Raw genomic sequence first — 288,358 nt, forward strand, 5'->3', positions numbered from 1 at the left:
CTACTTAACCAGCACGCTGATGCGGACACGCAGCACTGTCTGCCTGGGCGAAGCTGTGTTCAGTGCTCACCAGGAGAGGACCATTTTGCCACAAGTGTGTTTTTATCAATTTTAAATATCCTCCTATTACAGTTTAACTGCTGCTGCTAAACTTGCTGCTGGAATTGTTATTTGCACAAGCTGAAGGGAGGGAGGTGAAGAAAACGGCGGGCTGCCATCTTTGACTGTTAGCGTTCTAGTGGTTGGACGCTAGGCTACTTAACCAGCACGCTGACGCGCATCACTGTCTGCCTGGGCGAAGCTGTGTTCAATGCTCACCAGGAGAGAACCGTTTTTGCCGGGAAACATCCTTTACAACGCAACTTTTACAACGCAGTGCCTTTACGACGCAACTTTTACAACGCAAACCATTGCAACGCATTGCGCTGGGGGGCGCTCTAGGATAGGGAATAGGTTTAATTTACTATCCAACACCTTCCCTACTATCCACGGGGTCTGGAGTTGGAATAGTAAATTAAACTATTCACTATCCAGCGCCCCAAAGCACTATGCGTTGTAAAGGCATGCGTTGTAAAAACAGCGTTGTAAAGGCATGCGATGTAAAAGCATGCGTTGTAATGTCATACATCCATTTTTGCCACAAGTGTGTTTTTTATCAATTTTAACTATCCTCATATTATAGTTTACCTGCTGCTGCTAAACTTGATGTTTGAATTGTTATTTGCACAAGGTGAAGGGAGGAAGGTAGAAGAAACTGGCGGGCTGCATCTTTGACTGTTAGCTGTCTAGTGGTTGGACGCTAGGCTACTTAACCAGCACGCTGACGCGGACATGCAGCAGATGTGCACAGAGGGCACGCCTAAGGCAAGCCTGTCTGTACCCATCCCCGCTTGGACCGGGGGTCAGGGCCAGTTCCCCTGGTCATTTATCCGCAGATATCATGGGTTACACCAAAGAAGAGCTATGCAGGCTGAATCCTGGAAAAGGAATACGTAGATGCCCTTCTATCCCCCTAAAGGCCGCTGACAAAGGCATGGAAAGCACATGCCCCAGCTGCTGGCTATACCTTCTCCATGTCCTTGACCTGTCAGCTACTGGTCCAGGTGTCGGACCAGCTAAGAAGACAAATGCAGCTGATGCAGGCCCTTCAAAATGCACTTTATTGAATGCCAGTTCATTAATTAAACATAGTACAGAATCTGCGCTATTACTGGAGGAATATGAGATAAAGTTGACCCTCATCACTGAGTCATGGACAGATAGTGCCTCTGGACCAGATTTTGTGAAGGCAACTCCTCCAGATTTTTATTGCTACACACTGGATAGGCCACACAAAAAAGGGGAGGGCTGGCCATTATCTACCATGATTCGGTGGAACCTGTTTTCCATACTGCCTCCAATACTTCCCGTGAGGCTTTAGCTTTTAGTATTCATATGGCACATTATAGTACCTTTAAAGGTATACTGCTTTACCGTCCACCTGGCCCTTAAAGTGGATTTCTGGACATATTAGGCACCTTGTTTGAGGAAGGGCTATGCCTAGACTCTTACACAGTGCTGGCAGATTTTAACTTCTATCTGGAGGCCCCCTTGGATCCAGATACCTCTCGACTAGAGCAAATTAATGGGGCTGGAGAGCTCAAGCAGTTGGTGAAGGTCCCGACCCATGAAAGATGGCACACCTTGGATGGGATATATTCTAATGACCGAGACTTAGTTTGCACTTCAGTTCTCCCTCTTTCGTGGTCTGATCACTGTGCTATTCAATTTGAATTGAAGAGTCAAGGCGGCAATTTAGCCAGTATAAAGCCAACCCAGGAGATTGCAACAAGGACCTGGGGAAGAGTAGACATTAAGAAACTAGGAGATACTCTGAGGTGCTCAATGTGTCCTCTCCCTCTGGGAGTGTAAAAGGCCACATCAGCCTACACACAATGGCTAGGCACAACTTGCAACTATTTAGCCCCCGAAAAAAAGTGGACGCCCAAACGGGATCAACCCTCAGCACCCTGGTACTAAGGGTTACATAGAGCTAAAAAAAGTTGAAGAAAGAGACCCTGGACCAAAAAGATCCCAACAACTATAGGCCAATTTCACAGCTTCCATTCCCTGCCAACATAATGGAAAAGCCCATGAATACCCAACTCAGTTGGATCTGTCTGCAGCCTTCGACACAGTTCATCACGAAGTGTTGATGGACTGGCTGTCTGACATAGGAATAGAAGGTCGAACATGGAAACTCCTGCACTCGTTTCTATCCGACAAATTACAAACAGTGGAACTGGACGGTAATATGTCAAAACCATTCTCCCTTCCATGCGGGGTGCCACTGAGCGCGTCACTCAGCCCAATGCTTTTTAATATCTATGTGGCACCCCTGGCAGGAATCATTAGATCCTTTGTCTTCCAACTCACCTCCTATGCTGACGGCACTCAAATAATGTTGTCATTGACTGAGGGAGGTGGAAAAGGAAACAGGGGCATGTTTCCACAACTGTATAGGTGCCATCTCGGGTTGGAAGTCCTCCAACCTTCTAAAACTAAACTCTAAGTTCAAAAAGAGGAGGGAGGCAGAGGGATATGCTAGGTTCACCCTCCTTTTCAAGTAGTAAACACAAAAAATCCACAATCACGGATAGAGAACCTATCTGTTAACATCGATCAACATCAATATGTTTGATGTAATCTAGCAAGGAAAAATGTCCTTTCTTGAGTCCCCTCACTCACCAGGGTTTCCCCACGGTGACATGCTTCATCATAGGGGCCATCCCAACCCGCTGCGGGTTGAGGCGTGCTCAACCCGCATGATGCCATGTATTATTGTGTTTACCTGGTTTTTCTTCAGTTCAGAGAGTTCGTCCCAACATTGGCTGGTCTCATCTGACTCCCTGTGTGTTAGTCCTGCTAAAGTGTGGTATAGGGTTCAAATCAGGCCTACATACTCTGTTAAACTCTCGAACACCTTAGTATAGAAGTTGGCACGGACACTGGAAAAGGTAAAAGACAAGTTTATTAAGACCCCATGGGGTGGTGATACATTCCTACAGCACCCTTCGGCAATGTAAGAAGTAGCACACCGAACATCGATGCGCGACCTCTTTTATACAGTTTAATAGCAATAAAAAGATAGGCGGGTACAAGTTACACATTTTAGGTACATATAAGGTCATTTTTGGAACACAGCCAACATGTGGGAGGAGTTTCAACAGCACTGGTCAGTTAGTGTGAACATTCCTAAAGAGTGACCAATTGGTGCGTAGTGCGCATGTGCGCTTGACCAGTACTAAAAATAGCCTGTTGCCGAGCAGACTAGTGACCATGGGTATCGAGAAAGGACGAAAGGGCACACTGACCACGAGGCAGCGTTCATAGGAAACGGAAGTCAGAGGGATTCAAAATGGCCCCCGTTCGTTTTGGTCAAGTTAACAGAAAAGACCGTGTAGCTGTGCTAAACGCTAACTCAGGAGCTGCCAAAACACGACAGACGGCCCTTTTAGCGTTTAGCAAAAGCTACCTCATAGTGAACGTAGTCGGAATGTTCATCCTCAATGTCAATAGCCATTATTTTCAATACTTCATCATTGATCATTTTCTCTTGCTTGACAATAGCTCGTTTGGACGGAATACAGGCTGTGATACATACAGAACATAATGTAGGGCCACATTGAATACATAAACAAAGGAAAAATAGTACTCCAATAAAAACACAGAGAATCGTTAATAATTTCCAACCCCAAGTACTAAGCAGGGTCCAGAACCAACCAGAAAAGATCCATGTTCCATTTTCTGGGTGGATCTCAGCAGCTATCTTATGTAATTTTGTAATCGAATCATATACAGAAGGTGAGTTATCTGGTACGTAAACGCAACAACTACTTCCGATGACGCGGCATGCTCCACCCCTATCAGCTAGTATCACATCTAGAACCATTCGATTCTGGAGCGCCACAATTCTGGTAATTTGTAATTCCTCAGTAATATTCCCTAAAGCAGAGGCAGTTTCATTAGCGACGGCTTCCACCACACGTGTAAGCCGCCTTATCTTCCTGCTATTCAGTGCAGTTCCTACGAATGAAAATAACCCCAAATTGAAATCTACATATTGTTGTAATGTGGTATCAGTCTGGTCTATTTCATCCAGATCTATTGTTCGTTTTACTCTGTTCAGTATGAAATCATGGTACAGAACATAATCATTGTGGTACATGGGAGGAGCAATAAATACAGGTGGTAATACAAAAGCTATATAACACGTTCCTAACCATCCCAACGGTAGACGATGGTATCCCTTATTTCCACAAATGAAATATGTGTTACGTGAAGCTACAAATGCAATTCCAGTTGGTGTATCAAAGGTAAGTGTAATATTACATTCACTGCGGCCTACAGGGATTTACCTTTATTTCTAATACAGTATCGATAACGGTTATTATATGTATGCTCGTCACATTTATAAGTCTTTGATTCATATATACACGAGGTGTAGAAACATTGTCCGGACGATATTCTTCCCATTCGAATTTAGTTCCTTCAGCGTGTGGATAGCCATCTTTATCGTTATAGCATATTTTATTCAACCGAAAAAGTAATCCACCTTTCGTTGGCCATCGCAGAGTAAAAAGAAGAGTGTACCAAGCATGACAAGAACCATTATGAGAAAACGGGAGAGGAATGAGTGGTGTTCCTCCCTTCTCCTGGTGTCCGGGCAACATTCCACATACCCAACAATTGGACGTGTTGGTCATATTATGAGTATGATGCAAAATCTTAATAAAGCTGTTGTTCAAATAAGTCTGCCTATGTCTTTCTTCGTGAAAAGGCAGAGTGAAATGAAAATGTTCAGATGGACTTGGAGTGGTGGGCAGCAAATGTTCTCGTACAGGAAACAATAGTTCTATAGTCCAGGCTAATACTGCGATCACCACTACGGTCAAGACAAACAAAACAGCACCAAGAATTCTCCCTTTTTGTGTCGAAGGAGATGCCATAGTTCACAAAACAATACTCTTCACAAGCAACACTAAGCGAGAAAAAATAAAACGATGGTTCTGAACCGAGGCTGCCGTTGATTTGTTCTCCGGGATTCAAGACGGGTGTCGCTACACTGGGCAGAACTGATCCCCCCCCTTGATATTCCCGGCTTCCGTTTCACAAACCTCAGAGCGGTTACCAACCAGTTTCAAAAACACAAAGGAATCTTATTTCCTGGGGCGTAGATTGTACTTCACTTTATCTGAAACAACGTGGTCCGGGAAGGCTCCCTCCAATTCATCAGGCGTGACAGCTGGGCTCTTTTCTGTATCCAAAATCTTTCTGTAGTCGGATAGCACCACAGGGCTCACCAGATCCGGAGAGACACGTCGGCAATGCGTTGAATGTATCCACCGCTTCTTGTTGGTGACTCTCACAGCAGTTCGCGTAGCCAGCAGCACTTGCTCAGGGCCATGCCATCTCGGTTCCAAACTGCTGGATCGCTCAAATACTTTGACCATCACGTGGTCTCCAGGGCGGAGATCGTGAGCCTCACCAGTGGAGTTATCAGGGAGCGCCTCTCGAACCTGTTGATGAATAGAAAGCAAATCATTTGTTAATCGTGCCAGATAATCGTTCATCATTATACAAGGCATATCATGTATCAAACGAGGCTTTGGAACCCCCCAAATATTCATAGGCCTTCCAAACACCACTTCGTAGGGTGTGAGGCCAGATCGAGAATGTGGCACTGACCGAATGGACAGCAATGCCAGAGGCAAAGCGTCCGGCCATTTCAGAGATGTCGATGCCACTATCTTTGCTAACTTCAGCTTCAGAGTTGCATTGTATCGTTCTACTAAACCTGCTGATTGCGGATGAAAGACAGCATGGAATCGTTGCTTGATTCCCAATCCCTTCAGGACATATTCCACTACTTTTCCAATGAAATGAGGGCCATTATCACTCCACATAAGTTTACAAACTCCGTAGCGCGGGAAGTATTCCTTGAGTAACACCTTAGCTGTTGTCAATGCTGTATTGTCTTTCATAGGGTAAGCCTCAATCCATTTGCTGAAGGCACACACCACTACTAGGACATACTTGAGATTATTACAGCGCTCCAGCTGGATGTAATCCATTTGTAGTACTTCGAATGGTGCAGTAGGTGGAACAAACCCACCTTTAGGAGTATGAGTCCCTTGTCCAGGATTGTGCTGCAAACATATCAGACAGGTCTGCACTACTCTCTTAGCCGTGCTAGCAATGTCAGCATTTTCCCAAACTCGTGTAAGCAATTTAGTAATTGCGAGAGCTCCAATGTGTGCCAGCCCGTGTGTCATTTGCACCATTGTTTGTAAATAGGCCATGGGTAGTTTCCATCTCTCCATAGCTTTACTACGCCAGCAACCCTCATCATCCAATACTCCTCCAGTGGCCCATTTCACAAGTTCTGCCTCTGATGCTGACTTCTGTATATCTAATATTTCTTCTCTAGCATCATGCCACCGTTCAGCTTGTGACTTCACCACATACATGGGGAAATTATTTTGCAGCATAGCGGTCTCTCTTGCAATACGGTCTGCAAAAGCATTGCCTTGTCCTATTTTGTCCGTCACCTTTTTGTGTGCACTGCACTTGACTATTGCAACTTTCTCTGGGCATAACAGTGCATTAAGGAGATCGCGTACCAATTCTCCATGCATGATGTGTACTCCGTGTGAAGTCAGGAATCCTCGTTCCTTCCAAAGTAGGCCAAAATCATGCACTACTCCAAAAGCGTAACGACTATCCGTGTAAATGTTCACACATAGTCCAGCACTTAACTCACATGCCTTCGTTAAGGCTATCAACTCAGCTGCTTGAGCCGATTTTTGGGGTATCCGTGCTGCTTCTACCACAGTCTTAAGTGTCGTGATCGCATAAGCTGCGGAAGTCGTACCATCTGGTAACCTCACGCACGATCCATCAACCCACAGTTCCCCATCTACATCTGGAAATGGCGTATCCTGTAAGTCGATACGACCCTTTGTCTGTTCCTCAGTCAGAAAAACACAATCATGTTGTTCTTCCTTCTGGGTCTCAGCAACAGGGTCCGGCAATAAAGTAGCAGGATTTAGTGTTGCACATCGTTTTAGTGTGATGTGAGGCGCCAACAACGTTAGCTCATATCCTGTCAGACGGGCACTGGTTAGATGCTGCGTTTTCGTTTGATTCAGTAACGCATCTACCGCATGGGGAACTAGCACCAACAATTTGTGCGACAAAACTATTCCCTCACTTTGTCGTATCGCAACTGCTGTTGCTGCAACTGCTCGAAAACATCCAGGCAATCCTCGAGCCACAGGGTCGAGTACCGCCGAGAAGTATGCACAAGGCCTCTGTTTGTCTCCGTGTGTCTGCACTAAGACTGACAATGCGCACCCATCCTTCTCGTGTACATATAATGTGAAAACCTTCGTGTAATCAGGTGTACCTAACACTGGTGCAGAACAAAGAGCTTGTCTCAATTGTTCAAAAGCATTCTGACATTCATCCGTCCATTCAATGGGAATCGGTGTATCTTTAGACAACAATGCTAACAATGGTTTAACAATATGTGAAAAACCCAATATCCATTGCCTACAAAAAGACGTCAAACCTATAAAGGCGCGAACATCCTTCTGAGTGCGAGGGACTGGAGTATCTAGAATTGCTTGAATTCGATCTGGTGTCAATGCACGGCCCTCCTTAGACAAAAGATGACCGAGGTAGGTCACCTTTGGTCTACAATATTGCAGCTTTTTCTTCGAAACTTTATGATTATGTTTGGCCAGGAAGGAAAGCAAGGAAAAGGTACTCTTCTCACATTGTTCTGGCGTGTCTGCAGCAAGTAAGATATCATCTACATATTGAATGAGAACCACTCCCTCCTGTAAGTCAAAGGAATCAAGCTGTCTTTTTAATGCCTGACTATAAATGCTAGGACTTTCAGTATAGCCTTGAGGAACTCGACAGAATCTGTACGATTTATTATTTAATGTAAAGCCGAATAGATATCGACTGTCAGGATGTACAGGGATCGAAAAAAAGGCATTCTTCAAATCGATGACTGTAAAAGTAGTTGCCGTCGGTGGAACCAACGTAAGCAATGTGGTGATGTCAGACACCACCGGATACTGAGGCACTACTATCTTGTTTATTTCCCTCAAATCAATAATGAAACGGTAAACCTTAGCATCTGTATCTCTTTTAAGGATTGGTAAAATTGGGCTATTACAAACATTGTAGGGGACTTCCTCAACTACTCCTGCCGAAATTAAATCATCCACAATGTGTATCAAAGCAAGTTCACCTTCTCTAGAAATCTTATATTGTGGGACACGTGGCAGAGATACTCCCTCCTTTACAGTAATACGCACTGGAGGAATTATCATCTGCCCTACATCCGTATCGGAAGTGGCCCACAACGTTTTCGGTAAGGAGGCCAGAACTTCAGATTCATGGAGAAAACACACTCGCTCTAATTCCGGGTAATTCTCATTCAACACAACTCGCACTCCTTCTGGGGCACAGCGAATAGTAGCTCGAAAGTGTTTTAACATATCGAGTCCAATAATATTATCTGGTGTATTTGGAGACAACAAAAAGGGACAAGGGGCAGCAAATTTATCAACATGAAATGTAACTGGTTGAGACAGTGGGCTAGAAGTAGGTGTTCCATCGAACCCTATTGCTGTAATTACCTCGCCAGACAGGGGAGCCCTTGGAACCAAGTATTTGGACAAAGCGCTACGAGTAGCTCCTGTATCGACCAGAAATTGATCAGTGGAACCCAGAACATGTGCTTCTATGTATGGACCCCTTTGATCAACTGGTACCTCAACCGATTCCACACCCCATCCTACGCAATCCTATGCGTAATGCTCATCCCGTAGTTCAGCAGGACCACCCTCATTTATCTGATATTGATTGCGATTATCAAACGTATTATAATCTGACTGACCACGACCCCTTGCTCCATATCCCCCACGATCATTCGTGCCATAACCTCCTCTTGACCCTCCATAATAACTTCTAGACCTTCCACTTCCTCGTCCCCTCAAATTACGCTGCTCTCGAAACACCGGACAGTCTGCAATCCAATGCCCAAACTGTTTGCAGTATGCACATTGATTCACAGAAATGTCAGAACGAGGGGGAGGGGCATTACTGTACGATCCTCGCCCCCCTCTATTGTTCCCTCTCGTAGCCTGAACCTGAGCTAACATTACCTTCGTTTTCAATTCCTTCGCCTTCTTTTCACTACTTTCTTTCGCCTCCAATTCCTGTCTTTCATAATATTGAGCCATAGTCAATAAAGAAGCAGGGGTTGCTGTGGTCCATGAACTTTCACTCGCTTTTAATCGTTTCGCAATCTCCGGTAGGAGATTAGCTACATACTTATCAACGAATAGATGCCTGCCAGTATCTTCTGTCAATAATTGACCACTGTAATCATGGAACGCTTCCTCGAAGCGAGAGAAAAAATCGGAAACTGATTCATCCGCTTTCTGCTTACAAGAGGCTAATATAGTCCAATCAATCTTTTTAGCGGGGGCAAGAGTTTTTAGTTTTGTCAGTATGGCCCCTGGAAGGTCTAATATTAATTGACACGGCTTACATGCTGGTTCTCTATCTAAATCAGCCTGAACAAGATCTTTCCAAGTGGCCCCGAGAGTCGTGAGGTCATCAAACCTACGAATCGCTCTCCACATATCAGGGGGCAATATCAACCCGAAAAATAGATCAATATCAACTAACGTCATGATACACGAAGAAAATGCACTTTCAACATTTTCATAAAAAGCCGCAGGGTTTTTACGGGGATCAGGTAAAGCATTCTTAAGCGCCATGACATCTGCTCTATTCCAAGGCGTATAAACCCAATTATATACAAAATACCCTTTCGCGTCTTTGGATCTTTTATCATCATCTGTGCCATCCCCTTTATGAGGGACATATAAAGGCGCAGCTTCTCGCATAGGTCTAACATTAATCGCAGCGATCTTATCTGTTTCAAAGATAGGGCATTCTTTGGATATCCCCGTCGCTCCGGACGCAGACGAATTCTTCGACTTTGCCACCTCCCGTAGTCGTGTCGCCTCATTACGTAGTTCAATCAAACGCTTGAAGAAGTCGTCCGCATCTGAAAGAACAAAAAGACCTTTACGAAAATTCTCACGACTCTTGGATATCTCCTTTGGTTCTAACTCGAGAGAATATTTTCTATACCGCTCAACAACTTCATCTCCAAAATGATCTAAAAAATACAGTCGTTCCTTATCAGGCCACTGTTCCATTTGTTTAGTAACATCAGAAACAGTAACAGTATTAATATTTAGCTTTCGTGCAAATGGGCGTAATTCCGCAGCTCGTTCCGCATGTAACCTGGTACGCTGTGTTCGATCACTATCCTCGTCCGAGTCCTCGTTCGGAGCCGTAGGTACGACGTACGGAGGCGGACAACGATCTAGTAAGGAAAAAATCATCTATTTCATTAGTAAGGACCGGATAAAGAGGACGCCTGATAGGGAATTGACCATTAACCTGTAAATTTCGTTCTCGTCTCTCCCTCTCTTTCTTTTCCTGTAATTCCTTCTCCTGCAGCTGTAAAGCTTTGTCATGTGCAGCCTTCTGCTGCACTTTCTCCGCCAAGGCTACCTCACGCTTCGCTCGTTCACGCACCTCTTTCTCCCACATACGCACACAAGCAAACATATCTTGCCTAGACCTTCGCTGAAACAAACACTGTTCTACATACTGTACCTTTCGAAGGTCAAACGACCCATATAGTGGCCACTGTAATTCACGATCAGTTTTAGTATACTTATGCCATAATGTACTATACATTATTGGTGGAATACCGAATTTGACATACATTTCACGATTTGGAGTCCCCTCTGGGGGAGCCGGCTGTTTTGCACTTAATCAATAATTGGTACCATTTTCAGAACAGCACATCCTACGGAGTGTGCTAAAAACAGGCATGTTTCAAAAAGTACCACGAAAACGCGATACTACAAAAATGCCACCTAACACGGTGCACTGTTCAAATCAAATAAATCAGAGAAATATCCCTACATGCCTGCCTATGTGAGGTGCACTTCACATATTCAAATTCAAATTCAAAGATTCAAAACGTTAGCTAACAAATTCAAATTCAAATTCAAAGTTTCAAAAAGCCACAGTAAGTGTCAGTAGACTACCTCACCAATCAAAAGCTTACCAATTTTCTTTTCAAACGTCCAAAGTCCAACTGCCAAGTTCTGTGGTCAAATCAGCCAAAACGGCACATCACGACAATCCAAGATCAGAATCTCAGTCGAAGACCGGCGCCACCTGGAAGGTCAGATCGGAAGGACGGGAAAACACACCGTGGGTGCCGAGACTCGGGTCACTCAGTGGCAGCGTACGCGTCCATGGCGAGTTTCCTGACCTTCGTCACGACCTCTCCTTCGGGCATCCGAGTCGCCGATGAGTCCCTTCGTGGTCGCCAATTGTGGTATAGGGTTCAAATCAGGCCTACATACTCTGTTAAACTCTCGAACACCTTAGTATAGAAGTTGGCACGGACACTGGAAAAGGTAAAAGACAAGTTTATTAAGACCCCATGGGGTGGTGATACATTCCTACAGCACCCTTCGGCAATGTAAGAAGTAGCACACCGAACATCGATGCGCGACCTCTTTTATACAGTTTAATAGCAATAAAAAGATAGGCGGGTACAAGTTACACATTTTAGGTACATATAAGGTCATTTTTGGAACACAGCCAACATGTGGGAGGAGTTTCAACAGCACTGGTCAGTTAGTGTGAACATTCCTAAAGAGTGACCAATTGGTGCGTAGTGCGCATGTGCGCTTGACCAGTACTAAAAATAGCCTGTTGCCGAGCAGACTAGTGACCATGGGTATCGAGAAAGGACGAAAGGGCACACTGACCACGAGGCAGCGTTCATAGGAAACGGAAGTCAGAGGGATTCAAAATGGCCCCCGTTCGTTTTGGTCAAGTTAACAGAAAAGACCGTGTAGCTGTGCTAAACGCTAACTCAGGAGCTGCCAAAACACGACAAAAGGGAGCATGGAGGCTATTGTTCTTTCTAATTCCTCCTCTGAGAAGGTGAGGCCGGTGACCTCAGACATGTTTCTATGTGTCACGGGGAAAGGTCAAGTACTATGTATCGGAAGAAAAAGACAAACTCCCACAGCTTGATGCTGTAAATTACAAGTTCCAAAAGAATTAACAGTGACCGTGATTAAACTGGATTTTCTATAGAGTGAAGTTTCCAACCCTCCCTTTTATTGCCAATTTTTTTGCCAATTCCTTTTGCCGTGATTTATCGGTTTTTCACTTCACCACTATTATGTCCTCGTTTACTGTTGTCCATTTGTTGTGTGTTTCGTTTTAATAAAGCGAGAATCTCAAGAGGGACACATCATTAGCACAGCGGCAGCGGGCATTTTGAGAAGTTACCGCTCTAGTCATTCGAACACGACTAGGCGGCGTCACTTCCTCTTATACCGGCTCCCATGAGAGACTCGCCAATATGCGGTCTCGAGGGAACCAGAAGCCGGTATCGGCTCAGGAGAGGATTCATGGAAGTAAGTCCGTTCTTTTTCAGCGAATCCGGGGCCATGCTGTGTTTCTCTAACACAGAACAGCCCAGTAAACATACGGAGGTTGGTCCGCTACCTACGGGAAAGTGACAACCATTTCTCTTCCGTTTTAGATTTCCAGCGGAACTCTCTAGCCCCCTCGCTTTGACCATGAGGCACAATACAGCCTTTTAAACAGTATGTTTGTTTAAATGTTTTACATGTATTGTGGTTCTATGTTGCACCACGACGTGGATCGGTCTTTTGTTTATGTTTGGAAAAATACACGCCCAGTTAAAAATGAACCACAACTGGGTCACCGCACACAACCACGCAAAGCCTTTTTCTCCTATTTAGGTTCACAGGAGCACAATTTGTTTCTACATGCACCTTGACCATCGGTGTACAATCTGGCGCATGACAATACTCGTCATAGGCACCACTATTTAGGAACAGAAAAACTCCAGTTTGACCTGCCTTAGGCAGGATGTTGTTTCTTAATTTTGTTGTTCTTTATTACAGATACTCATCGAACATTATTGAATGTCGTATGTATATTCAACCAATGCCTATTGACCATCAATGATAATCACCTTGTATATATTTTTTGCACTTTTGGAGTGGCACTCACAGGGCTGGTCCCTGTGGCGTCCTGAGGAAGAGCTTGGGGGTAAGCTCGAAACATATTGGCACTCTACTAGGCCACCTGACTCATTGTAAACCAGGCAGAGCTAGAGACCCACCCCACTTTTAGCATATCAAGTAGGAGCATTAATAAAAGTAATTACGCCCACTAGTTAGATATTTTTAATCACTCCACTCCACATACACAACTGCACTACACATAGTTCCTCACAAATAGTGCTCCTACGTATCTTCGCAAGTCGCAGCACGCCTCAACCCGCGGCGGGTTGGGATGGCCCCTATGATGAAGGATGACACCGTGGGGAAACCCTGGTGAGTGAGGGGACTTAAGAAAGGACATTTTTCCTTTCTAGAGAACATCAAACATATTGATATTGATCGATGTTAACAGATAGGTTCTCTAGCCATGATTGTGGATTTTTTGTGTTTAAAACTAAACTCTAGCAAGACCGAGGTTATAAAGTTTGGAAATAATCCATTTGTGTGGACACCCGAATGGGGGCCGGAAAACCTTGGATCCTGCCCCTTACCAACTAGGAAAGCAAAAAACCTTGGGGTACTAGTGGACAACAAACTCACCATGGGTGACCAAATAGGTATGGTGATCTCGGACTCCTTTTTGGCACTAAGAATTATAAGAAAAATTAAGTTTTTTCTCACTGAAAACAGCCTTAAGACAGTGGTAACGTTCCTTATAATGTCGTGCCTTGACTACTGCAATGGCCTATATCTCAATGCCCAAAAGCAACATATCAATCAGCTCCAACTTACCCAAAATGCAGCAGCCAGATTGTTGTCAGGTACTCCGAAATTTGTCTCAGTAAAAGAGGATCTTAGGCAACTTCATTGACTCCCGGTTAAACAAGGAGTACGCTTTAAGGCACATTGTACTGTCTTCAAGGCCATCAATGGAGCAGGACCCGATTTCCTTCGGTGTAAATTTCAATGATACGTCCCTGGAAGAATGCTACGCTCCACAGGAGCTAAACAACTCCTAGTCCCCTTATTCAAAAGAGTCAATTGGGGAGGCAGGAGCTTTATCTCTTGTGCTTCTAGTGCATGGAATGAGCTTCCTTTTCATCTCAGGAATACCCCAGATGTCCTCTCCTTCAGATAATTTTGGAGGACCTGGCTTTTCTCCCAGTAGTACACATCTTCTTGTTCCCAGCAGGCAGAGTTTAGCGTCAGGACACCCCAGGGTAACCGTGCGCTCTATAAGTGCGATTAACATAACATAACCAAAGGACCAGTCAGACATAACCCCTTCGCTGCCCTGTAAGTCATGAAAATAAGTCAGGAAAAGGTGACACAAGGGTGCCCTTAAAATGTATATAAATATATTTATTGATTTGCCTGCTCCAGCCTAGTTTCTTCTAGTGCTCCTCATTGTTTTCCCCATCCTGAGAAAGGTCTCCCACTTACTTAGCGAGGTTGTCCAGTGCTCTATAAAACAATTAGAAATAGAAACATGCAAATAAAATAAAACAAGCAGTTATTACAATGTCCCAGGTGTAATTTGTTCTTAATTTTCCGATTTAATCACATTTTTTTTCCATAGCAGAAGACATTTTGGTTTTTTGATAGTAATAACACCAAATAACGCCAGCAAAGAGGTAAAATATAGAAAGCTTTATTCCCATATATTCACAGGTCATCAAGGCAGTCCGTCTCAAGAAACATCCATATTCATACGAGGAGCACATTCTGCCAGTGATCTTGTGATGCGGGAAGGGAGACGACTGTCACCCGCTGGTATTATAAACAGTAGGACAACCACTTCTGCCCATCGATTCATCCCAATGGAATGGCCCAGTCTGAAAAGGAGGAAAGAACGATGGGGGTGTCCAGGACTCCAAACAGATTTCCCTCACTGATTCCATGACCTGCAAGACAGAAGAGATCCCAGTGAGGTTAGGGTAAGGAGATGCATGGAGACCACGTGTTGAGTGTTAAAGCCAAAACATGGCTGCCTTCATTGATTCCTAGCACCCTCTGTTTCCCGCCCACAGACTTCGGTGACACTGCTATTGAATGGTTCAGTGATGCTTGATATAGCTCCCTAAAGAGGCATGTACGGACAGCTCCAACAGGTTTGTACCAATTACACTACAGGTAAATGTAAATGTACAGGAATTTATATAGCGCAAATCACCATGCGGTTTCTAAGCGCTTGCTTAGGGAACCCGTCCTGGTATTCCCCCGTGAGATAACCCCAGCAGGGTATCCGCAAGGTGAAAGCCAGGCATCCCGCCGCGAGGGGCCGTTGTGGAGATTAAGCAAGCTATTGCCCAGAGTCGCAGAGTGTGAACCCGTGAATCGAGTAGGCACCGGAGCGAGAATTGTCGAGTCCATGGACATTTTAGGACTCAAGACCCCGCCGAGCCGGGAATTGAACCCTGGTCCCGGGCTGACCTCTGCTTCCAGGTCTGCCTCCTCTAACCGGTGAGCCACACTTCTCCAGGTAGATGAAGATATGTACTCATCTGAAGTACAGAAATGTATAAATATTAAAACTAAATTAAATTACATATGTCTGAATAGGGCGGTAACACATTTTCTCTCAATATAAATCATCAATAGCAGACCATACTGTAGATCCAAACTTCTCATCTAACAACAGGATCACAACCACCCATATAACACAGCGCACATAATCAGACCACTACATCCTCCACTTCAGGATACTGCCTATGGGGTCAGCTCTTAAATAAAAAAAACAGCGCTTCTTTGTCGCAATGGGGTAGAGTACCCGAAGGAGAATGGACCAAGACCCTACAGGTATAGCCACACTTCAGTGATAGCATCACCAACTACGCCTACCACATTGCACCCCCCTGCCCGTATCAACACCAAAAAGAACAAACATCCCAACTGGTACACGAGGGACTGTGTGCTGCAAACAACTGGAAAGAAAATGGCGAGCAACATATACACCACTGCAAGACTCACATAGCAAGCTACCCTCAACCTCTGCCACAAACAGCTACTAACCTCTACCACAACCAACTACTAAATGCAAAGAAAAGAGCCCTAACTCTCAAACTCTAAGCCAGCTCAAACAACTGCGAAGAACTGTTTACCATTGGCAAGGAGTTCTCCAACCCAGCAGTTGCCAATAGTGACATCAATCCATCCTAAACACTATGTGATGACCTCTCAAACTTTTTTGACAAGAAGATTGCCAGGATCTCCAACAAAGTTGACCCTCAGCCCACCGACCCGGACCTCCTCGACCATCTGAACTCCGCCACCATTGCCAAACAGCAGATCAACAACTGGAACCCCCTGTCGAACAAACACAATACAGCCTTCATTAAAACCATATACTCCGAACCCCTTCTTACCCTTGGCCCCACTTCTTTAACCTAGGAAGCACCACCATCGCCCCTGCTCTCACCGCAACCATTAACTCCTTCCCAGTGGCGGCTGGTGAAATTTGAGAGTGGTGTGGCTGGGCGGTGCGTGGTGGGGGGGAAGGGTAAAGCATTGGTGTTAACATTAATGAGACACACCATTTTTGGGAGGCCAGTCACCATTTCCCATGTAAATCTTTAGCAAATAATGGGATAACATTATGAATTGTCTGGTGAACTTTAAGATAAAAGGAACAAAAATCAATAACTTTTATAGGCTTTTGTACAAGAACTTTTAAAGTACCTTGGAAATGTCCTAGCTCTGTAGGTAAGCTAGACTTTCTTCTTAAGGAATGTGTGCAGATGGCGAGACGTTTTGTGAATGGATTCTCAGCGAGAGAAACAACAAACTTGGATGTGATGGAGCGAGATAGAAAACAAAATTTTGTTTAAACTCGCAAAGTCACATTTCCATAACATGAATAATAATATTAATGATTTGTGATGTATTGTATTAATACAACTTAGATTAAACTTTACACATGGGGGGACTAACATGTGTGCTCATAAACGTGCATAAATGTTGCATCTTTTCGTTCGTGCAAAATAATAAAATAATTTGTCGTTTTCGTTTTTGTCATTACTAACTGCAGCAAACTTAAAAGAAGCATGTGCTTATTTTGCTTTTCCTTGTCTATGTGATGTCATTTCTACTATTCTAGGTGCACATAAGTCTCATGGATTAATGAAGACTGGTAGATATAAACGCTGCTTTATTTGTTTGCATTTGCTAGGTAACATTAGACTAATTGGGAGGGTTAATTAATTAGTAAACCTAGGGTGGATACAGAATCAACATTATTTCTTACATTAATACTTTTCTTGTTTTTGTTTATTACTAGAAAACATAAGTTGCCTACTTTTGGGCCTAGTTTGCTCGAGTTTGCTAAAGCTGAAATTTACTTCTGCACAACCACACGAGAAGCCCATTCTGAAAAAAAGTGTTCGTCAAAACTGCATTCACTAAGCAAATCTGACATGCTGTCACCATTTTGTCGGACGTGGCCAAGGTCGGAAGCAAGTGATAAAAGACAATTTTGCCAGCTCTAACTTGGCACCCGCGGAAATGAAATGAACACTGTGAAAACATTGATTTACAATTGTTGCAAACCAAGGAAGCTCCTGGTTGCATTCGGAAAAGACAATGGTCTTTAAGAAACGTGACCTAATGGAACTTTTGAAATGTGGGTGACATGTCACTTGTCACTCTCAACCAATGGGACTTCGAGGATTTATGAAAACTTTCCTTCGCTTAGTTTAGCTAGCATAGAAAGGTATAAAAAGTCATGCCCTTAGGGATGGGCTGGCTGCTGCTTTCTGACTTTCCGATGAGGGTGAAGTGCTGCTGGACTTTGCGTGGAACACGTAAGAATCCTCATTGAACTTTACTTTAATTTCATTTATTTAGCTTAGCTAGGGACTTAGGCTTTAGAAATGCTAAACTGTTAAATCTTACTTAAACTTTGAATTTCTTACTTAAACTGTAATTTTCTCATGAAGCTTTTCAAACATGCTTACTTTAATGCTAATAAAATTGCATTTATAAAATTACATTTTGAAATACCATAATTTAGTAAATAAAATCTTACTTTTGACAAACAAGCTGGTCTTAGTTATTCAGAAGTGCAGGTTACTATTAGCTAGATCCCATCGCCAATGGTGGTCGTTTAAACGGTTAAGATTTATTCTAATGACAATATTCTTTCCGCAGATGTATAATTTGTATATAGTTTGTAAATAATGTGTATATAGATTTAATCTGACCACCTGATTCAGTAGGCCCAAAATATGTCATGTTTATAAATGGGTCCATAAGTTAGTGTAGAATTTTGTTTATAGGTTATGAAGTTGGGTAGCGTTGTTTATGATATATTTTCTATAGGCCGCTGGATCAATTCTCTGGTAGCAGAGGATGGTTGCTAAGGGTAACCAAGGTAATATGTTGGTTGCTAAGGGTTACTAAAGTGTTATGGTACGGAAATAGGATCGATGTTTTAACACATGTTGAGTTTGTTTTTCGTGCTATCTGTAAGCTATACCGGTATAGATTGTGTGGCAAGAAATTAGTCACGCAAGTCATCTGTTCTGTTTGCAGTGATATCGCCGAGTATCACAAGAGGTACCGCCGTGTACCATAGTGTTGTCGCCGTGCAGCACAGTGTTAGGGCTAGGTGTGAATCTTGTAAAGTGAGGGTTTTCTAAGAAATTAGAGCAGCATGAGAATAGGGACAAAGCGCCTTCCATAAAACTCACTGTGATAAAAGTATTAGTTATATCCGAGCTTGAATGAAGGGCAGAGTAGCGTCGGTGCATGATTATCTATAAACAGGTTAGAGTCCTGTAGGGGTACATGTTTTATATCTATAAACAGGTTAGAGTCCTGTACGGATAACGCCGTTATTTTGCTAACGGTGCATGATTTCTATAAACAGGTGAGAGTCCTGTACGGATTTCATGTGTGTTTGAAATTAGGGAATTTTCCGTGTGAAAGTGCGAATTTGATTTGTAATTTATGTTCAAGTGGAACTCTTAGAACTGTCACTTCACGGTGCGTTCAGAGGAAAACGAGTTCATAATTTTACGTGTTAGAAGGGTGGGGTAAGAGTTACTCCACTGACAATTGAAAATTATCCTTAGTGTGAATAGCGCCGACTATTCCGAAGTGTGGATACTTGAATGTATGTAAACTATCCTAAATAGTGAAACAAACAGATGAGTCCTTATTGTCATTGTTAAAGAATTAATTTACACTGAAAAGTGCCCTTAAAATGGCGCTGTGAAAAGATTTTGTGAAGGAGGGGTAAGCGCTAGGAGTGAGAAGCGAGAAACCGCAGCTGCTGTGTACGTCACAGAGCCGCGCTGGGATTGGGTGACCTACGTCACAAGCTATACTCTGATTGGCTCTTGAGTCTCTGACGACCTGTAAGCTGATTGGTCCTTCAGAAAAACTCCATTTTATTCGTTGAGCAGGAAACTGACGTAGCTCAACTGTCATTGGCTTGTTGGTGTGTTTCGCGCACGGATTGGTTGCTTTGCGGAACATCCCGGAAATATTTTACGAACGATTTTACGAATTAAATTTAACTTTTAAAAATGAGTTATCATTTTAAACATGTTGAGAAAAAGCCAACATTATTTCAGAAACTTAAAAATTTATTTTCACCTGACAAGAAAATCGAAACGCGAGGTGGTAAATTACTTCATAAGTATAAAACACCTGCAGCGTACATGGAAGGTGAATATGGATATCATACTGTTTTATGGTTCGATAGGTGGAAACGCTATACTAAAAACGACGGTGTTTTAACTTGGCCTGATGATGGTTCATTTAATGTAAAAGTCTTGAGAAATTTACGAGAGAAAATGAATGCTCTTATTCCAAAACCGAGACCAACTCAATTTGAAGCTTTAGTTGAGTGGGAAGACGAGATGTATCAGTTACAAAGAGAAGCTAGTGGAATTAAAAGACCTACTAAAACTCCAGCTTGGAGAAGAGATACTCATGAAGACAGGTTGCGAATGTGGAGGCAGGGAAACATGAGTGAAGGATTGTATTTAATTCAGGAAATGGTTATGGGTACTCCTGCTGGGAAATCTATAGAAAGCGAATCTGAAGATGCAGTTATGGAAGAAATATACACTACAGCTAGAAAGAATCAACCTTTGAGACCTCCTAGATCATGGTCTACTCCGGTGGTTTCTACTGAAACTTCACCGAGTGCACCTCCAATTAATGAAGCTCCAAAACTTTATCCAAATAATTGTGAAATTATTGAAACTCCAAGAAGACCAGAATTTGATAATGCTCGAAATGAAGGTAGACATTTTGCAATGACTCCAAGAGCAAGGGAAGCTCCAAAAGACTATGCAAGAGAAACAAGAAACGTTGAGGCTGTTGATTCTGCTGAATATTTTAAATCTAAAGAAGAATTAATTAAACGAATGACAAAAAGCATGGAAGCTGTGACAGTTCCAGTAACGATTGGTCCTGTTCAGCCTGTATTTGACCAAAGAGAATCAAACAAAACAGGGTTAACTATTCCTTTAAATGCAGAAATTCAAAAAGCTGCTGAAAAATTTTACTCAGACATATCTGAAATAAACTCTTCGAGATCGAGAATGCCAGATTTAACTTTTAATGAGGATTTATCTCCAAAAACACCAATGGGTGCTATTTCAGATGTAGGGAGTCCTGAAGTTAGGGTGACTACTCCGAAACTTGATGTGGCTAAATTAAAAGCAAATATCGAAGAATTAATAATTGGAACAATTGGTCCAGATAGTTTAAATTATTATCGAGATGATGAACTACTGTTCATTTGTAAAAGTATACAGTGGAAAACTAAAAATAAATATGATCAATTAGAAGATCTAGCAGCCGAACTTGAAATCGATGTGAGTAAACAAAAGAATTTTGCAAAACATTACAGACTAGACTTTTCGGAAAGTGACATTGAGAGTTTGAACTCAATGGGAAGAATAGTGCATATAAAAGATTTGATTGTTTACATCAAAAAGCTGGGAGAACTCAATAAGTGGAGAGTAAAATGGACGAAAAAGAAGGAAGATGAAAGATTGGAAAAATTGTCAAAACAATTTCCAATGAGAGAGATTGCAGGTGGAGGATATGTTCATGTCCCTTGGTCAAGACAGGACATACTGCTATTCACAAATGACTTTCCAAAATTGAGGGAGAAACCAGTAGAGTGGTATAGACAAGTGGATAGATTTATCAAAGTGTCAAAAGTTCTGTGGATTGATTTAGATGGATTTTTCGACATTGTCGTACCATCAGATCTTTGGACAGAATGTAAAATATCAATAAGTTGGCCAAAAACAGAACCTGAGCGAATCAAAGAAACAGGTGCCCCAAATCCTCTTGTAATGGATTTTTACGAAAAAGTGATCGTTTGGATGAAAAACAAAATTCCACCCAAAGAAGTTGATTGGGTTAAAATAGAAAGGACAAATCAGGAAACAAAAGAATCAGTTCATTCCTTTTATGAGAGGTTACTGTTAATTTTTAAACAATACAGTGGCTATGAAAAATTAGATGAAAAGGACATGAGTCATTTTATCTATAGATTCGTTTATGGACTAAAACCTGAAATTGGAGATATGATTAGAAATAGCATAGTAGGATGGCAATCACTTTCTGTGGACGATATTCTGAGAAAAGCTAAGTATTGCAGTGATGAGTTAGAGGTGAGACAAAAGAAGCTCAAGGAGAAAGCCATGTGGGCTCAGGTAAAAGTGGCTGAGCAACAAATTGCCAGCATGGGTAATAAAAACACAAATTTTGTTCAAACTGGAAATACGAACCAGATACAAGGAAAGCTTAAAGGTAATATTTTTCCAAGAAAATTTAGCCCAAAGATTGAGGAGTTGAAACAAAGATTACCTTGTTTTAATTGTGGCGAAATTGGACATTGGAGAGACGAATGTCCTAAACCTCCTAGAAACTTAAAGAATCCCTTATTAAATCCACAGATGCAGAATGGTGTTGACCTGCAGCAACAGCTACAGATGCAACAGGGGTTAAACGAGTTAAACATTCAGCGACAGCAACAGCAACAGGTGAATAACTGTCAGGATCAATTGCCACAACCACCATTTCCGAATTGTGGGGGAGTTCAAAAATATAATCCAAACGTGGGATTTCAGGGAAACGAACAGGTAATAAGACCGCAAAAACAGCAAAAGCAACAAAGAGTGCAAATGCAAAATGCTTCACAACAATTTTTGTTAACAGAAAGCCAAGACAGTGATTCGGATGATTATTGCTGACGGTGCCCGAGAGAGGAGGAAGAGTGTGTTGTTGGAGCCACTCTTGAGGTTGACCAGTCCGGTCCATTTGTAAACGGGAAAGTTAACGATGTAGACATCACTTTTCTAGTGGACACTGGTGCTACCCGTTCTACTGTTAGATCAGTAGAAATTGAAAACCTACCTCTCTCTGGGGATACCATCCAAGTTGTTGGAGTAAGCAATCAACAAATTAAAACTGATTTAACTGATCCAGTTCCAGTTGAAATTGGAAATTATAGAGATAAACACAGATTTGTGGTTTGTAATAGTAGTCCAGTAAATTTACTAGGCAGAGATATTCTGTGTAAAATGAATTGCAGAATATAATGTTCTCCTGATGGAGTTGAGTTACAAACAATGGAGGAAGGTGGTTTGTACAGAATGACAATGATGATGATGGAAGCAGAAGAAACAAAATTGTTTCCTGCATTTGAAGAGAAAGATTTGCCTGAAGAGCTCAAGGAAACAGTGAAATCTGATATATGGGATTTTACTGGGAATGACATGGGTCTGATGAAAAACGTAGATCCAGTAAAAATTACATTGAAACAGGGAATAGAATTTCCTAATATTCCACAGTATAAAATGAAAGCAGAAACAATCGAAGGTATTACGCCTATAATTGAAAAATTAATCAAACAAGGTGTATTAAAAGAAATGGAGAGTAGTCCTTGTAATTCACCAATTATGGGAGTTAAAAAGTCAAATGGAACATTTAGGATCGTACAGGATTTGCGAAAGGTTAATCAAATCATTGTTCCATGTTGTCCTGTGGTTCCAAATCCAGCAGTAATTCTGTACCAGATTCCACATGATGCTGAATGGTACACTGTCATAGATCTTTGCAATGCATTCTTTACTGTTCCCTTACATCCAGACAGTTATGAAATCTTTGCTTTCAGATTCCAAGGTAAGACCCTCGGATGGTCTAGAATCCCTCAGGGCTATACAGAAAGTCCTTCAATCTTTAACGAATTGTTAAAAAGATCTTTGGAAAACTTGGACTTACCAGGTAGGTCTACGTTAGTGCAGTATATTGACGATTTGTTGATAGCTGCAAAGACAAGAGAAAATTGTGTGACAGACACAATAATACTGTTAAATCGCCTTGCAGAAGAAGGACATAAAGTGTCTCCAGGAAAATTACAGTTTTGCAAACAAGAAGTAAAATATCTTGGTCACAGAATTGCAAAGGGAAAAAGGCAAGTGACAATTGAAAGAATTAAAATGATTCAAGCAATGCAACCTCCAAGAACACAGAGACAAGTCAGAATGTTCTTAGGAATGGTTGGTTACTGTCGACAATGGATAAGTGGATTTTCAGTAATTGCAAAACCACTACAGAGACTGACAAAGTCTGATGTAAAAGATCCAATTATTCTCAATGAAATTGAGATGGAATCTTTTGAGAATTTGAAAAAGAGCTTATGCCAAGCTCCTGCTTTAGGTATGCCGAATTATGAGAAAGATTTTGAACTGTATTGCAGCGAGAGAGAAGGGTGTGCATTGTCTGTATTAATTCAGAGACATGGAAATTTAAAGAAACCTATAGCATACTTCTCTGCAGTTCTAGATCCCATTGCAAAAGCATTACCAGGTTGCTTGAAAGCAGTTGCAGCTACAAGTGTTAGTCTTGAACAGAGTGAAGGAATCATTATGGGATTTCCTGTGAAAGTTTTTGTGCCTCATTCAGTTGAAATATTGCTGACAAGAGGTAAAACTCAGCATCTGACAAGCAGCAGATTGACAAAGTATGAGAAAATCATACTAGGAGCAGATAATGTTTCAATTTCAAGATGTTTGAATCTGAATCCTTCTACATTACTGCCTGATTCTGAGATCATTGATAACATCGAAACAGAACATGAATGTTTAGATGTTATGGAATTCTGCACGAAACCAAGACATGATATCAAAGATAGACCTCTATCTGAATCAGATTTTGTCTACTTTGTAGATGGCTCATGTTTGAGATCAGAAGGAGGTGTCTTGAAAGCCTCAAATTCAGTCTGCACAGTTGCAGATGTTGAAGAAGCATCATGTCTTGAAGGAGTTCGATCAGCACAAGTGGCTGAATTGATTGCTTTAATTCGTGCTTGCGAAGTATCAAAGGATATAAGAGTTACCATCATTACTGATAGTCAATATGGATATGGAGTTGTACATGATTATGGACAACTCTGGTCTCAGAGAGGCTATATGACATCAGCAGGATCTCCAATTAAAAATGCAATTTTCATTAGGAGATTAATTGAAGCAATACAATTGCCGAAAGAAATCGCAATTGTCAAGTGTGCAGCGCACACTAAAGGAGTTGATTATATCTCAAAAGGCAATGCATTTGCAGATGAAACGGCAAAATTCTGTGCAAGAAAAGGTTATTCATACAATCGGGAGAGGAGTAAAGAAACTGATTCAAATTCATTAATGCTAACAACAGTTGTAGAAACATGGAATGAGATTAAAGAATTACAAAATGAAGCAGATGATGAGGAAAAAGATCTGTGGTTAAGATCAGATTATAGACCACGTGAAGAAGATGGAGTGTGGGTTTACAAAGATGGCAGAGTAGTCTTACCGAATTGCTTGATTGCAGATATGGCCAGATTATATCATGGTCCAGCACATCTTGGAAGAGATTCTATGATTAGACTTTTCAGAGAAACTTGGTTCAATACTAAATTCAGAACAATTGCAGAATCTTTTTGTCAAAGGTGTTTGTCTTGCCAACAAATGAATCCAAACAGAAAATCATTGGTGGGGACAGGAATAATTGGTCGAGAGGGTGGTCCTTTTACCAGGTTACAGATGGATTTCATTGAAATGCCCTTACACAATTGCTTAAAATATGTTCTTGTAATTGTTTGTTTATTTTCAAGATGGGTAGAAGCATTTCCTACAAGACATTGTGATTCAATTACAGTAGCAAAACTACTGCTCAGAGAAATTATCCCAAGGTACGGTTTTCCAGTCACTATTGAGAGTGATGGAGGAAGCCATTTCGATAACAAACTGATGAAGTTAATTTGTGAAGCTTTGAGCATTGAGCAGAAAATACACTGTGCATACAGACCAGAGGCATCTGGGGTAGTTGAACAGATTAATGGAACAATTAAAAACAGAATTGGAAAAATGTGTCTTGAAACAGGTGTAAAGTGGACAGATGCTCTTCCACTTGTTTTGATGTCATTAAGAAGTACACCAGATAAAAAGACAGGTTTGAGTCCTCATGAAATATTAATGGGAAGAGTTATGAGGCAAGCTTTTGTACCTGTAGGTAAACTGTTGAGCATAAATGACAGTGCTATTTTGGATTACTGTAAAAGGTTATCTGATATAGTGACTTCTGTGTCTAATCAGGTGGGAACTGAAGCACAATCAAATGAGAAAGTTTTGACACATGACCTGAGACCTGGTGACTGGGTCAGAACGAAAGTACATCGGAGAAGAAATTGTCTGGCTCCTAGATGGCAGAAGCCTAGGCAAATAATTTTGATCACTACTAATGCTGTAAAATGCAAAGGATTGAAACGTTGGATTCACCCTAGTCATACTATTCCAGTACCAACTCCTGAGAGTTCTGATGTTGAAAGTGATACTACAGACGATTCTGATTCTGAAGCAGAAGGTGAAATAAATCCAGATCTGAAAATCGACAAGAAGGTCGACATCTGGAACCTGTACCTGTGAATGAAAATTTAACAAGAAAAGACTTAGAAATTATTGAAATTGATTCTGAAGGTGAAGAGAATCTGTTAAAAGGAAAGATAACTGAGGATTCAGTTGTTTCTATTAAAGACAGAGAAGCGGAACAGAAATCCAAAGTCTGGGAAGTTGGAGGTAATTGAAGAAGAAGAAGACGAATTACCAAGTACCAGTATTGGAAATCAGAGAAGTGTTCCTGAAGGAGTAAAACTGCCAAATAGAGAAGTTCCTGAGTCAATTGAAATTTCAGACTACGAAACTGAAGAAAGTGACGTGGATGGTGCAAGTGAAAACAGAAAGAAAAGGGCTTGGAAGTCAGAATAAAATGCTTCTGAACCAAAGAAGAAATACGTGAGAAAAGCAGACTACTGGCCTGGTGGAAGATTGAGAGTCAGGTTGATCAAGAAACCTAAAGAGCAAGTTGAAGAAATCAGTAGTCAAAAGAGTCCTGGAAAAGAAGTGGGAGTTGGAAGGAAAATTGAAGTGGTGTTGAGAAAAGGAAAAAGAATAGTGAGACCAAACCAGAAATACAAGTCTCCTGAGTGGACTTATTTAGTAATTCCACCCGTTATTGACATTTATGGTAGTAGTGAAGAAGAAAATGAAATAGAGGAAATTAGTGACAATGATTGAAGTACAGAAATTTTAATTTGGCAAAAGGCTGAAGAAATTTTGTTAGCTGACATAAGGTCGAAGAAAAACTGTTTAGTTGAAGAAATCTTATGTATGACATAAGGTCGAAGAAAACTTGTTTAGGGTTTTAAAAATAAAATTATTTTAAAAGGGGGGTATAAATAGTTTAAGTCTTAAGAAATTTTAAAATTAATTTTGTTTTTAATTTTGTGGCAAAACTAACAAAAATGCCTTATGTTAAGGAGAGCACTTCAAAGTGTTCTGTTTTTAAGAGATGCTGTAAGATGACTCTGGTGTGTCTGCTCATTTTAATTCTGCTCTGGTTAGTTTTAGCTGTGATCATCCCATTAGAGATGAATAGAGAATTACACAAAGTTAACATGACAAGCAAAGCTTTGGTTAGTCAAACTAAACATAGTGCATCTGCTAAAGTTATTGATCATCAACCTAACTTTCATCAAGATAAATCTATTAGTGATTTTTCAAGTAATACATTCACAAAGCTTTTAAGTGAATATGTCAAGGTAATGGATGCAAAAGACTGCTATGTCTGCGTCAAGTTACCTGCTTCTGTTTCTGAGGGAGTGACATACAATATGCTTCCTCTCACATATGGTGTAACATGTAGTGTGTTAACTAGTTTATTTTATCAAACTGGACGCTTAGAATATTACTATTCAGATTTTGACGAGATTTTTGCGAATATAAAGATTGAGGGTGCTTTAAATAAGCACAAGAAAGCGAAACAAATGAGAGAATTTTTCCTTGTTACTAACGAACTCACTTATGAGTATGCTTACAAGAATAATCTAACATGCAAATTGAGTGCTGAGGGAAAGAAATTTTTGAATATGGTTGAGGAGAGAAGAGCAATTTACAAAAGAAACGAATTAGTCAAGCAGACTAAGTCAAAATTCTGGCAAAAAGAGGATGAGAAATTAAATGGCAAAATGCTTGAAAATGTTGCTATTCACATAGATAAACCAGTTAGTGGAAAGCTTTGCATTAGAAGAGATAATACACTTTTTGATAATTATTTTGTAGGTGCAAGTAACTGTGAAGATACTTATCAGATTTTGGGAGGTTGGGGATTCAAAGGTGGAAAAGATCCAATCTTCTCTGGGATTTATTTTGTTTGTGGTGACAAAGCCTACTACAACCTTCCAGACCATTGGTATGGAACTTGTTATGTGGGAATTGTTTTTCCTAAAGTGTTTCATGTTGATAGAGATTCAGAAGGATTGTTCAAAATTCATAATTATGTAAATAGAGTCAAAAGAGAAACTTTTACAGAAGTTCTGGGAGATATTTTTCAAGCAGTAATACCTTTTGTTGGTATAACCCTAAATGCAGGGAGAATTAGAAAATTGTCCACAATTGTTGACAGATTGTCAACAGACACAGCTGATGGATTCCAATTAGTGAATGTTGAAGTAGTTGCAATCAGATCTATGGTGATTCAAGATCGTCTTGCTTTTGACATACTCCTAGCAAAAGAAGGAGGAGTCTGTGGCATTTTACACGTACAACATTGTTGCACATATATACCTGATGAAAGTAAGAATATAGAGATGTACATTAAGAACATTACACAAATGCATTCAGAAATAATTCCTTTAGAAGAAGATGATTTTACAGGGAAACTTTCAAAAAGATTCCAAGCAATTAAAAATTGGTTTCATGACATTGGTAGTTCAATTCTTGGCAAGATTTTGGCACCTTTGATTATAATAGTATTCATTTTTATTTTGACAAAAATAGGTTGTTTGTTGCATAAGAGAAAGAAGCAGTTGAAAGAAAAGAAAAGAATCTATAAACTTAGAAAAGAAGAAGAAAGGGAGATAGAATTACAGGAGTTACATAGAGAGTGTTATGCTAATTCCAAAGATTATGCAGAAACAGATTTTTAGGATTACTGATACAAATGAATTTGAATCAATTTCTCGGAAATTTAAATTACAAAATTTTGGGTGTTGGTGTGGTGATTTGTTAATCACCAGATGAGAGAGTTGATGGAGCGAGATAGAAAACAAAATTTTGTTTAAACTCGCAAAGTCACATTTCCATAACATGAATAATAATATTAATGATTTGTGATGTATTGTATTAATACAACTTAGATTAAACTTTACACATGGGGGGACTAACATGTGTGCTCATAAACGTGCATAAATGTTGCATCTTTTCGTTCGTGCAAAATAATAAAATAATTTGTCGTTTTCGTTTTTGTCATTACTAACTGCAGCAAACTTAAAAGAAGCATGTGCTTATTTTGCTTTTCCTTGTCTATGTGATGTCATTTCTACTATTCTAGGTGCACATAAGTCTCATGGATTAATGAAGACTGGTAGATATAAACGCTGCTTTATTTGTTTGCATTTGCTAGGTAACATTAGACTAATTGGGAGGGTTAATTAATTAGTAAACCTAGGGTGGATACAGAATCAACATTATTTCTTACATTAATACTTTTCTTGTTTTTGTTTATTACTAGAAAACATAAGTTGCCTACTTTTGGGCCTAGTTTGCTCGAGTTTGCTAAAGCTGAAATTTACTTCTGCACAACCACACGAGAAGCCCATTCTGAAAAAAAGTGTTCGTCAAAACTGCATTCACTAAGCAAATCTGACATGCTGTCACCATTTTGTCGGACGTGGCCAAGGTCGGAAGCAAGTGATAAAAGACAATTTTGCCAGCTCTAACTTGGCACCCGCGGAAATGAAATGAACACTGTGAGAACATTGATTTACAATTGTTGCAAACCAAGGAAGCTCCTGGTTGCATTCGGAAAAGACAATGGTCTTTAAGAAACGTGACCTAATGGAACTTTTGAAATGTGGGTGACATGTCACTTGTCACTCTCAACCAATGGGACTTCGAGGATTTATGAAAACTTTCCTTCGCTTAGTTTAGCTAGCATAGAAAGGTATAAAAAGTCATGCCCTTAGGGATGGGCTGGCTGCTGCTTTCTGACTTTCCGATGAGGGTGAAGTGCTGCTGGACTTTGCGTGGAACACGTAAGAATCCTCATTGAACTTTACTTTAATTTCATTTATTTAGCTTAGCTAGGGACTTAGGCTTTAGAAATGCTAAACTGTTAAATCTTACTTAAACTTTGAATTTCTTACTTAAACTGTAATTTTCTCATGAAGCTTTTCAAACATGCTTACTTTAATGCTAATAAAATTGCATTTATAAAATTACATTTTGAAATACCATAATTTAGTAAATAAAATCTTACTTTTGACAAACAAGCTGGTCTTAGTTATTCAGAAGTGCAGGTTACTATTAGCTAGATCCCATCGCCAATGGTGGTCGTTTAAACGGTTAAGATTTATTCTAATGACAATATTCTTTCCGCAGATGTATAATTTGTATATAGTTTGTAAATAATGTGTATATAGATTTAATCTGACCACCTGATTCAGTAGGCCCAAAATATGTCATGTTTATAAATGGGTCCATAAGTTAGTGTAGAATTTTGTTTATAGGTTATGAAGTTGGGTAGCGTTGTTTATGATATATTTTCTATAGGCCGCTGGATCAGATGCCAGTTACCACACCTATTTCAAGGATCTGACTGACCAATGGCTAGGAGACAATGATTCATGGTGGGGGATGAACATATTGAACTAAACAGCAAAATGTGGTCCCAGAGTCACCACCTCCAGAATAATTGCATTTTGGGGGTGATGCTGCATACAATCCCAGCATCCCCAGTTGACCCTCTTCTGGATCCAGCCTTACACACACACACACAGCTGAAAAGAAATACTTTGTGCAGCACACCAGGGGCCTTATTTATGAAGGACTTGCGCCGCCAGTGCATCACTGTTAACATGGGAAAAAGTAACGCACCGATGGCGCAAGGCTTTCATAAATGAGGCCCCAAGTAACTCACTGCTGACGCAGAGTCTAGGCTCTGGTTTAATTGCATAGCAACATGCTTTCAGTGATACCAAAACCCTCCACACAAAGGCCACACTGCACTTGTTGTGCACTTGTGTCTGTTCATACACTAACAGAATTAAGAGTGCCCAAACATAAATACACAAAGTCGTTGTTGGCAAGATTATATAAACACCACACACTCTTTGCAGTCATTCATTGGATTGGATGATTTCACCAAAAAGCTGCTGTTCAGCAAGTTTTAAAAAAAAACAAAGACATTAATTTTCAATGTCAATACAGAATAAGGTCTGAAGGCGTGTCAAATCAGACAAATTTAAAACATCTCTCGAAATTGTTAAATCCATTGCTGGACAAAGATTTTAAAACAAAAAAAGCAGTCTTCAGTGCATGGTTTAGAGATTTTTCTAAACATCATGCAGGCCACAACTGAGCTTCAAGAACTTTAAAACAGCACAGCAACAAAAATGTAAGTGCAGGAACTTGGTACAAGTAAAAATCGAATTGACTACTGCTGAGGCAGGGCCTCAGACTGGCACATGTAATCACTGCTGCTGATTTATGGCCTTCCAGTTACACCAAACCCCTCCAGAGTCCACACAAAAGCCTCACTGCACTTGCACACTCCGGTCTGTCTGTTTTTGTCATTAACATGACCAACAGTGGCAATGTCCAAACACATAAATAAACAAAAATCAATGTTGCCCAGATTCACAAACATCACACACTCCTCATAATGTAGCCATCCATTGCATTGGATGCTTTCACCAGAAAAGCTGCTGTTACTTAGCTACTTTTCCAAAAGAACTGAGACTTTAAATATTTTCAAAGACTGATAAATCATCCTTTATTCGTTAATGGAGTCGTTTTGTACTCAATCAAAAATATGTTTCGTATTATAAAGGAAAGGCGGCGCAGCCACAAGAACATGAAATGTCTCGGGACTGTCACCGCGACCACTGCTACTGATTTATGGCCAGTGATAATAAACTGTAATATCTTCCCTCTGACACCCCCGGCCTACCCTTCTCCTCCGAGGAGATGAGTTAGGAATTCAGAGCTAAAAACTTTGAAAAGTAATACATCGTGCTGGTGCAGCTAGCATTAATTACCAATTAAACCCCCCGACGCTGGCACTACTGAGGTAGAGTCCGGACTTCGGTTTAGCAATTCACCTTCACTGTCAAAGCAACATGCTTTGTCACTGACTGTGATTCTGTATTGCTTTGCAGATGCATAAACCACTTTGCTTTTTTTACTCACCTACCTGGGCTTGGTGCCTGGTCCACTTGGGAACCGTCGGGATCAGACTGCTACTAGGTAATGCACACTGGCAGTGCCCAAATCCTTGCGTGCTGCAGCTGCTCCTGACTGCTGTTGCCAATCAAGCACAGATGCGGGAGCAGTAACTGGCATCCACACGGCCTGCAATTAACAGAAACGCAGGAAGCTGAAACCTGGAGTCTGCACAGTGTGTCTTCAGAAATCCTGATGACAAACTGCGCAGACTCGATTTTTCTGCTCCCATCTTGCCTGCCTGCAGCCTCTACCCCACCCCTTCCCAACTCGTCACAGGTAGGAATTGGGAAAGGGAGCGGTGACCTTCCTCTCCATTCCCTGACTGACCTGAAGCCCCTGGCACTACAGGGCTTCAGCCTGAAGCAAACTTTATTTCCATGTCATTAGGGGGTGGAGACTAGTCGTCGAGGCTATGTGTTTGCCGAGCTGATGATCTCACGGGCCTCAGGGCTGAGAGCTCGTCAGGGCCCACCCACAATCCGCTTTAGTTAATGAAAAGGATCAGCGTCGCTTGCAGTGACACAAGACACATCAGAAACCATGACCCACTGCAACAAAAGCAAGAGGTGTGTCTCGTGTGTGTACATTAAAATTAAAAATTAAAAAAATTAATACAATTATTTTGTACATTCTTCCAATGGCCGACCCAGGGGGTGAAAGTAACGGAAGCGGTGTCCCAATGCCTTCACAAAAAAATTGCCCCTGCTCCTCCCTATTCAAAAACCCTTCCTGGTAAACTGGAAAAATGCTGAAGTCACCACCCTGTTGAAGAAGCTATCCGCAGACCCCAACACCCACAGAAACTACAGACCCGACTCACTCATACTTTTGCCTGCCAAAGTCATGGAGAAGGCCATCAACATTCAACTCTCTGATCACCTAGAGCACCACCAACTCCTTGACAAATCTCAATCAGGCTTCCATCCCAACCACAGCATTGAAACAGCCCTGTCGTAGCCACCGATGACATTAGAACAATCCTCGACTGAGGAGAAACAGCCGCCCTCATCCTCCTCATCCTCCTCATCCTTTCTGCAGCCTTTGACATCAACTCTCACAACACACTCATCAGAAGGCTTCACTTCCTGGACATCCAATGGCCTGCCCTTCCGTGGGTATCCTCCTTCCTCACAGGAAGAGCACAACATGTGACATACCCAGAAACCAAAAATCTCATCTGCCGGGTCCCTGAAAGCTCATCCCTCAGCCCAACCCTCTTCAATGTACACATGGCACCTCTCTCAGACATTGTTAGATCGCACAGCATCAGCATTGTCTCATATGCCGATGACACACAGCTCATTCTCTCCAAAATTGACAGATCCAGCGCAGCTAAAAACAACTTTGCCAATTGCATGAGCAATGTCACATCATGGATGAGAAACAAATGCCTCCAGCTCAAGTCCGAAAAAATAAAATTCCTGATTTTCGAAAACAACCACTCTCCCCAGGATGCCTCATGATGACCCTCTGAACTGGGCCCCCCCACCTACACCTACTGATCATGCCAAGAACCTCTGGATCATCCTAGGCACCAACCTCACCATGATTAAATAGATCAATACCATCTCCTCATCATGTTTCCTTATCCTGCGAATGCTACGCAAGATTTACAAATGGATCCAGATGGACACCAGACGAACTGTCACCCAGGTTCTAATCACATGCAAACTTGACGACAGAAATGACTCCTACCCCAGAATCCCAGCCTGCATCTTATGCCGACTCCAAACCACTCAGAATGATGCTGCCAGACTCATCTTGGACATCCCACGAAACGCCCACATCTCACCCACCTCAACGCACTCCACTGGCTCTCGGTCTAGGAAATATTGAAGTTGCTCATGCATGCCTACAAAGTGCTCCACAAAAGCAGACCAGCATATCTCAAGCACTGCCTCAACTTCTACCCAGGCTCCTGCATGCACCCATTGCACCAAGAAGACCAGATGTGGAGGACGATCCTTCTCACACATCGCAGCCAAAGCCTGGAACGACCTCCTGTAAAACCTCAGAACTTCCAGAAAAAGCACATATACATACACACAACGTGTGCTTTGTAGGGAAAAAAAATCTTATGCAGCTGACCCTATTGTGATTGTCTTTCCATAGGCCTTTGGACCGGAGGTTGTACAAATTCTATGCCAGACAACAGTGGCTCCCCTTTGCGCCATAGCATAACCTGTGTATCACAAAGTAGTTATTGTTAGTGTGAACATTGCAGATGACATCATTGGCAGGTGACTCTTTGTAAATCTGATGCTTCATAGTCTTCTATTGATTATGCAATTTTCACAGAGCGCCCCATTGTGTAAAATACCGCAAATCTAGGCCAGGGTGTATATGTTTGTGACTTTCATCAAGGTTATGTATTTTTCTTGCATTTAGTGCAGAAATCACATTATATTGGCTTTCAAAGAGTCTGGATATAATGTGCATGGAGTTTGGCTGGCTCAGTGAGAGGACAGATCATATTGTATGATTTTGTCAATAGAGTTTAAAATGTGTGATTGATGTCTGCCACCTTAAGATCTAAGGTGTTTAAGGGAATGTGATTTAATAGGTTAAGTTTGAAATTAATGTCTAATCCTTTCTGTCATTGAATGTTTCGAGCGTTAACAGACAAATATAATAATGAAATAATATGTATTGTCTACCGTAGAATTACTTTGTCATTTCCATTCATTCTAGAGAAATAAAGTCTTCCAAAATGGTACATAAATACTGCATCTTACATAGTGACTCTATGAATGTGTTTATTGTACTTATTACCAATGTCTGTCAATTTCAGTTGTTCCGTATAACATACTGTAGAGTGTCTGATGAAGCCTAATATATCTGAAGGAGTGTTGAATGTTTGCGGTAAGCACAGCGTGTGGTGAGTCTTGGTTTCTGATACACATGCATCCATAAATACATTCATTCAAAATCTTTATTCGGTTTTTCAGACAGAAGAAAAAAAACATAAAAGCACATTAGTCAATAAAAAATATTACACGATAAAACATATTATACAGCATAAAATACCCAATTAATATGAAATATATTAATAACAACAATCACAGATTGGCAGGTGTAAAAATTGACCAGGCCGGGCTCCCCCCCCATGGCCTCCCAAAGTTTCCCACGGTTGACACAGTCAAACGCGGAGGAGAGATCCATGAACGGCATTTGAATGGTACCCCGCCTAGCCAAGGTATACTTCCCCAGGAGCAGGTACAGGTTGAGGCACTGCGCTATCGTGGAGTGGCCAGGCCGAAACCCATATTGGATTTGAGAGATTACCCCATGGTCATTGGCCCAGGCAGTCAATCTATTTTGGATTACTCCACCCACTACTTTGACCACCGAGTCAATGAGGGAGATCGGCCTATAACAGGTGGTGCAATTACGATCTCCTTTATTAAATACTGGCACTATCATGGATGTCCCCCAGGACCGAGGGCAGCCATGCTCTGCGACGGCGTTGAGCACAGCAGTAAGAACCGGCGCCCAAAGCAATTAATTTGATTTAGTTTTAAAGCATTTTTTATTGAGACAATACAAAAATATAAAAACACTTGTCGCAAGAAATAGGTGCCAAGGCACGGCAATTGAAAGCGCGCCCAGGGCGCCAAGTCTCTCCCAATGAAAAGCCCATCAAGGCTAGCCCATCATAGTGCCTAAGTAGAGACAGCAGTGCAAGGAATAAACAACCCTCCCCAACTCCCCCCCAACACCCTCAACTCCTCCCCCTCCCCCCCACCCTCGTCCAGCGCTCAGATCCATCCCCCGCTCTCCCCCCCCACAGCCCCCCCCCCGCAGGTGAATCTCAACCAAGGACTATTCAAGAGGCCGATTCAGCAGGTGACGTTAATCTCAGAAGGCGGAGATACCTCGGACAAGTGAGTTCCCTAAATTCAGTGACCAGTAGAGAATGAAACGGCTGCCAGAGGTCATTAAACTGCTCCACGTCCCCAGCCACCGTGAGCAACAACTTCTCCATTCCCAATACATGCCACAATCTGTGCAACCAACCGGTGATGGAGGGGAGTGTGGTGGTGCGCCAGTGTATGAGGATGTTCTGGACTGCTGAGCCCAGTGCTATAGCAATCTGTCGGCCTCTACGGGATCTCAGGGGATACATCAGCCGATTAGGAAGGCCCAGCAATATGTACGCGGGGAAGCGTGGCAGCTCAATGTCAAAGTGTGTATCAATCTCGTCTATCACCTCCTTCCAATAAGAATGCAACAGTGGACAATCCCACAGGACATGCGTAAGTGTGCCCACCTGCCCACATGCCCTCCAACAGGTACCATCAATATTACGGTTCATCTCGCATAGTCTTTCTGGGGTGTAATACCAATAGGTGGTCACTTTAGTAAATGTTTCGGTGAGTCCCGTATGGTATGCAGAGTGTCGTGCCCGGTATGAAATCTGGTCCCACTCTTCGGGGCTGAACGTCCTCCCCAGTTCCCGCTCCCACCGCTCCCTGCCCGGGTTGTAAAAGTGAGAGGATGGAGGTTGCAAAAACTTAGAGAGGCTGGAGATCAGTTTCGCGTCGGAGGTGCGGGACAAGAGCCACTTCTCATAAGGAAGAAGCCTCCTGTCCGCCGTCTCCCGTACCTGCGGGTGCAACGCCCAGTGGCGTACCTGCAGGTATCTCAGTCTCTCCGTCTCAGGCAACGTGTATTCCTGCCTGAAACTCGGAAAGGGAATGACGCCTTCCGAATCATACATATGAAACAGTGTCTTGCACCCCGCGGCCCGCCAGTGTGTAAAGGCCCCCGGTTCCATCCCCAGGGTGAAGTCCGGGTTCTCAACCAAAGGTGTAAGCGGCGAGGAGAACGTAGTAAGACCGCGGGCGACACTAGTGGCGTCCCACACCCTCAAAGGGACTCGTGTAACAAAGGACGCGTACAAATTGGGGGGGGGGGGGCGGTGGGCCCTGCGCAAGAAGGGCACCTCCTGCAGAGGCCGGCCCACCACTGCCTGGTCCTGGAAAAGCCAGTGCTTATCCGATTCCCATCTGCTCCACTCCACGAGGTATCGCAATTGTGCCACCTGGAAATACTTGCGCAAGTCCGGTATCCCCAGTCCCCCTGCTTCTGGGGCCAATGTGGAAAGCGCCCTCTTCAGTCTAGGTTTGCGGCCCTGCCAGATGAAACACGCAAGGTCCGCCTGCGTTTGCTGAATCCACCCCGATGGGGGTTGGAGCGGCAGAGCCCGGAACAAATAAAGAATTTGTGGCAGGACCGTCATCTTAACCGCAGCTACCTGCCGAGCCAGGATAACGTGCCTCTATTCCAACGTCCCAGTTCCTCCCTGATTTTCTTGCCCAAGGCAGGTGTAGTTGGCGGTCACCGTAGCGGGCAGGGTGGGTGCCAGTAAAATGCCTAGATAAGGCACGAGATCCGACGACCAGTGCATGGGGAAGAGGCCCTGCAGCTCGGCTCTAGTGGCTGCAGTTAGCGACACATCCAGGGCCACCGACTTCCCCATGTTCAGTTTGAATCCCGCGACCGCTGCAAAGGCATCCAGCTCCGCAATGCACGCCGGGAGTGCCCTCTTCGGGTCGTCCAGGGTCAGTATAACGTCGTCCGCGTATAGGCTGACCGTGTGGGTGTACACCCCCATCTTCACCCCCGTCACACTCGGGTTCTGGCATATCCTCTGGGCAAATGGCTCCATATACAGAGCGAAGAGCAGCGGGGACAGCGGACACCCCTGCCTGGTGCCCCTCTCTATTGCAAAACTCCGCGAGCTGCAGCCGTTCACCCGCACCACTGCCGAGGGAAACTTATAGCAGTTAAATATCAGGGAGCGAAATTTCTCCCCAATTCCCACCTTCGCCAGGACCCGTTCTAAGTAAGGCCAGTGTACCCGGTCGAACGCCTTCTCTGCGTCCACCGCCAGCATCATTCTCTCTCAGGGAATCCGGGAGGCCTTCTCCAGGAGGTGTACCACCCTTTTAGTATTGTCCACCGTCTGCCTCCCGGGAACAAAGCCCGCCTGGTCTGAGTCCACCAAACCCGGCAAATGGAGTGCCAATCGGGCCGCGAGGATCCCAGTGTACAGCTTGAGATCAACGTTAAGGAGGGAGATCGGTCTGTATGAGCCGCACTGGGTACGATCTTTCCCCGGTTTTGGGATGACCGTCAAGGTGGCCTGCAAGAGGTCGGGCAGGATGGCGCCCGGTGCGGAGAACGAGTTGAAAAGACGGGTGAGGATAGGTGCCAGCGTCGTACAGAACGTCTTATAAAAAAGCAACGTATAGCCATCCGGCCCCGGGGCCTTGCCATGCTTGAGTTTGGAGATAGCGGCAATCACCTCCTCAACACGAATGTCCCTTTCCAGGTACCCCGCCTGTGAGGAGGCCAGGGAGGGGAGGGTGAGCGAATCCAGGTACTCCTCTGCCCCGTCGGAGACCGAGATCTCCTTCACCAGGTGTTGTTAATGCGCCACTCTGAGCTTGTTCGCCAGAAGCCGACCACATCTGTCCCCCGTATAATACGCATGTCGCAGACGTAATGCCGCGTACTCCGCCCGGTCCGTATCCAGGGCCGACAGGAGTTTCCTCGCTGCTTTGAGTTGCCTCCAAATTCTGGGAGCTCCCGTACGGTGATGCACATGCTCGAGTTTGCGGACCCATTGTGTAAGTTCGTCTCGTTTGTGCTGCCGTTCCTTGTTCTCCGCTGATGAAATGGCTATAAATTCCCCCCTGAGGACTGCCTTCAAGGCAGCCCATTGTGTCGCTAAAGAGGTATCGGCGTTATCGTTGTGAACCAGATAGTCACGGACGGTATCCGTAATGTGCTTTACTACCGTTTTTTTGTGTAGCAAAGTGTCCCAGAGGCGCCAGACCCCGCGCGCTGAGGACAATGGCGGTAAGCTAAAGGTGCCTGTGACAGGCGCATGGTCCGACAGGGAGAGGACCCCTATCTCGGAGGCTGTAGCCAGGGCACAAACTGGTCCGGTAACCAGGAGGTGGTCCAGTCTCGCATAAGTTTTATGTGAGTGCGAATAAAAGGAGTAATCCCTATCGGTGGGATGGATGCGGCGCCAAAGATCGTGGAGATCCAGGTCCGCCAAGTGGGACTTGCCCGCGGCCGAGAGTTCCGGTCTGCGGGTACCGCGGCGCCGATCTATCCAGAGACGAGTCGAAGACCATATTAAGGTCCCCCCCTATGATGATATGTCTGTCTGGAGTGGCTGTAATATCCACCAAGGCCGAGCTGAAGAACCGCTCCTGATGCTCGTTGGGGCTGTACACAGACCCAATGGTAAACATAAGACCCCCAAGCTTAATCCGGTACGCCAGCAGCCTCCCCTTCTGCTCCGCAAATTTGTGTAGAACCTCCCCTTTAAAGCGCCTCGACACTAGTATAGCCACCCCCGCTGTCTTGGTAGTGTTAGAAGAGAAAAATTGTGTCGGGAATTTGTGGGAGCGCAGCCTATGGCAGTCGCGGGCCAGAAAGTGGGTCTTCTGCAATAGACAGATATCTGCTTGTGTGCTTTCCAGTTGGGACAGGACGGCTCTTCTCTTAACCGGATTGTTCAACCCTTTAACATTAAGGGTCACAACCTTAAGGGTCGTCAAAGGCATAGGGACGAATGGGGGCACAAGCAATGGACCTCCGTCCAGGTGGGGCGGAGCAGAGGTGAGCAGCACGTGTGAGCCCAACTAGGGCAGGGAAATTTCGCAAAAGGCACTGGACACCCCCCCAACTCCCCGACCCAACCCCCTGGCCACTCCCAAACCCCCACCCCCCAACCAACTAGCAAACAAACCCACAGGCAACAGGCCACAAACCCCTGACCCCCCTCCTCCTCCCTCCAGCCCCCTTCTCCCAACACCAGCACACCATAGTCCCAGTCTAGTCCCAAGGGGGACAAGTCTGTGGTAAGTCACTTAAGTGGACGTCCAGCCACTGCCCCCTCCCCGCAGCCCCCCCACCCCCAGAACCCCCAGACCTGCATAGTGAAGAAGGCTGTAGTGATCTCCCCCCGGAGTGTCCTTAGGCTGTCAGCGCCACGTCACACGGGGCAGCGCCCCTGGCCACCTCAAGCACAGAATTGGCCCTGTCGGACCTGATGGTGGGCGAGTCCGGTCTCGCGGACTGTTCCGAGGGTCGCCTCCTGGACACCCGTTGCCAGCCCTCCCTATCAGGGCGCCTCCGACGCGGCGTATGCGTGTCTTCCTCTGTCGCGGTGATGCCCAGGACTCCGCACGTATCCTGCAGTGAGCGGAGTTGGTGCATAGTGCCATTCCAACGAAAGATAAGACGAAAAGGGTGCCCCCAGGCATAGGGCGTCTCATGCTCCCTCAAAAAGTCAGTAGCGATCTTGAAAGCTTTACGCTTCTGAAGCGTGATGGCTGATAGGTCCTGGAATAAGGCAACAGGATGGCTCCGAAAGGTCAGGGAGTGTTTCTTCCTCGCCTCGGCCAAAATGCGCTCCTTGAGCAAGAAGTCCGGGAGGGAGGCCAAGATATCCGGCGGAGGTGCCGATGCTCGCCGCGGTGGGCCCACCCTATGTGCTCTGTCAATACGAATGGGGAAGTCTGCCGGCTCTCCCAGATCTCCCTGAACATGTCCCATAGATAACCAGCTGCGTCGGAGCCCTCTTCCTTGGACGGAACCCCCCGGACTCGAATGTTATTCCGCCGGGACCTGTTTTCCAAGTCCTCGTTATGCGCTTGAAGGTCCAGCTGTTGATCCCGAAGGTGCAGCACCTCCTGCTGTAGTTGCTCTATTTCGTCATCCCTCCTGTGGCCCGCTCCCTCCATGGTGGCCACTCGTTCTCCCAGGCTGTCCACTTCCCGTCGCACCTCCCGCACCTCACCAGCAACCTCCTGTTTTAGTGTCTGAAAGTCATCCCTGAGGGAGCTGAAGAGGGACTCCAGGAAGGATCTGGTGACAGGCGGCTCCCCGCCGCCCGCGTCCTGTGAGCCTCTGTGAGCCTGTGAGCCTCTAGAGGAGCTCGGCGACGGCTGCCCCCTGTCTGAGCTCTGCTGACCTCTGCGCAGCATCTCAGGGAGTGTGCGGTCCCCCTTCTTGCCGCCTCTGTTGCCCGCCATCCTTATAGAGTCTCGTGCCGGCCGGCCTGCTCTGCTGCTGTTCCTTGACTACAAGCTCCTGCACCCAGGAGGGTCCTTCTCTGCTCCACCAGGTCCCCAGCTGCCTCCGCCTGCACCTTCCAGTCCGGTCAGCTCAGGCACCTTCGTCTCTAGGGCCAGCACTGGTGTCCCATCCGCGGCGGCAGTAGCGGAAGTGGCAGGCAGCGGGCCGCGAGAGTGGGGGCAAGGGTAGGAAGGCCGGGCTGTAGTCGCCAACTCAGGATGCTCCGGACGCACTGGAGTTCACCTGCCCGCACCCCGCTTGTCCCTCAGGGATGAAGCAAGTCTCCTCACCTCTAAGGCACCTTCACCAGGGCCTCCCTTCGATGCAGCCTGGCCCGTCAGCGAGGCCCACGTCCAGCGTCCCAGATCTAGGCCGGTGGGCGTCCGTAGGTGCGCGGCGGAGAGCCGCCCCCCCCCCCCGGGTCCAGGGGTGGGCCCTGAGCTTCGGCCTCAAAGCCGCGGGGAGCAGCGGCCTGATCAGGCCGGGTTGCAGCGTGCTGAGATCCCCCAGGCCCGGGCGCGCCCACGTAAAATGGCGGCTTCGGGCCTCGGCGCCCTCCGCCTCACCGGGCCGTTCCAGGCAGGCCGGGTCCCCCGCTGTCACTGCCCCCGTGGGGGACCCGGAGTTTCGGCAAATGCAGGTGGGTGAAGTGGCGGGGGGCGGGCTTCACAGGGCGCCCCGGCGTCCGTCGTCAAAGGCCTCACTCGCACAGGCCGCAGCCTCGGCCTCGATTTGCAGTCCGGGCGTCCGTCCCCGCCGCCGCCGGGCCCCGGGCCTCCGCCCCAACCAAATCACCTGGTCGCTCGGCGCCGCAGGGCCGGGTGCCGCTCCCCTGCCGCCCGCTGGATGCAAGGCGCGGGTTCTGACGAGACCCGGCCGCCGCTTCTCTCGGGAGGGTGCACCGTTCGCTGCTCCCGGCTCTGGCTGCTGCGACGGGCCGCCGCGTCTTCTGCTGTCTCTCCCTGCCGCAGGTGTACCGGGGCCCCGATGGACGAAGGGTCAGTCCCGGTTCGTTGCGTTCGCTTCTGCCTTCCCCACTGTGCTGTGGCGGGGGGAGAGTGCTATAATGCAGGCTTGGGTCCAGTCGGATCCGAGGAGCTCCGGGGAGAAGCGTCCGCTCACTCCGACATCTTAGCCACGCCCCAATTCATTTGATTTAAATAGGTCTGGGGCACGCCATCTGGACCTGGAGCTTTATTACTGGATAACCCCAAGATACCTTTCTTAACCTCACTAATTGTAAAAATTGGGGGAGTTACACTTTGTTCCCCACTAACTACTTCTGTCTGAGAAGTCTGAGAACTGTTAAAAATAAAACTAAAATGGGATACCCACTCGTCTTCGGTAATATTAGTGCCAGTTGAGTTGGACCCAACCACATCGAACAGAGGTTTGTTAATAATACCCCAGAAACGTTCACTGTTTCCAAGGGTATTTGGGTCTAACAGATCTTGCCAGATCTTGTCCTTCAATTCTGACTTACACCTAGCCAGTGCCTTTTTGTAAGACAGCCGTAGTAACCTAATTAGTGTTGGATCTCTGGGAGTGGACTTCGAAGCTACCTTTAACTCACGGCCTGATTTTGAGCATGAATGGTCAAACCATTTGGGATCCCCACACCGAGGGCCAGAGGAAGGTACGGATAGCATTTCGCCTACTTTTAGAACAATCCCGTCAAATGCTGAGAGAATATCAGACGGGATAGATGCAGGTGATACACATAGAGATAACTCGGAGGCACAAGTGTTATTAATATTATCATAAATTGTCTCTGAGTTCACCTTGGACCATTTTAGACGTCGCCTGCCATCAGAACATTTCAAGACCCCGCAATGTTGGACTTTCTCACGTAAATTTAAAAGGTTACGAGCCAGTGAAATGCAAACAGGATTGTGGTCGCTGTATAAAGATTCCTGGATTTTGAAGCCAGATATTGTTGATTCTAGGCCATTGGAGAGGAGGATATGATCAATATAGAACCCCCCCGAGTACCCCTTAAATGTTGGAACGGGCTGGCAGCTACAAACATCAACCAGGGACATGGCAGAAATTAGGTCGAATTCATTTAATAGCTGGTTCAACTTTTCACCCCGAACAGAATGTTCAAAGTGAAGACCTCCCATTCTGTGACAACCTAGTTCTCCCATTACGGTATTCAGAGGATCACATGGATGCACGTTAAAGTCCCCCATGATAAGGATCCGATCGGAGAAATTTTCACCGTGATTCCTAATGAAATCGCCTAATTCAACAATCCTGCATTCCCCTCTTAAATTTACAGTATTATAAAAATTAATCAGGGACATTCTCTCGTTCCCTCTTCTTATATTCATGGCTTGAATGTCGGTGTTATGAGTAGGTATTGCTTTAACAGCACAAAGCAAGGCTAAATCCATATACATAGCCAAGCCCCCTTTGGCTCTACCACTTCGTGAAGGTTCTGCTGGTGTGAAAAAACGTTTATACCCTTCTAGGAAAATATCACACTCCACCAACTAAGTTTCTTGTAGGCAGATCACCGAGAAAGACTATATATTCTACCCATATTGGGTCTTTAGCCTTACCCGCCAACCCAGCAATATTCCAGGAGATAACGTTGTAATCTGCTTTTTTACATACAGATAATTGCGACAATCGGGTTGTAGTCATACCCCCTCTAGAATCAGCATTATCGACTAAATTAGAAACCCTAAGGGGGATTGAGGGGTCACAGGCTTTTCTAATTACTAGCTCGGGGTGACCTCTAGTTGTACATGATTGCCACTGATGGATTGCACACTCATTTTGTCCCTGGGGTGGTGGAGTCAACCAGCATCCATAAATAGTTATTCTCTAAGTCCAAGCAGCTCCTGGGGTTGCTTCTCACTCAGCTTCATTAAAGTACTGCCTCTCTGCTATCTTTACTAAGCACTTTATTATAAATCTCTTGAACGTACTGCTCAGTGCTCATCAAGACCTCATCAAGACCTCAAGCTTAGGGGAGAGGAGTTGGCCTAACGGCTAGGGCGCTCGACCTCGGACCTGGGGATCTGGGTTCGAGTCTCGGTAACGACGCCAAACCTCCTGTGATTCTGGGCAAATCACTTAATCTCCCCGTGCCTAAAAATAAAAGTGTAACGTAACTGGAAAATATGTAAAGCGCTCTGATACCTGATTCGGTTCGGGTCTAGTTCGCGCTATATAAAACTCTGCCCAAAAAAATAAAAAAAAATCCCTCACTGCTTGCCACCGGGCTTGAGCCAGGTCTCAGTGGCCTGCATGACCCAAGGTCAGTTAGACAATCTTTGTAACAAGTATGGCTGCTGTACTTTGGGAAATAGAAACAGATACTACTGTTTGCTCACTAAATTTGGGGGCCTTAAAGTTTATGATAGTGTCCAGGGATGGCGAAGACAGCGAAGATAGCAGAGAATCGAAAGAAGATGCATCGCGGAACACAAACTACATTTACCATAGTCCTTAGGGGCGATACCGCTGGTGTGAGAGTAGTGTGCGACCCCACCCCCAAGTGTAATTCTTTTGCTAAATGATGCAAGACTTTAATATTTTAAAGTAAATGTGTTCATTAGCTTTATGGATTTATTAAAAGAATGCTTAAGAAGCTAGAGTTATAGACAGCTAATTAATTTATCTAAGTTACTCTGAGAATCAGCAGATATGTTAGGGGGGGAGCTCACCATCAAAACCCACTCCTCATACACAGTTCCACCCAAGACCACATCTATTCAGGGTCTTCCATAAAGTGCTGGTTCAAGGAAAAAGAGGGGTCCATTTCAGGTTAATGGATTGGAACTCTTTGAATATATCCGAGCAATACTCCAAAAGTAAACTTAGTACGCAAATACTAATACAACAATAGATTAAAACACTTACATAGTGCAAAAGACAGCATAAACAATTAATTGAATACTAGCAGAGTGTGAGCAGCTGGGGTTGGGATCAAGCCATAATATAAATGTTCCCAGCCTGCCTTTACCTGTAGCTGCCGGATCTAAGCTTTTTCCATCGTAGGGAAAGCCCCCTCACAGGGTGCTGGGTCTCCTTTGGTTGAAAGGGATAAAATACCTAGACAGATGTGGGAGATCTGGCCATGCTCTTGTCTCAACCCCTCCATCTTGAGCCTGATCATCTTGCTTCATTCTATAATTTCTGCAGAAAGTGGTGAGAACCTCATCAGTATCAGGCTGCAAACCTCAGAGATCAGAAGTGTGCAAAGCCATCGGTGTGCCTAGAAACCCCTGGTCACTATTGACCATCTCAAACACCTTCTCACCCCTTTGTCTCTAAAGCATTTTTTGTTTTGCCGTTAACTTTGGTGGCTCTTGATAAACCTTTATGAAATTAAAAAAAAATTCCCTTTTTGGTTCAGCTGCTGTGTTGAAAGTTTCGGGGTCGTCAGTCATGTGTGGGCCGAGAAAAAAGGAGGGTCCCAAAACGCGTTTTCCCCAAGTTAGGTCTATGGGGATTTTTCATTTTTTTAACATGACTACAGCCCGGACCGCTGAACAGAATTACACCATATTTGACAGAAAGCTAGGTGTTGGTCCAGAATGCGTGCTTTTTTTGTGATTTGGTGTAAATCTGATCAGTAGTTTTAGAGATATTTACGTTTCAAAAATATTGATATGCGGGGACGAGAGTCCTTGTAGTGAACTTACAGATCCTGCTAACACTTCAACCAGGAGGTGTTGGCAGTCATCTTGGGACTCGGCTTGAAGCCAAGTAACCACAAAAAAGTACAAAGAAAAGGGGCAGGGTAGGAATACCCTAACCCCCAGATATGGTGGGGGAGGGGTCAAAAGGATTTTATTTTATTTAATTTTGCCACAAATAAACAGGTGGCACGCAGCTCCACAACAAAAGTTAAAAAAAATAGGCATGGGCTCCTGTGCTTCTTTTAAAAGAAGCCTCCGGGTGGGTCAAATCCCAGGGGCCTATGAAAAATAAAGGAGGGGTGCATGGGGTCTCCCTCTTAGGTTTTAATTAAACCCCTGGGACCATACCTCCCAATGGTTTTGTTTTGAATTATGCAGCGGGTGCCCACATGGCACCCCCAGGACCCGGGGACCACCACCTCCCCAGGGCTTATTCACTTATTAAATAGGGGGGGACTCTCGGACCCCCTCCCAGCGCCGGGGACTTCCACCTTCCTGGGGCTTTAACATAAAAAATGCAGAGGGCCGCGTGGATCCCCTGTAGCCCCGGGGGCCACCACCTCCCCAGAGCTTTAACTGATATTTAAAGGGTGGTGCTTTAACTTTAATTAATGATTCAGAAAAGGGGGTGGTGATGAACAGAGTGTCTGAATTAAGCAGACCACTCTTACCCAGTCCAAAGATCAGGGCTTGATCCATCACCGTTATTTAGCTCACTGCCCCATCCCAGCTCAGAACCTGGCTATATGCAAATTAGTCTGTCTCTGGCCCAGTGCATCATGGGAACAGGGCAGACCAAACTACCAAGCCAATTCTTCACCAGAAAGGGGACAAGCTACCGGGGACCGGTTTCTGGCATTTCAGCCTCGTCGGCCCGGCTTGCTTGAATCCTGATGGAGCAGTGAGCAAGGGACTCATGTCTGAGTATACCCTGCCACACCTATAGTGGCCAAAAACGATTCAGAAAAGGGGTGGTGATGAACAGAGTGTCTGAATTAAGCAGACCACTCTTACCCAGTCCAAAGATCAGGGCTTGATCCATCACCGTTATTTAGCTCACTGCCCCATCCCAGCTCAGAACCTGGCTATATGCAAATTAGTCTGTCCCTGGCCCAGTGCATCATGGGAACAGGGCAGACCATACTACCAAGCCAATTCTTCACCAGAAAGGAGACAAGCTACCGGGAACCGGTGTCTGGCATTTCAGCCTCGTCGGCCCGGCTTGCTTGAATCCTGATGGAGCAGTGAGCAAGGGACTCATGTCTGAGTATACCCTGCCACACCTATAGTGGCCAAAAACGATTCAGAAAAGGGGGTGGTGATGAACAGAGTGTCTGAATTAAGCAGACCACTCTTACCCAGTCCAAAGATCAGGGCTTGATCCATCACCGTTATTTAGCTCACTGCCCCATCCCAGCTCAGAACCTGGCTATATGCAAATTAGTCTGTCCCTGGCCCAGTGCATCATGGGAACAGGGCAGACCAAACTACCAAGCCAATTCTTCACCAGAAAGGAGACAAGCTACCGGGGACCGGTTTCTGGCATTTCAGCCTCGTCGGCCCGGCTTGCTTGAATCCTGATGGAGCAGTGAGCAAGGGACTCATGTCTGAGTATTCCCTGCCACACCTATAGTGGCCAAAAACGATTCAGAAAAGGGGGTGGTGATGAACAGAGTGTCTGAATTAAGCAGACCACTCTTACCCAGTCCAAAGATCAGGGCTTGATCCATCACCGTTATTTAGCTCACTGCCCCATCCCAGCTCAGAACCTGGCTATATGCAAATTAGTCTGTCCCAGGCCCAGTGCATCATGGGAACAGGGCAGACCAAACTACCAAGCCAATTCTTCACCAGAAAGGAGACAAGCTACCGGGGACCGGTTTCTGGCATTTCAGCCTCGTCGGCCCGGCTTGCTTGAATCCTGATGGAGCAGTGAGCAAGGGACTCATGTCTGAGTATACCCTGCCACACCTATAGTGGCCAAAAACGATTCAGAAAAGGGGGTGGTGATGAACAGAGTGTCTGAATTAAGCAGACCACTCTTACCCAGTCCAAAGATCAGGGCTTGATCCATCACCGTTATTTCGCTCACTGCCCCATCCCAGCTCAGGACCTGGCTATATGCAAATTAGTCTGTCCCTGGCCCAGTGCATCATGGGAACAGGGCAGACCAAACTACCAAGCCAATTCTTCACCAGAAAGGAGACAAGGTACCGGGGACCGGTTTCTGGCATTTCAGCCTCGTCGGCCCGGCTTGCTTGAATCCTGATGGAGCAGTGAGCAAGGGACTCATGTCTGAGTATACCCTGCCACACCTATAGTGGCCAAAAACGATTCAGAAAAGGGGGTGGTGATGAACAGAGTGTCTGAATTAAGCAGACCACTCTTACCCAGTCCAAAGATCAGGGCTTGATCCATCACCGTTATTTAGCTCACTGCCCCATCCCAGCTCAGAACCTGGCTATATGAAAATTAGTCTGTCCCTGGCCCAGTGCATCATGGGAACAGGGCAGACCAAACTACCAAGCCAATTCTTCACCAGAAAGGAGACAAGCTACCGGGGACCGGTTTCTGGCATTTCAGCCTCGTCGGCCCGGCTTGCTTGAATCCTGATGGAGCAGTGAGCAAGGGACTCATGTCTGAGTATACCCTGCCACACCTATAGTGGCCAAAAACGATTCAGAAAAGGGGGTGGTGATGAACAGAGTGTCTGAATTAAGCAGACCACTCTTACCCAGTCCAAAGATCAGGGCTTGATCCATCACCGTTATTTAGCTCACTGCCCCATCCCAGCTCAGAACCTGGCTATATGCAAATTAGTCTGTCCCTGGCCCAGTGCATCATGGGAACAGGGCAGACCAAACTACCAAGCCAATTCTTCACCAGAAAGGAGACAAGCTACCGGGGACCGGTTTCTGGCATTTCAGCCTCGTCGGCCCGGCTTGCTTGAATCCTGATGGAGCAGTGAGCAAGGGACTCATGTCTGAGTATACCCTGCCACACCTATAGTGGCCAAAAACGATTCAGAAAAGGGGGTGGTGATGAACAGAGTGTCTGAATTAAGCAGACCACTCTTACCCAGTCCAAAGATCAGGGCTTGATCCATCACCGTTATTTAGCTCACTGCCCCATCCCAGCTCAGAACCTGGCTATATGCAAATTAGTCTGTCCCTGGCCCAGTGCATCATGGGAACAGGGCAGACCAAACTACCAAGCCAATTCTTCACCAGAAAGGAGACAAGCTACCGGGGACCGGTTTCTGGCATTTCAGCCTCGTCGGCCCGGCTTGCTTGAATCCTGATGGAGCAGTGAGCAAGGGACTCATGTCTGAGTATACCCTGCCACACCTATAGTGGCCAAAAACGATTCAGAAAAGGGGGTGGTGATGAACAGAGTGTCTGAATTAAGCAGACCACTCTTACCCAGTCCAAAGATCAGGGCTTGATCCATCACCGTTATTTAGCTCACTGCCCCATCCCAGCTCAGAACCTGGCTATATGCAAATTAGTCTGTCCCTGGCCCAGTGCATCATGGGAACAGGGCAGACCAAACTACCAAGCCAATTCTTCACCAGAAAGGAGACAAGCTACCGGGGACCGGTTTCTGGCATTTCAGCCTCGTCGGCCCGGCTTGCTTGAATCCTGATGGAGCAGTGAGCAAGGGACTCATGTCTGAGTATACCCTGCCACACCTATAGTGGCCAAAAACGATTCAGAAAAGGGGGTGGTGATGAACAGAGTGTCTGAATTAAGCAGACCACTCTTACCCAGTCCAAAGATCAGGGCTTGATCCATCACCGTTATTTAGCTCACTGCCCCATCCCAGCTCAAAACCTGGCTATATGCAAATTAGTCTGTCCCTGGCCCAGTGCATCATGGGAACAGGGCAGACCAAACTACCAAGCCAATTCTTCACCAGAAAGGAGACAAGCTACCGGGGACCGGTTTCTGGCATTTCAGCCTCGTCGGCCCGGCTTGCTTGAATCCTGATGGAGCAGTGAGCAAGGGACTCATGTCTGAGTATACCCTGCCACACCTATAGTGGCCAAAAACGATTCAGAAAAGGGGGTGGTGATGAACAGAGTGTCTGAATTAAGCAGACCACTCTTACCCAGTCCAAAGATCAGGGCTTGATCCATCACCGTTATTTAGCTCACTGCCCCATCCCAGCTCAGAACCTGGCTATATGCAAATTAGTCTGTCCCTGGCCCAGTGCATCATGGGAACAGGGCAGACCAAACTACCAAGCCAATTCTTCACCAGAAAGGAGACAAGCTACCGGGGACCGGTTTCTGGCATTTCAGCCTCGTCGGCCCGGCTTGCTTGAATCCTGATGGAGCAGTGAGCAAGGGACTCATGTCTGAGTATACCCTGCCACACCTATAGTGGCCAAAAACGATTCAGAAAAGGGGGTGGTGATGAACAGAGTGTCTGAATTAAGCAGACCACTCTTACCCAGTCCAAAGATCAGGGCTTGATCCATCACCGTTATTTAGCTCACTGCCCCATCCCAGCTCAGAACCTGGCTATATGCAAATTAGTCTGTCCCTGGCCCAGTGCATCATGGGAACAGGGCAGACCAAACTACCAAGCCAATTCTTCACCAGAAAGGAGGCAAGCTACCGGGGACCGGTTTCTGGCATTTCAGCCTCGTCGGCCCGGCTTGCTTGAATCCTGATGGAGCAGTGAGCAAGGGACTCATGTCTGAGTATACCCTGCCACACCTATAGTGGCCAAAAACGATTCAGAAAAGGGGGTGGTGATGAACAGAGTGTCTGAATTAAGCAGACCACTCTTACCCAGTCCAAAGATCATGGCTTGATCCATCACCGTTATTTAGCTCACTGCCCCATCCCAGCTCAGAACCTGGCTATATGCAAATTAGTCTGTCCCTGGCCCAGTGCATCATGGGAACAGGGCAGACCAAACTACCAAGCCAATTCTTCACCAGAAAGGAGACAAGCTACCGGGGACCGGTTTCTGGCATTTCAGCCTCGTCGGCCCGGCTTGCTTGAATCCTGATGGAGCAGTGAGCAAGGGACTCATGTCTGAGTATACCCTGCCACACCTATAGTGGCCAAAAACGATTCAGAAAAGGGGGTGGTGATGAACAGAGTGTCTGAATTAAGCAGACCACTCTTACCCAGTCCAAAGATCAGGGCTTGATCCATCACCGTTATTTAGCTCACTGCCCCATCCCAGCTCAGAACCTGGCTATATGCAAATTAGTCTGTCCCTGGCCCAGTGCATCATGGGAACAGGGCAGACCAAACTACCAAGCCAATTCTTCACCAGAAAGGAGACAAGCTACCGGGGACCGGTTTCTGGCATTTCAGCCTCGTCGGCCCGGCTTGCTTGAATCCTGATGGAGCAGTGAGCAAGCGACTCATGTCTGAGTATACCCTGCCACACCTATAGTGACCAAAAACGATTCAGAAAAGGGGGTGGTGATGAACAGAGTGTCTGAATTAAGCAGACCACTCTTACCCAGTCCAAAGATCAGGGCTTGATCCATCACCGTTATTTAGCTAACTGCCCCATCCCAGCTCAGAACCTGGCTATATGCAAATTAGTCTGTCCCTGGCCCAGTGCATCATGGGAACAGGGCAGACCAAACTACCAAGTCAATTCTTCACCAGAAAGGAGACAAGCTACCGGGGACCGGTTTCTGGCATTTCAGCCTCGTTGGCCCGGCTTGCTTGAATCCTGATGGAGCAGTGAGCAAGGGACTCATGTCTGAGTATACCCTGCCACACCTATAGTGGCCAAAAACGATTTTGAAAAGGGGGTGGTGATGAACAGAGTGTCTGAATTAAGCAGACCACTCTTACCCAGTCCAAAGATCAGGGCTTGATCCATCACCGTTATTTAGCTCACTGCCCCATCCCAGCTCAGAACCTGGCTATATGCAAATTAGTCTGTCCCTGGCCCAGTGCATCATGGGAACAGGGCAGACCAAACTACCAAGCCAATTCTTCACCAGAAAGGAGACAAGCTACCAGGGACCGGTTTCTGGCATTTCAGCCTCGTCGGCCCGGCTTGCTTGAATCCTGATGGAGCAGTGAGCAAGGGACTCATGTCTGAGTATACCCTGCCACACCTATAGTGGCCAAAAACGATTCAGTGACCCCCTTTTCTGAATTAACTTTAATTAATGGCAGGCCTCGCAGCCCATCGCAGCCCCGGGGATCACTACCTCCCCAGGGAAAATTCTATAAAATGAGAGGGGCCGTGCAGAATCTCCTCCTGGAGCCAAAGATAGCTCTGGGGATCACCTCCCCTTCAGGGCCAGTCCCCGCCAGTTCAAAACAATTATGTGTGGCACAGAAGAGACTCTACTTTAATGATTTAATTAAAATATAATATGACAATAACCAACTATATGATGTAAGCGGCCAAGAACATGTCATAGGTCATCAAGCTGGAATCTTAATGAGACACGATAAATATGTGGTCATCAAATACAACTATAACTTGATACATATATGGAATATGCCCACTTGGGCTCAATGTAAATTCAATTTCAATAATTTCCATTAACTCATACTGTATCTCATTATATTTCCTTATGCCATGAAATGGGGTTAATGTCTATCATGCTGCCCATATATTCTTTCACGCCCACTTGGGCAAAACTGCAGGGCGTATATATTCGTATTTAGCCATATGAATTTTGGGTAACCCACTTATAACTACATGGTTAGATGTGACCTTAAGAATGCTTTTGGTTGAAAATATCTTTGTTAAAACACAAAAAATATCTTTGGTTAAACCGATCACAGCGGATTGTCATAGAGCAATATGTAAAAAACTTGGTTAAAAGAATGTGAATTGTGGCCATCGTGCAGCTTTACAATCTTAATTTACAATTGTAACTGGCAAAAAAAGATGTTATTTCCTGTTCCAATATGTCCGTTATATTCCCACGTATAGGTGTGCACAAAAAGTCCTATTTTTATGACAATCAATTGAAAGTGTAAAAGGACTATGGTTTGGAGTTCACAGCAAACGTGAACAAGCCGTGAGGTGAAACGCGTTGTTTGTTTTTGCTGCCAATTAAAATTTCGAGCACAGCAACTCCTGGTGTGTCGTTTACGTGTTTTCCTGATGGGAGAATGGTTGGATAAATATATATATATATATACACACATATATATATATATATATATATATATATATATATATATATATGTATATATATTTTTTTCTCCACTTCATACATATATACACAAACAAAAAAATGGCTGCAAACGTTAGGCATTTCGCTTTCAGTCATTCAGTCAGCATATTGCGTGATGGACCATTGTTCCACATGGTTAATCTCACCATGGGCATTTTAACAATTGGATGAAGAAGACGTACTACAATGCTCCACTAGTAGTTAATATTTTATTTACTCTTTTCACAGTCCTTCATTTGGAAATCCACTTAAAAAAGCTACTAATATTATTGATTTATTATGAGGATCATCTAACCATACACAGTCAGTAGGATATTTGTTAATGTTTTATTTCGAAGATGCAAAGCAAGACATGCCACAACCTTCCTTATTTCTTGTGTCTTAATTACCATTGGCTGGGGTAGGTGCATGCGCGTGCATACACACACACACACACACACACACACACCCTCTCTCCCACACACACACACACACACACACACTCTCTCTCACACACACAGACACTCATACCCACTCACACTTACATTCCCACACATTCTGTCTCTCTTGCTCTCTCACTTGCTCTAAGGGGAAAAGGTTTGCATGTTTCACACAAACACAAATGCCAAGTTCCAAGAGCAATAGAATCAATAGTTTCATGCACCGCTTCTCATTACATGCAATCTTCCTTAAGAATGCTGTGAGGCCTAACAAATGCAACCTATGTAAAGAAGGTCAGTTTTCACATGTGCAAAGATCAAGGATAAGTGCACCAGGTTTCACTAATACTGACAGCATGCAAAATGTCTCCATATGCTAGATATACTCACCAAGTGGACAGACTCTAGACTTTGATCCCGAGGGTCTTCATACATTCATTGTAGGCCTCAATCAGCTCCTGGCAGCTTTCTTTACCTTTACCTGCAACACTACAAAATAAAGACTTGATTAACTGTACAGTTTCTACTTTCTGCTTCTTTAGCCAATAATGATGGCACTATTTGTTTATTTAATCATTATAAACTCCTCTCTGGTGGCTGTACCAGCGCTCTCCTTCACACATCCAATGCCTCAAACACTGATTGCTCATCACCCAGACCTGGATGTCCAGCACTTACCTGAAGCTCAACCTCATCAAGACAGAATTCCTATTATTTGCCAAGAACAGTAAATAAGATACAGTACAAACCTGGCATCCATGTGAAATATCGTGTTGGCTTTGAATCTCAACTTCACCAAAGCCAAATCACTTGAATTCACCTTGAGCACTAACTTCTCCCTCAAGGAACACCTTGCCCAAAACAAACAAAGACATCATCTTCAAAACCGGCTGCATCATTTACAAAGCCATCACAATCAGCACCCCCACTTATCTTGCAGACAAGCTCACCATCTCTGGTTGTCTTGGTACATGCAGGACACCATCTAACTGCAGACTAGGAACTGTAAAAAAGTAGAAGCAAGATAACCAGCATTTTCCATCTATGCACCCAGGATCTGGAATAACATCCCGGTATCCATCAGGATTACCCAAACGCCACCCAATTTAGGAAAGAGTTGAAAGACACCTCTATAAAGAACACTACATCACATTGTGTTAACCATCCACAACTCAACTTCCTATCCTATAACTTGCTGACTTTAAGTTTGCCTTGGGCCATGTATAGCACTCCCTGGCTTTTAGGTAACTTTGCTCTATAGAAATACCACATACATACATACATATGTACACATTTGCAAATGCCCTCACTGATGAAAGAGGTTGGGCATAGGGCCTCGCTTGAGCCTAGACCCTAATTCCAACCCATGAGTGTGCACATATTTGGACGGGTTGGGCACAGAACCATGTCCTTTAATGGCAGAAGCAACATTTTCTTTCATGTTGCTGACAGCCAATAAGATTGCTCGCTCCTGCAGGATTGTAAGTCCCACAAGAGCTGGCCAATGGGGAAAAACACACTTGCAACCAATCAAATCACTCCAATTTTTTTAATTTGCATCCCGCAGGAGACTCACTGGATCAATTGTCAACATGCCTATACATTTCTAACCTTAATTTCTCCAAAACTACTGAACTTGATTTACACCAAAACCACTCGGGACAAAACTGGATAAGGCAGCCAAGCATCCGAGCTCTGCCTTAGTATTTGCCGCAATGCACTATATAAATACCAATAAAATACAACATAAAAAAAGTAGGAAAAACAGTAAACAAAAGATGCTGACAGTATTGACTATGTTTGAATCCCAGCTTCGTCTTAGTGTGCCATACACATTATTTCATGCATTCGTACACATTACCCCCATTTACCAATTCGCCATACCAATTCTGGCAGAGCTAGAAATCAGTTACACTGGGGTGATTTATTAGATTAGGTAATTCTGCAGCTGGATGAGCTAGACAGTCCCTTGTGAGAAGCCTTATCACTCCCAGATCATCAAAGTAGAGGAGTTTAGGCCAGCGAAACGTCTTAACATCTGGAGGCTACAGATTCCTAGTCCTCACTTTCTAGTAGCCCCCTGGAGAACACAACTCTCCCACACAGACTCATCACAGAGCCTTACAGGCTACTAGACATAATATCCTTCACTAAGCAATATACTAGTTTACGCTGGCCTCCCCTTCCACAATCCACTATGACACACCCAGGGCTTTAAGTGGGATGAAAAAACTAGGGGGGGTCTCTCAAAGGGGCGTGGGCAATATAATTAAAGGAATGGCTTAAAAACATATAAACTGAAAACCAATGCTTAGCATAGTGTGCTGCCCGACTGGTATTCTGCTGCTTCTGTCACTGCATCCAGATATATAATAAACAAGTAACATAATACCTACAGCAAGCCAGGGCTATTGGCTTTGTCAATGGTTGTTAGTTGCATAAGATAAATAAATAACAACTATGGCTTCGTTGTATATAATATTGAAAATGCTTCTGTTCTGAAATGATGAGACTGAAAGAAGTATAACAAGTCTGTTTGTAGTTACATTAAAGGCAGTGTTAGGTGGTACTGCTAAGGAGTGTAGATTTATTTTTTCCAACGAGGGTAAAGGCGAATATCCGGAGCTTGATAGGGACCCGTCTTGGCACCTGCTTTTTATTAGGTCTCGTGCCTAGCATTGCAGTGCGCAGCACTACTCGTGCTGCAAGAAACCTCTTATAGGGGGTTTCAAAACGGACCTATGAATCGTGCTTTTCCTATTGGCCCACGCTATTGGCCTTTGCGTGCATCTTTTTATCAAAGACAGCACGCAATTGGCCAAAGGCGGGCGCATTTCTCCGCCCATGGCCTATTGGTGTCGGTTACCCACACCGCTGCCATGTGGTTTCAATTATCTTGCCCAGACACGGGTGCGATAATTGAAACCACATGTCTTGCTGTGGCGCGCACGCACAACTCGCGGGCTTCTTCTTTTTAGGATCCATTTCACAGGGAAGCAACTAAATGAAAGAAGGAAAGAGAGGTGGGCTGCTCGCGCACACCACTCGCGGGCTTGTTTCCATTTGCCTCTGTGAAGGGTGTGAGCGTTTCATCCATGATGTGCGTGTCCCAGTGTACATTTAGTTTCCTTTTAGAAGTCACACGACCGAACATGAAGGCACCTAGGGAACGTTGATACTGAAGATTTTGAATATTAATCAAAAATGTAGCTTACAGTAAATGGTCTTTGTTGTGTATCTGAAGCCTTTTTTGTTATCAGTGTTTTGTACACACACCTCACAACAACACACAGCAGGGGCACGTTAGAACTGGGTGAGCCAGGGTTTGCGGCGCAGTGTGGTGCAACATGGAGCCCACATTCCTGGAATGCCTCGTGCCCACAGGTACAGTGTCGGGAGAACCGTACCCGCACAATGCAGAGGACACACGTTCCGCATGTTTGTGGAATGAGGGAACAGAGCAGCTCCAGGGCGGCTACCTCATGGCCATGTCAGGCGCTGCGGCTAAGCTTGTTCCACGACAGCCAGAAACGAGGCGCCGGCCCCTCATGCAGCACACCCCGTGCGCGGGATTCTTTGGAGTCACCAGGAGGGGCCGGAGCCTTGTTCATTTAGATAATGAAGAAAGTGCGAACTTCAAACAATGTCAGAAACAGCGTCCTAAAAATAGCCCGGGCCGAGCTGCAAGTCGCAGCTGTTGAAGTTCACATGCCGGGTGGAAAGATGTGCAGAACTCGGGTCTTATGAAATCCCTGTTATGCAGCCTTGAGGCCGCGAGACAAGGACCCGTCTCTTTGTTAACGGTGCCGTGTGGAACAGAGATAGCGTAACACTACTACTCCCCCTACCCCTTCTCCCCTCACATTACCACACCACAAACAGATCCCTCACCGCTCAATCCTCCCCCAGCCAACACAAACGTTTCTACACACACTCCCCCTACAGCTAATTTACCCCTTCCTGGAGCAATCACAGCCCCCCCACCCAATACGGCAATAGTACCTACTTCGGAAAGTGCTGTAGCCCCCTATCCCTATAACACAACCCCCCTTCCTTTCAGCATTCCCTCTACCTCTACCTCTTCCCCTCCCCGCAAAAACATACCCAGCAAGGACCCGTCCCAGGCCAACCAGTCACCCCTAACGCAGTCGCCTGTACTTCTCGGGTCACCCCCGTCCTCTCAAATAACTTTCCACCCTCTGAAAATGCACCGCCCCCTACGTCACTACACACCCCTACCCACCTGCATCCCTCTACTCAACCACCCATAGTAGGACCTAGCCCACACTCACATGCAAATAAGATGACTAATCCTGACACCCCTGCTTCGGCCCTTACACCCCTCCAGCACACTCCTCAGACGCATTCCCCTATGATACCGCATCCCGCCCCGATAACTACCACATCCGACACCAGATTAGATGAGATCATGTCCACTCTTCACTCAATCAAAGAGGATCTCAGTGTTTTTTAAAGCAATGCTTTCGAGACAGCCAGGGCTACCTAGTCTCTACAGAACATGGTCACACAGCAAGCCCCCTGTCCGCCGACCTATCACCCCCATATGGTATGGTCCCTGCTGGGAAACAATACCTTACCGTAATCTATCCTCCCGCCCAAGGCGCCCCACCAATCCTTTGACGGAGAACGACCTTCGCTCTCTTCTTCTCTCCTACGAACCTCCCATCGCACGTCCCCCCTCCCTTAGTCAGATCTCCATCCCCTCTATCCTGTCCGACCCCAACAGGCCCTCTACCCATAACAATAGAGGAATAAACAACAACAACCTTAGTAAAGTCCCAATCATGCAGGACTGCACCACCCCCGCTACTCCCCGACTTAAATGCTCACTTCTGAACTGCACATCGGCCTCCAAGCACGCAACCGACATAGCAGACCTGATTATCTCCACTGATCTGGATCTGCTAATCCTCACTGAAACTTGGCTTACTGAATCCTCCTCGCCTCTCATCGACATCCTTGTTCCACCTAACTATGACATCATCAGACTAGACAGGAGTGGCAAGACAGGAGGTGGAATTGCATGCATCCACCGGAGCAACATCACCGTAAATAGAGCCATATCCCCTGCACTCCCCTCTTGCGAATACATATGCCTGGACATCAACAGTAAGGGCAAACCTGTGTGTACGTTACACACCATTTATCACCCTCCTGGGGACAACCCCATCTTCATAGAACATCTCATGGACATGGTCACTACGTACACGGGATGACAGAACACCCACATTTTCCTGGGTGATTTCAACCTCCACTGGAACGACCTCAATGATATTGTGGTCAACAGTCTTAAAAACTTCCTCAACGCCCTGGACCTCAACCAAATTTGCAACAGCCCAACACACAATAAAGGTGCAACTCTGGACCTAATAATCTCCAAGAGTGATTCCACTCACCTTGAGTCGATCCTCCCCTGCGATTGGTTGGACCACCACATCATCACCTTCTTTATCGATGAAACTATTAAACTCAACTCGGCTCAACCCACAAAACCCAAAGTTTGGAAAAGAGACTGGAAAAAACTCAACCCAAACATTTTACCCATCTCCAGTCACAATCTACTTTTGCCACCCGCTGATGCCCCCAACGTACATGATCTCACCAACCATTATCTCAACTCCACGAAAGACTCTAAACCTTGGTTCAATGGCTCGCTTAATGATGATAGACACTCTCTTAGAACTGCCGAACGGAACTGGAGATCGGTCCCATCCGCCAAGCGCCTCATGATTCTAAAACAAAAGAGAAATGCGTACTACCGTAAGATTAGGCGCACTAAAGCAGACTTCTTCAGTCACTAACTTGACCAAGCAAGAAACCGACCAAAAACACTCTTTAAATTAATCAAAACACAATCTAAAGACGCGCCTCAGCGTCCACCAGACCTATCGCAACCACAACCCACATGTGAAGATTTCTCGGCCTTCTTCAATCTGAAGACTGAGAACATCAAGAAAGATCTCCTCAATGATCTTCTCTCTCACTCCTGTCCACTCACCAATACCTCCCTTCTACCCATAAATGTAACACCTCAATCACCCTCAAAGTATCTTTTAAAAAACAATGCAGCCTGGTCTTCCTTTCACATCTACACTGAAGACGCTATAGGCGAGTTTCTCAAGGCCCTGAAGCCTTCCAATCACTTCACGGACCCTCTTCCCGCAAATGCGGTTAAGGAACTTACCCCACTGCTTCTCCCTCTCTGGACCAAAATCATTAACAGTTCACTCCTACAAGGTTGCATCCCTGACTCCCTTAAGGTTGGGCAGGTCTCTCCCATCCTTAAGAAACCCACAGCTGACCCATCAGACCTAAACAACTACCGTCCTATCACCAATAATCCCACGGTGGCCAAACTTCTGAAAAAATGTGTTCAACACCAATTAACTAAACATATTGACCGCTTTAACCTTCTCAATAAACACTAGTCCGGTTTCCAAGCAGGTCACAACAAGGAGACAGCCATGACTCACATCATTGATGATGCTCTCCAGATACTGGATCATAATGGTTCATGCCTGCTTATCCTCCTAGACCTCTCATCAGCCTTCGATACTGTCAAACACAAGAAGTTGATAGATCTTTTGAGCTCTAGAATGGGCCTGTCTGGAGCAGTGCTCAACTGGTTTACCTATTTTCTGCAAAACCGGTCCCAAATAGTCAAGGTCAACAACTCCTTCTCCAAACCCTTGCCATTCTCGCTAGGCGTGCCACAAGGTTCCTCGCTATCTCCAACACTTTTTAATTTATTCATGGAACCACTCACAGATCTGCTTCAAACGTCCAACGTGCAATTCCACATGTACGCAGATGATACCCAACTCTACCTTAAGATCAACACCCTTGAAGACATCAACCTTCTCAACGCGACCCTAAAGACCACCCAAACATGGCTGGCAGAGAATCACCTCAAATTGAATGCCTCTAAAACTGAATTCCTCCTATTTGCCCCTCCTGCCAAAGTCCCCATAATGCACGAGTGGATCAAACACCTCACGGCGTTCAACGTTCAGCCAACTATTGTGGACTCAGCGAAATCACTGGGTATAACACTGGACTGCAACCTCAACATGCAGAAACACGTTGGGAATGCCACTAAGGGAGCAAACTTCCAGATTAACACAATGAGTAAAATGAAACCCTTCCTACCGGCAAATGACTTCAAATTGGCGGTGCAAGCTCTAATTCTACCGTTTGGACTACGGAAGTGTTTCGCTTTGGGGTCTCCCTGCAGCTACTACTGCCCCCCCTAAGAGCCTCTACCAATGCTGCAGCGAGACTTATCACTGGTTCAAATATTATTCACAGAATAGATTTAAGACTACTAACTTTACATCCGCACTCGTGCCGGATAATCCGTCCCGGAGGCGGAGCTTCCAGCTTGGGGGTGGAGCTGCCGGCCCAGAGGCGGAGCTTGCGGCCCAGAGGGGGAGATTTCAGCCATGGCTAAATCCCCACCTCTGAGCCGGAAACTCCGCCTCCATGCCGCAAGCTCCGCCTCCAGGCCGCAAGCTCCGTCCCCAAGCCGGAAACTCCGCCTCCGGGCCGGAATTTCTGGCCCGAGTGCGGACGTAAAGTTAGTAGTCTTAAATCTATTCTGTGAATACCGAAAGTAGTAAGTTCATTCAGTGAATCCCGAAAGTAGTAAGTTCACTCTGTGAATCCCGAACGTAGTAAGTGCATTCTGTGAATACCAAATAGGAGTAAGTTTAGGATTTAGTCTTAAATTCATTCTGTGAATCGGGTCCATTGTCATTTAAAATGCCAATAATAATGCAACACCAATAGCTCAAACTTTCAGTAATGCGAGACCTATTGCATTGCAAATGCTTGTTAAGCACTGGCAGGTCCGTGACCACTTAAAGCCCTGGACTCACCTGATTTATAAGAAATACAACCAACCACATAAAATTTCTATAAAGCACTCTAACCCTAGTCAACGAATGTCCCAAAAACATGTACGTAGGAATGTGCTGTGCAAATGCACACGGCATGACATAACCACAGACCTTTGTATTCTAGGGAACAGGTTAAAGATCGGCCTCTTCAAAGTCCGTGACCCAACGTAGAATACACAGAACAAACAAAGAAACAATTTGTCAACAATCGAAATATAAGCAGGCGTGACAGCAACAAATGGCATGCACTTTTCATGTGGTCTTATTCTTTAATATGTGGTCATTAACAATGCCACTATTGATTAATTTATTAGTTTTCACTGTTTGCGGCTAAAGCTGTATTCGATTTGCCACTTCTACCTCCTTTGTATGACCCCAAAAGACGATGGAATTTAAATCAACTAAAGGTGCAGTGTTTACAAAAAAAAACAGATGGCGCCAGCACATAGGTTAAAAAACAAACCCCGTTCGTCCCTGCAACATCTGTGAAATTAATTCAGAGAAATGTCATATGTGTATGGAGATTTAGGTGTTTTCTCAATGTTACACTCACCTGCATTAGGCGAATAGAAGTAAATTTGGAGCAAACAGAAAAAATGGTAAAAAGCAGAAACAACAATAGCGAAACATCTGTACAAACAGAGGGAAGTTTAAGTTATGGAGAATGAAATGGATCCTCTGCAGCGATGGGTGGACTCAGAAGAACACAGGTTAAGGATCCCATTGGTGGAAGGGTCTAAGGCTCCTCCTGTGTGGATCTGCGTGTCAATGGCGAGAGACAGGTTCAGTCCCAGTGCAATCGAGGTTCACTGCTTTGGGCTAGGTTCGCGCTATGTAAAGATCACATACATACATATACAGGTCTGCAAGATGCAGATTCATTTTCAAGTGCCACAGTGAGGGGGTGAACGCACTCTGGCTTGGCACAGCTTCTTTGACCATTAGTGCCAGCGGCGCCAGAGACACACGCTGGAGAGAACGCTATGTGATGGTGAAGCGTGGCTCAGTGGTTAGAGGCGGCAGACCCGGAAGCTGAGATCGGCCGTGGACCAGGGTTCGATTCCCCGCCCCGGCGGGTCTCGGGCTCAAAATTCCACAGACTCGACAATTCTCGCTCCGGTGCCTACTCGACTCACGGGGTCACACTCTGCGACTCTGGGCAATAGCTTGCTTAATCTCCACTACGGCCCCTCGTGGCGGGATGCCTGGCTTTCACCTTGTGGATACCCTGCCGGGGTATCTCACAGGGGAATACCAGGACGCGTTTCCTAAGCAAGCGCCTTGAGACCCCTGGGTGATTCGTGCGCTATATAAATCGAAATACATTTACATTTACATTTACATGGTGTGTACCACACCGATACAAAGACACAGACTTGTGGTGTTGGTATAACATGCTTTGCCCCGAACATCAGGTCCCAAGTGTTTTTATTAACTTTGCCTAACATCACCAACTCACCCATCACTTCTTTCACTACGAGGTTGCCCGAGGCACCTCCCCACATCTTGTAAAGGCGGAACCCTCGGCGGCGCATTGTAAATGCTGTGATATGGTGGGACTTGTGAGCATATTCTAGCAAAGGTCCATTTGTGAAGACCAGCATGGGGCACTCAGTCACTTACTATATCATCGACTGCAGGAGTGAGGTGCCTTTCTGATTTGATTGCAATGTTTGGGCGATTCATGTCTATACACAACCTCACTTCACCGGGCTCCTTGGGCTTATGGGTCACAACAATTAGGGACATTGAGGGGGTAGGTCCCTCCACCTTTTTAATAATGTCAACTTCCTCTAGTTTCTGCAGTTGGGTCTACACGTTCAACCGGAGTTGAAACACCAGCCTTAGGGTAGTTGGTTGTTCTGAGTGGTCTATTTGCAACTTTACCATTCTCCCTTTTAGACACTGTGGGGCAGATTTACAAGACCCTTGCACCACTTTTGCGTCACTTTTCCCATGCTAAAAGTGACACAAAAGTGGCGTATGGTCCTTGTAAATAATCCCTTGAAAGAGTTCCTGAAATTTCTCAAGAAGGCTGTCAAGTTCGGTGATGTGCACTCAGAAAAAGAACTCCACAAGCCAAAGTTGTTTTAGAGTTTGAGAAACCAGCAGCATCCCCACCCCTCTTTGAGTGACATACACTAATGAACATGCCTACCAATGGCAGTGGTTGAGAAAGTCTCTAACTCTCGCAGGTTTGATGCTCAGCTGGAAGCTGAGTGCCTCATTGGTCTTTTTAGTCATTAAATGAACGGAAGCTCCTGTCTTGATGATGGCTATCAGGTGCTTGTCTCATCAGAATCTGACACTTTGGAGGAGGGTTTGTCTCAGAGCGAACCTGCTTAAACCAGATGTATGAGCAGTTGATCTTTTACCTTCAGCGGCGTCATGCCCCTCACATGGATGTACCACTCAATTGTATACTCCCACATCAATACACCCCAATCCAGAGAGTCGAAACCAGCCTGCAACATCATACGCAGCTGGAACAAGATAGCAGACATCTACTGGACTCACACCCTTAGATCCAGCCAGCCTGTCCTCACCACCAACCTACAGAATGACATAACCACATTCAACAGCTAGATCTCAGGCTGCACCAACACACTGGCTCCCCTGAAGAAAGTCAAACAAGCAAGAACAAACCCTCAAGCCTGCTGGTACTTGGAAGACCTGAGAATAACCAAACGTTACTGTAAGCAGCTAGAGAGGAGATGGAGAACTAGCCAAGACCACACCACAAGAGACACCTACAAATCTGCGTTTAGAAGATATCTGTTGTAATAAAGATGAAGACCGAGGCAAGGTAAGATTAAGCACCTTTATTCTGTCATCCACTCTCTGCAACTGACAACATGTTCAACATTCCAAAGTGAACTCTAGGGGAACGTTCCAAGAGGCAGGAGGAGGCGGGGAGGGGGGGAAGGTACCAAGAGGGAAAGCGAGGAAGAAAACAACACTGGGGAGAGTACCGGGGAAAAGGAGAGAGATTACAACACAATCATGCCCAGATCAAAGAAGCCAGGAAAGCGGCCCTCGCACTGAGACTGGAATCCTGCTCCAACTTCGGCCAAAAACTCTTCAACATCATTAAAGAATTTTTCAACCCCACAGCAGCCACCCACGCCATCACCCCATCGCAGGCACTCTGCGACAACCTCTTTGACTTTTTTCACAATAAATTACTCAATATTTACAGTAATTTTGAACACCAACCCTCCTCAGAAGACCTCGTCAGACAACTTCCTAGCCCCGCCAAGAACGACCATCAACTAACGGACTAAGAAACCTTCAGTAACCATAGACCCGTCTTGTTGCTACCATTACCATCCAAAGTGATGGACAGGGCCACTGGAATTCTGGGGCAGGAGAGGGCAAATTATGTAGCAGTGATGCGGCACATTTTGTGATAGTATTACTTCATTATTTTCTGCATTTTTTACTTGTTAACACTATCTGTGCATTGGTTGCACCTTATTAGTACCAGTTTTATACCCAGATATAGCAAAAACAGAAAGGTGACCAGTCAACCTTTACAAAGGGCTTTCCCCTGCAATGCAGCACGTCACAGCTTGTTTAATAACTTTTGAACATTTGAGATAGGAAAAACATTTGTTTTTGTTAACATCTGCAGATTATGCGGCAGATGATTGATTATGTGGCAAATTGGGCAAATCTATAATTATACAAAAATCGCCACACAATAGCATAATGCGAGTGACCCTGGTCATGGAGAAAGAGATCAACAGGTAGCTCTCCACTCACCTAAAACACCACCACCTCCTGCACATCACTTAGTCAGGCTTCCGCAGCAACCACAGCATGACAGCAACAGACAATATACGGACCATCATGGACATAGGGGAAACTGTTGCTCTCATCCTGCTCGACCTCTCTGTGGCTTTCAACACCATATCTCATGGCACCTTCATCTCAAGACTACACAACTAGTGAGTTCAAGGAACCGCCCAGAGATGGATTAGCAACTTCCTCTCTGCTAGAACCCAAAGAGTCAGACTCTCCCCGTACACCTCTGAACCCAAGAAGCTCATCTGCGGAGTTCCCTGAGGATCCTCCCTCAGTCTGACTTCTTTAACATGTACATGACACCCCTCGTCCACATCATGTGACCGCAACATCAACATTGTTTCCTCCCCTGATGACATACAGTTCATCCTTTCCCTCACTGACGAGAACAGCACCCCAAGGACTTGCTTCCCAGCCTGCATGGCCAATATGACCAACTGGATAAGGAAGAACTGCCTACAACTCAACATGGACAAAACAGAGATCCTGACCTTCAGAGACAAGAGCTCTTCATGGGACCCCTCATGGTGCCCAGTGAAACCTTAGAATCAGCCTGGATAACAAACTCACAATGTTTAAACAGGTGAACTCCATGACCTCTTCCTTCTTCCTCAGAATGCTCCGCAGGTTTTTCAAAGGGCTCTCCACATACACGAGACGCATTGTCATCCAGGCCCTCATCACCGGCAGACTGGACTATGGTAATGCACTCTATGCCGACATCTCCATCTAGCTAATTAAAAGACTCCAGACCACACAAAACACGTCTGCCCGACTCATCCTAGATGTCCCACAAAAAGCTCACATAACTACCTGCATCATAGAACTACACGGGTTACCCATCTAGAAACTATGCCCATTCAAGCTGCTTGTCCATGCCTAAAAGCCCTCCACAATACTGAACCTGCATACCGTAACGACCGTGTTCAACTCTACCATGCAACCAGACACCTACGCTCAGCCTCACTCACCCTCGCACCAGTGGTGGCTCGCAATGGGAGTGCTGCGGGGTGGTGGGGCAGGGAGGGGCACACTGGGGTGGTAGTGGAGTCGGACATACGAGGTCCACGAGTTAAGTAAGTAAATAAATAAATACAACTATTTACCTTGTGCTCACTGCATCGCCGACTTTTATTTATTTATTTATTTACTTTACTCGTCGACGTCGTATGTCCAACTCCACTACCCCCCACCCTGCCCCTCCCCACCCCACTGTCCCGCAGCACTTCCACTGCGAGCCACCACTGCTTCGCACGAGTCCCCAGCATCTGCAGAAGTGAGTCAGGAGGGCGCTCCTACTACATTGCCACCACGACCTGGAATGGCCGCCTGTAACACATCAGGGCCTCCCTAGCTCTACTCAACTTCCGCAAGAAACTGAAGACTTGGCTGTTCAATGAGCAGATACACCTGACCTTCACTCCTGCTCCAGCACCTGGATACCCTCACAGGTGATACGTTGCACGCTACAAATCGATTTCACATTACATATGTATGGTCCAGTCTTCATCATCATGCACATTGTCCTCCGGAGGCTCAATCAGGGGACTGGTCATGGCATTCACTGCTTTTCTCAGGACTGCCTTCAGTGTGTGGGCTGATCTGCAAATCTTCAGAAAGGCATTCATTTTTCTGCATGACACACACTTCTTGCTGCTGGCCAGGCATTCTCCCGGGTAGTGGAATGAGCCTCAGCAGTACCCCCATGGATGTTGCAGCCTTTAGTGCTCTTCTCCCTATGTTGTAGGATTGGAGTTCGCAGTTTGATTATTCAGCTCATTTTTGGTGGGCTTGTGCAAAGCTGCTTCATATGCGATGCTGTTGCTTTGGACAGTGTATTTGCGTCCTCAGTTTTGCTGAGGCACAGATGGTGCGCATGAAAAGTGCAGGTATTGTGATTAAGTGCCGGTGCAGAGCACGGGAAACCACAGGCTCAAATTAAGCACTGAAAGGCTCACTCCACTCTTTGCAAAGGGAGCAGCCATGGTGAAATGCCTCTTTACCATTTCCTTCCAAAAGCAGGCGGAAAAGTTTTAATATGAAACTTTTACCTTCCAAAGGATGCAAGATATTTTTGCCTTGCAGAAGGAAAAGTGTTGGTGCGGTTCTCTCGATTCTAGTTGCCTTCCATTCCAGATTCCCTTGCTCTTGTTTCCAGATGTGTTGCTTTTTGCTTCTTCCAAGGATGCTGTCTTCACTTGTTTCTAGAGGTGCTGCTCTCCCATAATTCCAGACATGTACCTCTCTTCTTTTCTAAAACTGCTGCCATCCGCCAATTTGACAAGAAGGTACTACCCCCTGATTCTACAAATGTAGTTCTTCCCTCTTTCCAGAGATGCTGCTTCAGCTCCTGCCAAACCTCTCCTTCTCTGATCAAATTGCAGGCAGGAAATAGTTAAGTCCAAACTCCTGCTCCTCTGTCTTGATGTAGGAGCAGATGTGCAGGAAATTGATATTAAAGCCCTGCAGTGGCTGAGTTTCTCTGGAATGTAGCTACTGGACAGAGCATTTCTACAAGAATACACTCCAAAAAGGATAAAACCAGGTTCAATTTACCGGGCCATTATCAAATGCAAGGCCGGGTCAACGACATGCCATGTCCGCCCTTTTGACACCTCATGGTGCCTGCTGACATTCACCATAAAACTCATTTATATCATACTGTCCGTAGAGCACACATACGTGGAAACCATAAGTCAAAAATTGTGATCTCACTATTTGATTAGGAATGAGATACCCTTCCGCACAGGTGTCTCAGCTATGCTTAACTTAGGTAAGTGAGGTGGGAGCTGCTATGATAGTTTAGGGGGGTTATGGTTCGTTTGTCTTCTTCATCCTTATTGTGTTCAATATTTGTAAACATCCACCACTGCGGATCTCAACACCTACGGATAGTCCGCCTGTCGCCTCTTCGACTGATGTGGCATACAGTCTGTAATGTTTATTGTGTAGTTATTCTACTACATGGCACTCCAGGTGGATGGCTATGTAATCAGATAATTATGCAATGTACGTGTTGATACTTTTTTATAAAACGCAATAAAGTTTGTTTTAAAAAATAAATAATAGTAATCCCATACTGCAATCTGTGCACAAACACTTGTTTTCACAGGGATCACAGCTGTAAGTGGGGTCAGGGTATTTCACATAGTATTTACCACCTTTCTTTAATTGTTGGAAAATAAATCATGAGGGAATTTTGCAGGTGGAAAAGCCCAGTTATATACTGGGATATGTGACATTGAGTGCCGTAAGCACCGGACACCCCCATACCGCCACATTTATTCACAAAAAGTGATCCAAGAACATCTGACAGCCATCCACAAAAAGCCACCTGTCAGGAGTATTTTTACTACTGTGTAATACAATACCACCACTGTACTTTACTCAATAGTAAATCCCAAGCAAGGGATGGGTAGCAGAGGGTTCAGCGAATGATTCATTTTTTTTTTTTTTTTTTTAAACATGTTTTTATTGCGGATTTAGAAACAGGACCTCAGATCAGGTCAACCATTACACTTGTTGCATCACCAAGCATATAGTCTGAGAAGAGTATTGCACACAGCCATTCAGCCCACAACCCGGAGGTCAGGCGGCGTGGTAGGTCATACATAGCTGAGGATGCCAAAATGCTCACCCTGCGTGGGTGGTCAGTCACCTATAGTATACAGTTTCCGCTTTTTACCCCCTAACATCCAACTTCCCTTATAACCCCTATCACAACGAGACAATTTGGGGCCAGTATCAGTGCTTGGTTCTAATGTGGTGTAGGCCTATCATATCTGCTAGCGGCGATCAGCTTTAGGATACGTTACTTTCGCTTCACGGTCTCCAGATGAAAGCCTTCTAAGATCCTCGCACTGCAATCACCTACTAGATCCCATTGCCCCACAGTCTCCGCGGCTATTTCAGTGTGTCTAACTACCTCTATGTGATTGTCCCTTTCCCTCCCCTCTCCCCCCAACTGCTGCTGGCGCGGGTGTGTATAAGGAGTGGTAAAACCAGATCACGTCACCATTCAGGGGTAACTACTGCACATCAACGCTTCATGAAGTCCTTGTCAATTATCGCTCTCCATCCTCGGCTTCATCCCCCACCATATAATCGCGCAATGCTTGTACTATCATTTCCCACGCTCTCGCCATGTCCATGCTTTTATCATTGTCAGTCTTGGTAGCCTGCCGCATCTTAACAATACTTTCACAGCCAGCCCATTTCAACAGCTCAGTCATCCACCTTCTCACTGACGGACCCTCTTTAGACTTCCAGTGCCAGGTGATCTCCCTCTGTGCCAGCATAAGACCCAGATCGATAAATTTGCTTGTGACTTTCGTCCTCTTTGTGTGAGGAAACCATAGCAGCAAGCATGCCGCCATATCAAATTCTACCTCCCTGTCCGTAATTGTGTTCAGGAGTTCAGCGAATGATTCATCTTGAGAATTTATGACTGCCCCACACTTGTAGGCTGTCGGCATTCATACGCTCCTCTCAAGCCTGGGAGTAGTCAGAGACTTGTTCCAACAAAGGCATGTCTTCAGTCCCCTTCCAGTGTCTAAAGACCCCTTCAAATGAAGAGGGCAAAAGGGACCCCACATAACCTAGTGGTGGGGTAGGACATGGGGGATTCTCCATAGGGGAAAGTTTTTCTGCTGGAAAAAAAAATAAGAAATATTAATTTGCGCCATCAGGCTACATTTCTCCGAAGAGGAATTATACCCAGCGTATATAACAGATGGTCCATGACATACCCAGTAGTATGCCAGCTGTCAGCCATACTAGTAGGAATGTTTGTGAATTTCCAACAGTTACACATGCACATCTGTGAGCAGTAGTTCTCCTGGTGGAAATGTATGACTTTGTTTTGTGAATCGGACCCTCAGTCTTCCAGCCCAGTGATCAGAGTACATATACCGCCTGTTGCACTGTATACAGTTCAGTTCAAAAGCTTTATTCGATTTGTGAAACAAACCATACAAGCAGAACACATACATATAAGACATAAATTCTTTAAAAAATCAGGGACACAACAATATGAAACAGTTTAAAAAACTTGCGTGGATAAGAAGGCATCAGGGACACGACAGTTAAAAATTGATCAAGAGGAAGCCGTTATATACATGGTAAGAAGGGAGATCTTAAAATACATGGTCCAACCAATATAAAATTTCAACAGTACAAAACTATAGGTCAAAGAGGCTAAATTCATTTATAATACATGGTAAATGCTTTAGACATACGATACATAGCATAAGAATTAATAAATAAGCTAACTAAACTAAACTAATGAACAGACAGGAAACCGAGGTAAAGGAAGCTGAACGCAATCCAGAATGTCATAACTATGGATTTCCTGGCAGCTGTACATTGTTAAAGTATACAGACAGGGGGGCCACAGTAAAGACAGAACTCTATCTCAGTTATCAATAGAGCATGGCTTTCCTGGCAGCTGTACATTTTAATATATATGTCGCTACGAAAAAGCAGATATTCATGTCTTCTAGGGAACTAAGTAGCCATAAAGCGTTCCTCGTGGAGCGAACCTTGTGTTTTAAAAAGATGGGTTTTAAATATGTTACCCTAAGGAAATGATAAAATTTGCAAAGCAATAAGAAATGGCAGCAGCTTTGGCGGGAAACATTATCACAAGGGTATGCTATATCCGATCTAGAGTTCATCATAGGGAATGCAACAAGATGATGAACGATTCCCAATCGTAACCGTGTTAGGACAAACCGGTGGGAATTACGTGTGACACCCGAGAGATAGGGTTGAAAACCGGTGAATAGATTAAAGTACCGGTAGGTCATCAAAGGGTATCCTTCCCGACTCATAAGGCTGGCCATACCCTTGATGGGGTGTTTTCTAACGACTTCAGGCTAACAGTCGGCGTTCCTTTGCCGATAGTATGGTCTGATCATCTAGCAGTACCGTTATACCTAAATACGCCCAGTATGGAGGGTAACTCGGCTATCACTAAGAACTGTCTCAAAAGAAGTTTTAGGAATATTACTAATGAGACGTTGGCCCCTTTTATTCAAAATGTTAATATCACATCTCAGTGGGTGGTAGATGAGGCAGCGCAAGAACTTGCCGATTCTATCTCTAAAGCAGTGGATGAGCTAGCCCCCGCCTCGTCTAAATATGTGGCGCGACAAAAACCGACAGCCCCCTGGTTTACAGAAACCCTGAGGCTTCTTAGACAAAAATGTAGAAGGAAGGAAAGATGTTGGCGTAAATCTTGGGATCCGACTGACCGGGAACTGTACAGGTGCCAGATACGAGAGTATAAAAGCAGAATCATTAAGGAGAAACAGGAGTATTTCACCAACCTGACTAGTTCTCTTACATCATCTAAAGAGCTCTTTAAGATCATGGGCTCTCTCTGCTCTCTTCAGGCTCCTGACCCCGTGGTAGTCTCACAGGAGTTATGTAACAACATCTCGGACTTCTTCTATAAAAAAATAGATGACATCTATCTAGCTCTACAATCTCAGAGGAGCTTCCTGAGTGAAGAGGACTCCTCTCGAGTCAAACATTTGGAATCTTGGGATGGTGATTCTCCCCAAGTTCTAAATCACTTTCCTGTGCTTTCCATGGATGGAGTAAATCTTCTGCTGGATAGAATGAAGTCTGCCTCTCCCCTGGACCCGGTTCCTTTGAAAGTACTAAAGGACTGTAGGGATATTCTTCTTCCTCCCATGCTGGAAATAATGAATGGAGCGATAGAACAGGGTATCTTTCCTATGGCCTGGAAGAAAGCCATCGTGAAACCTTTGCTTAAAAAGCCTACTCTGGATCCAGGGATCCTGCAGAATTTTAGACCTATATCTCTTCTGCGGGCCCCTGCTAAGATGCTAGAAGCTCACCTGAACTGCCATCTCTCTCACTTCCTGGATGCCTCGGGGTTCCTAGACGGGTCCCAACATGGCTTTAGAAAGCTTCATAGCACGGAGTCTGCCTTGACTAAGGTCACGGATAACATACGCCGGAAAGTAGATCTGGGCCAAACCACCGTACTAGTACTGCTAGACCTTACAGCAGCGTTCGACACCCTATCTCCACTTACTTTAACATCTAGGTTAAGGGAGGCAGGGGTAACAGGACCGGCCCTTAGTATCCTGAGCTCTTTCCTACAACAAAGAGAGCAGCGTGTGATGCTTGGAGATCTCCTCTCCCCTGCTAAGTCTTTGCAATGTGGGGTGCCACAGGGGTCCGCATTGAGTCCGACCCTGTTTAATATCTACGTGGCCCCCCTTGCTAGACTAGTAAGATCTCAGGGGATGGAGGTAGTGTCGTACGCTGATGACACGCAGATTATGGTGTCCCTGACCCACTCTGTGAGTGTCACCGCTTCCAACTTTAGGTCCTGCATGCAACTTGTTGCAGAGTGGATGATCCTCAATTCTCTAAGGTTGAACGGTGACAAAACAGAGGTCCTGGTCTTTGGCAAAGACCAGGACATGTGGTCAGGAGAATGGTGGCCTCCATCTTTAGGCAACTGCCCCACTCCCACACAATCTGCCAGGAATCTGGGTGTCATTTTTGACACTCGGCTATCCATGGAATTCCAGGTCAATAAGACTGTGGCCACCTGCTGGGGTGTTATTAGGACTCTGAAAAGAATCCTTCACTACCTTTCCCCTCAGGCACGTAAGCAGGTTGTGATCGCTCTTGTTGGCTCAAAGCTTGATTACTGTAACTCACTGTATGCCGGGGCCAACAAGGGCTATCTGCAATGCTTACAGGTCGTACAGAATGCGGCGGCACGATTTGTTTTGGCCCTGCCTTGGCTGTCCTCAGCGACCATGGCAAGGAAGAGCCTTCATTGGCTCCCCATCATCTCAAGAGTATCTTTTAAACTCCTCTGCCTTGCATACCGTGCCCTCATGGCTGGCCCAGCTGATGCGCTTGGATCTCTGCTTACTCGATATGTTCCGAGGAGATGCCTACGCTCCTCAGAGCTTAACCAGCTGGTAGTTCCACGCTCCAGGAAGGTTAGATGGGGAAGTAAGACCTTTTCCATCTTGGCACCCCAACTATGGAACTCACTTCCCCTTGAGATCAAATCACAACCCTCACTGGATCTCTTTAGGAAGGCTCTAAAAACCTGGTGCTTTATTAATGCGTATCAGTAAGCTCTGTCCACCTGGTGTTCTCAGCTAGTTTTGAGTTAGGCGCCTTGACGCCCATGGGGCTAAGTCGCGCATGTGTAAATCCCACTTCATTCATCACGGTTTGTAACTTTCCTGACACCTTTGCACGACCTTCTTTCTTATGATTTAAAAACCTTTGTTTAATGTCTTTTTTTGAGATCGAAACTACAGAACTAGGGTCAAGAAAAATGTCAAACTGGAACAGGAGATAGAACCAGTGGTATATGTACTTAAGGCATGGGATACGTGAGGAGTGATCCAACCTAAGACAATCAAGAATAATCTCCTGGGTAAATTGGGTTTCAGACTTGGACCAAATTGAGCGCCAGAGCAGCAAGGGGCGCAGTGCAGCAAGATCCGAAATAAAATCAATTCCTACTTCTTCATGTATCAAAGCCACGGATGCTGAAGGTGGTACACATAACAGTTTTCTGAGGAACTTATTTTCGTCTCTCTGCACGCTAGGACCAACACAATGTCCCCAGACTCCCGCTCCATACAATGCTGAAGGCACACATTTTACATTATAGATATTCATCATGTCTTTGATACTCCTCACCCCAAGTTTGGATGAAAATCTAAAAATACTATTGGTTGATCTCTTCGTTTTTAAGCTGATGTTTTCAAACTCGGAGTGCCATAACCCACTATTGGCAAATGTGATGCCTAAATAACGAAAGGTTTTTACTTGTACCATCTTGACCTTGTCAATAAAAAAGCTAGATTGAGATTTCTTAGCTTTCGTCCCACAGGACATTACAAAGGTTTTAGATTTGTTTACTAGGAGCTTCCTACCTTCAATAAACTTCATAAAACTGTCAATGAGGCGCTGTAGGCCAATCTGTGTGCGGGACAATAGCACAGCGTCATCCGCATATAATAACATTGGCACCGGTTTACCTCCAATCAAGGGTGCATCAGCTGGGGTCTGGCACAGTATGGAATCAATTTGATTGATAAAAAGGGAAAATAAAAGGGGGGCCAAAACACAACCCTGGCGAATGCCTCTCGAAACCTTAAAAAATGAGGTACATTCGCCAAGAGAACCATAACGCACTTTACATGACAGTCTCTCGTATAACCTTGCCAGGAAATGAACAATTTCTTTCGGAGCTCCTGACTCTAATAAAACCTGCCATAATACGCGGTGGTCAACCAGGTCGAACGCGCTACTCAGGTCCGCAAAACATAAAAACAAATTCCCCTCTTTGACTTCCGGGTATTTATTAATTAAAAGATCTAAATTTACACACTGTTCTAGTGTCCCCATACCTTTTCTAAAACCGTATTGAACCTTCGTTAAAATATCCTTATCATTTGCCCAGGTTTCCAGCCTCAGTAACATAATTCGACTCATTACCTTCACAGAGGCATCCAATAAGGAAATGGGGCGATAATTACCTGCCTCTGATTTACTACCTTTTTTAAATATAGGAATTATAACTGATTGGCCCCAAGATGGTGGTGGGCTACCCTCGGCTGCAGCATTAAAGACCCTCACTAGGATGGGTGCCCACATATTCATTTCAGCTTTGAGAAGGTCTATGGGTACCCCGTTGGGGTCAGGGGCCTTTCCTCCTTTGCTATCAGACAATCCTTCATAGACCTCCTCCAAAGTAATTCCTAATGGTAGGGGCAACCAGACTGAAACCTCTTGGGCAAAATTTTCTAATGTCTTCCCTTCCGGGTTGAAAATATTAGAAAAATGTTCAATCCATGCGTTACAGGCTACATAAGATGTAAGTTCTGGGATCCCCTCGATATTAAGAAAAGGGCTATTTATGGTTTCCCAATAGAGTTTACTATTTTGGGTTTCGCACCTTGATTAAGGTTATCCCAGGCCTCTTCTTGTAGGGCCTTTTTCCTGTTAGAGAGAGCCTCCTTATATTTAACACGCAAAGATTTAATGTGGTTATGATTACGTGGTTTAATGCATAAGGCCTTTTTGAGTTTGCGTAAGGACGAGGTACAAGGCAGTCAGTCAGTCAAAGCACGCTTTATTCGGTTTTCAAAGAAACCATAAAAAGCACATACAGTACATATACATTAAAATCACCATTCATAATGAAATATTACAACAAAATATCATATCATTTACTAAGCTACATCACGTCAGATACTAATAAAAATACCTTATTCACAATAAAATGTTCAGTGGGGCTCGTTTTTTCCTAAAATGAAATGCTTCTGCTAGGAAGCTGGCCACGCTAAAGGTGATATAAATGTTGCCCAGCATCTGAAGGTAAAGTAAGGCAGGTCTAACTTGAATGAAACCCGCCTCCCTCAGCACAGGTAATAAATGTTTTTTCCTAGCAGCTGAATTAAACTCACAGAACATTATAAAGTGCGTGGTATCCTGCTCAGAGAATTTATCGCAGTCACAAGGGGGTGCATCCTTCGGATGATTCCATGTAGGATAATGGCCTAAAGAGAAGTGGATTAGATTGAACCTGAATCTTATTAATAAAAATCTGTGAAGGGGTCTAGTAACAAAATTCAAATATGGTTCCAGGGTTGGGGTAGTAATTAACATGGCATGAACTCTTATAGATGGTTTCATCATTTCCCTCCCCTCTCTACTAAGGCGGGCCCTTTCTGTAAAATGGACTTTAATCCACTTTACATCCTCTCTCTTAATGTTACGAGGAGATAAAAAAAGTTCCACTCTACCCAAGGCTGACAAAGTAGTTTTTAAATACTTCAACCAGGGTATTTTCATGGCATGGTCCAAAGACATGACGTCCTCCAGAATAAGATGGTTTAGGGTTAATTCTGGATTCAGCCATGTCCTTGCCCAAAGTAAGAGAGGTGCCAAATTCAGCTTATCTGTGATATAACCCAAACCTACTTCCTCATGAATAGAGAATGTGGGGGTCGATTTTGGCACTGAGAGCAATGTTCTAAGTAGCCTGTTTTCTACCCTTTGAATATTTTCTTGGGTAACATAACCCCACAGGGCAGCCCCATAGGAGGCAATGGGGATGCACTTGGTATTATAAACCTTCAAAAGTGCTTCCATTGGCCTGGCCCCCAACCTTTTGGTGAAGCCCAGCAACGCAGTTGTCGACCGTGCCAGGGCTAAGCTCTTTGCCTTTAGCTGTGGGGCCCACGACCCCCGTTCGTCAAAAAGGACCCCCAGATAGGGAAAAACCGGGACCCTGGAAACCACCTCCCCCTTACATTTAAAGGTTTTAGATTTTAATTTCCCTCTCTGCTTCCCCACTATCATAGTGTGGGATTTTTTAGCATTTACTTTAAGGTCGAGCTTTTCCATAAAGGAGCCAAAAGAATCCAGTAATGTCTGCAGACCGATGCCTGTACGGGCAATCAGTACCGCATCATCGGCGTATAGGAGGGCCGAAATCGGCTGACCCCCCGCCCGCGGCACATCTGCCTCCCCTTCCTCCAGCTGTTTTTCCAACCCATTTATATAAATGGTGAAGAGGAGGGGTGCCAGAATACACCCTTGGCGGACCCCTTTCTCTGACCTAAAAGTCCCCGTACATCTCCCCTCATTTGTGACCCTTACTTTGGCAAATAACTCCTGGTGTAAAGAGGCCAAAAAAGCGACCAGGGAAGAGTCTATCCCCAACTCAAGTAAAATTGACCATCATTTTGACCTATTTACCAAATCGAAGGCCGAGGAGAGGTCCATAAAGGCCAAATGAAGGGAACCCTCCCCGGCCACCACATATTTGGAAATTAGAAGGTGCAAGTTCAAACATTGGTCCAGGGTACCTCGTTTCTCCCTGAACCCATATTGTATGTTTGATAGCCCTCCACAAGTCTCCAAATTTTCCCTGAGTTTTGCCAATAAGACTCTGCCCAGAATCTTGATGGCAGAGTCCAGAAGGGAAATGGGTCTATAACACCCCGGGTCATCGCGTTTTCCTTTTTTAAAAATTGGCACTATAATAGAGGTTGCCCAGGTATTTGGAAATACCTTATCGTTTGCTGCCCTAAAGACTTTCGTTAATATCTTTGACCAGGTTTTCGGATAGTATCTATATAGGTCCGCAGGTACACCGTCAGCTCCCGGGGCCTTATTTTTTGATGTCTCCAAAATGGCCTTTAAAACTTCCTCCTCTGAAAATACTATCGGGGGGGCGGCCTGCGCTATCAATTGGCAATGCTGGACTGAACCATTCTTCTCGCCATAGATATCTTTAAAATGACCCACCCACTTCTCGTCGGGGATAACACAGTCGGTGGCTACATTCAATTCATCTGCAAAGAAAGGATGATTAATAATTTCCCAGAATTTTTTGCTATCACGTAGGACATCAACGGAAAGCAGTCTATCCCACGCTTCGCTTTTGATTTCATCCTTTCTTCCCTTTAAAGTCTTTTTATATTCTCTCCTCAAGCTGGCGATAAGCATCCTGTCCCTTGGTACAGTTTTCAATGCATGCAATAGACGTGTATGTATCCGTGAACAATCAGCATCAAACCATCTTGAGATACCAAACTTTCTCTTAGAGGGCATAACAGTTAAATCCATCATAACTTGGGCACATATGGATTCGAAGGCTTGAACAATCGAACTATTAGAGGCCTCTTGATCCAAACATACCTCCATTTCTCCCCCAATTTTTGGCAATAAAATTGACATAAATTCTTCTGGAATCACCCTACCCCACTTAAGCCTTCTCCCTTGGTCCAATGTGCAGCCAGACCCCGCTCGTTTAAGCTCCCCCCAACTCATCTTCATTACCACAGGATTATGATCACTGTAAGGTGACAAAATTGTTCTATAGGTTGATACCTGTGATAGAAGTACCGGCGTGGCAAATATATAATCAATTATAGACCCATGTACAGATCCTTTGTATGTAGGGACTCTTTCCCTCCCATCTGTGTATAGGGGTTCATAAAGGTTAAAACTAGCCATTAGAACCTCCAGGGCCTCACCAGATTTTGTATGTTCAAAATGGGGTATGGATGTTCCAGTTGGTCCTAAATGTTCACCCAAGTGGCAGGAAAAATTACATAAATGCGTGTTAAAATCACCTAACATGATGAGCTCAGATACAGTGTGCTTATTAAGACTGTAATTATATAAGAAAGACTCTAGGTGTGCAATATGGTCAGTATCCATTGCCCTCTCCCAGGAGTTATAAAAATTAAGTAGTAAAATTGAATGGGTTGAGGAAACAATCCATTCTACAATTAATAGGTTAGGGGAGCCTGAGTCCAACTGTTTAAAAGACCCCGCAAGGTTAAGTGAAAAAAGGAAAATTAAGCCCCCTTTAGCTCTCCCCGCTTGACTGGGTATCGCTGGGACAAAAAATGTAGCAAAACCATCCAACCAAACATCACATGAAGTTTCCCAAGAATCTTGTAACGCTATGACATCAAAAGAGGTTATAAAATTAGTCCATAGCGGGTCATCCTTTTTAGCTCTTAATCCAGCTATATTCCAACTAAGGAATTTACATAAGGCCGTGTCATTCTCCTGCATAGGCCCGGAAACTGAGGCAATTGGGGAGCTCAATCCGGTACTAGATACTCGCCTCGCTTCAGGCCTAATAGCAGGGAGCACCGCCCGTCATTCGCAGTCGTCTAATCCAGAAAACGCTTCGAACCTATTCGAGGTTTCAAAAGGGGTAAAAGGCAACAAATGATTCATTCCACCTGCACTTTGTGAATAGTCCGTACCTCTATAAATATTTCTGTTCTCCCTATGTGGCACAGTATTCCATGCAAAAGGATTTGGCATTTTATGGTTCGGGTCCTGCCACATAAGTTGATTATTAAACATTCCGGGAGGATTATTAAGAGGACCAAAAGGCAGCCCAACAGATGTTATTGCAGGCACGTGAGGTCTAGGATAGAAGTAGGTTAAATCACAGGGGACGATACGTGAACCAGTGGTCCTTGGCATCCAATTAAGGATGTGAGTCACTGCCCCTGGATCTCTAAAATGTATAATTATTAGATCCCCCTCTATATCCTTTACTCTACTCCCCAACCATGGGAGTCGCCTTACATGAACTATCTCATTGTTAATGAAACATGGGAGAGGTCTATGTTGCCCCAGCCAATGTATAGTTTTATTTTTTAATTGGCTAAAACCTTCCCTCTTGTTGTCTGCCAACCTGGGAACTCCCGTAAGTACCACCACGTAGGGGACTGCCTCTGGTGGTAGTTCAACATGGCGGACCCTCTGGTTTCCTACCTTACCCAGGTGTACTTTTCCACCTTCCTCCTGGTTATTTCTAGCAACCACTGTGCTAACCCCTTTATGGGTGTCCTTGTTACTAGTTTGGGTGGGCTGAAGCACTGCCTTTAGTGAATTTACCCCATGGTCGGTACTGCTCTTAAGATTACTTGGGGGCTTTAAAACCTTTTGTGTCAGGACTATTGGCATAGGAGCTACAACTGTAGGCGTTAAAGCCTGCTTTGCAGATACTGCCAACTGACCTGTTTGTTTGTTAATTGTTGATTCTATGACCCCCAAACGATCCTCTAACCTCTTCAGCCTCTCTAATATCAGAGATGTAAATGCCCTAAATAGGTGTTCGACATTTTCGAGGGTGAGTGTTGATGGGTTATTAATGAGAGGCGGACTACTACCAGGTGTTAAATTTGGTATAGCTTCAGTTGATATAGGGGTATTTGGGGAAGATGGTAAATCATGTGGGGCAACCTGAGCCAGGTCAGAGGGTAGAATCTCAATGCTTGTGGGTGCGGGAGCAGCTGTCGCTAGTCTACCCTTGCCAAAATCAGTATGGCTGATTTTATCTCTTTGCTGAGCTCCTCCCTTCCTCTGTCTTTTGTTTGGTGGTGGCCCAACAATTTTGACACCCCCCTGTTTCCCAGGTTTCTTTTTCCCAGGTGGCGGTATTCGTTTGTTGGTAAAAATAGTTTCAGTGGAGATGATAATATCACTAGTACCCACAGTGTTACTTCCTTCTATACCACCAATGATTAATAATGATGGGGAGGTCGTTTCTCGCAAAAGCATGGGATAACCCTGTGATAATTGTGAGTCTTTATTTACTTGTGACAAACCCTCACCCACTTGCACTAAACTAATCTCTGGTGATGTACCCCTAGTCAAATTATTTTTAAAGGATTTAATGGAGCGTCGGCGCTCATCCCTTCGTTCTGCCAAATTGCATTCCCTGTCTATATCACCAACATGCTTTTTAAAATACTTGTCCAAAGTCCCTTTGTTATTTCCCCCAGAATCCGGTGACGACATTTTTCCATGTGTGGCAGCCATTAAGTATTAGACAAGTTTTAAATATGGCCACACAACTTATATAACTGTGGATTAAAGTCAGGATGGTTAAACTGGAATAAAATAGGAAATATATGCTTGGAGGGCTGGCCCAGCCCGGCCTCCTTCGGCCCCCGAACGGCCACAAAACGGCCCGCCCTTGTCCCGGGCTTCTCCCGGCGCGCTCCCGCGCGCTCTCGCGCAGCGGTATTGATGCTTTCCCTTTATAGTGGAGGAACAGGTGGGTGGGGCGTGGCGATCAGGGAGAGCAGGCCAGCTGTTACTCGTTGGGCCTCGCAGGGACTCCTGGACAATGCAGTTCCTGCTTTGCTCGCAGCCCCGATCAAAACTCACGCTTGCTGGTCAATTAAGCTGCCCCTCCACTGGGATTCCGCCCACAGATGCCGGTGCGCTGCGGGACCCGCGCAGCGGGTCCGGCGAGTTGCAGCTTCTGATAAGGGTCGCAAAGTCAGTTACAGGTCCAGGGCTCCACAGAACTTTTCCACAACGAAGGAGTCTAACAAGGTTTCCCAGAAAGCGGCTCCCGTCGTCCGCTTTTACCTCCGTCGGTGGTGGGGCGTGGCGATCAGGGAGAGCAGGCCAGCTGTTACTCGTTGGGCCTCGCAGGGACTCCTGGACAATGGAGTCCCTGCTTTGCTCGCAGCCCCGATCAAAACTCACGCTTGCTGGTCAATTAAGCTGCCCCTCCACTGGGATTCCGCCCACAGATGCCGGTGCGCTGCGGGACCCGCGCAGCGGGTCCGGCGAGTTGCAGCTTCTGATAAGGGTCGCAAAGTCAGTTACAGGTCCAGGGCTCCACAGAACTTTTCCACAACGAAGGAGTCTAACAAGGTTTGTCAAACCATCCCAGCCGAGCTACCCTGGTTTTAGGTTGCTTCTTGGTAAAAATGGCTTCTATGGCAGTATTTATCCTGGTGTAACTATACACCAAAGTTGTCGTGTTCGTCTCTTCACCTAGACAATAAAAGATCTCATTCTGACATTTATCTACGACCTCCTTAAGTTTTTTCACAGGATCGACTCCGGCCCACTTAATTCTGGGGCCATTTGGTCTCGAGGGGGCTATATCAATAGAACAAAATTCATTATTAAAAGACTTAGAACCCCAGCCCAATAGGGTTAAAAAGATACTATTATGATCACTAAGTGATTCTTCGTTTACCCATAAGTTGGTAAAGTCACTGGTGTTTGAAAGCAAGATATGATCAATATTAGTATTAGCGTGTCTGCCTGTAAATGTAGGGCAAGGATAGTTAGACTTGTTTCTATTGCAGCTATGCAGATCTAAATCAAATTTGGCTATCATATTATTTAAAAGATTACCATAAGTACAGTGAGGGAAGTGAAAAGAATCCACTTTATCTGTCACCCCGTAAATCCCCAGCTCGCTCCTGAAACCACATGGGTTACCTGGTGCTAAAGGGCAAGGCTGAAGGTTAAAATCGCCAGCCCACAGGATGACTGCCATTCTCCGGGAGGATGCCAATACACTATTAAGTTCATTTTCCAGGGGGATAAGATGTTACCCCTAGAAGCATCAAAGATGTTATTATAAAAATTAACGAGGATTAAATCTCTATATTTATTGGCCTCCAACCGTAGCACCTGACTATGGGGTTCAATGAAGGAATAGCTCTTGATGTTGAAATCAATCATCTTGTTGGAGATCAACATCAATAGTCCACTCTTGGCTCTACCCGATGGGGAGTTAGATGCATTGAGGCAGTATGACGAATAGCCCTCGACATAAATTGGTTCTTGGCACCACGTTTCTTGAAGGAAGATAATGTCGTGACCGGCCCCTATAAATTCCTCCCAAAAAAGGGTATTCAGTTTACCTGAAATGCCTGCTACATTCCAGGTAACAAAGTTGAGCCCTGCCAGTTTGACTGCTGTAAAAGTAGCTCTGTCTCATAGTGGGGCGGGCGAGGTGTCAGGAGCAAACTGCTTGTCACCTTTGGTCTCTTTGAGTGGCTCCTGATGGGCCACTGGAGCGGCTACTTCGGTATCAGAGATCCTGCATAGGGTATGGGGGCCTACTATGGTTCTGGTGGGATTTGAATCACGAGATAGGTCTGGGGCTATATGAGCTTCTTGGAAAGTAACCATAGTGCTACCTATCGTCTCATCTGTCCCCTGGACCCCCTGGATAGAATCGTCCCTGGGTGGAGTGGCCGAAGGTCAATCGACCATTTCCAGGCAGTCAAACCTATTACTGACGGGAATACCCTTCCACCCCCCTGCGATAGTGTGGTCGCTAATAGGGCGCCACGGCCGCTGACCCCACTCTCTACTTCTATTCTTCTGTGGGTACCAAGAACCTGTAATGTTCCACGTACGTTCGGATGGTTGTGCCCAGTTTGGGCCTGTCAGGAATTGGCGCTCAGGTAGTAGCACCCAATTGGGAGCTATCGGGGGCTGACTCTGAGGGGGTTGTACCCAGATTGGTACACTTGGGTACTGACTCTCAGGGGGTTGTACCCAATTAGGTACTATCGGCTGCTGCAGTTCTGGTGGTTGCACCCAATTTGGGACTAGCGGGTGTTTGCGCTCAGATGGTTGTGCCCATTTTGGAACTATCGGGGGCGGGCGCACAGATGGTAGCGCCCAGTTAGGAACTTTTAATTGCTTGCGCTCAGGTGGATATACCCAATTGTGTGCTCCCATGTTCTGTTGGGTATGTGCATAGGGATAGAAGGAGGAGAGGCGATGGGCATCAATCCCCCCCTTCTTGGCCAAAGCGGGCCAGGAACAAATATAGTCCACCATATCTGGATCGTCGCAGGTCACTATGATACAGTCTCCCTGAATATTTTTGGGTTCATCCCCAATCCATGGCACTCTACGTACTGCCGAAATTCGACTATTTTGGGGAGGTTGAAGAGACCTGTTCATAGTCAGCCACTGTGAGACCTTATTCCAAAGGGACCAAGATGGCTCCTCCTTATTTGTGGGTAGCTCGGGGACCCCAGTAAGAATGATAGTAAAGGGGGACACTTCTGGTGATAGATGGACGGGACGCCTAGCCCTAAAGCCCTTTTTCCCCTCTTCGGGTCGAGTCAACGTAGAGTGCTGGGGTAGAAGTGGGGTGGTTGTCCTTTTATTTGATATTTCAGACGGGCCCTTATTGGATGCAGACTGAGTGGGCTGGGTAGACTGGGTAGGGGTGGGCTGACAGGAATGGGTGACTGTGTTATCGGCCATACGCACACTCCCTATGGGGGTTGAAGAAGATGATTCTGGCTTTTTATGCTTAACTAAATTAGACTGAGTTTTTAATGTAGGGGGACCATTAACTACGCTAACCGACGGGACCCCTTGTGCTCCTGATCTAGGAGGGATCGTTATACTCACCCCCTGTTTTACTTGGGCCAGACTAAGCTGGGTCGATGGCTTCTGGGTAAGAGTAGCAAGTTGTTTTTCGATTGACATAATGCTAAGTTCTAGGGGTTTCAAAACATGATGTAGAAGTTCCCTAATGTTCGCTAAAAGCTGGGAATTAACATCCCCCAAAGAACGGACATCCCCGTCTTTGGGCGTAGGCGCTAGATGTAATGTAGGTTCCGATGTGGTGGTAGATAGCGAGTTGAAACCCTTCTGTGCGCCCTCCGGTGGATTAGTAGTTGCCCCTTTCTTGATAGAAATAGCAGGTTCATAAATCATGGGATTGCTATTCTTTAGATCTTTAACTTGTTTTGGGACAGCGCCCTCCTTTGCCCCCGTTAGCTGAATCTCGGGGCAATGATCTTGGGATAGCAATGACTGAAGGTCCGGGGAGTTCTCTAGGTTTTCCGTGGAGTCAAGATCAGAAATAATGTTAGTGGCTGACAGGTCAACCGTATTCGGGATGGAATGGACCTCAGCTGTAACATTAGGTTGCAATAACACCGGGATGGATGTAGATAATTGATGTGGTGATTGAGCTGATGCTAGAAGGCCCAGGGAGGACCTCCTGGCGATTGCCAAGTCCTGTGACACCCTCCGCTCCAGTAGAGAAATACTTAGGTTAATAGCCTCGTTAGTTCTACTGAGAAATTGGTCGAGCGGGCCAGTAAGCAAGGCAGATTTCTTGGCCGTCTTACTTCTTGTTCCCTTGGTCATGGTGGGGGAAAGTGAAAAAGATTAAGAACAAAGAAATGTCAGTACTGTAAAACGACAAAAGTACCTTGGAGTAGAGACGTGTTGGACAAATCACAAGGCCAAGGGAGGTGGCCCGGCCCGGCCTCGCTCGGTCTCGAACGGGCTAAAACGGGCCCGCCCTTGGCCCGGGCTTCGCCCGCGCTTCCGTCCGCGCGCGTCCCGCGTTTGCGTCAGGGGGCTGGTCTAAAATAGGAGGAGGGGTGCGGGAAGAGGCACCAGGTGCGTGCGGTCTCCTGGTGCAAGCACCTCTGGTCCTCGCAGTCCCGCTCCCGGCGTCAGCAGCACAGGCTCTCCCAACAACGTCGCCCAGTGTTTTAAAATAGCCGAGCACACGGGCTCCCAGGCTATAGAAGGCAGGTCAAGGGTCCTTTTGATAGTGGCAGGTCAAGACGACTAGCGAGCGGCTCCCGCGAAGCGGGGGCTGCGAGTCGTTATGAAGCACTCGGGGAGGAGGGGGCGGGAAGAGGCACCAGGTGCGCGCGGTCTCCTGGCGCAAGCACCTCAGGTCCTCGCAGTCCCGCTCCCGGCGTCAGCAGCACAGGCTCTCCCAACAACGTTGCCCAGTGTTTTAAATAGCCGAGCACACGGGCTCCCAGGCTATAGAAGGCAGGTCAAGGGTCCTTTTGATAGTGGCAGGTCAAGACGACTAGCGAGCGGCACTGTATACATTGAACTGCTGTAGTTGAGGTCAAAAGTGCTGTAGTTTAGGTCTAGTTAGGTACACTATGGATTAACATAATTGATGGCAGATAATGTAAGGCGGTAGATCTTAAAGGATTTCCCTTCCCCTACAACGCTCACCTGGCATGATGTCATGCAGTAACTTCTCAACTACTGCCGGTGCTCACACCCGGTGAGACCCGGCCCACTTAAAGCCCTGCAACTAGCCATGACAGGGACACAAGGAACAGCATAGTCAGTGCGCAGTAAGATGGCTGTGACACTGGGGCGTCCCTGCCTTTGGACGGGGCTGTCTGCCCTGGGGGTGCGAGTATACTGCGAGGGTCACACCTCACTCCATTGAGTTCAGGTATCATGTGCTGGGCTCACACGTCACTCGCTCGCTGGCTGTATTGGTAGGAGGGTGAGTGCTGCGTGACAAGCAGGCAGCCTGGTGAGCGCATGAGGCCTCGGTTTCAGGGAGCCTGTGAGTGTTCTGGAAGAGCCCAGGCTAGAGGCGTTCCGCGTGTCATGGCGCCGAGTGACCGGAGGAGATGGCGCGGGCGCTGAGGTGCAGGTGATGGAGAGAGGCCTTGTGACACTGCACTAAACCAGCTACATGGGGACTGTCCTTTCCAGCACGTCATGGACACCACCAGCAATGTGAGAACACGATCAGCTGACACCTGAGCAAGGTGTCGAGATGAAGTTCTCGTGTATCAGACCCGCAGCCCCGCCCTGCCTTATGCAGCCATGGAAGGCGGTGGTAGATGGGCTGTGGGTCGGTGGCGCGGGATACCCGTATATATCTCGTCGGTGGGCGCAGACTGGCCTTGCCCCTCAGCTCTATCTGGGTGTGAGTAGAGGTGGGGGAGGCGAGAGGTGCCAGCGATGCTCTGCCGCGGGGAGGGAGGGGCGCCAGGAGACCCTCGCCCCCAGCATTACCACAAACGGGCGGCCGCGCCCGCATTATCTGCAGTCAATGAAGCGCGGCCTGACTCAGCGCTGCCCCGACACCCCGGGAGCCTCGGGCCCCGTGCGCGCCGAGCAGGGAGTGCCCGAGCCCGCCGGCTGCCTGCGCCAGATAAACAGGCTCAGTGCCTGTCAGGGAGGGTTAGGCGGCCGCGCGTGAGGACATGGCACAAGTCCAGGTGCCCTGCAGGCCACAGGGCCCAGGCGGAGCTCAGCCACCCACCGAAGGGTCTCCATTGGGGCTCTTCCAGAGGGGGGCCAGGGGGGTGAGACAGCACCCCGGTGGGACACGAAACTGCACCATACCGACTGCCAAAGGGGACAAGGTGAATTATATGTAAATATGCCGATAATTAGAAAGTATTTCTAACCGCACCCATATCAATAAAGTTGTCAAAACAATTACCAAAGCTCCAGAGAGCGCTGCACCCCCTCAGCCCGGGAGGACTGGCAGAAGAACAGCTCACTCACTCGAAGAACGTCTCCCCTCAGCCCCGCTCCGGACAGACATTGCAAAACTCTCGCACCTAAGGCATACCAGCCAACTTGAAGAACAGTCTCACCGTGTAAGAAAGGGACTGAGACTCCTGCCTAGAAGTACCACCAGGCACTTTTGAACCTGCCCCACCCCCAAAAAAAGCTTGCTGAGGCTGGTGCTCATGTCCTGCGGCATTTTAGCACCCCTACCCCTACTCTGCGCAGGTAGAAAATTGAAGCTGTCAGGGGGGAGAGTGAAGCAAAGTATGTGTGTGTGTGTGGGGGGGGTGTGTGCGGGGGGTGGAGGGTGACAGGGCCTGCATGTGACAGACTCTGGTCGAGGGGGGGGGCAATGCTACTGCCGCCAACCTCTTTTTTGTTTGAATCTCGTTTATTAAAATTTTAGAACAAAGAAAAGAAGATAACAACACAGGGCAAGAGGCAGTGCTATTCAGATAAAAGTACAGTGTATACAATGTTGGTAAACATCATTAGGTTACGTAATACACAAAACGCCAATTAGCCACATAATACAATGAAATAGGTACTCGGCAAAACATGAGTAAGAGTGTCAGGCCTGGTGTCTGGGTCTGGAATTATCTGGTCTGGAGCTGTCAGACCCAATAATTCTATGCACAGAGACATAATTGCATCTGGGGCATTTCACCCAGAGGGGTACTTATTTAGGCTCACGTCCTACGAAGTGATGCAAAGCACTGAGTAGATGTACTTAGCATTACAACAACTCACGGCGTGGCACAAAAATGTGCAGCTCCACACGAGCACCAAAGCAAACCGTAGTAACTCTATGCAGAAGGATCCTCTCTTGAATTTAGCAATACATGTCTCCTTTGCTTCTCTGCCAAGTCCTCTCTCCTTTCCATTTATCCATGCTGCCTCGCTCTCTGCTTCGTTCCCTGGCTCTTTATCAGTGTCTGGCACTGTCTCTCTAACTCCCTTTTCCCCTTTACCTCATTGTCACTTCTTTCTATCAAATTGTCTTTTTTTTCTCTTCTCCACTTTCTTTTTAACTATCTTATCCTGTCTTTCACCCTCTTCTCTCGAGATCTTCCTTTATCTATTGCTCCAACTCTCTCCTTTTATTCTCGCCCCTCGTGTGTCTATACTTCCTCTTTGCGACTTTCTCCTATGCTCTTTTCTGTCCCACCTTTCTATTTTCACTGCAAAGACTTGCATTTGATTCTGAGGAACTGGGTAGGGTGATAGACAAAATGGGGGGTCATTTCATCTATCCCATCTGTCCATTCTTCATCCTTCCATGCATTCACCCTTTAACCTACTGATGCTTCCGTCCATTCTTTCACTCATCCACACTTCCAACCTTCTATCCACCCATCACAATAAATTCATGTATCCATCTATCCATCCTTTCATCTATCCCATCTGTCCATTCTTCATCCTTCCATGCATTCACCCTTTAACCTACTGATGCTTCCGTCCATTCTTTCACTCATCCACACTTCCAACCTTCTATCCACCCATCACAATAAATTCATGTATCCATCTATCCATCCTTTCATCTATCCCATCTGTCCATTCTTTATCCTTCCATGCATTCACTCTTTAACCTACTGATCCTTTCATCTATCCTTTCACTCATCCACACATTCAACCTTCTATCCATGTAATCTTTCACCTTTCCATCCTACCTATTGGCTTTTCTTCCTTATTTCCCTTTACCCTTCCCGTTCTTTCTTTACTCTTTCTATCAACCCATCTTCTGCCTTTCATCTTTATTTTCCTTGTTGCCTTAATTATTTATGCGAATTTTTTCAATGTATCACTTTTTGTGTTGCTACTATTTTCATAATTTCATCATTATTCTTTCTCTACCACCTCTACTATGCTTGTCAGCCTACCTCCGTACCCCTCTGTCAATATATTCCTTAACAGAATTATTTATGAGCACTTTGTCTGCAGGCATCAGACAGAAGAGACAAATAAACATAATGTTTTAGTGGGACCCACTGCACCAGCCCAAGGGGCCCAGTGGCCATTCCAGTTAAGTTGCCTCAGGGGGGTGTTCCCCACACCACTGACAAAGGGGTTGGAACTCAAATACAGTATGACACAGTAATCAGACTCGATAAGCTCAATATCCAGCCGAGTTCTATCTGTATGCCTGATTTAGAGGAAGGGGTTATGGAATTAAACGTCACGAATGAGCTTCATGACTTATTATTCCCAATGCTTTCCAAGACACGTCTTCTGATGTGTTTATGTGTGCAAAGCAGGGTCGGATTGGGATCACAATTTGGCCCGGGCACTGGCGAAAAAAGTGGCACACATTTGCAGGGCGTTGCCCACATTTGCGGGCATGGCCCACATTTGTGGGGCGTGGCCCACATTTGTGGAGCATGGCCCACATTCAGGGGCGTGGCCCACATTCACGGGCGTGGCCCACATTCGTGGGCTTGCCCTATCATGAAGCACACAAGGAATGTAAGTGGGAGGATACGGTTCTTGGGAAGGACATAGGGCCTAGACCCCCCAGCATATAGCGGCATGGATTAGCAAATTTAGCGGCACAAAAATGGAAATTTTGCGCCACAAACATGGAAATTTAGCGGCAATTTTGTGGCATTTTATTTGGCCATTTTCCCTACAACAAACACAGATATCTTAGTTTTTCTTTGTTATTTAACAACATGAAGCTATGTATATTTGGTTTATTTACAATGTGGACACTTTGTTTGGCTTCAAGGCTACATATAGGACATAAACATGTTAATGAATAAATGACCCAAAAGCAATGCCCCCCAGGGCCTGCCACACACTGGGCAGGCAGCGGGCCCTCCAAGAAATATTTGTAAAAAACGCATTTGGCACCAGTCATGCACATTGCAGTCCCCGGTTTTATCTCCCTGACCCCCCTCCCCCATGCAATTTCCGATTATCTGGCTGCGTTACCTGCAGGTGAGAGCAGGAGTCCCCGATTCCAGTCCCGGCACCCCCATTAATATCTAAACTCATCTACGGCTAGTTTCTGTGTTCTTTGCACCTTTGTTACTCAGCTATCTGGAATATCTAGAAATATGTTTTTATCACGAATCCATTGTAAATATTAGTAACTACATATTTTTACTCCATGCATTTTATTTATATTTGTGAACGTTATTGGGGTGGTTATGTAGCAGCCGTGTTAATTTCCATACACAAATCTACTTACCTAGCTCTTTGGTGTTGCAGCAACCTGAACCTCCCCTCCCCTCCCAAGACACCTTGTGTAAGGTGCTGTGCCGGATTTCATGCATTTGCTATACTTATTGATGGTGAGATTTGTCACATCAGACCAGCCTACAACTCAGTTGAGCTGCCATTAAAAATAATGAATGGTTCAGTCGTTGCCTGCAGTATTATGGTCTATGTTTTGAGCAGCATCGGTGGCCCCACCTTGTAAATAAAAAATGTAAATGTGTAGTACTTGTATAGCGCACGAATCACACATGAGGCATCTCGGCGCTTGTACGCATACCGCTGTGGAACCCTTCCTGGCTTTTCCCTCTGAAGTGCCCCCTCCTGGGTGCCCCCAAGGTGAAGCCAGGCATCCTAGCGTTGTTTGGGCCGTTGTTGAGTTTAAGCAAGCTATTGCTCAGAGTTGCAGAGTGGGACCCATGATTAGAATAGGCACCGAGGCGAGAATTATCAAGTCCGAGGAAATTGAGCCCGAGACCCGCCGAGGCGGGAATTGAACCCTGGTCCCGGGCTAGACCTCTGCATCAGGGTCTGCTGCTCTAACCATTGAGCCACACTTTTTAGTTCTTGGCCCCAGTTATTCCTCCTTCATTTCTGATGTTTCTACAGGCCTTCTTTGTGCCACCAAATTCAGCCAGAGATATGAAAAAAAATCCAAAATTTGAAAATAAAAGCTAGGGAAAGTTTGCAAACTGTCCAAGATCTGTAAGAATCTGAAAAATTCACAGGCATATAAGTCAATTTTTTCCACTGAGCAATATGTGTCATGGGTTTGCAATTTCACAACTTTTTGGTTATTCACATTTTTAAAGGTGGACCCAAGTTAAAGAAAGTGCTGATTTGTTGTTGAAGGTCCAAAAGTAGTATGCCTTATCTCATGCATTGCCATGATTTTCGGATTGGGCTCTTTTGACTTTCGGAAGAAATAAGCCAGACTACATTGATCCTGCTGGTACTAGCATTTCTACTTCAGGTGTGTGTACATATACACTACACTCATGACCTGAGCTGGCTCTTAGATGAACAACGATGATTGTGGCCCACTTCCATCGTGGCACAGTCTGTCAGTCCGAGACTCATCAAACCGCGAAATCGCGAAGTCCTGGAGGGTCTGTCAAATACCACAATCTAGCATCAATACTCGCCATCATTCACAATAAATCAATTTGAGTTCCAAATGTATTTGACTGCCTGTCAAGGTGGCATTGGTGGCCTCAGGTATCTTTTCAATGGAAGTAACAAAACACGCAGGTAATATTAAGAGGGTTGCACGTTTGGGGGGGAATTTTTTGTCAAGATCCTCACCACATCTGGCATTTAATCTCAATTTTGAGTGGGCCTTTTTATTAGAAGGGGGCACTACAAATAATGTAGATGAAGTGCCGAAGACATTAGAAGGGACGAGCATGGGTGATGGCTCAGTCCAAATTCTCAGAGCTCTAATAGAGCCGGAAAGGGACTGATGCACCTCCTCGCCATTATCATGGTATTTTTTCTTCTAGCTATTGTTGAATCACCCTCCTTGTAAGCATCCTACCTGTATTCTAGAGTTGGATGTTTTAAAAAGAACATCATTGACTGGGAATGTTGAGCTCTTTTTGTGTAGTCATCATTTGTAGTTGTTAAAGAAAGTGAAGGACCTGGAAGTTTAGTAAATTTAATTGGGTGCCACATTTTGTAGTTCAAGTAAAAAAATGGGACTTTATAAGATACAAGTTAGGTCTCAGAGAAAAGTGAGCAGGGTTCATAATCAAGCGGCCATGGCTCTCTCAGTAGACATCAATGCTCCTTGATAACTTCATACCTATCATGTGTGGTGTCCTTTCACTGTGCTGCACCAGTAATACAGTTTTATTTTCTCTGTCCACTGGCTAATGGGAGGGCAGCCATATCCTGACTGCTCTGCCTCACAAAGTTCTTCGCTTTACACACCATGACCTTGTGTCAGATAGGACTTATGGTGCGAGAGAGAGGAACAATTAGTGCTGAGGGTGCCCAAAGTGCACAGTTATGAAAAAGCTGTCTTTAATGCTTAAATGTTCAATTGAATTAGTTTCCAAGCTGCAGCTCCTTCACTAACACCTAAAGGCAGCCACGGTCCATGCAGTGCCGATTAAGCGGGCACTTTTGTAAAAATCGAGGCATTTTTACAAAAGAGACGATTTCGCGAGCACTTCTGTAAAAATCGAGGCATTTTTACAAAAGTGCCAATTTCGCTGCAAACCGCGAAATCGCGAAATCTTGGAGGGTCTGGCCAAGGTGACAATGTCCTACAAGCTGAGCACCTGAAAATCAGACAGGGCCCTTTCTATTACCAAATTATTCCCAGCCCCTCCAGGGCAGGAGCATCTGAAAACAGCGAGGCCCCTTTCTATTACAAAATTATTCCTCAGCCGCAGCGCAGGAGCAACTGAAAAAAACAGCGAGGCCCCTTTCTCTTAAAAAATGATTTCCCAGCCCTCCAGTGCAGGAGCACCTGAAAACAGCAAGGCCCCTTTCTCTTAAAAAAGTATTTCCCAGCCCTCCAGCGCAGGAGCACCTGAAAACAGCGAGGCCCCTTTCTCTTAAAAAATTATTCCCCAGACCTCCAGCAGGAGCATCTGAAAACAGCAAAGCCCCTTTCTATTAAAATGTTATTCCCCAGCCCTCCAGCGTAGAAGCACATGAAAACAGCAAGGCCCCAGCTATTTGTAGATTATTCAACCCTCCCCAACCTTCACTGCCTCAGGTCAATGGGTGGCAAGAGAGGGGCCAAAGCAAAAACATAGCTTCTGGGCCATCCAGGGGGCTTGGGGTGGGGGGGGAGGGGGCTAAGGTGGAGATGGTGCGAGTTCTCCACATCACCTGGCCCCCATAGTGAGACCCATTCTTCCTCCCCACTATGCCCTGTAGGAGAAGGACTGTGGGCGAGGACTAATGCAAGCACTGTTTCTGGGCTGCATGGGCCCCTGGGGGGCCGAGGTGAAAATGGCTCATAGGCCTGAGCAACACCTGGCTCCCTGGGTGGGTGATTCTGGCCACAATCACCCCTGCCTAGCCCACCATCAGCTAATTGTTTGGCAGGGCAGGGGTTCAAGAAGAGGCCACAGCTCATCAGCACTGAACTGGCCCGGATTCTAACTAGATGATCTCCCCTATCTGTTTGGTCTCCCCCCCTACTCAGAGGGGAGCTTACAAATAGAGCTACAGGCTAACTAGATGCTCTTCCCCATCGGTTTGGTCTCCCCCTACGGGGCTTATGGGAAGGGGGAGATGGGAAGGGGGAGATCATCAGGATGGGGAAATTAAAACGACGGAACACCAGGTGAAGCTGCTTTTCTCTCCCTGTCAGTGCTCTCTGTGGACTGGTTAAGGGGGGAAAAACGGCCCACAGAGTGCACTGAGACACCGGCCCTTCGGCCCATGCCCGAGTGCCCGCAGTGCCAATCCGCCCCTGGTCTAAAGTGTCTCCGAACACTCAAACAGGATCCCTAGAAGCAACGTGTCAACATGCGAATAAAGTGCCCTGTGAGGTGATAATGAAAGTTTTCCACCCTACCCTGTAAGCCTTCCTCAGATGTTAGCCACTCTCGACAGCAACTTTTTAATGCATTTCTCTTTTACTCTCTCCTACCCAAGGAAAGCATCTAACCAACTGCTTCTCTAGTTGAGGTGTGCCGCTTGACTAGGGGGTGAGTGAGTCCCAGGGTAGGAGTAAAAAAAACCACCCAAGCAGTAAGATAGAAATCCTGCAAAAATATTGAAAGACAAAAAATGGACGCAAGCAAATCCACCCTAAATTGGAGCAATTCTTTGCTCCCTAAATGCTTGGTTGTCTTAGTGGGGATGGTTTTGTATAATACGTATATCAAAAATGAAACAGAACAAAATGAAAGTGCGTGTAGATAATTGTGGATGCTCCAGCACTAACTAGGTTGAGGTTAATATTGTGAAAATAATGACAATAAAAATGTATAACAACATCGCCTGACTGACACCCTGTCAGCCGTGGCCCGTGCAAGTAAGAGCGGAGGGGTGGTGGGGCCGGGTGAGGGGGATTTCAACAGACGACTACGAGGGAAAATTAAATAAATAACTAATTCTCCCGCTTCATCGTCTGTCAAAATCCCTCCTCACCTGGCCCCACTGCTCTTACCTGCACGGGCTGTGGCTGCAACCTGTCCATCTGATGCCTCCCCTCCACTGTTCCCTAGCTCCTATAGGTTCTGCTGTCTTCTTGCCTTTGGGCAACAATATGGGAGGGAGCCAGTGATCCTGAGTTACTCCTCAATCTTCATACCGGTGCTCCTCAAGGACATCTCTTTTAGTACCCTTAGAAAGAGGCCAACTGACCTGTGGGTTCAAGGGGACAACCTCCCTTCAGCATACATTCACCTCCTATGTACAAGCCCAGGCTGATGGCAGACAATGGTAATTTTTGGGATGTATTAGTCATTAGTTACACCTATGTGTGCAGCGTATGGGCTGCCCAGTGAAAAGCCCCCGTCATTGCCGGTACAACAACACTGCAGTGTTGCCGTGTGGCCGAAGCTATATGAGCTACAGAGGGAGAAATACCTCTTCTAGTCCAGAAAACAGTTATAAACCATGCCAGGGTACTCTAAAGTACCATCCCATTCCCTTCCAATGTCTCTGGGTGAGCGCATAGCATTAATGAAGGTGGTACTTCTCCTGAAGCTATTTGACTATATTCTAAATATTTCCATCCCGCTCATGAAGGCGTCCTTCCCCACACACATTGTAGTTGAGCGGTAAAACAACCCCGTATTAAATGAGAAACACTTGTATTGCAGTTTTCACCAAGGTGGATTTGAGGTACCAGATATGGAACTTTCTTATTTATGCACTCAGGCACACTATGCTATATACTGTTATCCTCCAACTTCCTTTATCCCTCACATAGCCGAAGAAAAGAGCAATATGGCTCCTACCCCCACTCCGCCCCCCTTCATAGGGATCCCATGGACCAAAACCACAGCAAGGCCATCCACTGCTCCTGTACAAATAAAGCTTGGGAATGGATCTGCCGCAAAGTAGAGAAGGGCTTCATGTACTCCCAGCGACTACCACTTTACCATTGCCCTGCTGCCAGTCACAGACGAAATGTTGGTAAGGTCTCAGCATGGACCAGCGGCGGGTGGGGCGGCGTAAGGGGAGATTCCGAGAGACGATGCATAGGGAAAATTAAAGAAATAATACATTTTCCCTCTGCATCATCCCTCGGAATCTCCCCTTACACGGCCCCACCGCTGTTACCTGCATGGACCACGGCTGGCATGGACAAGCCGGGGTCTAACACACTAGGGAGATCTCTATAGGGGCAATGGGTTCCTCACACAAGTGGAATATATGGGTGATAAATCTGTAACACCCCTGCAGATACTCACACACCATCGACTGAAAAGTAACTGCTGGGCAGAATCCCTGATTTTCCGGCTGTGCCCCTATCTTTACCACACTGCATAACCTGCTTCAGGCTGCAACCAGCAAGCGCCTAGTTTCATATCTTTAACGATCAGCACAGGCAGAATACCCGGCCCCCCATCACTCTCATTTGTAGGGCCCGCCAGCGATGGGAGGCGGAGCTGGGGACTGAACTAAATAGTGAACAATGGGGATATTGCTGCATCCAGACGAGCCAAATATAGTCCATCAGCCCCATCTGGATCATTCAGTATGAGTTCTTACAGAGGGCCTGTGGTACCCCTAAACCTTTGCGTAGATTTGGTCTGCGATCAGACGATGGATGTGATAGGTGTGGGGCAGATTTTCGACACATGGCGTGGTCTTGTGGCACAGTGCAATCCTACTGGCTTGAAATACAGGCTGCTCTAACTAGGATGACAGAGGAAGGAATGCAAGTGTCTCCGTTGATGGCACTCCTGAGCTATGTAAAAGATGTGCCTGGCTTGTACAGGAGATACGTGGCACTAGTGTTATTACCTCCACGTCCGTCTCCCCATCCCATTCCTTACACATGAGCAGCTTGTCTGCTCCACAGAAACCTATTACCTAGCAGAGGTCAAGCACTTCACCCAAAATGGCAGTGCCTACCCAGACTGCATAAAGGGGGGAAGTGCTGCTCATGTGTAAGGAATGGAACAGGAAGACCAGGACTCGGAGTAATGAAGATTACTGGTGAATAACCGGGCAGAATGACCCTTTTAGAACTTGGTGGGCGTAAGGCAAGAGCCTACACTCGAGGCCCCTATGGAAAACAACTGGACTTACCACTTGTCCTGATACCATGAGACTGCCCCACCATGTGCCTTGTAGGGTGTGTTTATCATTGTTATATTCATATTTCACACTGCAAAGTATACAGGGGAGGCCTGGACCCTTCAGAACTTGCTAATATAATGTTGCCATGTACTAATAATACGTTAACAAAAAGAAAAAAATATATATCACACTCTTGAATTTAATAATAGAAAATGAACACCCAGATGGGACAATATTTTGTAAGCAATATGTATGACTATACATATGTTAAACAATAATTTTGTATGGAATGTTATGGTGACAAGTAACACAATGGAGGGTTCTGACATGCAACTGTGATAAGCTCAAAAAGTCTCTTTATTGAGTCACCACTGTGCACTGCAAAACAATTGCTGCTTATAGACGTTACAAATACCTACTGTCCTGCACGTACAGATAAGCCCACTCGTAAGTGTTCACTACAAATATAGCACGCTACTTGGGATCACCGGAACGTTCCATCCAGACGTTTCACCCCCTTTCCTGATAATAGACACAGGTGGGTCATTGTCGATAGACAAACTAGCCTTTAAAACCTTTGTGTTATGAAACGAAACAGATGTTGGCTGTATTTTGAAGCTGTAGGAAAATTCTCAAATATACCGAATATAGTCAGAGTAAGCGAATCATGCGTCAAAGGTGTCAGCTCTTCATTGGTACAGCTGAGGACCTGCATCATGGGGTGCTAAGTGACACTCAAAAATGACCTAGAATGAAAGATTAATGGAAATTGACCACAAAGCCCAATCCCAGACAATTACAGCATCCGTGGTAGCAACTAGAGATGTATCGTAGTCACGGTGACCACCAGAGCCAATAAGCATGAATGTTATGTGGTTTGCATGTGGTATTATAGGTTCTCAAAGTCGATAATTTGTACAAAGTTTTGATTTACCCTCATGCTTCTTTCTTCCACCACTCTACACTTTCTGTTTCTATATCTCATTCTTGCCGGTTCTTGTTCTTCCCTCCTTCCCTCATTTGTCCTTGTTTTTCTGTCACTCCATCCCTCTTCTGCCTTTTTCGCTCATACTCTGGGTCAAACTAAGAGGATGAAGAATAAATCCTGACCTCTAAAACGGAATACAGGCGCCCCCAGTGGCCCAGAGTAGCACTGCAGGTTCTTCACCCAGCACTGGAACCCAGTGTGGAATACAGAAGCCACTGACTGAAGTCAGACCTGGGCAGCATCAGCTTTCTTCTCCTCTTTGCTTCGGGTATGTGCAGGGTGTGCTATTACGGACAGTGAGGTCGTGAAACATCCCTGGACGGGAAAGCTGAATCCGGAGAAAGCTCCCAGTTGAAAGCTTGATTGACAAGGAGCCTACAGCTGGGAAAAAGCTGTGACCTTCAACTAAGGTTGTCTGAAGATGTGAAACATTCCTACAGGCACACTTTGGTGCTCGCTGGACTTGTCATCACCACCGACAACTTCTACTTCAGAGCTGTGGAGAGCTCAGTACAAGTCTATAACTGCTGGGAGTCACCGAGGCAAGCACACTTCTCCTGGGTTGTAAGGCACTGGTGGCCCATGGCCATACCCAGGGGCATGTTTATGAAAATGTCACACAGTTCAGCAAGTCACCTTGCTGCACTGCATGACTGGGAAAGGTCAGGAATGCACCATATTTAATAGAATATCGCACACTCATGTCCTTGTCCCTGCGCTGGTGCAGTTGTGTCTGCCTAGCGCCAACGCAGGCACCCTTGCACCGTAGGGCTGGGGTGCATGTATTGTAGGAAGGATTGTTTTTGTGCAGGATGGGGTACATTCCTGCACGAAAACAATCCTGACAGGCATATTCCTCTTTCCATGTGAGCTGCAGGATGCAGCACACAGAAGGAAGAAGTAACGAGGACAAATAAAGATATGTCTCCTCGTTACCGCTCTCCTAGGAAGAAGCATCTTTTTGGTGCATTCCCTGGTTTACCAGTTCTGGTAGATCTGGGAATACATTGACAATCATGGGAGTTGAGTGGAAACAGCCATGCAACACCGTTGGTATGCCTTCCCAGGGCACAGTAACGACGCAGTGATTTGCTCTGTGTTGCGTTACTCCAGATTTATGAAACTACTCAGGGCCATGCAAAGTGGCCTTGCGTTCTTCATGTATCTCATTTTGGACGTGCCCTGTGCTTGCACCACTGAACTCCTCTCGTAAATATGCCTCCTAATGTCAACATACCTAGAAGACACCACGCCGACTAGTGGAATATATCCAACTGACATTCAGCATAATAAAAATAATAATTGCTGCTGTGTGGCAAATAATTATCCTGGAACATTGAATGACGGCAGACAAAGGAGGAAGGAGAAGTGAGAGTAGAATATCTCAGATCTAAGAGACATGAAAGACAAATGAAATGTAATGGTAGAGTCCTATAAATCAGCTGATATCTAACCAACAACTGGGGCTCCTGCTAGAGAGAAAATAACCCACTTACAGAAGAATAGCACCAAATTTCACAGGTGCTCTCTTCAACATGGCAATCTTGCCTTGGTGGAAAAAATGGCGGTATTTGTGTTTGGGTTACAAAATGAGCCTTTTGTGATGCGCCATACAGCAGTAGAGAATTCTAATTAGGGTCAAGGTGCAAAAACTCACATAACAGATGCAGTGTGCTTCTTATCCCCGTCATTTATAAGGACTGCTGATGGCGATGAAGAATATTCCTAGTCGTAAACGTTTGGTGGTAGTGGCAAATGAAAGCCATGGACTGGTGGTCACCAAAAAGATGCAGGGTCTTAAATGGCCAATCCTAACGCTATATAACTAAACCAAATGGGGATTAATGACGCTGCGGAACATGTTGCTGTCATCAGTAAGGTATTCCCACCTTTGGTTGAAAGCCACCACATTATAAGCGAACCTCAATAAAATTCCTTGCTTAAACTTGCATTGAGATCCACATATTAGATGATTTGCGACTAATTATCATGTGATAATCTGATGTTGGTAAATAGAGGACTAAATGATACCAATTTAATGCCAAATCTAGACTTTGGCGAACAGAGTACAGGCAGTCAGAGTGGCAGAGGACTTTACGTCTGCCACCCTGCCTTTACTCCACCCGCCAAATTTAGCATTCACTCTTGGCTCTGCAGTAAACTCTCTCAGTTTGTACGAACCACCGCTGCCTAAAAGATCTTTACAGGGCCATGCTATAGACAGCACATAGAGACGTTCAGACATTGGGCAGGGGTTTTGAGTGCCGTGGCAACTCTGACGGAGCTGATAACAACAGCCCCATCAGGATGAAGTCAGCAATAACTGTGCAACCTGTTGTCTTTTCCCAAGACTCTTCCAGCTGAAAATCAAGGGGAACATTTTGTTGTTTCATCTTTCTAAGTATGCTGCAACACACCTAGAAAGAGGAATAAGCCTCTAAGGATTATTTTTGTGCAGGAAGATGCCCCTTCGTACACAAAAACAATCCTGCCTGCAACGCAGGCACCCTTGCACCATGGCACAAGAGTATCTGCGTTGGCGCAAGGCAGCAAATAGTTCACCAGTGAACGGGGAGAGCAGGAATGCTCCCTATTATGGTACGTATGGAGCATTCCTACCCTCTCCTTTTGATGCAGCGCAGCAAGTTGTCTTGCTGTGCTGCATCAAAGTATGATAAATCTGGCCCCAGGTTTGTGATGCAGAGCGAGAGGTCAGGAGCTGCCAGGGGTCAACAGCCGTACCTCAAAAGGGTCACATGTAAATGTAGTTGAGCTTATATAGCGCACAGCTACCCACAGTGGGTTTCCCGGCGCTTGCTTAGGGAACCCTTCCTGGTATTCCCCTGTGCGATAGCAGGGTATCCACAAGGTGAAAGTCAGGCATCCCGCCGCGAGGGGCCGTTGTGGAGATTAAGCAAGCTATTGCCCAGAGTCGCAGAGTGTGAACCCGTGAGTCGAGGAGGCACCGGGGCGAGAATTATCGAGTCCGTGGAATTTTTTTAGCCCAAGACCCGCCGAGGCGGGGAATTGAACCCTGGTCCAGGACCGATCTCAGCTTCCGGGTCTGCTGCCTCTAACCCCTGAGCCACACTTCTCCACATGCACATGCGTGTCATGGAACTCCAAGAGCGAGTTACCGTGTTGCATAGGTTGTATGTGAGTGTTACTCCTGTGGAGAAAGTCCTGAGCTTAGCGGTTGTCGGACACACGTGTCATGGAGGTCCAGATAGGCCTGGTTTGATGTATTTAATGAGGCTTACCTGAAGCTATGCTCTGTGGGATAATTTGCTCAAGTGATGCTTGGCCAGTAGTTCATATGGAGGCATAGTCATTTTTCACGTTTATTTTTACTGGAGTTGGAGAAACTCTCAAGACTCATGTCTAAGAGTCATCTTAAATTTGAGTGAGAGGTAAACCACTGTTAAGAAGGATGAATTCTGTTTTAGGGGGTTCATTTTCAGATAAGGTGCCGCCTTCCTTGTCGGAATGGTGTTGAGACACACTCTTAATACCTGGGTATCACCGGTCAAGGAAACTTTGAAGCACACTTGTGTGTTGCCAATATATGTGTACCTTTAAACCCTCACTGGCTACCTCTACATGTCAGAGGTCTTTTGTGTCAGTATGAATACCTTTGGGGCGCCACAGGTGATCGCAAGAGTAGGACTCAACATCTCCCTATCTGCAAAAAAAGGTGATCAGTGCAGGAGGCGGGCTTACATAATCCCTGGACTGTCTGAAAGATGCCAGGGTGACCAATTAGGCTCATATCATTAGGACAACACTTTCAGGTTCCTGCACTTTTCTTCATCTTTTTTCTGGTATCCAGTGTGTTTGATCCAAGTGGCTCAATTAGACTGGACCAAGACCACAACTCCCAGAATGCACTGATAAGTAAAAGCAAAGTCCAGGAATAAAAAAGTGGTGTCCTATTGACATGGAGCCATCTGATCAAACAAAGAGAGAAAAAGAGAGAGAGAAGGTGCCCTGCATTGTATACTGAGTGAAACAAGCAGAGTGAAACAATGGTATACTTCTCAACCTCAGTCCTGCCTTCTTCGTCCTACCAAGAGTTTATTTAGAGCCCAAGTAGCGTGAGCTACCACACCCAGCCTTCCTAGAAGCATTGTGTCTGCTCTGACAAATACAAATGCAGCTGGACTTGGCTCTAAAAGTGTTCAGAAAAGGTAGGGGGTACCTCCCTATTTAAGTCCCAGCTGCTGAAGGCCGTTAATTCCTAACAGGTTATTTCGCCCACCCATGGGACACTCAGATATTACAATTACCATATGTGGGTATTCTGGCCTTAAATCCTTGCTTTGCCTAGCAAATTTAGCATCCTGCTAGAGACTGGGCCAACCAGACGGCTCAGTGGGTTGAATGCTCACTGCTAACATCTATTGTGTCCTGTAGGTCACGAGATCTACCTCTGGCAAGTCCAACTCAGCCACCCTTCCTGCTGGAATCTATAAAAAAGAGTACCATTAACTTGGGCAACAGCAACATATGTGTTGTACTCAATGAGATGATAGATACTTCATGTTGGATTGATCAAGTTACTTTATTATGTTAATTAGTTAAGATAGAAAGGAAACCCCATCAGGAGCTGCTGTCTTGCTGCTCAGCCCTCATTCAACTGACTTTCACAGCATAGCTACATTCTAATCATTCAACATTCTATATGACATACTAACTAGCTGAGCAGCATGGAAACTTAAGATACAACATATCTCCCTTCGTTATGGGTACAATTGCATAAAGCAATAAAATAGTTGCCAATTAAATGTATTCTAGTACACATAGTCAAAGATATTAAAACAGTGTACTAAAGTACAAGTGGACAACACAATTAAAATATTTTCAACACATCTTTCACTGCATTACTTCCTGAAATGAACAACTATCTTCATCCTATATCCTTGTGTTACTAATCATACAAGTTGGCCAGACTAGTATAACATGCAAGACACAAAGGAATAAACCTCATACTTCAGCACCTCACGTGTATACAACAAGTACTAAGTAACCGGGAAACAACGTACATACAATAATTCTAAATTGGACATATGTGGTAAATAACTTGTACACAAGCTAAAAAGTGGCACCACAACCTGACGCCAGTTCACCCTCGATACTCATTGGGAACAGAGCTTGTTGGAACAAACATCAATATCTATACAACACAAGTAAGGGGTGATCATATACTGCATAACCCCCCAAAGACATGAGTCAACGAGTCATTTAACATCTAGGTACATTCACACACAACACCAATTGTGGAATAACTCTTGGTGAAACTATCACCTATACTTAAACAAAATAACCAAAGAGTGACCATATACAGCATAGCCTTCAATTAACCATGTGACTACATGCTACATAGTCACTACAACATGAGTTAATGAGTCACCTAACATCTAGACACACTCACACACAACACCAGTTGTGGAATAACTCTTAGTGAAACAATCACTATCACTAATATAAAATAATTAATGAGTGGCTATATACAGCATAGCTCTCAAATAACCATGTGACTATATGCTACATAGTCACTACTAACATGAGTTAATGAGTCACCTAACATCTAGATACACTCACACACAATGCCAGTTGTGGAACAACTCTTAGTGAAACAATCACTAACATCAAATGAGTGACCATATACAGCATAGCCCTCAAATAACCATGTGACCATATACTATATAGTCACTACTAACATGAGTCAATGAGTCATCTAATATTTAGACGTCCTCACACACAACACTAGTTGTGGAACAACATAACTATAGGGTGACCATATACTACATAGTCCCCACAAACATGAGTTAATGAGTTGTAAACTACTTAACACAACCCACACACAAAACCCGTTGTGAAACAACTCTTGATGAAATAATCACCAATTCTAAAAGAAGATAACTAATGAGCGATTATATACAGCATATCTCACTAATAACTATGTGACTACATACAACATACCCACTACAAAACCTTTTAATAATATACACATCAGTAAAACTTATGAATGGCTTAGCAACTAGACAACACTTCACACAACAGTAATGAGGAACAATTCTTAGTGCATGTATTCATCCTCATGCTCCCTTTGTATTGCGCTAAACAAGTCCTCATACAAGCTTCTCAAACACTGCAACTAAAATTTGACTCTTCAAAGTGTTCCCAGCGTGGATCTTTTCCATCATTATGACATCGTGGTTCTCCATCGTAGATTACTTTTCTTCCACGGTGAGGTACTGCCTTTTCTTTTTAATGTAAATCAGTCTCGTATTCTTCACAAAGTTGTGCAGTCTTGGTTAAATATTGCGTTCCTTAATATGATGCTTTTCAAGACGCGCTGCTCCTTCAAGGAGCGTTGTTCAATAATGTTATACTGTCCCAGACACGTTGCTCATACGAGACGCGTTGCTTAGTAACCTAATGCACAAAATTGTTCAAAGATGGCTGTCACGTAGCGTGGTTACGTCACTGCTACTTCCTGCCGTGACGATTGCTTCTTCTACAGCCGACTGAATTCCAAGGAAGTTTCAAGTCTCAAGCCTCACCAGTGTCGATTTGGAAGATGCCGTGGAGAAGATTCTAACAGTGAGTGAAGAGTTGGCTCGCGCTTCACCGCTCGAGCCAGGCTTTACTTTCAAATTCAAAAATTTGTTTTGACTCGTGTTTCGCTGCTCGAGCAGGGCTCATCTCATACTTAAAAAAAAACACTCGAGTTGACTGTCTCTGTTACTTCTGCTCAAACAACAATTTCGTTTACTCACTGTTTCAATCGGTTGTAGTCTATTCTCCGCTTGGGGGACATTTTCCTTTGAACAGTTACAGCGTTAATCTCCTCTGCCTTGCCACAGTTTTATTCTCCTTTTAACAGTTACAGCGCTGATCTCTAACAGTCACAGCGCTAATCTCTTCTGTCTTATCAAAGTTTGATTTTCCTTTTTAACTGTCACAGCGCTAGTTTTTTCTGCTTTCTTAAAGTTTTCTTTTTCTTTTTAATAGTTACAGCGCTAATTTTTTTTTAACATTCACAGCGCTAATCTCTTCTGCCTTATCAAAGTTTGATTTTCCTTTTTAACTGTCACAGCGCTAGTTTCTTCTGCTTTCTCAAAGTTTTAAGTAAATTCAACAATATCAATCTGGCAAACCTTAGTTTCAGGGCGACCGATGTCTGGGTCACTGATGGGGTTTGTTTGCCAGCTTGCGTTACACACACACTTCACATCCAAATTTGAAGTCTTTTACCTTGAGCCTTCTTTCTTTAAGTTGCACGCGTTGATTCTTTTCAGAATAGTCTCCAAATGTCACCAAAATGTTGTATTCAATGAGATGATAGATACTTCATGTTGGATTGATCAAGTTACGTCATTATGTTAATTTGTTAAGATAGAAAGGAAACCCCATCAGGAGCTGCTGTCTTGCTGCTCAGCCCTCATTCAACTGACTTTCACAGCATAGCTACATTCTAACCATTCAACATTCTATATGACATACTAACTAGCTGAGCAGCATGGAAACTTAAGATACAACAATATGCTAATTACAGCTCTTAGAAACAGCAAAAACGTCTGTATGCTGCACTATACAAAATCAAGTTATTCTCATCATTAACAACCGCAGCACTGCGGAAGCCGGGGCACTCGTTGGCAGGTGCTATGCTACTGTGAGGATTAAGTGCACCTATATTTATGATCTGTGTTCTTTTATATTGAAGTAATTTAAACCCTGACGAAAATAATTAAGTATATATTCAAGTTTCTTTGAAGAGTGAAAAACCTCCTCTATTTATTTTATCACTGACATCTTCATCAAGCCCTGACTTCTTAGCCGATGGCCATTTTCCTGCTGGGTCTTGCAGTTTTGCTTTTCTTATCTGAAATGTGAGCCTGCATGTCCCAGCATTCAAAGTGCTGTTGACCTAAACGCCAGCACTGTCTGAAGGTATCCAGGGTTGGACAGGGACAGAAAATAGGCCGGGGCACCAAAATTAAGCTGATCCCTATTAGTGAATTAGATAGCTACACAAAAAGGTCCATGTAAGCAAATTCATTCAGTTTTGAACAAGTAAAGTTTTGCAAATGGCTGCATGGATTAAAGCTTGTAGCAGGCAATGTTTGTGGTAATATCAGGAAAATCAACAGAAAGTAAAAACTAGCCAGCAGACAATAAACATCATGTTGTCAGCAAAATCAACAGTAAAAACAAGCATTGGCAAAGCCAATGTGTCTCAGTAATGCCCAAGCTTTTGGCCTTGTCCAATTCAATTCAAGAAATCTGTGGCCATAAAAGAGAAAACATACCATTTAAAAACAGGTAAGAAAATAAATATTAAAATGTTGGGTAAGACCAAGCAGTACAGCCAGTTATTGTAGCAGTAAGGTTTCTTTAGAAGACCGATGGGGTGGGTGGGGACAGAAAAAATAGCAGCAGCGCCGAGGGTGGTAGAGGGGGATGGGTCAAGCAGGGAAGCAGGATGGGATGGGATGAGGAGCTGGCCAAGCAATGTCAGGGAAACAAACACGTACATGAAGCCGGATCAGCAACAAAAGTGAATGTGCCTTTGTTTTATATAACTGGTGAGCACTTAAAGTGATCCAATACCATCGGCATGGGCTCGTGCTATGGCAAGACGGACGATGGAGTGAGTGCTCCAATACCATCAGATCGAGCAATTTTTTTAAAAATAAACAAGCGCTGTTCGTGTTTTAACAACTTTTTAAAGAAATGAATTTGTTTATGTACTCGCGCATGCATTTTATTGGTATATAAGTATTTGTACAAGATAGATGCCTGAAAACACAAGTACTCCTATGGAGTGCTTGAAAACAAACAAAAATAGCTCTGCAAACTGGGAGAGATAGAACACAACACGCATGTGCTGTCTAGCTGAGACCTAACTAGCCTCCAGGCCCACTGTCACAAAAGCAGCCCACACACTGACCTGTTGGACAGCCCTTTAGGCACTGCCTGATTCCCTTATAGGCCAATCAGACCCTGTAGGTGAAGAAGCTGTTATTCTACATATTTTAAAAATGCTTAAAAAAATTGACTGTCTGTCAAGGCCAGACCTATTGGCTTTGCGAATGTTTGTTGTATCGTGCCCTTGGGTTCCACAGATAGCCTGTATAATCCCAGCAATCAGAGTTCTGTGCTCGTTGAATTTCTATGCATGAAAGCGAAGGATTTATGCCATGTCAGTAGGATACCAAGGGTCAGTTTAAGATGAGCCAATGCTGCGTTGTCATGGAAACGCGAAGGTGGGGGGGATCCAAATGTGGGTCAGCAGTGGGTAATCCGCTCAGCCAAGCGCAATGTCATAAGTGGCAGTGAGAGTAAAGCTGTTTATATATTCACTTGTGCGTGTTGCGTCATCACAGTGAAAGTCCAGGGTCAAAAGACCTTGACGCAGCCGCACTGTGCGCCCTGCTCCTGATTTCATCACCCAGTACTTCACATATTTCCTGCCCAGGAGGATTTTAGTTTGAATCCCCTGGCAGGTCCTTTACATGATTTTGCTAAGTAAGTTGCACAGAAGAAGAGTACTCACAGCTGCTGGAGATGGGGTCCACCCCGACGTGGTACTCCTTTTCGCATGAGTGACTATAGTTACTGTCCAGGCTGTGATAGGGCTAATAGCTTGTGAGACCTGATGTGTTTGTTGAGGGGTGCAGTCTTTTTAGATGGAGCTCACTTGGAGAAGAAGCCCACTATAGGGAGAGGTGTGGCGCCGCACCCAGGGCGACTGACGCTGGAATCTGGGGACCACGGTTCGATCCCCGGCTCCGGCGGCAGGTTAGCCCAGCACCATGTAACTCTGGGCAATAGCTCGCTTAATCTTCCCGACGGCCCCCAGCGCCTAGAGACCCTTACGGGTGATTGTGCGCTTTACAAATGTGGACTTTACTTTTTACTATTCCTACCTACAACTGTGTAAACAGTCCTGACTCACCCTCTTCCCTTCCCCAAAGAGAGAGAGCGTGTGTGTGTGTTTTCTGTCTGTCTGGGCCACCAGAGGCTATGGGGGCCCGGTAGACCAAAGTAAGGTAGGTCCAGTTGAGTCCATGAGCTCAGGGCTCTGCGGGCAGCCTCGTGCGCTTCTCACGCACGCTGCTAAGGTTCTCCAGGTGGCCTCATCTGTTTCCAATGAACGTCTTGTAAGACCCTGATCAGGAGCGAGTGTCAGGCAGTGGGACGTGGTTTGGTCCGGAACCCCTACAGTCATGGTCCACAATGGTAGGGCCAAAGTTCGATGCTTTTCAACTTGAGCATGGACAAAAAAGGTTCAAGCTACATGTCAGAAAGAGGATTTTAGGGTACTGCACATGTGATGCGGCTACAAACCATGCTGTGGAATAATGGAGCTCAGACAGATCATCGTCTTCCAGAAGCAGCTTGGGGTAGAGGCAATGTGAAATATTACCCACCAAGCAGGTATCTCGGAAAGGGCTGGGGTAGAGTCAGTCACACAGAAGGCTCACTTGCCAGACCTAGCCACGAGTCTCAGCCAAGCTGAGCAGTACAGCCGTGGACATTTGAACTGTCTCATGCTTGGTAACTTATTCACTCACTGTGTACGCTGCAACTCTGAGCACAGTTCATCACTGCTTGCCCTGCCCCCAAATGAAACTATTCATTACCTCCTCGGCCATCTTCCCGTCCAATTCCTAAACAGTGAGCAGCTTGTCTGATCCCCAGAAACCCTATACCTAGTAGAGTTTTTAACACTTCCCCCAATATGGAGCCACCTAGCTGGTGAGCATAAAGGGGGAAGTGCGTCACACAACATCCTGAAAATACCAAAGAAACCCAGAAACAAAAACAATCACCAGAAAGAAAATCCAGGGAGGGAGGGAAGGGCTCAGGAATGGGACCGGAAGACCAGGACTCTGAGTAATGAAGATTACCGGTGAGTAAGTGGCCATTTAGCTCCTATGAATGGAGTTTTCATACTTCTACGAGATCCCAGATCGGGGCACGGGCTGAAGCTGAAAGGGCAAGTCTACTCAAATATCTTGCTCTAGTAAACTTTCCATTCTAATTATGACATTGCAAAGTGAGGATTCTGGGCTACACCGGGATTTATTTTCCTTTGAAGCAGTAGGAGAAAGAATGGGGCGTAGAAGCAAGAGATCGGTAAATGGCTCCTTTCAAACCTGGGCCTTTCACGGTAGTTGGAAGAGGGAGTAACAATGCACCGTGTAATCAGGGCCATAGCTGTCAGTGGTGCAGCCTGTCCAGTGGCACCGGAGCCTAGAGGCTAAAGGGGTCCACCACCCATACGCTTGTTGCAGTTATTTTAGAGGCCGCTAAAAACCAGGAACGAAGAAGCGTAAAAGGCTACAAATACAACCCTTCAGTTCAGTTAAACCACCAAATGCAGCAATCAGTGCTTAACCTGAGGGGGCGGGTTATAGCTAGTTCAGAGAGGCAGTGCACCTGCTGTACAGATCTTCGTGTAACTCGAAGGACAAGAGCTTTAATCCAAAGAAGAGAGTGCACAAGGTTAATGTGCGGGATCCCGAGGGATGTGTAAACCCACAAGCCACTGGTTCCAGTTGTAGTAAGATAGATCATTAGGTTAATGCACCTGCTAGAAACAGATATTTGTGACCTGCAGGTCACCTATTTTAAAGCAGTAAGACAAGTCACTGAGTTAATGCACCTCTGCTACTTGATATTTACAACAAGGGGTGGTGAGGGACAGAGTCTCTGAATTAAGCAGAATACTCTCACCCAGTCAAAAGATCAGGGCTAGATCCAACACCGTTTTTTAGCTCATTGCACCATCCCAGTTTCAGAACCTGGCTGTATGCAAATTAGTCTGTTCCTGTCCCAGTGCATGATGGGAACAGGGCAAACCAAACTACAAAAGCCAATTCTTACCTCTGCTACTTGATGACACTGACCCTAGACTCCACTGATCCTTGATTTCAATGACCCTTGAGTCCACTGATCCTTGACTCCAATGACCCTTGACTCCACTGACCCTTGACTCCACTGACCCTTGACTCCACTGACCCTTGACACCACTGACCCTTGACTCCACTGATCCTTGAATCCAATGACTCTTGACTCCACTGACCCTTGACTCCACTGACCCTTGACTCCACTGACCCATGACACCACTGCTTCCTGACTCCACTGATCTTTACCTCCACTGACTCGTGCCTCCCCTAACTGCTGATTACACTAATGTTTAACATACCTCTTCACATGAGACCCTTCAGACTCTACTGCACCCCAACTTAGTATACTCACGTCACTCTCCTGACAACACATGCCTCACTCTTTCATCTCCACGGACTCCTAGGTCACTGAGCCCTCACTTTGAGTCTACATACCTCAGTCGCTCTCCCAACCCCACTGACTCCTAACACTCTGACTTCGAGTCACTGCCTCCTCTCCCCTATGGCTCGTACACTGCCCTGTGTCTGGTGAGAGCAGCTCACTAAGGGTCCCATGTAGGTAATTGCGAAATACCGATTTCTTAGTACCGAATTTTACCAATTGGGTATTAAGAAATCGGTATTTCAGATGTAGGTAAAAATTCGGTAAAAAATACTGAATCCTTAATATTCCGTATCACTAAATCAGTAATTGAGATTTGGTAATAAGGAATACCTACCCATTCATTCCTATGGGCTTGGAGGCCCATAGGAATGACTGTGAAGACATTCAGTATTACTGATTCGGTATTACAAGGGTCCCAGGGTGTCCAAAGGACACCCTGTTGCACCCCTGAAATGTGCATGTGTGCACATGTGGTGCACATACATGCCCTAAAGGCATGGATGTGTGCCACATGGCAGTTCTAAAAAAGCAAGAAAGTGCTTTTTTAAAGGAATTTGGTAATTAGTACCAACTTGAAGTTGTTGGTAATTACTGATTTCCTAAGGCCCAAAAGCACTCTTTTATGTGCTTCCTACATTGCAGTTAAGGAATCGGTATTACCGATTCCTTAAATGCAAGAGCAATTAGGAATTGGTATTAAGGAACCGATTCCTTATTTACCGATTCCTTACCTACATCAGGAATGGCTAAATACCGGTCGGTAACAGTGAAATTTGCCGAATTTCACCGTTACCAACCGGTATTTAGCCACCTACATCGGGCCCTAAGTCCTGTGTAGCTGTGTTTTTCTACAGGTTTAGACGTTACTGTATATGGAAGTGACACAAATGTTGGTTGGTGGAAGAAAGAAGCAGGAGGTAGAATCAAAATTACGAAGCCTTTCGATTCAGGGAGCTCTTAAGAAAAACTTTGGGCCCCTACGCATACACACATAAATATATATATTTATAACCCTGGCTTCTGGGGCTCGTGTGAGAGCCTTTGGCATTTATTGAGGTGGCATCCATTCAGGATTGAATTAAGGACTCAAATTCCCATAAGTCAATGTGAGAATAATCCTTAGCCCATTGGGGCACACGATGACGCCAAACGTCGGTGATTGGAAGACTGTGTATGCCATCTCCTGACTTTCAGCCTATGAGGAAGATACTTTATCGAAATGTGTCAGGCCATGTCAAGTGCTTGTAATTGATAGTAAGCACGTTTGTCTATGCCAAATAAAGCGAAAGGGGAAACGCTTCTTGCATGTGAGTGAGGCTCATTTAATGGACACCTCCCCAATGAGCTGGATGTTTAAGCGGCCTTCCTGCCGCTGAGCCGCACCACCCCGAGTGCTGGGGGCCACGGAGCGCGGGAGACGCACGTTCCTTGTGTGGAGTGCAAGTGGTGAGTTTATTTGTTGCCCAGCAGTGCCGCTATTACGCGTTTCGGACTCTCAAAGTCCTTGATCACATGACGCGTTGCTATGTGTTCCCCCTCTATTTAAAGTGCAAGTGCAACAACTGTGTGCAAAACAGGTGACGAAACCATAGACATGGAAGAGTTCTTGTTGCAAATGACGATAGCATAAACACTAAATATATATATATTTATTTTTAACAAATTAAGCGCTACCACTTCCTTGTAGTTGTTGAACTGTGGACATACAGTACATCCACGAACACCGTGAAGAAAATAATCAACAAGAACTGGAGAATTCTCACATCAAACACCCTGAAGAGGCCCAAACCAGAACACGGAACATGAAGGACTTTCTTGTACACACAAGACCAGCACCCACTACAAAAAGAGAAACTCTAACGGCAGCATGGAACCTAAGCCCAATAGTAGGACACTACCCTTGTGGCTCCTGCTCGGTCTGTAAACTTACCAAAATAACCAAGACTCTACAACTTTTACCTAATCTCACGTGGACGTTGTGTCACCATACAACTGCAACACGACACACGTGATTTACATGATTGCGTGTCCTTGTGAACAAAAATACATAGGGATGACGTGCTGCAAAGTCAAACAACATATTTGCAAGAATAGAAGCAACGTGAAATGCAAAAGAGCAACCACCAGGATGAGCAAGCTTTATATTGAGAGAAACCACGACACTGATGATCTGCACTGGGTAGTCCTAGAAACACTACAGATGAAGTCCCATAATGCCAAAAGAATCCTGTTCGAAAAAGAGCAGTGTTGGATCCATCGCCTTAAGACAGACATAGAGGGATTAAACGATAATATCCCGTGGCACGCATTAACGTGAACACACATGACACTATCGCTGCCTAAATCCCCAGTACAGGACAAAACGGAATGACACCGTCACCCTTAATACTTCACACCTGAATACTGAAGTAGGGCGTTCCCAAGTGCATGAAACAATGACCATGCCCCTATTAAAAAATAAACCTATGAACTGTGACAATATGCACGAGCACTCTATCCACCTAAGTGCCCTTCCAATGACCCTTAAATTTTTTTGACTTTTCATTCTTGATGTATGTTTCCCCCAACAAAAACAAAAAGAACGTTTTAATTTTGATGAAATCCCCAATACAGAACAAAGGAATGACACCCTCTCCCCTAACCCTTCAAAATGAATACTGAAGCAGGGCGCTCCCACATGCATGATACAATGACCATGCCCCGATTAAGAAATAAACTCATGAATGGTGATAAGATGCATGAGCACCGTATCCACCTATGTGCCCTCTAAAATTGGACTTTTCATTATTGACGTACGTTTCCCCCTATAACAAGAAAAGAACATTTTGGATAAATTAATTCTAAATCCATTTGACTATTATTGAACTAAATCTAACTAACTAATGGGGATAGTCAATGACCGTCTTTCTACTATTGCCTCAACAGAGAGTGCCAACCAACTATGCCAACCGCTGACTCGTCCTTCTTCGATTTTTACTCTCATTGAGAGTAAAAACGAGCTCAGGACGGGCCCGCGTCACCTGGGGCACTGCGTACAGAGCCAGTACAAGCAAATGACTTGCAGGAACCGGTGAGACAGCACGAGGAGACTCCGCCGACGCTGCAGGCAGTATCAGTAAGACGTAATTAACCATCCTCTTTCATCCTTACAGAATTGGTTCCTTTAGCTCACCGGCAACCCAAGGAGGCCCGGCACTACGCTTACAAGGTAATGGGAACACTTATGATGTGGAGACAAGTAGCCACTGTAACTGTCACAAGTGCACCAATGCCCTCATTTAACATACGATGACAGTACGTTTATCGAATAAGTGTACCAATACAACCTAGACCTAGACAGGAACTCCACATGTCTATGGGCATTATTGTTAAATTAATAAGGCAACCACTATGCACTGATAAACTTGCCCGCCGAGTGGGCCCAGCACTACGCTAATGAGGTAATGGGAGCGCTTATGATTTGTAGACAATTAGCCACTGTAACGGTCACGGGCGCGCCAGTTCCCTTCCCTCATTTAACCTCTTCCATGCTCATGACGAGCTGAGTTCGTCATGAGCCACGGCGCTCCGGTGCTCATGACGAGCTAAGCTCATCATGAGCCGTGGAACGGTTGCATGCGGGGATAATTCCCCTGCTGTGCCAAACGTTCCACGGCAGGTAATGCACCTGTGACGAGCTGAGCTCGTCATGAGCACAGGAGCGCCGTGCCTCATGACGAGCTCAGCTCGTCATGAGCATGCGGGCGATGTGCGCGCCCCCCTACCCCCCAGCACAGTGGGGGATTAACCCCCGCAGCGAAGGGGTTAACATACAATGACAATAAGTTTACAGACTATATGTACGAATGCAAATTAAGCCTAGAAAGGAACTCCACATGTCTATTGAGGTTCTGTGAATTCTGAACCCTTGGGTTCCATTTTGTGCCTGGTAGCCATTTTGTGGTTGCCCTCACATAGGCCATGATTGTGGCTGTAACAAGTCTTTTAAGGACATGTAGACCTTAGCTTGAGTTTGTGCTGACTCCTGTTTGACCTGAGTGAACTGACCCTGTTGCCTGAAGCTGACCTTGTTAAACCAGTTCCTGCCCTTTAGCTGATCAAGATTGAGGATCAAAGCACAGGACATTGTAGAGTTTGGTATGCACACACACACCCCTTATCTGTTTTCTGTTCCTTCTTTTATGGTCTGTTTATGATATGGGTGGTGGTCCTTTTATTATGGGTTTGTCCGGCTTGTGTAAGAAGGAATGTTAGGCATTTTGCATGCTTGTAAAAGCAAGGACTGCCCCTTACTTTTATGCTGAGTTTTGTAACCCTGAGCATATATATAAGGCCTCTATTCTCTTTATTCCTCAGACTACCTCATTCTGTTCCTACGGCTTCTGTGTGACGTGGCCTCACTTATTAAATTTAATAAAGATGTCTTTTCATATTTTCAGCTTCTGTGCCAAGTTTTTTTTATTAGTAAGTATTCCCTGAGAATGAAGATTACAGTTCTTCACTATGAGCACTAATGCACTGATTCCGCTCTAATAAACCTGCCTGCTCAAACCCCCTAGGAATACCCGCTATTTACGCTTGATTGAGCCTAATCTAGTAATATTCATCCAATGCGTAATTTAGACGCATATAATCTCACCCAGAATATGGTGATTTGAGTTCTTTTGACACCACTGTCTTCAGCAGATTCCAAAATGATAATACCAATGTGTAAGATATCAATATAAAACTGCACCTTTCTTTTTTCCCCTTAGGTACAAATACTATAGGTCTGACCTCATACTGCAAGAGTGGTGAGTACACCTCTGTGTTAGGAGCCATAATGGGCTCCCATTGATACACCTCGGTCCTGACGAAAGCCTCTAGAGATTTCACGGGGCTAAAACATGTTGACCCTTACAGTACGGTAGATTAGTAACTAGATCAAAAAACGCACCACTATCATTTTTAATTTCCCACATCACTACTTCTTGAATAAAATACCTATGATAAAAGTGATGTAGGGGATTTTAATACACCACACGAGAGCAGGAGCACACCCTGTTTTTTCTTTTTCATTCCTGACCAGTACTGACAAACCAGTAGGTCTTCCTCCAGCTGGAGGTCAGCGTATTTACAAAGAAAAAGACCCAATGATGATGCTGAAACAGTACACTTAGGCGTAGAATAAAGATATACAACGGCCTGTGTACTTGTATGAGGGTTTTTATGACTGTTCCCACACGAACAAAGACCCTGGTTATAGAGAACAAGTGGTCCATTCTTCCGCCCTCTTTGATTGTTGAACTGTGGAGGGTGACACAATGCACGTCATCCCTTGAGGGAAATAAGGGCTAGATGTAGATAGGCTATTACCGGTCTGTAATGGCCGAAATCGGCCGTTACCGACCGGTAATAGACTTTTGAGATGTAGGAGCCTTTTTTACCGATTCGGTAAATAACGAATCGGTATTTACCGATTCGGTATTTACCGAATCATCATTTACCGATTTGGTATTTACCGAATCATCATTTACCGATTCGGTATTTACCGAATCGGTAAATGAGATGTAGGAAGCACTTTCAACAGTGCTTCAGGGCCTTAAGGATTCGTTATTTACCCCCAACTATTAGTTGGTGGCAAATAACGAATTCCTATGTAAATGCAAATATGTGCATTTACACCTGTGCCATGTGACAGACATACATGCCCTTAGGGCATGTATGTGTGGCACATGTGCACACAAGCACTTATCATGGGTGCAGCAGGGTGTCAAAGTGACACCCTGCCACCCTTGACTTTTTTGCAATTTTACCGAATCGGTAATTACCGATTCGGTAATTTACATTCATTCCTATGGGCCTCCAGGCCCATAGGAATGAATGGCAAATACCGAATTGGTAACTACCGATTCGGTAAATACCGAATCTTACAGATTCAGTATTTTTTACCGAATAATAACCTACATTGCATTTCCCGATTCGAAAATACTGAATCGGTAAAATTCGGTATTTTCGAATCGGTAAATCTAAATTACCTACATCTAGCCCTAAATCTTTAACGTCTGACCGTGCTATAAGGATGGCCATGATGCCTTTTGTTTGCATTTGGTGGCAAATCTCTATGTGACCAGTGGGTTAGAATTTTAGGCCCCCACAGTACCTGGGAGACCTTTATATAAAGACATTAAATATATACATAAGCATGACCAGCAGTGTACAAGTCTTTACTCCACAATGTATTTTGGGGACTTTGGACCCTAAACAATAGATTGAGGTAAGTAAAGAGTGATTTGGGGTACCTCGAGGCAGACACCAGTAGGCAGTTCTAAATAGCATGCATAAAATTAGGACCTAGGTCTTGTGTCTGCACTTGTGCACATCAGCACCAACACTTCGCACTGCCATCGGGGGAGTTGATAACCAAGCACTACGCTTCCTCGTCCTACTCTTGCAACATGTACAAGAATATTTTTAAAAAATAACCCCAAGTTGATTTAATCATAAGTGGTAGGTGATCACTTAAAATTACTGTTTTTTTAAAGTAAAAAAATAATAATATGTTTCCCAAAACACCTACTTGTGACTAGCTGAAAGGGATGGATTTGGAGATTACACCCAAGGGGCCTCATTTATGAAAAGTGACGAATCGCTGCGTGAAAACAGCGATGCGTCACTTTTCACTGCGCACTCCTTGCGACACCAATGATGCGTCATATTTAATGTATGACACATCATGGCGCCGCGCAAGGAGTTACAGATACGTCAGTATTTCTGACGTATCTGTAAGCGCAAAAGTGACGCATTGCTGGAGTGTGTCATAAAAGTGATGCAACTCCAGCAATGCGCCCTTTCACATGGGGCAAGCCCCATGTGAAAGGGCCTGCGTCAGTCTTACACCTGCTGTGAGGCAGGCGCAAGATTTTGACGCAACGGCGTCCTAAAAGTGACGCAGTGAAATCTCATAGATTTCACTGCGTCACTTCTACGACCCTTCCTTGCGTCAATACGCCCCCCTTGCATACATTATACCTGGCGCAAGTATAATGTGGCGCAGGGGTTTACAAAGTGACGCATCTACCTAGATAAGTCACTTTGTAAATATGGTGCAACAAGGCACTATTTACGCTGCTGGTGCGTCACAAAAAGTGACGCACCGGCGGTGTAAAAGTGACGCACGGCCTCGTAAATGAGGCCCAAGAAGACTGGGGAAGAATCAGTCATGCCCATCTAAATCAGTTTTTAGCCGCAGAAGTCAATGAACTGAAACCATGGGGTTCAGTGATAGATGTCCTTTCCAGCCATTGCCTCTGAAAGGGCCGAAAACTGGGATTTGGCTGGGACTGGTAACGCCTCCGCTTTACCTGCCTGTCAGATGCAGCAGCCGGTTGAGAAAGCTGTAGTACCGGTGCCAGGCGTACCACGCCGCGTCAGCTGCATGCATGGCGGCCATCTTGCGTCTAAATATGTCTCAGAATGCGATGACCTGCGGGGAAATATCCGAGTTTGGAAATGTGAGTAGTTCCGCCTTGGGCCCCCGCCAGGCCTGGCAGGTGCTGCTGGGAGATCCCTGCGGGCTAGGAGGCACTGCAGAGAGCTCAGGTGACTGCGGAACATCACGAGTCAAGGCTTCAACATTAAAGGAACCAAATGAATGCATCTCACTTCGAAGGAAAACTTTGAATAGAATGCATGCTCCACTCAGACATTATCTAGTTATTAAAAGTCGAAAGATGGCCGTTAAAAGCGAGCTCAAGAAAAGATACTTGAAACCACCAATGTATACATTGTTACCAGGTTGCTACTCCGTGTTAATTTGTAACTCCTTAGCTCTGAGTGCACATACATAAGCGAAACACGTAAATATGAAAGGCTGTGCCGCTTTTTAGAGGAGTACAAAAACACACACACATTACAAGCCGTACATTGTCTGTTTTCTGAAATAATACTGGATAACTGAAATGCGAATATATGCATAAAGAAACAATTAAACAGCGACGTGTTGATCTGATTCAGAAAACGAAAATCTGAAATTTAAGTGTGATTTCTGACCTTGTAAAAATACAAGGAAACAAACTAATGACAGTGAAGGCCAACTGAGCCCTCCTGAGCCCCAGGCTGTAGCTTGCCTGCTGGTCAGTTCTTGAGTCACAGGAGTGTTTCACTCTTTTTGAACTTCAAACTACACACTCTTTCTAAACTCTTAGAAAACACTTCACATGTGGGCACACAGCCTATTCCCAAATTCACAAACTGGGGTAGGCTTATTTTATGGACGACCCCACTAAATGCCACCCTGGGCCCTAGCTGAGGCTGCACCCTGCAGGTTTGAGGGAAAACCAGTGGTGGCTCGCCGAGGGAGTGCTGCGGAGTGGTAGGGCGGGGGAGGGGCAGGGTAGGGGGTAGTGGAGTCCGACATGCGATGGACAGGAGTAAGGTAAGTAATTAAATAAATAAAAAAATGACCTTGTGCGCGCTACAGCGCCGAGTTTGTGATGCAGCGCGCGCTAGGTAAATCGTATTATTTATTGAATTACTTACCTTAATCCTGTCTGTCATATGTTGGACTCCGCTACCCCCCACCATGCCCTCCCCAGTCCTGCCCCACCACGCTGCAGCACTCCCTCGGCGAGACGCCACTGTTAGAGGACGGTGGTAACCATGTGGCTCTGGGAGCAACCCGGATTAGACATGTGCCTGATAGATAACGACCCCCATCGTCTCCTTCAGTACAATCCAAGTGCAATTTGTACTTTTTGCCAGGACTTCATATGATGATGGCTTGGATTAATGTTGGAATTAGGATAATCATAAGTATTATGATTAGAATTAGGGGTCGTTTTGGGGTTAAATTTTGAGTCAAGATTACTTTCAAGTGCACTATTGAGGAAAGCTCTCACTACTGCCTGATGGCTTACAGTCAGACCCCCCAGGATATTGCGGCTTAGAGTTTCAAATTTTTCCTCACAAAATTGGAAACTTAGCGCAACAAAAATGGAAATTTTCTGGCATTATTGCGGCACTTTATTTCACTCTTAATCATTCCCTTTCAACCTTAAATCAATGTAAACTGATTTAGCAGAGTATTTAACTTTGAAATAGGCATGTATAAAGTATCTGAGAGTGTTTTTTTCCTATATTCTCCTTTGTGGTAGCATTCTGGAGCATAGGGTAAGCCAAGCACAATAGCACATTGAGACCCCAGAGACACCCCAGACCATGGAGATGTCAGCGACACCCCTTACCATGGAGATGTAAGAGACACCCCTGATCATGGAGACGTGAGAGATACCCCAGACCATAGAGATGTGGTTTGGTTTCGACGAAGCTCGCAGATGGTGCACAATCCTTTTTAAACATCAACGTCACTTAAACTACCAACATCAGCTTACCTCTGAAATGCCTCAAAAGGCAAACATTTGGGAGCGCAAATGTCACTAAAACAGCAGTCATCGACCTGGAGATGTTCCAACAAGCAAATACCACTGAACACATGTGTGTGCGTACAGCTAATAGTAACTCCCCATTTTTTGCTATCTGCTGGGAGACAATTTATAATGGCCATAATCCGAAATATTGCAACCATCGCGCTCCTTCACCGATTTTGTGGTAATTTGGTGAATCACGAAATCGCAAAATGCTGGAGGGTTTGATTAAAGGCTTTCATTTAGAGTGTTGAAAAACGGTTCAATGGACGCAGTAACTAAGTGAACTAGCTTACAAATACTACAAGATCCAGAGGAAATATTGTATCACAGTGAGGTGCAGAATCAAATGCTTGAGTGCAGACTCTAGATGTATCACAATGATGAGGTCCAGCAAGACCCAAACACATCATAATATTTGCTACTGTATTCCGTCCGACCCTGTGCCAATTTGTAAAAGAGTGAGTGCAGGTGTCCAAGGTTTTCCATAAGATCCTGCTGCCTATGTTGTTGAATGTTCTGGTTGCTGAATAGCAAGGCAGTCTATTCAATTCAACCTCATGTCTCTCATCCACTACCATAAAATCAGTGCACCTCCACCTCACTTCTGTATGCTCTTTTTTAATCCCTGGCTTTTGTCACTGTTGACATGTTCCTCTTACTCCTTGATTCCACTTGTCTTCCTATCTCTCGCTTGTTCTGATGATAATGAAAAATAAGTAGCATGCCCCCAAAAAGGAGTATCAGTGCACAGGCACCACCGCTCAGGTTAAGCACTGGTCAAACCCTTCTTTTAGAAGCAGGTTGCTTTTTGAACATGGTGATCCAGACATTTAACTTCATTTTGTGTCACTCTCATACTTTTTGAGAGTGACACATTGTACCTATGGCAGTTTGGAACTACCAGTGTAATAAAAAAGGCTTGGAACACCACCTACGGAGGATCTGATTATGATCATGCTGAAAATCCATACCACCCATATAGATATGAGCAAAAATAGAGGCAACAAGCTTTAAAGAATGAAGGCCAGCTTCCTCCAGCATCAAGATGCCAAAGTTAACTTAAATGATCATAAAAAAGAACACCAATCCTAAAAAGACACAACACACTATAAATGTTTATTAAAACAATAGACCACCTGGAAGATAGAAAAGCTCCATTTGTGTTGGGAGCCTCTGCTTGTATTACTGCTGTGGGCAACAGAAATAACATATTATATGTGCTGGTTAGTGCAGTGCAGATACACAACCTACTGGTGTGTGCAAAGAGAAAAAGGGCAGATCACAAAAAAACGAGACTTGCTCTATTCTAAGTCTTTGGTGGTGAAGCAGTGCTTGGTGCTAGCACCTTTTACCACAGCATTAGCAAAGAAGATTTGTGGGGGTGGCAATGTGTGGAGGGAATATTTTCACATTTCATATTGCATTTTCATGTAGTGGTCATGAGTTTGGTCGTTTTATGTGTTGTTGTGGATTTATGCTGCAACAAATAGGACTGACAGGGCTGATGGCCAAGGAAATACAAAAAAAGACCCTCCCGCCCAAAAAAAGACCCAAAATACAAGCAGTGCTTGACCCGTGCCTGTAGGACGTGATATGAAAAAGTAAGTGCTTGTCTGTGAGGATTCTAGGCTTCCTCCCTGCCCACAGCCCATTCACATTCTCACTGCCTGGGATAGCTGTTGAACACGCAGCACTGACCCTGTTATTTAAAGGTCTCAAACTCTTCGGTGGCACTGACCCTGTTATTTAAAGGTCTCAAACTCTTCGGTGGCCAAGACACGGGTGAGAAATACCTGAACAGGGGAGACATGTACTGTACTAATTGTTCTACTTAATCTATTCCCACTCTTCCCCTTCTTTTGCCTCATCTTCCCTTAAGGCCCTTCTTTTTGACTGGTGACAACATTCTTATACATCACGTGCTCGTGCTCAAAGTACGTGTATTTTTTAGTTGGTATTGGCTGTAATGTAATAGGGAGCAGCTATTATGGCTGTAGTGCCGCACGTAATGACGTATGTGTGGAACAGCCAATAAGTACTGCCCATGTTTTGCTATCTGTTGAGAGAGCATTTTTGGCGGCCATAATGGGAAATATTGCGGTCATTGCGCTCCTTAGCCGATTTCGCAGTAATTTTGTGAATCGCGAAATCGCAAAATGCTGGAGGGTCTGTACAGTGGCACAACAGTTTTATTGACTGGGTGTGTGGCATGATGGGTGGTGCTCTGCCTTGGGTGGGTTTGGCTTTGGTTACAATTAGATTAAGTATTTGGGTACTGTCCAGTTAGGTTGAATATTTACTTTGCCTACACTTACAGGGTTAGGGTCAGGGGTAGTTTCCTGCTAATGGTCAGGGTGATAATTAAAGTGGAGTTGTTGATAGTTCTCTTAAGGTGTTTATTTTATTATTTCTCTTAAGGTGTATAAGAAAGAGCACACAGCATACTACTAAACATCTGCGTTGTAACACTGACATTAAGAGTGGCCAATCTAGCTTGCTCAGTACTATTCAATTTCAGACTGATTGCAAATATACCTTTTCTGGCAAAGATTTCGTGAAAAATATTGTGTCCTAATTTCAAGGAAATCTGGAATTCAAGAAATGTCTTACCCACTACAGTTTGACTTCCAACCAAATAAGGGGACCAAAAACGTGCTCCCTGTCGATATCATCAGGTTCATAAAGAAGATCCCCAGACTGCTTTCTGGCTTTGCTGTCTCTATTGGCAGTGATTCATTAGAAGGACCACCCTTTCTTATAAGGGAGGCTGTCCCCATAGCTTTCCGTAATCATAATTTTGTTAATTGGTTCAGTCCATTGGTATACCTTCCCCAGCATTTAATATATTTACCAACACAAAGCGCGGAGTGCAACCAGAGGCTGATGATATGCAGGTATACATTTAGGTCACCTAGGACTCTGCCCAGTAAAAGACACTGCGGCCATAGGAGTCCAGGGAGGAGGGTGAGTCCATGTGAATCTATAGCTCTACATGCCACAAACAGATGCTTACAAGGTAAGTAACATTTTCAGTTCGAGGCATGTGTGGCTGTAGATACACATGATGTCTGAGATATATAGAATGTGCTTACGGAAGATAATATTTGGAAGAAAAATAATTATCGCAGCCTGAAGGACCCTAAAACTGAAGTTATTTATTCAGCACAAACACAATGACCTAAAAAGGTTTTGATTTATATTCCAAACATTATCAGGCAAAATCTGAAATTCACTGTAAAATAAAAGATCTGGGGATAACCTTTGATTCACAAATGCCCCTCAGCACTCGAAAAGGAACAGGTACTCCTTGAATGAAATTGTAAGATTAAAGTCTCTCTTACCTTTTCTCTACTGCAAATAAAACCTTAGTACTTGGTGCCGCTGTTAATGCAGAAATTCTCTTTAAACATGGCTCACTGACATGCACACCAACTGGCTCCAGAGAGCCCAGAATGCAGTAGTCAGACTGATTTCCAGAATGGGTAGGACAGATAGATACAGCAGCATAACACAGGATCCTGCAGCTCCTGCGATGCAGGGAGGGAACCCTTTTGGACGCTCAGTGACCCCCCATTGAGCCCACGACAAATAAATATCTGTGAGATATGTGTGACTCGACGGCCCCTCATCATTTTCAGCAGGGGGCCCCATCATTTTGCATTACACCAGTGATCAAATAATGGGAGCCTCTTTAGTTGCTCGCTTTTAAAGACTGTGGGGCATATTACCAAGCAATAGCGATAATTATCGCTATTGCTTGGTTAGAGACAAAAATTTACCGCTGAGCTGCGGCGATTTTTATCGCAGATAAACCTTGGTATTACCAAGGTTTATCGCACATGCGATAAAAAACGGCCGCAATGCATGAATATCTCTGAAAAGTCAGCGATATTCATGCATTAGCGAGCTAATGCTCTTAGCCATGTTATCCACCTCCCATTGGATAACATGGCTAAGAACTGCTCAGGGCAGGTGTTAGCTTTTGGAGATATTCGCGCTTAGCGCGAATATCTCCAAAAGTTGGTAATTGGAGATAGCGATGTTAGCGACTGTTTCCAGTCGCTAACATCTTGGCACGCCCACTTTGCATGTCATTAGTGATAAATATCACTGACATGCAAAGTGGGGCCCAAGATGGTCGCTATCTCCTACTAGCTGTCGCTAACTGGTGTTAGCGACAGCTAGGTAATAGGGAGATAATTTTATCTCCGCTTTCTTGGCTTTTAAAGCCAAAAAAGCAGAGATAAACCCCCTTGATAATATACCCCCCAGTCCTCTTTAAACTAGCACATTTACTTTGTAAGTGAACTCACAGCATGGCCCCACAGAATCTAAGTGATTGGTTCTTCCTTTACCAACCGGTGATAAACTTACAAAATTCAGACAAAAAACGGAAATCAAAGGGAGGAAGATCCTTTTCTTTGCACGGACCAACTTTTTGGAAGCCCACTTCTGCAATACGAAAGACGTCCCTCTAACTTTCTATTTTTAGAAAGGAATTACAACACACCCCTTCCACAGTAACCTTTAAGATCTGCACAAATAGACCAATTGGTAGTGAGCACACTATAAATACAATTAATGAATCAATCAATTCCTAGGTACCATTCAATAGCCTATAGTGACGTGGCATCACTCTGGTAGCTGAGGTAGGAGAGCATGTGCAGTGGAGCAAAGTGGAGTAAAGTAGAGTACAGTGTAGTGGAGCGGAGTCGAGTAGGGTCGAACCGATCAGAGGAAAACAGAGTAGAGTGTAGTGGAGTGGAGTAGAGTGGATTGGAGCAGAGGTGATTGGAGTGGATGTTGTCTTGGATAAGGCTGGGTTACAAGAGGGCTACAGCTATGATTAGAGTTCTGTACTATTCAGTATGGTTCTGCACTATACTCGTTGGCCTACGGTGACGTTGGTATGGTTGTTATTATGGTTGCGTTTGCAGTCAGGGTGAAGAAGCCATTTGTTTTATGCTACCAAATGCAGTAAAGCTTCTAGGCCCTGTTAAGTTGTGTAGGAGGACACCAGGATGGGCAGATGATGTAATGACAGGCCTTGGGATGATGGTCCCTGGGGCAGGGATTATATATACCACACAAAGAATACATCAGCTAGCAAGAGTGATTGAGGATCTAGCTGACTCAACAAGGAGATAGTGATTTGGTATCAGATGGCTCAATGAAGAAGCCATTTGTTTTATGATACCAAATGCAGTAAAGTTTCTAGGCCGTGTTAAGTTGACATATTAAACATTGCACAGGATGCCTGCAACTTTTCTAGCTTCAGAGAAACAGCTTCAGTAACGCAAGGCTTTCTAGAAGACAAGATACGTGGCACAAGGGAAAATGCTTGCTTAGGCACGTACACGTACATTTCAGCATATCCCATTTCACAATATGCTTCTGGTCATTACTATTATGTTGCAATTATTAACTGGAAAAGCACCAAACTTCTATCTTACATTACAGTGTAAAGTCCCAGAAGCTGCCCACTTGGGGCCACGTGGTTAGCAACAGTATAGTTCAGACCTTACATGGTATACGAATACTCAAACTCTTGTTAATTGGTCAAATGAACTATGCTTAATTTGTGCTACGTATGTTATGATGCTACGTCCTTTGTGGTTTTGGCCTATAAAAGTTGTCAACAATGTCACATCTTTGGACATTCAGTGGCTTTACTGATGTCTCCGTGCTGCACGTTAATTTGCTGTTTGTGGGTCTCCAATAAACCTTGCTATCTTATGTGTTGACAGAGAGTTGTATGTGTGGAATCATTTATTATTTCAATTTCAGCTTCTACAAGGGTTAGTATGCTATCCAGTATTGATATCAACAAATCTCTAGTAAGCTAATCTGACATGATACCTGTGACATATGTAAGTACAGTATGTCTAGAACAACCCTGCATTGGATAGGGTTAGTGTGATACTTCAGGGCAGTATAATAGCTAGAGAGGTTATATCCACAAGTTCATTGATATGTTTAGAGTCAAAGTCTGAGTCACTGGTTTAACCAGGAAGGTTTTCAACTGCCCGCCGAGCCTGTAGCGAGTTGGTCGCTGTGGAAGGGGCGACTGCAGTGCGAGGACTAAAGCTCGGCCCGAAGATGTGTCAGTTGGAGTTCAGGAGATTGCATTGTGCACAAAATGTCTCTACTACCCACTGATGACATACAATGATGTGGTTGCTGTAGCTGGAGTGCGTGCGGTGTGTGGAGTACAGCTCTGCCCTGGGGTAGATTGTTCAGTGTTACGTTGGATGCTAACGAATTGGAAAATAATCTCACATTTTTAACCTAGAATCAACTGACATAAGCACATTCCTGACTGGCTGCCTACTGACTGCGGCCCTGATCTTTAAAATGGGAATTACTTCAAGCGTATCTCAACAAAGGTTAGCCTTATCCCTTATTTCCTGTCTTTCAGTGTACTTCCACTGAGACCAGTCCTATCACTCTCTCATCCCTTTTCTTCAAGGAGATCTCAGTACAGATACACCATTTCCTTGATGCTTCCCTAATGTGCAGGGATATCTGACTGTAGTGTTGTCTATCTGTGAAGCAGTACTGGAAAACCAGACATAGCGTTTACTCCTTGCAGGGTATCACACATCGGCCCTCCCTTATAGCGGATAAGGAGGAGAATACTGCGGGATTCCTAACAAGTGAGCCACATTTCAAGCTCCATCGAATTAAAATTATGTATCATTTTTGGGGAGATTTGTAGCACTTGGATGCAAAACAAGCATCGACAAAGCCAATAGGTTTCACCTATGCTTATTATCTTTGTCAATGTTTTCAGATGTTTGCACAGCAAAAAACTACCTGTTGTGCAACATGGCTGAAAGTGAAGTAAATAACAGTGCTATGATGTGGTCAACACTTGTCACTTCATACCACTATTATTTTCTTTACTTTAAGTGTCTAAGTGATTTGCCCAAGATCACATCATGCTGAGCCGACACCAAGACTCGAGCCTCGTTCCCAGTCTCAGCACTTTTTGGGAGGGAGTTGGAGAAATTATGGTGTAATGAGGAGGCTTTGAGCGCCTGAAAGTCTTAGATCATAAATGTTAATGGGAGGTATCCAGGTGGCAAACAAGGCAGCTCGGCCCGTGATGGTGCAGACCCAGATTGTAAATGTTGATGGGCGGCAGGCAGGCAGAAAACATGGCATCTCAGCCCTTGACTGCTCTTGGAGGCCCCCTGGTTGTTAATGATGCTCTGCTCCACCAGCATGGGAGGAATGGGCAGTGCCATTTGAAGGCTGCGGAGGACACAGGAGTGGGTAAGCGGGACACGGGAGTGGATAAAAGGCGGTATGAATCAGCCAGATTTGACTATTTGCGTTAGTGATGCTCGCATCGCTACAATCTATTCTGTACCTGATATGTGCGTGTATTAGTGAAGTTTAAAAAAAAACATTTAGACTGTATGAAATGCAAAGCTACCAGCTTTGCAAGTGCTTGTTTAATAAGTGAAACACAATAGTGGTGGGGAGGGAGGTAGGCAAAGATGTGGGAAGACCAAGGGAAGAGAGAGACAGCCTGCAGGTGCACTCGTATGGAGTGATATATAAAAAATTGTTTTTAAAAGTACCTTCTGAAGTGGGTAGCAAGTGGAAGGACACTGGCCACTAGCCACTGACCAGTGACTGGAAGCTGTACTTGGGCCAAGCTGCACAGCATTGACAGGCAAAGCAGGAAGGCGTTCAAAGTGAAAGCAGACGGTGTGCTTACCAATTAGAATCAAGGTAACAAAAGCGATGTGGGAGCCAACCAATGGTAAGTACTAGTAAGTAATGGGCGGGCTGTAAGCCTCTTTTAAGATTTTTTCTTCTAATACAAGAGATTTTGCAAGCACTTTTAATATGAAAAGTAGAACATGTTTGAATTGCAAAGACAAACTTCAAACTTTTTTCCAAAAGTGCGTACTGTCCCTCCAAAAATCTAGAATCTAGGAAGCCATTTGCACAGATGAGGGTGAGAGTTCTGCAGTCATTATCTATTTAGAGGCTGAATATAATTGAGGCGATTTGCATCTAAACCTAGCCAGCTACGAGCACTTTTACACATGGACTGAAAACAAAGTGTCTCCAAGTGAAGTTGAATGTTCTGTGAAGTGTGCTCGAAATAATGGCAGGTTTTCCTCTCAATGGCCACCACTTCAGTACTCATTGTGTTCAACCGGTTCCTCTACATGCAGCGAGCTCATGAAAACACAGACCACTTTCCTGAACATTCTCGAGTTTGCAAAACAGGACCAACCTCTTGTCACCTTGAAAAGGCTGACTGGGACCCAAGGGGTTCATTTTAAGACATTTACTTTTCTATTGGATTACACTGTGCTGTCCATGGTCAGCCACTCAGCCCAGGCCCTAAAAGCGAGATTGAGACAGCCCCAGTTACAGTCTGGTGAAATATGCACAAGGCAAAGCTAATGTAGTCCATCGTCAATTTCAGTAGTATTTATTCAGGGTATATATCTAACTTTACCCACATTACCGAAAGTTAATTGTTTACCCTTAAATATGATTTTTTGGTCCGAATCAACAAAAGGTAGAAAAAAATCCTTGAGGTTTTGGCCATAAAATGTTTTATTTGATTTGGAAAATGTGCATACTCTGAAATCAAAGAACACGTATTCAAAAATTGAAAGACCCTCTTTTAATCAGTGCACACTTCAGAAGCGAATCGCCACAACTAATGAAGTCCGGGACAAGCATTGCTATGCAAAATAATAGAGAACTCAAGGGGCGTGCTCGTGATTACCATTTAAAACAGGGAGCTCCTGGTTACTGAAACAAAACTGGTCAAACAAATGAAAGACACTGGATTGGAAAGCAAACAACATTTTTCACTCACTAATTAAGCCTCCTAACAGAAACACCCTCAATTGAAAAATGAGCAAACTCACCCCAACGATGCAAAGGTTCTTGGTGCTCATGTTTTCTATGATTGCTCCAGCCATTGTTGTCCTTTACAATTGCCACAAACTGCTTGACAGCTGGTAAATGGAGAGCTGAATAGATAGGAAGTGCTGTACAACCGAGGTGCACACTGGAGAGAAAGAACACTAGAACGCTGACCTTTGTTGGCTTTAAGAGAGCAGCCTCCACAGTAGCACCGTCTGCTTCACGGGACGACAAAGAGACTGCGCCGAGATGCCCATGGGTGAGTGGTGCGCTTTATTAAATTTAAAATACATAAGTGCAAGAATTCCCCCAAGCGAGCTATTCAGACAGAAGCCCAGAGCTCTTTTGGCGATTGCTCACAATAACAAGTTTGACAAAAGTCTGTAAGCTTTCATTTAGGTTTGTGCACACTTGCTCACAATAAGAAAGAAGTTCGGTGAATGAAAAGGAGTACTTGAGCCATGGGCCACTGACAGGAAAAATACACAAAGAACAACAGGAAATAGTATGCTACAACCAATAGAAATTGAGAAAAAGCAAGTGGCAAGCACACAAACAAATGAAAAGTAAGGGGGGATGTAAGCCCCTAATAAGGTTTATATCAAAGGCAATAGATTTCACAAGCAAAGTGCAAGTGCTGTGAGGGTGAAACCTAAAAACAAGGTCATCGCAGATACAAGGCGCTCATCTTTAACACCTCAATCCACTATGGCAGGTGATGCAGTGAGTTTTCAGAACTCAGCCAAAGAATTTTATTCTGTGGCCGCCCACACTCCAATAAACGCCCGACCCCTTTTTACCACAACCCCTTTTGAAACCGCATATATCAAGCATCATTTCTCTACCTTGAAATAAACTAACCAACTTTTATCACAACAAGCATTAGCGAGCCCAATCAGAATAATATGTTATTTGTTATTGCAATGCTTTCCTTGTTTTGTGATATTTGGATAAAGGCTGAAGCCATGCCACCAAGAGACAAGTCTAAATTTAGGAAGAATGAAAGCATGACTGGCTCTAAGCACTGCTACACTTTGGTGTTTTAGATCATACATATATGAGTCTTCACTACATTTTTCATTCCCCTAAGATGATAACACGTTAATTACATTTTTAGTAACACCGTGGCTCTGACTTCAAGAGGCAATTAAAAATATGGATTTATGGCGTACACATGGCCCATGCTATTTGTAATGCGAGAAACATAAAGCTGTGCAGAATGAATGAATGCTTAAATTAAAACTGTTAGACCTGGCACCATTGGCGTGGGTCTCCCTTCCATTTTTTGCTGTTGCCTCCTGTATTTTTGCTATGTTTTTGCTGGTATAGATGCTTTGGGCACTTTGCCACTGCTATTCAGTGCCAAAGTGCAAGTGTTCCCTATTGTAAATTGTTGTGATGGATTAGTAACTCCATGATTGGCTATTTGATTTACTTGTCAGACCCTAGTACAGTGCACCATGTGTGCCCTGGGCCTGAAAATCAAATGTTGCTGGTGGGCTTGCAGCACTGGTTGTGCCACCCACAGAAGCAGCTTATAAAGTGTGGCTCAGGCCAGCCATTGCAGAGCCTGTGTGCAGTCTGGGACTGCATGTCTACTTGGCAAGTGCACCCACTTGCCAGCCCCTAAACCTTCCCTTTTCTACATGTTAGTCATCCCTAAGGTAGGCCCAAGGTAACCCCCATGGGCAGGGTGCATTTTATGTGAAAGGTAGGACATGCCCTGATGTGTGTGGCATGTCCTCATAGTGAATTACAGCCACTTTCGCTGCTCCGACTTGCGACGTGGGCCCGATGCCTGCTGCTGTGCCGCATCGACCCCGAAGCTGACTTCATCATTGCTAAGCCGATCCTCGACGTGGGTGACTCCCCGAATCCATCAACATTGTGCCATCGTAAGGAACAGTGGTTTTGGTGCCATCGGGACATCATCTCCCAGACATAGTAAGGAACCGCCGTCTCACCTCCCCTGCCCTGCAGTAAGGAACTGAGACTGCACCTCCCCTGGGGTTGTAAGAAGTCGAACGCCGCACAGCGCCAATGAAGCCGCACCTCCCCGATCCTGTGAACTACCTTGTTTTCATCAATTCCAAGGTATTTGTTCTTTGTGGGTCTGCTTGGCTTCTGGCCCCGACACCGCGCACCTCACTGTCGGCGCCGTACTTTGGGATTTCTTCTGTCATGACGTCGTAATAACACAGAGTGGAGTTATTTTTTGCTAGAAGCTTGACTTAAGTGTGAAACCTACTTTTAAGGATACTTTGAATACTGTATTGTGGATTTTTGCCGTTTGGTCTTGTTTAGAGAAAGATACTTATTTTTCTAAACTGGTGTGGTGTCCATTTGTAGTGTTGTCACTGTATTACTGTATGTTTTCAAAAATGCTGTACACACTGCCTCTGAGATAAGCCTTTCTGCTCGTGTCAAGCTACCAAGGGGGTGAGCAGGGGTTATCTAGGAGTGTATTCCCCTTATCCTGACTAGGTTCCTGATTTGGACAAAGGTGCAAACCATTGCTAACTAGAGACCCCCATTTCTAACAAAAACGTTCTGTAGTGTGACTCTAGAAGCTGATCATACATACTGATTAGGAGGAGTGAGTACTCAAAGAACTCACAAGAATAGCAAGTGAATCAAATACTATTTTTGGGAGCTGACGGTTACTTTCTGATTATTTGTTTAAAAAAAGATTAATTTAACTTTAATTTTAAAACACTTTTGGCTCAATAAATTACTATTATGAAAGTCCCTGCCAAATAGCTTTTAATATTCCACATTAACATGGAATATACAATAGGAGTCGCCATTAAATAACGGTGGTGAAATTCTCCACAATCCGATAATATGACCAAGGTTGTGCAACACACTTTTGATGAAGTGCAATTACAGGTTTGTTTGTCAACCACAGTGACATCAGTACCTCTATAGAGTGTCATGCCACCCTCATTACAATGTATACCAGAGAACAATGTCATCACACGTCGTTTAACACTGGCACTAAAGTTTCCATGCCATCTTTACTGAAATTAGTCATACATAATATCTTAAAGCCCCCAATGTTGCATTCAGTGCCAGAAAAAACTGGCATGTCACCCTAATATCGTATGATATTCCCATGTGACTTTTTTTGGTGGGTCATTGTCATCAGTGTCACAGGACACTGACATATTGCCGAACCTGCATCCAGAATTAGTATCTTGACACAAAACCAATATTGCTGTTAATATCACCACACAGAGCCACAGCGCCTTATTGCCGTCAGAGGTACTGTACATTTTCACTTCATACACATTTCCATCAGCTATACAGAATACTGCTACTCTACCATCCACTTAACCATTGTAGCAAGAGGCTATTTCATTTATTTTTTAAACATTTTTTATTGCAGAATCATATACTGCATACATTAAGTAACTTCGGATCTCCTTGTGGAGACACATTGCACTCATAACCCCTCCCAGGTGCATTGTACACAGCCATTCAGCCCACATCCCAGAGGTCGGGCGGCGTCACTCATTCACATGATGCTCTCTAGGCTTGGCTGCCTGCTGTGGTCTACTTACGGGGCCGTCCGCTCTCTGCTTTTCTCCCTTTTCGCCCCATTCCCTTCCCACACTTGTCTAGTTCCGTTCCTGATACTCTACTGAATCCTGGGATGCCGTCCAGCAAGAGGCTATTTCATGCCGTCTATATTCCCATCAACGCCATTATTTATCCTCATTCCATTCTTTATTGCAGTCAATGTCATACAATGCTGCCAGGTCACTTATATTGCTATTTTTGCCAGGTGATATTCCCTGATGTGTGTGAATTAATGGAAAACGAAAACGAAAACTGAGAAAACCACATTAGAGGAACCCAAACCAAGGAAAAACAATGTTAAGGAAAGACAATTTAACAGGGAAAAATTCAAAATTACACTAAACCTGGGTGAAGTTTAGGACTACTGTGGGGTTTTTGGGTTCGGGGATGGGTAATGTTTAGGGTGGTGAGGGGCCTTAGGGATCAGAAATAATTGCCTTTCGGACATAGAAAGGGGATTTTAGGGTTCAGAGATGGGTGGAGTGTAGGGGTGGTGAAGGGTCAGCGATAGATGGTGTTTACGGATGGTGATACATAAGTGTATTAAAAGCATCCAAAGTAATTGTTTGACAATGTAAAACAGAAAGATATTAAATAATGCCCCCTGAAGTAAAGCACTGAAATAAAAATCTCCCACAAAACTGTTTCTCAAAGCAAGAGCTGCAACCATTGAATTCACACTTAAAAAAATAAGCATTCAAAGGAAGATTTTGACCTAAAAGACATTCTATGAATTGGTTTCTACACAAGGCAAATGCCATTCATTCTGAAAATGTCCATTAAACAGTTTAGATAAAATTTCTCATTAATGGTATTCCATGAAATTGTTTTTCTATAAAATCATGTACAACCGATATTGTCATGCTAATCTGTTGCCTTTGGTGTCAAATGATATTCTAAATAGCTCATATTTCCATCAGCAGTGGAGAATGAGACAAAGCCATCCAAATTGCCATGTCATATGGTCATATCACCATGGCATAAGGGTGCCTGCATTGGCACTAGGTGCCACATAGTGCGCCAGTGCAGTGATAGAGCAGGAATGCACCTCATCTTGGTAAATATAGTGCATTCCTGCCCTCTCTATTTGACGCAGCACGGCAGGTTGCCTTGGTTCATTACTCTATGTCTGATATTGATAAATCCGGACCCTTTTGTTAAACTTCATGTTGACTTTCAGCACTGATAATTGGTAGGTAATGGCCCACCTGGTAAATACCACTCCCTGAAGTATTAACATTCATCAGCTATAGTATAACTACCAAAGTACTGGAACAGTTATAATAAGGCCCCTAGTTTCTCAGTCTTGTAGGTGGTGGTGGTGGTGGGTAGAATCTCAGATGGTATTATGAACTTGGGGATAGAAGTACAAACTTTTAAGGTCACAAACACTCCAAATGGGAGTTTGTTACCATAAGTAAGGTTTGTCCTATATACCAACCCAACTTAATGAGCTGTTAAAAATTGTACCGACTCCTAAAATGGGATTGTGACTGGATAGCAACTCGAAATGGGAAAGGGTGTGTTGTGGGCATCCGCTCCAAATACTAAATCGTCATCCAATGCATCAATAATTTGCAACCCGAATTACCGCTGTAAACCATTGAAAGGTTGCTGACTACCAAGTTGGGTGGTAACTCAATCTCAAAGAGGAAATGTTTCTTTGAACCCATCCCCTTTGTAAATGTTTAGAATAGTTTTAGGGGGAGTAGGAAGTGGTACATGGGACCCCACACCCCAATAATGCCCGATTGCCCTATGAGCCAGTCTGACTCTGTGGTCACCTCTCGGAGTAAGCTTTGGCTCTTCACCCTAGCTATCTTTTTAGTGCCAAGCGTGCAAAGGAAATATTTTGGTTACTCGGTACAAAAATCCTCTGGATCCTGGGACACAGCTGAAAATGACAGAGTTTACTACAGAAACAAGTCAGTAAACACAGACAACTTCCAGTTCTAGAATAAATGGCTAGCTACCACTTAATCCTGAGGCCTTGTGTTCGCCAATCCAGGGGTTAATTCATCCAAATCATTTAGCAAATTTGGTTGCTGTGCCCATCATCCTTGGACATATCATCCTTATGAGGGTCTTGGGAATTAGTCTGGGACTCAATTAACAAAAGATGTGTACCTGACATCCACTACCAGCTTGTTTCACAGTTCGAATCAAAGTAAGCCTTGGTTGTGGCAATCAGGAAGACATCATTTGGGGCCTGAAGTGCCTTCTGGGGCTGATCCACCAAACTTCATTAAGTCCCTGACTTCAGCAGGCCAGGTGGGGACTCCAAGGTCATCGGCTTTGAGATGAACCTCCCACAATACATCACAATGCACAGGAACATCTGAACCTTTGACATATTTGATGGTACATCTGACTTGATGCCCTACATCTTCTTAGAATCAGCTGTTGATCCCTGAGGCGTTAAAGATGTAACCAACATATTTCAGACTTTAGTAGTTCACATCTGCGGAAGATGATAAAAAAAACTGCTGTAGCCTCCTCGGTGCCGTTCTTATCTATATGTGGTGCAAAGTGCAGCTAAATATGTTGTCACTGATATTGAGTACTCTGCTCAGATGACATTGAACGCCCTCCTTTGGCATGTACACAGAAAAGGTAAGGAGACGTGACCTAACATAGAGTTGTAACTGATGGTGTCCCACGTTGACCTTCAGTTTGGAGAACCACTTCACTTCATTTAGATCAACCTCATTGTTCTCTGTGGTAGGGGTGATGTGGAGCTCCCTCTTTATGGCATTTCTGGGAAGCCTTTTGTCAAAACAGATTTCACCCCACCTGGTAGCCTACAAAATGTTTCTTCTTTTCCATGATATGGATGGGGAAACCCATGGCTTGGCTTTATTGGCCTCTCTGATAACATGCAGATCCTCATCATATATTGGTTATTTTCCTACCTTGGCATGGAAGCGGAATAGAATGTACCTGTGCCTTAGTCCAAGGTGTTGCACAAATATATCACTATGTCAAGGTTCAGCCAAACCTGATGACCAGCTGTTGCAATTTCCCCTGACCATCATCCACATACGTATGCAGACATTTAAAGCAAAGATAATAAGCTTTAACTCTTTGGTTGTGGGCAGCTGATCAAAATGCCTGCCTGTCTGTGTTACAAAAATATTTGCATTAGATTCTACTTTCCATGTGGGATAATATAATCAAACTTGCCTTTCTGTGGAGCTGCATGGCCGCAAGAATAGAGTTTCGTTGAGGTGATGCACAGGAATGATACTTATTTCACCGTATGGAAATATGCAACCATTACATTTATGGATGTTCCTATGCAAGGGAATGGCATAACTTCCAGACCCTGCATGTTGACTCTTGTTTGAGAGTCACACCTTCTTTACCCATCAGTAACCAGGTGAAGGGTGTCTTCTACGAGCTCAGAAGATCAAGCATTGACATCCTTCCTCTTGATGGTGCTTACTTTGCTTTCCTCCAGGCAGGCTTACCTTGTTGTCTTGCTGGATCTAGTGCCTGACTGGGCTGATGAATCAGCTCTCTGTTGGCTAAGCATCACGGCACCTTGGGTGGGCAGATGCCATCATGTGGCAGGACATCCCTCCGGTACGCACAGTCAGGTGTTTCCACTTGTGTGTGCACTCTCTGACATTTCTGAATGGAGTCCTGCCCAAGCCACTCACAAGCTCTTGCTTGATGGAAATGTTGGCAAAAGCTTCGCCCATGCCAGCTTTCATACACTCGAGATCTCATGAGACTTCCCCAGCTCCAGCTTGTGTTGCGGAGGAATGCCTGACTCTCTTAGATTGAGACTTCGAAGCCACGATCACCTTCACCCTTTTATGGCCTATGAGCTCAGATCTTCCCTGGCAACCACCACCGCCTACAAGGTACTGATCAATTCTCACAGACTTGCATTGAATACAGCCACAGACGTTTGTTGTCCCTGCTTGTCCTGCCGCACTAGAAAATGCTGATCCCGCGCATTCTTTGGGCTTTCAGGGCTGTGACTACCGACTCATCATCACCAACATCATGGCTGATCAGCAGCAAGAAACGTATTCGTACAATATTGCAGGCAGAATTCAAGAGCAGTATCATCGATTAACTTTGTGGCAATGACAGGCCTGGATAGCCTGGCCACCCAAAGCTTTCTGCATTGAGCATGAAGTACCCGATACATATGTCGCATAAAAATTTGTTAAACTGCTAAGAACCACTACCTCGTCTCTCAGTCTGTTTAAGCGCTGAGATACCCCTCCGGGGGTCGATTCTAGTGCTATATAAACAAACAAATAAATAAATAAATAAATAAAAGGCATGAACACTTTTAAGTATTCAGAATGCTTGAGCCCGGACTGGGCAGTCCTTGAATCACCTCCAGGCATGGAAGCATTTTAGCAAATTTCGATTCATATTGCATAAACTTGACCCGAGGGCATTAGAGTGCTTTACAATAGAATAAGAATGCGTCACATATTTTTCAGACACGGGGAGATTAAGCGATTATAGCCCAGAATCACAGGATGTTGAGCTGAAGCCGGATTCATACTTGGTTCCCCAGGCCCAAGGTCAGCATCGGTTACTGCTAGGTCACATCTTCTAAAATTGACAGGAGTTTTCCCTTTGTGGGTTGTTTCATCTGGGCCTCTTGATCCTGTCACTTGTGGAAGACACCTGAAACAGTGGTGTAACAGTGGTCCCCGCAGCCAGGGCTGGATTGGCGGTAACAGGCATCAGGCTTTTCCCCAATGGGCCACCAGGGTTGGGGTCGGGTTTAGACCCCTGGGGGCCATTTTTGTTTTCCACGGCAACAAATGCAGCACAAAGATTTCTGCTAGCATGCCCCCAACCCCCTGGAACACCTGAGCTCTTTGCCAGGACCGTTTTTCAGTCCCAATCCGGCCCTGCCCACAGCCCGTGCCGTGGAAGCATCAATCACTCTTTGGAACATCCCAAACTATAGTCAGTGCTGTTAGTGTCAGTCATGAGGCCTGTGGTTTCTCCTCTTTAACTAACATCTCACTGGTAGACCTTGTGTGTGACCAGGTGGAGACACGAGCACTGAGCAGCAGCGAAGTCCATCTCAGGACGCACCCCTGAACCCGCTGACTGTGGGGCTGGTGAGTTGCTCGCAAGCAGTGGGGACGGATGTCCAGGTCAGGCCTGGCACATGGAGGGTTGTGAAGTCTGAGGCACGCTCTCATTCATCAACACCTCTTGAGGAAGGTTGTGCCTTCCAACTCAAAGCGGTAAGGACCATGGAGGCTGGGAAATGTAATGCAGTAGACATGAGATGGGACTGGGAAATGAAAACCACTCACATTAAGGTTAGGCAAAGGGTTTCTTGTTACCAGCGTAATAATGTTCTTCACTTGAATACTGTTAGGGGGCAGCAGGCATCCCAGAGGAAACTTACTGTGTTCTACCTACAGCAAACATACAGCAAGACAACACATGGTTGAAATATGAAAAAGCACATCTTTTTTTAATACTGGCCTGTTAATTCAGGCAACTGTAATCTGTAAGGACTCTTTCCACCAGCCTCCTCCAAGTTCCCTTTTATTTTTCTACTTTCGCCCTACCGGCATGTAGTAAGTGCCGTTGTTGAATCTGAAACTTGCAGCTTATACACAGATCACCTCACTCAAGACGTTACAGAGACCCCTTGATCATGCCCACCTCTCCTTGCCCAGTCCTCTCCTCCACGTGCCCCCTCCATAAGCCACACCCTCTCATTACATGTGTCCCCAGTTTGGTCACAAATCACAGACGCCAGTGTCCATAGTGCTTTTTCACCGGGGCTGACTTTAGCGCTGGTGGCACACGGAGCAACAATCTTTTTCGACACCCCTCCTCCCCCTTAAGACCCTCTCAACAGACTCCATCACTACCTAGGGTGACCATATTTTGAAAAAGCAAAAACCGGAACAGGCCAAACATAAAAGTAGGACTAATGCCTTTCGTCTCATGCCTAGATCTGGCCAGTCTTGTATTTTTTTGGCCTTGTGAATATCTGGCCATCAGCCGTGGTCCATGCAGGTAACAGCGGTGGGGCGGTGAGGCCTTGTAAGGGAGGATTTTGTGGGTCTATGCGGAGGGAAAATTTATTATTTATTTAATTTTCCCTCTGCATCGTCGCGCGAAATCTCCCCTTACACGTCTCCACTGCTGTTAGCTGCACGGACCGCGGTTGGTGGCCATATATATATATGTCAGGCACCTTTTTAATATAAGCCTTTACATTGTTTAAACGTAGCTTTGTAAATGTGTGCCTGTATATATATATATATATATATATATATATATAAATATATCCAAACACAGGTTACCCCAGTGAAGATGCCACTTGCAGGGAGCTAACTCCCTCTTTATTGAGGATCACAGGCAGTAGGTTTGCACCATATTTCAAAATTATATCAGCATGCCGCGTTTCAAATGTCTCTCATTCTTGTTCACAGGCAATACGATTCCAAGCACAACAACCCGCGTTGTTCAACACCTGCTCGTAATAATAGTCCCACCCCAGTGGGTGTAAACAAAATAGCATGTTGGTATTTGCAGTATGAAACAGTGATCTCTCCCAAGTGAGAGCTGTCGGTCATGGACTGTATTGTAAAATGTAATGGCCTGGCTACGAAGATGCCCCGCCGCTCGGGAATCGGATCCAGCTGTGACCCTGATGGGCCGCGCTATTGGAGCAGGACATCCACAAATTGAAGATTTTTATAATACTGGCAGTGGATGTTTTTGCCACTTTTCAACAACCCACTTGGGACAATACATTTTACATTACAGGCAGTAGTTTAAGGTCTTCGCTTACAAACGCATCGAGCCTGCACACCCACCCTAGGTGAGTAGGGTGTGGGTCCAATGATGAAGCAGGCCACAGGTGATACCTGCGGGTGAGGACCCAACAAAATATCCCAGAGATGTGCTGATCACACTGATTCCCCTGAGTGCTGATCTCACACTCCGATGAGATCTACCATGGGCCACGCAACAATCTTGTGGTGCACAATGGGATTTAAAAAGATAGAATATGCCTCGATAGTGTAATGACTTCAAAGTGAATCAAGACGCTTTACTTGGTGATACGCAAATGATAGATATTCACTGAATGCCAATTTCAACACATTATCAGCTGTTCAATGTAAAGTGTTAGTAATAAAACTACGTGTCTTTGCAGATTTAGTGGCCATTTCAGTGGAAAATGTGGTCTATAAATAAGAGTGCACTACCACTCCATGCTATAGTAATGATCTGCTACATTGTGCTCCAAAATACACCACTGGCTACATAGCATACCCTTACCTCTCTCATGCTGGGTGGACATGGCTACATAGCATAACCTTAAATCTCTCATGCTGGGTGGACATGGCTACATAGCATAACCTTAAATCTCTCATATTTGGTGGACATGATATTATATGATATGATATGATAAATAATATTTATTGAGCGCGCGTTCACCAGCGGTTTCTAGGCGCTTAGTGGAAAATGCGTGAACATGTGCAGTGGGAAAGCCATTAATCGAAAGCCAGGGAGAAAAGCCATGTCTTGAGGGATTTCCTGAACAGGGAGTAGGAATGGATTTGGCATAGTTCGGGGGCAGAGTGTTCCAGAACTGGGGTGCCAGGAACGCGAATCAGAGTCCACCATGTTCTTTCCGTTTAAAAGAACGCGGGGTAAGGAGATTGGAGCTAGCAGAGCATAGGGCATGGGGGGGGGGAACATAGCACTGAATTCTATTGGCGATGAAAGCTGGCCCGTGGCATGGCAGGGATCTGTGGATCAGACAGCCCAATTTGAAGAGACAGCACTGGGCAACCGGAAGCCAATGAAGGCTCTTAAGCAGCGGTTTCACATAGTGCTATCTAGGTTGTCCGTACACAAGTCTGGCTGCTTGATTCTGCACCAGTTGAAGCCGCTGTAGCTGATATGCAGGAATTCCGGCATAGAGTGAATTAGCATAATCAATGCGTGACATAACTAAGGCCAGGGTGACATGAATAAGTGCCTCAAAAGAAAGAAATCTGCTAATTTTCCGGATCCTGCGTAAATGGAAAAAGCAGGAAGAGACCACTGAATTAATCTGAATCTTCAGGGTAAGATCGCTGCTTATTGTAACACCAAGGCTTCTGACCACTCTAACTGGGGAGGGTGGAAGACCCATGGAAGGGGGGCAAAAATTGGAGTTCCAAGGGTTGGCTGAGGTCCTTGTGAGGACAAGGTCCATCTTGTCCGGATTTAATTTTAACTGGTTTAGGTTCATCCAGTTTCTGGTGAAGGTCATGGTAGACCGAAAGGTCTCCATTGCAGAGGGTGACGAGTCGATGGTAAAAACAAGTTGCAGGTCATCAGCGTAGTTGAAAATTGCAACTTCTCTCCTCCGTAGATCTAATATCAGTGGCAGAATATAGAGATTAAAGAGGAGCGGGGAGAGAGAAGAGCCCTGGGGTACCCCACAAGTGAGTCTCTTTTTCTCTGAGGCGAAACCAGAGAGGCGAACAGCTTGATGGCGGTTGTTAAGGAAGGAGGAGATCCATTTTAGTGGGAGGCCGCGGATGCCGGCGCTCTCGACCCGCCCAACCAATAAGTTGTGGTAGACGGTGTTGAAGGCCGCCGACAGATCCAGGAGCACCAGTGCCTGCGAGATGTTTTGGTCCGCCCCCTTCCTGAGTTCATCGTGGATTGCCAGAATGATGGACTCGGTGGAATGTTCGGGTCTAAATCCCACTTGGTGTGGGTCTAGGTAATGTGAGTGTTACACAAATGTGCCCTTACCTCTCTCATGCTGGGTGGACATGGGTACACCGCATACCCTTACCTCTCTCATGCTGGGTGGATGTGGCTACACAGCATACCCTTACCATTCTCATGCTGGGTGGGCGTGGCTATACAGCATACCCTTACCTCATGTTAGGTGGACGTGCCTAAATAGCATGCCTTACCTTTCTCATGCTGGGTGGACGTGCCTACACATCATACCCTTACCTTTCTCATGCTGGGTGGACGTGGCTACACATCATACCCTTACCTCTCTCATGCTGGGTGGACGGGGCTACATAGCGTACCCTTACCTCTTTCAGTCTGGGTGGACATCGCTACACAGTATATCCTTACCACTCTCATGCTGAGTGGGCATGGCTACCTAGAATACCCTTACCTCTCTCATGCTGGGTGGACGTGGCTTCATAGCATAACCTTACCACTCTCATGCTGGGTGGACATGGCTTATTTCTATGATTGTTCTTTGTCTGATATGTGGCTTTCTCACAACCCCTGTGCCTTCAGGGGTGCACCCCGACTCTGAACATTGTTCCCGCACCACTGTGTAAATCTACCTTACGGTATTTCAGGTTTGAAAGCAACTCTTGTTTTGACAACCTTCAGCTCACTCCCCTCAGACACGCCCAGGTGGGGCCTGAGGCCATACGAAGACAGACGCCTCACGTCAGCTCACGGCTCCACCTTCTCAGTGTTTCTGCTTTAAACATTGTTCCCAATGCACCTCATTTCAGACTGTTCAGCCCCGTTTCTTCAAACACCCCATGGTCACCTCCTGCAGCCAGTCAAATCCGAGACCATCTCAGAACAGCACATGGGGCCTCATTTATGAGGCCGTGCGTCACTTTTATGCCGCTGGTGCGTCACTTTTTGTGACGCACCATCAGCATAAAAAATGTGCCTTGTTGCACCATATTTACAAAGTGACGCATCTAGGTAGATGCGTCACTTTGTAAACCCCTGCGCTACATTATACCTACGCAAGGCATAATGTATGCAGGTGGGGCGTTCTGAGCAAAACAGGGTCATAGAAGTGACGCAGTGAAATCTATAAGATTTCACTGCGCCACTTCTGGGACACAAATGCGTCAATTTCTTACGCCTCCCTCACAGCAGGCGTAAGACTGACGCAGACCCTTTCACCTGGGGCTTGCTCCATGTGAAAGGACACATTGCTGGAGTTGCGTCACTTTTGTGACACACTCCAGCAATGCGTCACTTTTGCGCCGTACAGATACGTCAGAAATACTGACGTATCTGTAACTCCTTGCGCCATGATGCGTCATACTGTAAATATGACGCATCACTGGTCTCGCAAAGAGGGCGCAGTGCAAAGTGACGCATCGCTGTTTTCACGCAGCCATGCGTCACTTTTCATAAATGAGGCCCACGACGATGTCTCGTGTCACACAATGTGGTCATTCTACGTCAGTGTCCGGGGCCCACTCGATGCTAAATGGCTGCTTAGTGCAGCCGCTTGGATAAGCCCTGGACGGTTTTGTTCAGTAGACACGTTATGCATGTTTTCAAGTCTGCATACTCATTTTCATAGCAAACCTTATTGCGCCCACACTTTCTCCTGGCACAAATGCTAGACGGCTTCTTTTCGTAATGAACTCAAGATACTTCCTGTCATAGTTTTAAAATAATTTTATTATGGTAAAGTTTCTTTGTGTGATTCTTTTTCAAATTGTCAAAGAAATATTCAAACGTACATTAAAAATGAATTCACAGAGTGCTACCTGACGGTGTACATCCCACAATGCACTTCACAAACGTTTTGTTCCCTTGTATGTTCTTTGTGCAGTACATTCATAAGCATTTAAACCGGTACTGTAAGGCAAGATGGTGGGTACCCCCTACGAGATGTGAAGAGGGGGCTCTCGGTCCCTCATATCTCACAGATATATTTATTGGTCTTGTGCTGAAGGGCTGGGGGCTCCCTGTGCCGCGGGGGCTGCGAGGGGCTGTGTTTCACCCCTGGTTTTATCTTGGGTTTCAGGTGGCTAAAGCACAGCTCTAAGCGGAACCACGTCCTCTGACATATTATCCAGTCCTTTCTTTTTAAGCCAGTGATGCACTGCATTTCGGGAGTTGCAGTTTCACTTTTTGACATTTCTGATATGAGCTCATAAACCCTAGCGTGCAAACTGCTGTTGCCAGGAAGGAAGCCATCATTATAGGTGCCACACACGACGTGAGGCCTCTTGTCGGCGATAGAAAAACAGGAACCCCTAAATTGTATCGGGCTGCAGGTCTGTAGGAGTACCAGCCACTTCTATCGAGCCGCGTGCTGCACACCCTGAGTCACACCCTTATAATTAGAAGCATCGAAATAAGAGTATCAAAAGACAGGGTCGTCGGCTACCTATACGGTCCTTATAGGCAGCCGACGACCCTGTCTTTTAATACTCGTATTTCGATGCTTCTCATTATAAGTGTGTGAAGGTGCTCAAAGTAACATAACACCAAGTTGGAAGAAGGCGCCAGGAATGTGGTATAAAGAGGTGTCGTGTGTGTATCCTGCGTTAGACGAAAGCAGGAAACAGACCCATTTTAGTCTGAAGTGCAAAGCAAGTCGAAATTCTTTTTGGGGAAATACCTGGGATCTGTCAGATCACTGGATCACCAGAGAAGCTCCTGATGACAGTGTCTGAGCTGGATGGGCTAATGTGCTTTTTGCAGCTATATCTGCATAGCTTGGAGTCCAACGGTTACAATCCCTGCAAACTGCAAAGATTGTTCATGGCCTTCTGCAAAAAATCCGAAGTGTGCTGCACGCACATCTCAGCCTGAACCACAAGCGCCTATAACATGGAGGTAATGTGGCCTAACGGCTGAGCTGCTGACTTTGTAACTGAGGGACCAGCTCGAGTCCGTTTGGTCTCTTAGGCTCAACATCCTGTGATTCTGGACAAATCACTTATTCTACCCAGGCATAAAATAAAATCTGACCTCGTGTAATGTACACTGGTGCTGAGGCAAAGCGCTCTGATGCCTTTAGGACAAATTAAAAAGGCGGCAAGTCACAGGGAGTAAAATACATACGTTATCGGACTGGTTTGTTTTACTAGGTTCTCAAATACATGCGCGCAGTTCACGTATTCCAGTTCCAATGTGAATGATAGCTCAGGGCTAGGTGAAGTCGGAGAAATCCGCCATAAAAGTGGAACAAGCAACATCTGTATTTTTGTTCGCCAAAGGAACAGAATCCGGTTTAATTCGTTAGCGAAAAACAAAACCCAATCCGGATTATACTTTGTCCTTCAAATACACCCCAGCCACGCTCCCCGGCGACCGCCTATGGCCGACGCTCTTCTAACTGCGGAGATGTCTGCGCCATTTACAGGTCACAGGTTCAACTCCTAGCAAGACAGCTCGGTTGGTTAATGTGCGCGCTGCAGAGACCTCCGTGTTACCTGCAGCTCATGAGTTGCCGTTTTAAGTGAACTAGTTTAGGAGGCTCCTCCCACCTGCTGTACAGTTCAGATCTGTGCATAATCTGTGTTTCCAGATTCGATGGGGCACGTCAGCCTTTCCATTTCCAAAGGTCAAGAAGAGGGACCCCCCACAGATGGATAGTGCCATTTAATATGAATAGCACATAATAACAGCTCAGTTTGTGGTGCGCCCTACACATGCTGTGCTCGCTAGTATTATGGGGTACATTCCTGTAGGCAAACATCACATTTTAGGGTCACTCACCATTTTTCCATGGCGACCTTGAGCTCTGCGCAGGGGGTCTCGGGTGCTTCGGGTGCCTCCTGGGTGGCCGGCGGCGTCTGGGTCTCGCTGTCAGACATTCTGGAAGGTGCTTCAGTTTTTATTCTAGGTCTTTTTTATGTTTTCGGTGTCACCAGTGTACTGCCCGCCGGGCTGTCTGTCCGTCCCCTGCCTCCTCCCTCGCGCTCGCCAGGGCCTGCCTCGCACGCTCCTGCTCTCCACTGGACTGAGAGGAATCGTTCTGGCACCGGGCTCGGGGCACTGAAGTCCTGCCCAGATCTGTCAGCGGGGTGGGTGGAGTGAGCGTGGGAGGGCGTGGAGTGCGTGTGTGACTGTGCACTCCAGATATGCCACAACTCGGCTGAGGCCCGGGGGTGAATCCAACACACTAGCAACTCAGTGGGCCTCGTCACAGAGGCCTTCAGGTCCGACCACCCCGCACACGACACAGAGGTGCAGGTGACAGGCCCCCCCCCAGACCGGGGCAAGGTCTGAGGGCACGCCAGGCGGCAGAGACGCCGAAGGACCTCAAAAGCAGGCCCTGGCAAAGAGAAGATATCTAGCACCCTTGGCACTTGGCAGGCGCCCCATACCCTGACTGTGCCTCAGAAAACCACACCCTGGTATAGCTGATGAGGTTAAGATGCCAGGCAGAGACCACCCCAAAGAAAGCCCAGACAGAGGAAAACATATCATAGGTGAGCGCACACGCGACAGGTTTAGCAGACTGGTCCTGGCACAGCGCCCAGAAGAAGGAGTGATTGCAGCACGTGAAAAACTCAGCACCACGCAGAGCCCACCGGCATCCTCGCATCGCGGATGACCTCAGAGGACTGGTGCCCGCGACCCTCCATGGCCACCCGGACTCCGAAGACGGGCCCTGACGCCAGGGGAAGGAAGGCCAACCACACACCCAGGGGCGCCCCGGGTAGTTTCCTGGTCCCAGTGTCTGGATCCACGTTCTAGGCTGATCCACGAGGCCACGAAGGAGCCACCCTGGAACCGAGCCACGAGGCCGAACTAATGCCCCCTAACCATGCAGACCCTCGGGTAGGCTCATGGCCCAGTGATGATGTCCGGGGCCCGGGAAAACACCCTGGCCCGAGACCGTGGGAGCGGAGGGGGTACCCTCGTGCTGCTGGAGAGCGAGGGACGGCAGGGAGGAGGGGTCACCACAGGTGCCCTCAGGACACTGAAGCAAGGGAATGAAGAGGGTGCACTGAGGGGCACTGAAGGAGCGGAGGGACACTGAGGGAAGGAAAAAGGGTCCAGTCAAGGACACGGAGGGAGGAGAGCAGACCGTGCCCTCAAGGACCCCGAGGGACGGGAAGACGCAGCGCAGTTCTCAATGTACCTGTAGTTAAAGTACTGACCTTTCGTAACGCGTTACATGGAATCTGATTACTTCGCAGTATAGAATCCATGTTCACTTCCCAGCTCTCAGGAGAGTGACGGTTTGCTTGACTGTTTAAAGTAAACAGTTTATGTTTGCCATTTACATACATTGACATAGAATATGTTGTTCTACAGAGCTTTGGCATAGACCGACATGGGGACTGTTTGTCCACGCGCTGCTCGCCGCAGGATACAGGGGCCAGAGAGGGCCCCGGGAGAGAGGTTATGAGAAAGGAAAGGACCGAATGAAAAATGATTGGAACAAGTGAGGTGAAAATGGGAGGAGGGAAGAAAAGAAGCAGATGAGGCGGGAAGGAGGCGTCAAGCCGGAAAAAAGAGAAGAAAAACGGAATGCAGAAAGGAGCAGTAAAGGAACAGAGGGAACGAATGAAATGAGTGAAAGGAGCGACAGGGAGTGAGAGCAAGGTGAAAGGGAGGAACAGAGCGGACGAGGGACGGAGGGAGGAGAAGGGGATGCATGAAAGAGGGAAGGACTTGGACGAAGACAGACATGCATGAATTCTGTAAGAGAGCCAGAAATAGAAACCCAGCCAGAGACAATCTGGTGAATGGGTGTGCGTTTGAAGGGGTCGATGGACGTAGGAATGAAATGAATGAATTGCTAAATAGATTTAGATTGCGCAGTCAGGTTCCCAGTAAGAAGACTCTGCCCTTTGATGGTGGGGGTGGTGGCAGGGTTAGCAGAACGCGTAGCACATGCCCCGACCCTGCTGCCTTCGGGGTCAATACACGGAGGAGGCTCCCAGAAGGTATTGCGCAGCTGTCTTATGTAATACAACCCCAGGGCCTGAAGATAGCGCTTGAAAAGACGAAAAGCTGAATATGATGCAACAGCGGCCTCCAGTGGTCACGGCTCGTTTAGTCTCTTAACTCACTACTTGTTACTGATGTGTATAATCAGTATTTTTTTTTAATGCATATTTCATATAGCGCGAACTCGACCCGACGGTATTGGAGCACTTTACATGAAATGAAATGAAATGAAATGAATGAAATGAAATGAAAAGGAGATTTATAGAGCGCGGTAGCTGCCCTGAGGCGTCCTAGCGCTAGGAAAGCTGTTCCTTCTGGTCAGACTGTTAACAGAAATTTATTATACTTTTGTGAAAAGGAAGGTCTTTAGATGTTTGCGGAACAGAAGTAGGTTGGGCTGGGATCTCAGATGAAGGGGAAGAGAATTCCACAGTTTAGCCGCGTTGTCGGAGAAAGATCAACCCCCGCATCTTGACCTTTTAATCCTAGGAACTGTAGCAAGAAAGGACTGAGCAGAACGGAGCTGTTTGGTAGGATGGTAACGGGTAATCAGGGAGTGGTTAATAGCAGCACCTGTTTTCTAAAACGCTTGGAGGGAGATGCAAAGGGTCTTAAAGTTAATTCTCTCCCTAACCGGAAGCCAATGGAGACTTCTGAGGCCGGGTTTAACTGAGAGAGGGCAGGGAAGCGGCAGCAGAGTGCGTGCTGCACAGTTTTGTATTATTTGCAGCTTTTGTAGGGTTTTTTCAGGGGCTCCTAAGTAGAGGGCATTACCAAAATCCAGGCGGGACTGGATTAGGTCTTGGATTACAATCTGTCTTGCCTCGAAGGGCAGCAGGGGGAGAATCTTCCGGATAAGCCTGAGAATCCCAAAGCAAGTGGCTGACAGTTTGGTCGCCTGACAATTGAAGCTGAGGGATTTGTCCAGCCAGATACCGAGGCTTTTTATTGTGTCCTTCGGTGTAGGGGATGGGCCAAGGCAAGCAGGCCAGATTGAATTGATCGAGGAGGCAGGAGAACTGCCGAGGAGCATCAGCTCCGTCTTCTCTCCATTCAATTTCAGGCAATACGAAGTCATCCAACTGTTGACTTCTTCTAAGCAGCCCTTTAGGTTAACCTGCGTATTATGTGGATCGAGCTGGTTGAGAGATACCACTAGCTGAGTATCGTCGGTGTATGTTATGATCTTTATTCCGAATGGCCGGACTATCTCAGCTAGTGGGCTCATATACACATTAAATAAAGTCAGACTCAAAGAGGAACCCTGCGGTACCCCACAGCTCAGGGGTTTGCTGGGGGAGATGGTATCACCCTCGAAGACTTGAAATGACCGGTTACACAGGAAGATTGAATCCAAGCAATGGCTTTCCCTGAGACTCCCAGACTAAGGAGCTGATGTAGTAGTATTCTGTGGTTCACCGTGTCAAAGGCGTCGCTTAGATCAAGGAGGATGACTGCCACTGATCCTCCCTGATCCAAGATCCCCTTTGCTTCTTCTGTCACATCAACCAACGCTGTCTCCGTCCCGTGTTTTGGGCGGAAGCCCGTCTGGGAGGAGTCGAGAAGATGGTTAGTCTCGAGGAACTCAGTCAGAATCTTATTGATGTGTTTCTCCAAGATTTTACTCATCCAAGGAAGCAGAGAAATAGGGCGATAATTACTGGGGTTGTTAGGTCCAGATTTGGTTTCTTAATAAGTGCTCTAACCATTGCCTGTTTGCAAGGAGTTGGGACAATGCCTGTAGAAAGAGAGGCATTGAGCACATCCAGAATGAAGGGGAGGATGCTGTGAGTGGCAGACAACAAAGTACGTGGAGGTGCTGGGTCACATGGGGAGCAAGACTTTACTTGTTGCATAATGAGGTTAAGCGTCTCTGAATCCAGAGGTGGGAGGTACTCCAGAGTGTTAGGGGGATGCTGCTCTTGTTCCGGTAAGCAGGTGGATGTACAGTCGGGATGGATGTGAGTGCGGAAAATGAGGTGTAGATCTTTTGGATTTTTTGAAAAAAGAATTCCGCTAGGTCGTTGCAATGATTTTGTGTGTTAAGAGTTGAAGGGACATTATGAGGGAGTTTAGTGAGGATTTTGACAATTTGATATATTTCTTTTGGTTTGGAGGAGGCTGTGCTAATTTTCTCAGTATAGAAGGAGGATTGTGTGGTTTTGATCTTGTTTTTGTAAGACCTTATTGCTTCCCTATAGATGGCTTTATTTGAAGGGGAGTAGTCTAGATGCCACTTCCTTTCCAGTTTTTTGCACTGGCGTTTCCTTTCCCGCAATTCGGGAGAGTACCATGGGGCGGTTTTTGACTGTCGTTTAATTTTAGTACAGCATGTAGGGAGTGTGAAGTCCAATGAGTTTGAAATCCAGTTGTTATAACTTTGGTTCACTAGGGTAGGGTCCTGAATTTTCAAAGGTCTAGTGGATTCTAAGACTGTTATCCATTACGCCACGGGGAGTTTTGACCAGTTATGTGATTTTCGTGAGGTTGTGTTTGAGAGAGGCAGTGGCGTCACTAGGGGGGTGCGGGGGGTGCGGCCCGCACCGGGTGACACCATAATATGGGGTGACACCGTCAATTCTATGTCTCTCTGCAGTGCTATGAGATTGTTGTCCAATTAAATGTTAGCTATCATACGACATCGGCGTCCGAACGTTGATGACGTTGTAAACGTCACTCACGTGACGTGACGTCTCGGACCCGCCGTTTTCATCAGCCCAGAGCCCACTGCCCACGCCCCACAGGGGGACCCTGACGAGGCAGATAGAAGAGGGAAGCAAGGCCTGCACACTGTCTCCCCATATGCTGAGGCCCTGAATTGCTGAAATCTGTCTGGACCCGCCTGATACGTGCCAGTCCCTAGTCTTCCCCGTCCCCGTAATTGATTGCAGCGGCGGGAGGTGAGCGTGGAGAGATGCCATCTTGAGTTGGGGCCCGGCAGTGATCGTTGCACTGCATCGCTCTCCTGTGTCACCTTGGATGCTGCGGAGATACATCAGACCCTTCCCAGGTATGGGGTCAATTTGCAGAGTGGCTGTGCTGCTCGTGGGGGGGATGCAGGTCCAGTAAAAGCAATCTGACACTTGCAGTTGGGAGGAGAGTGGCACCTTTGAAGGCCGCCAGGGGAAGAGGCTTACTGCAGGCAGGCGCTGGAGTCTGTGCATAGCAGGCATAGACACACTGTTGGAAGTACTTTCAAATAGGTCACAGCAGAGTTGGCCTGGGAAGTAGGCCACCCATAGCGTGTGCAGACTATAGGCCCAGGCCCTGTGAGAGTAAGTACAGCATGGGGAAGCCTGACAAAACCCAATCAAAGCTACAATTCAACCAGTGCAAATCCACTAGACTCCGAGAGGATAGCGCGGATGCTGATCTGGGGGAGCAGGTAGGGTGACCAACCGTCCGTAAATTTCACGGACAGTCCGTTATTTCGGCCGTCTGTCCGTTGTCCGTGAAGGATTTTTTAACGGACGCCATTTGTCCGTAATTTTAACCAGGCACAGCTTCCACCCACCTCCTTCTTTTGCTCTGTTGCTGTTGAGGTCGGGTGTAACAGACACCGATGCTGTTCCAAAGCTCAGATGTCCCGCAGCATTGGAGAGGCACAGCGGGATGGCAACCCTCACACCTCCAGCCCTTGATGAGCTGTTAAGAGGTGCTTCGAAGGTGACTGAGAGGAGGGGCTGCAGCTTCAGGAGCAGCGACATCTATTCACATGCAAACCTCGGTTCTTCAAACATGCACTCTATAATGTAATACAATAAAGAAATGGCACAATCGCACCCACACCTATTAACAAAGAATGGAGGAAAATCCGTTCAATCAGTTCTCTTACAGTATCTCCTGTAAGTACTGTACATCACAGTGGGGGATGGCATTTTGGACAGAAAGCCTGTCTTCTCGTTGTCTTGTGCAAGAGGGGGCGAGGAGCCCAAGATGATACTAGAATACTGCATGCCCACCCCTGTGCCCACCCTGGTGGATCCTGTTCCCTCTCCTGTGATGGCTCCTGCCCTCCCCTCAGTGATGGCTCCTGTCCCCCCATGTGGTGGCTCCAGTCCACCCCCGCCTGTGATGGCTCCTGTCCCCCCATGTTGTGGCTCCAGTCCACCACCGTACTGTGATGGCTCCTGTCCCCCCCCATGTTGTGGCTCCAGTCCACCCCCGCCTGTGATGGCTCCTGTCCCCCCCCATGTTGTGGCTCCAGTCCACCCCCGCCTGTGATGGCTCCTGTCCCCCCCTGTGAAGGCTCCTGCCCCGCCCCCCCAGCCTGTGATGGCTCCTGTCCCCCCTGTGGTGGATCAAGTCTCCGCTCTGGGTGGCTTCTGTCCCAGTCCTGGAACGGCCCTTGCAGCGAGGGTGAAGTTCTTGATGGGCCTCTTCTCAAAAGGGCTCAGCTCAAAATTAATATGGAAAGGTGGGCGAGTAAGTAAGTGAAGGGATGGGTGAATGGCTGGATGAATTAGTGAAAGGGTGAATGGATGAATGAAAGATTGAATAAATGGATAATGAGAGAGGATGGGTGGATTGATGAGTGAGGGGAAGGATGGAGAGAAAATGTAAATAGCTGGATGTATGGGTGGAAGGGTAGCTGGATGATGGATGAGGGGAAAGATGTATGAGGGGAAGGATGATGGATGAGGAGAAGGATGGATGGATGGAGGGGAAGGATGGATGGATGAGGGGAAGGATAAATTGATGGGATGGATGGATGGGTGAGGGGAAGGATGGATGATGGATGAAAGGAAGGATGGATGAGGGGAAGGATGTATGTATGAGGGGAAGGATAGATGTATAAGTGGATGGATGGATGAGGGGATGGATGGATGGATGGATGGATGGATGGATGGAGGGGAAGGATGGATGGATGAGGGGATGGATGGATGGATGAGGGGTTGGATGGATGGGTGGATGAGGGGATGGATGGATGGATGAGGGGATGGATGGATGGATGGAGGGGAAGGATGGATGGATGAGGGGAAGGATAAATGGATGGGATGGATGGATTGGTGAGGGGAAGGATGGATGATGGATGAAAGGAAGGATGGATGAGGGAAGGATAGATGGATGAGGGGATGGATGAGGGGAAGGAAGGATGGATGGATGAGGGGAAGGATGGATGAGGGGATGGATGGAGGGGAAGGATGGATGAATGGGTGGGTGAAAGGATGGATGGATGATGAGTGGAAGGATGGATGATGAGGGGATGGATGGATGGATGGATGAGTGGGTGGGTGAAAGGATGGATGGATGAGTGGGTGGGTGGATGGTGGGTGGGTGAAAGGATGGATCAGTGGATTGGAGGGTGGGTGGGTGAAAGGATGGATGAGTGGGTGGGTGGATGGTGGGTGGGTAGATGGTTGGGTGGATGATGGGTGTGTAGGTGGATGAGTGAAATGATGGATGGATTGATGGATTGATAAGTGCATGGGTGAATGAATTTGTATTTGTATTTTGTATTTGTGGTATATTTGTAGAGCGCAGACCTGTCACCCCAAGGGCATCCTGGCGCTTCGAACCATGAACCAACAAATTTGCAGCAACTTAGCCTGTCCTGGGGAAGAGATAGGTTTTTAACGCCTTCCTAAAGGCTAAAAGATCCTCAAGACTCCTTAGAGATATCGGCAGGGAGTTCCAGAGTTTGGCCGCCGCTACTCTAAAGGATCGGCCCCCCATCCTCACTCTCTGGAAGCGCGGAACTACGAGTGACCTGGATGAGGAGGAGCGTAAGGCTCGAGGTGGAAGGTACCAGGCGAACATCTTCCGCAGAGAGACCGGGCCAAGGCCATGGATAGCCCTGAACACGATGCAAGCTGCTTTGTAATGCACGCGTAAATGGACCGGCAGCCAGTGAAGTTCCTGTAGCGCTGCCGTGGATGAGCTGTGGTAGGGGCGAGAGAGGGCGAGTTTGGCAGCCATGTTTTGCACCCTTTGTAGCTTACCCAGTAGTGTTATCGGGGCCTCCAGAAGTAGTCCGTTACAATAGTCAAGTCGACTTAAGATGGTACTCCGTACTACTTCGGGTCTGGCTTGCTCAGGGAGGAGGGGCAGGACTTTGCGCAGCATGCGGATCAGCATCATGCACGTCGAGGTGACCTTGTTTACGTGCAGATCTAACTGCAAGTTGGGCCCGAAACTAACACCCAAGTTGCGCGCTGACTGTGCAGCTGACACCGTCTCTGAGAATGACGAAGGCCAGAAGTCGTCTGGAAGATTCCGAGGAACTCGGTCGTTGGAACAATACAGGACCTCTGTCTTAGTCCCATTGAACTGCAGCGAGTTCAACCGGAGCCATTCCGCTGTAGCCTGCATGCATCGATGGAAAGTTTCCAATGGGACTGCATCCTGTCCCTCCAGTGAAAAGACCAGCTGGGTGTCATCCGCATAAGTGAATGCGGAAATCCCAAATGATTTAATAAGCTGGACCAGAGGGCGGAGGTAGATATTAAAGAGTATAGGGCTGATGGCTGAGCCCTGAGGTACTCCTTGTCCTACTCTCCGCTCCTCTGAGCTGAAGGGAGGGAGCGATACCCGTTGCTGACGGTTGTCCAAATAAGAGATCAGCCAATCCCTGGCCTTATCTTTAACCCCGCACTCTTCCAGCCTCATGATCAAGGTAGGATGGCTGACCGTGTCGAACGCGGCCGACATGTCGAGCAGCACCAGAAAGGCTGCCCGACCACTGTCGACTCGCGTCCGTAGATTGTCTAGCACGGTCACTAACGCAGATTCCGTCCCATGAGCTGGGTGGAAACCGAATTGCGTTTCATCCAGCCAGGTGTTCCCTTCTAAGAAGCCGGACAGAGTGCGAGTGACCAGTTTTTCCATGATTTTGACTGGAAAAGGAAGCAGGGAAATTGGCCGATAGTTGGAAAGACAGGCAGGGTCGAGCGTGGATTTTTGAATGGACATATGAGTGAAAGGGTGGATGTAAGGATGGATGAGTGAGTGAAAGGGAGGGTAGATGGACAAAAGGATGTATAGATGTGTGAAGGAGTGAAATGATAGATGGATGAATGATAGGGTCAATGGATGGATTCGTGAGTGGATGAGCAGATGGATGGGTGGGTGGGTGGGTGGGTGGGTGGATGGATGGATGGAAGCGGTGGTGTCACTAGGGGGGTGTGGGGGGTGCGGCCCGCACCGGGTGACACCATAATATGGGGTGACACCGTCAATTCTATGTCTCTCTGCAGTGCTATGAGATTGTTGTCCAATTAAATGTTAGCTATCATACGACATCGGCGTCCGAACGTTGATGACGTTGTAAACGTCACTCACGTGACGTGCCGCTCTGGACCCGCCGTTTTCATCAGCCCAGAGCCCACTGCCCACGGCCCACACTACACATGCTTAAAATGTAAGCACTGTCTGCCACTGCTGTTTCTTCGTTTATCATCACCAGCACCACCAGCAGTAAAGGAAGCGCCGTGGGGTGGGGGCCGGGTGAGGGCAAGGCGGAGGGCGACTCCTTTGTTGCTGTAGCAGACGGCCACTGCTCGGAGTGTCACAGACGGAGATGTACACTGGGCGGCCTCTGTCACTGAGAAAGCCATGTTAAGCTGCCTGGGAGGAACTCCCTAGCGGTGAAGAGCTGTAGGCACTGCGGATAATGGTTGAGGTGCACTGGGAGAGCTGTGTGCACAGTTCACTAATGAGAGACCAATATGCTCTGCGGAGCTTGATAGAGCTGCACTTTCAGAGCTGGGCGCATGTTGCGTTATTGGAGTAAATGAATGTGCTACGGTCAGGGATTGAGGTACACCGGCAGAGCTGTGTGTGCTCTGAATGAACCTGTAGATTCCACTCGGAGGTATCTATCTGTGGACGTATCTATCTGTGGACGTATCTATCTGTGTGCGCACACCAAGACCAAGGTCTAACAGGCGTTTAGTTGCAGACAGTCCTCTTGATGAACAGACCACACGTCGAAAGAATGTGTTTGTTATTTATATATTTTGCTCTGACGCTATTATTGTCAGCCTTGAAGCACGAATGTGAAAACTCGGAGAACGAATTGAGATGATAAAAATCAAGACTGACGCTGCACGTCTTTGAAAACGTATGTTTCCAAGGAAAACGACTTAAATAGAATTAGTGAGGACCGTGCCAGGGGTGTAACAATAACCCTCGCAGCCCTCGCAGGAAGGGGGGGTGGAGGGGGGTGGAGCTCCAGGGGGCCCTCTGGCATTGCATCAGGCCTAAGAGGCTAAGAGCTGACTGGGTCTGGAGCGTGGGTCCTCCCTCTACTTACTTTGGAGCGGGGGGGATACAGTTTTCGTTACGCCGCTGGACTGTGCCACGTGAATCTTCTGCCTGTAGCTTTGGCCTGAATGACCTGTGCAATGACTGTATGGTCCGAGTCCTGGGCAGGTATGGTCTGTATCAGCTGAGTGATGACGTGCGATACCTGTGTGATAGTGGTTGGTATCTGTCCCGAGCCTGTATCTTCTGTAACGCCTGATAATGACGTGCGATACCTGTAAGGTATCAGTCCTGAGTCTGCGTGGTCTGTGGCACCTGAGGCATGACGCTTCGGTTTATGGTCTTTCTTAGCAAGTGGTATCTGTGTATTCTGTGGGAGTTATACTCCTATCTTTGGCTCTACCTGTTACAAGTAAGTATTCTGAGCCTGTATAGGCTCTATGATGATGAGGGATAGCTCTGCTGTCTGTGTGCTTTAGCTGTAAAATGAGCATAGCCTAAGTGGCAGCCCTGCTATTTATGAGTTTAGCCTGTAAGACTAAAAGCTGTGTAACATGAGGGATAGGGTTACTCTTCTCTCTCCTCCTCCCCCACCCCCCCTCGCGCCTTTAAGATGTGAATAAGCTAAAGCGTAGCTCTGCTGTCTATTTCCCGAAGACTTTAAGACATGTATAATTTGAGGGGATAGGTTTGATGTTTATGGTCGAAGCTTACAAGATCCTAGACTGTAATATCTGAGCCTATATTCAGTTGAAATTCCAAAGTCTTATAAACATTCACTGTTTTGCTCTTCCTGCATATATCTGGCAAGTGTATGAATAACTGCAGCTCTAAGTGGCTTCCAAATATAAATAAAAACACATTTTTAGGGAATTCTACCCTGCCCACTTCCCTCCTCACCTCCAGTCTTCTCTTTTCAGTCATTTTTGGTTCAGCGTTATAAATGCTACTTATGCCATATCATATTGATGTCAATATAGAAGGCTGCATGCCAAATACTTTTGCTGACACTGATTGGTTGAGTGAGTAAGGGATGCAAGTATTTATCATGAAAGCAGTTTAGCCCTTGCGCCATATTTTTATATGGTGTCTCCTGTTCTCATTTGTCAGACACTGCTAGACACCAAATTCAGTTTTGACAGGTTTCGAGGGCAAGAAATGCCTTACTGTGTTACCAGTCGTGCATTTAAAAATGTTCTGCTATCCCTCAAGTACCATTGCACAGGTTTATTACATGCAAATCATTGACTGTTGTGAATATAAAAAAGCACTGGGTAATGAAGACGTGAAAGCCCAGATTTGGAAACACATTTCATTAAAGGAAGTGCAGAGATCAGAAAGCGAGCCATAGACGGGTCAGAGCATTGTGACTTGCGACGAGGCTGTTTATTTATCAGAGGAGGGAAGGGGGTTTATGCGCAGACTGCACTGCAGCGCATTTCTATAATGAAGCTGTCAGATCCCGTACCTGGAGGGAATAGGGGCAAATGAGAGGCGGGGACTGGGGGTGACAATGGATGGGGCAATGTGGGAGTTAGCACTGAAACCATTCTGTATGGTCCCGTTATTTGGCACTGGCGGACTCGGAGGAGGTCCATCATGGATTCATGGGGTAAATCGTGAGGGGGTGACACCATGAGTTACCCGCACTGGGTGACACCAACCCTAGTGACGCCACTGTAGAGAGGTGAGGTATGAGTGGTCCAGATGAGGGGAATGAGGAAGTGATCGGTCCAGGGGAGTGGGGAGGGGGGCCCACTGTGAGATTTGTGCAGTTACTAAAGATGGGGTCAAGAAGGTGGCCTTTGGAGTGGGAGGGGGAGAGAACACATTGCTTTAATTGCAGAGCGGAAAGACTGGCGGTCAATTCCGATGCGAGATGATCTGTGTTATCATCAAAATGAATATTCAGGTTCCCCAATAGAGTATAATTAGCTGGGCTGGTGGCTAAGTCAGCAACAATGTGAGGTAGAGCTTTGTGGAATTGTTTTAGAGTTCCGGGTGGGCGATAAATAAGTGTCCCGGAAAAGCTGCTGTTAGGGGAAAATTCAATAGAGAAGGACAGACTTTCGCAGTCTGGATTTGGGTCAGAAGAGCAGCGGCAGGTGTAATGGTCTTTGCAAATAATTGCCAAACCACCTCCCTTCCTGTGTGTGCGGTCCTTCCGCAGAATCTGATACCCTTGAGGGATGGCTTGCACCAAGTCTGGTTCCGAATCTGTCGTTAACCAAGTTTCTGTTAAAAAAAGGGCATCTGGACTAAGATCTTCCAGAAGTATAGCAATTTCTATATAGTGTTTAGGTAATGATCTGCAATTCAGAAGGTACATTTTTATTTCAAGCCCTGTTTTCTCTATTCGTGGTGGCATTTTTTGCTCGAGTGTTTCCAAAAATTGTAATCAGGGCTTGATGATCAGTGACCAGAGTGAAGTGCTTTCCGAAGATGAATATGTGGAAATGTTCACGAGCCCATACGACAGCTAAACTTTCCTTTTCTGGCTGGGAGTATGCTCTCTCCGTGTTTGTTAGACTCCTACTGGCATATGCTACAATATGCCGTTGGTCCTCATCTCTGTCATATTGTGCTAGGATGACCCCTAGCACTACGGGGCTGGCATCCACTGTTATTTCTGTCTTCTTTTTTGGATTGAAGTAAGCCATGTTTTTAGCCGACTCCACAGCTTCCTTGATCTCTCTGAACGCCCGTTCACATTGGGTGGACCACTGAAACAGCTGCCCTTGTTTGGTGAGCGTTCTCAGGGGGTGACTTATTGTGGCATAGTCTGGTATGTATTTGGAGCAGTAGCTAGCCATGCCCAGGAATGAGCGTACGTCACCAACGTCATCTGGGCTCGGTGTGTCATTTAGCGCTGCTACCTTTTCGGGGTCAGGTTTCATGCCATTTCCAGAGAAGACGTGGCCAAAACATTTCAGTGTTGGCTTATGAAATTCACACTTGTCCTGATTGAGTGTGAGGTTGGCTTCCGTCAGTGCATGACAGACCCGATCTAGCGCCCTGTCATGTTCTTGAGTGGTTGCTCCATAGACCAGGATGTCATCGCTATAGTTCAGTACATGGGGAACATGATGAATTGTTCTCCTGATTGCTTCTTGAAAGATTTCTGCTGCTGAGGACACCCCGAAACTTAGTCTTTTGTACCTGAACAGCCCTAGATGTGTTGAGAATGTCACAATATATATCGGGACCGCTCATGCAACTTTAATTGGTGATATCCTTTGTTAAGGTCCAATTTTGAAAATATTTTGGCTCCATTGAGTGACGTGATCATGTCACTGATGTGAGGGCCTGGGTGCCTCTCCCTCTCTATCGCTGTGTTAGGTGCTCTCATGTCCACACATAGACGGACTCGGTTTGTCTCTCCTTTCTTTGGAACCACTACAACCGGGGAGACCCCTGGGGTTGGCCCATCAGTCCTCTCTATGATGTCAGCCTCGAGTAAGTCTTGGAGCTCTTTCTTCACGGCTTCCTGCAGATGGAACGGGATTTTTCGATGGTGTTGTGCCACTGGTGTGATTTGCTCGTTGATGTGCAGTCTGATTTGGCAGTTTTTCATCTTCCCGAGACCTTGGAAGAGCTTGGGGAATTTCTTGATGATGTCTGGTTTGTCATCCACTTTGTACAGTATGTCTACCAACTTTAGTCGTTCTGCGGTAGGCAGGCTTAATAGGCAGTCTGCCTCAGGCCCCTCGATGGCGTGAATGTAGGCTTGTATTGTGCGATCTTGATAGGATAGATCGGTGGTGAACTTCCCAAGACAGGGGAGTGGTTTCTTTGACATCCACGTATACACTTGCACATGGGCGTTGACCAATTTGGGAGATGGCCTCATTCTTTGATATTCCACCACAGGTAGGTAGTTTAGTGACGCCCCACTGTCCAGCACAAACTTGGTGTGATGAGAACCAACTCTGATGTCTAGCTGTGGATACTCTTTTAGACGATCAGGATATGCTACAAAATATACATATTCATCTCGGTCTTGTGAAATAGGTGATAGGGATCTTGACTTTCTTGATGACGATCGTCGAGATTGATATGTTCGGCAGGAGTGACAGCTGGATTGTGACGACCCAGTGGATGAGCCTCGTCTATCCTGTACTGCTGTGACATGGTGACGACTGTTCGAGGGGCGATGTTGCCGGGCATGTTCTCGTTGGTCATCCTTGTGTGACGTCCCACACATGCTTTCGAAATGGTTGTCTCTACCACACTTCCGACATCGTTGGCCTAGGGCTGGGCATGCGTCTGCATGTGGAAAGTCATAGCCGCATCTGTAGCACTTTAGTTGTCTTTCTGACCTTTTCTTGGTGTGACTTGCACTTTTGCGTCGACGATTTGAAGGGTGGTATTGCTTCTTTGATCTGGAGGAGCGCGCTTGAGGTGGGAACCATCCGTGCACTTGTCGAGACTGCATCCTGAACGCCTGTTCACATTTCTCACTCCTCCCTGCTTCCATCTTCTTCGCATGCTTGTCTGCTTGATCATCAACTCTTGTCATTTCCTCAATCTCCTCTAGCGGGTAGCTTTTCTTGAGCAGTTTGCGTCTCAAGGTGTAGTGTAGTTCCTATCATCCCAATAGGCTCTGCGCATTGGAATAATACCTACAGCAGTAAAGGCCTAGACCAGACGTTAACTAGGTCTACTACTGTCGATACTAGACTTAAAGTTTTGGGTTTGCCAGCTTAGCTCAGAGTTCACTAGAAACTTTCTCGAATGTTCAGGAAAGAATTAACTCCCCTGATTAGACAAGAAGGGATTTAGTTTCTGACAACCATAGAACATGACAACTTTGCTCTCCCCTAATCAAGAGTATATCTCGAGAGTCGTGTGAACAAAAGGCAATTTATTTTACTCAGTCAGTACGTGCATTCTTAGTCTGATCAGAATGTAGAGAAAAGGAAGAGACGGGCGTGTTCAATAAAAAGGTGTTATTTATTGATCAGTCTCTTTTCTCGTACAAGAGAAATGGATCGATATTATTGCAATACTTATAGTTAAGTAAAGTGCATACATTAAAAGCAATAGTATAAAATAATACTGTAAAAACATTGATATGGTTTCTAAGCCATAAGATGTTTTAAAATGAATAAAATATATTACATACACATATACATTTGACTAAACGTACTCAACTGGTGTTTCTAGATACGCCTACCCCGTGTACCTGACCTAAGTCTAATACGAGGGCGGGAATAGAAAGTTACAGTTTAAGTTAAGTTTGTTTTTGCCAAGTGAATAACTTAAGAATTCTCTGTGAGGGGTTATTCAGTTCTGTACCTGGAAGTTAGGATGAATGAGGAATGGTATCTCTCTCTCTGGTCTCGATATTCCAGGCTGCCTGCGAGGGCTACCCAGAAACGCCGGGGCTGGATTTCTCAGCAGGAGAAGTCAGCGCGTCTCTCAGCGCGTCAGGAAGGCGGGGCTGCTGCCAGCGGGGTCTGCTCTGCTCTTGGCTTCGGCAAGTATGGCTGCTCCGTCTCGTCACCACGCGTGTGTTTGCATAGGGCAAGATCGGTAATATTTATACCTTTAAGGTGCCGAGATTGACGTAAGGATGGACATAGATACGTCAATAAGGATGTCATACGACTTGCTCGTTAGCACATTCTTTTACTGAAGTTCTCGGTGAAATCAAAACAATGGCCGCAGGGTTTTGCCCAGGTTGTCATAGGTTTGATTTGTTATGAGAACTCCGTATGCCTTATCAGGGGCTGGAGGAATATCGCTTGTCTAATTAGATCGCAAGCGTTATGACCTAATCAGATAACACGTTCCTGTGCCGTAGTGTGACTGCGTCAGATAACGGTATCTGCATCATGGGGATTTTCTGCCTCATGGGCTGATTACTAGTTAACTTGTTAGTTTACTAACCAGAATAGGGTCAGGAATAGGGGGATCGATTCAGAACCTATAGGAATACATCACACCCACTCCACGCTAACTATGTACATATTTACTAATCTATGCATAGTATAACATAGTACAACATACTATAGAGTATAGTGTATACCTTACCACCCCAAAATACATAAATGCATTTTGAAATTTTTCAAATATACGGAAAAATTGCAGACATATGTATTGTATGCACTCAAGCTGTAGAATAATGCCAAAGTAATCGCTTTGGTATACATTATTGCTTATTTGGTATATGAGAATTACACATGAAATGGCTTCTTAATACAGAAAAAAAGTTCGAGACCATTCCATCACAGAATAAAATATTTATGAACGTATCAGCGGGCAGCTAATGTCTATAAGCTATCTAAAATTTAGAAACCTTAGTTCTTTAAGAATAGTTCTTACTTTAAGCAGAAGATAGTGTCCCGAAAAATATGCAAAAATATTTGGGGCTGCTGAAAAATTGCTGCCCGTGAACTGGAGGGAAAATCTGTTCATGTGACTTTATTTTTAAAGTTGAAGGCCAATTCAGGGAACGCCGTGTGCGAGCTTGCTAAAAAGTCTCTATTTCTGTTCTGGAGAGAACATCATATCATTCAGGCTTTCGAAAAAACTGTCAACAGCTTCCTGGGAAAGTTCCACTAACTCGGAAATAGGTGTAATCATGCATTCTTGCGCATGATTGTCTCCATTGACATTCTGATTTGCATTACTGACAGAAGGTCGTACCTGTTCGATGCTGCTTTCATCTTGAACTTCACTACCCATCAATCGTAGTGGTGAAGCTTCCACGAATGCCGTCATCAGGATTGGTAGCCTTTGAGGGCAGCACAAAGCATGAACCTTGATCGGGCTCAACAATGTTTCTGCATCCATTGGCGCATCCGATTGTAGCGTCAGACAGGTGTCTAACACGCATTCTTCTCCGCATAGCAGACACCTCAATACAGGTAAAACACATCTTTGCCACATTGGTCGAAATGATAGAAACCAAGTCATGTTCAGGTCTCTAAGCCGGGAGAGTCCCAGGATTTTTGATATCCGGTCCCGGTATCCAATGGCTAGGATTGTTTCTTCCCTTGTCGCAAGAGTTTTGTCTGTGACATGGGTTGCCATAACGAAAAATAAGGACTAAGAATAGGATTCCTGCAATTAGTCCCAGGATCAGGGGAAGTCCGCCAAAAATCGAATGGACGAAATCTGGAAAAATACCCAGTATGGCTTTGAATGGTGTTAATGCCATCTAAAATACTGTCTTAAATATCTTTGAGACCCCATTGGTATCAGAAATATTTAAGATTTCATTCAGGATTTCCGCGAAATGTACGGGGGAATTAGTTGATAATAATGTATGTATCTCTGCAGTCGTCCTTGCGACTTGTAGATCATACGTTTCTTTTGATGACGAGAGCCTGGTAGGCGTCTGAAGAAGCACTGTTTTCATTCTGCTTAAAGTATCTATTCGAATAGAAGTAATTTTCAAATCGGGCCATGCCCTTGCCTCCCTGTCTGGGAAGGAGCTGGGGAACAATGAGCGTCCACAGCACTTGACCTTCGCAGTCGTAGTTACTAGATAAGGAGTCCCGGGCATAAGACTACAACATTTGCGGTCTATAATAAGAATGTAACTCCCATTATAGAGTCTTTGAAAGAATGGTTCTATTTCTGTTGCAGGTGCGCCTTGCTGGTGACATGAAAGGTTGTATGAATTCCCTTCACAGGCTCCATGCAAACTAATTCCGTTACACAGAAGCGTGCCGCTTAGTGACATCGCACAATTATTGCCACTAACAAACACTTTCTGTCCTTTATTACTGACACATGCATGTGAATAGGGCAGGTTCCATGTTGTTTTAAGGTATCCTTTTCCCAATTTCTCGTACATGCCAGCCTGTATATATTTTTGGCAGTATTGAAACCTGAAGGTTGAGATTGGAATATTTATTATCCCATGTATTATCCATTCACTGACAGGTCGTTCTGACATTGTCACTGGTAATCTCTCAAGTTTCTCAATGCTCAGGATTGTATAATCAGCACCCTTTTGTGCCATACTGATTTGTCTATCAGTAAGGTTAAAGATTTGGAATAGTGACGTTGTGTTGATTAAACGCCAAGGCACATAGCCTGAACGCAGATTTTGTAACGTCCAGCCAAGCTGTACAATAGAACGCAATTGTGACTGACCGTGTTGTAATAACAGTAAGTCCTGCGATAATATGTCGATTGCTGAAGACACAATGCTGTCCAAAGAAAAAATTCTGGAGGACAGAGTCATTAACCCATTGTCCACTACAGAAAGTGATTTTTCCAAATTAATACGGTCAATTTCCCGTATTCTCTCTGCTGTTTCAATTTGAGTAACCTTCCAGGCCTCATTGTATGCTGCATATACAGAGGCTGCTATGAAACGCTTTTGACGCTGTTTGCGTGGTCCCAAAGTGAAATCACGCAAGTCAGCACCATCAGTAAGTAAAGTTAGGTGTTGCTTAATTTCTGCCAGTGTGGAAGTTTGTAGCCATTGAAGGCATAATTTGCCCACACTGTAGGTTGTTATTATCCCTGGGTGATGTCTTTGAGGATATCTAGGGTCTGGCCTGGTCATTTTGAACCCCTGTGTTTTGTTCAGGAATCTGTCTTGACAGTTATTAGTATCTGTGGGCCAGATCAACCACTGTTTCCAATCAGGATGTGTTCTGTTTTGGTTTAATATATGGTTTACGCCTATCTCTTCATCTGTAGAAGTGTTGCTAAACATTGTTGGTTTTGGAATAGACGGTTTATTTAAATCTTTGATTTTGGCTAGGCCAAGACAGGTGGTTTGTTGAACAGTGTCATTTAAAAATATCATTTGTTCTGGGATCATGCAGGCTCTCAACAAAGCTTCTATACCCTGTACTTGCCATTCTTTTGTACCCCAAACACTTTTCAATTCAACATTTTTGTCCCAATAATCAAAACCAAAAGTATTCATTTTTTCAAAGAATGAGTCTGAATATAACAATTTTGTGTTGGTTATCATGGTCTTGGTCCCTGTTTTGTTTGACAATTTAAAATAAAATGTTTCAGCATTACTTGTGTTAAAACCTGAAAAATATGAATATTTGTCGTAAACGGTTCTTGAGCTCCCTTTTGAAGGTGTTGCACAATGTTCCCATTGATTATAATTTAAAACATTTCTAGGTTGTGCAGATCTATGTAAAAAATGGTTACCATAGTGGTTATAACAGTACATACTATCATAATTTGTAGAACCCTGCAAATAATCATGTTTGGTAAATTTAGCAGACATTACTAAGTCAGACATCATATTATTAATGCTTTCGAAGTCCCAATCATCAGCAAATGAGTTTGGTTTTACAAAGTCACTCAAGGAGATCTTAATTTGGTTTGGATATTTCAGGATCTCGACCGGACCATAAATTTCATAGTCAGTGTTGTCCCAAGCTACCCCACCAGGTATCGGATTGGCTCTGAAGTTGGCTGAAGAAAGTTCTCTTTTCTCGACGTGTGAAGATGTGTGTGGTTTGAGGATCAAGTTGATTTTCTGACTTGCTGTGTCCATTTTAGCATATTTTCCCTCAATGAAGCGTCCCAATGTTAGTATCATGATGAGCCAAAGTATGAGGATAAATGCACCAAAACCCACCCAAAATTCAATCCATGGAGAAATCAGATATGTTTCTTTCAGTTGTTTCAAAAGTTCATTAGCTTTATCTTTAAAGGTTTTTTATGATGGCTGTGTCTTTGATTCACTGAAGCCTTCAGAGGAATCATCGAAGTTTATGAAGTAGCCGGATGCAGTTCTGTCAATTGTTCCAATTGCTTCAGGATTTCTGTTTCTTGCATTTTCGTTTGGTACTTCAATATAGATTGGTGTGTCTCTGCTAAATGTTTTTATTTGGGATTTCAGAGGTCTTAGTTCTATTGCATTGTTGCATAGTCCATGTTGTTCTTCTGTAGGCGTTTCGAATGTGACGAGCCTCTTTGTTAGGACCTCTGTACTGGTAGCAAACCTTGGTGTTCTGCTACTTATTGGGAGTTCACTTGGCCTACTGTTTGTTATCGGCCACATGATTGTGGTTTTACCAGGTCGATGGATACAACTCGGTTCTCCTTTTTACCAGCAAGTGGCGGTAGTACAACTGATCTTGTCCCGTTGACAGACAAGACAGGAACTGCTTTTCTGTGAGAAGGCCCAAATTCCTTCTTTACCGCGATCTTCTCCCTGACTAGATCCCCGACTTTTGGAATCCAGACAGGTCTTGCTGGGACAGGTGGTGGTTCTTCAGTGGTTGTTGGCTGTTGTTTCAACTTTATGTTGCTCAGGTCTTTTCTTGTTTTGTTTAAGTCCTGCAAAATAGCCAAACGGTCTTTGATATCAAAGCTTTTTTCTTTCACCACTGAAGTCTGACTATCAATGTCAGAGATCATCATCCTAGTTCCAAATAATAATTCGTACGCACTGAATCCCTTCAGAGAATTTCTTGGCAAGTTATTGAGACTACGTTGGACACTTATTAGATGTTTGACCCACCCAGCTCCCGAACCTAATATCCTTTCCGCTATAGATTGCTTTATGCCTTGGTTTTTTCTTTACACCATCCCGTACCCTCAGGAAGGAAGTGAGAAGATTCCCGCTGGGCTATGCTCATTTGGTCATGTTTCCCCTCAGGCTTGAGGGCTAGAGTGGAGACAATGGTCAAACGTAGCATGCTCTTAGCGTATATGCCATTTAGACTCGCAAATCTTTGTATAACAGTCCGGACGTCAGCCGAGTGCTGGTGATCTACATTATAAGTGGAACTAGCCTGTATATGTTAATCGCAACCCTTCCTTTTTACTCCTGATTTTTTCTGGAGTAGAACGACGAGGTATTAAACTGTTTCTCTCCCCACTGCGATCTCTGTTGCAGTTTGGGCAGTTTTTTACAAACATGGTGTGACGCAGGCTCATGCCTGGCCACCAGTACCTTGATTGTAATTCTTCCAGAGAATTTTTTAGTTTGAGGTGTCTGAGACCCTCGCCCATATGTGCGTCTGCGATTAACAAGTTTCTCCTGTCCATGTTTGGAATCACTCTATCCCCCACTCCAGGGATTCGAGCAAAAGGGACGGAGTTTGCATCGATTATGTATGTATAATTGAGTGGATAGTTGATCGGTAACGCTGAGCAGTCGCCTTTTGATGACGTTTTCACCGCCAGCACTGTTTCACCGTCAATGTATTTTAATGTACGCTTTTTTCGAACTACGGGAGCCGATTTAGTGGCTGCCGCTGCGGCCGTTTCAGCCAATGAATTCCCTGCAACGTGAACGCCATCACGCTGATGACTCAGTGAGTGAGTCACGTGAGTCTTTGGTAGTTCTTTTTGTAAAAGAGCTATTTGTTCCCAGAGCAGTTTCTGCTTTATTGGTGCATCTGTGTTATCTTTGTAACCGTTTTGAATCCATGTCTGCAAATCCTTGTTATATGATTTGACGCAGTAATATGAATCTGACACTATAAGTGTCGGGAATTCGCGATCCGCATTATCTAGCGCCATTTTCAAAGCTAATATTTCAGTTTGTTGTTCTGAATTAGTTTCTACTGAGTGTGTCTTTGTTAATAGAGGTTTTAGTTTACCTCCGCGCCACACTTCTTTTGTAATCTCACATGTGGGGTTGTATGCTTGTTCTCCCCAAACGGAGGGTTGAGCACGTCCGTCTGTATAGATTACACAGGCGTAATGTCGTAAAGGCAGAATGTCGATTGGCAGAGGGTATGTTTTTTCATATTCTAGATTTTCCATTTCTTCTAGTTCTGGATCAAAGTAGTAGTATACTTTGTCCGTTGTGATTGAATTCACCCATTGTATCCATTCCGGATTCAATGTTGTTGTTGGTAAATTACACGGTGTTGTTAATGCCTCAAAGGCTGATTCAGCTGTTCTGACTGTGATATGTCTACCGTCTGCTTGATCTTTTTCTCTAGCTATTGCGGTTTGAACTGCATGAACAATTTTTTCTTTGTTGCTGAATTTCTGTTCAGCTTTTGTGTACAAGTGTGATTTGAATGCAATTGGTACCTTTTCTCCTTCATTAGAGGTCAGGTATGTGAATCCGCATCTCCCTGGGATGACTCGAATCACAAGATTGCGTGTGTTATCACGTGTTTCTAATTTTGTTTTAATTAGCATGTCTGTTTGTAGGGATCTCAAAATTTCTGTGTGTATTTGAGTCCAATTGGATCTCTTAAAATCTGGTTTTATCAGATTTTAATTTGCAATGTATGTTCTTCCGAAGTTTAGGAAGCCTAGAATCGACTGTAAGTTTTTTAGTGTTCTAGGTGCTTGGAGTACGGCACATTTCTCTAGGAAATTGTCAGCCAGGCTTTTGCCTTCACTTGATAACTCATATCCTAAGAATAGGACTGTCAGATGGGCAATTCTGGATTTTTTAAAGTTGAATTTGTAACCCTCTGCTGCGAACCCAAGTATTATGGTGTTCGCTCTCTTCAAGTGAGTCTCCAAGTCATCATCTGTTAAGTAAATGTCATCGACATAAGATAATGCTTCATCATCATATAGTTGTAGTAATTCGGTTACTCTCGCTGAGAATACCCCCGGGCTGTTCTTGTACCCCTGGGCTAACCGACAGAATTGTTTTTGAGTGCCATTTATTGAGAACGCAGTTAAATATCTGCTCTCTGGTGCTATGTTTTGACAAAAGAATCCATTAGAGATGTCTAATGTTGTTTTGTATTTTTTGCGCACTATGTTATTCATTAGTGCAGCACTGTGTGAGTTTTGTACTGCAAAAGTTTTGCAACATGTGTTAATGTGTCGATAATCCAAAACTAGACGATATGAATTGTCTGGTTTGGAGACCGGAAACAAAGGGTTGTTCATTTGTGTGGTGCAAGTTTCAATCACCCCCTGGTATTCTAGCTGATCTAGTATTTCATTTACCTGTTTTTTAGCTTCTTGCTTAATTGGGTACTGCCTTTGTGCAGTAGGTTGTGATTTTAACTGGATTTTGTGAGGAGGAGAATCCTCATCCCATCCCACGTGATTTTTATATAAAGCAGGAGCTAGAGCCACTGCCCACTTTCTAGCAAGTGTGTATTTTTTATGAATTGGAATTTGATTTGAGAAGGCAGGCATAATTATTTCTTCGCCATGAGGGCACTCCCTGACAAACTCTGGTGGCCAGTCTTTTTCAGCTAGAAGGATGTCATAGCCCTTGGAGAGATTATCCCAAAATAGTCCCCTTATTTTCCTAGTCTTATCCCCCTCTATACGCAATGTTATTTCGTATATTTTGTGAGGTTTGCTAACTCTGGTGTCCGCAGTTTCCACTTGAAGATATTCATTCGTGTCCACTGTCTCCAGATGATTCATAAGGACTTTGCGAGCTATGCTCACTTCTGCTGCACTGTCTAGCATTGTCTGAGCCCACTCTCCGTTTTTCAGTTGTGTCCTCAGTATTCTCGGCATTGTTAACTACCTTGATACTGGCTACCTTCTTTTTTGGAAATTGTAATTTCTTTTTTAGTTGAGCAGGTTCCTTGTCTTTGGACTTGGCGTGCTCTTCTCTTTGTTCTGATCGTCCTCTTGTTTCCGATTTCTGCGAGGAAGTCTGAAAAGATTGAGAGGGACGTGTATCAATGTCTTGATATCTATCAGGCTTCTTTATATTATCCCTATTTCTAAGGTTATATCTATTCCCAGAGGGGTCACTCTGGGGTGACCTGTGTCTTTGGTTCGGAGATTTTTCTCTTCGCCTAGGAGACCTTCCTCGGGACTGGAATTTCTTTTCTTTAGGATTGGATTGTTTGTTTCCATCCCAGTTCTTTTTTGGTGATGTAGATTTATTATTAAAAAATATTTTTTCTGGACTTTCAATCAGTTGCGGTTTTACTGGTATTCCACCTAAACTATCTCTACCTAGTTCCTCATAGGATTTTTCTATGATTCTGGCAATTTCCGCTGGTTGGTCTGCTATATCTGTCTCTTTTAACCTCTGGCGGATCGCCACGTTTGCTGCTTCACCTTTTATGTTGGCTAATAATATAGCCGAGACCTGCTTGAAGTCTTTCAGTAATTTCATACCAAGAGTTAAAGCGGGTTCAGGACCATATTCATCTTGAATTTGTTTTAGCACATCTGGTATTACCGAAATGGATGGAACACCGTGCGTTTTTGTGTAGATGGAAGCAAAGACTGTACCCCAAGTGTCACAGTCCTCAATGTGTGGTGCGATTCCCATTGGAAGACAGATAGTCAGAATCCTGTGTTTTTCTAATGGGGTGGTGTCAGGAAACACCGCCTCTATTTGGGTGATTTTCTGTGCCAACCAGAATGGTATTTGTTCCCGTTTAGCTGGTACTTTACCTAGGCAGGACTGGATGTTCTGTGGTGTAATTTTATTTGTGTTCCCCTGGTGAGGGGTCAGCTGTGGGAGTTTTGTTCCCCTGGTGAGGGGTCAGCTGTGGGAGTTTAATCGCTGGCTGAATTGTTGAAGTCCGCATCACATACTGGACTAATTGTCTATGTATTTTTATTAATTGTTTTAGCTGTGTTAACAGCTCTGCTGCTGGCATCTCATTGATGTCTGGATGTGGTGTGTATCCGGCTAGGACCGGCCACGTTGCTCCTGGTCTACCTAAAGGACCGAGCCTGGTGATGTGATTATTATGTTTTAGGGCGCCATCAAATAAGAGCAAATGCTCTTGAAATTTGAGTGGTACTTCCACCTCCTCGAAAGGAGTGTACTCATTAGGAGGTTCCTCTATTTTGTAATAGTGGAAGTACTTTGTTACAGCATTTGCTGCTGGAAAATGTATCCATGAATAGTATACCTCTGTCTGCCGATATTCGTGTGCCTCAATTACGAATATGACTGTGTCACCTCTAGGTGTCAGTCCATTTTCTATAAGTTTTAGAGTTATAGATCTCCTTTTGATGACCGGGATGAGTATTATATCCTGGTCTGCTGCCTGCATGGTAGCATCAGCTGCTGCGAGTTCAGTTGCTAATCTAACTGCCTCTCTTTCATCCTCATTGTCTGACATGTTACTGACAGGATGGTTATTTCTTTTGTTTGCAGATCAGGTTTCTTATGGAAACAAAGGTTAGATGCACAATATTTTGGAACTGTTTATCCTTCAACGTTGACTATACCAAGAACCATACATAGGAGTTCCCTCCTGCGAGGTCTGGCGGATATAACCTTTCACCCACTCCAGACGTCTTTGGAGTATTGTGGGAAAAGGGGTCTGAGTGAGAAAGCACGACTGAGTTACTCTAAATGTCTTACGTTCGTTTTATCGCCCTTTCCAAACGCGTTGGGCGCCATGTAGTGTAGTTCCTATCATCCCAATAGGCTCTGCGCATTGGAATAATACCTACAGCAGTAAAGGCCTAGACCAGACGTTAACTAGGTCTACTACTGTCGATACTAGACTTAAAGTTTTGGGTTTGCCAGCTTAGCTCAGAGTTCACTAGAAACTTTCTCGAATGTTCAGGAAAGAATTAACTCCCCTGATTAGACAAGAAGGGATTTAGTTTCTGACAACCATAGAACATGACAACTTTGCTCTCCCCTAATCAAGAGTATATCTCGAGAGTCGTGTGAACAAAAGGCAATTTATTTTACTCAGTCAGTACGTGCATTCTTAGTCTCATCAGAATGTAGAGAAAAGGAAGAGACGGGCGTGTTCAATAAAAAGGTGTTATTTATTGATCAGTCTCTTTTCTCGTACAAGAGAAATGGATCGATATTATTGCAATACTTATAGTTAAGTAAAGTGCATACATTAAAAGCAATAGTATAAAATAATACTGTAAAAACATTGATATGGTTTCTAAGCCATAAGATGTTTTAAAATGAATAAAATATATTACATACACATATACATTTGACTAAACGTACTCAACTGGTGTTTCTAGATACGCCTACCCCGTGTACCTGACCTAAGTCTAATACGAGGGCGGGAATAGAAAGTTACAGTTTAAGTTAAGTTTGTTTTTGCCAAGTGAATAACTTAAGAATTCTCTGTGAGGGGTTATTCAGTTCTGTACCTGGAAGTTAGGATGAATGAGGAATGGTATCTCTCTCTCTGGTCTCGATATTCCAGGCTGCCTGCGAGGGCTACCCAGAAACGCCGGGGCTGGATTTCTCGGCAGGAGAAGTCAGCGCGTCTCTCAGCGCGTCAGGAAGGCGGGGCTGCTGCCAGCGGGGTCTGCTCTGCTCTTGGCTTCGGCAAGTATGGCTGCTCCGTCTCGTCACCACGCGTGTGTTTGCATAGGGCAAGATCGGTAATATTTATACCTTTAAGGTGCCGAGATTGACGTAAGGATGGACATAGATACGTCAATAAGGATGTCATACGACTTGCTCGTTAGCACATTCTTTTACTGAAGTTCTCGGTGAAATCAAAACAATGGCCGCAGGGTTTTGCCCAGGTTGTCATAGGTTTGATTTGTTATGAGAACTCCGTATGCCTTATCAGGGGCTGGAGGAATATCGCTTGTCTAATTAGATCGCAAGCGTTATGACCTAATCAGATAACACGTTCCTGTGCCGTAGTGTGACTGCGTCAGATAACGGTATCTGCATCATGGGGATTTTCTGCCTCATGGGCTGATTACTAGTTAACTTGTTAGTTTACTAACCAGAATAGGGTCAGGAATAGGGGGATCGATTCAGAACCTATAGGAATACATCACAAAGGGCTCTGACAGACAGCCTTCTATAATTCTCAGTCGGAGGGCATCCTCGGTGGAGAACTTATCAAAGTCACAATATCTTGCTAAGCATCTCAGACGTGTGACAAATACACTCATTTGCTCACCTTTCTCTTGCGATGCCAGGTTGAATGTATATCGCTCATAATCGACATTCTTTTTGTGCAAGAACTTGTGGTCGAGTGCTTCACAGACCTTAGCATATGAACCAGCTGACTCAGCAGGCAGCTCTTTTATGATCTGGCCCACTTCTTTGCCTACAAGATTCTTGAGAGCGATCAATTGCTGTCCAGCCTCAGTTACATTGGACCCCGTCATGAAGTCTGTGAAATCTTCTAGCCATTCTTGCCACCGCAAGCCCATACCCCCACCAGATTCAAGAGCGAGGGGCTCTGGAGGGTGTAGAAACGAGACTCCCAACACACTCATGGGGACGGGGTCAGCCATTGTACACTCCCGTTATTTCAAACGTCCAACAGAAGTCCTTTCTGTCAAGTCTGTGATTGGATTTGCACTCACCAGTGCTTGTTCGCTCTTTTTCTTGCACTCGCCAGTACTTGTTTGCTTTTCTCTTGCACTCGCCAGTGCTTGTTTACCTTTCCATTTGCACTTGCCAGTGCTTGTTTATTATTTCATTTGCACTCGCCAGGGCTTTTTTACTGTTCCAGTTGCACTCGCCAGTGCTTGTTTATTTTCTCTTGCACTCACCAGTGCTTGTTCATTTTTCCATTTGCACTCACCAGTGCTTGTTTATTCTTTCATTTGCACTCGCCAGTGCTTGTTTGCTCTTTCAGGCTCTCTGCCTGACTCCAAGATGGCCACCGAAGATCCCCGACAGGGGATTGGGCAGACCGCCTGACTTCAAAATGGCCGCCACGAGAATCTCGTGTACAACGAGATTTGGCCTTTTTTTCCACCGGAGATACGAATGCATTGATTTCTGCTCTCTCTCACTCGCTGATCGTCAGTTTCAGCCGGCAGTAGGAGGAGCACCAGGTGAGACAGCTCTTTTTCTTCTTTTTTTCGTTTTTTTTTGTATTTTCGTGATTTCACCGCCGGGGTGGGCTCCCGGCGAGCAGGCAGGCAGCAGGCTCCAGCCCCCAGGACCTGCCACACGCACACGCGGTGCGGCTGGGCGAGCTCCGGTCAGGTCAAACACACCGCCGGATGGCTGGGGTGGGCTCCCAGCGCGCGAGGATGCTCGCGCCGTGACTCGGCCGCCATGCGGTCCCCGGCACCACAATGCTAGATGCCTCCCCACTTCCAGGGACGTGCACCGAGTTAGCCGTCCTTCTCACACATGTGCAGGTTCTTAGGACCTCGTCGCCAGATGTAGTGTCTTGCCTGGCATATAGAGACACGGACACCCGGTGTAGGTGGGAGCTTCTTTATTCTCTTACTTCTCCGTCCTGGTACATCGGCTAACTGCCGTCCTTGGTCCCTGGCTCCTCCCTTTCCCCCCGCCCTCGGCCTCAGGCACTAAATAAACTAGCTTGTGAACCTCGCCTTAGTCTCCGTCCCTTCGCCCCTCCTTCTCCCTCATGACCCCCTCCCATGGCCATTCAGTTTTAATGCAGCACCTGAATAAGCTATTCACGTGTGAGCTAGAGGGAGAAAGAGGGAAGAAGGGACCTTAATGCATTTACAATTTGTGTACATGATAGCAGTCGTTAGACAGGTTTGCGAGGGGCTGAAATGTGATTCCCTTCATGGTAGGACGCAGTTATGCGTGCAGAGAGAAGTAAATGTAATTATGGTTGGAAGTTGTTATTCGTGCAGAGAAAAGTGAGTGATATTATGGTGGGTACTTTTTGTTTGTGCAGAAAGAATGCGTTAGGAGGCGGGCATCAGTTTAAAGCGTAGGTGATTTTTATCAGTGCTTTTTGAAGGATTTGACAGATTGCTCATATTTGATACTTGCAAGATATACCAAACCAGAACAAAATCCAAGGAACTGTCAACCCCTAACTTCGTACAATCATGATCAGAACAGCATAAAGGGAAGTAATGGGAAAGATGACAGAAAATATAGCCTGAAGACAGATGAGCAGTTAGAATATGGTAAGAAAAATCAGCAACCGAACAATATAACAAGGCAGTACAATTACACAAACAGCAGGGATATTCAGGAACCTGGAAGTAAGCAATCAAATAAGCAGCTGCTACTCCCTTATGAACAAACAAAAGAGAATGAACCAGTTTTAAAAAATAAGGTTCTATTCATCCCCGATTATCAATCACAGGGTCCTCAAGATTACCTGAACAGAGGAAATATCCTACGTCTCATGACAGAATTTCCATCATTGCAACATTTAACGTCTGCAGATCTAATAGCAATTGAATTTGTTAACCTTGGAAAAAATGCAAGAAATGATGGTACTATAGCAACATGGAAAAACAAAGAGACTGTAACTGAAATTTTACAAGAAATCACCAAATTCGAGGACTGGGGAATATCGCTCACTATCCCAGTAATCCAACGTTATCCGTTGCCATTTATTTCCAAAATAAAAACTCCAGGAAACAACAAAGTACTCTCCGTACTAAGAGGTGCCAAAGAAGGGGAAAATATATATCAACAAAGGAAAATAAAGCAGGGTCTGCCGACCCAGGGTAGGACAGGAGAATTAAATTATAGTGTAGCCGGAGAAACAGCACCTACTTCCATAAAAATCCTACCCTGGAACATCTCAGGAGCAAAAGGGATCCTTCAGGACAAAGGAAAGATAGTGTCCTGAGATAACTACGAAATAATTATGCTACAAGAAACCTGGCTGACAGCCCCTGTAGCAGTCCCAGGTTGGATAGGATGTCACGTTAATGCAACAAGAACGCAGCAATACGGTAGAGATAAGGGGGGTCATGCTGTTTACATTTCAACATCATTAAAAATCTCGACAACTCAGGTGATATCGACAACTCCGGTTATGTAAATAATAAGAATGGATCTGGGCACACATTTTCGGGTAAGCACCATTATTCTAATCAACATCTATGCTCACCCTAAAACCAAATTAAAAAAAGATCTTTTCAAGAAAGTGATAGATGTTATCACGGAATCCCACTGTGAACACCCAACCTGGGAGATAATTCTCACTGGGTATTTCAATGCAAACTTATTGCATCGGGGCTGTAGAAATGCAGCTGTTTCACGAACAAAACCGTAAGTATAAAATAGGCCAGCAATTGATACGAGAACTTGAACATCTGGGCATGCGAGCCTTAAATGGAAGAATAAAACAAGATAGACCTGCGAATTGTACCTACATTGGCCCCCATTCAAGCTCAACTTTGGATTACACAATAGTAACTCTCCCACTTCTTGGGCAAATAATCAGCATCCAAAGTGAATGTTCAGTCGATAGTGATTCATCAGCTCAGCATATCGAATTTAAAACAACATCATTCAAACATCCAGAAGCCCCAGCCACTGATGGGGTAATATCAACAATTAATCTGAAACGTCTAAGGTGAACATGTAACACACTACCGGACATCGCTTTAAATGCCAAAAATGTAATGATATCTCTTGAGCTAGAAAAAAAAACGGCACCAGAAACATGGACCGTCTTTCTGGACAAATTAACCAAAGCAGGAGTAACCACCAAACGTACAACTGAAAACCCGAAAACATAATAATTGCAATCTGAGTCAAACATCATGAAGCTTGACATAGCACCTAAAAAAAGGCCCTCCGAAAGGCTCAACGTCAGAGTCCATGGTCCAAGGTATGGGATGAAGTACGCCTCTAAAAAGGAAATACAAAAAACAAATCTGGATCGATAAAAAAATCAAAGAAAATAACTTTTGGACGAAATTGTTACATAATGCAAAAAGATCCGATGCTAGAGCATTCTGGGGACTGGTGAATTCCATGAACAGAAATGTCAAAACTATCAACACGACCTGCGTTACTGAGTATGCATGGGCAAAGCATTTAATCTCGACATTCTCAATTAATATTCCGGACCATTTGTCCACTGTCGACACCATGACTTATGAAAAGCATAAAGAAGAATTATCGCAGTTGACAGCAGCCATGACTTATGAAAAGCAGAAAGATATATCTCAGTTGACAGCAACCTATGCTGAAACAGAAATTCTACAGATCATAAAAAAAAGTCGGCTTGATAGTGCACCGGGCCCGAATGGTTTTTCACAGGCAATTTATAAACAGGACCCCAACTACTGGGCATGCAAGATCAGTAGTCTATTCCAGATGATCGGCACCACCAGTAGAATCCCAGAAAGTTGAAGAGGCGCGATTATTAACCCAATATATAAAGCTGGAAAGCGCACAGATCCTGCAAATTATCGCCTGATCGCGTTGATAGATGCAGAGGCTAAATATTATGCATTCCTGATTCTAACCGACTTGATAAACTGGTCCGATGAAAACAAGAAAATTCCTATGAATCAGTCGGGCTTCAGACGTGGCACAGGTACAATATCAAATATATTAGCGATAGGGCTAATTGCCGACAAAAGCCTAAGACAGCGACAGGCACTCCATCTATGCTTTGTGGATTTCAAAGCAGCCTTTGACCGCATTAATCGACACACACTATGGGCCAAACTTAAGCACCAGGGCTTACCAGACACACTTCTAAACCCAATCATTGATCTTTACACTAACACCTGGATGCAGGTTAAGATTGCCGATGGTCAGAGGCTCACACAGAGGATCCACACTAATGAAGGGCTAAAACAAGGCTGCGTATTGGCCCTGCACCTTTTCAATCTATTTATGGCTGATTTAATACCAAGGTTAGACGGGGTCAATTCTCACCCACCACAGTTGGGTACACTGCCACTAAGACATTTGTCCTATGCAGATGACGTTGGACTACAACAATCAATTTATGCGTTAGCAGATTACACCAAAACAAACCTAATGGAAATAAATATATAAAATAAAAAGGTCATGAATATAACACACTGTCGATCTAAACAGCCAAAATGTATAATCGATAACACCAAGTTGGAAGTAGTTGACAGCTACAAATATTTGGGTATATATTTGGACCGAAGGTTTTCCTTCGCTGCGCATCATGAAACAATTGAAAAGAAGGGAACTGCTTTACTGTTTGCCTTCTGCAGTATACTAAAACGACTGAAAGGCCCATCGTTCGGCCCACTTCTTGCAGTCATCAAGGCAAAACTACTACCGACTATTGCATATGGAAGTGTGGTTCATCACGGGAGAAGTGCGCTATTATTAGACAAAATCCAAACACGAGTCTACAAAAGAGTATTCCATCTGCCATGTGATGCCTCGCCAGCCCAAGTACGTCTCGAGTTTGGATTACAACAACAACAACTACACAAAAGATATGAGACAATCAAATTCTGGTACAAAACATGGCTGAATTGGGATCTAGATATCAACTCTGCACTCTGGGAAGCTCTGCAAAATGTTCCAAAATCACACTACGCAGAGTATTTTAATTCCTCACTGAAAATAACTGAAATGGAGGTTCTCTGGCAATGGAAACTACCATGGACATCTTTTCAAAAGCTTATGAACAAAGCGGCAAAAGCTCACTCATTAATTGAAGACAAAGCAATTTTAAGCCGACGTGCGCATGCATGGATGGTTCTACTAGCATATAAGAGGTCGGAGCCAGCAGCATATCTGGCCCTAACATTCCCGCCGCATCTGAAAACCAGATTGCGACCTATGTGAAGCAGAAGTACAGGACTTTATGCATTTGATATGTATCTGCCTGGGGTTAGGGCACAGCCGCCAGGATTTGCTCAAGAGGAAGTTTAATGAAAAAGGCATTCGCACCTGCAGATCGGCAATATTAACGATTATGGACTCAAAGGACCCACAATTAGTTTGTCAAATAATCAAATTTTTAACTTGCCTTGAGAAATTGAAGAAAGAATAAGGTCTCAATATTTGCAGATCTTGTTAAATTGCAAATTCACTTTTAAACTTGATATTTATTGAATACACTTGATCTTTTTTATAGCATGTGAAGGTAATATGTATTATATTTTATGTTTTGGAAAATTGTAATGATTTTAATTAACTACACAATAAACTATTTACTACTACTTGCAAGAATGTCATTCCAGATCTTTTGAGCAAGGCACAATAAATAGCCAGTTTCTCTGCATGCTGTAGTCCATCAGAAATTGTTTGTTCTGGGAAGGTGTATGTTATACTATGTGAAGTAGATTTGCATAGCGCACTAACCTCTCGTGTGGGTACCCAGGCACTTGGGCAGGTGTGTAGGTGTGTGGTCCCTAAAGTGCTGGTGTTTTTTTCCTTCTTAATATAACTTTATTGGAATTTGTAGGTGCATACAGTTGTCGCTTAAAGTTTGGTTACATTCAGGATACAGCGTGGTGTTAGGGGATTCACCCCTCCCTGTCTATGGCCCTTATGAGCTGATAATGTTGCAGGGATCTGCCCAAAAACAGAACTATGCGTAGGATTATGGTACTTTAGTGTATAGGGACTGAGTCATCCTACCACCTTAGTACCAACGAGCCCAGGGACCGACTAGCTATAGTTTCTCACTTGCTCTCCTACTCACACCTTGTGAAGCAAAACAGAGAATAAAGACCTAAAAAATTAATTCATCTATAATTGTCTGTGTCTACATATTTGTATGTGCCTAAATGTTTGTTCTCTATATATTGCCTCTCATCCAACCAAATTCAACCAAATTCAACTAGTGCTATCATGTCGACCAGATTTCTTGTGTGGCCGGTGGGTGCTGGTCCTAGCTTCAACGGCCATTAGGTGTAGTCCCATGCAGAGGTCTTATCAATGACCTGTACTTCCGTCTTGTGAGAGTTGAGCTTTAGGCAGATGGTTTGCATCCATTCTGCTACCATGATCATATAGTTGGTGAAGTTGTTCTGGTGGTGGTTGTCTTGTCCACCAGGGAGAGAATGAGCTGGGTGTCATCAGCATAGCATAGGAGGTGATGATCATGCCTTGAGATCGCATGATGCTGGCAAGTGGTGTCATGTATATGTTGAAAAGGGTAGGGCTGAGGGACAATCCCTGTGCGACTTTGAAGATCTGGTTCTTACTCTCTGATGTAAAGGGTGGGAATCTGACCCTTTGGGTTTTTTCCATGAGGCAGGAGCAGATCCAGGTGAGTACAGATCCTTGCATGCCAATCTCATGGAGTTTTCTCATGAGGGTGTTGTGGCACACAATGATGAAATTCATGGATAACTGCAAGTGGAATGCTGATACTGGTTTGAGTGTTGACTTGCAGTGTGTTGATTTGGAAGTGTAAGTGGTTGGTCTATGTAAGCGGTGAGGTTGAGTTGTATTTAATGCTGTTGCTGGTGGTCAAGATAGGGTCTAATGTGTGTCCTCTGGTGTGTGTTGGTCCTCAGACAAGCTGGGTGAGTCCATTGTTGATAGGCAAAGGGAGGGACATGGGGCAAATAAAGGTCCAGCGTACAGGACCCCAGAGGTACAGGAACATTTAGAGGTAGGCAGTTCCTAAGGAAAGGGAGAGTTGGAGGAAGTGGGGGTTGGAAGTACCTGATGTATAAAGTCAGGGGATCTAATCCCTCTGGAGCAAGAGCCCCAACACACCCAAAAGGGTGTCATGCGTCATCATGTTTACATTTACATCCATTCCGCTCCAAGATCGCGCCGGAATCTTGTTTCATCAAGAGTCGGGAAGCAGTCAAGTATTGTGTGTCTGCTAGTCCCGGAGCACGTGATGACTGCTCTTCTTACCATCTCTGCCCTGTCTCATCCATATTCCAGGGTTAGCAGAGCCTGGGGTAGGTCACACGCTACATGTGGTGACATCCGTCCATCAGTATCTTCTGTAAATGTTAGCCTACTCCTCATCCCAGGTAAGCCCGGCATCTGACTCCAACTTTCTGGCACACATTACAACAGCGCTGTTAGAACTAGGGGTCTCTGGGAGTGAAAGGAAATCTCCGCCCCCACTCTCTGTGCAGCCAAGGTCCTATTCAGCCGAGCCCTGACTCATCAGGCTGCTGGAACCCAATCCCTCCTGTCACTCAGAAAACAGACATGCAATACACAACCTAGCAGAGGCAGGCTGGATGGTTAGGTCAGAAAATACCTACTTTCTAAAAGTGATTTTTTCAAACACAGAATGTTAAAACCAACTTCCCTAAAATATGTATTTCATCATTCTGAGTTCAGGCATACTAAATTCATTTTTCTACCATGCTCCCTGGGTCAGTTAGGATTATAAGGTGTTATAATCAAACTGCCCATTCTGGCCTATGGGGACAGGTTGCCTTGCAATAGTGAAAAACAAAATTGGCTGTAATTCACTATCAGGGCATGCCACACATATCAGGGCATATGCTACCTTTCACATACAATGCCCCCTGCCCTAGGGCCTACTTTAGGGGTGGCTCACATGTAGAAAAGGGAAGGTTTAGGGACTGTTAAGTGGGTGTACTTACCAAGTCACATGGCAGTACTAGACTGCACACAGGCTCTGCAATGGCAGGCTTGAGACACACTTTACAAGCTGCTTCTGTGGGTGGCACAATCAGTGCTGCAAGCCCTCTAGCAGCATTTGATCTACGGGCTCTGGGCAACATTGGTGCACTGTCCTAGGGTATAACAAGTAAATCGAAAAAGCCAATCATGGAGTCACTAATCCATTACAATAATTTATAATAGGGAGCACTTGTACTGTGGCACTGAATAGCAGTGGCACAGTGCCCAAAGCATCTAACCAGCAAAAACATATTAAAACAGAGGAGACAACAGCAAAAAAAAAAAATTGGAAGGGAGACTCACGCCAATGGTACCAGGTTTAACAAGCACCTTTGCTCATTTACGTTTGTTCTTTAGGCAGTAAAATACTTTCTATCGTGGCTCAGCTACTAACTGTTGAGTTGTATCCCACTCTGTAGGCGGTAAGATCGTATGACTATTCGTAATGTTGATGACTCCAGCCTATGATGCATCCCCAAACTGCGCATGAGTAGCTTATGGGATTTTTTGAAACACGTTGGGCTTCGCCTCTTGGTTAAATGTGGATAGTCACATGAGATCTTGTTTGTATGGCCCACCACTTGACATGCCTTTTTTCATTACATGTACCGTCATGAGGCATTATCCTCTGTATGTGGATAGACATATGTAATGCATGCATATATGTATACATCAACAAAAAATGTTGCTTGATGTTATTCTTTGTTTTGTTCTTTTCCCCTTCTGTTCCCTCCAGGTCGGTCCATATATCAATTGTCTTAAGCTATACTATGTACCTATCACAGCTGGGGTAAGGTACAGCTCTAGACACCTGTACATTTGACCCTTCTAACTCTTGAGTTGTTTAGTTTACACCTTTCAAGGTCCCGACAAATTGCAGCAATCATTTTTTTGACACATGAATGTCAGGAAACATGTTGACCTCCACCTGATTTTAGAGCCAATGTAGACCCTTATATCCACCTTTGGCCTATACCTGTTTTTACTATAACCGAGGGAGCCACACATTAAACTATCCTTTTGGATTGCCTCTCGCTTTCTTTAGACTCACTGTACACCATTCTACTAACTTACAGCACCTTCACACAGCACCTCACACTTCACGTTTGCAGATTAATTAAACTCTGGCAAAGAGCCCCCTTGTGGAGCCGGTAGGGCATTGCAGCACTAGCCTTAAAGAAGCTGTCCAATGATGAAGCATGACACCCTTAGGGGTGTGTGAGGGCTCTTGCTCCTGATGGATCAGATCCCCTGACTTGATACATACTTCCAACACCGCTTCCTCCCAACTCTCCCTTTCCTTAGGAACTGCATACCCCTGAATGTATCTGAGTCCATTGCTGCCCAGGTTTTCGAGGAGTACTGTGGAGCATGGGAAGAAGTTGAGGTCACCAAAGAGTGTGAAGGCTCTGGAGTTGATGGTGAATGGGGAAATGAAGTCGGTGATGAGGTTGGGGAAAGTGGCTAGCAGTGCGAAGGATCTGTAGGCAAGGTTTCCATTCAGTGTGAGGTTTTCAGAGATTTGCAGCTTTAGGTGCGGATACTTCATAAATGGAGTGATATTCTCTGTGGATATTGACCATTTGATGGATTCCTTGTAGTGGATTGTGAGCCCTCCTCCTAGCTTGCGTAGGTGGTCCTGTCAAGCAATCTTGTAGCCTGCTGGGATTGCCGTGGAAAAGTCAGGTGCCGATGTGAGGTTATACCAGGTTTCTGCGATGAAGAGAATGTCTGTGTGATGCTGCTTCACAGGTCCAATATTTCGGTCATGTGTTTGCTGAGTGATCGTGTGCTGAGTAGCATGCATGTGAGTGCAGTTTGTCATGCAGATTGTGGCCTATGGTTTTGGGTGGGGATGTTGAAGGTGTTTAAGATTTAAGATTTAGTTTATTGTACAGTTAATAAAAACTCACAATATTTGAAGGTGTTGTTGATGTCTGATGTGGGTTGTGTGGGTGGCTGGCTGGCCGCAGGAGAACCAGCATTGGTTGCATACAGGGCACGAGTCCTAAAAAAAGAAGTGGGGGGACGCTGTTACCGGAAGTGACGTCGCAACAGGAATCTCATGAGCATTCATATGCCTTTAGATTAAAGGTGGTCTGCACCCTGCCTCGCGGGGGCTGCCGGTGCCTGTGTTTAATCCCCCCCGCAGTGAATACAGGTAGACAGACGTTCTGACTGAGCTCCGATCTCGACCCATAGAGGCCAAAGGGTGAAGTCCTGCTTTTGGGCAGGGGGGACGGCGTCCACCCGGTGAAAACCCGGTAAAATAAGTGGCGGGACGCGGTCCACCCGCATGGTACCCCGACTCGAGCCCTGGTTGCATATGAAAGGTCCTGGTGTGGTGTGAGTTTTAGCAGCAGCGAGGTGCAAAACATCCAGGTGTCAAAAGACCTAATGAGTGCTGTGAAGTATCTCTGGGTGATTATCGGACCAGGGTTCCAGGCGATAGGTGCGATCTAGGCGCATACTGGCTTGGTTTTGGTGTGCCAGCTGTGTGACCCATTAAGTAGGTCCTGTGACGGGGAGGAGCATGGGAGGGCAGTGATAAGGTATAGAATGTGCAGGAAGAAGGGCTGGGAAAGAGGCACAAGCAAGTAGGGAGTGTGGGGAGGTGGGATGTGGGAAATGCGTGGGGAGGAAGCGGGCTGCGAGAAGTTCAACAGACACCTTAATGGGGGTAAGGGCACACAAAGCTGAGTTGGCACAACAGGCACAAAAAACGGGTGAAAAGAGCAAGGCTCAGAAGGGGAAAAAAGCAGACTATAGACAAAAGTTGAAAAGAGGCTTAAAAGTGGGCCAGAGGAAGAGTGAAGGAGTGGAAAGACGCTTGAGAAGTGAAAGGAGTCATGAGTAGTGAAAGGAGTCTTGAGAAGTGACAAAAGGCTTGAAGAGAAAGCTGTCACATGAGAGGTGGAAGGTGGAAAATGAAAAAGTACTTGGCAGAAGCTAAACATGGGAGAGAGAGAGAGAGAGAGGAGCAGATGAGCTGAAGCTAGAGGCAAGGCACGAGCCTCTGGCAGAAAGGACCTACGCTGGTCGTAGGATCAGTCACAGGTAAGTAGGTGGGGGGACTGGGCCTAGGCACCTTTTCATTGTGGTTGTGTAGTGACCACGATTAAGAGGGTCCTGGAAGGGGGAGGAGCCTGGGAGAACGATGGGCGGAGCTGGTATGCGCAGGAAGAAGAGGCAGGAAGGTGGCAGGAGCAGGTAGGGAGCAGGGAGAGGTGGAAAGTGGGATATTCACCGGAGGGGGGCCGAGGGGCTGTGGGGCGTGTAACAAAGGCCTGAATGTGGGAAAGGATAAATGAAACAGAAAAATTGGTAACCAGTGGGAATAAGCTTATTAATGGATTACTAGTCTGGTCTAGACTTGAAAAGTCTAAGCTTATCAGTCTGTCACTGGTCTGGTCTAGACTTAAAAAGTCTAGACCAGACCAGTGACCAATTAATAAGCGTACTGCCTTAGTTAGGCAATAGTATATTCCCACAGGGCACACATTTTTCACCTTCATTTATCCTTTGCCCAGGTTCAAGTGGGTTTAGCAGGGAAATCACCTATTGTTGTATACATGAATGTGGGAAAAGGCACACAAAGCTGAGAAGAAGGTGGTACCGGCACAAAAACCGTGAAAAGAGCCTTAAAGGACAGAAGGGGATCCCACTGACATTGTCAGTGCATTGCTCCACCAACCGCACAGCTCCACCTGGTAACTGTTGCCCCTCACACTTCAAGGACGCATGTTTGAGGCTCTCCCCCACCTGCAGGCACCCGCCTGCGCCTCATTCCTGGTGGTCCAGTAATGAGTCTCTCTGCTCTCTTGTTATCCCCCTGTTTCTGCTGTTTTTACTTTGCTTTATCACTCTTGCTCCACTTTTTGCAATTCATGCTCTCTTTTGCTCTTTTCTATTTCCTCTATTTTCCTCTAAATCTGTGCCTTTCTGTGCTTCCTGCCCTTGCCGCTGCTAGTCCCTGAAACCCTCCAGTGCCACTTCCCGAGTACCAGCTGTCCAGCCCCCCAACACCACACCCACTGCTACCCTTGCAGAAGCTGGAACAAGGTCACAGAAGACCAGCTCACAGCCTCCCTAGCAAAACCCCACCACCGACATCCACACAGTGCTTAATTTGTAAAAAAAAGTAAGTACAGGTGCTCAAATTTTTGTAGGAGGCCACACCCACTTCCTGGCTCCACCCACTTCCTCCACTGTCACCACCGACTTCCTATATTGGTTCAGCCACATCCTCAACTGGCACTGAAAGCCAGATGTAATACCCGATCTGAATTTCAGCAAAACACGTTGTTAATAAAATCAAAATTGCAAAAAACACAGTTGATGGACAGAATGTAGAACTATGTCATACATTCACCCCAGTACGAAGATCTGGGCCTAAATCCATCATTTTTTTGCACTCCACACCACCCTGGGTTAGACACTGGCTATATGCAAATCAGCTCTGACCCTGTGCCTCATAGGAACAGTCCAGTCCGAACTACCAAGCCATGTCTTTCCCAGACCGGAATCAAGCATCCAAGGACCGGTTTCTGGCTATCAGCCTTCATCAGCCTGGATAGCTTGACTCCAGTGGTGTGGAGAGCCTGGGACTCACGTCTGAGCATACCCAGCCCACTCGGGGTGAAAATTGCAAAAAACACAGTTGATGGACAGAATGTAGAACAATGTCATACATTCACCCAGTACAAATATCTGGGCCTAAATCCATCGTTTTTTTGCACTCCACACCTCCCTGGGTTAGACACTGGCTATATGCAAATCAGCTCTGACCCTGTGCCTCATGGGAACAGTCCAGTCCGAGCTACCAAGCCATGTCTTTCCCAGACCGGAATCAAGCATCCAAGGACCGGTTTCTGGCTATCAGCCTTCATCAGCCTGGTTAGCTTGACTCCAGTGGTGTGGAGAGTCTGGGACTCACATCTGAGCATACCCAGCCCACTCGGGGTGAAAATTGCAAAAAACACAGTTGATGGACAGAATGTAGAACAATGTCATACATTCACCCCAGTACAAAGATCTGGGCCTAAATCCATTGTTTTTTTGCACTCCACACCACCCTGGATTAGACACTGGCTATATGCAAATCAGCTCTGACCCTGTGCCTCATGGGAACAGTCCATTCCGAACCACCAAGCCATGTCTTTCCCAGACCGGAATCAAGCATCCAAGGACCGGTTTCTGGCTATCAGCCTTCATCAGCCTGGATAGCTTGACTCCAGTGGTGTGGAGAGCCTGGGACTCACGTCTGAGCATACCCAGCCCTCTCGGGGTGAAAATTCAAACAAACACAGTTGATGGACAGAATGTAGAACAATGTCATACATTCACCCCAGTACAAAGATCTGGGCCTAAATCCATTGTTTCTTTGCACTCTACACCACCCTGGGTTAGACACTGGCTATATGCAAATCAGCTCTGACCCTGTGCCTCATGGGAACAGTCCAGTCCGAACTACCAAGCCATGTCTTTCCAAGACCGGAATCAAGCATCCAAGGACCGGTTTCTGGCTATCAGCCTTCATCAGCCTGGATAGCTTGACTCCAGTGGTGTGGAGAGCCTGGGACTCACGTCTGCGCATACCCAGCCCACTCGGGGTGAAAATTGCAAAAAACACAGTTGATGGACAGAATTTAGAACAATGTCATACATTCACCTCAGTACAAAGATCTGGGCCTAAATCCATCGTTTTTTTGCACTCCACACCACCCTGGGTTAGACACTGGCGATATGCAAATCAGCTCTGACCCTGTGCCTCATGGGAACAGTCCAGTCCGAACTACCAAGCCATGTCTTTCCCAGACCGGAATCAAGCATCCAAGGACCGGTTTCTGGCTATCAGCCTTCATCAGCCTGGATAGCTTGACTCCAGTGGTGTGGAGAGCCTGGGACTCACGTCTGACCATACCCAGCCCACTCTGGGTGAAAATTGCAAAAAACACAGTTGATGGACAGAATGTAGAACAATGTCATACATTCACCCCAGTACAAAGATCTGGGCCTAAATCCATCGATTTTTTTGCACTCCACACCACCCTGGGTTAGAGACTGGCTATATGCAAATCAGCTCTGACCCTGTGCCTCATGGGAACAGTCCAGTCCGAACTACCAAGCCATGTCTTTCCCAGACCGGAATCAAGCATCCAAGGACCGGTTTCTGGCTATCAGCCTTCATCAGCCTGGATAGCTTGACTCCAGTGGTGTGGAGAGCCTGGGACTCACGTCTGAGCATACCCAGCCCATTCGGGGTGAACATTGCAAAAAACACAGTTGATGGACAGAATGTAGAACAATGTCATACATTCACCCCAGTACAAAGATCTGGGCCTAAATCCATCGTTTTTTGCACTCCACACCACCCTGGGTTAGACACTGGCTATATGCAAATCAGCTCTGACCCTGTGCCTCATGGGAACAGTCCAGTCCGAACTACAAAGCCATGTCTTTCCCAGACCGGAATCAAGCATCCAAGGACCGGTTTCTGGCTATCCGCCTTCATCAGCCTGGATAGCTTGACTCCAGTGGATAGCTTGATTCCGGTCTGGGAAAGACATGGCTTGGCAGTTCGGACTGGACTGTTCCCATGAGGCACAGGGTCAGAGCTGATTTGCATATAGCCAGTGTCTAACCCAGGGTGGTGTGGAGTGCAAAAAAACGATGGTTGTAGGCCCAGATCCTTGTACTGGGGTGAATGTATGACATTGTTCTACATTCTGTCCATCAACTGTGTTTTTTGCAATTTTTCACCTCGAGTGGGCTGGGTATGCTCAGACGTGAGTCCCAGGCTCTCCACACCACTGGAGTCAAGCTATCCAGGCTGATGAATGCTGATAGCCAGAAACCGGTCCTTGGATGCTTGATTCCGGTCTGGGAAAGACATGGCTTGGTAGTTCGGACTGGACTGTTCCCATGAGGGACAGGGTCAGAGCTGATTTGCATATAGCCGGTGTCTAACCCAGGGTGGTGTGGAGTGCAAAAAAACAATGGGTTTAGGCCCAGATCCTTGTACTGGGGTGAATGTATGACTTTATTCTACATTCTGTCCATCAACTGTGTTTTTTGCAAATTTCACCTCGAGTGGGCTGGGTATGCTCAGACGTGAGTCCCAGGCTCTCTACACCACTGGAGTCAAACTATCCAGGCGGATGAAGGCTGATAGCCAGAAACCGGTCATTGGATGCTTGATTCCGGTCTGGGAAAGACATGGCTTGGTAGTTCGGACTGGACTGTTCCCATGAGGCACAGGGTCAGAGCTGATTTGCATATAGCCAATGTCTAACCCAGGGTGGTGTGGAGTGCGGATTTAGACCCAGATCCTTGTACTGGAGTGAATATATGACATTGTTCTCCATTCTGTCCATCAACTGTGTTTTTTGCAAGTTTCACCTCGAGGGGCTGGGTATGCTCAGACGTGAGTCCCAGGCTCTCTACACCACTGGAGTCAAGCTATCCAGGCTGATGAAGGCTGATAGCCAGAAACCGGTCCTTGGATGCTTGATTCCGGTCTGGGAAAGACATGGCTTGGTAGTTGGGACTGGACTGTTCCCATGAGGCACAGGGTCAGAGCTGATTTGCATATAGACAGTGTCTAACCCAGGGTGGTGTGGAGTGCAAAAAAACGATGGATTTAGGCCCAGATCCTTATACTGGGGTGAATGTATGACATTGTTCTACATTCTGTCCATCAACTGTGTTTTTTGTTAATAAAATCAAGGCAAACCCATAAAAGAGACTGGATGTTATAACTTTTGGAATCGCAGATAATGAGTTTTTTCTGACCATGAAAGGCTTTACTCTAAAGTAATGCTGGAATTACTATCTACTTCTCTTGTGTTTTGTTTCTCCCCAGGCTTGATTTTCAAATAACACCCTAAACTGCCCCGGTCCATTCTATTAGTAGAAGAGAGTACCACACCTTACACACTTCTCAATTCTTTTGCTCTGAGAATTTGCGAAATGTGCATTTCACTGACATATGTACATCTTGTTACCCAAAAATATATGGTATTATAGAGCTGAGAGGTACGAGCCCACTAAGAAGGCATTTATCACATGAAGAATATTGGACTCTGCTAGATGCACGGTATGCACCTCTCTGGCATATGCACTGCCTGTAACTGATTCATTTACATCATTCAGTCCTGTAATATGCCCAATATGGACATCTAAAACCTCTGAATATATGCTATATCAGGTGTCTAAAATTTGCACATATTATATGCTCATGTAAAATGTAATGTCACAGATATGCCTATAGTATACAGTGCAGACCCTTTGTATATGCACAGTATGTAATGCTGTAGCATGGCATCTGAAAATTACACTTTTCAGATGTGCAGATGACTTATGCATTACAGCGCATATAATGGAGGTCTGCAAATGTTACATATCAGAGTGAGAAATTCCCACTTGTGCAGGCTTCTGTTTGGTTGGTATATTATATATGGCAAGTTGTGATAGCCTATGCAGATCAAATGGGCAGCTGATATTTGCCCTCTACCACATGCCTCTGGCATATACATATGATAATGATAATGATAATGATATTTATAAAGCACACAACTACCAAAAATGGTGTCTAGGTGCTAATTAAATAGCCAGCTGATATTTGCCCAGTGCTTCAATCCTTTTGCACATGCATTTTTTGTGAACAAGAGTGCCCAGTAGTGCAGGCCACAGGATCAAGGAACATTAGTCCAAATTTTAAATGTGTTTACATCAATATTCAGGGATTATGACTCGTGTTTTCAACATTTAACACAGCAGCAGCACACAAATATTGCTGCAAATAATCTTTGTCAAGGCCTCCCATTTCTCATTTGAGAGGTACTGCTTTGGTCTAAAAGAAACTTTTTTATAGAAGTTACATGAAACTTAAAAAACCGCATGTCTCTCCAAAATGTCCATAATACACTCTCAAACATCACTCATATTAAAAAGGAAAACGGTATTTAAAACAATCTGTAGAAAAAAGAATTAGTCATAGTAATCGGGGCAATGCTCTCTGCAGAAAAGAGCTAGCTTTACATGGGGGCCCCCTGAAAGGCTGGGGCCCAAGGCAGGGGCCCTCTTTGCCCATGCCTTAAAATGTCTCCACTGCTGGGTAGGCCAAGGGTTTCTGACTCTGTAGGTGTAGTGCTGCTGAAAGATCTTCAACAACATGTGTACCAGAAAGGGGACCTGAAAGTACAACCAATGTAAGAGGATACACAGATGTGTATAGCAAAAGAAAAAACAAAACACAAAGCTAAATGGAAGTCAGGGAAACTGGATTTAAGGGAGTCAGAAAGGGATGGGATGAAAACAAGCATTTGCAATGCAATAGGTCTCGCAGTTGTTAAAGTTTGAGCCATTGCCATTGTAAATGGCAATGCCTTTTATTTGTGTTAGTTTATAAAACGTATATAAAAGGCATTACCAATTAGAATGCCAATGGCTCAAACTCCAACAACTGCGAGACCTATTGCATTGCAAATGCTTGTTTTACTTTAACACTGAGCGCAGTGTCCTTGAAGCGGGTGCTGCGCTTAGTGTTAAAGTTTAAAGAAACAGAGCGCGGTGTCCTTGAAGTGGACGCCACACACGTGCACACAAGCGGCGGAATGCGGCTTTCGGAAAACGTCGCACACCCAGACATGCCAGTGTGCAGACAAACACACGTGCACTATTAAACAGTGCTAAATGTACAGACGGAATGTAGGATACTGCCAGCCTAACCCTGGGCTCAACGTGATATATAAATTCACAATACCGTAGAAGCGAAGCTGCCAACCTTAGTGCCCCGCCCGGTCGCCTCCGCACTACAACACATTTAAGTGTTTCTAAAATGTGATACATGTGAAGCAAAACCTTAAATCACTGATTAGCTGATAATGTAAACATATGCAGCTACAGCAGAAATGAAATGGTGACAAGAGGTTCTTTCGACTATTACATATAGCATAAGCACCCGACTACTCACGTGTACATTGCACGGCAGAGCAGCGCTAATGCAGAAGTGAGGGGGAGCCGTGAAAACATATCTCCATTCTTCCCTCAATAAAAATCAATATGTGGCCGAGCACTGTCAACAAAGAATAACAAGCGTCCCCCCTTAGTCCAGTACTATACCAAAGTACACAGAAGATGCAATGTGCGAGCATTTTCAACGAACCAGTAATTGTTAAGGGCGACTACTCATCCCTGAGGGTCTTAAGGCGCTGAGAGGGGTGTGTGTGTGTGGAGGGGGGTCTGTTCGTCCGACTCAGCATATTGGATTAATCACCATTAATACATTTTTCGAGTGGCTAAAACATTGGGCCGCCTACTATATCATTATGTTCGCTGCAAATCATGTATTTACAGTATTCTTATTGTATAACAATATAGGTGCTTAGACATATTTGTTCACCCCATATATTATATTGACCTTAATGCTTGGAATGTATGATGGGAACTTGTAGCAATAACGTGCAATAAATAATTACGAGGTTGTGCTCCAAAAAGTGATGTGTATTATTCTAGGTTTGTGGTTTAAACAAATAATTGGCGACTTGAGTTGGATTGTAAAGCTTACTTCGTGATGTGAACAGAGAACATTAACTCATTTTAGGAGTTTGAATGTTTTGAAAGCGTTGACACGGAGTGGCTCTGTAATTTAGCTGCATTTTATTTTATCAAGGACATCGCTGTCAGATGGCAGCGGTGCCCAACACAGTAGGCTGTTATTGTGATGTGAGCTGACTTCAAAGCTGGCGTTGAAAGGCAGAGCGGAAAGCCTACCTTGCTGGCGTAACTTCTTTGAAGAATGCAGTGGGTACAAACGCCTGGTGAGTCTGCCGACCAAGCTGAGGTGAGCCCGCTGCCCTGCTCTGCTAGGGAGGTGCAAACTAAGGCTGTGCCTGATTCTGCCCCAGCCTTCCTCTCCTTGAAGGGCTCAATCCACCAGTCAGCGCCGATGTAACTTGTACGCCCGTCGGCCTGTGCTACCTGCAAAGTGCAAATAAAACGTTTCTCCGCCTCCGTTTCACACACTTCCCAGCTGAGTCTGAAAAGCGGGAGGGTGCGGGAACGAGGCTCCCTTGTAAGAATTGCAACCCTGCTGGGAATGTCTTCTTGTAGAACAGCGCAGTGGACATGGGCTGTTCGATGATGGAAAAGCACATACGCTGCAGCACTCAGCCTCGCCAATCACACAGACAAAAGACAAAGACACAAAGAGAACCAAAAGAACCCTGAATTCCAGAGAGCTGCTTACTTTCAATTACAGCACATTTAGCATGAATGGCACTAACACAGTGTTAAAGGCAAACCTAACTACAGTCACCAAGGAGAGGAAATCTCATCTGGACAGAGAGGACGGCGGAACGAGACGGGAGAAGCCCCGAGCTGCTGACACGGAGGACGACGCTACTGCGCGCGCACTCCTAAAAACTAAACCTATGGTGGGGGCGGGACTTCCGTTTTGTGAAGCCCGCACCCACGGAGTGCCTGGAGGAGCAGTGGTGACGCGGGGCTCCCATGCCCGAGGGAGAGCCCCGCGGTCGGAGGCTGCACAAGTCCGGAGTGCCGGTGAGCGGGGAAGGGGGGGATGCCTGTATGTGTGCGTGTGTGTGTCTGTGTGTGCGACGGTGGAGGGGTGGGGGTTGGGGGGGAGGATGTCTCTCCGTGCGTGTATGTGTGCTTGTGTATGTGTGTGCGCATGCGTGCAGGGGGAGGTGTGCCTGTAAATGCTTGCGCTTCCCAGGAGACAGCCACGGCGAGCGCGTTCGCGCGCGCGTGGCCTGCGCCGATCGCCTTTTGCGAGATGCGCGCGGCCAGGTGCTGTCTCCTGGGAAGCACAGTCAGCAACAAAAGATCTCTGGCGAGACAGCGCTTACGCGCTGCTATCGCCACGAGACCTAAAAAGGAGACAGAATGAGTGGATACAAATGAGGTGGAAGCATAGATCTCGATGACGATCTCCAATTGACCTCACAGACAAACAAAACCATCAGTGTCTGCTGCGGCCTACTGAGAGCGCTCAGACAGATTTGGACTCTTCTGCCCGATGCGACTAGACCACTAGTGGTCAGAAGTGTGATCATGGCAAGACTGGACTACTGTAATTCCCTATACCTGGGAGCTCCTCTTTACATCCTACAGGGGCTCCAGAGAGTCCAGTCCATGGCGGCCAAGCTAGCTCTAAACAGACCCCGTAGTTCTTCCACCACATTGGCACTTAGAGAACTACACTGGTTGCCAATTGGGAGCAGAGTTGCTTTTAAGTCTCTCTGCATTGTCTACAGAGCACTACACAACACGGGACCTATCCCATTACAGGAAAGGCTCACCTGGTACAAACCAGCCAGGTCTCTGCGTTCCGCCAGCTTGGGGCTGGCAGTAACCACCAGGATTAGGAAGTCAAGGCTAGGTGGTAGAGCTTTCTGTACTTCGGCATCAAGGCTGTGGAACGAACTGCCTCAAAATATTAGACTGACCGATACCCTGCTAGAATTTAGAAAGAGTCTAAAGACATGGCTCTTTGCTAAAACCTAAAGACCTACTTCAGGCTCATCAAACAGTATTGACTGTCGTTCCACCTGACACAAACATTTTTGTATTGTTTTTTCCATCTGATTTTTCCTTTCTGGCGCCAGGATACCCGTAGGGTGACAGATGCGTGGTATAAATATTAAATACAATACAATACAATACAATAAAGATAAAGAACAAGTGAGAGAGAAGACAGAGTCTGAAAAAGCCAAACATGAGGAAGAGAAAAAAATCGAAGTAATGAAATGAATGAAGACAGCGTGAGTGCTATGAAGGGTTCAAGCAAAGGAGAGAGACAGAGACATATGGGAGAAAGAGGAAAAAGATCTAACAAGAGGGAAATGGAGTACATCTGTTGAAAAAAATGAAAGTTGGGGAAAGTTGAGCTGGCAAAGAAAGACATATAGACAAGAGTGGATGGACAGGCAAGGTAAAGGAGGGGCGGATTCACAGGAATTGAAGCGGAAAGTTATTTCGCCAATAACAACATTTTTGCAAAGAATATTGATGCCCTCTTTACTCCAGTGGAACGCTGGTTAAAAAAGCAATGATTCTCATGACGTGGTGCGCTCTGGTTTTGTATGGAGCAAAAGTTGATCAATTGATGGTTTGCATTAATCGCAGGGAAAAATGACCAAGGTACTTTACTGGTGTTTCTAAAAATCCATCTAAAGGGACGCTGTTGTGTATTTACTTGATGGCTCTACGTCATTAGGGAAAGGCTAATCCAGTTATGTTCTTTTGTTTTAGTAAACGATGTAATCTCGTTTTAGTACAATAGGTAAACCAAGATTACAGATCCCAGAATTCAATGGCATGCTAAAGAAAATCCAAGGTGAGAGTCCTGTCTTGTAAATAACAAGAATTCATCCAAATCCCCTATACATGGACCCTGTATTGAACTGTATGAACGAAGGCCTTAACCATGCCTCTGAGCACTGTAAGTGGTGGGCATCGCGAAAAAAGATCGGGGTCACTCGATCAGATGTTGGTGATCAAACCAACCTTTCCATATTTCAGAACTGGTGAATAAGCCACAAGAATAGTTTGGGCAACACTTTCAACATGGTTACCATTGCTGGAGAAACACTTCCTTGGTAACTACACTACACCTGACACTATAGAGCTGACATTTTTTCATTCTGAAGTCTATATCCTGATCACAAAGTGGGCGTAATTGTGCATAAAATTTATTACATTTTCCCTGTTCAAGTTCAAGTTCAAAAGACCTTTATTCGAATTTCATAAAATTCATAAAAGTACCACAATAAAAACAATACAATTACACCATTTCCATCGTTTTACGTGCATATGTTATATGTCTCAAAAAAGTGCTGGTGCGGTAAATTAATTAATCTGTGTCCAGGGAAAGTAGCATTGAATAGGACTCCCCTAACAAGAGTGGTCTATGTTTCCTAAAATACGGAGTTAAAAAACAGTTAATATATTTTAAGTAGAATTTACAGAAAAATAGAAAGTGCAAATCATTCTGTTTACTAATACCATCACACGGGCATTTTCCCTGTAATGAGCTGCAATTTCATTAAACCGATTCCAAGACACATTTTTGGCATACTCAATTGTACTCACATCTATCAAACGTGTGTATTGTTTAATATATTGTAATATAATTCTTTTATGGACACAGGTAAAATTTTAACTGCAATTATGGCGGGGTTTATTATTTAGTAATATAAATCCTCCCACAAAAACTGCAATCTCTAGCATCCAAGTTTCAAGCAAACTCATCCTGCCTCCTCATTCCCCACTACCATTGGTTTCACTTTCTCTTTATATTTATAAAACCCTAGCTCTCGGCTCGTCATGCTTTTTTCAGATCTCTGCAAAATACAGTAAGAAAGATACAACACTGCACAAACCTAAAAAATGAAAGCTGGAAACCTGGTTGCTGTAGAAACAACATGCAGAGTGCAGACACATTATTTATCATTACTCGGGTAGTCCGGCAATCAGGATTGTACGGCAGGTCATCTGCAGTAGAATTAGCAAATTAATTTAAGCTATTTTTACATAAATACAAGCACAAGAAATGAGAGGTTACACTTTTCTGGGCACGTACCTCAACCATTAAACAAGACATGCGCATTTATGAAAATTAAATCATTACTTACTGCCTTTCTGTTTTAAAACTTTTAATTATAGTGCTGCTGCTGCGTGACACTCTGCTTGCGTCTTTAGCTGACACTAGTGCTGTAGCTGATTAGTGCTCTGGGGCGGGTGAAAGTGAGGACACTAATCTGCATTGGTCCGACTCCCGAGGAAACACTTGCCGATTCTCCAAGGAGGGTGGGGCCGAGCTATTAATCCATTTTTAAGCCACCATTGGTAGCGCGCAAGCGCTATGATTGCTGTTAGTTCGGCTGAGGCAAGGCCCTCACCCAGGCAGTTTCTGGAGGTTTGTGCCTCATTAAGGCGGGTGACCGCGTCATCCAAATTCAAAAATTATACACGCAGATCCATGCCAAATCAGACCCTGCCCAAGACGGAAACCTAGGTATGGATTTACAATGGGATATCACCCCTTTAAAAGGAGAACAGTGTGAATGTAGCAGTACTGCAATGTAGTGAGCTGATATCATGCGTAGATCTGGCCCTAAAAAATAAGTGCTGGTGCTAAGCACTGGAAAGCACCAGCACAAATTAAGCACTGCATCCACAGATGCCAACACCTCAGCATGCAACCTCCACCTATGGCTCTCAAACTGCACCAACACACTGGTTGTCCTCAGAAAACCCTCAGGCAAGCAGTCTTCTAAGAAAGCCAGCTGGTTCTATCCTGCCCTCCAAGAGTCCAGGCGACCCTGCAGATGGCCTTTAAAACCGCCGTCACTGCACACCACCACCTCATCAGAACTACAAAGAAAACTGTCATGCCGGAACAAATCAATGCCAGCATGCACAACAGCAAAGAACTCTTCACCATGGTCAAAGAATTAGTGAAACCCAGCACAGAAACAGGCGAAACTGCAGCTCCCATCCTCCTGGACCTCTCGGCTGCTTTCGACACTGGGTCCCACTCTACCCTCTGCACAAGAGTCCATGATGCCGGCATCTGCGACAAAGCCCTATAATGGATCTGCTCCTTCCTTACCGGTCAAACACAGAGAGTCAGACTTCTACGGCTCTACTCGGAACTAACCCTGGGCGGAGTTCGCATAGCCGCGATACGCAGAACTCTACAAAGCGGCAAAAAAACACAGCCACGAGTTCCGTGAGCTGGCGGGGTTTCTTGTCCCACCCGTTTGCATGACGTTTCCGCTGTACGAAAATGCGGATGCATGTTCGGGTAGAAATATCAAGCGTACTGCACCTCAGGGTCGTACATGGGCGCAGCTATTTTGTTTCTTACTCTATTCATGGAGCTGGGGCCCACTTTTTGATCCTTATTGAATCTTTGCAATCCTTGCTTTCTAAAACTTTTTTCCAATGTTTTTTTATTTATTATTTTACTCTTTGTCTTTCTAAGTGTGTATTTTGTGTTTTGTCTACCTTTTTGTGCATTTTTGGTGAGTTTTGTTCTTTTTTATTTTTTAGCTGTACTACTTCCTTATAACCCTCCTTCCTTCTTTTTCCCTGTTTCTTTTTTTCCTCTCTTTCCCCCCAGACCCATGGCATATAAGGGCGCACCAAGGCGCGCAAGTAGCAGATGTCTTCCTTGGGGAAGGTGGCGCCAGGCAGGAGTGCTGCCCTGTGCCCTGTGTTCAGAGGTGGATGTGGCAGTGCTGGATTTTTATATCCAGTGCCACCTCCCCTCCACCCTGGCAGCAGGCCTGGGTCCAGGTATGGGATGCGTGAGTGCCAGCAGCGCTGGGTAGGATGTGCCGGGCAGTTTACTGCTGCACTGGGGTCTGGCGCACCCATCAGCAGTTACCGCACTGCTAGGGGTTGAGGTCACCGGGCTAGGTGAGTATCTTATAAAATTATTAATTGTTATTATTACTCGTGTGTTCTATGCTGTAGCTAATGTTTTTAACCAAATAATTGCAAGCATGCTGCTCACATGCAGGTAAGTTATGTTTTCAAATATTATGTGATAGTCTATTAGTCTAGAAAGGTGCGTCGCTTACTTGGTGCTACCTAATCTAGTTGTCATACTTGTTGGCACTCGCTTGGGCTGATGTGATTAGTGATGATTATGTAAGAAGTTCTGTGGTTAGTTATTAGTAATTTGTTTGTAGCCGCATGGTTCATGCTGCACGGACGGTGCAGAGATGTTTGTGAACAACAACATCCATTTTTTAATGGAAGCTTGTGCTGTGGGCCTTTTCCGCCTGCCACTCAAGCTTCCATTGACAAATGGAAGTTTTTGACCGCGCTAATGCCCATGGACGATCACATCAATTTGTAATAGTGCGGTCGTGACTGCCGACCTAAGGTCGAACGGTTCCAGAACTGCAATGTCATTCACCCAATATTGGCGTAACAATTAATAAGACCCTTTGGAATTGGCCCGTCAAAGGGGTTGAGAGATTGCAAATGAGATCTGAGAAGAAGCAAACATCATTCATTGCAATTTAATATTAGTAATTACAAAATGTAGTTTACTAAATTTGGAATAGAGCTAGGTAGGTAGGTTTTGGAAATTTGGAATAGGATAGAACAGTCCGCGATATACTATTCCTAGTTTATCTGATTTAGAAAAGTTAAATGTTATTGCGATTGCGATTGCCTTTGCTTGTCAAAAAATAATTTGGGGAGGTATTTATTTACCACGAATCTTTTTTTGTCTTACTCTTTATGTCTTACATCAGCATCCGGGGGCAAGAAGAGGGCTGAGGCGGGTGAGGGCCCGGGAGCTGGAGGTGCCTCCCAGAGGTCCTTGGTCAATGGCTCTGCTGTCCCAGTAAGTCCTCTTTGTTTTAACATTAATATATTTATTGTCCTAATTTTTCTGCTCCGTTTTGAATAATGTGACATCTACCCATTTTATATATTTTTTCCAAATCCTCTTCGATCTATCAGTTTCTAGATTCTTGCTATCCCTGCATTAACCTATTTACTTATGCTATATACCAAGTTTCTGTACTTATGTTGTGGACGGCCGAGTGGTGGTATGCCCATTGCCAATTAAGGTATTCTATGCATGTTTGTTGAGACGAAAAAACTCAATCACTAAAACAAGAGAGTGTCCATAGTCACGTAGGACACCCCAAAATTGTGTCTTCTTAGCTAGGGCTAGTGTTATTACTCGCAGCAGTTGGTGAACTGATGATTGTGCACCATGTCTGGGAGGAAATACTAGAAGAATGGCCCCATTGCATTTGCCAACGAAGGGCATATGCTATTTTTTCTCAAAACATCAGATTCATCAAACAATAGCCCCAGCCACTCCTTAACATTTTGTCTTGAGGCTTTAAAAAAGAATTGCCACAGACAAAATGCCCATTCAGATATTTTTGATTGAAGATACTGTCTGTAATGTATCCAAATTGTAGTGAATGATGTGTGTGTTGTATTTTTCTATCAAGAAATTTATAGGTGGAGGCGTATCTGGCATCTAAGAAATGTGTGATCTTTTTTTTCTAGCCCACCGACTACCAGTGCCGGGGCCCGCAGTGACAGCGCCAGCCAGTCTGCAGATGCAGCAGTGGAGTGGGGTGAGCCAGCGGCAGTGACGGGCGGTGGTAAGTCATATTACTTCTTATTGACAATTATATACTCACTGTAAAGGAATAGTGTTGTTGACTTGTGAATAACAGATGAACCCAGCAGGAGTTGAGCTGAGTAACTAATGGCCGCTCCTATCTTCAACTCAGTAGAGAACGTTTCATGAACAAGACCTTTAACTATGAGTTGATGGAAAAGGGAAGGAATGATGGAAGGAACGAGAAAGGACTGGTGATATCTATATATGACTGAAAGAGAAGGATGCATGGTTGAAAGGGCCGGATGCACATACTATAGGTGGCTGATATCTAGGAAAGGATGCATGGGTGGGTGAAGGATGGATGAAAGGTATACAGGTGTGAAGCCTGCCTGGGTGGGTGAAAGTATATGTGGGAGAGGATGCCTCCCTGGGTGGGTGATTGGAATCTTGTGGTGGTTTATTTTGATTGAAAGAAACCTATGGACACATGGGTGGGTAAATTACAAATGTATGTTGTTGAAAGGTTTGTTGAGATGAGACTAGAGTGAGATAGAGAGCCATGTTTGGATGGATGGCTACATGGATGGATGGGTAGTTTCAATGGTGAAGAGTGGATTGAGAGAATGTAAAACTTAATTGGTGGTGAGTAGCAAGGGTAAAGAATTAAAAATAAAATACTAAAAGAGCAATGCAATGATGAATGGAAACATCTTTGGGAAGGAGAATAAAGGACTAGGGTTCTTCTTACCTTTACTTGCCTGGAATGCTTTTTTCAAGTTTGTTTATTCAAAAGGTTGAGGACGTGATATTTCAGACTCCACCCTGGACTTACAGTAGTTTCCCAGTACAACATATTATTTATGTATAATTCCTAACCACCCATTATCAACCACCTCCCTCCCTCCATAGCCATGGCATTCATTTGTATGTGTTTTTGCTAAGAGCATTGTGTACAATTTGTCTTTTTTCTTTCTTGAGATGTAGCTACTCCTGCTGTCGATCAAAAACCACCTAGCAGGCAGGAGATTGCAGGCCTGACCCGGCAGCGGAAACTGGAGGCCATTAGGCTGAGTACTGGTGGCTGGTGGCCTTGTAGGATGAGGAGGCAGAAGCTGCTGCAGATGCCCCGCGCCCCAGTCAGGCCACAACAAAACCCACACCACACTTTCGCCGCAGTCCAATGGGCGCCCGTCGCCATTCCATCATCACTGCTGCTCCCCCTTATTCCCACCGTTTTGAGCACTGCATTATACTAAGGCTGGTGAATATTGAAGCCAGGCAGGAAAGGACAGGCACCTGAAGAAGCTCCTAACCTGCCGTTAGTGCCCTCTTCAGACCCCTGTTAAATATTTTTTGTGTGGGTGAGTGGGAGTTAGGGTATTGTTGGGTTTTTCTTCGTTTGTATGGACAATTTACTCTTGGTCACTACTTGGACATTGGTTGTTGTTAGGCAGAGGGGTGGGCCAGTTGTGGGTTTGGTTTAGATTTGTTCAGGGAATAAAGTTTTCATACTTTTACATTATGAATGATTTACAAAACAAATGTGTGAGGTTATTGTTTTACTTCACGCTGCTGCTTTTGCCATAATTCACTTCTCTTACCGGATTAGCGAGTGCTGCATTGTTTCCCAAGGTGCCATGATGGTGGTAGTAGTAGCAGCATGAATTGCTAGTGTTTCTTTTAACACTGAAGGCAAAGTCATCAGAAAAACTGAAGCGAGGTCCCACTCCCTCCTAGGCAAACTTGAACTATAGGATAAGGACTCGAAGAGTGGAGACTATACTTCGCAGGGAAGTTAACACAATGAAATAAAATCTAGGTTAATGCCATTATTATTATTATATGCAAGCTTTGAAAAAAAATGACAGTCACCAGAGACTAAACTACTGGAACAGACTAGGGGCAAGATGGGTTTGCGAACCCGTTTGCGCATGCAAAAACATATTGGCTCATGTGTATAGCCTATTTAGTGAGTCGCAATTTTTTTGCGACTCGCTAAATAGGTTTCGCGGCTCACTATTTCGAAGGGGTGTTTCCTTCCAAATGGTGAGTCTCAAAAAAATGTAATAATGTTTTGCAACCGTAATTGCGGTTGCAAAACACTCGCAATTACCATCTACTTCAAGTAGGTGGTCATGCATTTGCAAACGGGAAACAATAATTTTTTAAAGGTGGGCAGTGCTCCTAGGAAACACTGCCTGCCCTTAAACAAGCATTTGCAAAGCAATCGGTCTCCCCTTTGGGACCTCATATGTATTTAGCTGTGGAGCACATTAGCCTGGGTGCTGAAACATCTACTGTTCTTTAACATGGAGGGAAAGTAAGCACCAAACTGCGTGACCCACCAGGTATGGGAACACAAAGAGAGAAATATTGCCTTTGAGCAGGAAATGGTATAGTCCAAAGCTCTGTTTTTAATATAAAAGGCCTTTGGTGGTCAGATCACTGAAAATACCAGATTTGAAAAAAAATATTATTGTCTATGGGTGCTCGTGGAAGACAATTTCTATGGACTGGAATCTAGAGAATGCTAAAGTGATTCTGGTATTTTACTGACCTCTGCTGGTCGTGTTCTATCAAGAAAGTAAATAGAGGCAGTTGCCAGAAAGAAAAAAATTCTCTCAGCAGAAAGCAATTCTGGTATTTTACTGACCTCTGCGCCATCTAGCGGCCGTGGCTGTGTTACTCGCCTCACCATTAACAGAGGAAAGCTCTGCTCTAAAATCTGTAAATAAAAGCTCCCCACACCAGTGAGGGGCCCTCAGGGCCTGAGTACTAATGACCCCTCTACCCCCACATCTTTGTACACTTGCAAACCTTTTCTCTTGCACCAACAATTACAGGGGGACAGGATCAGTGGCCCCGATAAACCAAGGCCAGGGACCCTGGAATTATGCAATTTTGCAGGTGCGTTGTTTTTGCATTGTTATGGGGTTGCAACATAATCCATCACCTGCTGCTTAATGTGCTGATTTCAACAACAAAAAGTTTTCAGCTCTAATGGATCAAAAGTTTCCAAAAAAGCAGCAACACGTGTTGTTGCAGGGTGGAAGAACCCAGGCAAACGTTGACTGCTCATCTTTCTGTTGCTTATTTCTGTATTTGGGTCTCAAAGTGTTACTAATGAGGAAAAATCGTTGCCCATATCAGATTAACGTGTAAAAACTCCAAAAGAATGAGGTAATAGTACCACAAAATGTGCTGTATTATGCCAGATAATTTGCCTTTTTTGTCTGCTGTCTTATAATTCCAGTCACCTGCCTATGGCGACGTCACCAAACCACAGCACGTCAGAAGGGCACTCCTGTGGAGACACGTGCATCACACACTAGACGCGAAGACATGTGCAGCGCGCGTTACGTGGCACAGATCTCACGCGCTGTCCCCGGAGAGCATCTTCTGAGAAGAGAAGGTGTTTGGGTCAAGGTAATGTTTGTCAAGTGCGTTAACATCAAGAACGTGAACCCAGCAGACGTGGAGAGGGGGGTGTAGGCATCACCTCTGCAAGACATTTTGGGCCAGATGTATCAAAGGATTTTGCCCATTCTGTGTCTATGGGAAAATGTGTTCACACATATGGCCCTTTATAAATCACTGCCTGTGTGAGGCCTGGGCGCTCCCAAACTGCCGCCCGCCCCTTCGGATTCAGAATTTAGAACAAATAAAGGTGGTTGGAAAATCCAGCGGACTGCCCAGGATCACAGGGGGCACAGAGCAGCTGAAGGTTTCTCATCCTAGTAAAGAAAGCACAAGACACCGGAGCAGACACGAGTTCTGCACAGAGCAAACACCGCAGTGCTCGGTGGGACCCCACCTACATGCACAAATCCGTGCCCTCCAGCGAGTGGTGGAGAGACAGAGAGATGCACGCACAAATCCGTGCTCTCCAGGTAGGGGTGGAGAGGGAGGGATGCAAGGCCGAAACACTGCAGCACGGGGGAAGCACCTGAACCATCTGCAGACTACAGCTCCACCCAGAGCAACCTTGCACCAGGAGGTCCAGGGGAGGGGGAAAGGAGAGATAGTCCGATGCAAAGGGGTGAGACATACAGATTGTAAGAAAGGAGATAAGAGGGGAGAGAGAGAAAGAAATCCAGGTGCAAAATGAAAGTGGAAAATGAGGGAAGCAAGGAGAGAGGTGAAGAGACGTGTGAGAGGATTAAAGGGGGCAGAAGGACGATGGATAGAGGGAAGAGGAAGTCGATGTAAGGGAGAGAGAACCTCTGGAAATATGACGGGAAAGATCAGAGGTGGAGAGTAATGATGTCAGAGAGGGGGAGGAGGGAAGAGTGAATACACGGGTGGGAAAGATATAAACAAGCATTTGCAATGCAAAAGAACTCGTATTTACGCGAGACCTTTTGTATTGGAAATGGGAGTGCGGGTGTACGAGAATGCATGAACGTGAGTGCGGTGGGGGGGGGGGGCGAAGGAAGGGGAGCTCAGAAGTCATGGACTGCGTGAGGGAGGAGGGCCACAAGAAGAAAATAGTGGTTGAAGTAAAGGGGCCAGTATCCATGGATGAATACTTATGACCGTCATGAGGAGGGACTAACAGGCTTAAAACCAATCGGAAGGCAGCATTTAGGACCTAAATCAATGAAAAAGATGGGCGGAGAGTGGGAGGAGCTTCCAGGAAGCTTCCACGCCATACTGAATACTGCATGCCTCGCAAAGCGAGCAGCGCACGCGCGCTGCAACTCTAAGCTCGACCTAAAAATTAAACAAAAACATTTCATTAAAAAACGAGCATTTACAATGCAATGGTTTCGCCTTTTGAAAAGTTTGAGCTATTGGCATTGTAAATGACAAAATTTGTATTTGTGTGTTGGTTTTGAAAACAGATAAATAAATGGCATTGTCATTTACAATGCCAATAGTTTAATCTCTGGCAAATGCCACACAAAAACACACAGACCCACACACATGGCTTACTCCAAGCATAACAGCACCTAGGATGCTGAGACTTAAAGCCTCAATAGATAAGCATTGTAATGTTCTCATATCATATCTTTTGGGTGTGAGTTTGTAGCATGTATCAACCCAAAAGTTATTTACTTTGTCAAAGTGGTAGGGGATACCATCTGCTTAAGCCAGGCTGCAGTTGGGTCATATGTTTACCACACTTCACAACTTAAGATCTCAGATATGGAAGAATTTAATTTCAGAATATTTTGTAGCGCTCCGGTTTGTTCAAAAGGATTCAGTAACTGCAGATGTCCCAAGGACTGATGGTAGTTAAAGCGTACAGACAATCTGAGTGTCTGAATACTCCAGAAGTACAACCAAAAAAAGCATAAATAACCAGGAGGACTGTGAAAAACAGGCTACTGCTGTATTAAAATTTCCAAGAGTCTCTACATCCTGAGGGAGGTGTTTCCGCACAGGGCACATAACAAACGATAGCCTGATCTTCAAAAACCAATTGTGGTATATCAGGTCCCAACCTACACAGCACTGCAGCTTAGCTAGGCCTTGAAGGATCGGGGAAGCTTCTTCAGGAAGTCAAGTAAGCTTTTGAGATCCAGCTTGTTGTGCATGGGTGATCCTTTGTGAACATAGAGTGTACGTGTATGTGTATGTGTAAATAGAGCAGCTATTAAAAACTACAAAGCAGACATCCAACGAGCGCAGGCCATATACTACGAACAAAAGATCGATAAGGCAGCGTCCAAACCCAAGGAGATCTATCGGATTGCCAAATCCCTTCTGCATATTCCCGAGACTTCTAAGGCCCACAACGATACCCAGATCCATTGCGAGGAAATAGCGGATTTTTTTCACCACAAAATAGAAGTCATCAACTCCTCCTTCTGTGGTAAATAAATAATTAATTACCGGTACTATTTTTCTAGGCATTAACTGAAACAGATAGCTCAATAAATAAGAGGCAGGATCCGTGGTATCTGAGTCGAATAGGCTTTAATCAGATGGCTCGAGCCAATGGACCATCGGGTTCCATCACCTGCAAAAGGTTCAGGAAGGGACAGACACAGGACAAAGGGAAGTAAAAGCCTAATGTCATATTAACATCATACAGTATATATAGTAAAACAGTGCAATTTCATTGTATACAGTAGGCGTAACAAGTGACAAACGAAAGATAAGAACACAGGGGCGTAAAGAGAAGGCGTGCACAGGGCGTGCACGAAGACATGTGATGTAAACGTCACAGAAGTGTCATAAGTGGGTGGATACATGGAGGGGGCTACCTGGGCAGCTGGAACCTTTAACCTACTGGTGCGCGCAAACGGGTCATGACGTGTAACTGGGGAGAGCTGGGGCTCTGACTTCTGGCACTAGAAGAGGAGACTAAAGTCTGGGATGTCAGAACGACCTGTACCTATAGCATATCTGATATCTTGTGTTTAGAGTACATGTTGCTTGATTCTAAAAGTCATCAGGGCAAAGGCTACTTGACACTAAGGCTGGTGCATGCATATATTTCCTCATGTATTGCGTGTGCTATGAATCTTTTATGGATATTAATTCAGTAATTCTCTTGCATGGAGACAGGAAGACTAGACTATAGCTGAAGATATTTATACGGTTCGTTAGCTAGGAATGTGAAGCCGGGGAGCTGAACTGATAACTAGAGGCATAACATATTCTTGGCAGACAGGCAGGCAGGCCAGGCCGGGCACCGCGCTGCTTGGCAGGGAGTAAGTGAAGGGTCAGGGATGCGGGCGGGGCTGCATCTCTCCTCGGAGTGGTTCAGGAGACTTGAAGCATGAATCTAGTGTCCGGGCCCTGTGAGGCCTAGAAACGGGTGTATCTCGATGATTTAACGTGCACAATGTAAAGACGTTGGCAACATAGATCTAAAAGCCTAATTCACGTTGCTTTTACGGGGGACTGGATAACTGACATACTAACGTTGGACACAACTGTAAATGCGTCTTTATTCGGTCAAGGGATAAATATGCATATCGTACATGCACATATAGCATATAATGGGGAACACGTAGGGACACATGACAAGGCAAAATTCAATTTTCCTCATTCCCTCCTTGTTCCCTACGTTTCCTTCAGGAAACATCAATATTCATGAGACCATCTATCTGTTCATAGAGCATCATTTGCTCGTCTTTAATCTTCTGGGAATGGGACTTTGGACTTGGAATACAAGAGGTAGCGCACAAGCCGCAAATCGCAGGGCCACATTGTAAACAGAGACAACAACTGAATATGATCATTACTACTATTCCTAGGAATGACAGTACTTTCCATCCCCATGCAGATATTATACTCCAGAGCCAACCGGACCATGTCCAGGTGCCTGGATTCTGGTGTAGCTGATGGGCTATTTTATGAAGTCTGGTTATAGCTGAATAAACAGACGGTGCGTTATTAGGAATGAAAATGCAACAACTAGATCCGATGACTCTACAAGCTCCGCCCCTATCGGCCAGTATGACGTCAAGAACGAGGCGGTTCTGAAGAACGACAAATCTCATAGCAGATTGCTCTTCTGTTAAGTTACCTAGAGCGGAAGTAGTCTCATTCACTACTGCTTCAAGGGTTCTGGTTAACCTGCGTATTAGCTTACTATTCTGGATAGGTCCTATGAAGAAAAAGAAACCTTTATTGAAGTCTGTATACTGTTCTAAGGCAGTTTCAGTTTGATCGACAATTGGGGACTCGATCTCCCTTCTATGTCTGACGTGTACTAGATGTGTATTTCGATGATAATCGGATGGGGCTAGGAAAACTGGTGGCAGTAGGAAGGCAATGTAACATGTTCCATCCCAATCTAGGGGCAGACGTACATATGCGGTCTGACCACATACAAAATATGAATGACGTGAGGCTTTGAAAGTAGATTTCCCACTGTCACTATACTCGACCACAGTAGTACAATCACTGTGTCCTAGATGTACTGAACCATTCTTTCTAACACATAATTCGCCTTTCACTGGTAGAACTGTTATAGCAGGCAAATCTGGAGTAGTCTCGGACTGAACATTCAAAACCATGAAATTGGAGGAATAATTACCTAGATCATATACTTCATTTTCTAGATCTAACCCTGTCCTATGGGAAAGACCTTCCTTGTCTGGGAAACATGTTCTATTCAGAAGGGACTTATCGTCTAAGGATGATGTTATCGTAAACCATGCTCCACACAAACCATTGTGTGAAAACGGATAGGGAAAGAGTGGCAGAACTCCCTTCGGTGTCTGGAAAGGGGGGAGTCGACCACACACCCAACAATTAGTGGCATTGCTAGTCTGGTGTGAATAGTGTAACATTCGGATAAAAGTATTGTTGCGCATGGCAAGTCGATAGGATAACTCGTGAGGAGGTAGTTCACTAAAAGTGTGCTCTACTGTATTATTAGAGGAAAGATGTACATGTGAATCAAGAGGAGGAAAAAATACATGTAAAACGTAACTTATACATGTGATCGTAAGACTCAGAAATAACATAAACAATAAAGTAATAACGCATCTGCTGCGCAGATTCTTACAATAACGTATTTTCTTGGAGTTTCGTCTAACTCTCTCACTATGGGGGTCTATCTCATACATGTCAGGAACCTGTCTAACCGCTTCACCCGAGAGGGACTTAAACAATTAAACTGTCTGACTTGCTAGACCTCAATTTCATTTTATACTCCTGCTGCGGAGTTTTCGCTAACAGGGGGAGTTTAGAGTCAGTATCGGGGCAGTCCTTGAAAAAAGTCTTTGGACGGAGTCCATGAAAACGCTTGATGTGGCTGGAGTGAAGCCACCCTTTTCTTCCTTCTAGCTTTACGGCGGTCCTTGTGGTCATCAGAACAAGCTTCGGCTCTTTCCAGCGGGGCTCCAGCGGACTTGAACGATCAAAGTTCCTCACTAGAACGAGGTTGCCTGGAATGACCTCGTGCGGTTTCACTTGGGTGTTGTCTGGAAAGGCAGCCGCGACCTGTGAACGACAAGAGAGTAGTGCAGACATCAAGGAAGCTAGGTAATCTGTCAGCATATTACTGTCAACATCGGTAATTTTACGTGGCATAGGTGTACCCCACATGTTCAGGGGACGACCGAATACAACCTCGAAAGGGGACATACCTGAACGGGAGTGAGCGACCATTCTCATGTAAAAAAGGGCGACTGGCAGGGCTACCATCCAATCGACGCCTTTCTCTGCGCAAACCTTTGCAATGCGGATTTTCAGAGTCTGATTATGTCTCTCGACGAGGCCAGCTGCCTCGGGATGTCGCACACAGTGGAACTTCCACTGGTACCCTAACAGAAGAGATACTTGTTTCATGAGTTCGGATGAGAATGGCTGACCGTTGTCTGAATACACGACCCTGGGCAAACCATAGCGTGGGAAAAACTCACGAACCAACTGCCTGGCAGTGGTCGCGGCAGTGTAATCTGGAACTGGATAAGCTTCGGTCCATCTGGACAAAGCGCATACAACTACGAGGACATACTTGAAACCTCGACATCGATCCATCTGAATATAATCCATCTGGAGGACTTCAAAAGGGTGGTCAGGAGGATGGAATCCACCTTGTTCCACCGGAACACCTTTACCTGGATTGAACTGACATCAGATCATGCAGGTACGCACTTTCTGCTTGGCTGCTGCTCGTAAATGCTTGTTAAACCAAAGGTTCTGGATGCTGTCTAACATGGCTTTTTCTCCTAAGTGTGCTGGACTATGTGCGGTGTTAATAATGACTTGAACCATAGAGTCGGGGAGAAACCATGTGGCTTTTCCCTTCGTCAACCATCCCTGATCTGTCTGGACCCCTCCTTGTTCAGACCATTTCTTGATTTCGTCTGGGGTAGCATGTGACTGTATGTCTAGTACGTCTTGTGTAGGATCCTTAACTGTCATACAAGTCGTCTGGTCTGGAACATCTGTCTTTGTCATGTTAACTGGAATGACTGGAGTCTGAGCTGTAAGCTTGGCTGTTCGATCTGCTAGATCGTTACCCTAGGAAATGGTGTCAGTGGCTTTCGTATGTGCTTTGCACTTCATAATGGCTATAGCTGTCGGTAAATGTATTGCTTCTAAAAGAGCTTGAATGAGGGGGCCATGCTGAATCTTGGCTCCATGAGAGGTCATGAAACCTCTTTCTTGCCAAAGTACTCCAAAGTCGTGAACGACTCCGAATGCATAACGTGAATCTGTATATATGTTTACTTTCAGGTTCTTGGCTCGTATGCAGGCTTGGGTCAGAGCAATGAGCTCTGCTGCTTGAGCAGACAGGGTGTCAATACGATGTGTTTCTATAACATTAGTTTCAGTAGTCACTGCATACGCGGCTACTAACTCTCCTGTACTTGTTCTCATACATGAACCATCCACATAAAGTGTCAGGTCTGGATCAGGTAATGCAATGTTCGTCAAGTCTTGTCTTGGCTTTGTCATGGTGTTGATAACTTCCACACAGTCATGTGTGGCAGGGTTTGATGTAATCGAGGGTAACAGTGTAGCAGGATTTAAAATGTTGCAGCGTCTGATTTCTATGTGTGGCTGAAATAGTGTCAATTCATATCCTGTTAAACGTGCTATTGTCAGGTGCTGAGTCTGTGTTCGGTTTAAAAGAACTTCCACGGAGTGTGGAACTTGTACTGTCAGGGAGTGTCCTAACACTATGGAATCACTTTGTCTGATAGCTAGAGCTGTGGCTGCAACTGACTTGAGGCACGCAGGCAGAGCCTGGGCTACTGGATCTAATGTGCTAGAAAAATAAGCACAAGGCTTGTGTTGTCCTGCTTGATCTTGTGTGAGAACAGATAATGCTGTACCATCACGTTCAGTGACAAAAAGTGTAAAAGGCTTACTGTAGTTTGGTGTCGCTAAAACAGGTGCATTACATAAAGCTTTCTTTAACTCATTAAAAACAAGTGTATGTTCCTGGGTCCAAGGGAGGACAGTCGATGTGGCTGCCTCCTGTGTCGTTAACTGTATCAGTGGTTTGGCTAGATATGCGTACTGAGGGATCCATTGTCTGCAGTAAGAAGTGAGGCCGATGAAAGCTCGTACCTCCTTCTGTGTCTTGGGCTGTGGAAGATGTGCTATTAACTGGATACGGTCTGGTGTCAACTGTCTACCCCTCTTGGACAGTAAGTGTCCAAGGTATACCACTTGCTGGACACAGAATTGCAGTTTGGAAGGGGACACCTTGTGCCCCATGTCTGCCAGGAAATACAAGACTGTCAGTGACGCACGTTCGCAGTCACGTTCTGTACGGGCTGTGATCAATAGATCATCGACATACTGGAGCAGGGCAGTGTCAGTTAGCATGTGAATACTGTCTAGTTGTCTTTTAAGTGCTTGGCTGTAAATACTAGGACTTTCTGTGAAACCTTGAGGTGCTCGTGTGAATTTATAGCTTCTTCCATTTAAACAGAATCCGAAAAGAAACTGGCTGTCTGGATGAATGGGGACACTAAAGAATGCGTTCTTGAGATCAATAACAGTAAAGAACGTAGCTTCAGAATCAATGGCAGTCAATAGGGAAGAGATATCTGGAACCACAGGGTACTGGGGTATGATACATTTATTAAGTTCTCGAAGGTCAATCACTAATCGATAAACTGGAGGTGCATTTGGATCAGTACGTTTAAGAATCGGAATGATAGGAGAATTACATACATTGGAGTCAGTTTCTACAACTACTCCTTGAGCGATGAGCTCGTCAATTATTTTCGATAAGGCTGCTACAGCCTCAGGGGGTAACTTGTACTGTCGGATTCGTGGTAATACAACACCTGGTTTCAGAGTAACACGATATGGTGTAATGTGCATACAACCTACATCAGTTGGACCTTGCGCCCATAAATGCTGTGGTACATTCAGTAATCTTGGATCAAAATCTCGTAACACATAATGACCTTTAAAATCACGTAAAAACAATCTCACTCCTTCCGGAGAGCAGCATATTACGGCACCTAACTCTTTCAATGTTTTAATACCCAGTAAATTTTCAGGACAGGATTTCGTAAGCAACAAGTCTGTAGTTCGGGACAATGGACCAACTTCTAGGGAAACTGGTTTCGATATTTCATTAACAATCGGCTTTCCTGAAAATCCCAGGGAAACATTTCTTGAGCCTGAGAGTGGAGCCCCTGGAACCTCGTCATGACTGATGGTAGTCCTACTTGCCCCTGTATCAATCAGAAATTTTCTGTCTTTCCCTAATACTTGACTGTGTACATAGGGACCCTCTTGATCTACAGGAACCTCGATGAGAGGCAAGCCAACTTCCCTCTCTAGGCTATTTCATGAATACTGCTGATATTCTGGATAATCTGACTGTGCGTACTGGTACATCTGTTGTGTAACGTGTTGTGTGGCAGCTATAGGCTGCAGTACTGTAACTGACTGTTGTGCGTTCTGCGGTGGTTGCGTATTTTGCGGAACATGTTCCTGTCTAGGAGGACGCGGTCTCTCTTTCGTCTTACCAGTAGCTATGTTGTGTTTCAGAACTGCACATTCGTTTATGTAATGACCTGGCTGTTTACAGTAATTGCATGTCCCTTTAACGGGAGCTGCAGAATGACTAGTTTGATTCGTACCCCTCTTCTGACTATCTGATGGAACAGACTGTGCAACTAGTACTTTCATTTTCGTATCTTTCATACGTCTCCTTTCGTGTTCTTGCTCTTCCCTAATTCGGTTCTGGTGATACTGTAACATCTGTAGCATTTGGGACGGGGTATTAGCTTGCCATGTACTCTCGACTTTCAATACTCGATTTTTAACTTGTGGTAAAGAATTCTCAACTAGTTTGGTAACAAAAAGATGTGGATATGACTCACTACTTGTTTTCAGACCGCTATTAATAATGAAACATTTCTCAAATCTGGAATAAAAATCACTAGTGTCTTCGTCCTGTTTCTGTTTACAGGCTGAGATGGCGTCCCAGTCTTCCTTTTTCGTGGCTAGTAATCTTGGCAAGACTTGTATTAACAGTTCGGGCAATTCTTTGGCTTTATCCCCAAGACCAGTACCTGGGACTCGTGTGTTATCTTCGTTCTCTAACGCGGTCCAATCAATCTTTTTCTCTCCCACCTCCCATTCTTTTTCTTTGAGTTTTTCATATATGCCCGCAGGCAACAGGACCTTTAACATTTTGATGATATCAGGATACGTGTATTCTCCCATACGGAGCATGTCTTTTAACTCTCGGTGGAACCCTGCTGGATCTTTATCGTGACAGGGCACTAACTTTTTCATTTCGAGTAGTTCTATTTTCGTTATAGGGGTGTAAACAAATACTCGTTCAAGCTCACCCCCGTTCCTTTAACAGGATGTACTTCTCGCAACGGATTCTGTCTATCTATGTAGAAAGGGGGTGAAACAGGAACAAAATGCGGAGTCAGAAACGTTCTGTATTTGTGGCGCTGTTCTAAAATGACGCTAATCAAATCGGTACCTAGGCCTTTCCATCTGTTTAGGAGTAACTCGTTCAATACATTATATAAAGGACCTGGATCAGAATGCTGACTCTCGTACAGTGTAATAAGGTGCTGGATCATGTACATACCCACCAGTCGCTGCTCGGCTGGCGGAAGCTTCAGAAACATTTGAGCCACTACTTCGTCTGAAAACGTGGTAGAATCACTAGTCCATCGGACTGCTGATCGGGCTAGTTCTTGCTCATGCATGGTACTAAGCTCACTGTAACCTATTCGTAATTTCAGAACTTTATCGGTAGCCTGGAATAATTGTTCAAGAGAACACTGTTCTGGTACGGGAGGAGGAAAAGCTTTCTTGTAGTCTAGGCGTGTGTGTCTATCAGAAGGTCTCGTCCTACCTACATACGCTATTCTAGTGGGATTCTCGTTGTCTACCTCTTCGTCTGAAGAGTCATTCTCTTTCTCTGCTATTATTCTTGCTTTCTCCCTCTCGTGTATGCCTATAATTTCTTTACGAATCTTTCTGTACATGGTTTCTATACTATTCTGTGTCTTGTGTTTTCCTTCTGCTATATTGTCACTCCATCTGGTCAGGACTCTCATCTCTTCTGGATTTTTATCCGGATGATCCTGTTCTCTTATTAAACAATTTATTAAAAATTGCAAAATCATGCCTTGAATCTCGACTTTTCTGTGTACCATAGCTTCGTGAATACTTTCTGGTTTCTCCCCTGTTCGGATGAAATGATATATTCTGTCTAGATGTTCTTTCATATTTGATATGGTAACCAAGAAGCTTGCAACTCGTCGTAAGCGTATGGAATATATTATCATACTATCTTCACCTGGTACTGGATCATATCTACAATCAGATCCGCACTCATTGAAATACTTTCTGAGGGCTTCGTACGTAGTCACTTTCGGGGTACGTTGTAACGCTGCATCTCTCAGCGTCAGGCGTTTTGTTTGAGGCGAGGTGATAGGAATACCTCCCCCTGCCCCTCCTGAACTGGAATCGTCAATTAATACTGAATGTGCGGCTACTGGTAACGTGACTGGTAAAGCAGGCGTACGTAAAGTGGGTTGGTCCTGGGGTACTGGCACATGGACAGGATTCCCGGGACCAACGGCTGGAGGCACAGTAATTACATTATTAACAGGGTGCTGAGGTTGAACAGGCGGGGTAGGATTCGTATTTGCATATTCTGGGACAGTTTCATCTAAATAGGAAGAAAGAAAAATTTCAGCTGCAGTCGGTTTATGACGTAGCTTAGTCGGGACCATGGGTGGCGGTAAATTACAGGACGTTTCCGGGGTCGCTTTAGGCAAGCCCTCGGCGAGAAGAGGATACATACCCTTAATAAGGGCATTTCTCTGTCGGTCTGACTGTTCTGCTCTAACTCGTTCACCTTCTTCTAGTAATTCCCTTTCTTGGGCTTTTTCTGAGGATTCTCTACTTAATTCGGCTTTTCTGAATTCCTTTTCTGTTCTTTTATGCGATTCTTAACGCCATAATTCTATGGCATCTTTCTGGGATTGTCTGGCTTTCTTTTTCCATAATACTTCTTCTACTCTTATGATGCACTCGGCATCCCATGTTCCTGACACAGGCCATCTATATTTCTCTTCGAGATCTTTGGTGTAGTCCACCCATAAATCTAGATACAGTATGGCATCTAAGCCATGTTTATGATACATGAAATGTCCAGGACTGTCCCTGGGAGGGACAGGAACTGATTCTTCGAGTAACCCTTTTCTGGTTTTTATCTGACGTAACTTCGAAAACAGCGGCATATTTGAACCGTACTTGAACTTGACCACAATACACAATGAACACAGTAATGAAATAGCAAAACAATCACTCATACCACGACATCAAGAACACATTAATAACAGTTCGAACAGAATACTACCTAATACATTGAAAACATAATGCTTGAATTTCTCGAGAACAGACTTACTAGAATTACTGGATGCACTGCTAAAACAGTACAGAACATACCGGTCTCCTAAAGAGACACGTCATACCGTATCCACCTAGGTGAACACGTCGGACCGGATCTGTGTACCCAAACCCGTCGGACCAGGCACAAATTAATGAACCCGTCTAGATACCCCCAGCAACGGTACTCACCGGGAAGCAAACTGAAGGCCTCGGACTGGACTGGACTGCTACGACGTCTGGTTACTGCTACGCACTACGCATGCGCCTCGGGCTTCGGGCTTCGGAAACAGGTGGGCCTCAGGATACCTCGGACCTTGCTCTCTCGGCTTGGGCTCTGGTCGGGACGACCCGCCTTCCTCACCGCCTCGTCTGGATGCCGGACCGCAGTCTCCGTCTCCTCCGTGGGCCTGAGGGAGACTTGAAGCAGAAATATCTGCACGTGCACAGTAGGGGTCCGTCACGGCTGTAGAAGGGTCAGGGGGCCTGCGTTACATCGCCGGCGCGTGGGGGAGGGGCTCGTCCCTGTTCGGGCGCCATTATGTGGTAAATAAATAATTAATTACCGGTACTATTTTTCTAGGCATTAACTGAAACAGATAGCTCAATAAATAAGAGGCAGGATCCGTGGTATCTGAGTCGAATAGGCTTTAATCAGATGGCTCGAGCCAATGGACCATCGGGTTCCATCACCTGCAAAAGGTTCAGGAAGGGACAGACACAGGACAAAGGGAAGTAAAAGCCTAATGTCATATTAACATCATACAGTATATATAGTAAAACAGTGCAATTTCATTGTATACAGTAGGCGTAACAAGTGACAAACGAAAGATAAGAACACAGGGGCGTAAAGAGAAGGCGTGCACAGGGCGTGCACGAAGACATGTGATGTAAACGTCACAGAAGTGTCATAAGTGGGTGGATACATGGAGGGGGCTACCTGGGCAGCTGGAACCTTTAACCTACTGGTGCGCGCAAACGGGTCATGACGTGTAACTGGGGAGAGCTGGGGCTCTGACTTCTGGCACTAGAAGAGGAGACTAAAGTCTGGGATGTCAGAACGACCTGTACCTATAGCGTATCTGATATCTTGTGTTTAGAGTACATGTTGCTTGATTCTAAAAGTCATCAGGGCAAAGGCTACTTGACACTAAGGCTGGTGCATGCATATATTTCCTCATGTATTGCGTGTGCTATGAATCTTTTATGGATATTAATTCAGTAATTCTCTTGCATGGAGACAGGAAGACTAGACTATAGCTGAAGATATTTATACGGTTCGTTAGCTAGGAATGTGAAGCCGGGGAGCTGAACTGATAACTAGAGGCATAACATATTCTTGGCAGACAGGCAGGCAGGCCAGGCCGGGCACCGCGCTGCTTGGCAGGGAGTAAGTGAAGGGTCAGGGATGCGGGCGGGGCTGCATCTCTCCTCGGAGTGGTTCAGGAGACTTGAAGCATGAATCTAGTGTCCGGGCCCTGTGAGGCCTAGAAACGGGTGTATCTCGATGATTTAACGTGCACAATGTAAAGACGTTGGCAACATAGATCTAAAAGCCTAATTCACGTTGCTTTTACGGGGGACTGGATAACTGACATACTAACGTTGGACACAACTGTAAATGCGTCTTTATTCGGTCAAGGGATAAATATGCATATCGTACATGCACATATAGCATATAATGGGGAACACGTAGGGACACATGACAAGGCAAAATTCAATTTTCCTCACTTCCCCCACCCTGCCCCCCTACCCAGAGACTCCACCAACACAGGCCCCACAACAGTCTCTCCTGGCACTCTAAAAAGCTTCCCGGGACTTGGAAAAAATGACCTAGAAAAATTCATGAGACTGGTCAAATCTGGATCTCCAGCTGACCCAGCTCCCCCCGGGGTTCTCACCCAAATAATTAGCCAGATCTCACCCATCATCCAAGACCTGCTCAATACCTCCCTCCTCACTGGTATCGTCCCGCCCCTATGGAAAAGAGCTATGGTCAAGGCCTTACTAAAAAAAAACAGCCTCGACCCATCCAACCTGTCCAACTACCGACCCATCTCCCTCCTGCCCTGGCTCAGTAAACTCCTTGAGAAGCACGTCAACTCTGTCTTGACAGACTTCCTGGAATCCAACAACATACTGGACCCCACTCAGACTGGCTTTAGGCCTCGTCATGGAACGGAGACTGCTCTGATCGCAGTGACGGAGGAGGCAAGAAGGATCCTGGACCGTGGTGGGTCCACAGCCATCGTCCTGCTTGACCTGAGTGCCGCCTTCGACACTGTAAATCACAGCATCCTGCTGCACCGCCTTGGTATGATGGGAGTGTCAGGAACAGCACTTACCTGGATAAGGTCATTCCTCACAGATAGATCCTTCCAGGTATTCGAAAAGGAGTTTATCTCCTCCAGTAAACCTCTTAATTGTGGAGTTCCTCAGGGCTCCTCCCTGAGTCCCACCCTATTTAATGTTTACCTCAGCCCTCTAGCTGATGTCGTCCGCCCCTTCGGGGTGAAAATTGTCACCTACGCGGACGACACTCAGCTGGTGGTGGCACTGGACCCCCCTCTCAGTTCTCATCACAGCCTACACAACTGCCTAAAAGCTGTTGCGACCTGGATGTCGGACTCTCACTTAAAACTTAACGGGGATAAAACAGAGGTAATGCTCCTTGGAAACAACATCACGAAATCTATTGATACCATCTGGCCCCTCTGTTTAGGTAGCCCCCCGCAACCCAAGGAGCAAATCAAAAGTCTAGGCATCTGGCTCGACCAAAATCTTACCTTCAACCATCAAGCAACTAAACTTGCTGCCACTTGCTTCGGACTGATGAGACTGCTCCGAAAGATTCTTTCCCTCCTTCCGTTTCATTCAAGAAGGATCATGGTCCAAGGATTAATTCTTTCGCGTCTCGACTGCGGCAACACCCTATATCTCGGCGCCCCACAGTCCACACTCACCAAGCTACAAGTTATTCAAAACTGCGCGGCAAGAATCCTGTTGAACCTCCCCCGGCGAACCTCAGTCAGAGCCAGACTAAAGGACCTGCACTGGCTCCCTGTGAAAGCCAGAATAGAATTCAAGAGCATGTGCGTGGCACACCGCTCTTACTGGGGAACAGGCCCCGCCATAAATCGCCTTCTGGTGAAAGCCTACTGTCCCTCCCGCCCCCTCAGATCCGCGACCTCCTACCTCACCCCTGTACCACGTATAAGAAGAGCCAGATGCGGAGGCCGCTCGCTCTCCTACAACCTGGTCAAGATCTGGAACTCTCTCCCCCTCGTAATCAGATCAGAACCCAATCTGCTCACCTTCCGAAAACTATTAAAAACCTGGCTTTTCAATAAAACTTCGACATAATTCCTCCCTCTGCTTCTCACAATCCTGCCCCTTCCGCTTAACTGACCTTTGCTTTTTACAGCGCTGGGACGCCCCTGGGTAACCAACGCGCGTTACAAATTTTCCTTCCATTCCATTCCAAGGCCTCCTGGGATGGTGCTTAGGTCAGGGTCACGGGCTGGGCAGAAAAAAGAAAGGGCGCAAAACCTCCCCCCTTGGAGAAATGAGAGGTCCCCTGGCCGTGAGGATAGCCGAGGCGTGAGGGATACCTCCACCTCTCCCCTCCGCAGCATGTCTTGGCGCTCTCCCATAGCACGCAGCGTCCCCTCCGTCCCTGGCCCCTGGTCCTGTAGCCAGCGGTGATACTGCAGGTAAGGCTGCAGCCTGTGAAGTGTTCTCTCCTCGGCTCTCCTCCTCACTCTCCGTGCGAGGAGGTGCGCGCGTGCCCTGCCTATGGATTAAACAGCTGTGTGCCGGGATGGGTGGATGGGAGGGAGAGGAGGGGGGAGAACATCCTGAGGCCGGCATCTGCATCAGCAGCTCCCTCCCGCCTGCCCACCCAGCGGTGCCTGCCAAGGCTTCCCTGCATCAGCTCTGTACCCCGGCTGCCGAGGCGCCCGAGACCACCCGTGCCACGTGGCACCGAAGGACTGGGCGTAAAGACCACTATGGAGAGTGTGGAGGTCCGTCCCTGCCACCCAGGAGACAGCACCTAGGACTGGCAGCACTGCCGAGAGAGCATTGAGGAGGCAGACGGCCGCGGACGAGTGAGACAGCACCCAGTGCTGTAGAGAGAGCGACGGGGAAGTAGGATCAGAGAGGCGGACCCTTAGTAGAGGCCGTCAGGGACAGCACCTAGGACGGTCATCCAGAGAGTGTCAGGGAGGCTGCATCCAAGAGGCATCTGCATGGAGTTCCCCAGGAGCACCCACTAGAGGGGGGGCACCGTCGAGAGAGAGTCAGGGACGTGGGGCCACTGAGCCAACTGGGGGCCTCCCGGGGACACCCTGTGGACGTGCGACACAGTTAAGAGACCTCTGGCAGCTAGGACTAGAGAGCCAGCCGACAAATGGAACACAGCAGGGAGGGGCCAGCGAGACACCAGCTCCGTGGAGGCACCCAGGAGAATGGCAAAACAAAGCTTTGAAGAAAAAAAAAAACACGCCCACAGCCGCATGACGTGAGCAGAAAGCCTAAAATTCTCGGGAACGCCCCCGAATCTGCTCCGCAATTGACGGACAGATCTCTGTTCCAATGGCTAGCCTCTATTTATGGAGCTAGCCAATGGAACAGAGGGCGGATTCCCAAACCACATACTGTTCTCATTAGATTTCGCCTGCGCCGAAAAGCTGCGCGGTGCGCAGCTTTCGACGAGGCGAAACCTAAAAAAATGCATCACCTTTTACTTTAAGGAAAATGGGTAGCATTTAAAAACAAAAGCTGCTTTATTAAAAAGCAGTCCCAGACATGGTGGTCTGCTGAGCCCAGCAGGCCACCATCCCTGGGAGGACTGGCATTCACAATGGGCTCGCAAATTGCGAGAGGCTTGAATGAGCCTCGTAATTTGCAACCCCATTGGGAATCACAAACCAGGATAAGCACACTGTTGTACATTTTATCTAGCGACTTGCAACTTGCGACTCGCAATGTATCGCAAATTGCGAGGCGCTAAATGAAAGGGTCGTACATCTGGCCCTCAGACACAAGAAGAGAGTATGATAAGCAATGAAAAATTGAATTAATCCGAACAATGTTGAGCTACTATGAACTGTACAAAGTGGACAAACTTAAACGCAAATTAATACAGTGCCTGAATGATGATGCTGGTAATGAGATATTCCTCTGAAATAAAATATCATACACTGTGCAGGAGTGGCTAATATATTATATTGCCAGTGTGGGCTGTATGAGCTTAAGAATAAGATCCTCCTCACCCTGCACTGAGTTGGTGTTGCTTTCACCTCATTAGCCCCACCAAGTGTGTGATCAATTAATGGTGTAAATTGTTAAGCCACATCTCAATAAATCGCACAGCCCGTGGGAAGAGGGTTAGGGGTTTGATGAATGGATGGGAAGGAGGATTTGGGGAAAAGTTAGACGAAGACAAACACTACACAAGGACAACATTCATCTTGGCAATGAGCAGCTGACCATCATAAATTTGTTATTGGAGGAAAAGGAAACAAAGGAACAAATGAGTACAGCTAAACCAAACCAGATTGTCTTTCTGCCCCCATAGAGACCTATCTTACCGAGCACTGAAAGATATTGATTGTATTACAAAATAAGCTTTAGGTTTCTATAGGATTCAAGTAAACAATACAAACACACGCAGTTCAAATAATAACTAAAAGAAAAGATTATGCTGAATTGCCAAACTGGGACTGGGAGTTGCATCTGCATAGATTCCTCTTGCGCGGTCCACCAATGTTGGGTGCCTGGAGATGTGGTCTGGTAAGGTAAGAGTTGGTTTTCCAGTTTGGTGCCAGATAAGAGGGCTTCTAAATTGGAAAACAAAAATTATGTTGAGGAATCAAGGACTAGGAGACAGAAAGAAGTTAAACTAAGGAGGACTATGAGTGCACCGTGAAGACTCGGAGGAAACGCAAGAGGAGAAAACAATAGTCCTTTAACTTTTGCATTAAATCATTTTATGCCTGGTGTGTATGAAAATGTTGAGGCCAATTTTACAACAACCAGAAAAATCCAACACAAATGGCTGCATGTAATGTAACTATTGTTATCGGGCTGATCAAACTGTCTTGATCATCTTCATTTCAACATCACAAAATATATAACAAAATATGTAGCCTAACAGCAGCACATGCACAAGGTGATTTTGTTTATCATTTATGACTAAATGTCTGTCTCCACTTACCTTCAACAACAGGCCCCCACCCAACCACCACTTTGCTTCAAATTTCAACCAGACAGAACTGAGCAGCACACACACCCCCAACAACATAGCATTGTCCCACTCAAGTCAACAATCAACATACTGCTGTCAGTCACACCACTCACCACCACCACTACACAGACTTGTGTAGGTCTGGTGTGTTGTTTACCTTTAGGCCTCAAAGGTATCAACAATCATCCAAATCAGTTGGTTTCAATCATTTTGAAAACATTCATCTGCTTCTGGTGGCAGTCCTGAAGTAGTCACGCTCTCGCTCCGTCCTGAGTCATTCCATCATCTCTGATCCTCCTGAGTCTGACTCTGAGTATGGTGTCCAACCCCGTACCAACAGTGTCCCGACTAAAAAATGCAATAGATTGGCCTGTAGCAGTACGATTTTGTTAGTGAGCAATAAGAAGGGAAAGATTGAGCCACTTTTTGTGTAGACTAGATTTGTGTTTGAAAACATTGCATTATCTAAGGGACTGGTCGGGTCTGATCTTTGAGGAGTATAAAGCATAACACATTTAAAAACAAAGCAGTGTGAACTCTGTGAAGTGGGCCTGGGAAAGGAATCTTGCTATCCTATCTCGTAAAGGGGAAAGAAAAAAATAACCTTCTGGGGCAAATTATTGATCAGTTGTCTGTACTTGGGTCACCAACATTATGAATCTCAAATCTGAATCATCATTAACACATTAAGTGTAAAAAAAATAACACTCTAACACTGACTGCGACCATATGAATAATCTTGTCCCAAATCCAAAACACTTGATAATGAACATATCATCACAATAAGTTCACATCACAACAAACAACAATCACTCAGCCTGCAATGCATGCCAGCATGTACCTTTTCTTCCGGTGTGCTCACTGTGATCGATTGCTGGCACACTGCAGAATGCAGATCCTCCTCCATTTGTTCGCAAAGCAGAGAATCGCCAGTGTAAATCAAATTATAATAATGTCACATGTGGGACAGTCCCCCGAGGGTAGGAAAGGAATGGAAAGATAGATAATCCCAGCCCAGGATTGGATGGAGGCAGGCACACATTTGTTTGTATTTTCCATCCAATGTCTGGCTTGAGGGAAATGGCTTTGGAGGGCGAGTCAGGAGTCAGACTTCTTCACTGACTGCACGCAGTTGCAACTCCAATTGGTAATTAAAATGTGTCTAAGAGTAAGTCAATGGGGATGAATTTTTCACCCAGACAGTCAGACATACACAAATAAGAAAGTAAATGACCTGAACCTCTGTCATCTTCCTCCTGTGGTACTTCACGTATGGGGTAATCTGATGGTATAAAGTGCTGATTCATTTTGATCATGGTTCATCTCTCCACATTTTGCGGCGAGAGACTGGTCATTCTCACTGTGACAACAGCACAAGCAGATAGGCCTGGACCATCCTCTCAAGGGTCATGGGTGCTCCACCTTGCTCGGCCTCTTTTGTCTTTGCCTCAGCACTGGACTTAAGCCCAGCCAGTAGAAACCATTCCTTTGCTGATTTTGGAGCTGATGCTCCTGTTCTTGTTGTTGATGTTGTTCTTGCTGTTGTTGGTTTTGGCTGCTATGAGCCAACAGCACTGCCCTCAGGCTCTGAACTTGAAGGCTGCCCTTCACTACTTGTGCCCTGGAGCTGTGGGCCTCTAATTACCAGCCGTTCTTTATCTAGTTGACTCGCTTGCACAGCTATCCAAGTTTTGCAGTTGGCAACATCCACGCCTGGAAAAGGAAGGAAAGTGGGCAATAATGGTTTGTACCATTGATCAAGATTTGTGGCACAAATATAATGGTTGGATGACACAATGTCTCTTTGCACCCTTGTATTTGCAGGTAAGCGAAGGATTAAGCTCTCTCCCAACTCATATGCTTCTTTCATTTCTTCCAGACCTGCGTACATTGCAGACACCTCCTTTAGCTGTTCTTGTAGCATGTGCAACAATGGGTTAGCTTGGCCCATGGTACTGTCCTCCATGCCGACTTCACTTGTGAACACCTCGAAAGGAAGCAGCATCTCTGTCAGACATTTAACTAGGCCCCGTTGGTCCATCTCAATGATCATGCCTTTCACAGTTGCACCCCCTCTTTGCATGACATATTCATTTATTGGTCTATACTGCTCAAACAGACGTTCAAGCATGTAATAAGTTGAGTTCCAACTTGTTGGCACCTCCTGTATGAGTGCTATAACTGGCATTCTATTATCATGTTGAATGATCCTCAGCTTCTTTCGGGCTTTTAGAGAATGGATGAAATGTGTGAAGATTCTTCTGCAGGTAGACAGTAAGTTACTGACTCAGTATTTTTTCAGAAAGTCTTCAACAATTATGTTAATGCAGTGTGCCAAACACAGGACCCTGAAATAGCCACCATCGGCCATGGTCTTAACTATATTACTGCCATTGTCCGTAGCAACAAAACCAATGTTAAGCCCTCTTGGTCCCAGCCATTCAAAGACCTTAGTGTTAAAGTCTTCCAAAATGTTTGCAGCAGTATGGGATTTCTCCCTGGCAAACATGGCTACTGTGGCATGCTTACGAGTGCCATTAAAAATCTCAGCAGTGTCAACACCTGTGGATATGTTTTTTGTAACCCCTAAAAAAGAGATCCAGTATGCAGTGATGCACATGTAATCAGTGGCTTGGCAACTGGTCCACATGTCTGTCATCAGGTGGATAGTGTGAACAGCACTCTGCTGCAAACAATTCCAGCTTGTCGTGATGTAGGGCGGAACAGCAACTCTGGAAAACAGGACTTTCTATTTCGGGCAGATGCTGCCACAAATTCAAGAAAACCCACCCCTTCCACAAATTAAAAAGGGAGGAGGTCCAGCGTTAACGTTTTAGCCAGCATCACGTTGTGCAAATGTGCTGTTGGGTGGTTGTGTTCATACTGCCACTCCAGCCTAAACATGCAGAGAATGGTAGCCTGGATTTTTTTTTTTTGGTGCCACTGATGCATGTGACTTCTTGCGGGAAGACATTGGTAGGCTCAATGTGCGTTTCGGTGTGGCAGTCACTGTGCTCTCTTGCCTTGGTGTCTCAACCTGACTCTTGTGCCATTGCGATGCTGCTGATTATGATGTGGGCGATACCACGGCACTGCTGGGGACAGGGCTGCTTTGTGTACCATAGAAAGTTCTTACTCTTCTTCACCTTCCACGTGATCAGATCTGATTCCCTGCTCAGTCTTTCACCCCTTCCACCAACAACACTTGCAGTTTGTTGGCCGCTAAGGTACGCCCCGTCTGGATTAAGTGGTGTTCTCTCAGATGGGTTGTTTGACTTGGGGTACCATAGTTTGTACCAAGATTACCCCAACTAAGACTTGCTCCACAAAGGGAGCATATAGCAATGTTCACCTCCTTGCTAAGCGAAAAGATGGGGACGTCAACTTTCTGAGCCTGCTGATGCCACTTGCAATGTTGGATGAACTGGTAGGTGGGTGTGACATTTGACTCTCTACAGTACCTACTTCTACTGAGGTGCTTGTGGATGTAGGTTGTTGTCGGGTCTTTGTAAATATGGCAGCTGGAGGTGGTGTTGGTGGAATATTTGTTGGTGGTATCTGTGGGATAAGGTAATGTCAGTCTCCACTGGGGCGGGGCTAACATCCATGGTGACTGGCTCATCATCATCATCATCCTCCTCCTCTTTTACATCTACCTCCATAACTCCAAGTCTTTCAGGAACCTTCCTTTTCCCTAGCCTTGTCTCGTGGCGTGTTTTACTCTCAGACTGAGGTGGGATCCAAGTGATGTCTATATCATCAGAAGGGAGGCTTGGAGAAGAAGTTGATGGACTAACATCTCTTTTTCTTGCTGGGGTTCTGGAAGACAATGGATCTTCTGAAAGAGTGGCTTGCTCTTCTTCAGCAGGAAGCTCGATCTCCTGAAATGCCCCTACTTCGGGAGGAACTACTATTGGTTGTTGCCATTGTTGTTGTCCACTTATCTGAGTTTCCAGCATTGATTGGGTACTACTTTGCGATAATGATAAGTTCCTCGTGAACCATCACACTTTGGCTTACAAAAAGGTCCTAGCTCTCCCTAGACAGGCCAGGAGAGCAAGAGTAAGGCTGGAGTTGGGTCTCACCAGTCCGGACACTACTTGCTCTGGTGATTTAATAAAATATTATATCAGGACCATGCGAGCACCAGAACTGTCATTAAAAAGAAAAGACAAATTAAAACGCTCTTTGAAGAGGAGGGTTCCCCATGGCAGGTGCATTTGGCAGGAAGCATTAGATTATTGGACATCAACATCCAAAATCTGCATAACCCTGACATCCCGCTAACAGCTTGGAGGAAAACAGTGAATACTCAGGCCAAGAGAATATCTTTTGAAAGGGACTTGGAAAGCCTGCATTACCAATTGAATCTCTCCTCCCTGGACTCCTCATACACCATGGGAAAACTGCAGCCCTACCTGGAGCAAGCTTTGACAGTCCTGGCCCGGGGAAGAATCTCTTACATGAGACTGCTCGCTTTGCCCATCACGGATTTTAACTCTACTTGGGCCCTGTAGGATAATTCAGTGGCTTGCCAACTCTGCAATTACCATCGTGAATCCTGGCTCCATCTGTTGTGCTGTTGCCCAACGCTAGTCAGTGAGCGGCAGCCCTTGGTTCTCCCCATCTGTAGGTTGCTTGGCCTACAAAGTTACAGGGAAGTTTCCGACCTGTGCTTCTCTATTAAAATACCTCAAATTGTGGCCCCACTAGGGAAATTCACAGACGCCATCCGAGCCAAACTGAAACTGAAAACTGAATTATAAGAGGACTTAGTAGTCCATCAAGCAAGAGAGACTATGATAAAAACTTTTTTCTTAAATCCTACGCACAACATTTTACCGCTAGATAAGAAAATAATCATAACAACAGTCATTTTAATTATTTTAAATCTTTTTAAACAACTACTTCATTCTTAACTAATTGTGTGAGTTCTTAAAAAAGTTTTTGTTCTATTGATAGAATATTGTAACAATTTTAATTAATTGAACAATAAAGAATCATTTCATGATTATCTAAATGATTATCTAAAGATAATGATAAGTCAATTTCAACGTCATTGCTCGTCGGTGTTGCCGTGATTTGACGTGCTTCCTCTGAGACAGACATGGGAGTAGGTTGGTGGGGTGGGTCCACTGATGAAGGGATGCTGCTCCATGCTTGCTCCCTGGACTACGCTGCTACAGGCGCAATTTTTGGTTTCTCAAAAAGGTCTTGGGCAGCATATCGATGGTGGTAAGTGCCTTCTTCTCACTAGCACCTTTCTTGGTCCAGGAACCTTTCTTCTTTGGGGCCATCTTGAAGCTGTCAGTTAGCAGCTGCACTTAGCTTCACAAGTTGAAGAGATGTCTGTGGTCACATGTCACGTCCTGCGCAGGCCTTCTGTCTGGCAATACTATGGGTGATGTTGTCTCCTCCTCCTCTGCACCTAAAAGCATAGAGGCAAGAAGAACATCAGTGAAACATGGCAATGCTGTAGTTCAATTACTAGTACACACAAATATAATATAATTTAGTGTGTGGTCACACTTGTTACCTCAGTTATTAAAAAAGTTAACAATACAATGTAACCATTTGTGAGACTTTGATAACAACATAAGTTTTCAAAGTGTTCTGTACAGTACACTCAGGAAGGATAGGAAAGAAGAAGAAGAAGAACAATAATATACAAATATAACAGTTTGTTTTATGCGCATCGTGCATCCACTTTTCGAACCCAATCGGAACAGAATGGACGTGAGCCAGGCAAATCCGCTAAACTACACTTGAATAAATCGTTGACTGCAGGACGCACACCTGTGTCCACACCTGTGGCTTTCATTGAGCCTTACACCATTGGACAAGTTACAGATTTTAAATACACTCGGTTACGTTCTTACTCACTTTGCGGTTCAGATCTGCCGGGTTGGAATTATCAACGGCATCTCGAGTATACTGCTCCGTTTACCAGGAATACAGATTACCATTCACTGTTTACACGCTGCAGAGTATTCCACCCTCCAATTTCCAGCCGGGTTGGAATTATCACTGGCTCCAGATTCTATTCTAAAGAAGTCGTGGGAGTATCCTCCTAGATGAAACACGTGCTGGCTGGTTGTTTTTTGCTGGTTGCTTTGCTAAGTGATTTGAATTAAAGAAACAAACAACTTTTCTGCAAACTTTACTCAAATTGATTTTCCAATGGACTTATGTTATTATTACCACATTTGTATACACTAATATACGTGTTCCCAGGATTTGGCTGTACTACTTGGTTGTAGGAGTTCTCCTACACGCATATAGGGTTTACAGGGGTCTCCCCTATCTGGTTAGCACCGTATGCAATTGAGCTTTCCCCTAATACATACGCAAATATAGCTGAGCGCCACTACTTCCTACTCACTCAAAACCCACCCGTTTGACTGTACAAACTTTGAAAAAAATTAAAAATATGTACAAAAATTGAAGATATAAAAAAAGAAAACTTTTAACAAATTGGAAAAATAATTTTTTTTTTAATGAAAATAGAATTTAAAATAAGCAAAAGCAAATTTTATAATAAATACATAATTATAAATAAGTAAAAACTAGAAATTACCCTCTAGCGAATAATTATTAATTTATTAAGCTGCTATTATCTCATTGACCAACCATCCATGCAAGCATATGGCAAAGGGGCACACTGAATGAACGCACAAAATGGCTGGCAGCCAGTACCACATGGTCATCATCAACAACATCAACAAGCAAGAATCAGACATCTGAGAACAAAGAGAAGACATGCAGGCCTATGACAAACTGGCTGCCTTCACAAATTAGCCCCAAGCCACATGGTCAGGCCACAACAAGAAGCAATAAGCCAAGGGGAACAAAGGGAAGACATGAAGGCCTATGGAAAAAGCACACTGACTGCCTTCACAAAATGGCCACCAGTCTCATGGTCACAACAACAACAAGCTGGAGGCCTGGAAAACTATGAACACAAACAGGTTTAAATAGGTAGTTTTCATTTCTATGACGTAACATAATGTTGATTTCTTGGAGATGGTGAGACTAGACTTTTTTTTTTTATTTTCCTATTGGCATCATGTTTGTTCAAGGTAGCAAAATAACTTTTAAATTTCAGACGTCTCGCAAATTTTTACAAATCAATTTGTAAGTCATTGTAGTCACAATGACTGCTAAGACAAAAAGTCAAATTACATTGCAAGACATTCAGGTGTGTTGCATCTGATTCCTTGTCTGATAAGGTGACCACCTGTAACATATTCGTATTGTCTGATCTTTCCATATTCTGAATAGTAGCCAGATTAAAATGTTGTTCCCGGTTTGGTTGCGAGTAACCATCCCTGTACATCCTAGGTTCCTCCTCCTTCTCCTTGTTTGCCTATAGTTCTTCTTGTACTCATCCATATCGCCTGCACTTCATCAAAAAAAGAAGAACTCTGAGGGAGTTTGGGCCTTTGCACATTACTAGGTCCAGGATCATCAATAAAGGACAAAGCAGAGCTACTATAAATTACACAACTCAGTTTGACCACCTGAAGGCTATCTTGTGTGAGTTTGGTTCTTAGGACCTCATCAAACATTTTCACAAATGTAAGATCTCATAATTCTTCTCTGTAAGATCCTTCAGGTTCACATCCCTAAACCCCATGTTAGCAACAGTAAACATATATAAAATTCCAAACTCACATCTTCTTCACATACCACACTCTCTTAATTCATGAACACATTCATTGTATGCTTTCACCTTTTATTCATATTATCAGACAGTCAATTCCTCACAGTTTTACCCTCCATCCATCTGCACCAGTTTTGTGGCTCACTCCATTACTTGCTTCATCCCTCACCTGCAGAGTAATTAAAAAGCGTCAATATGTGATTTCTCTCATAGTGCATCGCCGTGCCATATATGCAAGTTATAGTGCACCCTCACTAATCAAATATCCCAAAATTCAAACCTGCCAATCCGCTGTCCATAACATGGTCTCAGTGTATTGCTTACTGACTAACCACTCCATCACCTTGATTCATCTCGAACAAATCATCTCACAGGAATCATCGCAGTTCAAAAGCACTGCTTTTAGGTAATCCTGTCATATCCCCCTTTGCTCCATAGCTCGTGAGCTCCCTGTCAAATCAAAACGCTGGAGATTTAAAATGAGCCAATCACAAATTACATACACGTTCAACCACTGGCGGCTTCAACGCCGCAATCAGTATGGTGTAACACTCCATTCCTTCTCCAGTTAGCGTCCTATCCAATCACAGTGCTCAGAAATTCAAATAAGCCAATCACTTGATCTGACTACATTACGGGAGCAATGGCTCCAAAACGAAAAAATAACAAATCGAATCCTTACTACAATTCTAAAATATATTTTCATCTCAAAGACTATGGGGCACATGCTTGAAAGGTTTTTGCGAGCGCAGACGGTGCGATTCTCAAAAATCGTCTGTTTCCGATAGCAAAATGCCGTTTTGTGATGCATGAAAGTGTTGGAGACGCGCAATTTAGGTAAGCGCAATGTCATGCGATTTCCTAAATTGCAATTGCATTTAAGGAATCGCAGTTTGTGATTTCTTAAACGCAATGCAAGAAGCACTTTGAAAATACGATTTCTCTATTTGGGGCCGCAAATTACTGAGCAATTAAACTGGTCAGTAATTTGCAATAACTTAATAAAATGCACTAAAGTGCATTTTTCAAAGTTTCAGGTTACACACACACACATGCCCTTGGGGCATGTGTATGCGCAACATGGGTGCACACCACAATTTCAGGGGTGTAACAGAGTGTCCTTTTGACACTCTTGCACCCTTGAAATTGCATTAGTAATTTGCGAGTACCAATTGGTACTCGCAAATTGCGCATGCAATTTCCTATTCATTCCTTTAGGCCTGCAGGCCCATAGGAATGAATGTGAAGCCATTCCTTAATTGCGATTCGCAATTAAGGACTCGCAAAATCATACCTTGATGCATGTGCCCTTATATTACCTTAACTTGTGATGAACCCCAAATGTAGGTCCCATCAATAAGACTGTTGCTGTGCGAACAGAATTTAGATATAACATGCCACCCAATCAGAACTTTTACATTTAAAAAAAGCCCAATCACATAAAGCCTCAACATTGAAATTGTTATAGTCTGAGACAAACCAAACAATAACTTTGTCTACAGGTATCAAGTATAGTCAAGACTCACCAAGCACACCACATGTAATTCCTCCTTATAAATGAGATGTCTAGATGGCAATATTCACATAAATCGTGACATTTGTTATACATTTGTGACATTTGAAAAGGACTGTTCACACATACCATTCATATGTTTTGCTTGACCATCTAAAGCTTACCAATAGAAGGTCTATCACCTGGTCTAGACGTGTCACTGGTATCCTATCCAATCTCGTATCTTTATATAACTTTCTCTTATTTGCTTTCTCTATTCACTTTCTGCAAACTGGTGTTCTAGCTTTGGTGGGCTGAGATATATATTGAGGGCATGACTGATAGACAACTAGCAATGCAAGCAAATATTGATTGTTTTTTAAAACAAAATCTTTTCATCACGCTTTAAACTGTAAACAAGAAACACAGCAAAGCTCTCTGGCACAGATATAACACACAATTCAAAAGTTAGTACCTTAAACATGAAAACATTGAGACAACAGCTTGACAACTCGCAGAGGCAAACAAAGTCCCCATACTCCCTCATTGGGCCCCAAAGCTTGTCAAATGTTTGTGGGCATCTCCTGCCCTTATATATTGTGTGCTTGGCTGCATGCACCAATCCACCCCTTACAGCCACTGGGATATTGCGGGCACCTCTCTGCTCCCCCATTCCCAGGCTATCCCTCTCCTGGCAATGATGAGGGCAATAATACAAACCAGCATTGTGTAACTTGGTTGGTTTAGTCCACCCATATCTCCAAAGTTCACAGCTTCCATGTCAAATACAATAGTTCCACTGTAACCGTTGAGAGACACCATCCCATCTCTGACCATCTCAAATGAATGGACTTGCAATCCTAGAAGGGATCACACTGGCCACATCATCGGAGATACTTAACTTAATATCAGCCTTTCCTATTAAGAACAATCTGATGTGGTAAGTACTCCGTAAGATTTTTAGCTGAACTAATCGGAAGCCCACTTTAATGGAGACCTGACGTGGGTGACGGCACGCCTCTCCCCAGTCCTCGAGAGGACACCCACCGACTATGTAGTATGTCAATGGTAGGCTGGCAGTTAGCTGCCAGTGTCCAGTATGTCAGAGAGAAAGGCTTGTTTCCGCAGAGGGGCTTGTAGGAGCAAGAACACAATCTGTGTTTTCTCGGACACCTTGTGCAACAGGTCTCGGTATCTCTGGAGAGTGTGGTGGATCTGCAGGTAGTGGAAGTGTTGGGTGGCTGCCAATTTGTACTGGTTCTGTAAATATGTGAAGGGGAGTAGACCCTTCAACCCCCAGATACCAACCAGTTTTAATATCCCAAACATGCCCCATTGTAGCCTGCAGTCCTGTCCCTGGAGGTTCCAAAGGGGTGGAGTCTCACAGAGGGGACTCTTGCATCAGTTGGAGCTGCTGCAAGCAAATATTATTGTAGTGTTAACATAAACAAATTTCTTACTAATGAATCATCTCCCCCTCTTATCTGTAAGAGTGTATACATGCAGAAAATCTCTGTGAATCAAATGGATTTATAGATAAATGTGTTCTTAAAAAATATTTTATAAGCACCTTGTTGCAGGTTTTCTTCTCTGTCACAGTCACTTTATTACATTATTCCGAACCAATGATATAAACATGTTTAAAAAATAATTAAAGATCAGACAGGAATTCCCCAAATTTCTACACTCCTCCCAGGTATTGTCTTCGCTAGTCTAGTGCTTGTAAATGAACAAAGGGTAAGACATGTTAGCTGTCCACAAGTCAGAGGAACCTAGAAAACGTATTGGGGCCAAAACATTCCAGTATCCCAACCCCTGGAAGGGTAGGGCATATTTCTGTAACACTGCTTTAGAGATGTTTCAAAGCTCAGCAGGCTAGGCAAACCAGTGTTTTGGGCACAATTGTTTTCTAGCAAAGCAGATCCCACTATTGTAGACATGGTGGAAGCTACAGAATCTGCAAGCAGGATGAGAATCTGATGGTCTTTCTTTATGATTAAAATAAACTGGATACAACGGGATAACAGTGATTTCATTATGTGGTTAATTATTATATATGGATGTAGTTAATTATAGACAATTAACCTGAACTAAAGTAAGCTGGCATATAAGAAATTATGTAGTGATAGCCTGGTAACTTCACTGCTTTTGAAACATATAATATTGCGTAATCACTGCTATTAAGGTTGTATCCTTATAATACAATTTTTAACAGCAGACAGGTGAAATTATTATTCCCAAAATAATGCTAGTATTTGCGGCTGATTTTCTGTGGGTATAACATACAAAAATACATGATTACATAGGCTTGGAAAAAGTCTCCAGCAGGCAACCATGTCTGCATGCTAATGAAAACTTCCCAGTTCCAACAACTCCACCAATGTTTTCTTTGAAATCTATACTCACTATCTACCCCTTCTGCTGTGTGCTGTGCTCCATTTCTGCTTATGTAATGTGGCACTATATAGGCTGTAATGTATCCATACAACACAGATTTGGAATAGCTCAAGTAAATTGTGTTATGCGCATAAGCCCATAGGAGAGATCCTTGACATAAAGAAAGGTCTATTGGCCCGATTCACAGAACTAACCTAAGACAAAATCCTAAACTTACTACCATTTCGGTATTCACGCAAGGCACTTACTCATTTTGGTATTCACAGAAGGCACTTACTCACTTCGGAATTCACAGAAGTTAGGAGTCCTAATTTTAGGACTCCTAAAGGCATTCTGTGAATACCGAAAGTCTTAAAGTTAGGATTTTTCACAGTTTAAGAGTAGCAAAGTTAGGAGTCCTAACTTTATTACTCCTAAACTGAGAAAAATCCTAACTTTAAGACTTTCGGTATTCACAGAAGGCCTTTAGGAGTCTTAAAGTTAGGACACCTAACTTCTGTGAATACCGAAATGAGTAAGTGCCTTCTGTGAATGTCAAAATGGTAGTTTAGGATTTTGTCTTAAATTAGTTCTGTTAATCGGCCCTCCTTTTTTGATGCTTTACCACGTTCTGCATGGTTTTAGAACATGAATCAGTTTAATGAAAGATAAGCACTAGTGATGATTTTTTAACAAAGCACTAGGCACCTTTGCATATGTTGTATGTCCTAGTTGTTCAAGTTTACACCTAGCAAGCTATTTTCATAATGTAATAAAAGTTGTCCATGTACATATAAGAGTAACAAACTATGAATACATTGATGTCTGTAGTAATTGATTTATAAGATAAGGCTCTACAACTTTAAGTAAATTGATTTTTGGGACTGTTTTACCAGAAAGATACAGAATATGCTGGTCTCTTTAAAGCTCAAATTAGGTTCTTTGGTTTTTGATAAACTAAATACTCAATAAATACAGCCGATTCTATAAAGGCCCCTTGGATCTCAAGGATAGAGAAACAGTGGAACATCCTGCACCATCATAAGTTCCATCAGTTCTTTTCAATTCTTGTCTATGGATGCAATATGGTTTATTTCCACCAGTTCATATATTGACCTGTCAATGTTCTGCCTCCTTCTTTTCATGTTTCAGGAAGAAACTAACAATGTAACTCTTCAATATAGTTTTCTGCCTTAGATACTGGGGATGAACAGGCTACCCCAGGATAAACCCCCTTGCTATCCAACCCATTCTTCTGCTTTAATTACTATGGGTGAAGAGGCTACCACAGAATAAATCCCATCATCATCCAAGAAGTTTCTCCAGACATTTTCTCGCCTCTCAACATACTATTTAATTGAAAATTGCCCAATATGCCATTTTAGGTACATTTTACTATCCATATTAATAAAGGATACTGACCTGTAATTTGTAAATGAAGTACCTATTTTGTTGGTTCCTATTGGATCATAATGTTTGTCTCCATTTATTATGAAACATGCTTATTCTTATGTATGTTATTTATAATTTTTTTTAAACTTGAGATAGTTCAATTAATGTCTAGTAAAACATATCATCTGTGAATCATCTCAGATTCCCTCTCTTTTCCACAATGTTAAGAATTTAGATGCTCTGATTGAGTGATTGAACTATAGCATTACAATTAATAGAGATAAAAGAGAGGTCTTCAACCTACTCTCTCCATGTACTAATTTGAAAAATGACAGGTGGCCTGAATGTTGCAGAACAACTTGTACTAGGGACAAAATATGGATCCATGCAACCATTCATGTGTGATCTCTATGGCCTTAAAGTGGCTAAAATAATTATTTTCAATTCACATCTTATTTTTTTTTAAGTTTCATAAATTATTGCATAACAATGCAAATGCACGGGTATACACACATGTGAATTCAGCATGTAATGCATACTTTTCAGAGTTATGTTATCTCATTCATCAGAACAAACATTTGACATCACATCAAGACGTGGAGTCAAAATGTCCACTAGCATTTCAATGTCCAGAGAAATCTTGTATATATCTCATTTTGAGGCATGGATCAAATAGGGTCCTTGATCCAATCCATGATAGTTTCATTCATATTTGTTTGGCATCTTCTGCTATGGTACACAGCCATCTCAGCAGTCATATACCAGTCCATACTAGCAAGGCTGAGTGGATCCCCCCTAGCACATAGCTCTTGATTGGCTGCAACTGTGTTCAGAGGTTTTTCTCCAGTCAAAATAACTATATGCAGTGCTGTTATCTTTGTGCAGGCTTCAGAGTCAACTTTAGTCTCCCCATGAACTCCAGATGCTTAATGGATTTTTATATCTGCATGGAATTCTCTCTTATTTGGGTGGGTTGTTTTGGTTGGGCCTTTACATAGATTGACCATGACCCCTCTATGCAGAAGCAGAAGTGTAAGAGAAGAGACGTGGTTGGGTGAACCAAGAGGGTGTGAGCAGGAGGCTGCAGATGACCTGCACACCCATTGGACTGCTTCCAGTGCATTGCATCACAAGGTAAACAGTCACAATGAGGATAGTGATTGCAGAAAGACTACTATTTCCAGCTGCTGATTTGTTTTGGTCTTCCATAGATATAGGACCTGTTGGCACAGAAAGCTTATTGACTGACACTTGGGGTTCAGGAAAGGGCAGACACTAAATCACTCATCACATTGGGAGGCTCGCTCTGTCTGGTTTCGGTAGTATTAGTATTATAGTTGATTTGTGCGTTACATTTCAGCTGCTGTTTGTGGATTAAAGTACTTCTTTTTACTAAGCTGGCTGGACAACTATATTATTGGGAGTTATTTTGTGTCAGAGTGTTTATATTCACACCTCCTCCCTGAGTAGGTCTTTCACTGCAGGACACACCACCATGAGATTAAATGCTAAAGTTATGTGCTTAGTGCTCAGTTATCAGGGTCCTGACAGGTCAGCCCCATGAAACCAGAGGCAAACAGGTTGAGGAAAGGTGAGAAAATGGTATGCTTGGTGCCCAGAGAACATGTACTAGGTAGGTTTCTTAATGTTATGTTATGTTATGTTATGTTATAACCTATTTGTAAAGCGCACTTCGACCAAGGTTTCATGGCGCTATGTCGAGCTGTTCTGAGTTGACTGTTCTGAGTTGACTGCAGTGGGATCGGCTTACTCATGTGCCTGTATGAACAGCCATGTCTTGAGCTGCTTTCTAAATTGAAGCAGATCGGGACAGGAACGGATCTCCCATGGGAGTGAGTTCCAGAGTTGTGGCGCCAGATATCCGAAGCGACACCCGCCATGCCGCTTGCGTTTAAACTTTGCGCTCACCAACAGATTTTGATGTTTGGAACGGAGGTCACGAGTTGGAATATATCTCAGGATCAGATTGTTAATAAAAATAGGACTATAACAGTTTAGCGACTTGAATGTAAGACAGGCGGTTTTAAAGGTGGCCCGTTGGAGCAGTGGGAGCCAGTGTAGTTTTTTTATCAGGGGTCTGGCCGATTGCCACTTAGGCTGCTGGTAAATCAGTCGTGCCGCCTGGTTCTGTACAAGCTGTAGCCTCTTAATCTGATAAGAGGGAAGGCCTAGATAGATAGAGTTTGCATAATCTAGATGAGACAAAACTAGTCCAATCACAACTTGTATCAGTGCTGCCTGGGTGAGCAAGTGATGTATCTTCTGGATCTTTCGCAGTTGGAAGAAACATTTAGAGACCACTGTGCCCACTTGGGCGTTTAGAAACAAATCTCTATCAATAGTCACCCCTAGACTTTTTACGGAAGAGGAGGGTTTGGGGAAAGGCCCAAGTTCTGCCGGCCAATAATGAGGGCCCCAGGAGATACGATTGTCTCCTATCAGCAGTACCTCCGTCTTTCCGGGGTTCAGCTTCAGATGGTTATAATCCATCCAATGGCGGATGAACACCATAGTATCCTGAAAGTTGGTAATAGATTCAGTGGAATTATCTATGGTGAAGGAAAGCTGCAGATCATCTGCTTAGTTAAATGTTGTTACTCTCCTCTTTTTTAAAGCTTTGATCAGGGGGAGTAGATAGATGTTGAACAGATGTGGGGACAAGGAGGAGCCCTGGGGAACCCCACATGTAGTATTCAGCCCCGAGGCTGTAAAGTTAGCCAGGCGAACGGCCTGTGTACGGTCTTCCAGAAAGGAGGTGACCCATCTCAAGGCTTTGCCCTGGAGGCCTGCACGTCCGACACGGTCCACCAAGATCTTATGGTCCACCGTGTCGAACGCGGCTGACAGGTCTAAAAGAACCAGGGCCTGAGGGGTTCCAATATCAGCCTCCCTGCGGAGCTCGTCCAGAACTGCCAAGATGACCATCTCAGTCGAATGACCAGGACGGAAGCCGGCTTGGTGGGAATCCAGGTGTCCGGACTGTTCTATAAAAGCGGACATGGATTTTGCGACATGTGCCTCCAGGACCTTGGCTAAGTATGGAAGCAAGGAGATGGGGCGGTAATTAGATGGTTCTAATATGTCGGCGCCGACCTTTTTTATCAGAGGAACCACTGTAGCGTCCTTAAATGATTTTGGGACGCACCCTTGAGTGAGTGATGAGTTTAGTAAAGATAGGGCAGGTTGAGGAATAATGGAAAAGACTTCCCTCATTATATGTGGGGGGCAGCAGTCCCGGGGGGATCCAGATTTAACTTTGGATAGCAAGGAGATGAACGATTCAACATCAATCGTAGGAAAACTATCCATAATACAAATATTCCTGAAAGAGTCAGGCGGAATCACAGTTGAAGGGGAGCATACAATGCTGGCTTTGATTGCTGTGATCTTTTCTAGGAAGAATGCGTTCAGTTTATCACATAATTCCTGTGTAGGGGTTGGTTTAGGTGACACTCTATCGGGGTTGGATAGCTCATCCACAATCGAAAAGATCTCTCTCGATTTATTGGTGGACATTAGGATCTTAGAGGAAAAATATCCTACCTTGGCTGCCTTAATAGCTTTATTATATTTTACCTGCTCTTGTTTATAAAGGAGCTTATCTCCAGAGTCATAGCGAGCTCTCCATTTCCTCTCCTTCTCGCGGAGTGATAGTTTCATCTCCTTGAGTTCGGGAGAGAACCATTTATGAGCTTCCGCCTTTCGGTTTATCTTAATTTTTTTGGGAGGGGCAAAGTGATCGCTTGCTGTTTTTAACCAGCCAGAGATCTGAGTGTCAGAAACATCCACATTCTGGGCCAGGCTAGGTGTTGAGCCGGCCAAATAGTTCGTGAACTCAAGTATATCAATAGATTTCCAACATCTAACCGTCCCGCCCTCGACCAGAGGGGATTTAGCCCTGATGGCCAGAGTGAGGTGGAATGTCACCAAGAAATGGTCAGACCATATACATGGGAGTACCTTCAAGGCAGAGATGATTGGATTTGTCGTCCAAACCTGGTCCAATATATGGCCCTTATTGTGTGTTGGCATAGAAATGTGTTGTGTGAGATTAAAATTCGTTAGAAGGTTGGTGAATTCAAGGGAATGGGGACCCCCTGTTTGGTCACCAAACCAGTAGTTAAAATCGCCTATCAGCAAAATGTTGGAGTATTTGATTGCTAGATTAGCTATCTGTTCACTCAGGGCAATGGGGAAGAGAGGCATGGGCTGAGGGGGCCTATAGACGACTACGCAGATCAGTGATGTGTAATCTGAATCAAGTTTAATCACTAAGTTGTCTGCGGCAGCTAGATTAAGGGAGTCGATCGATACAAACTCATGTTTACGACGGATAATGGCGGCCACTCCTCCTCCAGCTTTTCCTGATGAGCGGTCGGTGTGGAGTATATAATAATCTGTAGGGAGTGCAGCCAGTATATCAGGAACAGAGTCAGGGGTTATCCATGTTTCGGTAAGAAACAGGATATCAGGTGAATCAGTGGAGAGTAATGTAAAGATCTCCAGTTGACGTTTGACTAAGGAACGTGTATTTAAATAAGACACCCGAAAAATCGTATGTTTGTGAGGAGTAATTACCTTGTTGTTCCTCTGGACACATTGTAATTCCGGGAATCTATCACGTTGTTGCAGGAGTCCTAGTCTATCAAGGAGGTTCCTTGTGGCCCTATCTAATACTTGATGCGCTCCATGTAGATTACATAGATCTACAGCAGTGTACTTCAGTGGCTGCGCAGAGTATGGTGCCCCTTGCCCCGTACTGGCGCGGACGGGCGCTGACGGGCTTGCCTTTGGGGCGCCTTCGGCGCACTGCCGGCGCGCCCGCTGCGCCCGTCCGCTGCGCTCCCTGTAGGGGGGAGCCATTTTGTAGTGGCTGATGCGGGAGGGGCCGAGCACTAGACCGCTCGCCCAAATTCACCACCAAGATGGCGGGCGCCAAGGAAACAGGTCAGACCCAAGCAGAGTTTAATCTGCTGCAGTGGGCTAGGGGCATGGGCCAAGTGAATACTGGGTAGCAAATAGTTCCACAGTGGTCACAAGTTAAAACACAACCTTAATAAGGGTTTCTCCCAGTAAGTGGGTAACCAGAAAAAATAAACATTGAACTGCACTATTAGAAAAGCAGAGGGCTTTTTAAAAGGGACATTTGGCCTGATTATAGTTTGGTGGTCAGGTATTTATTTTGTTTGGGTGACGGAGTAAAGTACTCTGTTGCCCTGTGGGAGTAACCCCCACCAAATTTTGAGACGTCTGATGACTCAGCAGATATATCTTGCATTTACAGGAACTGCGGTTCCTGAAAATGCCTTAAAAGTTTGATGGACCGCACCATCAACATGTTACGCCATGCAGCAAACCATCATTTGTTTTTTCAAAAAGAAAATCCTAAAGCAGGGATTTACTTTTTGAAAATAAAAGAACACAACGACACCCTCACTATGGGAGTTTTCTCCCATGACGTGGGGTCGATTTTACAGTTTTCACTGGTCCTGCTGAGTTTTACTTGGCTGTGACAGACAGTTAAAACTGGTCTTTTGTCTGCCTACTCTAAATAGGGTGGGCCGGCAAATGGGCAAACCTCCTACGGCCCTTGCTCTGTGGGGCCACCGGAGGTCTATGTTGGTGGCAGAGACAGGGGAGTCTCCCCCAATGACATACCAAAAGTCTTCCTGAATCTCAATGAGGCGAACAAACCTTCAGTTTAGTGTAGAGTGTACTCCATTGCCGTTGTGGTTTAGTAACCACTCTGCCAAACTATACATCGGGCTCCACTTTTTAGTAATTGAAGGCAAAGGCTACATTATTAAGAGAAAGAAACTGAGAAGGAGTATTGGAGATTACCATAAGTAATCGAAGCATCATGTTCATTCACATATTGTTAAATCTTCACATCAACCATTTAATCTGTGCATGTGGAAACAAACACAGTAATATGGGGACAAGTGATAATTGTTATACCACTAAGTATGCACATGCATAGAGAGAGACAAATTCACCTATGCACATCCTCCCTAACATAAACCCAGATCCTGTATGTGTTGGGAAATCCCATCCCCAACTTTTAATCTATACTTCCTTTCCTTGCATATTAGACAATGCCTCACAAAGTATATGATTTTTAGCCACCAAAAACACCCTGAAGTACTGCACAGCCCATGAGGTCACCAATGCCACCTCTCAATTACATAGTGATTCCACTTTTTCAGCGAGAATGAGGCAACGTCTACTGCTCTTTCTAAGCTGCCTTGCAGGTAAGACAAAACAGCTCCTATTCCTACTGCACTTGCATCCACCACATTAATGTTTGCTTAATCTTTATCCTGTAGCTCAGAAGCTTTTTCTTTTAGCTTTCTCAGGTCAGCCTTTGGTTGGACACCTTCTGTACAAATGGTATATCGTAAATAATCAATCTCTTCCTTCAGCAAACAAAACTTATCTTATGCAAATTTAAGCCAGCTCCACCAAGTTTGTCTAACACCTGTTAAGGACCGTATTGTGTTCTTGAGTATTGATGAAAGCAAGAATATCATCCTGAAAAAATGCATGTTCCTCATCTCGTGTTGAAAAATACTGTCAGCCAAGGAAAGAACAAGGGGCAGGCAATTCAACTGAAAAACATCTTCAGTTAATATAAATGTTAGAAATGGGATTTACGGTTGGCTAAGGCTTGCGCCAAAGTCAGTGCGAAACCACCACTCTCGTCAGGGCAAGGGAGTTACACGCTGAAGATAACCCCTGCTCACCCCCTTGGTAGCTTGGCACGAGCAGTCAGGCTTATCCCAGCGGCAATGTGTAAAGCTTTTGCGCAACACATACACACACAGAAGCAACACACTAGGCACACCACAAAAGAAACTCCACACAAGGATATATACAAAAAATAATAGCCTTTGTATTGTCATAAACACATTAGAAATACAACCAAACATTTCACTGTGCCAACTGGCATTAGGCAATATTCACAGGGACTATATACATGACCAGGGCCGGACTGGCTACCGGGCAGTTGTGTGTGCTGCCGAGCAGGGGGATGCTTTCGTTGATGGGGACCTGTGTGTGCAAAACGAAATTTGTTTTGCTATTTTGTTTTAAAAGCACACGCAGGTCCCCATCAACGAAATACGCCCATACCAAGGAGAAATCATCCCCCTGCTCGGCAGCACAAACAACTGCCCGGTAGCCAGTCCGGCACTGTAAAGGACCAGGCCTATCGGGCCACGGTCAGAACCATCAAAATGCAGGTAAATACATATAAACCGCAACCAGTAGCTACTGGTACAATAATGACCTAAGCCTCATCACAGTCACATAAGACACCACCCTCAAATATCATAGTATGACATTAGGCACTAACTCCCATCAGGCCCAAACATTATTAGCATAAACCCATTATGCACTCTCATTGGGCCTAAACATCATAACATGTCATTTGCATCAGGCCCCACATTAGCATAACCACATTGAATCACTGATAGAATATCGACCTACAAAATATCGACCTACAAAAATATCGACGCAGGAATATCAAGGCAATAATATCGACATCCTATGTACAACATGGTAAGTACAAAAATATCGAAACAAAAATATCGATGTTAAAAATAACGTAATTACAAATATCGTTTTTTCTGTAAAAAAAAATGTGTAAACTAAAGTAAATAATACTTATTAATAAAATAAACATAGTTACAAATATGTAATAATATTTAAAATTAATAAATAATACATATACAATAAACAATTAATTAAATATACACATAAAATATATAATACATACTTAATAATACGTTTTAATAATTATTTTAATAACTTATAAATTATTTAAAAATATTATAAATTACAAATACATCTACACACATAAAACAATAACATAAATAAAAAGTAAATAATTATGTTTAATAAATTAAAAAATTATATATACTTTCAATATTTATGAAATTCATTATATACTACATTATCTAAAATAATACAAAAAATATTAAATAGCTAAATAAATAAAACTACTATTCAAAGTCCAAAAAAAGCTACAGTAATGAAAACGTTGGATAGCGTAGGACTTAGAATTACTATTCCCAGTCCAGAAAATGCAACAGTAGGGAAAGCGTTGGATAGCGTAGGGGTAAAAATTACTATTCCCACTCCAGAGAGTGCAACAGTAGGGAAAGTGTTGGATAGCATAGGGGTAAAAATTACTATTCCAACTCCAGAGAGTGAAAGAGTAGGGAAAACGTTGGCTAGCGTAGAGGTTAAAATTACTATTCCAACTCCAGAGAGTGCAACAGTAGGGAAAGCTTTGGATAGCCTAGGGGGTAAACATTACTATTCCAACTCCAGAGGGTGCAACAGTAGGGAAAGCGTTGGATAGCGTAGGGGTAAAAATTACTATTCCCACTCCAGAGAGTGCAACAGTAGGTAGAGTGTTGGATAGCATAGGGGTAAAAATTACTATTCCAACTCCAGAGAGTGAAAGAGTAGGGAAAACGTTGGCTAGCGTAGAGGTTAAAATTACTATTCCAACTACAGAGAGTGCAACAGTAGGGAAAGCTTTGGATAGCCTAGGGGGTAAATATTTCTATTCCAACTCCAGAGGGTGAAACAGTAGGGAAAACGTTGGATAGCGTAGGGGTAAAAATTACTATTCCCACTTCAGAGAGTGCAACAGTAGGGAAAGCGCTGGATAGCAGGAGGTAAAATGTATTATTCTAAGTCCAGAGAGTGCAACAGTAGTGAAAGTGTTGGATAGCGTAGGGGTACACATTACTATTCCAATCCCAGAGGGTGAAACAGTAGGGAAAACGTTGGGTAGCGTAGGGGTAAAAATTACTATTCCCACTTCAGAGAGTGCAACAGTAGGGAAAGCGTTGGATAGAGTAGGAGTAAAAAGTACTATTCCCATTCCAGAGAGTGCAACAGTAGGAAAAGGGTTGGATAGCGTAGGGGTAAAAATTACTATTCCAACTCCAGAGAGTGCAACAGTAGGGAAAGCGTTGGATAGCGTAGAGATAAAAATTGCTATTCCAACTCCAGAGAGTGCAACAGTAGAGAAAGCCTTGGATAGCATGGGGGTAAACATTACTATTCCAATTCCAGAGGGTGAAACAGTAGGGAAAACGTTGGATAGCGTAGGGGTAAAAATTACTATTCCCATTTCAGAGAGTGCAACAGTAGGAAAAGCGTTGGATAGCGTAGGAGTAAAAAGTACTATTACCATTCCAGAGAGTGCAACAGTAGGGAAAGGGTTGGATAGCGTAGGGGTACAAATTACTATTCCAACTCCAGAGAGTGCAACAGTAGGGAAAGTGTTGGATAGCGTAGGGGTAAAAATTACTATTATAATTAACACACAAAATTGGGGAGGGCCTGAGAGACGTTTTAAGACCTGCATAGGTTGTGTCTCCCTATACCAATATAAACAAACCTATGGGTCTAACACCTGAGAATCTAATCAGATAACTGTATAACAGCAACACATTGGTATGCTGAGATGAAATCAGAGAAAAGGATTCTGATTCAAGGCGTCATACAGAAGATGGTTATCCTCGTGTTAGCGGAGTGAGTACCTATGTTAGGATTCCCATCAAAAACCATGTGTGATCAATATTATAATATGGTCCTCCGTCCTGGGTCTAGTGTCTCTAGATCACCGAGACTTGGATCTTTCAATCTATTCCACACTAACAGGACTAGAAAGTGAACTCTATCGGAAGCCCATGGCAAGGAACTCTCTGCTTCTGTATGAAAGCCAACACCCTAAGTCCTTGCGGGAAAATTTGCCAGTGGGCCAATTCTTGTGCCTGCGGCGTAACTGTTCCACAAAAGAAACGTTTAACATTCATGCTAACACTCTATCTCAGCAACTGATACAGAGACATTACCCCAAGAAATTGATAAAGAGGTCATGGAAATGGGCGGAAAACAATAATCGTGAGGCACTTCTTGAAATGTCCACAAAGGAACCATCGCAGGACAGGTTAACCCTGGTTAGTACTTTCAACACTAAGTCTAATACAGTCCAAAAGATCATTAGACGACATTGGCGTATCCTTAATAGTGGTAAAGAGAAGATTGAATATCCTCTTTTTGCGTATAAGAGAGCCAGTAGTTTGAGAGACTGCTTAGTACACACCCGTCCACGAGAACAACCAAAGAGACAGCTAGGCACACTCTGGGATTTACCTGCAATGAAAGGGCATCACCCGTGCGGCACTTGCTCGATGTGTGCCCTCACAAGTAATATTACCAGCATTGACATAGGCCCAATGAGACCATGGGAATTACGGCAATTTACAAATTGTAACAGTGATAACCTAATTTACCAGATCACCTGTCCTTGTAACGAAAAGTACATTGGGATGACGACAAGAAAAGTTAAGACACGTATGCTTGAGCATAAAAGTACTTTTCGATGCAAGAAGAATGTCTCCAAACTGACACGACATTTCTTGTTAAAAAACCATGGAGAAACAGATTTCACATGGACTGTTTTGGAAAAACCCTTTATACCTTCATATGTCACGGATGTGGCTAGTTTTCTTTTTAAGAAGGAACAAAAATGGGTTTTTAAATTGTGTACTGATAAACAGGGGTTGAATGATGACATACCCTGGTTAAGCATTAAATGAAACAAGAGACCATATTTGCACCTAGTTACAAGTGATCACACATGATTCCATTGACTGACTCGGATGGATTGGTTGTTGGATGGTGCTTAAACCCTTAAACCCTTTACCTGCCCTTAGTAAGAGATACCTGGTTTCTGAATGCGGAATGCACGACATAGTGGTAATTAGTAAAAACTGGCGATATACGAGTATACATGCGGCGACAAACTGTATGCCCCACATGTGTTCCCCTTATCATACAGTGCTACCAACCCTAAACAATGAATAGCGAGGCCCACATTGCACCTGCAGAATATGCTTTAATCCTTCATACTAATGTCTAACCATGGGATTACAGGGTCTCACTTGCCCTGCACTAAGCTTATCTATTTTAGGGTGGACAAAACGAAATCATAGAACTACCTTGGTTAATTGAACTACAGGAATGGACGCCATGATGTCACTCTGTAGTTCGGTACAGTCCCGTGAGACCATGAGACTCTCACTGTTGAGTCCGATTTGGCACGACACCTGGCAGAGTGAGTCTCGTTGACACCAGGCCAACGCATCACAGCAAAGCATATTTTTAAATAATCTGATTAGATGTCACTGTGACTGGGTCTTTTACAAACGAGATCGTGTTAGAAGAACTACAAAAGCGGACGCTATGACGTCACTTTGTAGTTCAAGAAAGGATCGCGAGATTACGCGACGGAGTGTTACTGTCGGATCTCTCTCTAGTATCGGGGAATCTAGCAGAAAATAAGTTTATCCATCAGTGGGAGCTATAAGATACAATAAGGGACATGCACAGAGTTACTAACGGGACTCAGACACGACCTTGTGATCAACTATGGTAACAACCTCCGATTGGCAGACCATTCAACCTGGTCCAGTCAAATAGAGTGTTACTAGTTGGTCCTTTGCCTCCCCCTGTCTCAGCTATAGCCCGAGGCAACGCCGGACAGGTAAGGGGTCACGCTGGCCCTCTAACACTTTGGTTTTATTTTATTTTATTTTATTTTATTTTATTTTAGAAGCCCTTTTAGAACCACTAGAGGGTGGATAAGACATTTACGTCTGGGATGGCAGTAAAATGTTTATCAGAGGGTTTTTGAGACTTAAGTAATATCTCTGATTGTTACTAAACATCGAACATAACAATGAGAGGAGCGGCAGATGTGTGGGGGGAGGGGTGATGTCCTAGGGAGTAGGATCTAAACATTACAGAGTTAAAATGAGAAGCGAGGATAATGCACTGGTACATGTTAATTGTGGGATTAAATAGGACAAGTGAGTCCTGAAACCCATATTTCAGCTCCGGTGCCCTTTTGCTTGTCAGAGCGGGGTCTCACTACGTCTGAGCCAGGTCCTGGACGAGGTGAGGTCTCTTCCCCGGGCAATCTGGGTGAGTGGTTATATGTACTGTGGTTAGACGTATACTTAAGGCAATTCAGTGGAAAAATTTTCCTGAACTTCAAGGTGGTTATTCCCTATGCACGGTATGTTTATTTCCCCCTCTACAGATCCTACAGAGAATCCGGGTGCTAGAGGAGAGAAGTAACAGTCTTTGGAGACATATATCCTTTACTGTTAGAGAAATATATCATTGTAGTATTTCCTTTTTGATTTAGTTTTTTTACAAACACCAGTTTTTGCAGTCGCATTGTTAGAAGAACAGAGGCCCTGATGAAAGCCTGGGGACTGTATCCCGTAAGGCAGAAACATGTTGGCCCCTATGCAGATATTTGTTAAACTGCATGAATAATGTTTTGCGCTGTTCTTGTTTTTAATTAGGAAGGGGTCTTGGCTGAATAAAATACTGAAATGAGATTCTCTATCCTATTTTAAACTCTCACGCACTTTTCTTTTGTTGCACTGCACTCACCCGTCAGATCAGAGTCTATGGTTTTCCTAATGTTGGTATCGTGAACTATGAGTCCGAATAGGGTACTATAGCTGTCTCGGTGATCCAGAGACACTAGACCCAGGACGGAGGACCATATGATAATATTGATCACACATGGTTTTTGATGGGAATCCCAACATAGGTACTCACTCCGCTAACACGAGGATAACCATCTTCTGTATGACGCCTTGAATCAGAATCCTTTTCTCTGATTTCATCTCAGCATACCAATGAGTTGCTGTTATACAGTTATCTGATTAGATTCTCAGGTGTTAGACCCATAGGTTTGTTAGGTTGTTTAAAAATTACTATTCCCACTCCAGAGAGTGCAACAGTAGGGAAAACGTTGGATAGCGTAGGGGTAAAAATGACTATTCCCACTCCAGAGAGTGCAACAGTAGGGAAAGCGCTGGATAGCGTAGGGGTAAAAATTACAATTCCCACTCCAGAGAGTGCAACAGTAGGGAAAGCGTTAGACAGCGTAGGGGTACAAATTACTATTCCTACTCCAGAGACTCCAACAGTAGGGAAAGCGCTGGATAGGGTTGAAGTTAAATATAACATACTTATAAATACATTTTGTATTTAAAATAATTAATAATTGAATTTAAAAAAAAACTCTACATCATTTACAAATACCCATTAATAATTATTAAAAACATGATTACAATTAAATAATTAATTAACAACAAATTACCAATAAATACCAATAGATATTAATTAAGTAATATTAGTTACCAAATAATAAATATTGAACAATAAAATATTTTTCATAACAAAAACATATTCATTATTAAAAATTGATTACCAATTCAAAAATACTAAACAATAAAATTATTTTTCATACCAAAAATACTTTCTATGAAACATTAATTACCAATTAATAAATAATAATTTCCAATTAATAAAAAGTAAATACCAATTAAAATGTATAAATGGCAATTAAAAAATTAATTACCAATTAAAAAATAATTACCAATTAAAAATAATAATTACCAATCATAAACATTAATTAGCAATTAAAAAACGTAATTACCAATTAAAATAATTAATTACCAATTAATAAATAATAAAAAATACAATAATTATCATTACCAATAAATAAAAATAAATCGTTACTTAATTACAATTAAATTACTTCCCGCCCAATTCCCCTATAAACACACAACCCGCTACAGAACTTAAATGCAAAAATTAATTAAAATTAATTTATAATTCCTAAAAATTAATAATTAATTTAGTATAATTGAATTACTTCCCACCCTATTCCCCTATAATCCCACAACCCGCTCTGGTACTAAAACATAAAATTGACTTAAAAATAACATTATTAATATATAAAAATAGTACACATTTAATTTAAACAAGTAAAATACTTAACAAAAAACATATAACACATGCATAATAAATACACAATAAAATACATAACAATAATACAAATATCGATATTAGTAACATCGAGATTAGTAACATCGACATATTTGATATCGATATTACTAACTTCGATATTATTTACATCGATAAAAAAAAATCGATATTACTTGCCTTAGGGTCGGTATTCTGTCCAATGATATTCTTGACCTCGATATTCTGTTCCTTCGATATTTCCAACTCGATATTTCTGTAGGTCGATATTTAGGAATCGATATTTAGACTGTGCACCACCACATTAGGGAATAATTATGGAGCATAAATACCTGAAGCATAAAGCACATTAGGGCCTGCCGCCCTACCAATCCTTTAACTGACCCCCTGGCCAACTGGCCTTCCTATGGGACTCACAGTGTAGCTTCCAAGGCAGCGAAACAAAGGGCGCAAAGCTCTGGGGCCAAGGATTGTGTCTCACTCTGTTCTCTTCCTGGGAAACAAAAAAAAATATGCTCCCAACGTTGCATCTGCCTGCACTCTCGCCGGGCAGCTGTGGTCAACCCCAAAGACACAGGCACCAACGTGCCATAAGAGCTCTCCTCTGGGACTTAACCTATAACAGGGCCTAAACGTTGCAGCTGCCTGCTAACTGCGGTGCAGCTGGGAAGTAAACTAATTACCAGCAAAAGTGCCCCAATCTGCGACAACATTTTGGTTTGGAAGCCCCACTCACCGGGCTCTATGGGGGGCGGGAACTGCAGGAAAATCTCCGGGCACTGATATTGTGCCCCGATAGGTTCGGTCGGGGGACCTCTCTCAATTTCACTGCCGGGCCTCGGTCACCGCAATGGCCTCGATAGGCTACGTCCTCAGGGCTTCCTCAGATTGGCCTCTCTCTTTAATTTCTCCGCCGGGCCCTGGAGGCTCCTACTCAGAGACTCTTCACACGCGGGGCTCCTGACTGCCTGAGGAGCCCGCAAGGCTCCCCCAGCGCTTTAGCTTCACCTGGTCCCTCTCCGGGGACACAGGACTTTTCTGGGGAGCCCGCGAGGCACCAGACAGCTTCCCCGGGGGCAGCGGGACTTCCTCTCCATGCTCTGCCCAATGTCAGGCAGCTTTGCCTGCCTTCCGGGTCGGACTGAATCGTGTTGTGGCGGTGATTTCCTTCACTCGGCAAAGTGCGGGGTGGGCACCCGCCTTAGATATAAGTGATTGCAGGATGGGCATCATGGCAATGCGGGGTGGGCACACGCGTTCTGAAATATGCAAAACAGCGGGGTGGGCTCCTGCTTCGCTGGGCAGGAATGCAGAGGAATCTCCATGTCGGGATTCCCTCTACACCGGCGGCCAATCCGCGCTGCGACGGCCATGCTCTTTCAGCAGAACACCAGCAGAGCGCTCTCAAGGCGCTTAAAGTCCCAAAGGCCTTTTAGAGGTAAAGGGGGCAATTCAAAATACAGCGCTCACTAGGCGCTAGGAGCCATCAAGTCTTCAGCAGGCAGGAACAACAAGTCCTTGGGGCTGGGGACACCCAAGCAGAGTGCAGCCAGGCAGGCCAGCATGCAGGGACCCCCAAGAAGCTGCAGCAGGGTCCCATGGTGGTTCCTACTGGCAGAGTGTTTCCCCCCAGCCCAAGTAGCACAGAACAGCTCAATTTCATGGGGTCACAGCCCCTACATTTATACCACATTTTACTTTGTCTGCAGGACAGGGCTTTGGGGGAACCAGATGTAACTGGTTTAGGGGGGATTTGGAGCACTCTGTTGACAGGGATCCTCTTCCCCATTGTTAGGTGGGGGCTTGTTATTAGACACACCACAGGGGGGCCGAGCCAGCATTCACCAGGGCAGGCACCATCCTATTCAGGGACTAGGGAATTCTGCTCCCACCTACTCTAAATGCTGATGTCCCATTCAGCCTAGCGCTGACTCACCCTGCCCCTCATTGAGCCACACACACCTCACCAGCCCCTGTCACTCAAAAGCCAGACATGCAATTCACATCAGGCAGGCACACACACAGCACACTGAAATGCCAACTTCTAAAAATGGCATTTCTAAAACAGTTATAATAAATCTGTGCACACCATTGCGTAGCATTTATTATCACTATTCCAAACATATCAAACTTAATCACGCTGCGCCTCTCATATCAGGGACTACCACTGAAACACTTATCAGGGAACCCCCCATGCATTTCTATGGGAGGGCAGCCCCACAGTAGTGAGAAACCAAAATGGCTGTTTGCGACTACCAGGACATGTCACACACTTAAGGTACATGTCCTATCTTTTACCTTTAATGCACCCAGCCCATAGGGCTAGCTAGGGCCTACCTTAGGGGTGACTGACAGGTAGTAAAAGAGGGGTCACAGACATGGCACACACTTTTGGTGCCATGTCACAACGGCAGTAGTACTGCGCGCACAGGCCCTGCAATGGCAGAGGCCTGAGATAGGTTTGAAAGGCTACTTTGGTGGGTGGAGCAATCAGCGCTGCCAGCCCACCAGTAGCATTTAATTTACCAGCCCTGGGTATCTGAGATACCACTTTACAAGGGACTGATAAGTAAATTAAATAGGCCAAACAGGTGTAGACCAATCTTACCATATTTAACACAGAGAACACATGCACTTTACACTGGACAGCAGTGCTAAAGTGCCCAGAGGCCTAAAACCGCCAACACCATGTCAGAAAAAAGGCTAGGAGAAAAGCAAAAAGTTTAGGGATGACCCTGCCAAGAAGGGGTAAGTTAAACACAACACCCCTCCAGCCAAAATGCAAGGCAGACCAATCACCACAGTGGTGGGCTTCCCTGCTTTGGGCAATAGAACACAGACGCGGGCCCGCACTGCAGGGCCCTCCGGTTCTACGCCACACCGAACCCACGTAGTTCCCGATGAAAAAACCTCTCTGGCCCAACTAGGCTACCCCACTGATACTCTCTAGTTGTCCATGGCCAGGCCCTAGGCCGTCCAGATGTATATGGTCCTTGCCAACTCACTGAGTGGGGGGTTGCAGCCCCTGGCACATAGTAAACATTTTCCACTCTTCCTCTCATCAGGGCAGTTCCCAACTGCCACTGATCCTCCAACCTAGGGTCCGCACCCTCAGGCTGACCAGAAGTCACGAGCGAGGCTCTCCTCCCCCTTCCTCTTCTTCTAGGGTCCCGCACTCTCCTTTCAGAGAGGCAACCTCAGAACTCCACTCACTACAACCAGCTGGAATTCCCTAACAGGAGGCCAGCTCACTCTGACCCTCGGAGACTCTTGTCTTCAGAAAAACAAAGCACACAGCACAGTTCCTCTTCAAGCAGGGGACAAAGCAAACAGCACAGTCCTTTAGATCTCTCCTCAGTAGAAACAGCAACAGTAGGTCAGCCCCCAGACACTAAGCAATGGCAGCACTTTTCCTCACTCTTCCGCTGTTCTCTTTGGCAGCGATTCCTCTTGATCACGAAGTTTCCAAGTCTCCCAACCTAGGGTCTATACCCTCAGGTTGCACCAATGTCAGAGGCAAGGGCTTCCTCCCTCCGCAACCCCTCCAGAGTTATGCACCCTCCCACCTAGGAGCGGGACCCCTGGAAGCCAAACAGGTCAGGACACTGATTACAGACACCCTTCCCTCCAGGTCAGGCTGAACCTTGCCTCCCAATCTTGGGGCTCAACCTCACGGCTGAGCACTTGCCTGGCATGCCAGGACTTCTGGGGACTCACACAGTATCCCCCTGAGGGTAACACATGACTAATGTGCAGTGTGACAGTCTGACTGGGGCAGATCTCCCGACCCCTGTCCATCTGACAGTGTGCGAAGATCCCCTAGGACAGAAGTGATATTGCCATGGTCTCCTATAGGCGACTCAGCCCTTCTGGTTGGTCCCGGACCCATTGGTTCTCCCGCTGGGGAACACATCGCCCTCTCACCTGTCACCCTGGACTTCTGTACCCTCCCAACTGCACCGCCAGACACCAGAACCCCTGGAGCTCTGCTTACAAACACTCCACGTTCACCAGACACTAGGAGACAACCAGATTGAAAATTCCTTGAAAATCATTTGCCAAGCTACTCATCACCCAACCTTCCAGTGCATCAAAACATCCATCCACAAACTCCCCCCAAGACTTGTGAGACAGTTTCCTAATACCCCTGAACCTCAACCTATACCCTTCAGGTGTGACATCCTCTTCCTGGGAACTAGGTAACATGCTCCGGGATCTGGGAGTGGGACTACCTGCAATGGACTCCATATCGCTGCCACCTCTGGACCCCACCCTCACTGGTGAATCCAGATAACTAAAACTACTCTCATTGGACGATCTACCCTCCAGAGCTAGTTTCTCTCTGGCGAAGGCCCTTTCTGCCTCCACCATCCTCTCCTGAGCTAAGACCCCCTCGGTCTCTAGATTTTGCTCCTCAAGGCCCATTGCCATCAGACTTAACTCATGGGCCAACTCCTTGAGCCTCAGCTCCTGAGCCAGCAAGGCCTTTTTCTCCTCCCAACCCAGCCACGCTGTCTCAGTGGCATACTCTGCCTGGAGCTTGTCCAAAGCCAGCTGATGCTCCCTTTCTTCCTTCCTATCCACCCACTCCTCTGGGGACAGGGAAAGGGATGGGGCACTGCCCCGACACTGGACCCAGCAAGGGGCTGCCTATCTATTGATTCCTCATTATCTACTGGCATCCATGTCCTGTCATTTTCTTCCTCTTCGTCAGACTCTTCAGGGCCACCCTCAGACCCGCCACCATCTTGGAGTGAGGCCTGGTCCCTATCCTGTTGCCAGCGTATCAGGGCACAACCAAGGTTTCCCTGAGTGCCCTCTCCACTTACTTCTAAGCCTCTCTCATCATAGTACCCCCTCACCTCCTCTAAACTGTAGTTCAACATATCATAGAAGTTAAAGGTAGATTCCATTTTGGCAAGGCACTTAATACACAGGGGCAACACCAGAGACCTAGGCGTCTGAGCTGAAGCAAGAGTACACAATTTAAAAATGACACCTTTAGGAGGAAAATAAAACTCAGGAAAAATAATACCCAAACACGTGATTATCTAAAATGCAGGGTTTGTAGTGCAACCAGTAGCCGCTGTGGTACTGCGCCAACACAAGTCCTATATCACCTCTGCCACCAATGTTAGAAATGGGATTTCTGGTTGGCTAAAGCTTGCGCCAAAGTCACGCAGAAACCACCACTCTAGTCAGGGCAACAGAGTTACATGCTGAAGATAACCCCTGCTCACCCCCTTGGTGGCTTGGCACGAGCAGTCAGGCTTATCCCAGAAGCAATGTGTAAAGCATTTGTACAACACACACACACACACAGCAACACACTAGGCACACCACTAAAGAAACTCCACACAAGGTTATATAAAAAAATAGCCTTTGTATTGTTATAAACACATTAGAAAAATATTCACACATTTACACTGTGCCAACTGGCACTAGGCAATATTCACAGGGATTATATACAGGACCAGGCCAATCGGGCCCTGGTCATAACCATCAAAATGCAGGTAAGTATATATAAACTGCAACCAGTAGCTACTGGTACAATAATGACCTAAGCATTATCACGGTCACATTAAACACCACCCTCAAATATCATAGTATGACATTAGGCAATAACTCCCACCAGGCCCAAACCTTATTAGCATAAACCAATTATGCACTCTCATTGGGCCTAAACAACATAACATCTCATTTGCATTAGGACCAACATTAGCATAACCACATTAGGGAATAATTATGGACCATAAATACCTGAAGCATAAATCACATTAGGGCCTGGCGCCCTACCAATCCTGCAACTGACCCCCTGGCCAACTGGCCTTCCTATGGGGCTCAACTGCCCTATGTCCCAAGGGTCAGGGTGTAGATGCCAAGGCAGCGAAGCGAAGGGCTCAAAGCTCTGGGGCCAAGGAGTGTGTCTCACTCCGTTCTCTTCCTGGGAAACAAAACCAAAATGCTCCCAACGTTGCAGCTGCCTGCACTCTCGCCGGGCAGCTGTGGTCAACCCCAAAGACACAGGCACCAATGGACTTAAGAGCTCTCCTCTGGGACTTAACCTATAACAGGGCCTGAACGTTGTAGCTGCCCGCTAACTGCGGTGCAGCTGGGAAGTAAACTAATTACCGGCAAAAGTGCCCCGATCTGCGACAACGTTGCGGGCTGAGGGGAGGGAACTGCAGGACAATCTCCGGGCAACGGCAATGTGCCCCAATAGGTCCGCTCCGGGCACCTCTCTCAATTTCACCCACGGGCCTCGGGTACCGCAATGGCCTTGATGGGCTGCGTCCTCGGCACCCCTCAGATTGGCCACTCTCTTTAATTTCGCAGCCAGGCCTTGGAGGCTCCTACTCAGGGACTCTTGACATGCCGGTCTCCTGACAGCCTAAGGAGCCCATGAGGCTCCCCCAGCGCTTTAGCTTCACCCGGTCCCTCTCCGCCCAACACCAGGCAGCTTTTCCTGCCTTTTGGGTCGGACGGAATCGGGTCATGGCAGTGATTTCCTGAGCTCGGCAAAGTGCGGGCTGGGCACCCACTTTAGATAGAAGCGATTGCGGGGTGGGCACCCGCTCGTTACACCATAAGCGGGGTGGGCACTCACCAACACCATGGCAATGCGGGGTTGGCTATTAAACAACAAAAATGGGGAGTTAAACCCTATCAGTAGGTCCCAGCCTCAGTAGAGGGAGGGCAAGGTGCGTTAATCACAACCCCAAATGGGACATCCTTTGTCCTTTAGAAGACCCCTCACTCACCAACCTAGTTGGTGACATGCTTCATCATCGGGGTCCCACCTGAACAGCAGAGTGCCATTCAGGTGTGCTGCGACACCTGACTACAGTGGAGCTGGTTTTCTTTTATATGTGCAAGACAAGTAATCATGTGTTTAAAAGGTATCCAATGCTACCCACTCTAAGACTTTATTCTGGAGTGTTTTGGATACTTGTTAAAATTGTGGGACACCAGTTGCCCTGTTAGGTGGGCTATCCTTGTATTAAATAAGACTTATAGTGAGTTTAAAAAGAGGTCTACATGTTTCAATCTATGTGCAATTGTAAGGTTTTCTTCAGGACCAATGTTGTACCAGCGGGATGGTATGCGCACGCCAAGGCGCACCCTATCCACGTTGGTAACCTTGTGAGAATCACAAAATGTGACTCTGTATTAAAATGTGTTCTTCTCCTGTGTTCCCGGGAAAATAAAACTGGGAGTACTGGTATTTCAAGGCTCCATGAGCTTCCTCGAACTGGCAGTATCCAGACCTCGCTACGATTTGTGGAGGTGAAGACCGGCGCCTTTAGTGCCTATGCCGTTCGACTGGAGCTCCGTCAGGGTGCGGGGTGGGCACCTGCTTTCCGAAATATGCAAAACAGCGGGGTGGGCTCCTGCTTCGTTGAGCAGGAACGCAGGGGAATCCCCACGTTGGGATTCCCTCCACACCGGTGGCCTCTCCGCGCTGCGACGGCCAAGCTCTTTCAGCAGAACACCAGAAGAGCGCTCTCAAGGCGCTTAAAGTCCCAAAGTCCTTTTAAAGATAAAGGGGGCAATTCAAAATACAGCACTCACGAGGCACTAGGAGCCATTAAGTCTTCAGCAGGCAGGAACAACAAGTCCTTGGGGCTGGGGACACCCAAGCAGAGTGCAGCCAGGCAGGCCAGCACGCAGGGACCCCCAATAAGCTGCATCTGGGTCCCAAGGTGGTTCCCCCTGGCAGAGTGCTTCCCCCCCTGCCAAGTAAGCACAGAACACCTCAAATTCATGGGGTCACAGCCCCTACATTTATACCACATTTTCCTTTGTCTGCAGGACAGGGCTTTGGGGGAACCAGATGCAACTGGTTTAGGGGGTGTTTGGAGCACTCTGTTGGCAGGGCTCCTCTTCCCCATTGTTAGGTGGGGCTCGTCATTAGACACACCACAGGAGGGGTAGCCAGCATTCACAAGGGCAGGCACCATCCTATTCAGGGAGCAGGGACTTCTCCTCCCACCTACTCCAAATGCAGATGTCTCTTTCAGCCTAGCGCTGACTCACCCTGCCCATCCTGGAGCCCCACACCCCTCACCAGCCCCTGTCACTCAAAAGCCAGACATTCAATTCACATCAAGCAGGCAGACACATAGCTCACAGAAATACCAACTTCTTACGAGGCTTGCCGGGTAGTGCTTGTTTCCCGTCAGACTCCGCCGCGGAACGAGTCGCAGGGGAGTGCACCTCCGCTCGAAGGGGAATTGAAAACTCCTTCCGTGTCGGCTGCATTGGAGATGAGACGCAGTCCGCGCCTCTCCAGCTGATCCATAAAACAACATCAGGGCAGCGTTCCCGCAATTTGAAGCCACATTTTGAAACTACAAGTTCCAGTTACCCTACGATGCCCGCCCCTTTTGGTATTCCACAGCCCAGGCATTAAGTGCTCCGACTGACAAGCTACCTCCTCTCGCCAGTTGTGACCAACTGCCTTGAAGATACACACGCTTCCATTTACCTGATTGAAGCACGTTCTTGAGAATTAAGATTTCCTTTTGTGGTCCTGATGAGAACCGGACTAAGGGTCCGGTTTGAAACGCGTCGACCTTTTTTGTTGTATCCTGTGCCAAAACGAATGTGTATTATTAATGGTCTGTTTAAAAGTATATCTGTAGTGTTGGGTATGCAGGATGACATTGTAAATCAGATCTATTCCTGCAAAACTTGTTTTATTTACAATTGAAATTGTCCCACTCTTTGACATAGGATTCAATTTTTTGTTCAATTTTTTGTTTGTTGCATGTCTGTTTTTGGGAGTTTGAAGCTTTGAATGTTAATGTGAGTGTGAGTTGAGTCAGGTTATGATTCAGGTAATGAGTATGAAAGAGGTGATTTAAATCAAATCTAGTGTATGGCAATTTTTTGTGCTCGTCTGTTTTTTCAATTATTGTAGGTGTCACACATATTTATTAAATATCTTGGATGTCGTCTTCTTTAAAAGTTTGTAAATAAAAATAAATCTCGATGGATTAAATCCATATCACGACTATAAATTCAATGTTTTTAGTCGTTAAAAAGTTCCTTATTGCATTAGCTCTCAGTACTGGCTTTATGTTTTGGTTTTTGAACTTCTTAAAGTGGCATTTCTACAATAGTTATAATAAATCTGCGCACACCATTGCGTAGCATTTATTATCACTATTCCAAACACACCAAACTTGACCACGCTGTGCCTTTCATATCAGGGACCACCACTGAAACACTTATCAGGGAATCCCCAAATGCATTCCTATGGGAGGGCAGCCCCACAGTAGTGAGAAACCAAAATGGCTGTTTGTCACTACCAGGACATGTCACACACTTAAGGTACATGGCCTATATTTACCTACAATGCACCCTGCCCATAGGGCTAGCTAGGGCCTACCTTAGGGGATACTGACGGGTAGTAAAAGGGGGTCACGGACATGGCACACACTTTAGGTGCCACGTCACAGCGGCAGTGACACTGTGCACACAGGCCCTGCAATGGCAGAGGCCTGAGACAGGTTTGAAACGCTACTTTGGTGGGTGGCCCAATCAGCACTGCAAGCCCATCAGTAGCATTTAATTTACCAGCCCTGGGTATCTAAGATACCACTTTACAAGGGACTGACAAGTAAATAAAAAGGCCAAACAGGTGTAGACCAATCTTACCATATTTAACACAGAGAGCACACGCACTTTACACTGGACAGCATTGCTAAAGTGCCCAGAGGCCTAAAACCACCAACACCATGTCAGAAAAATGCAAGGAGAAAGACAAAAAGTTTATAGATGACCCTGCAAAAAAGCGGCAAGTCCAACATTAAAGCTGTGGAAGATTTTGATTCTGGGTGGAAATTAATCTGATGGTAAGCATTCCTAAGGTCCAACTTAGTGAACTATTTCCCCTCCTTCTATATGAGTACTGTTTACCCAATATTTTGCAATGGAAATGATCTACCACACTGTTTTGGTTTAGATTGTGCAGGTTGATCGAAAGTCTTAACCTGCAATAGGCCTTTTCGTGATGACTACAGCTGAAATCCACTGTGCTGACTCCACTGGTTGAAGCCATCCTGAACCAAATCAAATCAATCTTTATTTCGCATTTGATTAAATGCATAAAATACATAAATAAGACAGTTCATATAATGAATGCTCCATGCCAAAAAATTCAGGTACAGTTATAGAGCAGGTCGAGCTAAAATGCAAATTATGATTTTACTTGAGGTAAATGAAACCATTTGCCAGAGCTCCATGTGCTGAGTCAATAAAGTTGAAACACATGTAAATAACACACTTAAGGATAAAAACAGAATCAAAAACAAAAATAATGTCAATCGAGAAGAGATTAACAAATTCATGCATGCTAAATATAGCTGTGCAAATTTGGATAGGATTAGAAAGCTTAGCGCAGGAGCCAATAAACATTTACTTTGCTCGCACGTACAAAATATCACTGTGCAAATCTAGCTGACATTGAAATTAAAAGCTGAGCATGAAAAACAATCAAAAACAAGGTCTGCCCCTAATGTAACTCATTCGGATAAAAGGGGAAGTTCATTAGTGCCAAAAAATCAATTGGGGAAGTGTAGAGGAGATGATAGAATCACCCTCCTGAACTAGACTTGTAAACAATGGGATTCTATCAATGTGAATGATGACTAATTTTATATGATATTCTCTAAACTTGTGAAAAACTACAATGTGAAAATTAGGCCTCTCTGCGGGTGGCAGAATGAGGGCACTGTGTGTTTTTAAAAAGAAGTTCATTAGTGGCCTTGCGACTTCTTGTCGCAGCTTGTAAGAAAGAGACCAAAGTAAAAAGTACATAGGTTCTGTAACATAGCAAGAGCCATTGTTGGGGAGCGATAACTAAATTTCTTTAACAGGAGGATGATATATTGTTTCTTCTCTTTTACATAAAAAGTGCAAAAGAACAGAATGTGTGAAGTTGATTGAGGTGACCTATTATTACACGTGCAAGGGGGAGTTGTGAGATTGAGAATACATTCATTGGATACCCCAGAATTATCACTATATAATTTAATCGAAATCTAGTTAGAATATACCGGTGCTGAGTGTTCTCAACAAAATCTACCCCCAGCACGATCCCCTACAATACTCAAACACCACTGCACTACCCTAAACACTAAAACACCACCCCCAGCACAACCCCCTACACAACCCAAACCCCACTGCACAATGGAACCCCTTGATGTGAATGTGATAGTCCAGAATAGGCCGAAACAGAAGTTTTCCCTCTGCAAATATCCCACCTATCAGAAGCAGTTTTCATAATAAAAAGTTCCTTTAACCTTGATTTAGGGATATTTTCACAGAGGCTAGGAGTATCAAAAAGTTCCGATAGCCTCATTGATGTAAGAGTATGTTTAACATAGGATTGCCAGGATATTTTGTGTTTGTGATCTAAAGACAAAATATCTTTCAGAATAATTTGATTCAGAACAACCCTGTTCCTTTTCCACAATGACAATCACAGGGAGAGCGGGCCAGTTTAATAGCATCGCTGATGTAAGGCAGAGCAACACAAATTACTGCAAGCTGTTTGCACTGCTAACGGCCGCTTAATAAAGTTGTTTTGTATTACTTGCTAGGCTGCAGTATCTGCTATCCCACAGTTTCCTGCCCCGTTAGTTGCAATAGATCTCAATTTAGCCAGGTAGATTTTCCGGTTCAGGCTTACTGCCTAGTTTTTTCGAGAAGCAGGAAATTGCGGCTATACTCTTGCCCAAACGATATGCCCTATTCTGTACCATCGCCTTCCGTTCCAAGACTGTTTTGAATCGAAGACGACCCCAAAATAATTACAACTTAAGACCTGTTCTTTCTTTTCCCCATCAATGTAAAAAATTGGTGGTTTCTTTTTTGGCACCCCCTATGGCTAAAATAAAGGTCTTGGTTTTATTTACTTGAAGGTCCAGATCGGCCATAAAGGCTGTATAATCAATGATAAGATTTTTAAGTGCTATGGAAGTTCTTGCAAAAATAACCTCATCATCCGCGCATGGCAGAATTGGAAGGGGGTGGTCTGTGCTTGAGGGGTGCCTTTTGATGTTTTAGCTAAAGCTTCATACAGATTATTTGTTTAGAGGGAGAATAGAAAGGGGGCCAGAACACAGCCCTGTCTGACCCCCCTTTTGATTTTAAAAGGTTTTGTACATTCCCTAGGTCTTCCAAATCGGACCATAGTAGAAGCGTCTGAATACAACTCTCTAATAAACTTAGTTATTGCAGCCTCCACTCCCATGGCCTTCATGATGTTCCACAGTTTGCTGTGTACCATACAATCAAACGCCTTTGACAAATCCATGCAGGCCATGTATACCCGGCCTTTCTCTGTCAATGAGTACTTCGCAGCTAGTAGTGATGAATTAAAACATTGGCCAATGGTATCCCTACCCTGCCTGTACCTGTACTGAACTTCAGTGAGAATTTTCTTTTCCGCCACTCAAATTTCCAACTTATTTAGTAGTAACCTACCCATACGTTTAGCTGTACTATTTAGCAAGGAAATGGGGTGGTAGTTGAATGGAGTTGGGGGATCGCCTTTTTTATATTATAAATAGGAGGGTAGGGGACCATTAAATGCTATTGAATTAAGGACTACAGTCAATAGGGGTAACCACAATTGTCTATTTGCAGAAAAATATCCATTCGGACCCCATCGGGTCCTACTGCTTTGAGAGATGGTGACTGTGACAAAGCAGTCTCTACTTCCTCTAATTCAAATGAAAGACAGGTTGGTGATTTAATAGGCAGGTTGTCAGACATGGGGAGAGAGCCCGCCAGGCTATGAAAGATGTGAGCATCCAGAGAGAGGCCCCCCCATATCTGAAAGGGGAACTGAGTTAACTACTTTCTAGAAAGTTTCACTATCTTTCAAGGCAGATGATTTTTTCAAAGTTTCCCACTCTTCATATTTTAGCTCTTTCCGTCTTTCCGCCCTATCTAACTTGTACAAGTTCCTTAGTTCACAAATGTATTCTTTATCTCTTGTTAGGGCTTTTAGAGCTTTCGGACGATTGTGGGAAACTGCGGAAAACTTCTTATTGAACCATCAGCACTGGGCTTTTGTTATGAATTGGGCAGGTCAGTAAGCATTTCATTTTTGCGTTAATATTGGCAAAGGCTTCTATCACCAAGTTGCTACTTAGTTGTTGGTCTAAGCAGCGGTGAAAATCCTCATTGTTGGTTACTAGAAGATTTCCAAGTAGCTTAGGCTCGTCCCATTTATCCCACTTTAAGGTAAATCCATTTTTCCTTGCTAAAATAGGCTTTTGTTAGGGACGACTTTCCTAAGGCTTTTGTTAGCGACACACCACACAAAGGCACATGTAAGCATTGCATGTTCACTGAATTCAGTGAAAGAGACCTTCATCTTACAGATATTAGTATTACAATGATCACATGTAATTATATAGTCAATCACAGAACAATGTTCTGTACCCTGGAAAGTGGGGATAGTTGGCCAGTTATTAGATCGATTTCATTTTTGGTCTCTAGTTGCCAAGTCATCAGTACATTGTTCAGGACAATGCCATGTTTATTATGAATGAAATGAATAATTGGCTCTCCCCTATGGCCTTCTATCCCACACAGCTTTGTCTCAAATCTTGGGCAAGTCCTAATATTTAAGTCTCCCACCCACAAGATTTGTAGAGTGTTTGGATGTAATCCAACAAGATCCTCAATGGCATACTTATGTTCTCTGCTACTGTTTTGGGGTTAGAAAAGTTGTTATTATAGTAATATATTAACAAGAGATCCCAGGTGTCATAACCTTTGATTACTACCATATGAAAGTGAGGGGATGTTTTTATGAATGTTAGTATTTTCATTGCAAGAGTGTTAGCTAACAATGTCAAAAGCCCCTCACCCCCCGCGCCCCCCGGCTCTACCCCAGGTTGAGGGTACTGCAGGAGTACTTAATGAATGGTAACCATTTATGAAGATTGAGTGTGTCAAGTTTCTTGAATGCAGTTAATCTGAAGTCAGAGAGTGCTTTAAACCACTGTTCATTAAATCGTTTGTCATTAAAGCCTGCTATGTTCCATTATAGAAAGTTATGTGTCAGATTAGTTGATAAGGGTGCAATCTGTTAAGAATTGGTGGGCTGATACTGGCATTGAGCCCTGACCTACTCCATGTGGTTTTTACCAACTCTGTCTTTGATGCAGTATTGTCTATGCAAAAGGGTGGTTTATAGAAGTAATCAAGCGGTACAGGGAAGTCAAAGCTGTGGGTTCTCCATGGGAGTAAAATAATAAGTTGGCTACAGACTGCGAATTATCAAAGTTTAGAACAATGCAATCTCCCTCATGTGACTTTATAGATGGAGCTAACCAAGAAATCTCCTGGCCATGATAAGGTGGTTCCTAGCTAAGTAACCCTATCTATCCAGTGGGATGTTTTGTCCATAAGTTGGGTAGTAGTTTCTTGTAATGTGGGCCTCAGCGTAGGAACATTTACCAGGATTAGAACAAAGGGGCAGACAGCTGTAGGGTGATTAAGAGTTTGTGAGTGCGTTACACACTTGTATTCTGGAGGGATTGGCGGGTGATGAGGTTACTGTTAGCCCTAGGAGGTCTAGGTGGTACACCCACATCCCCATGGCTAATGGGGACACGAGTGTTCTCCAGCATACACGTAGATAACCCCTCTTCGCTTGGTTTTAAAAACGTTTTTTATCTGTGAGTGATGCAACTTTCTCCGTAGTGTAAGGCTGGTGTTTCGTGCCCAAGTTTAACTCTGTGACATCGCCTATATTAGCCCCTACTCATAGCATGCTATAGGTGCAGCCATATGGGCACGTCATTTATAGATGTGAAACAGCCCTTCTCAAAAATGTCCTGGATTTTTAAATCAATTGAGTCCAGCCATAGCAAAATAGGGTGTAATATCGAGGTAATCTTGCCAATAAGGTCATCTGTGATGCAGTTTTGTGGTAATGTCTCTTTAATTGCAGTAGCTATAATTGTCCGAGAAGGTGAGGACTTTCTAGGTTTCTTAGATTTAGTTGGTACTGGATCTTTTAGAGTTCCTCTTTTCTTTTTACCTGATGTAACTATTGGTGTGGTAGACATGTTTTTGGTAAGTTATTGAGAGGAAACTGGATGGTCAGTAGGGTATGCCTGTGTAATTATTTGGGGCAAAATTTGCTCTTGGTCTTCTATGTTGTAGTTAAGAAATGACTGCGAACCATTAAAAACAAAACCCCCCTCCCCAAAAGACAGTCTTTTTTCTTCCATAGATATCTCCTGTGTAATTGCATTGGTAGCTTTAAGCAAAAAAGTTTCGATGGCGGACATAGGTACCCCTGCAGAGGATGTTAAAGTTGCTTTTTTCTCCCCCATGACTGACCTGGGAATGTCAGAGAGGAATATATGATGATACAACGAATTCCGTTGCAACGCATGCCTTTACCACGCATGCGTTACAACGGAATTCGTTTACCACGGATAAACTTTTCCTCGAATAATTGCGTGGTGACGTCATACGTCGTTAAGAGAAAACGGCATTTTTTTCCGATTTCTCTTAAACGACGCTGACGCCGACGTGACATATGGTGAGTTGTTTTATTTGGGGGGGAGACCCCCCCAAGCCCCCCTTTTTTCTTTTTACCTTTACCACATATGCCTTTACTACAAACATCGTAGTAAAGGTATGCGTGGTAAAGGCATTAGTGGTAACCACGCATGCGTTGTACTGCATGCGTGGTTAAAGATTTCGGGGAAACAGCTTCGTTGTAAAGGCAGTTTCCGTCAGAGAGCTGCTACCAATAGATAGAAGTTAGAAGGGGGGGCCTAGCCCAGCCTCCTCCAGGCGTGGACAGGCCCGACCTTAGCCCAGGCTTTGCCTGGGGCGCCTACAAGTGCATCGTGCAGCGGGAAAGAGTGCAGCCTTTAGTGGTGCTGGGAGGGCTGGTTCCACCTCCCGCCCCAAAACAGGAAGTGCCGTGATGCTGTGGGATCGAGCCCCACCCCAGTCAGCTGTCTGGTGTGATCAGGCGGTGAGTGCAGGATCCGAACTGGCCCTTGCTACTGCTTGTGTAGCGGGAAAGAGTGCAGCCTTTTGTGGCATTGGGTGGGCTGCCTACGCCTCCCTTGCCAAAACAGGAAATGCTGTGACACTGGGGGACGAGTACTACCCCAGTCAGTTATATGGTGTGATCAGGCAGTGAGTGCAGGCTCCGAACCGGCCCTTGCTCCATCCTGAACCATTTCCTCTAATATATTACTAACTTCCTCTTTGAAAGCCATGAGTATCTACATTGTCTTGTGCCTTATGGGCTGACCACCTCGTTCAATATGAATATTTATGAACATACCATTGCAATGCACCTAATTTACCTTCAAAAACTTCTTTGGCAAGTTCTGCTACAGTGTGTCTTTAACCATCATGATTTGATCTTTTGCCCTAGGATTAATGATAATGAATAGGTCATATTGAGGTACACAATCAAATATGGGAAATCCTGATTTGGTAATCTAAATGTTTCCCTGATCTTTCGCTTCCACAGAATGTCAGCCATATGTACCCAAGCAGATCAATGGTGTTACCCTAAAATCCTGGGGGATTAATGTCCTTAGGTTCTGAAACACTGCTTCCCCATGTTTTCACCTACAAGTTTACTGGTACGATAGTAAACATAGAACCTGAGTTCACCATTATTTTGATGCCTTTTATAACAAACATTACCTTGGGTCTATACCTCCTCCCTTGACTGTCTTCACCATCCCCCACACTGAACACTTTCAGTCTATTTGCCTTCTTCTGTACTGATGCTATGACACCTTTGTCTTTTCCTTTGCACATCATGGAAAGTGGCCTCTCCTACCACACCTTCTCCAATCCTTATCTAAATCGAAACAATTCTTAAAGTCAGACCTGTGGGGGTGATCCTTTTCAGGGGCCCACCTGGTGCAGGGGTCGCCCTTTTGCGCACTGGTCCTTTAGACTGACAAAGTAGAGATTGGCACGGAAGCTGTAATAACAAGAAAATAGTTTATCAGGACTCATGAATGGAACTACATTGATACAGAACCCTCAGGCAATGTATGAGGCAGCACATTGAGTACAGAAACCATGGGCCTTAAATACACCTTTTACTGCAGAGTAATCATTGAGGTTCAAAAAGGGGCAGTACAAGTGTACACACAAATAGTCAGTTACATGCAAGGATACATCAGAATTGCATAGTCAACAGAGTGGGAGGAGTTACAATATTGCTGACATTAGTTAAAATAGACTGACAGTAAAGTGTGTAACAGGGGCATCCCAGCAACTAAGACCTCTCTGAGCATGCACAGTGCTCAGGCTCAGTGCTGCAGGAGCTAACTACAGAGGATGACTCGGGCGTAATAGAGAAGCAGGCAACAGCAAAGACGGGGAAGCACATGGCAAACACATGGCTTAACTAAAATGGATGCTACAAAAAAATGGCTTCAGCTCATGCTAACAGTAATCTCTGCCAAGTTTCCACAGACCTATGGTAATTGTTCCTCAGGATATTTCTGATTCAAATCCCTTTCTTGAACCATTATTCTTGATCCCAAAAATGTTGTTGCTAAGGTGAGTTTTCATTCTACATTAAACACATTGTCACTGGAGTTCTGAATTGCAGCCATTTCCCCTACCTTTTTTGTGTCTTCATTTTCCATCACCTTTATGCATGCTGTTGATTCCACAATACATTTGGCAAAGTTTGCTGCTTCCTTCAATGATGGGTTCTTCACTGCCAACAACCTTTCTTGCATTTTCGTATAACAACATTGCACAATTGGTTGGTCATTAATCAATCAACTCATGAATTGACATTACTGATGAATTCGCTTTTTGTGGTATGCTATAGAATTTCTGAAGATCTCGTTGCAATGTTACTGCATTGGTAAATCTAATTGACAATCTTTGTTCAACCTCTTTGTACACATCTGCAATGTGATTACCTTGATGATTGAACAATAGCAGCAAATATTTATAATGCTGACCCTCTTTGCCCATTGCGCTTATAAGCCAAGCCTTTTCTGTTTAGACTGAAATTTTGGCTATCCAGTGCAGCCAAATAATTTCAAACCCTTTATCCAGTGCTGCCATTCTGTTGGTGGACGATCTGGTTGGGAAAGGGAACTTAGGGTTGAATAACGGCTATATGACATTCAACTGTGAGATGAAATGTTAAAACACAGAATGGAAAATAACTCCAACTGTAACAAAATAGTGTTATAATGTCTGCAACTTCTTATTTCCCAATACATGGTGGTATTAGAGAAACCACCAATGTGCTACAAACATGTGACACGTGTTGGCATAAATTAATTACCTGATAATTTGTCAATGCCCATAAATTTATCTAGCAGGGTTTGATCCTGTACTAACCATCAGCTGGCTTAGTGCTCTGAATAAAAGATAAAAATATAACGAGGTGAGGCTGTCTTGGTTTTGTTGCGCGTCTTCAGACTGTGGTGCTTGATGGCACCGGAGATGCTCATGTTCTAGAGGCCATGCAAGCTCGTTGACTGCCTTGTGCATCAAGGACTGCAGCACAATGTGGTACAGAAGGCTCTCCAGCAGAAACGCCATGCATCTATTGACACATCCAAGTAATCATTCAGGAAGAATTCTTGAAATCTCGATATCACGGGACCTGAAACTCAACTCAATACAGTTCAACTAGAAACTGGTAGCAGCCTGATTTAAATCTGGCAATGCGACATGACAGGAAATCAAATCCTCAAGAAAATATTAGGGTTCACATACATACACCTTCACCTCAACAATGGTCTAGCTGCTACTGGTGATAATCATTGCCAAACTGTAGTGAAGGCTCCAATGCAGGTGTAGAAATGTAAGGCCATATTTACTAATATTTGGCACTATGTAGCAAGACAACTTGCTGCTCTGCTCCAAATGGAGAGAGCAGGAATGCACAATATTTATTTATATAGGGCACATTCCTGCTCTCGCTTTGCACTGGCACACTTGTGCCTGCCAAGTCCATATGCTGGCACCATTGGCCATGGTGCAAGGGTGCCTGCATTATATGACTGATTGCTTTTGTGCAGGAAGGGGCACCACCCTGCACAAAAACAATATTCTGAAGCATTTTCCTCTTTCTAAAACCATGGGAACACCCAAGCTCCACCCATGCAAAGACTTCCTAGTGGAAGGCAGTGACTTGCGCTGCCAGGCATTACCACAGATCTGCTATTCCATGCCGAGCCATGCATGGTGGCTCTGTGTGGCAGAGTAAATCTGACTTAAGAGATTGTGCTGCCTTGCATGACACACGGTGATGCAAGCTCTCAGCAAATCTGAGCCATAATGGTTTTTTTGTTCCAAAGATCACAAGAGATGAAAGTCCTCCTTGCCAGCCAGCAGCAGCCATCTGAATGAAGAGAAAATTACACTCTGACATCATTAGAAAGCAAATGTCTACACATTCCAAATAGAAAGATAAGTGCAATACTCACTCACTCAGTGCAATCTGGAACTATTCTTTTTTTTTATAAATCCAGGTTTTTTTGTGTGCTCCCAGGTCACCCCTAATGGGACGCAGATAAGGAGGGAATCTTGCTAGCCACAGCAATGCCAATCATCTATGTAAAAGGAAGGCTCTCTTGTGTAGAGAGTAATTCTCTCACATACTGTGTGTCATTCCATACTGCGAACATTCTCCTAGTGGGCCTGCAGTACTTATTGTCCCACTCACTAAAGTAATTCTTCATAACGTGTCTCACGCCTGCCATTGCAGAATGTGCACAGTTTTAACCTGCCAGTTCTACCTGCCAAAATAAACCTTTCACCAGGCATAAACCTCCTTTGTAATACATGTAAGTCACCCTTGTGGCAGGTGCTAAACAGCCCATAGGGCAGCGTTCATTATATTTAAAAGGTAGGGCATGTGCTTTTAAGCTGTAAATGTCCTGGCAGGGAATAGCTCCCAAATTTGTTTTCTCACTACTGTGAGGCCTACCTCTCTCAATAGGAGAATGTTAGATTATCTTATGAAATAATAAATCAAATACCAGCATTTGTAAAGCACGCAGCTACCTCCAAAGAGGTATCCCGGTGCTGGGGCCGTTGGGAAGATTAAGTAAGCTATTACCCAGAGTCACATGGTGCTGGGAGAACCTGCCGCCGGCGATCGAATCAGGAACCCCGTGGTCCGGAGTCAGGCACCCTGGCCGCTGCGCCACACCTCTTCCACATTTCACATTTCCATATCACATTTATTAAGTGCTATCCTTTGATTGGAAGCAGGTAGAAATTTCATGTTTGATCCCAAAAGAATTGCAATTTAACATTCTCTTTCATGGTAAAGTTAGCTTTTAAGTCACAATTCTAAAAATGGCACCTTTATAAACTTAGCATTTACTTGTCCTAACCAATTGGTGCCTGCAGCCAGTGTCCTGGGTCATTTGACTGAATAGTGCATAGTTGGCAGTTGACCTTTGTGTATTTCTCGCACACAATAAGACAAGGGGGAACTAGGTGTTGCTGCTTGAGGCCTTTCTTGTTCTTCCGAGGGCAACCACGCTGCTACCAGAGGACTGCCCTGCTTCTACCAGGCTAGCCTGAGTGACTCCAAGGGTCAGTTGGCTGGCCTCTTGTTCTCAGCTGCAGAGACACAACAAGCTCCAGAGTCCTTCCTATAACTGCCCAGATGACCTGCAGTAACTGGACCTGCCTGGACCTGCAACTGGACCTACCTGAGTCCTGCTGGCCTCTGCTAGAGTGTGTTGCTGCTCCCCAAGAGTTGCCTTGAACCCTTGACTGGCATCAGAGTGCAGTCTTCTGGAAGATAGGGTGATATCCTGAATTTTTGGGCTCCTAGCGACTGTGAACATGCCTATTCACATGAGACTCTGCTGCCCGAGACGACCACCAATGCAAAGCTCTGGTGAACATGAGTCTTTGGCCTACTGCGATAACCGGCAACGCAAGATCTGCACTTCGTGTTACAGGCCCCAATGCTCCGATTTTGTGACTTGTGTGTTTGCAAGTTCAAAAAAAGTTTAGTACATCTGACACAAGTTTCCAGGGAACATCTAACTTAGAAATTAGCTAGGAATTCCTGTAAAGTCCAATCTGTTTTGGATGCAGGCACCGTTGTGTTACACCTGATCACTGTTGGGCTTTTCTCTGGAGGCTTTTCTATTGTAGGAACATAGTGCCCCCTTCATTTTGATTGATGAGTGGCCACTGCATTATCGCTTGGCACATGGCAGCTGTTGTCCCTGCAGAATCCTAGTAGGAAGTGAAAGATATCTGGTGTCAATAGAAAGATGAAAACAGGTGAGTGAGGTTGAGAATGGCCATTAACATCCTGAGAGCACTAGGCTGTAGAACCATGAGCTTCATTTTTACAATGCTCCTAAGTTTTTCTTGGGCTTAGAAGGCCCCATAAGACAAAGATCCTAATTCAGATGGCAGTAGAGCTTTTAAAATCCAAGTTGACCATGCTCCCAGCAATTTAGTTCATACAAATAGCATTTGGGTCTAGTCTTACTGCAGAAGCGCTACTTTATTTTATTGTAGTCAACTATCTGCATATTACTTTAGCGCTACTTTATTTTATTGGAGTCAACTATCTGCATTGTTGCCTGAGTCAGTGCGTATCTTTTTCTATGGAATCTGATTCTTTTTTCTGTGGGAGCAGCAGAGGAATCTTTTTCTATGGAATTTGATTATTTTTTTTATGGGAGCAGCAGAGGAATCCCAGTCAAAAAGACATGGAGACCCTCGGCATTTTTCATTGGGTGTCCGATGTTAGTAGGCCCAATACCTGGGCAAAGTATTTCAGTTAAAGTTATTCAATCCATCTCAAGGTTCCTGTAGCTCAAGGAGTCTTTTTCACTTACTTGCCATGCTTTTCCCCTATAGGCCCAGAGTACAGTATTGGATATTTGTTTTGTTTGCTTGGATGAGAATTCACAGAAGTGACCCCCTATTACCTTTAAGAAACCATTATGGGAATCGGAATCGCTCACTAACTCGTGAACAGGATCTGAATGAGAAACAGGCTGCAAGTGTTGAACAAAAGATATTCTACTTCTGAGTAATTTTCACATGTCTGGTGACTTCTGGTGTTAGCGTGAAACTTGTAATAGATGACAGCACTGATCACTGGAGACCCTTTGGTACACTGCCCCAAGAGCTCTCTTGGTTAAATAAGCGATTTTGTAATACAAGCATTACTGTCTTTTTACTGGAAGGGGTGGTGCTCACCAGCTAATCAACAATTACAATGACTAGAATTGCTGCATGGATTGTGAGGTAGTTTACACGAACGTGGGAACAAAACATTCTTTCCATATTTGGATATCAATTGGCAAATTAGGGGTGTGTCATTCTGAAGACCAGGTTTCAGGTCACGGTTGGCTTTATCGGAAAGGGACATTCTGTTAAACTTTAAACCCCCATTATCCTGATTCCTCAGGAGTGTTGTTGTTCCAGTGCCAACCTCAACTTCTGCTCATCTTCACTCAATGCTATCTTGGCATACATGCAAACTAATGTCCTGTTCTTTGATTCTAAACATATCCTTCATCGCTGCACTTAGCACTGCACTTCTGCTTCGGCTCATGCTGCAGATTTCAATCTACAAGCAACACAGTTCATTTCCTAAGCAAAGGTCATGCTAAAGCTGTACTACTATAATCTTCCACCTCCATGCAAGGTCATAACATTCGGATATTATATAACACGGCAGGGAGTGAAAAAAACACTTTGACTCTTGGAACAGACCACTAGGTGTACCACTTATATTTATTTACCAGCATCTAAAATATGCCCCAACCTAATTGTCACATCTAAAAAATGCATATCGGTTGAAAGATTCAGAGCAGAGGATCATGTAAAAGCACCATATTTTCAAAAGAGCTTTCATTTTTTTCTTAATATAATTAAATTATAAGCAGTCAATTAAGACATGGGTAAAAGTGCATTTAACAGACATTAGATAAAACCCCACCGTTGGCTGACTCCCCGGTGCGTAAGTTATCGGAACGTAGGAGGGAGTGGCAGGACCGATGGGGTCTGCTGGATGTGTGGAGGACGCAACATCCTACTGTTAGGGATTATTCCTTCCACTCGACGCTGCACGCTCTACATGTCAGAATAGATTCCATATTGTGTAGCGCCCCTGTAGCAGCTATGGTGACACACACTGAATACCTTGCTAGGACCATTTCTGACCATAATCCCTTGCTGGTGGTGGTTAGGTGGCAGAAGGCGAGGTCTGAGATCCCGACCTGGAAGCTGCGGCCGGACACTCTAGAGGACGTGGTGTTTGGGGACAGGGTTAGACAGGGTGTAACGCTCTACTTTGATGAGAATGAGGGATCGACCGCCACAAGATCGATGGAGTGGGACGCAATGAAGGTGGTGGTGGGAGGTGTGTGCATGGGCAGCTTCTCGAATGTACGAAAGACCGTCCTGGCGGATTTGGAAAAAGCAGAATGTGTGCTGAGGGAGATTGAACGGGGTAGGCCTGAACGTCCGGATTTGCAGGGACGATTGCTGGAAGCGAAGGAAGTGGTGGCGAGGGAAACGGAGAGACTGAGATGTTATGATTATAAATTATACCTCACAAGAGTTCATGCGGAGAGGGATAGAGTGGGCACTTTGCTGGCAAGGCTTGCTGACCCGGCACCGAGGAGTGGTCCTATTATGTGCATCAGAACCGACACAGGGGAGGTGGTCCATTCTCAAGCAGCCATTTTGCAGCGGTTTCAGTCTTATTATACGGGCCTTTACGATACTCAGTTGGAGGCGGGCCCTTCGAGCATTAGTGATTATTTACGCACGACGCAGCTCCCGGTACTTGAGGAGGGACCAGCAAAGGATTTGGGCAGCCCGATCTCTTTACCGGAGATCCGAGGGGCTATTAAGCAGATGGCTAGGAACAAGGCGCCGGGAGTGGATGGCTTGCCAATTGAGTTTTATGCGAAATACGTGGATGTACTGGCGCCCAGATTGCTGGCAGTGTACTCGGAGGCGATGACGTTGGGGCACCTTCCCGTTTCTATGAGGGAGGCGCTGGTGGTCCCGCTTTTGAAACCGGGTAGAGATGCGCTAGAGGTGACATCGTACAGACCCCTCTCTATGCTGACGGTGGACTATAAAATCTTGAGCCGCATCCTGGCCACCAGACTGCTCCCTCACATGACTGCGTTAGTGCACGATGATCAAGCGGGGTTCATTCCTACTAGGAACACGGCCATTAACACACGTCGATTGATCCGTATACTGCAGGGTGCCCTAGGCTCGGACGGCACGTCGGCTGTTTTGTCGGTGGATATTGAGAAGGCTTTTGACAGCCTTGAGTGGTGTTACCTAGATAGTGTGCTAGAGAGGTTCGGACTCGGTGAGGGGTTCGCGCGCTGGACGAAAGTTCTCTATTCATTGGCCACAGCTAGGGTGAGAGTGGGGTCGCTCGTATCGCCCGCTTATCCGGTACGCAGAGGGACCAGGCAGGGCTGCTCGCTCTCTCCCCTTCTGTTTGCTCTCACGATGGAACCGCTGGCGGCGCGGGCCAGGGCGGGGGACGCCTTTAGGGGAGTCCGCTGCGGCGTAAGTATTCATCACATCTCGTTGTATGCTGACGACCTGTTGCTGTATTTGGAGGACACGGAGATGGCTTTGAGCGGAGCCGTGGGATTGCTCTCCTCCTTCGGCAAATTGTCGGGACTTAAAGTGAACTGGGATAAAACCTGCGTTTTCCCACTGCAAGCGGGTGTTCAGCGCCCCCCTCTCGCAGTGAACGTGCTATGGGCGGACAGGTGCTTTACGTACCTGGGGGTACGGATCTATCATGATGCGGCGAGCTTACTAGAGGGTAATATAGGGCGGTGTATCAGGGGATTACGCGGCTGCATGTCCTTCTGGTCATCTCTCCCTTTATCTGTGCAGGGACGAGTGGCACTGTTAAAAATGGTGGCGCTCCCCCGATTGCTGTATTATTTCAGAACCCTGCCTATTTGGATTCCGCAGCGGATCTTTCGGGACCTGCGGTCAATGATTATTGGGTTCCTCTGGGGGCATGGCAGGCGCAGGGTGGCGTTGCATACCATGACTAGACCCAAGCTGGAGGGGGGGATGGCAGTGCCGGATTTTGAACTATATTACCTGGCAGCCCAGCTCCAGATTCTGACACAGAATGTGGCTAGAGAGTTTAGAGGTCCGGATCGGTTCCGAGGGATGGGTATCCAGAGACACGTCCTCTCCTATATTGTTCTGCAACAGAGATTAGCACTGGGGGAGCTCACCTTAGAGGAAAAAACCCTCCGGCTCTGCTGGAATAGGAGCCTGAAGCGAGCACGAGCGGTGCGACCGTATGCCCCGGAGATCCCTCTAGGGATGCTGACGGCGCTGCCGCATGGGGGAGATTGGTCTCCGCTGGCGGACTGGGAAGAGTTGGGACTACATGTTGTGGGTGATCTGTTTGTGGAGGGAGTGTTGGCCCCGTTTGCGGTGCTTCAAGAGCAATTTGGCCTCCCGGACGGGGACTACCTCCTGCATGCGGCGATATCTGCCGCAATGCAGAAATACTGGAGGGTGGGACTGCTGGAACCGGTTACGACAAAGGCCTGTCAGTACGTGATGATGGCCGCGGGTACGGTCAAGGCGGTGACTTGTCTCCAATCGCGGATGCTGACCGATGGGCTGGAACCGCTCACGGTGCTGAAAACCAAATGGGAGGACAGTATCGGCAAGTCTATCCCGGATGCAGATTGGGGCCACATTCTGACTCGGACATGGAAGGGTAGCAGGAATGCTAGGTTCCAACAAATCCACTTCTTCCTTTTGCACAGAGCATATCTGACCCCGGGGAAGCTCCGTCGGCACTTTCAAGTGCAAGACGCGGCATGCCCGAGGTGCTTAACATTGGAGGTTGAACTGGACCACATGATGTGGGGCTGCCCGAAGCTGGGTACGTATTGGTCTGAGGTGGGCGCCCTTCTGAACGCGGTAACGGATAGGGAAGTGGACTTTGACATGGCGGCGTGCCTGTTACTATGGTTTCCCCACACAGCGAAGACGAAAGTCTCGAGCAAGTTCATTGATATGGGGCTTATGTTGGCACAGAGGGAGATCACGTGGCGCTGGAAATCCAAGGAAGGCCCGGGGGTGGGGAGATGGACGAATGAGTTGCTGAAGTGGTCAAAATGCGAGAGTGTGCTGAGGATGCGGCAGGCCACCAAATTGGGGAATGAGAAGGGCATGGAGGCAGCTAGGGCCTGGGAGACAATTGTGCAAGCCTTATGTGATCATCTGACAGATGGCATGGAGGAGAGACTTTCGGAGACTGAGTTCCAGGAGACTTGAAGCACGAACGTTTACTTATTAATGATGACCTACCACTCTGTCCAACACACATCCTCACCACCCACATCAGCAGCAGTTAGGGGGAGGGGGGGGGTTGAGGAGCTAGTAAACTTCCCTGTTAGAGTTGGACTGCAGGTGGCGCAGATTAAGCACCGGGTGGGTCGTCGTGATGATGTACAGGCGAGATCATGATCTGTAGACCCGCTGAGCTCGAATGTGGTTCGTAAGGTAGGCACGAGCCCTCTAGAGGGCATCTAGGGGGGGGGGAGAAGTTGTTGTTGAGGGGACATAAAATGCGGAAACAGGATTGTATTGTTGACCAGGCGTCCTTATGTAATACACTAGGAGACCTTGCTGCACATTGCATTTGCGCCGCCCAGCCTCCGGGATGTGGGCTGATGGGCTGTGTAAAACCCAAAAAGCATGTGGTACCTTGTATGGGGATGGACTGATGGTCGATTCTCCCGATGTTTTGTCTGTATTTCTGCAATAAAAATATACTTTAAAAAAAAAAACAGACATTAGATAAAACCCCTTATTTATATATATATATATCCTTACACCAACTTTTGCATCAAAAGAAGTAAGCTCGAGCCCAAATTCGTAAGCGTGATGATTTATTTAAACAAAATTGTCAAAAACGCCCGACGCGTTAAGGTGCAGCCGCACCTTGGTCACGGGTAACATCAGTTCCTACATTGGTGAGTTATAAAGTGATCAAATAATAAACATAAAAGTAGGACTACCCGTCCCTTCACTAGGAAGTAACAGACCATATTTGGCGGCCATCTTTGAATGTCTTACAAGGTAAACAAGTGTTAACTCCATACTGTACTGATCAGTACCTCAATATGCAATGTGAATAGAGCATTTAGATATGAAATATCAGCAAAATGATCATAACGTTGTTCACAGTTTTACAACATATTTCATTGTAATTTAAAGATTGCGCCCCAGTGGGCACTAACTTGTAATTTCAAGCACGCAGTTACTAGTGCCTATAATTCCAATTAGAGAAAATCTGATTGAGTTTTAAAATTGAAAACTCACCAAAAGTGCATTGTATGCAATTCTGCCCATGTGGACTTGAATGCGCCTATCATTTATGGCTGCTTATTTCATTCTACATGCTCATACACACTAATAATTCCTTTGCCAATTGTGTCCGAGTGGACTGGTATCAAAGAGAGCAACTCCCTTAATTCATGTCTCCACAAAATCATTGGAACAAAATGCCTCATTACGTATGATTAACACTTCTCAATTTCCATCTCATTTGGCTGCCGATGGTTCCACATCCAAACTGTGTGCGGACTACACGTCTCCTACAAACATAAAAAAGTGAAATCACTGAAATATAAGTGCAGATAAAAAAACAATAAAAGCTTCAATTCTTACAGAGTGTAGTCTTGTTTCATATAGTGGATTGGCATTGGTCCAAAACAGTATTAGTTCAGCCTAGATGAACAGATAACTCCTCATCTTTATTTAACCCCAATGGTTGTACAGTATCATATTTAATTATTAGTTTTGACTCGAGCTGGCGGAACTGTCTAATTCTGTCCCCTCCCCGCTCGGATATAGGGATCCTGTCTAGGTCACAAAATTGTAATAGGCTGACATCCTTTTGGTGAAAGTCCTTGAAATGTTTGGCTATGGGATAGTTTTTGTCCTCATTGGTAATCGCCCTGGTGTGCTCCAGAACTTGCCTTTTTACCTGATGTATCGTGCTACTGATATACACCAGTGGACAGGGACAGCACAACGCATACACACAGAAATCTGACTTACAAGTCAAATATTTATGTATTGTAAATGCTCTTTGATTATTCGATAGAATAAGTTCCTTCCTGTTCACACTATTTTTGCAGGCGTTACAGGCCTGACAAGTAAAAAAGACCTTGATAGCTCTCGTATCTTTCTTAACTTTTTACGATGTTACTACAGAGCACATCTTTTTTTTTTTACAACTCTTTTTATTGAGAGATCGCACAGAAGACACAGCACTCCGTACCCCGGAGGAACTGCCACAGGCATATCATAGCATAATCAGTGATCTAAACAGCTTTTATGGAGCATAACCCCGAACCCCTCCCCCATCAGTCCCCCCCAACACCCCACCCTTAACCCAGACCACCCCAACCTCCCCCCAGCACAATGTCTCTTTATTCCTGTGGAAAGAATTGCATACATATTGCAGTGTGTATCAGGTTGCCCCCATGTCCCCCTCACATCCGCCCCTCTTCATCTCTTCACAATGCTGGCGGTTCCAACCAGAGCCCCCTGTAATCTGCCCATCTTTTCCATATCTTGTAATGCTTCCTAGGACAGCCCCTGGCCTCAAATACTGGCTGCTCTAGCCCCATACAAAAGTCGAGTCCCTTTTTCCACATCAACACCTTGGGCGCCTGGGGATCTTTCCATGCCTGAGCCACATCCCTCTTTGCAATTGTAAGACCCAGCAAAAGTAAATGTCGTTTGTATATATTACCACCAACACCTTCGAGGACGTGAAGGAGCCCTAATTTGGGGGTTCGAGGGAGGTCCCAGCCCAGCACCTCCGACAAGCAGTTCCACACCGAATCGTGTCAAACTGCCACATTCCCACACCGTTTGCAGGAATGTGCCCACTTCATGCCCACACCTCAAGCACGCTGGGGACTCAATCAGACCAGCCCGCCACATTCTCTCTCTAGTGTAATAGGCCCTGTGCAGGTATTTGAACTGGATGAATCTCAGGCGCATTGTAATAGCCGCTCCTCTAGGGGCTTCAAGGGCCTCTCGCCAATCTTCCTCCTCTAGCTCCCCCACATCCCTTACCCAGGAGTCCCACAGAGCCTGTAGAGAGGATGAGCAATGTGTGACCAGTGTTTGGTAGATACAAGATATTTTCTTCTACTCCAGGTCTCCCATGAACACGTTCGCCTCTATTGGACTAAACTCAGGTAAGGAGTCCAGTCCCTCCAATGTGGGTGCAAGGGCATGGCGGAATTGTAGGTACTTAAAAAACTGCGTTCGGGGCATATTAAATTCTTCACTGAGCTCTTGAAAGGATTTAAGCGACGTGCACTTCAGAACATGTCCTAGTGTAGAGATTCTTATAGAATTCCAGCCTCGGAAGCCCCGCAGCGACGCCAGCGCTGGCAGCCGTCCATTATGCCAGAGCGGGGTCTCTGCCGTAAGCCTACCCCACCATCCCATACTACGCAGCAAATGTCGCCAGATCTGAAAGACCATTTGGGTAGCCCTGGGAAGCCCCTTTCTCAACGGCGCCGAGTATAAGATAGTGTGTAATGTCTCGGGATCCATAAGGTATCTCTCGAGGGCATAGGCTGGATCTCCTCTGTCCCCATACCACCTTTCATTTAGGACCAGGAAATGGGACGCCTGGTAGTAGGATTGAATGTCTGATGTTGCCAGCCCTCCGCAATATGTGGACAGAAAGCAGGTGCGCAAGGCCACTCGCACCGCCGCCCCTCCCGCCCACAGGAACTGCCCCAGAGCCGAGTTCACTTGCCTGAACCACTGCGGCAAAATCGGATACGGGTGGTTCTGGAGCTGATACAAAAGGCGCGGAAGGGCAACCATCTTAAAGATAGCCGACCTACCGTAAAGGTTGAGAGGCATACGAGACCAGGACTTCATCTCTACCTGCACTCGGTCCCAGACTGGTACTATGTTGCGTTCCCACGCTATAGCAGGCGAAACTGTCAAGAACACCTCCAAATACTTGAGGCCTCCAATCGCTACCTGCAGGGCCGATGCCCACGAACCAATCCCCTCACGATCACCGAGCACCCATAGAGTAGATTTACGCGGGTTCAAGTACAATCCCGACACCTCACCAAAAATTCTCATAATTTCCAGGACTCTGGGCCCCGATCTATTCAAATCTGTGAGGAAAAATAGGACGTCATCTGCGTATAACGCGATCCTGTCCGATGGTCCCGCCTCCAACTTAAAGCCCCGCAGCTGCGCGTCTATCCTGACCCACGCTGCCAGTGGCTCCATGGCTAGAGCGAATAAGTACGGCGAGAGGGGGCATCCCTGTCGGGTGCCTCGCCCTATAGCGAAGGCCACAGACGTGGCCCCCGCTACTCTCACCGAGGCCGTCAAATCAGTATACAACAGCTTTAGATACGACATAAATGCGGCCCAAAGTTAAGACGCGGGAGGAGTGCAAAGAGGTAAACCCAACTCAGGGAATCAAAGGCCCTGTCAATGTCCGCTAGCAGCAGCGCCGCCTGGGCTCCAGTTCTCCCGATCGCCTCCACTGCTACATGAGCGCGTCTGATATTATGTCTCGTCGCCCTGCGGGGCATAAACCCGGCCTGATCTGGGTGGATCAAATCCGTAATGTAGGGGAGGAGCCGGTTCGCTAGAGCCTTGGCTAGTATTTTGGCCTCAATGTTCAGAAGAGAGATCGGTCGATACGACTCGTGCCTATCCGGAGGTCGTCCGGGTTTGCAAAACACAACGATTTCAGCGTGCCTCCAATCCGCCGGCAAGAGCCCTTGTTCTCTCGCTGCTTCCAGGGCTTCCTTATAGTGGGACCCTAACTGGAGATGGTATTTCCTAAAGAACTCGCTCGGAAACCCGTTGGGGCCAGGGGCCTTGCCTGTATTGAGCTCCCCCTGGGCCGTGCCCAATTCTTCGGCCGACAACGGACGCTCAAGCCGCTCTTGTACGTCGTCCAGAAGCGCGCGGGTTGGGAGGGCTGCGATAAAGCCATCAATGTCCGGCGCAGGAAGACATTACGACGGAGCATACCGGGCAGCGTAGTACCGGGCGAAGCTATCTGCCAGCTCCGTCAGAGCCGAAATCGAGGCCCCGGTATCATCTCTGAGACCCGGCAGTACCTGCGCCTGAAAAGTGTGTTGGCAGAGCCTATGTAGCATTGTACTAGATTTATCGCCCCACTGATAAATTCTGCTCCGTGCCGCCAGCCATACCTGCCGAGCCTCATCAAGCAGCAGGGACGCATAGGACTGCTGCGCTAGAAGTAGCTGTCCCACTTTCCCACCCTCCTTAGCCACCCCACATTGCGTCTCCAGCAATTCCACTGCCGCCGCAGCCTTCACCAGCTCTTCCTTTCATTTCCGAGGAGCCGCCGCACACCAGGCAATATCCACACCACGGAGCATGGGCTTCAGGGCCTCCCACAACATCCCCACATCTGACACTGTGCCTGTGTTATCTTCCCAGTAATGGGCTATAGCCTCCCCCATATGACACTGATAGTCCTCCTGCTGCAACGTCCAAGCTGAGAGACGCCACCTAAATGGCTGCCTCCCCCTATCTAAAGCAATATCCACCAATACTGGGGAGTGGTCGGACAGCCCACGCGGTAAGATGGACGCCGCTTCGACCCTTCCTATCACTACGCTGGGGACAAAAATGTAATCAAGTCTAGAAAACGATTTATGTACTGCTGAAACATATGTATATTCCTGACTATGTGCATGGAGATAGCGCCACGTATCCACCCATCCCATTCCCTGCACCAAGCCTCCCAGTTTCGTGGGTGTGTCAGCAACTTGTCCTCCCCCGGGTCTGCAGCGATCCATTCGGCAATGCATAACATCATTTCCAATCACCCTCTATCACCGCAGGTCCCTCCGGAATCTCCGCCCACACCGCATACAACTTCTCTATCAGTGACCACTGTAACGGGGGCGGGGCGTACACACTCCCAATCACCAGTGGCTCCGCACCAAACATCCCCTTTATAAACACATACCGGCCCTGTGGATTGATCCACTGTGTTGAGTGAACATAGGACAATCTACGATGAACCAAAATGGCCACTCCTCTGGACCCTCTCACAAACCCCGCATGATAGACCTGATCATAACCATACCTCTGCAGGCTGAGCGTTTTGTTGCCCAGCAGATGCGTCTCCTGGAGCAAGAGAATATCTGCTTTCTCTCTTTTCCCCAGTATCAGAACCTCTCCCCTCTTTATTTTATCGAGCATACCCCGCACATTCCAATTTATGACTCTCATAGAGACCCTAGGCGTCCCCAGTCCAGGACCCTCAACCGCCATCTAATCGCAAGCACATCACAGGGCACAGCAACGGGCACAGTGGGCATGCACACACCAAAAGCACAACCGAGACGACATTGTGCCATACAACCCCCCCAACTTCCCCCATCCCCATCCCCGCACTCCCTTCCCCAACCCCCAGCCCCCAACCCCCAACCCCTCTCCCTCAACGTCCCCCCATCCCCCGAACCCCCCCATACCTCAGCAACATTGAAGTACCTGTCACGGCATAGGATATCCCCAGCCTCCAACGGGAGGCCGGAGACCATCTATCCCAATGGATCCCCATGAACAGCCCACCCAAACCCCAACCAACCCCCCAGAAAACAAACTCTAATCAAGGGGGAAATCATCCGCCCTTAACACATCACCCCCCCCTTTAACCGCCACCCCCTTCAAACAAAGTCTCAATCATTCAGCAGTCTCTGTTAGCCCCTTCTTGCAGGTCCACCATCACGTCCCAGCACGACCCCATCCTACCAGGTACCACAGGAGCTCATATCCACCACCACTCCGCCAGGTATAGTTCAATTGTTCAAGGATCAGTCTGTGGTGGGTCAGGAGCCGTCTTCTTCTCATCCGCCGCCCCTCTTGAGGTGGAGCCCCTCCTAGATCTGGACCTCCAATTGCTTTTGCTCCGTGAACGTCGGGGGGTCTGCCTTCGTGCCCCGCTCGAAGAGGAATCCGAGTCTCGGCCCGGCGGAGTATGCGCTCTCACTTTCACCGTCTCATCAGTCCAATGGAACACCTCCTCAGGGGTGTCGAAGAAGAGCGTGCGGGACTGGTACACCACTCGTAAGCGGGCCGGGTATAACAATGCATAAGGGAGCTTGAGATCCCGCAGGCGTGCCTTGGCCGCTGTAAAGGATTGTCTCTGTTGTTGTACAAGCCGAGTGTAGTCCGGAAAAATCAGGATCCTTTGGTTTTCGCACATGAGGGGTTCCTTTGCTCGTGCTTGTCGCAAAATAGTGTCCCGGTCGTAATAGTTCAGCAATTTAGCGATCACTGGGGCGCGCGCCCTCCGGCGGCTTCTGCATGAGGGCCATATGCGCACGCTCTATCACAAAGCATTTGGAGAGGGAGTCTGGTGGGAGCTAACCCTCCAGCCACTGGATCAAGAAACTCTCCATGTTGCCCTTCTCACGACCCTCCGGGAAACGCACAAATCGCAGGTTGTTCCGCCGGGCCCGCCCTTCTGCATTCTCCGCCCGAGTGCCAGGCTTCAGGATTACCACATCGTCCTCCACACCCGAGATCCGTGCCTCCGCCTCTGTGATGCGGGCAACTGCATTCCGCAGGTCCTGGCGTAGTAGTGTAACATCCGTTCCCACAGCGCCAATCTTCGCATCTAACATATCCCGGGATTGGATTATCGCCGCCATAAGTGCTGCATTGTCCGGCCCGAGCCCTGTTGGCCTCCGAGGGCCCCGGCACCACCACTCGGTCCCGTGAATTTGTCTATGGGACCCTGCTTCGAGGTCCCACCTCCACTCCCACCTCTAGTCATCGTGGACCGTGGCTGGGGCACTGGTCTTGGGATGCACTGCCCGGACTCCGGAATACCTTCACCAGCACTGCCAACACCACGACTGGTGCTCGATTTGCCGTGCAGCGTCTCGAGGATCAATCAAGGGCAGATGGACTGCTGTCTCAGGGGCGTACGCAGTGTCACCTCTCCGCTTCCTTCTCTGAGGGGCCCCCTGCGACCTCCACGGGGAGCCCCGTTCAGCACCCCGGGTAAGTCCCTGCGTAAACCACTAAGAACCTTCTGGCCCAGGGATGCGCAGCGCCCACCACACCCGATGTGAGCTCTACAGCTGCCTCATTCGGTGTCCGACCTGACTCCTGACCTCGTCGTCCCGATGACAGGGTATGGGTAGCGTCTTCGTAGGTGGCACCCTCCTTCCGCTCAGGCCGCACTCTGGACCGCCCGGCCCTACCGCAGCAAATTCCGGCACTACCTGGCCATCTGGGATCGGAGTCAAGCCACAAATCACTAGCCCCAATGAAATCTCCACCCAGCTCCTTCGCCATGACTCCACGCTCCGGGCCCTTTCCCCAGCAGCAGCCAGCCAGCGGGGTAATATAGTCCTGTGCCCCCTTCAAGGGCTGTCGCCGGTCACCTTCCACCAGGCACCATCCAGCATCCCCACTGAGGACCCACTGTCCCTGAAGCGCCAGACCGGAGCAGCCGCCTCCTGGGTCCCTCCACGGTGCCTCCAAAATTTAGTCCCAGGCTCCACACGTGCAGCCAGGCCCAGCCTCTCTGAGGCCCCTGCAGCCCAGCCGTGATATAGCGGATCCAGGTGCCCCACCAATGATTACCACCAGCTCTTGAGGGTGGGAGACTCCATGTGGGCCGCCAGGAAAGTTTGGGGCACCTCCGCACCCCTGGGCCCAATCGCGATGTCCGTAGTTGCCTGCAGCACCAAAATCGAGGCCCTGGCTTGTCGGCACCCAGCTAGGCCCCAGCACGATCTCCGCCGCTGCCCGCCGCCGGGAAGCCCCAGCGCCCGGAGAAAGTCACCGGAGGGCCCCTTGGCCAAACAGCACCCCGAACTGCCGTTTCAGGCAGCGGCAAGGGCTGGGGGGAAAGGATAATTGGCCGGATTAATTACGGGCAGGACGGAGCTCTCTCAGGCAGCGTCCGACATGCGAGCCCGCTAAGCCACGCCGTCAGATCACATCTTTTAATGCCGTGCACTTTCTGAAAGTGATCTTGGGTTATTTACCAACTGCATGTTTTAGTGTAGGGTCAAGGTTTAACACATGCCAGTATTTTTTCAGACTTTTTCTCACCTGCCATGATTGGTCAGAATATGCTGTAATGAACCTGATGGGTCCATTATCTTCACTGGTTAAAGGTTTCGGATTGAGAAGGTCAATCCTTGCCACAGTTTTAACTTTAGCACAAGCTTGTTCGACCACTTTGGTTGAGGATCCCCTTTCCTGAAACCTTATATATATATATATATTCACTGAAAAAACCATAGGTTATAGACCATATATAGTTAGGAATTAGCATTTAAAAAACCTTATTTTACTCACACAAAACCATTGAAATTCCATATATAGTTAGTTGCACTAACTATATATCGCGCACCCGCAATCCACTGCTGATGATGTCACATATTACATCATTCATGACATGGTCAGTGACATCACTGATGACATCACTGATGACATCACTGATGACATCATCCAGTGACTGTGTGTTTCTGTAAAGTTTAAATATGTTAGATATATTGAAGAATGAGTGGATGTATAAGTGTCTCGATGAAGGATTTAGTAGGTGCGTGACTGACTGTATGAGTGAGTGAATAAATGTGTCGTACTAAATGCATGGGTTAGTGACTAAACTGCCTGAATGTTTGCTTCAGTATGTCTGTTGTGATGTAAACTGCTGCATGTGTGGATCATTAGCTATACGAGAGGCTACATATGTTATTGATTGGTTGCCCAAGTATTTGTATGGGAGATTGAGTTTGTGTGGGGGTTGCTGGGAGGTGTGTGACTCTGTGCATAGATGTGTGAGCAGTTGATTCACTAGGTGTATGAGTTCAAGAGTGCATGTGGAAACAGCTACATGGGCGGTTGACTGTGTGCATGAGTGTATTGATGAGTGAATGGATATGTCAATGCTACATGTCATAGTAAGTACATATGTAAAACACAGTACATGTGAGAGTTGGCATATATAAATAACTGTGCATGAGAGCCACTGAATGTGTGAGTGGCTGTATGGATCATTGTGAACTTGTATCAGGGATTGTATAAGAGAGTAAATATGTGTTAGTATATGTTTGAATAAGTAAGGTGTGTATAACTGTATAGTTGAGGAAATAGAGGTGTGATTGATTCTTTGCATGACTGACTAGGTGTGTGAGTAACTCCATGGATGAGTAACAGTGTGTGAGTGTCTGTATACACTGAGTGTATCTAAGGTTTTATTAGAGTCTGAAGAGGTTTATCGTATTAGCACAAGAATGATGTCAAATGAGATGTCATCAGTGATGTCATCAGTGATGTCATTTGAGATGTCATCAGTGATGTCATCAGTGATGTCACTGACCATGTCATGAATGATGTAATATGTGACATCATCAGCAGTGGATTGTGGGTGCGCGATATATAGTTAGTGCAACTAACTATATATGGAATTTCAATGGTTTTGTGTGAGTAAAATAAGGTTTTTTAAATGCTAATTCCTAACTATATATGGTCTATAACCTATGGTTTTTTCAGTGAATTTTCAAGGTTTTGTAAATGCTAATTCCTAACTATATATGGTCTATAACCTATGGTTTTTTCAGTGAATTTCAATGGTTTTTTAATAGCAAATATCATAAGCTGTCGAATGTCAAGTACGTGGTAAGTAAAAACATTTTCGTGTTTATGCACACTGATCTGCTTTGAATGCTGCCCCCCACCCCTCATTTCTATTAGGAGTACTCTCTCTTTGCAGATAGTGAAGGGTAGTTAACGCAGGCCTTTGCCCCCGTTGTAATCCGTCGTGCCTGCTTCTCTCTCCATTTGATTGATTGTTCTCTTTGGTTCATTCTCTATTTACAAACAAGCACAGAGTCGCAATACTCTGTTTAGTCTTTGCAGATAGCGAAAAATCGTGTAAAAAAACAAAAGGAATCGAGCAAAATCAGTAGGCCACTAATGGGATCTCTTTTTGACCTCGCTAAAATAGAAACATTAGGAACAACCTGTTGAAAATAGCAATGTGTATGTACATAAGCGGCGTTCATTTGTGTTCACAGTACCCCTTGTTGATTGTTTGAATCGAGCATTGAATTGTTCGAAGTTGGTTCTCTTAAGGATCTTCTCTGCCTGCAAACGAGGAAGAATAGGAATATTCTCTCTCCCTTTGCAGATAGTGAAGGGTAGGTAACGCAAGCCTTTAACACGTCGTACCTATTTCATTCCTCATTGATTGATTGATTGTCCGAACATTGACTGTTTGGGAATTAGTTCTTTTTGGAGGTATTCCCTGTTTGCAAATAAACGTAGGAAAATCTTTGCAAGTAGTGAAAGTGTAGGTAATGCGGACCTTTCTCCCCCGTTGTAATCTGTCATGCCTATCTACTCCCCACTGATTGATGCACCTGTTTCACCCGGACCATTTACTAGAGATAGGTCATCTGGCCCAACAAGAGAGCACCCCTAGTGAAAAGGACATATGCAATAATAACGAAGTAATCACTGTATCCTGTTAACAGAAACTTTAGCATGAAACAACCTGGAAAGAAAAGAATAGGAAAACGAAAATCAGTAGGCCACTGATGAACTTTTTATTAAATAACAAACAAAGAAACGATAACAATACGTAATGATAAAACCTATTATTGTCCTAGAAACAAGAAACGTTAGAAGTAAGCCCGTAATAAGAAACCTGAAAACATCGCCCCTCACTGCCCCAAAACGTGTCTGTCCCACCGCCTGCCACGGCCAAATAACGGCAAACTGGGAAAGATAGAAGTCAGCAGACATCCGCCCCATTCTAGAAACTTCCAAAGGGCAACAGGTTTTCGGCTACGCCCAGCCGGAAGCAACACATATAAGGCGGGTCCTGCTGCCACGCCTCGGCCAGGAGATCATCACGTAGGGTGTAGCCGGAGGAGAGGCCAAGGCCAGCGGGACCCGGCCAGGGGGATTGACAATGCTGGAGAGTTGCAGGGGGGGGAATGTCCATGTCCTCGACCCTCCCCTCTCTCTCCCAGTCCGGCCGCGGTGGCCCTTGACAGTTGCAGGTAGTCCCGCCACATTCTCTACCGGTCCGGCCACCAACGGCCGGGGCCGATGGGATCCGGCTGCAGCCGATAAACCAAGGAACCCGTTCATGGGGCCAGAGCAAGGGGCGTCCGGCCGACATCCACCGGAAGCCCGGCCCGAAGACGGACGGGACATTTCTTCTTTCTTCAATAATGGCTTTGACAACACTGGGGGGGATGTCTTGCACATGCCTCCGACCCCCCCCCCCCCTCGTCCACATCGCCTGGTCCGGCCATAACAAATCTCAAGCGAGACGCCGTGGGGTGCACTGGGAGGGAGAGACGGTGCGAACAGGCCTCTCCCGCCTCCCCAGTGGAGGCTTCCCACCTGCACCCTCAGCGCTCCAGGCGCCCGGAAAAGGGTTCTTCCACTGTGGCGATGCTGCAACGTCTCGCTCGGCAGGGTGGAGCCCGTCCGCTCATTTGACCCCGCGATCGCCAGTAGCTACCGAACTCTCAAAATGGCGATCGACCTGGCAAGAGCGGGCCCAGCATAAAGAAATGGCCCGGTCACTGGTTGACTCCACCACCGTAGTCCTCCACGACCTTGAAGATTCTAGAGGAGCCGCGGGAGTCTCCGACCCCCGCAGACACCCCCGATGGGGAATGACTGCCATGATCGCCCGTGGAGTGACGAAACTGTATCCGGGGGACGTCGGCGCTCCCATGCTGGCGCCAGCCTCACTTTGAATTACTAGAATGCTGCAAACCTCAGTTCCGGTGAAAGCACACTGTGACCCGGTAGGAAAAATTGTTGCACCCCCTCCCCTTTTTGACTGATAGTTCAAACCACCGATCCTTTCCTTTGCCCTTTTACCAGAACTTTGGACTGCCTCCCCCTCTTTTACATTTTCTAGAGAAAACAAAACATTAACCACTACATTAGCATAGCAGTTGACACCAGAACTGTTTTCAAATTGAAAACCAACAACATCTTCAACAGAATCCTTTTTGTTTCTGCTGTGACCCTGCTACAGCACAGGCATTGTCCCCAGCAGTAATTCTGCAATGCCGGTAAGAATAGCTGTGGTGCCTACTGGACTCACTCACCCCCGCGGCGCCCCACGCCGTTATTTGCTGGGCGGCAACTTACTAGACATCACCTTCGTGCCATCTAGATTTCAGCGCGTTCTGCTGCCTTTGAACTATTCGCAAAACAGACTGCTACTGACGACCCACCCCCAGGCAACATCTTCTGAATTTTCATAATTTGAAAGAACTAGTAACATGTCCTCATCAGGAATTTCCTCATGAAAAGTCTGCAATGATGATTCTTGTAACTCTATGGTCTCCAAACATTCGATAAATTCGCCATCAAGAGATTGATCAAAAAAATCATTCAAATCATCTCCTCCTTGTGAGAATATTTCGTTATTGGTGCTGTCAATTTCAATAAATGTATTGGATAATTCAAAAGAAATTGCCTCGGTCTCTTCGTTGTTTAAATGTTTTTACTGTTTTTGTTTTGTTGTAAATATTTATAAGTTATTAAAGTTTTATAATCCTACTACTTTGTTGGAGTGCTATATATTTTTAATGTGACACATAAATGTAAAAACTTTGATGTACAAAGAGTCATCCCTGGAATCTTCCGCTTCAGGCTCGGTCCCCTCCCCAATCACAATACAGGATGGTTTTCAGATAGTAGGAACACGTGTGGTGTGACGGATCTCATCGGGTGTGGGCCTTGATCTACTATAACTCCTTTGAAGAGAGGTGATTCTTTACAGCTGGGGCCATAAACTACATCTGCAGGGCTAGCTGATAGCCTGGACAATCGGACACAGAGGAAGAGGAGTGTCAGAGGGTGCGGTAGTGAATAGGGCGAAAGGGAGGTGTCGGGCGGGCACAGGGTGTGATTCTCAGGGAAGAGCAGCGCAGATGGGGAGAGGTTTATTGCCCATGCATAACACAGAGAGCGGGGGTGAGCAGTGCCTGGGGAAGATGCTTGCGAGGGTGAGCCATGCTACGAATCGACAGCGTGCAGAGAGTGGGTCTGGTCAAGGCATCTAAAATGGCTGCCGTGCACGACAAAAGTGTGGCATTTCAAAAAAGGCAAGATGGCGCAAACAATGTTTTTCAACACTTCCTCATTTCCTTCGAATCGAACGTTAACAGACGTTGGTGCATATTACCAAAGTTAAGCAATATTTATCGCTAACGATGCTTACCAACGAATTTTTTACCGCTAAGCATCGTCAGAAATTATCGAAGATAAACCTTGCTATTATCAAGGTTTATCGCAAATGCGATAAAAAACGACCGCAATGCATTAATATCGCTGAAAACTCAGCGATATTCATGCATTACCGAGCTAATGCTCTTAGCCATGTTATCCACCTCCCATTGGATAACATGGCTAAGAACTGCTCAGGGCAGGTGTTAGTTTTTGGAGATATTCGCGCTTAGCGCGAATATCTCCAAAAGTTGGTAATAGGAGATATATATCTTGCATGTTGTAATGCAAATTATTGTGGTATATGGAACTCATACCATAATCTCTCAGGAAAGCAGAAACTGATCCTTTTGGGACCGCCTGAGAAGGCCTAGGGGGTGAGGGATACTCTACTTTGCCCCCTTTTCACGTTCCGAACTATTTTATTTTACTCTCTTCTGTAATTACACAAAATGGCAGCGATAAGATGCATCAGAGACAGACAGTGAGAGAAAGGAGGCCGGAGATGAAGAAGAGATGTCAAATACACATTGGAGATAATATAGTGGGAGAAGGGAAGTAAATATGAGTAAACTTACCATGTAACATAAAAATGTTGCACTCTATACTATAAGTCTCATTTTATACTACAATCACTTCGCTACAACCTCATAAATTAAAAATAAAAATGAATAATGTCTCAAACAATTTTTGATTTCTAAATATAAATTTATTCTTCTGAATTTTCTAAATTTGAAAGAACTAGTAACATGTCCTCATCAGGAATTTCCTCTTCAATCATCTCATCTGGAATCTCCTCATTAAAAGTCTGCAATGATGATTCTTGTAACTCTATGGTCTCCAAACATTCGATAAATTCGCCATCAACAGATTGATCAAAAAAATCATTCAAGTCATCTCCTCCTTGTGACAATATTTCATTATTGGTGCTCTCAATTTCAATCAATGTAGTGGAATCATTCAAGTCATCTCCTCCTTGTGACAATATTTCATTATTGCTGCTGTCAATTTCAATCAATGTAGTGGACAATTCAAAAGAAATTGCCACGGTCTCTTCATTGTGAGCCATTTTATTTTGAAATTGCTTGCTGTAAATTGCAGAAAAAAATAATCACTTTCATTTATCGTTTTTAGTAATACATAATATAAAACTAACTTTATCAAGTATTTAGTATAACAGAACGACTGCAAATAAATAACAGAAAACATTTTTCAAATTATCTTCAAGTGTACAACATAGTTCCCCTTACAAATTAAAAACTCACCTTTTTAAAAGTAGGAGAAGTGTTAGTACTGTGTAAATCAAACACCAGAAATTCACCACCAAAAATTCCTCACAAATGTACCTCAGACAGTAGTATCACAAAATGGCTGTGGTTTCCTCTCATTTGAGATATATACATAACCAATTAACTTTCATCACACACAAATACAAAACCAAAGTAACATTTTAATTGGTTCTAAATTTCAACACTTTCAAATGTGTTTTCCCCATGCAATTTTCCATAGGACATTTACATACGTCTACAGCCTGAATGGCTGAACGGAATTACACCAAACTTGGCAAAATGGTACATCAAACCTAAGAGGTCAGGAAGGATCTACTATGCCCCCTTATGGTCATTTGCCCCTTCGCTTTGGCCTCCTCTTGTCTCTCGTTCCTACCGAGAGACAAGATGGCGGCCGCTACGGACTGTTTGGAATGTTTACAGACGCCGGAGAACCAATCAGCTTCGCAAAGCTCCGTAACGCGAAAAGTACGCGAAGCGGAGCGCTGTTACAGATATATATCTTTTTTTGAACGTTAATTTCTCAAAATCCACTGGAGCACATATATTGAGACCTAGCAAAGGCACATCGGGCTACCAGTCCCTAATATTTTGCCAAGTTTCGTGCAAATCCATTCAGCCGTTCGATTATTATTATTATTTATTTTTTTTGCCCCGCGGGGCCCTTTTAAAACCTCCACATCAAACCTAGGGGGTCAGCGAGGATCTACTATGCCCCCTTATGGTCATTTGCCCCTTCGCTTTGGCCTCCTCTTGTCTCTCGATCCTACCGAGAGACAAGATGGCGGCCGCTACGGTCTGTTCACAGACGCCGGAGAACCAATCAGCTTCGCTTCACAAAGCTCCGTACCGCGAAAAGTCCGCGAACC

At 45.3% G+C, this 288,358-nt stretch overlaps 1 long non-coding RNA gene across 1 annotated transcript; it reads right to left on the reverse strand.

Moving 5' to 3' along the window:
* Nucleotides 1-14,846: 14,846 nt before the first annotated feature.
* LOC144767464 (uncharacterized) lies at nt 14,847-144,084 on the reverse strand. Its single transcript, XR_013598215.1, has 3 exons — nt 143,828-144,084; nt 53,745-53,843; nt 14,847-15,115 (listed from the first exon to the last, which is right to left on the reverse strand). It is a non-coding gene; the product is annotated as an uncharacterized LOC144767464 (long non-coding RNA).
* Between the last annotated feature and the right edge of the window lie 144,274 nt (nt 144,085-288,358).

Source organism: Lissotriton helveticus, chromosome 7 (assembly GCF_964261635.1).
Source record: "Lissotriton helveticus chromosome 7, aLisHel1.1, whole genome shotgun sequence".
Lineage (NCBI taxonomy): Eukaryota > Metazoa > Chordata > Amphibia > Caudata > Salamandridae > Lissotriton > Lissotriton helveticus.